Genomic DNA, 288,358 nt, shown 5'->3' with positions numbered 1-288,358 from the left:
TTGTGTTTACAATGCTCAAATACTTCTGAAACCTACTCCCATGAGTCCAAAATGTTCAAAAATGGCCATCTAGCCTCTTTTTGCGTCCAATTTGGTGGAAAAATGAATAAGTTATGACTTTCCCTTGTTTTCCCACTATTCATTCCACAAATTCCTCCACATCCAACATGAATCCACACTTTCACTCCAAAAATCAGCTAACCGAGTGAGAATTTTGCCGTGCGGTCGGCCATAATCCGTCAGCACCGACTGCCCATTGGAAATTGCAATCGGCGGAGTCCTGGAGTCTTATGGACTGTGAACCAGGCGGGAAATTTGTGATTGTGATTTGGTCGACCCGATGTAACTCTTAACTAGAGCTTATAAATGTATCGCATTCGAGATCCTTTTGCAATCGACGGAGTACTAGGGTCTTGTATATGCGGGTTTTTTGCACCGTGTTGCGATTTTCGATTGCGATATCGCATTGTAACCCAAACCCGTTGGGGCCGATTCTGTAGTGCCATGCGAGATTTGTGATCGCATCGCAACCTAGTACCTGGGGGGGTTGATTCTATAACATCCCTTCGCCAATGTGCAATTATGATCAATTGCATCGTGCCTCTAGACGATTCTTGAATGCCTTCCCACCTGCCTTATCGCATCACAACCCTTCCCTTCTCGGGGGCCAATTTTTAACATTGACCTACTTGTGATTGCAATTCGCAACATATGGGGACCAATGTTGGCTTGCCCCTTGGCGTCTCCTCATTCGCTGAAGGACCTTGCCACATCATCCAATCCTACCATGTGTCTAAGTCAAGCCTGAACTTTAACTTGCTATTACTTCTGCATACGAGCTCGGATTTGAGTGTTGTTCGAACCGTTGGAATCATAATGATGAGCTCTTCAAGTTGAAGCTATGTTTATCAATATTTTTACACTTTGATTTTGGAGCCTAATTTTGAGCACCTGATCACTCCTCCCCACTGGAAGACTTTTGGACCCCAAAAGGATCACTTTCAATTGTTTAGAAGGTGAGGGTACAGTTCCCTCACCTTTCCAATCTCGATCCATTGATCACTAAATTGGAACTTATGATCTCCACGATTTTTGTTGTGCCTTTTTGTGTACTTGCCTTTAACCCTTTCAAGTTGTTCTTGCACTGTTTGATGTACCATTTGGAGTCGTTCAATGAACTATTTGGCCTTGTCCATGTTACTATCAGTAGAAACATCCTTCTTACCAAGATGATACAGTACATTATGATGCAAATGGTAAACAAATTGCTCCACTTGACTCCTTTGACTTGAGCTTGAATATACATCTTGAAAGTATGTATTTTTCTGAACATAACTTTCATGTAAAAAAAAAATTATGGTTGAGGAAATTAGTTATATAAACTATAGGCCTAGAAAGTACATCAACAAACTTGTCGCTTCTACCTTTCTTATACCTTTTGACCGAGTGGAATAGTAGAAGAAAACCCATCCAATGGAAGTGTCTTTGTTGCTGCAACTTAAACACTTTATCATTGAAAATTTCTGAATTAAAAGAAATGGGCTTACCACATTGCAAAAACACTGCTCCCATGGCATAGTCACATATAGCAACCTAAAACTTAAATGACTGTCTCAAGTTTGGAAAAGCAAGTACTAGAGTTGTACTGATCTTTTGTTTTAAAACATCAAATGCCTCTTGTTGTTTGCCTCCCCACTGGAAGACCTTTTGCACAACTACCAACGAATGAAAATTAACTATAATAGAAGAAAAATTAACAAAATTTCTCCTCCAACATTGGGCTGCTCCCAAAAAACCTCTTATCCAAATGACTATCTTGAGCCTGCCTATGTAAATTGTGAGCAAAGAAAATTCATCTGCGGTTTCACGGGGCTATATGATTCTTTCACCTATGTATGTAGGAATGGATTCAATACTACCACAAATTGTTACGACATCAATCTTGGAGAGGTCTAACTTCATCTCACCTTCTCCACGTCCCATGCAGACTGTCAAAAATCCCTTGGGAACTTGAACACGCTTGGAAGAACCAATTTCATGGCTCAAGTACATCAAAGAAGTTTTATCCAACATATACTTTGACATCTTCAGAAACAAATGTTCTTGACATACGACATCAATTATTTTTTTCTCACACATGACATGTTCATAATGAATTTTCTAAAAATGAAAATGTCATCCAAATAGACTAGTCTATCTATAAATGGCTTCAACACATCTTTCTTCATATGCGTAAAAGTAGTAGGAGCGTGGCAAAGACTGAAAATCATAACAAGCCATTCAAACAAACCTTGCTTAGTTTTGAATGTCGTCTTCCCTATATCTCCTTCAACAACTCTACTTTGATGAAAACCACTTCTTGAATCCCATTCAAGGAAATGCTTACCATTCTTCTCAGGCGCCAAAACAAGAGGTGCACCACATGGTAAAGGAGTAGGTCGAATGATCCTTTTATTCAACAATCCCTAGATTTGCGTCTTAATTTCTGCGCTTTCCATCATTGACATCCTATACATGCCAATGTTAGGAAGAAGACACTTTTGGTGCAACTGTAACTCAAGTTGGATTCCCCTCTTGGGAAGTAATCCCTTTGAATCCTGAAACATTTCATCATATTAGATAATAGCATCAACCAAATTAGTTTTCAGGTTTGAATTACAACCATCAAACACTTCATAATCAATATCATTATAGGGTTTGATCATGAGAAGCATAAAATTCTTGCTCGAATTCACCATTCTTTTCATCTACCCTGTACCCTGCATTAACAAGCAACATATTTGTTTTTTTGCTATGAGTTCTCACAATATATTCTACTCCATTTTTTAATATGTGATATTTGTTTTCATGTTGATGGAAGATAGCTTTTACGTTATAAAGGTATGGGTTGCCCAAAACTATGCCACAGATATCTAACGACACAATGTTAAGCTCCACTTCATCTATGAATTTTGCAGTGATTGCGAATTTCAATTTACACTTTCTCGTAACCTACAATTGCGCATTGTCACACAACCATCCAAGTGGATACGGTTTATGATGTGGAACAATTTCTAGATTTAAACTCTTGACAATGTTTTCTAAGAAAAGACTGGCATGAGAGCCGCTATCAAACAACGTATCAATCTTGTTATGTTTTTAGATCACCCTTATGTAAAATAGTTCTATTCTCCTCTTTTCATTTGGAGTTTCATTTTGTGATCTTGAAGAACTAGTGCTGGAAATGGATTCCTTTCCCTGAAATCCCATGGCTGTGATTTTTGTTTCATCACCTGATTCGAATCCCAAATCCTCTTGAGTGACGACAATTGACTTTTCTTTTCCTTTGTTGTTTCATTTCTTTGGTTTCATTTCGAGATGGATCTTCCAACAATGAGCTTCATCGTGACCCTCTCTCAAACAATGTTTACATATTATTTTCTCTCCTTCCTTTTTAATGGATGCATTTTTCTTCCCCTTGAAACCCTTTTCTTTCTCTTCACCCTTAAATGGCTTTTTACTACCTTCTTCTGGGGTGTTTTTCCCTCTTGCCTCAAGATGAGTGGCTTGCACACACACATCATCTAGATTAATGGAATTAAACATTAAGATAGTATGCCTAAGGTAACTTTGTAAACCCCCTATGTACTTCAGCAAACTGTCCTGTGATTGTAAATCTACACCTAACATCAAAGACCTTTTTCTAAATTCTTGGGTGTAATCTTGCACATTTTGACCTTCTAGCTGTCTAAAGTTTTTCCAATTCATGATGGCTTTCTGCATATAAGCTAGAGGGTAGAATTGTATTTTGATTGCAACAATGAAACCATTCTAAGAAATTGGTATCTTACCGTGTTTTTTAATCTCCTCTTGGGTATTTGATTCCCACCATACTAGTGCCACACCCTCCATTCTCAAGGAAGCTAATTGAATGTTTATGTCATCCTCTTAAAGGTTTTGAATCTTGCAATAGACGTCCAACTGAAGAATCCAATTATCAAGCTCCTTAGCATTCACTTCACCATTATACATGGGCAACTCGAATTTAATATCAAGTTTTAAAATAGGTGATTTACCAATTCATTTTGAAGAATGATGATGAGTATGAGTAAGGGTTGTGTTAGTGGAAGAGTGTGAAGATGCTTGTGAAGAAGAATAAGATGAAGAAGAGGGTGGAGAGGGTGGAGGTTTGTCTCCATTCCCATTACCTCCATTTCCATTACCTCCTCCTGAAGAGCCTTCTCCTTTGGGAGGTTTGGAACTTTCTCCTTGCAACCTATTATTCCTCTCTTCATAGAGGGCCTTCACCATCTTTTTCATATCCAAGAAAGTCTTTCTAAAGGTATTTTCATATTATGTCATGTTTGTAGGTTCTCCTTCATGAGACATGATCTCTGGAGTCTCATCTGCAACTTGAGGTTGAACTGGCGTAGGAGATTGTGGCAACCTTGCTCTTATTCCCCTTGACCCAACTTCAAGGCTTCCAACTAGCTTTACTTCACCTCTTTTGAGTTTTAACCTTGTAAGCATGACATAAACTTGCAAACAATTAAATCCTTCTTTCAAAAATAAAACCTAGTGGTTTGATACCAAATTGATCTGATTTAGAATATTAGTTTGCAGTGCTAAGATCTCCCTCAAATTATAAACAAAATGCTTTCATTATACTTAAGGATTCATCAATTTTTGCAAGTAAAATGAAGAGTTTTTATGTTAATCTTATGAGCAGTTTAACATAAACCAGAAACTGAACAACAACATAAACATATATAGAACATCATCAAAAACACATTACAACAAGCACATGATAAAGGAGTTCACCCCTCCTGGGCTACATCTCCTTGGTCCAACTTCCAATGGCTTGGGCCTCTCTATTATTCTCAAAAGTGTAAAAATATGCGTTTACGATGCTCACATGCTTCTGAAACTTGCTCCCATAAGTCCAGAATGTTAAAAAAATGGCCATCTAGCCTCTTTTTTCATCCATTTTGGTGGAAAACTAAAGAAGTTATGACTTTTCCTTATTTTCTCACTATTCCTTCCACAAATTGCTCCACATCTAACATGAATCCACAATTTCACTCCAAAAATCTGCTAACCAAGCAAGAATTTTGTCGCACAGTGGGCAATAATCCATCGACACCGATTGCCCACTGCAAATCACATTTGGTGGAGTCTTGCAGTCTTATGGACTGTGAACCAGGCGGGCGATATGCGATTGCGATTCGGTGGACCCGACGTAACTCTTAACTAGAGCTTATAAATGTATTGCGTCCAGGATCCTTTCGTAATTGGCGGAGTACCAAAGTCTTGTATATGTGGGACTTTGCACCGTGTTGTGATTTGCGATTGTGATATTGCATCGCAAACCAAACCTGTCGGGGTCGATTCTGTAGTGTCGTGCGAGATGTGTGATCGCATCGAAACCTAGTACCTACTGGGGGCCGATTCTATAACACCTCCCTTCACTGATGTGCGATTGTGATCCATTGCATCGCACCTCCGACTGATTCTTGAATGCTTTCCCACCTGCCTTATCGCATTGCAACCCTTCCCTGCTCGAGGGCCGATTTTTAATGCCAACTTGCCTATAATTGCGATTTGTGACATGCGGGGGCCAATGGCAGCTTGCCACTTGGCACCTCCTCATTCGCTGAAGGACCTTGCCACATCATCCAATTCTGCTATGTGTCCAAGTCAACCCTGAACTTTGAATTGCTATTACTTCTGCATATGAGCTAGGATTTGAGTGACGTTTGATCTGAAGCTAAGTTTATCAAGATTCTGAAACTTTGATTTTTGAACCTAATGTTGAGCACTTGATCAAGAACCAATCAACAACCTCTTGCAAAATTGACAAAATAAACTAAGATCGGTAGACAACATGTTCCTCCAAACATTAAAGACTAAAACCGATTATTGGATTGACATATTAGTCCAAAATGATGAATAGCGATTGAGGAAAAGAGTTTGCATGGATGGTGTTATGAGGCGGAGCTCAATTTGCATGGATGGTGTTCAAAGGTTGAGCGTTATTGATTGTTGCTTCCTCTTGATGTTCATTTGAATCATTATATGAGCCTGAAACCACAAAACGTTCCACATGACTCAGTCTTACCATTGTATCATCTATATTATACCTGATGTCCCTCAATATCCTCTTAATCTCTAACTGGCATTCAAATAGTTTGTAATTGTCCACTTGTTTGTCTTGGATTACCATGTTGAGCAGCGTTTCCATTTGATAGTGCAGGGTGAGAGAGTGAAAGAAATAAAGTCTGATTCTCCGGAACTTTCCTAGATCAGGAACCCATTTGAAACTACTACCACTAATCTCTAAATCAGAGAAATATTTGCGATCTCCAAACTCCTTGGATTCAAGGTGTAAAATTTCTTTTTTGACCTCAATAGGTGTCAAATCGAAATAATTTTCTACTGATTCCCACCTAAAAAGATGTATGTTCCTTGAGGAGGATGCCCCCGGAGAACCACTCTTGTGGCTCGGAAATTGTTGGCATGGTTCCATATAGTACTTGCAAACAAACAATACAAGAACAACCATAGAAAACAAGACAACTATTGGACGACTACCTACACAAAAGTGCAGTCCCACAATGATACTAATTGTAAACTTGACCATAATAACAAAGAGATGTCCATCAGAGACCCAAGGTAAGAGCTTACACCCATAATGGAGACGAAAGAAAATTGAATGACTCTCATGACATATATAATTATATGAATTTAAAATATATATCTAATTTATATAAATATAATTGATATTATAAAAAATCAATAAAAATCTATTTTAATTTCTAATCTATTAAACATAAAATCTCACAACTAAAAACAATGTCAATAAATATATAGAAGCTAATCATATAAACCAGGAGATACAACACCACATCAATTCTAATTTATATGGATTATAAAGTCTATTTATTTTTTGTTATTTCTTAGCAAAAGTGATATAAGATACGAAGAATAAAAAGACATATTCATCAATAACCATTAAAAAAAAACACGTATTAAATGTATGGTAATATTCATAAATATTTAATAAAACAAATAAGTTTTACAAAAAAATCATAAATTTAAAATATAAATATATTTTTGTTATTATAGATTTATTTTTATTTATTTTTGAAATATATTCTTTTTCCAAGTTGTATAGAGAGTGGAGAGAAATATTATTATATTTTTTATTTAGATTTATTTTATTAATTTTTTTATGTAGTTTACAGAATACAAAATCAATGACCATTAAATTTTTCAAATATTTGTACTGGAAAGATTTATTTGAAGGAATTACTTCCTGTCGGCTCAACCACAAAGCCTAACCTCAACAATGTCGAGAAAATTGTACTCCTGCAACATCCATCAATACCAAAATAAAAAATCATTAATTTACTAAGTTTCACCGATGAACATATTTAAAGAGTTGCATATTATGCGGCATCCCTTCATTTAACGTTGGATCATAACTTAGTAGTGGCATATGTTAACATTATGTTAATGTTAATGGAGTTGTATTGCAATTCATTATTACATAAATGGTGTGGACCTTAGACTAACCTAATACTCTGATGGGTGAGGTGTATGTTATATCGTGCCATAGTTCATTTGTTCCCTCCATAGACTATTCCCTTGAAACTTCTTGATACTACATATGTCATGCATGAGGGTTCCAATGGGTGATGTGACTTTGCTACGTGGCTTACTTTTCACCATGGATCCATAACGTCTTGATCCAAATGTTTTGGTTGATTGTGGAGAGGTTAGGTAACTAACCCCTACAACCTTGCCATGTTGTTGGCTCATTTGCATCTTCAATGTGTCGAAGAATAGGCTTTGCAGCTGCTGCAAACCCTAGCCAAATTGGTTATGAATCCTTATAGTTATCTTCTATCTGACTCTGGTAAGTGCATTTCTATCGTAATTGTTATTGGTTTTAGCCTTATTGCAATTTGCTAAAATCTTATTTTATTTGAGCATGTTATGCCCACATACATGGTAACCCAAGGCATATTTAGCTCAAAATTGGTGTTGTTGCAGAGGGGAGGACCTCTTGCCACTAATTGCCGAGTTCTTCCTTTCACCAATGACAAACAAGGTAATTTTGGGCCAAATTCTTTCATTTCCTTGAGGGTTTTATTTTTGTTTTACGCAATTGGCTTATTGATAATTTTCCATTTTCTAAATTTATCCAGGATGGAATTAGTCGATAGTTCAGGGAAATCCTAGGTATTCCTCACCCCATAATTCTTACTTTATGTCTACAATTTTTTGCTAGGTGTAACTCCCTTGTATTAATAATTAAATTTTGGATCTCGTTTTTTTGGCTACAGGCGAGCGGTTTGGCAATTATTCTTTCGAGAAATGAAGTTAGGGTTTATATTGGTCTTTCGCCCTTTTTCAGCAAGTTTGTATTCCTTCCTTCCTTTCTTTTACATGTTTCCTAGTCGACTCCTCCTGTGGTCAACTGTAGGGTTTAGTTTGGCTTGCAAGGCATTATGCCATCAATCTCTGTAAAGGGAAAAAAAGGGTTTTTGTTATTGTTATACATTTGAGACTTAGGCATTTGATATTATTTTTTTCCTATAGTAGTTCTATGGGAGGGTCTCATTATGATCCTTGTACATTCATTTATACAAATTTATGCCAAATTTTATTATGGCACTGAGGTAGTGTTACACAGTTTTTCTTTAAAACAAAATTTTAAATCTAGAAATGTTTCAAACTCCCCATCTTGAGTTTTATGTTCAGTCGGTTCATTTACATGATTGTGTGATGATTATCTTTGTATTTGTATGAAAAATTATGAAGTCTTCCACATTCACGATTTTGTTGTTATCTTCTTCCAATGTTTGTTAGGACTATAGCCGAACTTTCCATTTTCTTGCATTATTACTAGTTGTTGTGTAAAGTTTCTTGTCTCTACTGAGCTCACCATTTATTATCAGGTTGATTGCATATGTTAATTATTTAGAATAGCGCACGAACCACATGGGTCTGGTGTAGTGTTTTACTCGAGTAGGGTGGCTCTAGAACGTTCTAGACTATTGGTCTCTACCGGATGGCCCACAGACTCAACCAAGCCATATATACTTCCAGTTACAAATGGTTTATTTGGCTTCTGCACTTATTAAGCTATTCATACTGTGAAATTTACTATTTTTTTAGATGTTGAACATATACACAAAATATTGGCACTGTGGTGAGAGTTATTTTACTTGGTTATTACTATATGGTTAGGGTTTCAGTGAAAGAATGTATGTTTATTTCCATTACTTGCTTTATTGTTCTCTTCTAAGAGAGGTAATTTTATACATTTCTCCTAGTGGATGTGTTCGTAGTTATTATTAATTTGTTTACAATGCTAATAACAATTTTTGTTACTATTGTCAGTCTAGGGTCAGTTAAGACCTAATCCTTTCAAGACCTACCCCGGCCCACTCGACTTAGTTACTTATGCTAAATGGAATAATTGTTGTTTTATAGATGATTTTTTGGCTCGTTTAAGCAGAATTAACACGTTCCTTTATACTACTATTATTAATATAACTATTATCTCAATTACACTTCAAGATTCCCTTCCACCTGTCCAACCATTCATTAGGTATAAATTTAAGGTTCTCTACAAGAATACATATGCTTTCCTTGTACTCAGTTCTTTTGTAAAATATTACAGACATTTTTCCATGTACAGAAAATATAGTGCCCCTCTTATATAGGAACAAATGAATTTAATGAAATTTCACTGTACAACCAATATAATTATTTCCCTTTTTTATAACATCATAAATATCACAAATATTTTCAGGAACCTTTATTATTTCCTTATAGTATCAACAAGAAATAAGTGTTCAATAGAAGAAAATTTAGGGCTTTTCATTCCATTGATTGTCCATCCGGGCACTGCTAATTTCTCAAGAAATCTCTATTCCACACAATTACAAAGACCACACCAATTACATAAACTCAAAACATTTATAGATATTACATAATTTTTTGGAACAATGAATTCACTTATCTGTTGTTGGGTTGTGTTATATTCTTTCCACGTAGTTAACAGGGGGATTGAGGGGCACCCGTAACCCCACTTTATGCGTTGCCCCGAAAATTTTGGTTTTGGACCCTATGTTAGGTTGGGCTGACCCACCTCTGGTTTTGTGCATGATTTTCGCACATATTTTTTGGACGCGATGGTTTTTGGTCCATGGTATTGGACGCGATGATTTTCGGTCCATGGTATTGGATACTTTAGCATGTATAAATATGTATTATAACATTCAAAGGAACATAATGAAAAATCAAGCTGGTAGTCCCAGTTTTGGGATCCACGGGAAAAATCTCTATGTATATGTGTTTCATGTGTTCTGCTCTCGGATTATTTATTTTCTGTGTTTTAGAATTCATATGCAGGTAATTTTTGTACGGGGTTAAAACCTACATTTGGTATCGGAGCAGATTTGGCTTCAAGGGGACGCCTTTGTTGCTGAGGGGTTTCGCTCAGGCTTGTGGTAGACCCTGTTTAGTGGGAGATCTGCGAGATCGATTTTGGTGGTGAAAGAAGATGGCGAGCAGTGGAAAGATAGAGATCGAGAAATTTAATGGTCAGAGTTTTGAGTTGTGGAAACTCAAGATGGAGGATCTGTTGGTGGACAAAGATCAGTGGATCGCGATAGGTCTAGGTACTAAACCAATGGGAGTGTCCGATGAAGAATGGAAGAAGTTGGATCGGAAGGCAAAGAGCACAATACGATTGTGTGTCTCAGATTCAGTATTGCTGAATGTATCAGGGGAAGCTACAGCAAAGGCTTTATGGGACAAGTTAGGGACTTTGTACCAATCTAAGTCTGGTGAATAAACTGTTCCTGCAGAAAAAGTTGTATAACCTGAGGATGAAAGATGGAGACTCGGTTACAGAGCATCTGAACGCATTTAATACTGTGGTAAGTCAGTTAGCATCTATTAATATTAAAATTTCAGATGAAGATAAGTGCCTCAGTTTGTTGTGTTCTCTACCAGATTCGTGGGATAGTCTGGTTATTGCAATAGGTAGCAATGCAACTGCCTTGTAGTTTGATGAAATAGTCTCAGCCTTGCTGATGGAGGAGATGAGACGCAAAAATATGGAGAGCCAAAATGGTGATGCCTTGTCTATATGAGGACGGTCCCAAAACAGAAACAAAAATAAGTCATCAAGTGGGAGATCTAAATCTAGAGGGAGATCTAAATCTCCAGGAAAACCTGTAAAGGTGATGTGCTGGAAATGCGGAAAGGAAGGCCACTTCAAAAGGGACTGTAAATCTAAAGCTCCTGACAAAGGAAAGGGATCTGATGAGGCTCCTTCTGCAGAGGTGAAAACCACCTCAAATGAAGGTGGAGATGTGTATTTGGCTTCTTCAAGTACACATGTAGATCATGAGGCATGGTTGATTGACTCAAGTGCATCCTTTCACTTCACTCCCCATAGAGAGTGGTTCTATGAGTATGAGAAATATGATGGTGGTGATGTCTTCTTGGGGGATGACAGGAAGGCTAGAATCATTGGTCGTGGAAAAGTAAAGTTGAAGCTGCAAGGTGGAAGGGTTAGAACACTTCCGAGTGTTCTGCATATTCCTGCATTAGCCAAAAATCTGATTTCTGTTAGCAAGCTAGATGATGTAGGTGTAAAAACAGTGTTCGAGAAGGATACCTGCAAGATGGTTCGGGGATCACTGGTATTGATGTGAGGAGTTCATATTGGAACTTTGTACAAGTTGAAAGGTAGCATTGTTGTTGATGGGTGCAACAGTTCCGTGGTTCCTGAAAGTGGAGCAGAAAATCTAGTGGTCTCTAGAGAAAAGACCATGTTGTGGCATCAAAGGCTTGGACATATTGGAGAGAAGGGCCTTCGAATACTTCATGGTAAAGGTATGGTAGAAGGTATGAGTAATAGCTCTTTGGATTTTGATTTCTATGAAAATTGTGTATACGGGAAGCACAATCGGGTGAGTTTCCCCTCTGGTGGTAAGAGGGCGAAACATATATTAGAGTTTGTGCACAGTGATGTGTTTGGACCTGTGAAGGTTCCATCACTGGGTAAGTCTGTGTACTATGTATCATTTATAGATGACTTCGCAAGGAATACATAGATATATTTCCTTAAGAAGAAATATAAAGTCTTTGAGAGGTTTAAAGAATTTAAGACTCTAGTGGAAAACCAAATAGAGAAGAAGATAAAGGTGTTGAGGACAGATAATGGTGGAGAGTTTTGCAGTAAGGAATTTGAAGAATTCTGCAAGAAGTGTGGTATAGCACGGCAAAAGACTACTCCATATACACCTCAGCAAAATGGAGTTGCAGAAAGAATGAACAAACGTTGATGGAAAGGGCAAGAAGCATGCTCAGTGGTGGCGGGTTATGACAGGAATTCTGGGCAGAGGCGGTGGATACTGCATGTTACCTGGTCAATAGGTCACCTTCATCAGCGTTGGAGGATAAGACTCCATAAGAGGTATGGATTGGTAAGAAACCCTCTCTTTCACATCTGAGGGTATTTGGATGTGATGCATATGTACATGTTCAAAGGAGAAAAGAACAAAGTTGGATAGTAAATCTAAAAAGTGCATCTTTATTGGGTATAAGGATGGTTTAAATGGTTATAAGCTTTGGAACCCAGTAACAAGGAAGGTTATGTACAGCCGAGATGTGGTGTTCAGAGAGGTGAAAGATGTTATTAAACATGAAATCCAACCAAAGGAACCTGAGAAGATAGAGTTTGAGCTAAAGGAGGAAGAATCAGACTCTACAGTAGAGGAGGAATCAGAAGATGAAGAGCCTTAAACTCCGGCTGTGAGAAGATCAGATCGAGAAAGAAGGCAGCCAGAAAGGTATAGTCCATCTTCTTTCTGTTCAAATTTTTCTTTGTCTGTTACTGATGATGATCCTAGAACTGTGAAGGAAGCAGTGGATTCAGAGGATGGAAAACTCTGGAAAGAGGCCATGGTTGATGAAATGGCATCTTTGCACAAAAATGAGGCTTGGGATCTAGTGGAGTTGCCAGCTGGAAGGAAACCCATTGGTAGCAAATGGGTGTTCAAAAAGAAGACAAATGCAGAAGGAAAAGTGGAGAAATACAAAGCTCGGTTGGTAGCAAAAGGTTATTCCCAGGTGTTGGGAATTGATTTTGGTGACATTTTTTCTCCTGTTGCCAAGGTAACTTCTATTAGATTACTTTTATCTGTTGTTGTTGCTTTTGATTTTGAGGTAGAATAGATGGATGTGAAGACAACATTTCTTCATGGGGATCTGGAAGAGGAGATCTACATGAAGCAAGCTGAAGGCTTTGCGGTGAAGGGTAAGAAAGAATTGGTATGTAAGTTAAAGAAGTCTCTATATGGGTTCAAATAGTCACCAAGGATGTGGTATCATAAATTTGATACATTTATACGAGGACTTGGCTTCACCAGAAGCAAACCAGATCACTGTGTGTATTTTAAATTAATTGGTGACCGTGTTATTTATCTGGTCTTGTATGTGGATGATATGTTGTTGGTTGGAAATGACAAAGAAGTTATCGAGGATTTGAAGACCCAATTGTCCTCCAAATTCGACATGAAAGATCTTGGTGCTGCAAACTATATTTTGGGCATGGAAATTAAAAGAGATTGGGCAAAGAGGAAGCTCTGGTTAAACTAGAGGAAGTATATCAAGACAATATTGCAGAGGTTTAATATGCAGGATAGTAAACTGGTGAAGGTTCCTATTCCTGTAGGTGTGAGGTTATCTGCTGAACAGTGTCCCAAGACACAAGAAGAGGAAGAGGACATGTCTCGTGTTCCATATGCAAGTGCAGTTGGTAGCCTGATGTATGCAATGGTATGTACTAGACCAGACATTGCACATGCAGTGGGAGTATTGAGCAGGTTTATGTCAAAACCAGGGAAGAAGCAATGGACAACAGTGAAGCGGGTTTTCAGGTATTTGCGTGGCACTAGTGATTATGGTTTGTGCTACCAAGGAAGACCAGGATTGGATAGAGTGTTGGATATTCATGGCTTTGTTGATGCAGACTGGGCTGGAAATTTGGATCAGAGAAGATCTACAAGTGGGTATGTGTTTAACCTATTTGGAGGTGCAGTCAATTAGATGAGTAAGAAACAATCTGTAGTGGCATTGTCAACTACAGAGGCATAATACATGGCAGCCACTCATGCAAGTAAGGAAGCAGTTTGGTTTCAGGGATTGTGTTCAAGTATGGGGTTAGTACAGGAATCTATAAGGATAGATTGTGACAGCCAAAGTGCAATTTTCTTAGCAAAGAACCCCGCATATCATTCAAATACAAAGCACATTGATGTTCAGTATCACTTTGTGAGGGATATGATAGAAGACAAAAAGGTGTTGTTGGTAAAGGTGGACACTTTGAAGAATACTGCAGATGCATTAACAAAATCCGTGAGCTCTGAGAAGTTCTCTTGGTGTAGAGAGACAATGGGCATTTCAGGGCTAGAAAAATGACTAAGCTCTCTTGTGGCCCCCTGTGGAAAGAAAACAACAAGTGGGAGAATTTTGGGTTGTGTTATATTCTTTCCACGTAATTAACAGGCGGTTTGAGGGGCACCCGTAACCCCACTTTATGCGTTGCCCCGAAAATTTTGGTTTTGAACCCTATGTTAGGTTGGGCGGACCCACCTATGGTTTTGTGCATGATTTTCAGACATGTTTTTGGACGCGATGGTTTTCGGTCCATGGTATTGGATGCGATGGTTTTCGGTCCATGGTATTGGATGCGATGGTTTTCGGTCCATGGTATTGGATGCTTCGGCATGTATAAATATGTATTATAACATTGGAAGGAACATAACGAAAAATCAAGCTGGTAGTCCCGGTTTTGGGATCCAAGGGAAAAATCTCTGTGTATATGTGTTTTATGTGTTCTGCTCTCGCATTATTTGTTTTCTGTGTTTTAGAATTCATATGCAGGTAATTTCTGTACGGGGTTAAAACCTACATCTGTTTCAGTCTAGACAACCAGGAAATTTAACAAGGAGAAAGACCACTCCTCCCAACCAGTGAGATTGGTCTCCACAACTAATTTTCCCCCTGATCCTTTTCAATTCTAGAACAACAAATGTACAATGACCTATAAAGGTATTTTCTAAGGCATCAAGACCACCCAGTCCATCCTAGAACTCACAGACTCAATTTTGTTTTATGGTTTCCACTAGCTCTCATTCCAACTCAAAAATTCCCTAATTGGCAGTGTCCTGCCTCACCTTAACATCTTCTTATTCAAGGTTTCAATTTCTTCTCTCTTTCCTCCAATATGCCTCCATCTTTATCATCTTTCCTTCCTTGGCTTCTTTCCCACTAAGATGTTTTATCTCTAGGGAGAGGGAACATAACTGTCATCTAACTCTCCGGTAAATGAAAATTCTCATCTAGGGTCTTTTCTCATGAATTCCAAGACTCATCTTAACCTTTAATATAAACTAAAATAAAACTTTAAACACTAAATTTCCCACTAGGATTTTTCTACATAGCTCATAAGTTACCAAGCCTTATGTAGTAAAATTAAATAAACAAATATTTATAGCAACAGTGGTGTTACATCTCCCCCCTTGTGTGAAACACCATCCCTGGTGTTCATTCTTTCCCTTGGAATAGGTCAGGATATGCTTCTCGCACAAAGCTTTCATCCTCCCAGGTGGCCTCTTCCAGGCTAAAGTTATTCCATTGTAGTTTAACCTAGGTGAAAACTCACCTCCATAACATTATTTCTATTTGATCGAGAATATGCAGAGGCTCTATCAAGAACTCTTCATCTGGTTTGACTTGTTCCAAAATCATAAAACTCTCATTAGTTCATATTAATCATCAAACAAAAGGCATGTATATATCAAATTTTAATATTAAATTTCTACCTGCACACCATGCCAGTTAATGATATGCCTAGGATCATATACATACTTTTTTTAAAATGAAACATGAAACACATTATGAACTCATATATGACTAGGTAGTGCCAATTGGTAGGCTACAGGTCCAATTCTTTCAAATATTTGAAAAGGGACACAAAATCAGGGAGCTAGTTTTGCACAGCCACCCCATCTCAAGGTGTTTTTCTTGGGTTTATCTCACACATAAACATGATCCCCAACCCGGAATTCTATGTAATTCATCTTCTTATCTGCATAAACCTTTTGTCTATCTTGAAAAAATTTTAAGTTCTATCAAACCTTTCTTACAATCTACTCCATTTCTATTAACATATCAAGGCCTAGTATTAACTTATCTTCAGGGTTGCTCTAATTAGTAGGTGTCACGCATATCCTTCCATAAAATCCTTCAAAAGGGCTCATCTTTAATGATTCATGATAGATGTTGTTATAAGTGAATTCAACTAGGTGAATATATTCTTCCCACTTGGTTGGTTGTTTCATAACATACATTCTTAACATGTCCTCAAGCACATGGTTCACTTGCTTGATATACCCATATGTCTATGGATGGTATGCAGTACTAAATTGGACTTGGGTGCCTAATCCAATAAAAAGAGTCGTCCAAAATGTAGAAGTGAACTTTACATCTCTATTAGAAATGACCACCTTACGTATGCCATGCAACCGAAATATTTCTTTCATAAAATATCAACAATTTGAACAGCCTTGTACATGGATTGTACAAGCATGAAATGTGTTGTTTTATTCAATTTACCAACCATAATTGAATCATTTTGTTTCTTTTATCTAGGTAGACCTATTATAAAATATAATTTAATAGTTTCCCATTTCCACTCAGTAATGGGTAACGAATGGAGCAGACCAACTGGCTTTTGGTGTTTAGCTTTAACTTGCTGACACTCCAAACACTTGGCTAAATATTTTGCAATATTCTTCCTCGTACTAGGCCAAAATTAGTATTTATTTATTGCAAAACATACTTTCTGATATCTGGGATGGGCAACATAGGGACTTTTGTGAAACTCGTCCAAAATTAATTATCTAACAACCACCTAATTAGGAAAATATATTCTTCCCCTAAAAGTCAATAATTTATCTTTATTAATACCATATTCAAACTATTTTTCAAAGTTGCTTGTTTGTTTAGCTTGTTGCCACATAAATTCATATTCTGGGTCTTTTATAACAACCTCTTTAATCTAATCCAAAAAGTTAAAGTCTATTTGACTATAGGAAATTTTCATATACACATGTAATTTCCAACTTAACGCATCAACCACCCGATACTTCTTCCTTTTTATATGTTTAATATCAAATTCAAATTCACTAAGAAAATCAATCCATCTTGCTTGAAGGGCATTAAGGTTAGGTTGTTTGAAAAATCTAGTTAAATTGATATGGTCACTCATTAACACAAACCTTTTGCCCAACATGTAATGTCTACATACCTTCAGTGCATGTATTACATCAATAAATTCTAAATCATAAGCAGTGTGTCTTTGCTTATGCTCCTTTATTTTCCAAGGCTCATATGTTATTACTCTACCCTCCTGCATTAGTACTACCCCTATTCCTTCTTGACATACATCTTTGCAAACTACAAATTCCTTTTTTGGGTTTACAATTCTTAGTAATGGGGTAGTAGTCAATAAATGTTTCAGTGGTTCAAAATTGTTTTGGCATTTTGTGCCCACTTGAAGGCCATTCCTTTCTTATGCAAAGAAGTTATAGGATAAGAAATTCTAGAAAAACCCTCTATAAAATGACGGTAGTACACTAATAGGCCCATGAAACATCGAATGTCTGTAATGTTTTTGGGGATAGGCCATTCCATAATGGTTTTAATTTTCTCGGGGTCTACAACTATCCCTTCAGATGTGATTATATGTCCCAATTATTGTATTTTATCTTTATAAGAATCACTTTGACTATACTTAGTGTATAACTGATGTTCTTGTAAAGTTTGCAGCATTATTCGTAGATGTTCCTTATGTTCCTTTAGGCTCTTCAAATAAATGATAATATCATCTATAAAAATCAAGACAAATTTTTCTAAGTATGGGTGGAAAGTACCATTCATCAAACTCATAAATGTTGTTGGGGCAATGGTAATCCCAAATGGTAGGACCACAAACTCATAGTGAACATAACGAGGTCCAAATGTTGTTTTACAAATGTCCTCCTCTTTTATTCTTATCTGGTGATAACCTGACTGTAAATCAATCTTAGAAAATATTGTAGCACCTTTAAATTAATCAAATAAGTCATCAATTATGGGTAACCGATATTTGTTTTTAATATTCAACTTATGTAACTGTCGGTACTAAATACACAATCTCAAAGTTCTATCTTTCTTCTTAACAAACATCATAGGGGCTTCCCATGGAGACACACTTGGGCGGATACCTTTGTCAAGCAATTCCTATAGATGCATCTTTAATTATGTTAGCTCAAGTACGCTCATGAGGTAGGGAGCCTTAGATACTGAGTAGTCTTGGGATGAATTCTATGGTGAAATCAATGTCTTGTATAGGAGGAAGCCCCAAAATTTCTTTTGGAAATACATCATCAAAGTCTTGAATGAATGGTATATTTTATAAAGTGGTTATGTTTTCCTTAGAGTTAGTGTATCCTACTTTGATAATATAGATCTAATAGCCTTTCCTGATGCACTTGCCTAATTGTGAAGTTGTAATAGGGTGCAATTTAATAGGCCTCTTCACTCCTTGAATTTCTTTCGTAACACCCTCTTTAGTGAGGAAACTAATAGTTTTCTCCTTACAGTTCACCAAGGACCAGTGTTCCTCTAACTTTTCCATTCCAATTAAAATGTCATAGGATCGTAAAGGAAACATATTTAAATTTACTTTAATTCGTTTCCCTTCTATTTCAACAGGACAACCCTCTATTTTATTAATCACTATTCTCTTTGTTCCAGTGGTCAATTGTACCAACCAAGGGTTTTTAAACTTATGGGTATATAAATTACATATTCCTACTATCTTAGGATTGATATAGCTTAAGATTTCACATGGATCTATCAAAATAGATACAACATGGTTAAATAGCTTACCTTCAAACTCTATCATGGTAGGTTGATATTCCACTTGATGGTCCTCCAAAGCAGCATTGATTTTTGGTATGTTTCTTGCCACCTCACCAGCTGTAGAAGCTTCATGAATATTAGCAGTCTATTTTGTTCTCGTACAATGGGGACAATATTTATAATAGTGAGGTTCCCCACACCCCCAATGCTGTAATGGGGGCCTCTGAGTTTGACTAAATTCTAGCTTGTTGGATGGATCTACTGGTTTAGATTCACTCTAAGGTTGGGACTTTTGTTGTTTTTTATGATTGCCAATTCTCATGTTCTTGTTACTCTAGAAATTATTTTGTCCCTTCTTACTGGACCAACTCTTACCACCATCTCCTTTCTACATCATTTGTTGATAACAGATTCAAAATTTTCATATTGTCTCATCCATTGTTTTGGGGTCATCAAATTCCAACCTCTCCTTCATTAATGTAGGTAGACTACTAATGAAACACTAAAATTTAGTTTTTTCTTCACATATATAGGGGATGTATCTTAATAAGGATATAAACTTGGTCACAGATTCATTCATAGTAAGCTGCCCCAATTTCAAGTCATGGAACTATTTTTCCTTTTCATCATAAAATTTTTCTGTTAAATATTTATCCTTAAAATGTTTTTGAAAATTGTCCCAAGTTATGAGGCCCATCTCAATATGGATGCTATTGATATGAGATTGGAAAAACTTTGGGGGGGGGGGGGGGGGGGGGGGGGGGGGTGTGTGTTTTTGAACAGTGTAAGCAAACGCCTAGGGTTTCTGCGAGTTGCAGACGGCGCTCCTCATGGAGGGTCGCAGAGGAGGGAGAGCATCTCCCTCCTTCAAGGAGGCCGTGGCTAGTAGAGGTAAGAAACCTCTAGAAAATACTAAAGGGGCTTCGGAGGAAGGGAAAAGAACTATGGAAGAGGAGACAGCAGGAGGCAATACCAAGGAAATCAATGGCACAAAGGAAAAGGAGGGAGAAGACAAAAAATAGGGCACTAAAGACAAGAAACAAAAGGGACCCTGCAAACCCAAAGCTGAGATCACTCCAAGAGTTGTTTTAAATGACCCTGCCCTACAGGCACATAGGGATCACATGCGGACATATGCTATTATATGTAAGTTCATGGGACTATGGCCCACTGAAAAAGCATTACATACATCGATCAAATATCACTAGAAACCTAAAGGGAGCATAGACCTTCATCTTGGGTCAAAGGGTTTCTTTACGGTGGTGTTCACAAATATTGAAGATAAGGACAAAGTTTTTGAAGGAGGACCCTACTTCTATGCAGCAGCTGGACTCTACATGAGGCCATGGATGATGAATTTTGTCCCGGAACGAGAGACTTTTACCTTGGTACCGGTTTGGGTAAGACTTTATTCTTTACCTCTTGATTATTGGCAAAACAAATCATTAATAGCCATTGGAAATAAATTAGGTCGTTTCGTCAAAGCTTCTGAAGCCACAAGAAGAGGGAAATACACTTCATTTGCTAGGATATGTGTGGAAATGGGTCTATCAGGAGCTTTACCAGATGAAGTGATCATGGAAGTCTTTGATGAAGAATGGGTGCAAACAGTAGACTACGAGCATATTCCATTCAGATGCCGTAGATGTCATGAACATGGGCATCTATTTAGAGACTGTCCACTCGGGAAAGTCGTAAATAACAGCAAGGCAAGTGCAGCGAAGGAAACGGATAGCTTTCAGAAAGTGGTCAATAGAGGAAAAGGAAGCAAGAAAGGACCAAAGCAACAACAAGATGAAAGGCTGAAGGGCAGTCAAAACAAGTTCCAAGTTCTCGAGGAAGATGAAGAAATCACAAAGGAAGATCAAGCTATAGAAGGAAAACCTGGGGAAAAGAGAATAGAAGAAGAATGTGACCAAACCAGGAAACTGATTATCAGAAAGAAACCATGATGAGCGAAACAGAACTCGAGATGGATCAGGATATGACCCAGAGTGAAATGGACCTGGAGGACCATGAGCTACAGGAGATACTTGATAAAGAAAACCTAGATCTGGAAGGGTTCTTGATTCAGGGAACCACGGGAGGAGTGGATTCGGTACCCCAAGAAGAACTTAATAGAATACAACAGTTGTTTTTATGGAAAACACAATCTAATGCGTTGGGAAAAGGAAAAAATATAGATAAGCAGGAAAACAGAGGAGTGAAGGCGATGAAAACTACTCCGGGACTAGCAACAAGAAACCCAGGTAAGAAAAGAGGCAGGAAAAAGCAGAATGAACTCTTGATGGAGTGTGGCAAGCTAATGATAGATTCAGGTAAGATGAAAGATCTTACCAGCTACTCCTTCACAAATCTTTAATTATGAAGTTTACATCTTGGAATATAAGAGGTCTAGGGAGTAAAAGAAAGCAGAGAATACTCAGTAATAGAATGAAACAAGATATGTCGGATATTATCTTTATCCAAGAAACAAAATGTTCCATTCAAAAAATTAGACAAATCCACAGTAAATGGCTCAGTAGATTTGAGTTTCTAGAAGTTAAAGCAGAGGACATCGCGGGAGGAATCCTCACTCTTTGGAACCCTCAAAAAATAAGTATAATAGATGTTGAGGCTACCAGGAATTATCTATCAGTCGGCATCCAATCGGAAGGAGACAGGCACCCCTATCTAGTCACAAATGTTTATGGTCCTCAAAGAATAGATGACAAACTCAAGTTCCTAGACTCACTGGTAGATCTTAGGGACAAACATGTAGGAATACCTTGGATCATGGGATGGGATTTCAATATGATCAAATCTCTTTCTGAGAAAAAAGGAGGAATGAGAATCCTAAGTAAAGACTCTTTGGAATTTCAAACCTTTATAGACAAGATGAACCTAGTAAATACTGAAACGAGTACTGGCCTCTTTACTTGGAATAATAAAAGAGGTGGAGAATCTCAAGTAGCCTCTAAGTTAGACAGATTCATGATCTCAGAGGATCTGATGCTAACAAATAAGGAAGTAATAGTGGAAGTTCTCCCCTTTGGAGGCTCAGATCACTGGCCGGTTCAACTGGAGATCAAAGGTATGGGCATTCTCAGAAACAGACCTTTCAGATTTGAAAATATCTGGCTCTCCCACCCATATTTCTTCAACAATATTAAAAATTGGTGGATAGAGGATTTACATATTCAAGGAACAAGAATGTTTCTTCTTCATAAAAGATTAAAGCATATCAAACTTAGAGTAAAGGATTGGAATATAAATGAATTCGGCAATATTTTTGTGGAGAAAAAATCAGTTGAAAACAAAATGAAGGAACTAAACCAAGCTCTAATCAAGGAAGGATTTGATAAAGACAAAAGCAATCAAGTGGATAAATATCAGCAAGAATGGGATAATCTATGCAAACAGGAGGAAGTTTTCTGGAGACAAAAATCTAGAGTCCAATGGCTAAGGGAAGGGGAGCGTAACACAAAAAAATTTCATAGGTCCACCATGGCAAATAGAATGCATAACAGAGTACCTTCAATCAAGAACAAAGAAGGGAATCTTCTCACCTCCCATGAGAATATTGAATCTGTGTTAGTTCAGCACTTTCGAAACATTACTCAGGAAAATAATTCGGACAGAGAACAGTCCATATCTGAGGTAACTAGAAACATACCAAAGATGGTGCCCAGAGAGGATAATTTCAATCTAAGTAGGCCAATTTCTGAAAAGGAGGTAGATGATGTCCTCAAAGAAATGCAGAATGGAAAAGCACCAGGCCCAGATGGTTTTAATGTGGATTTTTTCAAGGCATGCTGGAATATTGTTAAACAGGATATTTTGAATGTGGTGGAGGATTCCAAGGTGAACAGAACCATTTTGAAAGTGTTGAATACCTCCTTTATCTCCCTTATCCCTAAGCAGGAAGATGCTCAAACTCCGGATAAGTTTAGACCCATAGCTCTTTGCAATGTGGTTTACAAAATAATATCCAAAGTAGTGGCAAATAGACTTAAGCCTTTGCTTCCTACCCTAGTTTCAGGGGAACAATCAGGCTATGTGGAAGGCAGACAAATTTTAGATAACATCATTCAAGCTCATGAGGTAGTTCACTCGTTAAAAAGAAAAAAGCAGGCCGGAATGATCATGCAATTAGATATAGCCAAAGCTTATGACAAAGTAAACTGGACCTATATGAAAAGGGTACTTATTGCTTTTGGTTTTGATCATAATTGGGTCAGGTGGGTAATGGCCTTAGTTACCTCCTCCAGCTTCTCTATTTTGGTGAATGGCTCTCCCTCTGAGATGTTCAGTCCTTCCAGAGGCCTCAGACAGGGAGACCCACTCTCTCCATTTCTTTTCATTCTGATGATGGAAGGACTTGGTAGGTCCATCAAGCATGCTAAAGTTACAGGCAAGATTAAAGGCCTTCTACTTTCTGAGAATGGTCAGGCTCTAACCCATCAACAATTTGTAGATGATACAATGCTACAAGGAATCCCCACGGTCAAAGAAGCTACAACTTATAAACAAATTCTGAACATTTTTGCCATGGCCACAGGTATGGAAGTTAACCTCTCTAAATCAAAAATATTTTTCTTTAATACCAATATGGCAATCCAAAGGAATATTTCCAGAATTCTTGGTTTTCAAAGGGATGTCCTTCCCTCAAAATATTTGGGAATCCCTCTAACGGATAAACCAATGCTCAAAAGCATTTGGGAACCCTTGATGAATAAGTTGTAGGATAAAGTCAGTAAATGGACCTTTAGATCTTTAAATCTTGCAAGCAGGTTGGTTCTCACTAAAGCTTTTCTGCAATCCATCACTATTTTTATGTTATCTGCCCTCCCAGCTCCGAAAGGAGTCCTTCAACAACTCAGAAATATCCAAAGAAACTTCCTTTGGGGTAAGGAGGAGAGGAAGAAGAAATGGACCTTAGTGTCTTGGGAGAAAATTTGCAGACCCAAAAACCACGGAGGGCTTGGCTTGGACGATCAGGAAATACTCAACAAGGTTTTAGGGGCCAAACTATGGTGGCACTGGGTTCAGAATCCAAAGACTCAATGGGCAAATATCTGGAAAGAAAAATATGCAATATCCTGGCAAACTAGTGATCTCATAAGAATGTCAGGAAACATTAAGGGCTCATACATCTGGAACAAAGCCTGGGAAAATAGAAGATTAGTTCAAGACAATAGTTTCTGGGAAATCAGAGAAGGGAATCAAGCTCTCTTTTGGGAAGATAAGTGGCAACAGGAACCAATATTGTTAAAAGAGAACTTCCTTGACCTTAAACATGAGACAGATTCACAAGGCTTAATTAAAGTAAAGGACTTCTGGGATAATACTCAGCCGATGGAGAAATGGAGAATCTGGAAGAATATTGATTGCAAAAATAATATCCACTTGAAAACTAAAGCAGAGGAGCTAAGGAAAATGGTGGAACAAAGGATGATCTTAGTTTCTGAGGGGCAAGACCAACTAAGATGGGGCAATAATAAAGAGGGCACCTTTAATCTCAAAGAAGCCAAAGGCATTCTCCTTGAGCTGACTCCTTAGGTTCTGGACAAAATCTGGCAGAAACTTTGGAGGCACCAGGGGTGGATGAAAATCAAACTCTTCATGTGGTTGGTTTTCCATAGGAAAATCCTAACTTGGGACAATATTAGGAAGAGAGGTGTTCTGGGGCCTTCTAGGTGCCTTCTCTGTGGAGAGCAAGAAGAAACAATGGAACATCTTCTCAACAACTGCTATTTCACCTCCTAGTTATGGAACATATTTGCCAAAATCTTTCAACAATCTTACAGGAATAGAGGAAGCATCTTCAATACCCTCATTAATTGGAGGGGAAATTTCTCGGATCATGAAATTCTCAACTCAGCATGGTCCCTTACACCAAGCTTCATTATATGGAATGTGTGGAAGGAGAGGAACAAAATAATTTTCAAGGAGGAAAAAAATCCCCCACGCCTCCTGTTTGAGACTATTTTGAAACAACTTAAGGAGACAGTGGGCTCCACAATTTGCAACCACCATAATAATCCTCCCTCAGATCTGGAAAGGAAAATTCTCAGACAGCTAGGACTACAGGAACTAACTCCTCGGGGTCTTAATAGAAAGGCTACAGTAAGGGATAGGGAGCAGGATTGCTAGCATCCTCCCCCAGAAGGATATCTAAAATTCAACATTGATGGAGCGTCTAAAGGAAACCCAGGAACGGCTGGGTATGGGGGAGTACTCAGGGATGCTAAAGGAAGTATTATATCCATTTTCCATTCTGACCACCTAGGCACAGCCACTAATAACATGGTTGAACTAATGGCTTTGGAGAAATGCTTGGATCTTCTAAGTCAAGATAATTGTTGCAATGTGATAGTAGAAGCCGATTCAAAGCTAGTTATTAACTCAGTGAAAAGAATTAATAATGGAACAGCGCTGGAGAAAGTCTCCAAACACTGGAAATTAATCAGGGTTTTCCAGAGAATTCAAGATCACCTACAAAACTTGTGCACTGTCAGCTTCCAGCATGTTCGCAGAAAGGCCAACAAGCTGGCAAATCTGCTAGCCAATCAAGGGGTCAGCAGTACAGAAGTCAAGGTTTCAATGGGATGGCAGGAGTTGAGACAAAGCAGATTAACTCTTTGTAGTGAACAAGAGGAGGAAGATATGAGAGTGTTCAGAAACAGAGCCATGGAGGCAAGCTCTTAATTTCTTGGCCTTCGCATGTGTTATCAACTTCAAGCCAATAGGTCCTTGAGCAGGGGATGAACACGGAGGAGTGATAGATACCTACGTAGCAATGAGATAGTCAGCATTGTTCTTCAAGGAATGCATGTTCAAGATAGAAAGATGAGAAAAATAGGAAGGGATCCCTATTTCATTGGCAGCCGGAATCTTCACTTTTTTGGGTCTCGGAGAGAAAAATCGCTTCCTTGGTGGTTTTCAGATGTTCGCACCGCTTTAACAGGGAAAGTGGTTTTAGCGATTTTGCAGCGATCCCATACATCTTCCCACACGTGGCAGGGGGGAGGATTTGAAAAACCACCCTTCATCGTACATTAATGTCTGGTTAACTTGGGCGATGCGTTACTATGGTCAATCATTGGATCCCGCTGTTGGGATCAATGGTTATGATTGGTCGTGCAGATTGGAGGAGCAACACGATAAACCTTGGTCGGCTTTGTTGTGCGATATCTTCCAGAACTGTTGGTTTAGGCGTCAGAATATAAGGCTAAGATCAAAGAATCTCTTTCGGGGTCTGTCGGGCAGAAGATCTCACGGGCTTCTTAGGGCGGGTTATATTGGCAAAGCGCCTGATTTTTGGGTCAAGATATACGATTATCTTTCGAGCATGTTGTGCAAGGAGGACAACTACAGAGATTTCGGGCAGACCATATGTGCGATGTTTATTCCACATCGCGGACCCGAAATCAGTTCAGTTGGGTGTCTATTCTTTTATCGGGTCTGTTTTCGGAATCAAAGAATATACCCTTCTTTGACCCGATATGATTCTCAACAGTTTTTTCCTTTCAAACAGTTCGGGGGGTTGTGGCGTTGGTGTGGTTTTTCTAGTAGTTAATGGGCTCTTGGCTTGACTCCCAAGACCTGAGTGGATTGTTAATGTTTAAACCTCAGGCCTCATTGGGTAGTTGTTTTATATGTAATTTGTGTCTTTGTTTATAATGAAAAAAAGGTACGACTCTTGCTTAAGCAAAAAAAATAAAATTGTCCCAAGTTACCTCCTATCCATCAATCCCTCAAACAATATTAATTTCTTCCCACCATAAGGCGACTTTCCCCTGAAGCTGATAGATTGCTAATATAGCATTTAAATTATCATCATACGCGTAAATTTAAAAGTATTTATTCATGTTAATTAACCAAGCTTCAACAACTTCCTCTGCCTCTCCATCAAATGTCAGGGTTTTAATCTTCTTGAATTCCCCTTGCAGTTCATCTTTTTGTCTCTTGGCCCCATTTTTACAAGAAACATTATCATATTCTTCTTTGTTATCGTCTCAGCCTCCCTCAGATTCTTAATTGTCTTCCCTTTGTCTATGTGTTTCAACCCTATTTCCATTATGAGGGCCTGGAATAGGATTTCTTTGATTTTGTCTATATAAAAGACTCTTCATGATCCTCCCCTATTCTCGCATAAATCTTTCGTTATCCGCCCTCAAATTTGTCATTTCAGGCCTTAACTATTGAACCGTTTCTAGCATCATAATGTTTGAATTGCAGGATTCCTCTCCCAACTGAACCCACATTTCTGGATTGGCTTCTGCAAATGGTACAAGTCCAATTCCTACAATTGGTCTTATTGGTGGTGTATTTCTAGCTCCACTCCTCATCTTGCTTCCTCTTTGTGCATCATTAATGCATTTTGTTATTTCCATAATTTCCCAAACAAATAGATAAATAAATAAATCCATTAATTCACTACGTTTTACCGGTGAACATATTTAGAGAGTTGCATATTATGTGGCACCCCTTGGTTTAACATTGGATCATAACTTAGTAGTGACGTATGTTAACATTATGTTAATGTTGTTGGAGTCATATTGCAATTCATGTACTACATAAAGGGTCTAGACCTTAGTATAATCCAATACTTCCATGGGTGGGGTGTATGTTATATCATGCCATAGTTCGTTTGTTCCCTCCATGTACTATTCTCCCAAAGCTTCTTGATACTACATATGTCATGCATGAGAGGTTCCAGCAGGTGATGTGACCTTGCTACATGGCTTACTTTTCACTGTGGATCTGTAGGGTCTTGATCCAAGGGTTCTAGTTGATTGTGGAGAGGTTAGGCTAACTAATCCCTACACCCCTGCCGTGTCATTGGCCTATTTGCATCTTCAGTGTGCCAAAGAATGGGCTCTGCAATCACTGCAAACCCTAGCCAAACTGGTTATTCTATCCAACTTCGGTAAGTGCATTTCTATCGTAATTGTTGTTGGTGTCAATTTGCTTTTAGCCTCGTTGGAATTTGTTAAAATCTTTTTTTATTTTAGTGTGTTCTTCCCACAAGAATGGTAATCCAAGGCATAATCACCTCAAAATTGGTTTTTTCGCAAAGGGGAGGACCTCTTGCCACCGATTGTCGAATTCTTCATTTCACCAACAACAAAAAAGATAATTTCGGGCCAGATTCTTTCGTTTCCTTGAGGGTTTTCCTTCTATTTTACGCAATTGGCTTATTGCTAATTTTCTATTGTCTAAATTTTTCTAGGATGGAGTCAGTCAACAGTTCAAGGAAATCCCTGGTATTCCTTACCTCGTAATTCTTACTTTTTGTTTACAATTTTTTTCTGAGTATAACTCCCTTGTATTAATAATTAAAATTTTGGGTCTCTTTTTGTTGGCTTCAGGTGAGTGGTTTGGCAATGATTCTTTTGAGACATGAAGTTAGGTTTTCTCTTGGTATTTTTCCCATTTTCAACAATTTGTTATTCCTTCCTTCCTTTCTTTTACAGGTTTCCTAGTCGACTCCTCCCATGCCCGACTGTGGAGTTTAGTTTGGCTTGCATAGCATTATGCCATTGGCCACTGTAAAGGGAAAAAAATGGTTTTTGTTATTTCTGGACATTTGAGACTTGGGCGTTTGATATAATTTTTATTCTATAGTAGTTCTATGGGAGGGTCTCATTACAAGCCCTGTACATTCATTTATACAATTTTATGCGAAATTTTATTATGGAACTAAGGCATTGTTACACAGTTTTTCTTTGAAACAAAAGTTTATATATAGAAATGTTTCGAACTCCCCATCTCAGGTTTTATGTCCAATCAGTTCATTTACATGATTATGTGATGATTATCTATGTATGTGTATGAATTTATGAAGTCTTACACATTCACGGTTATGTTGTTATCTTCTTCCAATGTTTGTTGGGACTACAACCGAGCTTTCCATTTTCTTGCATTATTACTGATTGTTGTGTAAAATTTATTATTTATACTAGGCTCGCCATTTACTGGTTGGTTGATTGCATCTGTTAATTCTTCAAAACAACGCACGTCCCACACGGGTCCGTTGTAGTGTTTTACTCTAGTAGTTGGCTCCAAAACATTCCAAACTGTTGTTCTCTACCAGCTAGCCTAGGGACTCAACCGAGCCATATATACTTATGGTTACAAATGGTTTATTCGGCTTCTACGCTTATTAATCTATTTGTATTGTGAACTTTAATAATTTTCTTAGATGTTGAACATATACCGCAAATCTTGGAACTGTGGTGAGAGTTATTTTACTTGGTTATTACTGTATGGTTAGGGTTTCAATGAAAGAATGTATGTTTAGTTCTATTACTTACTTTATTGTTCTCTTCTAAGGGAGGTAATTGTATACATTTCTCTTGGTGGCTTTGTTCATAGTTATTATTCATTTGTTTACAATGCTAACAATTATTTTTATTACTATTGTCAGTTTATGATTGGTTAGGACTTGATCCTTTTGGGACCTACCCCAACCCACTAGACTTAGTTAGTTATGCTAAACGGAATAAGGATTGTTCTATAGACAATTTTTTGGCTTGTTTAATCAAAACTAGCATGTTCCTTTATACTACTATTATTAGTATAACTATTATCTTAATTGCACTTCAAGATTCCCATTCATAAGGTGCAACTTTAAGGTTCTCTACAAGAATACAAGTGTTTTCCTCATAGCTAGTTCTTTTGTAAAATATTAAGACACTTTCCCATGTACAAAAAATAGAGTGCCCCTCCTGTATGAGGATTAAACAAATTTACTTAAATTTCACTGTACAACCAATATAGTTATTTCCCTTTTTCTTATAACATTATAAATATAACAGACATTTATAGGAACCTTTACTGTTTCCCTACAGTATCAACAAGCAGCAAGTGTTCAACATAAGAACATTTAGGACTTGTTATTTCATTGACTACCCATATGGGCATTGTTAAGTTATCAAGCAATCTCTTATTCCACACAATTCTAGAGACCACAACAATTGCATAAAATCACAACATTGACATATATTACCTAAGTTTTTGGAACAGTGAATGCACTTATTTGTTTCGGTCTAGAAAACCAGGAAATTCAACCAGGAGAAAGACCACTCCTCCCAATCAATGAGATTGGTCTCTACAACCAATTCTCCCCCCGAACCTTTTTAATTCCAATATAACAGATGAATAGGGACCTATCAAGGTATGTTCTGAAGCATCAAGACCACCCAGTCCAGCTTAGAACTCACATACTCAAGTTTGTCTTAGGGCTTCCACTGGCTCTCAATCCAACTCAAGAATGTCCTAATTGACAACTTCATGTTCAAGGTTTCAATTCTTCTCTTTTTCCTCCACGATGCCTCCAACTTTCGCCTCTTGCCTTCCTTGGCTTATTTTCCCATTGAGATGTTTTATCTCTAGGGAGAGGGAAAGTAAGTGCCCTCTAATTGTCTAGTAAATGAAAATTTTCATTTAGGTTCTTTTCCATGAATTCCAAGACTCATCTTAAACTTTAAACACTAAAATTTCCCACTAGGCTTTTTCCACTTAGCCCATAAGTTACCAAGTCTTGTGCATTAAAAGTAAATAAACAGATATTTACAGTAATTGGGGATGTTATATTTGGTGTCAATAGCAAAGGTTCTTTAAAAACAGAGACTCCACAAATTGATTGAGCTAACCCTCGTCGCTCGAAAATTAATTTATTTATACGACCACAGTAAATATTTTTTTTGCAATAACTTTAAGTCTTGTTATTTAAGTAATCCAGTGACTATATATATATATATATATATATATATATATATATATATATATTCCTTATATTTCTTGTGGAGAAAAAAAGAAAAGAAAAGAGGAGTTTTACATTTAATAATATTTCTCATTTTTAAAAGAACATATATTGTTTCCTCTGTTTTTTCTATTTATATTTATTCTTGAAATATATATATATATATATATGGTGATTCAATCATTAGTTGAAGTAATTTGGATGAGGCCCAAGATCAAACCCAACAGTTGCCACCACACCGAGAGTAATTTATGACTTAACACAAGTAAATATTGGCCTTACACTTTGTGTGGGATTTTAAATACCTGGACCACTCTTTCCTGAAACCCTTGCCATCAAAATCCATTTTATTCAAAAGTTTGAGACAATTCCTTTTGTGTGCTTCCTAAAACAACCTAGTTCATCATCTTTAATAAGAGATTCATCTTTAGAAATATCATCAGGATCATCATTCGAAGTCTTTAAACCAAAGAGAGACATATGCACATCAACATTATTATCATCAATGAAACAACAAATATCAATAGAACTATCAATCTTTTAATCAAGTCACTTGTATCACAAATTTCATCAAACTTAATTTATCTTGTTGAAACTATTTTACTTCATTTTTTAGCGTTGATTCTTTAGCCAATAATTCTTGTTACAATGAACTATTAATTTGTCATTTTGATTTTGAGTTTTAAAACTATCATCTACAAATTAATCCAATGATTTCAACAATTCTTCTAACGTGTTCATGTGTTGTGTAGCAAAACTAACACATTCATGATAAAGTTCATTATCTCATGATCTTAATTTTGCAACTTTGCCCATTATGGAATTATTTTGCTTATTTAACATGTCTATTTCTTACAAAGGATCATCAAGATCTTGTTGTAGTAGGTCAATTTCCTCATTAGTGTTTTGTAGTAATTTTCTTCCTTTACCCATTTTAAAAATGTTAATGATTTGCTCTCACTTTCCAAAGAATGAGTAAAATAAACACGAAGTGTCGGGTTCAATCAATCATGCACCCATCTTTCAAATACAAAAATGATAAAGATGCTAGGTAAAATTGAACATACATCATTAATTTGAATGTTCATTATCTTAACTCAAAGTTTGACTTTAACACTTCATACTCAACTTTGACTTTGACCTTGACCTTGACTCAAATTATCAAACTCTTCAACTTTAATATTGTGAACACCTTACATTTATAAACTCAATTAACTTTAACTTTGACCTTTTAACTTTGATATATCAATAATTTTCACTAAATCTTTACAAAAAAAAACTAAAATTTTACATTTTACATGGAATGAAATAAAAAAAAAAAAAAAACTTTCAACTTGACTTTGATTGACTTTGACTTTAATACCCTCCTTAGAAATTTATAAGCCAACACAATGATTCATTATATTATCATTTTGTTAATAACCAAAACCTTATATAATAATTACTCATGTTACAAAAATTTTCAAACCCATATTTATTAAGTTACCCATCATTTTATTAATAACCAAAACCTTATATAATTATGACTTCTGTTAAAAAAAAATTCAAACTGACCCATGATCTCTCTCTTTTCTTTTTTCTTTCCTTCTTCTCTTAAAATTTATTACATTTTTAAAATAATAATATAAAACTCACTGCCAGTCATTTACAAAACATGTACGCTATAAGTATTTTATTAGAATTTGTTCCATTTTTTAAATAATGATATAAGACTCATTACCACTCATTTCCAAAACATGTACGATTTATAAAATATTCAAGCATGGGATACCTTTAGTTTCCAATGCTACCATCTTCTCAACTTATGATGCGACTCCACCTTTGCAAAGGCTCTAGTTTCAAATTGCAATGGATGGTGACTGCTCCTTTTTACAGAGGTGCGATTCAACATGGATGACTCCTCCAATTGTGGCAACAATTAAAAACCATCTTTATAAGTTAGACAAGGCTAGCCAGCCTAGCTGTGATCTAAATAATTGCATTTTCCGATGCTTGTTTTGGATATTTTTGCCTTCTAATACTGCTCATAAAAAGAAAGGACCAATCAAATGGTTGGATACACACAAGCCAACAAACAACCTACTATGAAGCGACCCCTTCTCTGTATATATTGAAGGAGAAAAAATAATTTTAATGGTTGGAACATTGTCAAAACTGGGACTATTGCCGGCTTCAATAGCGAACCCACCCACACAGACTTTTAATAGCAGTGACATCACTCACACAGATTTTTAAGGCGATTCTTATTTCAGATCCTATAGCATTTTAAATGCGACCTGACATGACCACTCAATATCTGAATATAACACATCGCCATGCCACTGCCATTGAAAAAAAAACGGAAATCAATATGCTCTGGATATCAAGCAGCCATGTCAAACCGCATTTAAAATGCTATATAATCTGAAATAAGAGCCGCCAACTTTTAATACCAGTGACATCACCAATGCTCATACAAATTCAGCCCACTTCAAAAAACTTAACTATGGCTCTTAGCTTGTTTTATGCACCTATTGTTGTTGCATATGCTTCAAGGCTGAAAAAAAAACAATGGGACACAAGTTCCAATGCCTAGAATTGCAACGGTCGTAGCAATCCTTACATACAACAGTCCATAAGTGATAAGAGTTTGTATTCACCATGGAACCCTAACAATCCGCATGTGGCAGTTTGTATGAAACCTGACCAAATCTAATGGAAAACTAGGCAGACTCGCATTGGATCTTCATTGTAACAAAAATAAATTTGGCCATTCTTTCAATCCTCTTTTTTATACCAAATGTTAGTATATGAGTAGCATGAACCAACATTTACACACATTAACTTGTACATGAGAAGAAAAGAAATATATTTTTAATAATCACATTGTATTAATTTACCGTAATCATATATCACTCTTTTATATCAGTATAGTATATAACCCTCATTATATAATATTGAGGAGCTCATAACAAGTTTTCCAATATAGCTAATTCGTTAAACCATTTTCATAAGTATTTCTACAAATATCTTTATGATCATCTCTATAAATTTTTCAATTGATTTTATGTAACACCGTCTCTATCTTTTCTTATTGTCCAATTTTTTTTTAATTATAGTACATAGTTTTTTTGTTTACCTAGTCTATTTTCATTCATATATTATAATGATTTCATCATATAATAAGATGAATTATTAATTCATATACTCACATGTAAATGCACTAGAATGCTTTTGTAGTTGTTGAATCAACTGTTATTTATGAAATTCTTAAAGTTTAGAATTATTATTTGAAGTTTTTCTTTGTTTAATCTCAACAATAGTACTACAAGATTCTAATAATAAAATAATGAAAGACATGGAATCAAAAAGTGTTGATAGAGTGCCTATAGTACAATATTCCTAAAAACAATTGTCCAAGATATGATCCAAAGAGGATTGTTCTCTCCCCCAACCCCCTCCCACCGGCGGATCATGAATAAAATCAAAATTAGAAATAAGATTAGTGATTTGATTTCCTTCAATATCCTCTTTTTAATCATAGCTTGGTCAATTTTTAATATCAATTGTGTTGTTTATTTATCACTATTTGCATCATCAATCCTTTGTGTATTTTCCAATGTAGTTAAAAATTTTGCAAGTAGATACAAAGTAAATTTCATAACTGAATCACTATGTGAAATTTTCATGTCTCCATATCTACAATTAATAAATGCATTGGTTATCTAACCAAGGTCTTCCTAGGATTAATGGATAACCACCCAAATTAGATTTAGATTGTAAAACCATAAAATCCATGGAATATTCACTAGAATCTAAAGAGACTATAACATGTTCTATCACTCTTTCGGGTTTTATTATAGATATGTCTTCTAATTGTAAAACTATGGGTGTGTGATGAGGATTAGATGATTGCAATTCATGATATAAATTGTAGCTCTTAGATCTATTAAAGTGTTTGTAATTGGAATAGTATTGATGTGAAATTTAACAATAGGACTACTTGAATCAACATTTTTCTCCATAATTTTTTTACCCGGCATTAAATATACTAATTTTCCAATGACACCGATTGTTTGTGGTTCTTCTTTATTTATTCCTAATCTTCTTGAATGTAACTCCCTACCTATTTTAGCATAGATTGGAATGTCTTTTATTACTTCTAGTAAAGGAATTTTGATACAAACATTCTTTAACTTATCCAATAAATCATATGCATATTGTTTATTTGTTTATCCAAAATCCACCTCTTTGGAGGAGGAGATTTAGATGGATGTGGTTGATCTATTGTAGAAGAAGAAATTTATTTTATTGCTATAGGACTATTATTATTGTTTGATAGATTAGGATTTTCCTCAATTTCCTCTGCATTAATAATGGGAGAATCTTTATGAATTACTTTTCTTGATCTAGGATGAATATCATTTAAAACAAGAGGGATAGTCATATAGGATGGAAAATTGTGTAACTCAACATTGTAAGCAAGTTGAGCTACTTTAATGTTGGGGTTTTGAATGGATTGTTCAAGGAGCTACTTTATTGTTCGGGTTTTGAATGGTTTGTTCAATGAGCTACTTTATTTTTGGGGTTTTGAATGAGTTGTTCAAGTAGTAGTGTAAGTCATGGAGGAGGTTGATTTGATGGTACTTGTAATTTTTGTGATTGTGGAATTTGTGGTTGTTGAAGTTGAGTAGGATAAGATTGATGAACTTGTGGGGGATACTCAGTATGTAAAGGATATGGATATTGCTATGGTAAATGTGGATAATTTGGCATTTTCCCATAGGTAGACCCTCTTCATCCTTGTTTCCAAGGTTGATTTCAAGTTTTTTGTGGTGACCATGCTTCCCAAGGCATATGAGGAATCCAATTTTGCTAGAGGTATTGTTGGTTTGAAGAATAAAATTTAATTTGTTTTGTAGGGTATTGAGACATACCTAATGCTTAAAACTGCTAAAGTTTCTTTAGTGAAACAAAATGAAGTTGTTATATAACTTCTTTAACTCCTTCATAGATTGCTTTAAGTTTTGGTATTGAAGGGAAATTTATGTTACATGTTTTCCTACACAAATGACACAAAGTTCAATATTATTCAAAGAACATTCCATCAAAGGATGTTTCTTTCTACGTTTTGGACAAAAAATAGACCAATATGCATTCTCGTCTTCTTGTTTTTTCTTAACTTTCAATGTATCTAATTGTGAGCTAAGAGTATTAAAACTATCAATTTTGAGCTTTTTCAATAAATTACCAATTTTAGCTCTACTTACCCCACCAATTGTTGATTTGTGGACTCTAGAAATGATATCTCTAAGTCCCTTACCATATTAGCATTTCCTTAAGAAATGTGTTTGCATAGATCACATTTGTTTAGATAACTTAATTGTGACACGTCTCCTTTTCTCATGATATTAAGTAAATCTATCCATTCATCTCCAATTCTACAAAGCAAAAGGATTTTAAGAGTATCTAAATCTAATTTATGTTACTTAGTCCTTTTTACATTATAGTGAAATATTTGTATATAATATTCAATTCTTTTATCCTCTTTTTGTGCCATGCTAACAATTCCTCTTGCAAAACACAATTTACATAATAGTCTTGATATTTTGTATGAAAATTTTGATGAATTTCATCCCTAGTTTGATTGTATTAGTTCACAATCCATATACTAGCACAAAGCTACAACCTTAAGAGTAGATAGAAACAACTTGAGTTTCTAAGCATCAAGTGAATAATCATAACTATGATATAATACATCAAATTCAAAAAATAAGGTTTCAAGATCTTCAGTTTGTATATCATGAAAATTAAGTAATGTTGATGGTTGAATATTTTTCATTTAAGCATTTTTAGTTGGATCCAAAATAGCAAATACAAACTCTTCTTCAACACTTGATGTACTTGTGCCTTATGTTTTTTCAGTTCTTTTTTTGTAAATTATATCTGTAGATTTCTATTAATATCAAAAAGGAATACTAAATTGATATAGCTTTGTATGTTTGTTGACTATCCAAAAAAAATAAAAAAACTACAGTGCCTACAAAAAAACAAAAAACTATGCTTCCAAGTTTAAGATATAGAAAATGGCAGCCACAAACGGTCAAGCACAAAACTAGTAAACAAGACAAAAAAATAGCCGCGGATAGCTATTCTATTTTCCAGTTCATTGTATTCTTCATTTTCAACCACATTACCTTTGCGCAGATTCCTCTAATGAAATAGAATATTCTAGTTTTCTATAAGATTCTTTGAAATAATGTTTCTAGTTTTCCACTAATTAATTCTTCATTCATATAATAAGATGAAAGCATTACATCTTCTTGTGGACTAGATACTTCTAGAAATCTTTCTTCTTCTTTGGCTTTACCTTTGTTGTGAGAAGCCACAATTATAATTGATCCTCTTTTAATTATACTTATAGATGATGGTGTGGCTCTTACTACACCATGAGATGGAGTTGTAGTTGGAGTGGTTCTTCTAAGAAATCTACCTCTAGGATCTCTATGTCTAAGTTCTCTACCTCTAGGATTCATCCATTCTATTTATCATGATTTAAATTCAATGAAAATGCATTAAAACTATTACTATAGAGCAACCAATTCCTTTTGGCACTTCCCAAGCAACAATGCCAAAAATGTCAGGAAATTTATATGATTGCACTCTATTACATCCAATTCTTGACCACAGATGTATTCTTGTGAAGTGCTCACACTAAATGTGTAGAATTTAGTCCATTATTAACTCTTAATTTCATAAAAGAATACTTATTTATGAGAATATCTCCAACTTGAAGAAATAATCTTCAATGCTTAGAAGTATCAAACGAAACATTAATTAATTGCTACATGCATCACTTTGACCATTAATATTTCATCTACTTTATGACAATTATATAGTCTCATATCACAATTTTTTATTCATCAATGAGTGGAATGGTCCCATGATTAGTTAATTAAGCAACATATTCAATGAGATTTTGTGTATCAGTGTACCTATAAATCTTATGAAAATTATATTCATTAATCATGTTCATAAAAGAGAATCCATGAAAATATTAATAACAATAAATGAATAAAACTAGAATCAAATTGTTATATAAATGAAAACTATTCTAATAGAGAAAATGCAACACATACCAATTCATGAGGGGCCCTTCCTAGCTCGGGTGATAGTGAAGACAAATTTATAGAACTAAGGGAAAATCACATGATATAAAGATCAATACATGAACTTAGGAAATCAAAATTCTTATATTTATAGTCAAAATCAAATCGCAACAATATTTCTTTAGGTTGATATCTATGTATATCCCCTAGGATCTCTAAATCAATGTTTATACAACAATTACAATAACCTTCTAGAGTTTATGCTAGCTACAATGGTACCCATAACCTATGGCCTTCTAATCAGTGGCAGTCAAAATAGCACATCTAATTACCTTAAGTGTCTCCTGGTGAAATCATTAACCGCTTCCATACTTTTAATAATTTCAGACAACATGCATGAAATTCTTCATATAATTCATCAATTGATATTCAAGTTGATTTGGTGTTGATGTTAGGTCCCTATAATACTAGTGATTACCCCATTACTATTGTAGTTGTATCCCTTTTTATTATTGTTGTGCCTTTATTTCCCCCATATTGTTATTACTGTGCCCCATAGAATCCCTCTATTGTTATTTTTGTGGCTTTATATTATTATTGACAGGGCGGCTGGGTTATATTGTGACTCCTTAGACTCCTATATATAGAAAGGAGGTTTTGTCATTTGAATCATCAAGGAATCATTCATTTGTGTAATGTAAAGGAGGTTGCCCTCTCGAAGAGGCTGAATTCTAAGGCGTTGATCTATCTTTTCTATCTTTTTGTAAGCTGGTTTCATAACATTTGGTATCAGAGCTTTGGATTCTAGGGTTTCGCTGCTCCAAACAGGTCATCATGGCATTTTCGCTATAACTTCTTTTCTGCGACGTTTCAGAAGCTAAAAAAAAAACCCCATTTGAGACGAGATCGCACTGAAGCTCGGGCCCGAATTTCAGAGCTTTTCGCGCTATAGTTGCGGAGATATGATATGAGGAAGTTGGTCTTTTTGCAGACTCCTGAATTACATTCCAAACAGGTGACCTGGGGAAAATCGTCATAACTTTCTCTTTGGGCATCAGATTGAAAATTCGTAAGAAGGTACAGAAAGAGGACAGACTGTAGTTTCTTGTATATATTTTTCAGAGCCAAAGGTTGAAACAGGGACACGTGGCACGTCGTACAAGTTTGCTCTACTGAACTAGTCTATAATCAGGTCACTGTGGGAGATTTGGCATAACTCTTCTTTGGAGAATCCAATTGGGATCAGACTGGTGGCATTGGAAAGAGGACACAGAGGGCTACTGCAAGTTGCAATTTCAGAACTGGATGATCTGAAATTACAGAGATACATCAGAGGCAATATCGAGCTCCTACAAAGTGAAAAAAGGTGTGTAGATTTTTTTTAAATTTTTGCTTAAGCTTGGTTTGAAAAATTATTTTGAAGGAATTCAAAGGGCATAGTAGAGCATTATTATTGGTAACTGATGCCCCAAGGAAAGAAAATGCAAACACCTAGTAAGCAACTTGAAAGCTCTAGCATGACTCATGAAGAAGAGGAAGAAATGCTACATGATATATCAAAATTACAAGACCAAGTGCAACAAATTTCACTTTCACAAAAGCTAACAGAAGCTAAGATAAATGGCATGGAATCTAAGATAAAGGGCGTGGAAGCTAAGATTGATGATTTGAAGATAGATTTGAAGACAGATTTGACAAATTTTCTACAAGAAATACTTACTAATGGTGAAAGGGTAGTAAAGGAAACTCATGATGTGAACAAAAGAAATGTTAATCATGATTTCATAGACTCTAATGTTGGATCGAAGACCCACCATATTCCAAAAATCGATATGAGGAAGTTTGATGGCAAGGATCCCGCGACATGGATATTACAGATGGAGCAATTTTTCGATCTCAATAATGTGCAAAACACACAAAAGGTACGTATTGCAACTTTATATTTGGAACCAAATTAGTTTGTATGGTATCAATGGCTTTGCTCTCGTAAACAAATTATCACTTGGGCAATTTTTACGGAAGAATTGACAGCACATTATGAGGATACAAAAAGCAACACTTTTTTTAGCCAATTGATAAGTCTCAAACAAAAGGGTTCAATAATGGAGCACATTGAGGAGTTCCAAAAATTGAACATAAGGGTAAAAAATATTCTAGAGGAGCATAGGATTGATGTGTTCATAGGGACCTTAAAGGATAATATCCAACATGATGTTCGCCTTTGGGAACCTGATTCATTAGAGAAGGCATTCAGGTTAGCAAGAAAAATGAAAAGCAAAATTATGGCAACCAAGAAGCATACCACTCACAACTATAAAGATGGAAGTGTTGTTGCCCCTAGTCTTCCACAACCTATAAGGTTGACACCACAACAATTGGAAGAAAAAAGAGCAAAAGGACTTTGTTACAGTTGTGATAGCAAATACACTAAAGGTCATAAGTGTGCTGAGAAGAAATTATTCTACATAGATTGTGAAGAGGAAGAAGAAAAGGAGCAAGAAAGGTCAAAAGAAGAGGATATACTCCAGGAACAAAGTCTAGATAAAGAAGAAATGAATCCAACCATATCTTGTAATGCATTCGCTGGAATTACCACTCCTCAAACCATCAAGATAGAAGGACAAATCAAGAAGAAAAAGGTAATAGTGTTGATTGATTCAGGAAGTACCCACAATTTTATTCATTGTAAGGTAGCAAAAGAATTGAATTGCTTCCTATATCCAGCACCGGAGTGTCAAGTGATGGTTGCAAATGGAGAAACAATCAATTGCTCTGGAAAGTGCCATAATATCAAGCTATCCATGGGAGAATATGTATTGACTAGCCCAATGCTTTCCATTCCAATGGGAGGTGCTGATGTTGTACTAGGAGTCCAATGGCTACAATCCTTGGGTACAATAGCTTTTAATTTTCAAGAACTTTTCATGAAATTTTATGCGGAAGGAAAGGAAGTTGAATTAAGGGGTATTGCAGGGAAACCGGAAAGATAATCAGCTCTAACGGTATGACAAAGCTTCTAAAAAAGGAACAAAGAGGTGTAATTGCACAATTATGTTCGCTAGATGTTTCCACATCGAAATCATCTATTTCTCCAGATCTCCAAAAAGTCTTGGAAAATCATTCCAAGGTATTTGAGACTCCCAAAGGTCTCCCACCTATTCGTGATCATGATCATGCTATTCATCTAATTCCAGGAAGTGTTCCTACAAACATCAGGCCGTACAGATATCCCTATGCCCAAAAGAGTGAAATTGAACGTATGGTTGCAGAAATGCTAGACGCTGGTATAATTCAACCTAGTCAAAGTTCTTTCTTTGCTCCAGTAGTATTGGTGCACAAGAAGGATGGATCATGGCACATGTGTTCGGATTATAGGGAGCTCAACCAGCTCACTATTAAAGATAAGTTTCCCATTCCTGTCATTGACGAATTACTGGATGAATTGCATGGATCAATTTAATTCACCAAGTTGGATCTTCGTTCAGGATATCATCAAATCAGAATGAACACTGAAGACATTCCGAAAACAACATTTAGAACTCATTAGGGTCATTATGAATTTTTGGTCATGCCTTTTGGCCTTACCAATGCACCTTCTACATTTCAAGGTTTGATGAATTCCATTTTCAAACCATTCCTTAGAAAGTTTGTGTTAATATTTTTTTGATGATATACTAATCTACAGCAAGTCGTGGAAGGATCATGTTGAACATGTTGACAGGGTACTACAACTATTGGAGGAGAAACAATTATATGCAAAAAGATCCAAATGTTTCTTTGGAGTACAAGAGGTGGAATATCTAGGTCAAATTGTATCTCATGAAGGAGTTAAGGTAGACCCTAGCAAAATTAAAGCCATTAAGGAATGGAAAATCCCCACATCCATAAAGCATCTGCAAGGATTTCTCGGGTTGACAGGGTATTATCGCAAGTTTGTTAAGAATTATGGGAGAATAGCAGCACCTCTAACAACATTATTGAAGAAAGATGCATTTTCATGGACTCCAGAAGCAACAAAGGCCTTCGAACATCTTAAAGAGGCAATGTGCCAAGCACCAGCGTTAGCTACACCGGACTTCACAAAAACCTTTATTGTGGAATGTGATGCTTCAGGAAATGGAATTGGTGTTGTTTTAATGCAAGATGAAAGACCCATTGCTTTTGAGAGTTGTCCAATCAAGGGAAATTTTTTACACAAAGCTATTTATGAGAAAGAAATGTTGGCAATACTACATGCACTTAAGAAATGGCGACCCTACCTAATGGGAAGACACTTCAAGGTAAAAACGGATCATGATAGCCTTAAATACTTTTTAGAACAAAGATTATCATCTGAAGAGCAACAAAAGTGGGTCACAAAGATGTTGGGTTATGACTTTGAAATCATCTACAAAAAGGGAAGCAAAATGTGGTGGCAGATGCACTCTCAAGAAAGGATGAGGATGTGGAAGCATTGTTGTGCGCCATTTCTATTATCCAACCAGATTGGATAAATGAAGCAAGGGAGGAATGGAAAAATGATGAAGAATTATGGGCACTTATTCAAAAGTTACAACAAGATTCCAGTACATTTGATACATTTAGCTGGCAAAATGATTCGTTATGGTACAAAGATCACTTATACCTCTGTAAGAATTCCCAACTCAAACAAAAGATTCTTATGGAATTGCACACTTCTCCCTTAGGAGGGCACTTAGGATTTTTAAAAACTTACCACAGGGTTAAGAAGGATTTTTTTGGGATGGCCTTAAATCAGATATTCAAAAGTTTGTGGCGGAATGTTTGGTTTGCCAACAAAATAAAGTTGAAACAATTAAGACCCCAGGTCTATTACAACCTTTATCCATTCCAAGCCAACGTTGGGAGGAGGTTTCAATGGATTTTATCACAGGTTTACCCAAGTCTGAGGGAAAAATTGTCATCATGGTGGTAGTTGACAGACTTACCAAGTATGCACACTTTTGTGCATTATCACATCCATTTAAAGCCAGTACAGTTTCTACTGCATTTATGGAAACAATTCAAAAGCTACACAGAAACCCAAAGATTATTGTAAGTGACAGAGATCCCATTTTCACTGGAAATTTTTGGACATAATTATTTTCTTGTCTCGGTACTCAGTTAGCTCATAGCTCATCTTATCATCCTCAATCTGATGGGCAAATTGAGATAGTAAACAAATGTTTGGAAGGATATCTTCGTTGCTTTGTATCTGATAAACAGACACAATGAGTCAAATGGTTGCCTCTGGCTGAATGGTGGTATAACACTTCCTTCCATACAGCAACAAAAATGACCCCATTTATGGCACTTTATGGATATCAGCCACCATCCATCACATCATATTTAAGAGAAAATTCTAAGGTTCAAGCAGTGGAAAATCACATCGAGCATCAACAACAAGTCCTCCAACTCTTAAAGGATAACCTCGTGTTGGTGCAGAATAGAATGAAACAACAGGCAGATCAACATCGCAGTGAAAGAAGTTTTGATGTAGGTGATTGGGTATTCATACGGCTACAACCATATAAACAAATGTCCCTCAAGCAAGCTAAGAAGGATAATAAATTATCACCAAAGTATTATGGTCTGTACAAGGTGTTGCAAAAGATTGGTACGATGGCATACAAATTGGAGCTTCCTGCAGCTTCTCAAGTGCACCCAATTTTCCATGTTTCATGTTTAAAGAAGGTTATAGGCGACAAGCTCCCAGTTCAAACAATATTGCCAGAACTTGACAAGGAAGGAAAAATTATATTGGAATCGGAAGCAGTCACAGAAACAAGAACTCGATAGCTACGAAATCGATCAATTTCAGAGTATCTCATCAAGTGGAAGAACTTATCGGCTGAAGATTCCACATGGGAGGATGAGAATTTTATACAGAAGCATCCAGAACTACTCCAGCGTTGAGGACAACACTTTTTTGAAGGAGAGGGGCATGTTAGGTCCCTACAATACTAGTGATTACCCCATTACTATTGTAGTTGTATCCCTTATTAATATTGTTGTGCCCTTATTGCCCCCATATTGTTATTATTATGCCCTATAGAATCCCTCTATTGTTATTTTTGTGGCTTTATATTATTATTGATAGGTCGGCTGGGTTATATTGTGACTCCTTAGACTCCTATATATAGAAAGGAGGTTTTGTCATTTGAATCATCAAGGAATCATTCATTTGTGTAATGTAAAGGAGGTTGCCCCCTCGAAGAGGCTGAATTCTAAGGCGTTGATCTATCTTTTCTATCTTTTGTGAGCTGGTTTCATAATAGTTGATCTAGCTTGAATTGTTCTATTATGGTGCCCACATTGACCTAGAGTTTGACCACTTTATGTTGCTTTCCCTATTTGATCTAGAAGTGGTGGAATTGGTTTAACACATAACTATCTACTAAGGGTTGGAAATCATCTCCAATTAGTGGTTTTCCATTTGAACTCGCACAACCATATAAAACAACAAAAATGTGACATGAATTGGGTAGTTGCTACAAGATTCGTGATTCCTGTAGCAACAAGTTAGTAAAATGATTTTCAAGCTTATTTGCATATCAAAAGGTGGACAATGTATAAAATAAGCAATTTGTACCATGGAGTCCTTTTTTATATGCTCTTGCAAGGAATGAGAATGATATGGGAAAAAGAGTAATAATGAGGAATAAAGTAAATGATTAAATGTTCAAAAGTGTGAGTAGAGGTGACAAAAAGTATCAAAAAAAGAACCCAATGAGTGGATCAAATCCCACCCCTATATGGTTCAATTTTTTTTGGTCAATTGGGTCTAGCACAGGGCGCTAGGAGGAGAAATGTTATCCTCTCCACCTAGGTTCAAATCCTGCTTGTGACATGTTAGGTCTCACTAAGTCAATTGTAGATTGAGCTCTTCATGAGCCATTATTTATGGGGGCTATCAAGGCACCAACAATGTCACCCTTACCTCATAAGCTTTAGGGTGGGATGAATTGTACTCCAAGGAAAAGAATAGGCTTGTTTGGTGCAGTGTTTTTTCATTTCCGTGTGTTATTTACTAGTAGATATTGGAAAAGTTATTATGTTTTTGCAAGAGGATTTGTGAATTTAGTATACCAAGGAGACCCAACCCTCTTTGTTTTTGTCGCTTGTTTTTTACTTGCATATCAAAATTCAAGGCATTGCTAGTTAAATCTAACCTTGTCAAGGATTCTTACCTACCTAGGAATTCAATTCACCCCTTCTATTATTGCTTGCACACTGAAAGTGGGTTTACCTTGATTATTTTTGTTTGTTGGTTGCATTTGAGCTATAAGGTAATGACAGAGGTTTATATATGTACTTATATTTCTAATTTCTACATTTTCTCTTTAATTCAATTAGATTAAGTAGATGAACAATGAAAATAGGTAATTTACCTAGTTCGGATTTAGAACTTTTACTTGTTTCATTTCAATTCTATTTAGTCTTTTATACTCATGTTCAAAACTTGATAAACAAGATAAAATCAAAGTGCAAACAACAATAGATTCATTAATCAAGTTAAGCCCTAATTTACATAGTAAGTTTTGCCCATCTTTTCCTAGTTTTTCAATTTTGCCTAAAAATTATATGGCAACTCCATTTCTACCTAGATTATTCATCCTAGATAACATAGCAATTTTTGGTAAATGTTGTAGATGGAAACTCTAGTTCTACCTATACTATTCAGCCTAGCTAGAATAACATTTTTCTGTTAATAGTGTGCTCTCATTAGGCTTATCCTCTACTCATTTTCTACCCCCTTCCTAGTGCCATAATCTTCATACCTATTATGTCTAAGTTGGGTTCACATATTTCTTTCTTACGCTGCCCAAAAATACCTATAGTTGTGTTCTTCATAGTAGACTACCCATATCTATTTGCATGTGAATAGTACAAGAGACTTGTTGGATGCTAGATCAAAGAATGGGTTGGACATTAAACATCCATCCTCTTGTTAACAAAATTGTCTTCATATTTAAAGGGATATTAAAATCAAGTAGCATTTTTAAATAAAAATTTTGCAATTACCTTGAAAAAATTAGTGCAATGCAATATCATATGACGTCTTTTTTTTAAGAATATATTTAATTTAAGTGTGCTTATTTTGCATATAGAAACATATTCTAAATAACCTAATAAAATTTAATGTCCATCTCTCAAATGTTGTCACTACGACAACTAAATGTAGAGCTCAATCCCTTGTTTATTGGTCTCTCCATTGGTTAACAACTACATTCATCTTAACCCAAATCTATTGAACACTAAGATAAATAAATAAAAACTTAGGTGCAAATCTCTCAATGCATAATAGATTTGGGTCAAGATGAATATATGATTATGTGTGGGGATATGAAAGTTAAATGACATCAAGACTACTTGTTATGAACGTCACTTCCAATTGTAATGATACCTAAAATATCTCTCTTTAAATTATGTTGCGGATAAATCATTGTCTAGAAAATCATCATTAATTTCTACTTTGTTGATCTATTTTCCAGTAAGCAAGTCAAATCGTTGAATGCATCTGCACCTTGGATACCAATAAATCAAATGAAAGTATAAATAGTATTACAACCTAGATTTCTTTCATTAATTAGCATCTAACAAAATAAGAAACAAATAATCAATCTCATAAAGCACACAAATGTTTTTAAGGATTTTACGAAATTTCAATCAATGAATTTTTACAATTGCAAACTTACATGACCTCTAGTATTCCACATCCATAAGGATGTGTGTTAACAATGTCAAAGCCTATTCTTTCCATAAGGAACTGTGTTCTGCTCCTTGCTATAAAAACTAATTCTATTGTGATCTCTTAATTGACTTCCACAATTAGATCGTTCAATCTCTAAACCTCTCCAACTAACCCCTCCTTCCTGCAATGCACCTTTTTATGGTTCATCTCCAAGAGTTGATTAAAATGGTTTGATCCATTTTGGAAGATACCAATTGCCTAGTCAATTCGTCACGATCATTGACTGCCATGTAGACATCTCCTCCTCATATACATTTGTGTATCCAAACAAAACATTGTCGATGGCAAGTCTCCCCATCAATCCTTCAATCTATGTCATTCGTTCAATCTAGGTAAACTTACATATTGGTCAGTGATATATTCATACTAATGACCTAATCTAATCAATATGCTAGTTGACTTCCTTATTGATTTTCTTTGACTCAATTCTTCAACTATTAGTGGACATAGTTCAATCAACTTCTTTAAAATATCCCACCTCAGTGTATAGACTACTTCTAGCCAATCCAATTTTAGATCAAACCTCCCCTTTTTGAGAGTTTTTGGTCCCCAAAAGCATACAATGCTAAAGATATCTCTTCCTCATAGGCATCTATGTATCCAAACAAAACATTGTTGATGGCAAGTCTCCCTGTCAATCATTTAGTCTATGTCATTCATTCAATCTAGGTGAACTTACATATTGGTCAATGATATATGCACACTAATCAACCTAATCTAATCAATATGCTAGTTGACTTCCTCATTGATGTTCTTTTACTCAATCCTTCAGCTATTAGTGGACTTGGTTCAATCAACTTCCTCAAAATATCCCACCTCAGTGTATAGACTACTTCTAGTCAATCCAATTTTAGATCAAACCACCCCTTTTTGAGAGTTTTTGGCCCCAAAAACTTATCAATGCTAAAGAAGATGAGGAAATCTACCATTCACCTCCTCAAACATATAACATTTTGCTTTTATAGAAACTTGGCCCTTCGAACAATTCGTGGTCTATTGTTTACTACTGTGAACTTCACAAAGCTTCCTCTACAACAATGTCATGTTCCAACTAGGTGTGCACATATTATACTAAGTCTTCAACCTCTAGAAGCACTATGAACTCCTTGCCTTTGTCAAGCATGGAGTGTTCAACAAATTTGAATGTATTTTCATTGTTCCCCGCATATTGCACAATCTCAAAGGGACCCTACCAAGTGGGTTTTCACTTCTTCACTAGACTTTGTATGTGTTTCTCACTGAGATGTAAACACACCATATCTCGTACTTGAAATTTATGAGATACGTTGTCTTGATCATACCTCTTCCTTACCTTTTCTATACTCCTTGTCACTACTCTTCCACCTGCCATTAGGCAAATTTTGAGGTCTAAAATGGGCCTCCTAAGAAAAATAATAAAATAACAGTTAAAACCATAAAATAAGAGTTATAAATTTTTAAAGAAAAAGAGAAAAACTACTTTTTTATTATTTTTTGGCTTATCACTTTATAGGTTTAGTCAAATATGAAGTGTAGACAGATGTTGGATGCACAATTAAATTCGATGTCCAAAGAGTACCCACTGCATACTTTTGAGTAGACCCACATCGAAAAAAATGAAAATACACAAAAAATGATGTTCAACACGTTTTTTCATGTATTTTTAATTTTTTTCAATGTGGGTCCGCTCAAAGAATGTAGAGTGGGTACTCAGATGTGGAATTTAATTTTGCATCCAACCAGTCTCTACACTTCACATGAGTAAATCTACAAGAGATAAGGCACAAATACAATGGAAAAAAAAAGTGATTTTCTTCTTTTTCCCTCCAAATTATTTTCCCCTAGGGATGACATCATCATCTTAAATCCTATTGGTTCTTTAAAAGTTAATTTTTTTAGTACATTTTTTTTGTTTTGAGGCCCATTTTTTACCTCAAAATTCCCTTAATACTACGTATATACTAAAATATTTCAATGAGCATAATGACTATCTTGTTTGTCATCACATTCCATTGACTCCTCTCCAATTGTTTGAGCAAATTAATGTTAAATGGTATCCAAGGCAATAGTCCCAAACATGTCTCTAAGGGTGAGATACTGCTAGAACTATACCCTATCTAACTACAACAATGTTTTATATAAGGTAAGCTTTCATCCCAAGTCTTAGGATGTCCACTATTAAACCCCTTCAACTAATGCACCACGAGTTTGTTTACCACTTCTATATGTCCATTGGTTTGTGGATGAATGAATGTACTCCTCTTCAACTTTGCATCCATCATACGCCATAACACTCTCCAAAATCAACTTAAAAATATGCAATCTACGTTATAATGGATTCAAAGAACTCAAAGTGTACCCATATTATCTGGAAAAGCAACTTAGTTGCTTCTTTCCTAGTGGCAGTGTTCTTATAGGGACTTAATTATGCCATCTTGTTGAATATGTCAACTACTTCAAATGGGTAATCATGTTCTTGTTTGTGTTTTGACAATCATACAAGGAAATCCACCAAAATGTTATCCTATAGACAATCTAGTACCAGAAAAAGAATATATAAGCCCAATGTCCTATTAGCAAGCTTTAGGATGCAACAAAACACACATGCCCAAATAAATTTAGCAGCATTAATTAGTATGTTGGGCCAATATACACCTAGTTTAACAATGCCTTTCCAACCCCAAAATGTCCTACGAGTCTAGAAGCATGCACAACATGTGATATTGTACATTTTGGAATTTCATCTAACTTTATATAAATTCATTTTCTACTTCGGAATTCATAATAAATTTTGCATTCATTGATTAAATAACTGCAAGTGCTTTACCTTGTACATTATCATAAGACTTTGCACTGAAAATATTTTCAGTAATTGATTATATTGGTTATATAAGTATAAGCCTTGATATTATACTTAAATATCATTTAAAAAAATATATATATATCATCGTTGAAAACCTTTGAATCATGGATAAGTCCTAGTTTTCCACTTCATAAATTATCATTAAAAAAAAAAAATTGTTTCTGAATTTTCTAGCAGTCCCTTTGACCTATTTATTATTAGGTGTTGGACATGAATAAAATAATCTTATTCATATGTTTATAGCGAAATTGTTTGAATTCCTTTCACTACTATTGATCTAAAGCTAATTGCATAGCTTGAACAAAACTTGCATCCATAAAAACTCGTCAAACTAATGTCACTTGAAAAAACATTCGGGATTCTCTTTCCACTGCAAAACAATTGCATCAATTTTTCATAACGAATAATATGAGATGATTGTTATTTTTCCTTTCGATATTAATTGTTTATTACTTAGATGAAACAAAAAAAACGACCAGCCTTACAGATCCAATCTATTAAGCTTCATAAAAAAAAGTTTTGGAGTAAATGTCTGTATAACTCATTTATTTTTAATATTATATATCAACCCCCATCCAAATCAGAATTTAAGAAAAAAGGCAGGAAAAAAGAACAAAAATAAATCAAAAATTTGAACTTGAAGATGTTAACAATACATAGAAAAAAATGTTTGATAAGGTTTCTATAATCAAAATTTCACACTTCATCTAAGCTTAAATCTGTTAACAATACATAGAAAAAAAAAATTGATAAGGTTTCTATAATCAAAATTTCACACTTCATCTAAGCTTAAAGCTGTTAACAATACATAGAAAAAAATGTTTGATAAGGTTTCTATAATCAAAATTTCACGCTTCATATAAGCTCGGTATTTTATATAGTTCAACTTTTAGTAAATTTGGGAAATGATGTTCATACTATTGTAAGCTTTTTGGTAAAACATATATTATACAACAAAGATAGGTGTAGCTTCTAAATTGTGAGGGGCATTCATGCCTGGCAGAAGACCTCGTCTACATGATCTAGTGAATAGAATTGGCATTTACAATGTGACAGAATAGAGGATAGCCTGAATAGTTTGTAGATATGGATAGAAGAAACTTTTGAATTAAAAATTGACTGTAAGAACAACTGATACCATGATGTTTTCTATGGTGATTTTGGCATCACCTGTTCAAGATCAAAATATTCAAACATTAAACGCCTCACCTCAGGCTTGCCATAAACAGTATATGCAAGACCATGAAGGGCTTGTTGTACGGCAGTGGAAGCTAGATTTCTAAGTCTTCTGTTTGCTTCAGAAGCTTGTTTGTGTTTTTCACCATATATGATAAATTTGTGAAGCCCCTTTTCACGAAGAGATCTACCACATAATCTATTCAGTAGCAAGCGACGATGCTTCTCCTGTATCCAGTGCCCAGGCGCGTCCAGGTGCTTCATTAGCAGCCTCTCAGCCATAACAATATCCTGTAAAACAAGAAAACATATATATACATGTCACTCCCCATAAAAGTTAACTCGCAAACACTTCAATTCTATATATATCAAATCATTGGTAGAGACGAGAAAAGGAAAGAACACATAACTGACACCATACTCCTAAAACAAAATTAGGATACAAAGCTTCTGTTCCTAGAATTAGCTTACAGTTATAGGCAAAGAGAAACAAATTGGAGTATCTTTCTGGGTCTGTCAATGAGACAGAACAAAGGATATTAAGACAAAAAAGTCACATACTCCTACAAAGGACAGTACTAAAGCTTGTGCCAAGAGGTTTGGATGTACTTTTCATTAAATAAAACGAGAGTTATTTGGACTCTACAACTAGGAATAAACATGTGTGTGGGGAGGGAATGGAGCATCAATCTCCACAGATCCCTTTCTCTACCTCTCCAAAAAATGCAACAGCTGGATTCATGATAGTATAACAGGTGGAAGGGCAATCCAAACTTGTGGAGGCACAATCATATGCATGTGTTCCACTATAATGGCAGTACAGAGGATCATGGGCAATGAATCCAATCAAAATTTGATTGTAAGATCATTAATTCAGCATTCAAAGTGGAAGGTGCAGAAGAGGCATTATGTCATCCCTGTAGACTAAATTCATTGGACCTCTAGATAGTGTCTTATCTGAATGGAAGAGCAAGGTTTCCATTAACAAGGACAGATCTTCAGTCATGTCCCCAATAAGTGATCAGAGAATGATGATTGCATCAAGTATCTATCACATGTTATCCAGGTGGGAGGGATGGCAATTATAGCAAGAGCACCAGATTGGCAAGGTCCCTTGGTGAGAGCTCAGAGTGTGATGTGCTGCAAAGCATGTTCATACCACCCTCGCCACAGTGCCAGGTGGGAGGTGATGGCAATAATATCAGAAGCTCCAGTAAGGTTACACACATGCCGATTGGCAAGGCCCCCTTGAGGACGTTGAAAGTGCAATGAACATGCTCTCGTAAAGACACATGAACATGCTCTCCAAGTGCACACCAGGGGGCCTCACCAATCTGCGTACACATAGGCAGAGATCCCCTCTATGAATGTGGAGCTTCCAGATGAAGCAATTGTTAATCGTTGCTTGTATGAAAATCCAATATAGAAACTTATGATACCTCCTGAGGTATTAATGACAATCAACAAAGAACAATGAAGGGGTAGAATAGTGATCCAGATTGGCTCATTATATTATTTGTCATCTATCTTGATGCTTTTAGAGTGAAAAAATTGGAGGAATCAGCTTGCTGGGTCATTTTTGTTGGTAGGTCCCACTTTCGAGAATTGGGGTCTAATACCTTCAGATGCATTTTGAGGCCTGTTGACCGCTACATGTCAACGACCCATAGCAGTACACCCCCTTTTTCGCAAAAGGGATAGCGCCTGATCGATGTGTTCCTGTCATCCAGCGATCATCATCAGCCTGAAGATCATCTTATAATGTAAACCCATTCTGCATGTGTATAATGTAAATAATCTCAGCAGATTCGTGTCGTGTATGTAATCACCTAGGTAAACCTACTTTTCTGGTGATGATCTATATTCCAGGAGGTTTTTTGTCTCACGGATCCATTCTCGGATGGTCGGCAGAGTTTTCCTTCAACCCTAGCCCAAAGCCGGAATGGATTTTGTCACTGGGATCTTAGGGGAGTCCTAATGTTCTAGATAGAGTCTATGTAAAAGTGATTTGGGAATAATCATAACTATTTGGTTAGGTTATTTTATTACAAATTGCTTGATCTACTAAATTATATTTGTGTCGTAGCACTGGGTAGTCTGTGAAGGTCTTTCGCTAATGGGTTTTCCTCCTTGAGATGTAAAAAATGTAAAATCATGATGTAAAGTGTCTTAAGGGTTGGAAAAAAAAAATTATCCCTTCATAGGTTAATTAATTAAATTTTCGGGCCAAAAATTTAATTAAAATCCTAAACCAGAAATTTAATTAATTATAGGTCCTAGGTAAATTTAAATTTTCCAAAGGCAAAATTCGTGGGTCTTTTAAAATTCAAATTTTAAAAGGTCCCACGACTATGGTAAATTAATTATTTTGCGAAATTTTAAGCCTTTGGTCCCTGGGGTTTAATTCAAAGTCAAATTTTTGAGGAAATTAACTTAAAATTTTTATTTTTGAGTTAATTAAAGTACATTTAATTGAAAAATTCGAATTTCCTTAAGAATTTAAAATTTCAACAGATGAGATTAAAAGAAATTTTAATCCTCATCAACGATCGAGATTGCTTTGACAATGATCACTCAAACTAGCCGTTGGAAGATTTATCTTTAAACAGGAAGTCATTTGTCAGTTGATCCATCCGATCTTTTGATCGTGTACTAAGTGAAAAGCTCTCTTGTAATCTTTTTATGAACAATAAAGAAAGACTTTGGGATTAATTTCTGTTGGTTACTCTTCATGGAAATACTGTAAGATGTGTCATTTTCATGCATAGATTTCTTTTTAACCATTGATGATAGCTTTCTGAAGAGTGATTTGAGTACAGGTATCTTGCTCAGTCGTTGGGGTTTGAATGATAATTTAAGTTTTGAATATAATAGCAGGTATCTCTATTAACTCTGAATTTTATTATCGTTTTCTCGCTCTATGTTGACGGCTGAATTGAGTTTTGCAGGAAAATCTTTGATTATTAGATCATCGGGCGTTCGGGGAAGTTCTCGGCTAAACCAACCAACTCCCGATCCGTGTTTTCTGAAGAGCCCAGTGTAAATTTGATCCCGGGCTTATCATAAGATATTTTTATAGGTGATGCATGAAGGGTTTTGAGTTCAGTACCTCCTCTAAAATTCAAAAAAAAAAAAAAAAAAAAAATCTGTGCTAAATCGATAGATCTGGCTATTGAGGGTCTCAGATCATCAGATCTGGGAGCAGAGTCAGACTTACACTCCCTAAATCTGATAGATCTGCCATTCATGTACATAAATTTGTAATTATTTTTTTTGGTTTTCTGACTTGGGTTTCTGGGTTTTAGTTTTTTGGGTCTTTGTATATATCGTTTGGGTGTTTCTTGTTGTCTTGCAAGCTACAGATCCCAAGGAAGAAATATGTATAGAGTCCAGATCTAGGCCCGGGAGGATAAGATCTGGATCTCTGGGGTTCATCAACATCATTTTGCAAGAAAATTATCCAGTGTTTTGCAGTCCAAGGGTTTTATTGATTTCACCAGGGTTTCACTTTTCGTCACATATTGAAAATCATTCTGGGTAACTTGTTTTATTGATGGTTAATTCAAATATCGAAGGCACTGGTCTGTAATCGTTTTTATCTTGTGGTCGTGTCTTGTTTACATTGGCATTTAATCTATCAGCTTGAGTTAATCAAGATTCATTCATCAAGTTGTCCATCATTAAAATCTCCTAGAGCCCTTGTTCCACAGGCTATCCTCATCCATTTACCTAGGGACTACCCCCTCGACTTGTCTAGGAGAAATTCTAAACGGAGTGAGTAAGGATTTGAGAGTGACAGCCCTTACTCTAAGCGTTGTCGCAATGCCTAGACACTCTGTGCGACAACAAGGCCTTAAAAGAAGTTTTTGGAGTCCAAAAACTCACTCATGCCAGACCCATTGGCATTGTTCTACACTCAGATACCTTTCCAACAATGCACGAAAAACATCAATCCGGGTTCCTATTCAAAAGTTATGCTTCCCGAAAGTTGACCTTTCAAATTGACCACCATGGCTCGAGAGGATGCCACGTCAACCCTCAATACTGATGCAAACGAGGCTAGCCATGTGTGGACTATGAAGAAGACTCTAGAAGGGTCAAAGTTGTAACTCTAGTTGAGAGTTGAAAGAATCAAACTTAACCCCTAGTTGGCTATCGAGCTATGTTAAAATCAAATCACTAGGAGTAGGGGTCCCATTTTATGCTATTGTATCTTGTTTCATAGTAGAGCAAAGCAACCGAGAGTGGGAGCTTGAGAGCATACCAAAGGGGGTTAGTGTTTTGTAGGCATCCTAACATGCCACAAGTCCTAGGTAAACCATATAGAGAGTGTCTTCACCTTTGTACTTGCATTATTTCGATACCAGAGAAAAGAGAGCAGAGTAGCTTCACCTTCTAATCAAGTTTTCTCTAAGGGTTTTCCAGAGAAAATCTTTGTGTTCATTGTGGGAGGTGTGTGATTGTATTTGTTGTTCTCTATTTTCTTCATTTTATCTATTTCATGCATAAGAAAAAAATCAATAAGTAACAAATTTGGAATCTAAAGGAATTTAACCTTCATAGTGTAGATTTCAGTGTATTTTATCAGATCTATTCTAACAAATTGACTAGTGAAATATCCACAATAGTTTACCGATCATATCAGTATCAAAGTAGGTTTCTTTGGGGAATCTCTTGGGAAGTTGCAGGAAATCCAAGACTCAGTTTAAGTAGTAAGTTGCAAAACCCTAGCCATGGTCAATGAGTTTGTTCACAATAACCCTGATTCGACAGAAGAGAGATTTGTGAGGTTGGAAGCACAGGTCGCAGACATCAACCACAATATGAACCTCCTTATGGTGGGTCTAGCAAACAAGCTTGGAATCAAAGAAGATGGAAGTTTCAACTCAAAGGTCAAAACAGAGGGGAAATCAGTGAATCATGAAGATCCTAAAAAGGAGCCAAGGAAAGAATCCGAGAAAGAGCAAAGTTTGAGTGTCGTTACCCATTCACAGTCCCTATTCAAGATGGAAGTAAAGGTTAACATAAAGCCATACCAAGGTGAGATTGATGCCTTAAACTAAATCACTGGTTGTAGAAATTAGAATTTAGTAGTTGATTGTAGCATTCACTATATAGATGAGGCGCAGAAAAGGTCATTTGCTAGATTGACATTAGAGGGCCATGCTTTAATTTGGTGGGAAATCCATTCGAAGACATTTAGGATAGAGGGTGATCCCCCAGTAACTAAGTGGGAGGACTTCAAAACCCTCATAAAGTCTCAATTCTACCCTATTAGATATGTAGAGGATCAAAGGATCCAATGGCACTACTTCGGGTAGAGACAAAGGCAAAATGTATTGTACACCACTGAATTTAGGAAGATGGTCATTGTGTTGGGCATCTTTCCCAAAAGCCCAGATGTACTGATCAAGTATTTATGGGTTCTACACAACCACCTACTACAATAAGTGATGTTCAAGCCAAGAACAATGGACGAGGCTTCTATATAGTCACAGTGCTTGGAAAGCATAAGCCAAAACAAAGAGCAATCAAGTGGTTCAAAGCAAAAAAAGCACCAAGAAGCTTCTAAGGAAGGGAAGAAGAAGTTGAAATGGAGAAAGGATAAGAAGACAATAGCCACTATACATCATTGCAAGGATCCTAATAATCATTGCAACCACTACAACATTGATGGTCACATTGAGAAGATGTTATGTAATTAATTAATTGGGTCACGATCAAAGATCATGCCCCTTCTTGAAAAGGTGCAAAGGGCTTATTTAAGCTAGGCCCTGATTGTAAAAAATCATCAATCAATTTTCATTCAATAATTAATAAATATATATAAAATTTTGTTAAATTCTGAGTGTTCACTTCAGGTGGTATCAAAGCCAAGTTTCGATCCTAGGACCTGTGGGTTATTGGCCCACCACATCTCAACATCTCAATTCGCTACATCTCAATAATGAAGCTACTCAACATCTCAATTCGCCGAATTCGTCAAACTCACAGGAGAAACCCGAGTCCCCAAAAGCATCATCCATACCCCTTCAACAAAATAGTCACACGAATTTTCATAATATGCAGCTCTGGAATCAATTCTCAAATATGCAACTTGCAAATCAATACCCTCTCTTTACTCCAACAATTGCGATGTATCAGCGAAGAGAGAAACTTGAACTCTCCAAATTTGACGGTAATGAGAAGTGCAGTGTTGCTTGGTTCAACAAAGCAAAAGTATATTTCGAGATTTATGGTATTGATAATGAGGATGAAAAGATCAGGTATGCATCCATGCAAATGGAAGGCGAAGCATATAACTGGTATATGTGGTGGAAGAAGACGACACTTTCCATCAATTGGAAGAAATTAAAAAATGCATTCTTTAAGAGGTTCCAAGGTTTCAAGGAGGAAGAATTTTTCTCAGCAATCACCAGATTGCAACAAAAATGTGATGTGGACGAATACACTCGGGAATGGGAAACTTTAGCGACACGAGTACCTGGAATATCTGAAACTCGTCTCATTCGATCATACAACACAGGACTTAAATCCCATCTACAGGCAAAACTTGAGCTTCATGACATTACTTCAATAGAAGAAGCAAGACAAAAAGCGAAGCTACTGAAAAGAAACATGAAAAGATGCAGTGTCCAAAGGTTGAAAGAGTATATTCAAGACGAAGATTTTCTCAGGCTGCAAACATGGATAATACAAAATATGTTCCACCACATCTTCGTGAAGGAGACAAAACTAATTTGGAAATGCAAAGGATGAAAGAAGGTAAGTGTAGACGTTGTGGTGAAAAATGGGACCCAAGACACAGATGTGCTAAAGGGAAAGAAACCAAGAACCTATATACATGTGAAGCAACTAATGATTCAGACAATGAAGAATCAGACGAAGAAGAAATTGAAGATTCTCCACAATTTTCTCCAGAACTAGATGATGAAAGTATTCCGCAAGTATCATTATCGGCCATGACAAGTATATCACAACCCCAGACATTAAAATTAAAAGGACATATCAAGAAGAACAATGTAATGGTCCTAATCGATACCAGTAGCACCCACAATTTTTTGGACTCAACCATGGCGAAGAGACTCAACATTTTCACATTTCCCATGCCCAACATGAAGGTTATGGTAGCTGACGGCAAGAAAATTGAAAAGGTAGGGAAATGCCATAAAGTCAAATTGTAGATTCAAGACTATAATCTAGAATCTCCGTTCTACATTGTGCCATTAGGAGGAGTGGATGTGGTCTTAGGTATCCAATGGTTACAAACCCTAGGCACTTATTCTGCCAACCATCAAAAGCAATTTATAAGATTTAAATGGGAAGGGTAGAAGTACAAGTTATATGGATTCTAGCCACCTGAGAATCAAGTTGTATCGTCATCCCAAATGATGAAAATGATTCGGAAGGGAGCACCAGCGTATGTAGTACAGTGTCATCAATTAGAAATGTTAAATTTGAATTTGGTCAACAAAGAAGCACCAGAAGTCCAATGAAGATGCCTCCTAAAAGAGAAATTGAGCATACAATAGAAGTCAAAGTAGGATCAAATCCCATCAACATCAAACCATATCGATATCCACATCATCAAAAGACTAAAATTGAGAGATTAGTCCAAGATCTTTTAAAGTGTAGCATCATCACAAAAAGTAAAAGCCTATATGCTACTCCAATTGTATTAGTTCAAAAGAAATATGGATCATTTAGATTATGCGTTGATTATCAAGGACTAAACAAAATAACAATTAAAAACAAGTTCCCAATTCCTAGGTCGAATGACAAATCAGTTGTCACTTCCAAATGGATCTACAATAGAAGAAGCAAGACAAAAAGCGAAGCTACTGAAAAGAAACATGAAAAGATGCAGTGTCCAAAGGTTGAAAGAGTATATTCAAGACGAAGATTTTCTCAGGCTGCAAACATGGATAATACAAAATATGTTCCACCACACCTTCGAGAAGGAGACAAAACTAATTTGGAAATGCAAAGGATGAAAGAAGGTAAGTGTAGACGTTGTGGTGAAAAATGGGCCATGCTTTAATTTGGTGTGAAATCCATTCGAAGACATTTAGGATAGAGGGTGATCCCCCAGTAACTAAGTGGGAGGACTTCAAAACCCTCATATGTAGTACAGTGTCATCAATTAGAAATGTTAAATTTGAATTTGGTCAACAAAGAAGCACCAGAAGTCCAATGAAGATGCCTCCTAAAAGAGAAATTGAGCATACAATAGAAGTCAAAGTAGGATCAAATCCCATCAACATCAAACCATATCGATATCCACATCATCAAAAGACTAAAATTGAGAGATTAGTCCAAGATCTTTTAAAGTGTAGCATCATCACAAAAATTAAAAGCCTATATGCTACTCCAATTGTATTAGTTCAAAAGAAATATGGATCATTTAGATTATGCGTTGATTATCAAGGACTAAACAAAATAACAATTAAAAACAAGTTCCCAATTCCTAGGTCGAATGACAAATCAGTTGTCACTTCCAAATGGATCTACAAGATTAAGCATGCAGCAGATTGAAGCATTGACAAGTACAAAGCAAGGATTGTGGCTAGGTGTTTCTCTCAATAAGAAGGCATCGACTATGAGGAAACATTTGCACCTACAGCAAGATACACAAATATAAGATTGTTGGTCTCCTTGGCAGCAACTATGGGATGGAACATCCATCAAATGGATGTGAAGACAGCTTTCCTGAATGGCACCATTGATGAAGAAGTGTATATTGAACAACCCTTGTGATTTGAAGTATATAATAGAGAAACTCATGTATGCAGGTTAAAGAAGGCACTTTATGGCCTCAAGCAAGCTCCAAGGGCTTGGTATGCAAGGATGGATACATATCTACAAAGAATGGGTTTTTCAAAGAGTTCTGCAAATCTAGCCAAGTCTTGCATTTCACCATTGGGATTCAAAGGAGAAAATGATTTGCAAGGGACATTGAGGTAGAGAAGTGTTATCACTTGATTTTATTATCTTATGTGGTATTTTCTATCTTATCTTTTCATATTGACAAGGAGTCTATGAGAGCCCAGTTTCAAAGAACAAATCTAGCCAAGTCTTGCTCAAGGAAGAAGGGATTCGAACCAGTGACTACAGCACCCACTACCTTTGCAAAGGAACCCGTACGGCAAGTGAAGAAGGCTACAGTACATCATTGTTAGAAGAAGTTCCTTCCCTAAAGCCAAGGTCAAGCTCCCTAATGAAACTTGGTTGAGTTGATGAAGCTTTGAACTGAGTTTGTTGCACATTGTTGGTTGAAGTTTAGCCATCATAATAAGGTCGAAATGCTAAAGGGAGAAAGAGTGGGATTACCCTCTGTGTGCTCTTGAAATCTGGGTCGGTTTTCTTCACATTGGCACGAGTTGGATAGAACTAGAGTCTTCCTCTTATTGGTTGTGCATATGACTGACAGAAAGAACCCTCTACGTAGAGGTCTATACTAAGAACAGCCATGACTTAAACATTTTCTGGGTTGTTATAATCTTATATACATTGTTGAAGAGGACGTTGTCACCATACCATTTGAAAGCAACCAGGTTCCCTGCTTCCTATCTATCGTATCAACTCATTGTTTTAGTCTCACAATAAACGGTATTTCACTGTATAATTCTGAGTTGAATATGTTAATGGGAAGTGGCAGATTTTGTTATGGCATGGTGTTATTTGAATAATATTTGGTTAACTGAGTCTAATGCATGAATACATCTCTGTTGTGAGACATTTATGAGTATATGCATTTGATTTTAAGGGCCAATCTGAACTAAAACAAGAGAACTCCACCTACAGCAATACTCCTACAAACTGTTTGACAAAAGTCTTCATTGGAAAACCTTTATTAAACCCAGAAAACACAGTGATAGTCCTAGTCATTTTTCAAGGGGAGATATTACAGTGGTATCAGAGTATGTTCTTGGACAATTGTGTGGTCTAAGGGCAGCTTGTTGGTGATGTCATGACAATGGAAAGTCCTTTTAGAGGGATAACTTACAGGAGGAGGCATGCACATAGAGAACCCACTTCTATCAGAGAAGAAGATATTCCAGATAGTGAGGGTGAGGAAACACCATATAAAGGAAATGGGGTATAAGAAACACCTGAGATAGAAGAGCCAGACATGGGTGACAAGGAAGAACAAGCCTTCAACAGTTTGCTCAGCGCAATAGATGATTTGGCTAAAGGCCAAAAGGATATGGTGGACCTGATGAAAGGGATGATAAACAAAGGAGCTTCCACCGGAAAAGAGCTAATAAATGGAGAAGGGCCAACAATGCTGAGGGCGGCCATGCCTATACTACTACTATACAAAGCCATTCACTATCAGTTTACAGAACACCCAAACCCAACATGCCTCGGTTCTTACATGAGATAGCAGAGGGCCTAACACAGCAGTCTAGTCAAGGAATTCCTTATGTAGATTATATGAAGTATATAGCATTGGGACAGGAGTTCCAGGTTGCCATGCATTTCACTGATTTCTGCCACCTTCAGTTGAAGAGCAGACCTAAACCATTTTAGAAAGTTTTAAGGCAGAATCAGGAGCTGCAAAAGACATTGGGGAAGGTGACCATTCCTTGCTTTAATGGGTCATCTAAATGCTCAGCTCAGTCATGGGTACATAAACTGGATACACATTTCCAGTTGCATCAAATGACAGAGGAGGAGGTTATCAAGCTAGCCACATTACACTTGGATGGCGAGACCCATGACTCGTAGTACCATGGGTTGGTGACAATGGGTCACAACAGCATCACTTCATATTCTAAGTTCACTCAAAGGTTCATTGAATGATTTGACAGGAAGGATCCAGAACTTCATTTTAGGGAGCTAGCCCAACTCAGACAGGCAGGTAGTCTGGAGGCCTACATTTCAAAGTTTCGGAGACTAGCAGTTATGGCCACAAATATCTCAGAGGCCAAATTGGTGATGCTATTTGTAGAGGGGTTGTTAGAGACTCTACATGGATGGGTCAAAGGCTTTGAACCCGCCACTCTTCATGTGGCAATCAACAAGGCCAAGGATATGCAGGATGCCGCTTCTAAAAACAAATTCACTCCTAGGCTCTATTTCCCTCAAAAGAGTAAAGAGGTCAAGCCCCTTCAGAAGGAGTGGGCCGGGAAACCAAAGGTGGATGAGGAGACTCGAAAGAAGTTAAGGAAGAAGAAGCTTCGTTTCAGTTATCAGGAACTGTGGGCACTAGGGCACAAGTGTGCAGGAAAGGACAAGATGAGCACTATATTGAGGTGTACTTTGAGAATGACAGTGAAGATGGAGATGAGGAACCAGTGCAGGGACAGGTAGAGGGACAGATACATCATCCAAATGGAAGTGAGACTTCATATACAGAGGGCAAAGCCCCTCTCATTGCATCTATGTCAAGATTCCCCAGGTATCGTACTTTCAGAGTCAAAGGGGTTCTGGCAAGACACAAGGTGAAGATATTGATCGATAGTGGAGCTTCCCACAATTTCATAGATGCAGCCATGGTAGAATGGAGAGGGATTCCTGCAGAGGAGTTTGATGGTTTTATGATCGTCATATCTGGTAACCATCAAATGGACTGCAATAGATAAGTCTTCAAACTGCAGCTAACTATGGGAACTACACAGTGACTGAGGACTTCTTCGTGGTGGATGTGCCAAACACCAATGTGGTGTTAGGTTCTCAGTGGCTCTATTACATCAGAAAGTATACTACAGATCAACGAAATATGGCGATGGAATTCAAAGATCTGGTAGATGGTATGTTAAAATTGGCAACTAGGGCCAAATTCCAATTTGGACAACTCATTTGATGGAGACGATGATTGCATTGAATTCCTCTTTATGAGAGGACCAAAATCGACCTAAAGATTATCAAATTTGGACAAGGGAAAATATGTTTTTGAGGTCAAGCCCACACGTGCAAATTGTCAAGGTCGGCCACATCATCATGTACGCTCATGAATCCCAATGGACATGTCTCTTCACCCTCAGCGACTTGTATAAATATAAGTGACCTCCAGCCTCATTTGGCACCTCACTCACTCACACATTCTTCTCTCTCCTTCTCTCATTGGTTAGTACAATTATTGGGCATATCTTTTCTCTCACACGTGTGGCCAGGAAGACAAATTTCAGGACGAAATTAGTGGGCATATCTTCTCTCTTGTAGTTTGACCAACGTTGACTTCGACTTTCCAGGCATAACTTGAGTTCAATCTTCTAGGCAGTTTTCTGTTTGGGTAGGTTGTACCATTTGGCACAGAAACTGAGGTGATCGGAGCACTTTGACTGCAGAGATAAATCACAAGTTGACCGTAGATTTCCAAGGCAGAATTTGACCAAGTTTGACTGCTAACTTTGGGATTGTTTTGGGCTGACTTTGACCACCTGTTCATCCCAAGTTTGACTGCCTTTGACCGAGATTCAAGAGGGATGTTTTGTTGCTATGTTGACCATCTTTGACTTTCTGGTTAGGGTTGAATTTGACCGCAGATTTGAAAGGGTTGTTTTGAATTTGATTTGGCAAGTCAATTTTGACTTTTTGTACTCTCTATTTGCTGAACATTTAATATAATAATAAGAAGAAATGATCAAAAGGTTTTCCCCATCTTGGGGTTTTTCCCTGGCATCCGCCAAATCTGGTGTCCTCTTGTCTTCTGCATTTTATTATTCATGTTCTATCTTGTTAAAATTGGCAACTAGGGCCAAACTCCATGTGGGTCATCTTATTTATGGCAGCTGATATTTTTATTGAATCCCTCTCATCGAGAGGTGTAGGATTGATCTAAAGATCATCCGATTCCGATAAGTATTCATGGAGTTATGAATTTATTTGTGTTATAAAACTAATTGTCAAGTCGGCCAGCAACTTATGTAGGCTCAATAAGCCCAAAGGTCATGTCTATTCAACCTCTACGTTTTAGTATAAATATAGAGGACTTGAAGTCATTTTGGAATACATATACACTCTGAATGTGATCTCCTCTCCACGTCTTGGGTTTTTGGAAAAGGAGAGACACTAAAGAAAACATTGGATGCCCTAGCTGCAGATGATATCCAACACAGTCATGAAGACATATTCCAATGCAGATATGAAGACCTATTTACACGCTGATCATGGAGACAGTTATGTGTTGTTCATGCAGAGATATATACGCTGCTCATGGAGACATAAATACGTAGGCCGCAGTACAACGCAATCATGGTAATATCTTAACTCTGTTCATGAGGCACTTATACGATGTTATAAAGGGTAGCCGCAGGCACCTATTACGTTGTCCAGATGCCTTATACAGAGGCCCTAATACGCTGACCAGATGCCTTATGCGGAGGCCCTAAATACGCTATCCATAAGCCTTTATACGGAGGCCCTAACACGCTGACCAATAGCCTTATACGCAAGCCCTAATACGCAGTCTAATGCAGTCCATCTTCGCTGACCAAAGGAGGCCCTAACCACAGATAAGAGAGGCCTAATACGCACTCCAAGGATAGACACTATCACAGCTAAACGAAGCCTATTGACAGCGTAAAAAAAGAAGGAAAGTTCGAGTTGCTGTAGGTGACAGCACCGTCATAGAGTCAGGACTATTTGTGTATCCTTTTGTGACTGCATGAAGTTGTTCTCTTCTTGTAGGAGAACCGAGTTAGAGGAGCTAAGGGATAGATCTGTTGGGATCTCGCTGGAAGAACAGTATAACGTTTATGCTGCTACAGGAAGACTGTGTGTTAGGCCGCAAGCCATAACACCACAGTCAGCATGTCGTATGGTTATTTGAGAGCTCAGATCAATACCATAATATATGGAGCTGTCATGCATTATACTATTGAGATCTCAGGCTATTAAAGGGTTGTATGATGCTGCTGTAACATGAGATGGACAAAGCCATTGTCATGGGTTAGTATTACTATGTTAAGGATAAGTCAGATAACAAGGGCAGCAAGATGATCATGGACATAAAGGGCAGCATGATGATAAATGAGATCATGGACATGGACAGCATGATGATAATAATGATTAGTGCAGCATGGTGCAGTATGCAGTGGTGCAGCAAGTGGACTAGATGTAGCACAATGATAGGTGAAGGAGTCACCTTGGAGAATCAGTTGAAGCAACATGTCTTCAACTGATCTCATATAGATATAGAAAGTCAAAGTGTTGACTTTTGTTTTAAATGTACTATCTCTCTCTCTTTCTCTGCTTAACTTTGAAGAACATAAAAGAAGAATTGATCAAGGGTTTCCCCACATTGTGGGGTTTGTCCCTGGCTGGCGCCACATCCTGTGTCCTCTTGTCTTGGCTTGTCTTCTACGATTTATATTTATGTTCTATCTGCAGTTTACTTTAATGCTGATGTGATTGCTAGCTGTGAAAATTTAAACAAATTGCTCTAGCATAGAACATACCTAAAATTAACATGTTATCAGAGTTGAGGTGAAGACAATGCCCAAGCAAGAGTGAAAGAGCAATCACCTAAGACAATAGGGACAAGACAAAAGGATCAATGGGTTCCACATCTCTCTTCTAAGTTCACAAAGGGTGAAGTCAAAGCAGAGCATATTGTCAGAATGGCGTAGTGGAAGTTTCTGATGGCCCATCTAAAGATCACTTCTTTGGGAAGTTCGGATCTAAGGGTGGAAGGAAAGGCAGATGCCTTGGTTGCATTAAGTTCGGCCGTTATGCGAAGGAGTGTCTGAATGGCAGAGACACATCTCTTGATGAACATAACAATCATTCCAGGGACATCTTCAATGATCAAAGGAATGACTGGTAATGCAGGTCATCAAGGAAATGGTTGATTCTTCAAAGAAAGCAAGGAACCCCAGAATCACTTTTATGTACCTGATCGCAAGAAGAACCTGGTGTCCATCTCGGAAATGGAAGTCAAAGGTTTCAGGGTGGCACTCATCGATGGAAAGGTACGTGTTTGGAAATAGAATTTTCAAAGATGTTTTTGAGTTCAAGGTTGTATCAAATTGCAGGAAGTCCACTGGGGACCATGTCCATTGTCACGTAGCACCGAAGGTCTATGAGTCAGATGGTGACAGGGATGCCTGAATTCAAAAGGAGCATGAAAGTACATGTCTGAGATGTACCGAAGGAAAACCTTACAAGGGACCATTCCCCTCATGTAGCAGGTCCACAGGTCTGGAACAACCCGAGGGGTCTGCGATAGATAATCAAGAATCTCGCATATGCAAGTGGAAGAAAGCCCTCTATGGCTTGAAGCAAAACACCCCGGGCATAGTATGAGAGGATCAATAGCTGTCTGATAAAGCTGAGATTCACTAGGAGTGAAACGGATCCTAACCATTCGAAGGTTGTGGATGATAGACCTCTCAAACCAGCACCTTATGAGGACAACCTACTTCTAACAGGTGCAGACCCTCTCATTTGCAAAAGTAAGAGGGAGTTGGATTCCAGATGTGGAATGGTGAACTGCAAGCCTGTGACTACCTCGAGGATCTTAACTTTCAGAAGTTATATGGTAGTGATGTCGGACCAGATTTAGGAAATGCCTCTGAATCTCATAAACTCATTCGCGTTGATGTTCTTGGTGAACTTCTGTCCAGACATATGTTTTGCAATTAGCATGGAGAGCTCATATTTGGTTGAGCCTCACTGGATTGGTGCCAAGAATCTTCTGAGATGTCTTCGGGGCACAATCTCTCATGGATTGAGAATCGAGATACACTGCTGGAAATATGAAACTGCATGATTATTCGAATGCTGACTGGGCAAGCAGTGTGGAGGATCACTAGAGCACTTCTTAGTGACGTTTCTCTTTGGATTCTGCTTCGATATAATGGATGAGCAGGAAGTAGAAATCGGTTGGTACAAGCACCGCCGAGACTAGATACATATCTACGAGTATGATCTAGTATGAAGCTCCCTGGTTGAGGAAGTTCTTCAGTGAGTTGTCTGTACACATGATGAATACCACTGTGATTCTCTGTGACAACCAGAGGTGGGATTCGATTATTGAGGAATCCCGTATTCGATGATTGCTCCAGCAGATAGCCATCAGATACTACCTTATCTGGGATATGGTAAGTCGATGAGAAAGAAGGCTACATCGCATTGAGACTGATGTATAGGTCACAGACATTTTGACAAAGCCCCAAGGAAAGATCAAATTTGTGATTTTCCCGAACGACTTGGAGTCGTCGAGAGACCCTTTCTAAAGGGTCCTGCATGTTGTATACATTGAGCTCTGGGGGCTTGCGGTTCTTACTGGAGCAAAATACGACCACAAGGTGACTCACCCTCCCCTGGTGGTGCGCACTGGATAGGATGATTCGCTCTCTTGTGTAGCAGGATGATTAGTTCCCTGTGAGGCCTAGATGATGTGTTCTCCATGGTGATTGTGGAACAGGATGATTCGCTCTCCTGTGGGCCAGGATGATTAGTTCTCCGTGGCATCCACTGGACAGGATGATTAGCTCTCCTGTGGACAGGATGATTAGTTCTCCTGTCAAGGCATCCTACCCATGTAGTCCGGGACTCATTGGAAGTACCTCTCATCTGATCAATGAGCAGGGAAATGAGGATAGGGACCATAGTAGTACTGATGCACGCATCGTTGTATCTACCGTACTCCCTATGCTAGGAAGACCTTCATTGATCAGGGATCAATGAATACTAGTCTGGGACCAGGGGTAGGAGTTGTACCCACTATGACCCTGACTTCGGGTCAGTTGAGGACTGGTCTGGGACCAGTGGTACATACTCTGAGACTGACTTAAATTATAAATTATAAATTATAAATTTATAAAATATAATTATTAAAATTTAATATTATTATATTACCCGACGAACCCACGCACCCTGTTTCCAAAAATGCCGTCCCCGTTCCTGTCCCCGTCCCCGTCCCCGTCCCCGCACCCACGTTTCCTGGCAACATAGATTTTATCTATTTCATGCATAAGAAAAAAATCAATAAGTAACAAATTTGGAATCTAAAGAAATTTAACCTTCATAGTGTAGATTTCAATGTATTTTATCAGATCTATTCTAACAAATTGACTAGTGAAATATCCACAATAGTTTACCGATCATATCAGTATCAAAGTAGGTTTCTTTGGGGAATCTCTTGGGAAGTTGCAGGAAATCCAAGACTCAGTTTAAGTAGTAAGTTGCAAAACCCTAGCCATGGTCAATGAGTTTGTTCACAATAACCCTGATTCGACATAAGAGAGATTTGTGAGGTTGGAAGCACAGGTCGCAGACATCAACCACAATATGAACCTCCTTATGGTGGGTCTACCAAACAAGCTTGGAATCAAAGAAGATGGAAGTTTCAACTCAAAGGTCAAAACAGAGGGGAAATCAGTGAATCATGAAGATCCTAAAAAGGAGTCAAGGAAAGAATCCGAGAAAGAGCAAAGTTTGAGTGTCGTTACCCATTCACAGTCCCTATTCAAGATGGACGTAAAGGTTAACATAAAGCCATACCAAGGTGAGATTGATGCCTTAAACTAAATCACTGGTTGTAGAAATTAGAATTTAGTAGTTGATTGTAGCATTCACTATATAGATGAGGCACAGAAAAGGTCATTTGCTAGATTGACATTAGAGGGCCATGCTTTAATTTGGTGGGAAATCCATTCGAAGACATTTAGGATAGAGGGTGATCCCCCAGTAACTAAGTGGGAGGACTTCAAAACCCTCATAAATTCTCAATTCTACCCTATTAGATATGTAGAGGATCAAAGGATCCAATGGCACTACTTCGGGTAGAGACAAAGGCAAAATGTATTGTACACCACTGAATTTAGGAAGATGGTCATTGTGTTGGGCATCTTTCCCAAAAGCCCAGATGTACTGATCAAGTATCTATGGGTTCTACACAACCACCTACTACAATAAGTGATGTTCAAGCCAAGAACAATGGACGAGGCTTCTATATAGTCACAGTGCTTGGAAAGCATAAGCCAAAACAAAGAGCAATCAAGTGGTTCAAAGCAAAAAAAGCACCAAGAAGCTTCTAAGGAAGGGAAGAAGAAGTTGAAATGGAGAAAGGATAAGAAGACAATAGCCACTATACATCATTGCAAGGATCCTAATAATCATTGCAACCACTACAACATTGATGATCACATTGAGAAGATGTTATGTAATTAATTAATTGGGTCACGATCAAAGATCATGCCCCTTCTTGAAAAGGTGCAAAGGGCTTATTTAAGCTAGGCCCTGATTGTAAAAAATCATCAATCAATTTTCATTCAATAATTAATAAATATATATAAATTTTTGTTAAATTCCGAGTGTTCACTTCAGGTGGTATCAAAGCCAAGTTTCAATCCTAGGACCTGTGGGTTATTGGCCCACCACATCTCAACATCTCAATTCGCTACATCTCAATAATGAAGCTACTCAACATCTCAATTTGCCGAATTCGTCAAACTGACAGGAGAAACCCGAGTCCCCAAAAGCATCATCCATACCCCTTCAACAAAATAGTCACACGAATTTTCATAATATGCAGCTCTGGAATCAATTCTCAAATATGCAACTTGCAAATCAATACCCTCTCTTTACTCCAACAATTGCGACGTATCAGCGAAGAGAGAAACTTGAACTCTCCAAATTTGACGGTAACGAGAAGTGCAGTGTTGCTTGGTTCAACAAAGCAAAAGAATATTTCGAGATTTATGGTATTGATAATGAGGATGAAAAGATCAGGTATGCATCCATGCAGATGGAAGGCGAAGCATATAACTGGTATATGTGGTGGAAGAAGACGACACTTGCCATCAGTTGGAAGAAATTCAAAAATGCATTCTTTAAGAGGTTCCAAGGTGTCAAGGAGGAAGAATTTTTCTCAGCACTCACCAGATTGCAACAAAAAGGTGATGTGGACGAATACACTCGGGAATGGGAAACTTTAGCCACACGAGTACCTGGAATATCTGAAACTCGTCTCATTCGATCATACATCACAGGACTTAAACCCCATCTACAGGCAGAACTTGAGCTTCATGACATTACTTCAATAGAAGAAGCAAGACAAAAAGCGAAGCTACTGAAAAGAAACATGAAAAGATGCAGTGTCCAAAGGTTGAAAGAGTATATTCAAGACGAAGATTTTCTCAGGCTGCAAACATGGATAATACAAAATATGTTCCACCACACCTTCGTGAAGGAGACAAAACTAATTTGGAAATGCAAAGGATGAAAGAAGGTAAGTGTAGACGTTGTGGTGAAAAATGGGACCCAAGACACAGATGTGCTAAAGGGAAAGAAACCAAGAACCTATATACATGTGAAGCAACTAATGATTCAAACAATGAAGAATCAAACGAAGAAGAAATTGAAGATTCTCCACAATTTTCTCAAGAACTAGATGATGAAAGTATGCCGCAAGTATCATTATCGGCCATGACAAGTATATCACAACCCCAGACATTAAAATTAAAAGGACATATCAAGAAGAACAATGTAATGGTCCTAATCGATACCAGTAGCACCCACAATTTTTTGGGCTCAACCATGGCGAAGAGACTCAACATTTTGACATTTCCCATGCTCAACATGAAGGTTATGGTAGCTGACGGCAAGAAAATTGAAAAGGTAAGGAAATGCCATAAAGTCAAATTCTAGATTCAAGACTATAATCTAGAATCTCCGTTCTACATTGTGCCATTAGGAGGAGTGGATGTGGTCTTAGGTATCCAATGGTTACAAACCCTAGGCACTTATTTTGCCAGCCATCAAAAACGATTTATAAGATTTAAATGGGAAGGGTAGAAGTACAAGTTATATGGATTCTAGCCACCTGAGAATCAAGTTGTATCGTCATCTCAAATGATGAAAATGATTCGGAAGGGAGCACCAGCATATGTAGTACAGTGTCATCAATTAGAAATGTTAAATTTGAATTTGGTCAACAAAGAAGCACCAGAAGTCCAATGAAGATGCCTCCTAAAAGAGAAATTGAGCATACAATAGAAGTCAAAGTAGGATCAAATCCCATCAACATCAAACCATATCAATATCCACATCATCAAAAGACTAAAATTGAGAGATTAGTCCAAGATCTTTTAAAGTGTAGCATCATCACAAAAAGTAAAAGCCTATATGCTACTCCAATTGTATTAGTTCAAAAGAAATATGGATCATTTAGATTATGCGTTGATTATCAAGGACTAAACAAAATAACAATTAAAAACAAGTTCCCAATTCCTTTTATCGATGAAATGTTGGATGAACTACATGGCGCTAAATACTTCTCAAAATTGGACTTAAGGTCAAGGTATTACCAAATCAAAATAAGGTTGGAAGACGTAGAAAAAACTGCGTTCCGAACACATGAAGGTCATTACGAGTTTAAAGTAATGCCTTTTGGTTTAACCACGGCAACATTCCAAGCTACTATGAACGAGCTATTTCGTCCATATCTAAGGAAGTTTGTGTTAGTATTCTTTGATGACATTCTAATTTATAGTAAAACATGGAAGGAGCACTTACAACATTTGGAACAAGTTCTTACTGTATTAGAAAAACATCAGTTCTATGCCAAGAAGTCCAAATGCACTTTTGGGAAGGAAGAAGTAGAATATCTCGGACATATAATATCCAAGGAAGGAGTAAAAGTAGATCCTAATAAGATCAAGGCTATAAGGGAATGGCCCAAACCAGTTAATATCTCCAAGCTAAGAGGATTCTTAGGATTGACCGGGTATTATCGAAGATTTATAAAAAACTATGCCCATATAATCGCACCCCTAACAAACCTTCTAAAGAAGAACTCATTTCGATGGAATGATGAAGCAGAAAAGTGTTTTGAAGACTTGAAGGAAGTTATGTCTAATGCCCTTGTATTAGCAACTCCAGACTTCTTAAAACCATTTGTAATTGAGTGTGATGCTTTAGGCTTTTGCATAGGAACAGTACTAATGCAGGATGGGCACCCAAAAGCATTTGAGAGAAGGAAGCTTAATAAGCAAGAACGTCTCAAGACTACATACAACAAGGAAATGCTTGCTATTATGCACACATTGGCCAAATGGAGACAATATCTCTTGGGAAGTAGGTTCTTAATACGAACAGATCAAAATAGTCTTCAGCATCTCCTCCAGCAGAAAACACTATCTACAGAACAACAAAAATGGATCGAAAAAATCTTGCCTTTGACATGGATATATTACATAAGAAAGGGAAAGATAACGTAGTAGCTGATGCTCTTTCTAGGAAAGACAAAGAGCCATCATTACTTTCAGTTTCAGTTGTTATTCCCAATTGGCTTAATGAGATTCGAAGTGAATATGCTAAAGATCCCGAAACAAGTACTATAATTAATAACTTTCCTCAGAATTCAAAATTTGAATGGAAAAACGATATTCTATGGTACAAAAGAAGAATTTATCTAAGTTCAAACTCCAAATTTAAAGCTAAGATTCTCGAAGAGTCGCATGATTCACTGTCAGTCGGACATGCAGGATTCTTTAAAACCTACTATAATGCACGCCAGTCATTCTTTTGGAAGGGAATGAATAATGATATTCAAAAATATGTAGCAGAATGTGATCAATGTCAGCGAAATAAAAGTGAGAACATTATGACCCCAGGGTTGCTCCACCCCTTAAATATCCCAAACCAAAAATGGGAAGAAATATCAATGGATTTTATTGAAGGATTACCCATGTTAGACGGGAAAGATAAAATTATTGTAGCAGTAGACAGACTTACAAAGTATGCACACTTCATAGGAATGAAGAAATCAGATAAAACAAAAGAGATTGTTGAGATATTTTGCAAGAATGTCTACAAATTACATGGATTTCCTAAAGTCATTGTTAGTGATAGAGATCCCATGTTTAAAGGGAATTTTTGGAAGGAGCTTTTCAAACATATTGGAACATACCTCAACATGAGTTTTGCATACCATCCTCAAACACGGTTAGACATAAATTGCCAATAAGTGCTTAGAAACTTACCTTCGTTGTTATGCAGCAGACAAACAAAAAAAGTGGGCTTAGTGCTTACATCTCGCGGAATGGTGGTACAATTCAACTTATCACACTTCCGCAAAGATGACCCCATTTCAAGCTCTGTATGGATATGAACCTCCCAAATGGAAGGATTTGGCCATTTCCAAGACAAAAGTTCCACCAGTAAAGGAGCAATTAGAAGAAACCCAAAAAAAAATTCAAACATTAAAAGAAAATCTAAGTATTGCAAGAAATCACATGAAGCAGCAGGCCGACTGACACAGAATAGAGAGGGAATTTGAAGTTGGAGAATGGGTATTTGTTAAACTTCAACCTTACAAGCAATTATCCTTAAAAAAAAAGGGAAAAACAAATTGGCACCAAAGTTTTATGGACCATATCAGATTAACAAAAAGATCAACCAAGTAGCATACAGCTTAAGCCTTCCAAACAATAGTCGAGTTCACAACGTTTTCCATGTATCTTGTCTTAAAAAGGCATTGGGAAGGTACTAATCAGCACAGACAGCCCTTTCGATATTAGATGATAAGGCAAGTTCATCTTAGAACTAGAAGGAATTGTTACCACCAAGGAAAGGAAGTCGTGATCTCGAGTAATTAAAGAATACCTTATCAAGTGGAAAAATCTACCAGAAGAAGAAGCCTCCTGGGAGATAGAAGCTTTTTGCAAAAAACACCCGTCGTTACGTATGCTTTGAGGACAAAGCATCTTTTCAAGAGGGAGGCAATGTTATGTAATTATTAATTGGGGCACGATCAAAGATCATGCTCCTTCTCGAAAAGGTGCCAAGGGCTTATTTAAGCTAGGCCCCTGATTGTAAAAAATCATCAATCAATTTTCATTCAATAATTAATAAATATATATATATTTCTATTAAATTATGAGTGTTTGCTTCAGAAGAAGTGCTAAAAAAAGAATCTAGAGTTGAACCCAAGGAACTGAAAGAAAGAAAAGAAGAAAAAACGCCATAGATTTTAGCAATCATGTGGAAAATAGCTCTAATGTGGATGAAAAGATTGTGTGCACATCAGTGCAGAAGGAAGTGAATCTGAGTGGCCTCCATTGCTAGGAAGAGAGGAGATGATGAAACTCTTCCATGTTAACACACAAGTCAAGAAGACCAAGATAGATGCCTTATTCGACTCAGGTTAACAAGTTAATCTCATAGCAACTGATATGATCAACTGTTAAAATTGGCAACTAGGGCCAAACTCCATATGGGTCACCTTATTTATAACAGTTGATATTTTTCTTGGATTCCTCTCTCTGAGAGGTGTAAGATTGATTTAAAGATCATCCGATTCCGACATGTAAAAATGAAGATATGAATTTATTTGTATTATTGACAAATTGTCAAGGTCGACCTACAATCAAAATAGATATTTTTACCCCCAGTTCATCCTCAACGTTGCATATAAAAGGAGACCTCAAGGCATTATTTCATCATCTCATCTCATCACATCTCTCTCTCCTCACTTGATTGGGTACGCATATCTGGCAACTTTCTCTCACATGTGCGAAGGAAGGAGGACGTTTTCTGTTTTCACTGTTTGACTGCGTTGACCGAATTTTTGGGGTTGCATTTTAGGCTGCGTTGACCTCCCTTTGACTGCGCTTTGGGTGAGGCATCTTCTCCTTGGTAGGCCGCAGATTTGGGCACAAAAACCGAGGTGATTTGACCTCTGGTTTGACCAGCATTGACTGACCTAGTTGTTGGCTGCAGTTTGACTTCAGTTGAGCAGACTTTGACTAATTTTTTCGGATTGTTTGGGTTTGCTGTTGGAGGCTGAAGTTGACTAGGTTTGACCGAGCTGCTTGAAGGAAGAATTCTGCCCTGTTTGACCAGTGTTGACTTTTCTAGTTAGGGCTTTACTACTGCTGTCATAAATTATCAAATTTGTAAATTTGTACTATCTCTCTCTGTTGAACTATTGAAGAATATAAGAAGAATTGATCAAGGGTTTCCCCACATTGGGGTTTGTCCTTGGTTGGTGCCACATTTTGTGTCCTCTTGTCTTGGCTTGTCTTCTATTGTTTATGTTTATGTTCTATCTGCATTTTACTATCATGTTGATGTGATTGTTAAATTGGATATTGATATTGGGCTAATAAAGAAATTGAAGTAAATTGCTCACATAGAACATACCAAAAATTAACATGGTATTAGAGGTGAAGTGAAGACAAAGACCAAGCAAGAGTGAAAGAGAAATCACCGCGGACAACTGGACAAGGACAAAAGGTTCAATGGGTTCCTCTTCGAACTTCACGGCTAAAGACAAGCTCCGTGAAAAGTTTGACTATCATGGATGGAAGATGTCTCTCGATCTGACCTTGGAAGAACAAGAAGTGCTGGATTATGTGAGGGGTAAAATCCCTGAGCCTCCCTCAAATGCACCAGTTGCTAGAAAGAACAAGTACAACAAAGCTAAAGTCAAAGCGAAGAAGATTATCAGAGATTCCATTGACAAGTGTCTGGTGGCCTACATCTCTGATCTAAACACCTCCAAGGAGATCTATGACAGGTTGGTCAGCGTGTTCAAGGTTAGTGATGCAAATCAAATTTTATTTCTCAAAAATAAGTTGAAGGATATTAAGAAGGGCAAGGACGAGGATATTCAATCCTACTTCTTAAGGATCACTGAGATCAAGAATGATCTACTTTCGATTGGAGAGGTCATTCCTGACAAGGAACTTACTATCACTACCCTTGGAGGACTCCCACCCAAGTGGTATATATTTAGAACCACTATTCTCAATAATGATCGAATTCCAGGGTTTGAAGAATTGATGTCGAGATGCATTCAAGAAGAAACAAGAATGGTGGAGCAAGAAATGCCTTCTAATAGAGGCAACCCCACTGCTTTCTCCGCTCATGCCAAAAGGAGAAATAATGTAGGGTCTAAAGGTCATTTCAATGGAAAGCCTGGATCTAAGGGTGGAAGGAAGGGTAGGTGCTTTGTTTGCAACAAGTTTGGCCACTATGCAAGGGAGTGTCCAAATAGAAGGGACACATCACATGATGATGATTGTTGAAGTTTCTAAGTCTAACAGTTAGAAACCCTCCATGCACTTTACTGATTTATTCCTACCTACTTGTTCTGTTAATTAACAAGTTATTTACCATGTAAATACTGAAAATAAATACAAGTGCATGCTCAACACATTACAGATCATCAACTGAAGCAAACAGAAACAAGCACACAAATGACACCGTTATTTTTGAACTAATGTCCCCAGAAAAACCCAATGCGTAAAAACCGGTGCAGCTATCTGAGGGTTTTATTATTAGGCAGTTATTTTCTGAGTACAATGGATGCCAAACTGGCTAACCCGATAGAGATACAAAATCTGGCAGCAATACCTCTCTTCGGAAACAGGTATTCAGAAAGCCTACTCCACGAAATCCCTCTCCAGCACAATCTGAAGCTCTGCGTCAGCCTACTGAGGCTCTGCGCAGCCTCTGCATGGATGACGCAAGCCCTTCTGGCTCTGCGCAGTCTTTGTTGCTCCTGTGTGGCTCCCTCTGGCTCTATGTCTGCCTCTATCTACTTCTGCGCTGGCCTCTCGGCACTGTCCCTGTCTCTCTGCCTCGTACTCACTGCCCCTCGCTGCAACTGATCACTGATTCTATCTCTCTTAGCAAACCCCACTCTAGAGAATAGAATGACTGATTACTCTGGTGTATTCTCCAAGTGACTCTCAAGCTTCCTCTTCTACTTTTCTCGTTGACAAATCAACAACCGAAATTAAGTCCCTAATCGATGGCTAAGATTATTTCTGGCTTGATCCATGTCTTTTGGACCATTCTAACACAGTTTTATATTAATTCACATTAATATTTTAATTTCCCTAAGTTTAGACTTAGGGACTCCATTAAAAATATTAATTATTTTAATATCTCCCAAATGATTTAGAATCTACCCAAACCCTTTTTGGGTATTGGAGATCTCATGGGCCCTAACCTCTCCACCAAGTTTTGTGGCTAGAGCACATCTGATGCTACCCCAAATCAACACTCCCTCTGATCCAGGTGGATGTCGGTGGCCACCCACCTATCCCATTTGGACCCCCACGACTGTTTCTTTCAGTTTTTCAGTTTCCGTAATTGTAGCACAATTTACTATTTTTAGCAGTTTTTCGGGTCCTAAACTTCCAGCGCCGTTTTGAGGCCCTAAACGACGTTTTTTGGGAAATTTGGGGGCAACATGGGTCCATGGACCGATGTTGCCCTTCACGAAGTGGTAGTGCTCGGATAGATCTTTCTAACGAGCTATTGTACGCGTCAAACGGAAATCGTATGCCAAAGTTACGACCCCGTGAAATTGATGTACCAATTTACCCAAACGGGGCCCACAATTTGGCGTTTCATCTTCTAAGGTTAGGTTTCGGGATGTGAAGGGTTTTCCATTGTTTCTCAACAATAAATAGGCCTTCGAGCCTCATTGTAACACAGTTCAGAGGCATGTAGCCGCCACATCTCTTCTCAGAGATAAGCTACCATCGCCCTAGCTAGTTTATTTCCATTTCTGGTAGTAAGCATATTTTAGTATTTTCCATTAATGAAATGAAGCATTATTTCCGCTGCATCTTTGTGTATATGGTTATCTCTGTATGTTATTGTGTTCTTGTTTAAATCTGGATCAGTGGTATCAGAGGGGTTTGCTTTTTCTCTGTTTTTCTTTGCATGTCCCCAACGAGGTCGGGATATAAGGAGTTACGGCTTGAACTAGTCGAACCTTCGCAAGACCAGCCTCGCAAATGTCGATGGCCTCCCAGGGCGGATGAGAAGAAAGATGAGGGGGCAGGAGATCCTATCAAAATCTTGCTCGAAGAAGCCCTCAAGCGACAAAGGAACGCGATGATGGATAGCTTTGCGTAGATCCTTCAGCAGCTACCCAGAGGCGACGCATTAGCTTCCAACAGCTACTCTGGAAACACCACACCATTTAAGGTACAAGTTAATTTTGAAATCTCCATCTTCGAGGGTCAAATAGACGCAGATGTCGTAGATAAATGTTTAAATCTTCTAGATGGGTATTTTTTTGTTCATGAATTTTCGAGTCGAGAAAAGATTGTTTTCGCTCTTCTCAAAGCAGCCCCCCACATCAAGGACTGGTGGGAAACCTACTGAGAGCAGAAGAATGAAAGTACGGGCTCACTATTTTCAGCCGCACCCACTTGGAATTCATTCCAGGATGCCATCAAGGAGCAGTACTACCCTGTCAAAAGCTATGAGGATAAATACATAAAGTGGACCACGCTGCGGCAAGGAAGGGACCAAGATATGCCAGAGTTCACAAACATTTTTCATACCCTTCGCACACAGTTGGGTATCAAAGATTCTGATCTGCATCTAGTACTCAAATACCGCGGCTGCCTACACAGATACATCCAGGAAGAGATGGAGTTCTTGAACATCTCCTCGCTCAGCACGATGTACCGATACGCTGTCAAAATTGAGCAAAAGTTCAAACAGAAGAAGCGAGACATTGGATCTGCAAATCCAAAGCCCAAAGGACAAAGCCAAGGCAGGGTGACCCAAGACAACCCATCAAAGCCACAAGAAAAGAACAACGCCATGAAGCCAAAGAAGGACACAAGAAAGTGGTGTGAGTTCCACAAGAGTCCCACTCATAACACAAGTGAGTGTCGGACCAAGCAGTCGCTGGTAGCCGAGTTGAAGGCTTCCGAATCAGATGCATGTTCCGACCCTGAGCCAGAACCCGACAAGGGGAATGGCAAAGGAAAGTAGATAATTGATGCGGAGCCCAGCGCCACTGTTGCCAGCGCCAAGATCCAGAAGAATGAACCCGAAGATCCAGAGGAGGGGGAGCGTCTTTTCCACTCACAGATGTGGGTGAAGAGTTCGCCACTGCAATTCATTGTCGACAGTGGCAGCCAAAAGAACCTCATTTCAGCAGAGGTCGTGAAGCGGTTGGGCCTATCGACTACACCACACCCACAGCCATACAGTATCGGGTGGCTTCATGAAGGACGAGATCTCAAAGTTCGCCAACGGTGCCGCCTTCCCTACAACATCAAGCCCTTCACAGACGAGGTATTGTGTGATGTTACACCTCTGGATGTTTGTGATGTACTATTAGGCTAGCCATACTTGTGGAGGCAACATGTTGTGTATGAGTCAAGGCCTCGTGCTGTTATTATTGCTTTGGGTAATTCATTATACAGGATACCGGAGGTAGCCCCACCTACCGCCACCTCTTTGATCACTGCTAAGAAAGGCAGCAAGCTCATCTCACAGACTAGGAAATTTATTTTCTGTCTAGTTCGCTCCCAAAGTAAGGGGAAGATTGTCGCCACATCCATGACCCCCGCGAAGGGTTCCTCCACGCAGCAGCAACAACAGAGGGATACGGTCATGAAAGAACACAAGAACAACTTCTCCTCACCTACAGGGGTACCACACAAGCTTCAGGTGGGCAATAAAGTTTGGTTACATCTGCAGAAAGAACGCCTTACAAGAGCCCATCAGAAGCTCCGACCACGCCGACATGGTCCTTACAGCAGTACCAAGGCTGTGGGGAACAATGCTTTGGAGCACAGCATTCCTCCATTCCTTCGCCTACACCAAGTGTTCAATGTGGACCGTCGTCGACCATGCTTCCCACCATTACTGGACACATCAGAGATTGCAGAACAACTCACCAGCAACCTAGCTCAATAGAAACTTCCTCATCCCAGGGAGGAACTCAACGCAATGGGAACCATTGCTTCCTAAGGGGGGAGGAATGATCCAGGTGGATGTTGGTGGCCACCCACCTATCCCATTTGGACCCCCACGACTGTCTCTTTCAGTTTTTCAGTTTCCGTAATTGTAGCACAATTTACTATTTTTAGCAGTTTTTCGGGCCCTGAACTTCCAAAGCTGTTTTGAGGCCCCAAACGACATTTTTTGGGAAATTTGGGGGCGTAGTGCTCGGATAGATCTTTCTAACGAGCTATTGTAAGCGTCAAACGGAGATCATATGCCAAAGTTACGACCCCGGGAAATTGATGTACCAATTTACCCAAATGGGGCCCACAATTTGGCGTTTCATCTTCTAAGGTTAGGTTTCAGGATGTGAAGGGTTTTCCATTGTTTCTCAACAATAAATAGGCCTTCGAGCCTCATTGTAACACAGTTCAGAGGCATGTAGCCGCCACGTCTCTTCTCAGAGATAAGGTACCATCGCCCTAGCTGGTTTATTTCCATTTCTGGTTGTAAGCATATTTCAGTATTTTCCATTAACGAAATAAAGCATTATTTCCGCTGCATCTTTGTGTATACGGTTATCTCTATATTTTGTTGCGTTCCTGTTTAAATCCGGATCACCCTCTTAGCAAGGACTGTGTTCTAGCAATACTCCTCACTGAGTATTACCCTAATCATCCGGCATCGGTCCCTATGCTAATGCTAGGCCTGCTGCCCAACATCCTCTGCACTGCTTCATCCTGTACTGCTGCCCATAGCTCTGCTACTGCCATTGCTGCATCTGTACGACAGCTCCCTTTGCATCCGTGCTGTTGCCCATGGCCCTGCCACTGCCACTGCTGCGTCTGCATTGCATCTCCTCTCATCATGTTGCATTGTGCTACCCATAGCACTACCACTACTAACTGCTGCACTGCAACTCAGTTACTAAGAAGTAAGTAACTGATCTCCCAACTCTGACCTCTCTGTCAGGCTAGAGTACTCCTGATGCTGAAGCTCTCTCTGCCGCTGACAGGTGCTCCCTCTCTGACCTCTACGTTGTTGCAATGACTCCCTGCATCTCGCACCGTTGCCCACCTCTTTGTGCCATCCTGCACTGGTGCAATGCTCTCGTGCCTCTCGCACTGTTGCGGCCTACTAGACTTGCGTTGTCCTGGGAATTTTGCACTGTAGCTCTCTCTGCCGCTTCATCCTCATCCGTCTCTACCCACTTCCGCCAGTCCTACTACTCTTCGGGGCTCTCGTAGCATGGTCTAATCCAAGATGCTGGGTACCTCGAGGATCCTGCCCCTCATCCCCTGTAGTCCATCTAACTACAGCGCGATGTCTCCCCACTTCCGCTCAAGTGGCGTGTGTGCACTCATGGCACAGTCATCATCTGTCTCCACTTCCTTCTCCGCCCTTGCTAGTACTGCCTTGGTCTCGGAGGCCTCTCCCTTGTTCTTCTTCCTTGGACACTGGGTCGCATAATGACCCAGCTCCCCACAATGGAAGCATTTGATCTTGGAGAGGTCCTTCTTCTTCCGTTTCTCTTGCTTTCCCTCAGATGCTAGGGCAACATCCTCCTCCTCCTTGACTTTGATCCCCTTGCCGCTGCTTCCCGCCTTGCTTAGCCTTCTGATAATTTCTTGGCGAAGAGCCGCCCACATTTCCTCCCAATGTGGAAGTGTCGCTCTACCCAGTATGCTCTGGACAAATACCTCCCAATCTTCTGAGAATGCATTCAGGGCTATTCTCACCATCAATCCCTGATCCGACGTGGCCCCTATGGAAGTTAGCTAATCCCGGATTTCATTCAGTCAACCAAGGAAGGTGTCGATCGATTCTCCCTTCTTCATCTGGTATTACCACAATTGATTTTCTAGTAACATCCTTCTCTGCACAGAAGTATTTTGGTACAATTTCTTTGGGGCCTCCCACATCTCATTTGTTGTTTCCTTCTCAGCAACGTGTGGTACTACATGGTCCTTGACCCTGTCAAGGATGATGCTCTTGGCCCTCGCCATTGCCTCTTCGTACTTGTCGTTATCAGCTGGGTCAACTGGGATTGCTCTCGTCCTCAAGGCGAAGTGCTTGACACGATTTCTGTCAAGTACAGATAAGATTTTGGCCCTCCAGACTGCGAAGTTTGAGGCTCCCTCCAATCTGTCCTGGTCTCTTACTCCGTGTAGTGCCATGCTGCTCTTCTACTTCCCCTCTTGGAAGTTCTCGATGTGACTCCCTCTGAGCCTTGATTTCCTTCCTAGAAACCCTTCTGTCGATGTCGAGATGCCCCCTACTCTGATCGTCTGTGTAACTGCACCACTGATCCGGATTTCTTGGCTAGAAACCCTCGGTAGCCACTCCCTCCTCCTTGGCCTTGCCCTATTAGGTATTGTTCTTACTACAGTACCCCACCAGCTCCACTCTACAACTTACCCACAGCCTTCTAAACCCCAGCAACCTAAGGTGAGAGCTCCTAGGCACTGCGCAGTCTCGGCACCAACAAACTAGCTCCCTCATCCAACTGTGTCAGCGCTCCTGGCCTTTGCGTGGCTTTGCATGAGCCTGTCTTTGCCTCCTTCAGCCTCTGCGCAGCCTCTTCTTGGCTCGAACTTTAGGACACAGGCACTGCGTCACCCCTTCCTTGCTGCTTTACTGCTAGGAATAGCTTTTGTCACTCGGGACAGCTGTTTTCTACTACTGCTGCTCTGCTCTGCTAATGTCCTCAGTTCTCCTGTGATCTGCAACCACGCTCTGATACTATGTTGAAGTTTCTAAGTCTAACAGTTAGAAACCCTCCATGCACTTTTTTGATTTATTCGTACCTACTTGTTCTGTTAATTAACAAGTTATTTACCATGTAAACACTGAAAATAAATACAAGTGCATGCTCAACACATTACAGATCATCAACTTAAGGAAATAGAAACAAGCACACAAATGACAGCGTTATTTTTGGACTAATGTCCCCGGAAAAACCCAATGCGGGAAAATCGGTGCAGCGATCTGAGGGTTTTATTATTAAGCAGCGCTTTTCTGAGTACATTGGGTGCCTAACTGGCTAACCCGACAGAGATACAAAATCTGGCAGCAATACCTCTCTTCGGAAACATGTATTCGAAAAGCCTGCTCCACGAAATCCCTCTCCAGGACAGTATGAAGCTCAGCGTCAACCTTGCTAGCCTCTGCGTCAGCGTGAAACCCTCTGTGTCAGCCTACTGAGGCTCTGCGCAGCCTCTCTAGCTCTCAGCATTAATCCTGCAACCTCTGCGTGGATGACGCAGGCCCTTATGGCTATGCGCAGTCTCTGCTGCTTCTACGTGGCTCCCTCTGGCTCTACGTCTGCCTCTCTCTGCTTCTATGTTGGTCTCTCGGCACTATCCCTGCCTCTCTGCCTCGTACTCACTGCCCCTTGCTGCAACTAATCAATGATTCTATCTCTCTTAGCAAACCCCACTCTAGAGAATAGAATGAATGATCACTCTGGTGTATTCTCCAAGCCTCCTCTTATACTTTTCTTGTTGACAAATCAATGGCCGAGATTAAGTCCTTAATCGATGGCTAAGATTAGAACTGGCTTAATCCATGTCTTTTGGACCATTCTAACACAGTTTTATATTAATTCACATTAATATTTTAATTTCCCTAAGTTTAGACTTAGGGACTCCATTAAAAATATTATTTATTTTAATATCTCCCAAACTGTTTAGAATCTGCCCAAACCCTTTCTGGGTATTGGAGATCTCATGTGCCCTAACCTCTCCACCAAATTTCGTGGCTAGAGCAGATCCGATGCTACCCCAAATCAACAATGATCACAACCATTCTAGGGGCACTTTCAAAAACAACAATCAAAGAAATGGCAGGTTCAATGGCAAAAGAAAAAGGAATGTAGGACATCAAGGAAATGGTCAACCCTCCAAGAAAGCAAGGAACTCCAGGTATGAAGAATCTAATGTTGTTAACAATAAGCAAAAGGAATACTATCTTATATCGGCCCTCTCCACTACCTCTCCTCCGGACTCTTTGGGGAATTGGCTAATTGATAGTGGTGCCTCAAGGCACTTCATCGGATACAAGGAAGGTCTCTCTAATCTAATAGAGAAGGAGACAAACTTGGAGATTATTCTTGGAGACAATGCCACTTATCTCGTGAAGGGAGTAGGGAATGTTACCCTTCAATTGAATCAGGGTAACACAATTCATTTACAAGAAGTTCTATATGTACCTGATCTCAAGAAGAACCTGATGTCCATTTCGGCAATGTTAGAAAAAGGATACAAGGTGGCATTCATCGATGGAAAGATACGTGTTTGGAAAAGGAATTTTAAAGATGCTTTTACTCTTGGGCTCCGGGTTGACACTTTGTATCAAGTTGGAGGAAGTCCCTTGGGAGCCATGTCTTGCGACACATCTCTTCAATCTGAGTTATGGCACCAGAGGTTTTCCCATCTTCATTATAAGGCTCTACCCGATGTGAGACAGATTGTGACAGGTATGCCCGAATTCAAAGTAGAGCATGAAGGTGTATGTCCGGGATGTGCCGAAGGAAAACTTACAAGGGGACCATTCCCCTCAAGTAATAACAAGACCACAGATATATTGTAGTTGATCCACTTCGACATATCTGGTATGATGCCCATAAACTCTTTGGGAGGATACTTATATTATCTCACCTTTACAGATGATTATTCTCGCAAGACTTGGATCTACTTCTTGAAAAAGAAGGATGAAGATTTCACTTGGTTCCGTCACTTCAAAGTCATGATCGAAAATCAATCCGTGAAGAGAATCAAGATATTGAGGACTGATAATGGGATCGAGTATGAATCCAATGAATTCCATGATTATTGCAGAGAAGTTGGCATTAAGAGGGAGACTACAACACCATACACTCCCGAGCAAAATGGTGTGGCTGAAAGGAAGAATCATACTATTGTAGAAGTTGTTCGTGCCATGCTTCATGATCAAGGGCTTCCGAAGTTTCTATGGGCTGAAGTTGTGAATACCGTCATGTATGTTCAAAACCGGTGCCCTCATCAAGCATTGGACTCCAAGACTCGCAAAGAAATATTCACTAGTAAGAAACTCCACGTCTCTCATTTTAGAATTTTTGGAAGTCCCGTATATTTTCATGTGCCGAAAGAGAAGAGAAGCAAATTGGGCGCATCTGGAAAGAAAGGACTCTTTGTGGGCTATAGCAAAAATTCTAAGGGCTATATAATTTATGTGGCTAGTCAAAGGGAAGTTGAGATAAGTCATGATGTCACCTTTGACGAAGATATGGCCCTCAGCAAGATTAACAACCTTCCTATTCCAAGGAAGGACAAAGAAGCTGACACCAGAAAACAGGGTGAAAAAGAGGACAAGACAATGCCGGATGTTGATGCACCTATGGATCCTATTGATCCTCCTCCCCAAGTGCCCTCCTCCAAAAGGAGAGCCTCATGGCTTAGGGAGACTCTCGAAGATGCCGAGAGACATATTGCACCAAGGGGGACTTTCCGTGAGAGCAAGAAGTTGAACAGGTATCAAGGATACTTGACTGTCATGAGCACTATCATATAAAATGAACCTTCATCATATGAAGAAGCCATAAAGCAACAAATATGGAAGGATGTTGTGAATGAAGAGTACGAGTCTATTATGAAGAATGATGTCTGGGATGTGGTTCCTAGACCCCGGGACAAATCGGTTGTCACCTCTAAGTGGCTCTACAAAATCAAGCATGGAGCTGATGGAAGTGCAGAAAAGTTCAAGGCTCACTTTGTTGCTCGAGGCTTCTCTCAAAAGGAAGGTGTAGATTACGATGAGATATTTGCACCTGTTGCCCGATACACCACCATCCGCTCGATCATAGCCCTTGCTGCCTCGCAAGGATGGAACCTACATCAGATGGATGTCAAGACCGCTTTCTTGCATGGTTCGATCAAAGAGGAAGTCTATGTGGAACAACCTGAGGGGTTTGAGGTTCATGACCAAGAATCTCATGTATGCAAGTTGAAGAAAGCTCTCTATGGCTTGAAGCAAGCACCCCGAGCTTGGTATGAGAGGATTGATAGCTATCTGATGAAGCTGAAATTCACTAGAAGTGAAGTCGATCCGAACTTTTACTTTAAGGTTGAAGATGATAAACCTCTCATACTAGTATTTTATGTGGACGACCTCTTTTTGACAGGTGCCGACCCTCTCATTCACAAATGTAAGAGGGATTTGGCTTCTGAATTTAAGATGAAGGACCTAGGACTGATGCACTACTTCCTAGGGTTGGAGGTCTGGCAAAAGCCAGGTGAAATTTTCCTATCTCAAGGAAAATATGTTGTGAAGATATTGGAAAGATTGGGGATGGTGGACTGCAAGCCTGTGACTACCCCCATGGAACTTAACTTCAAGAAGTTATGTGGTAGTGCTGCCGGACCTGAATTGGGAAATGCCTCTAAGTATCATCAACTCATAGGAGCACTTATGTTCTTGGTGAACTCCTATCCAGATATATGTTTTGTAGTTAATACGTCGAGCCAATATATGGTTAAACCTCATCATATACATTGGATTGGTGCCAAGAATCTTCTAAGATATCTTCGAAGCACAATCACTCATGGACTAAGATACATTGTCGGAGATGTGAGGTTGCATGGTTATTCAAATGTTGATTGGGTCAGCAATGTGGTGGATCGCAAGAGCACTTCTGGGTGTTGTTTCTCTTTGGGTTCTGCTTCGATATCCTGGATGAGCAGGAAGCAGAAGTCGGTTGCCTTGAGCACTGCTGAGGCCGAATACATCGCTGCGAGTATGGCCTCCTGTGAAGCTATCTTGTTGAGGAAGCTCTTTAGTGAGCTATTTGGACATTTGTTGGATACCACCGTGATCCTCTGCGACAATCAGAGTGGCATCTGATTATCGGAGAATCTTGTATTTCATGATCGCTCCAAGCACATAGATATGATGTACCACTTTATCCGGGATATGGTACAATGAGGAGCAATAAGGCTCCATCACATTGGGACTGATGAACAGGTCGCCGACATTCTGACAAAGCCCCTGGGAAAGGTCAAATTCTTGACTTTCCAAGACGACCAGGAGTCGTGGAGAGACCCTCTTCTGAGGGTCCTGTATGATATGGACATTGAGCTCTGGGAGCTCCAGGGGGGATTGGGGTACTTCTTGGAGCGATGAGCAACCATAGGGTGAGTCGTTCAGCCTTCCCCTAGTGGTTTGTTGTGTACAAGGTGAGTGGTTCAGCCTTCCCCTGTGATACCCCGTGGCAACATGTAGGCAGGATGAGTGGTTCATCCTTCTTTCGCTGAGACATCCTACCCATGAAGTCTGGAATTCATGGGAAGTACCTCTCATCTAGCCAATGAGTAGGGAAATGAGGATAGGGACCATAGTACTACCGATGGACGCATCGTGTACTACCATACTCCCTATGCTAGGATGATATTAATTTGGGATCAATTGGAACTGACTTCGGGTCAGTAAGAGTGGTATGAGACACTCTCTTTTATCTGGGACTAACTTTGGGTCAGTAGAGAATGGTATGATACATTCTCGATCATTCTTCTTCTTCGTAGTTCAGCAGAGCAGAGCAGTGCATTGATGGCAGAGATAGAACCGACTGGCAGAAGGATTAGTAGATGGAGTTCTCCCTAGTTGAGAGGGAGTGTTAAAATTGGCAACTAGGGCCAAACTCCATATGGGTCAACTTATTTATGACAGCTGATATTTTTCTTGGATTCCTCTCTCCGAGAGGTGTAGGATTGATCTAAATATCATCCGATTCCGACATGTAAAAATGAAGACATGAATTTATTTGTATTATTGACAAATTGTCAAGGTCGGCCAGCGATCAAAACAGGGATTTTTACCCCCAGTTCATCCCCATCATTGAATATAAAAGGAGGAGACGTCAAGGCATTATTTCATCATCTCATCTCATCATATCTCTCTCTCCTCACTTGATTGGGTACGCATATCTGGTAGCTTTGTCTCACATGTGCGAAGGAAAGAGGATGTTTTTTGTTTTGACTGTTTGATTGCGTTGACTAGTGTTGACCGAATATCTGGGGTTGCATTTTGCGCTGCATTGACTAGCATTGACCTCCCTTTGACTGTGCTTTGGGTGAGGCATCTTCTCCTTGGCAGGCCGCATATTTGGGCACAAAAACCGAGGTGATCTGACCTCTGGTTTGACCAGCGTTGACTGCCCTAGTTGTTGGTTGAGTTTGACTTCAGTTGACCAGACTTTGACTAAGTTTTTCGGACTATTTTAGACTATTTGGGTTTGTTGTTGGAGGCCGAAGTTGACTGGGTTTGACCAAGCTGCTTGAAGGAAGAATTTTGCCTTGTTTGACCAACATTGACTTTTCTGGTTAGGGCTTCACTGCCACTGTCATAAATTATCAGATTTATAAATTTGTACTATCTCTCTCCGCTGAACTATTGAAGAATATAAGAAGAATTGATCAAGGGTTTCCCCACATTGGGGTTTGTCCCTGGCTGGTGCCACATCTTGTGTCCTCTTGTCTTGGCTTGTCTTCTATTGTTTATGTTTATGTTCTATCTACATTTTCCTATCACACTGATGTGATTGCTAAACTGGATATTGATATTGGGCTAATAAAGAAATTGAAGTCAATTCCTCTTCAGCATATAGAACATACCAAAACTTAACATCAACAAACATGGATTGGAGATTTGTGATCATCCTAACCCATACCCATTTGGATGGGTAAATAAGGATGCAGAAATCGAAGTAACAAAACAATGCAAGATAAAATTTTCTATCAGTGTTGATTATATTGATGAAGTAGATTTGGATGTAGTACCACTTGATGTATGTGGAGTCGTGTTTGGGAACCCCTACATGTATATGAAGGATACAATTTTCATGCGGAGAGCCAACTATTATCGTCTCATCAAGGATAGGAAATAATTCATCATCAAAACACACAAAAGCAATTTTGAGATTTCATTGGATTGTGCCAACCAAACGAAGAAATTGATTAGTTCTAGCAAGAAATATGTTTTACTATTCTTAAGAGAAAATCAATCTGGCAAGGACTCAATAAGAGCAAAGGCATCCTTGGAGTGGTGTAATAAAAAACAGAAACAACAACTAGAAGGGTTGCTACAAGCATACAGAGAAGTGTTCCAGGAGCCTAAAGTGATACCACCCAAGAGGGAAGTGAAGCATCGTTACCCACTAAAATGGGTAATCCCATAGGAGAAATTATTTTTCTCCTATCTTGGATAGCCAATAGCCCTACAGATTTGCTCATTGATGATAATATGCCAATTTCTATGTCATTTGTATCAGTCATGCAACTCTCGCCATTTGACATTCCTCTTGAATGAAGGTGGGCTACTACTCAACAAGTACTTTAACCATTTTGCAATCAAGTGCTTTTATGTAATGTTTTGGGAATTTTGACATGGATAAAAGGGTGATTTGGATGATTGACCAATCTTGACTATAGTTTGTTCTCTCACCTTACCAGCAGGGGTTAATTTTTAGCCCTAGTCCAATGTGACCTCTATGTCCTTAGGGTCATAGGAGGGGCACTACTTGAGAAGCTCAAATTGAAGTAACATATCCATTACCTTTTCCATACTTAACACCTTCCATATCACATCATTCCATTGATACCATTTCCATCCTTCGAGTTAACTATCTGTTAATTTTAGGTATGTTCTATGCTTAGAGCAATTTATTTCAATTTTCATAGTTAGCTCAATATCTTTTCCAGATTAGCAATCACATCAAAATTAAAGTAAACTGCAGATAGAACATAAACATAAATCGCAGAAGACAAGCCAAGACAAGAGAACACAAGATGTGGCGCTAGCCAGGGACAAACCCCAATGTGGGGAAACCCTTGATCAAAACTTCTTATATGTTCTTCAATAGTTCAACAGAGAAAGAGATAGAGAGATAATACATTTACAACAGATGTTGATTTGGGGTAGCATTGGATGTACTCTAGCCACGAAATTTGGTGGAGAGGTTCGGGCACATGAGATCTCCAATACCCAGAAAGGGTTTGGGCAGATTCTAAACAGTTCAGGAGATATTAAAATAATTAATATTTTTAATGGAATCCCTAAGTCTAAACTTAGGGAAAATAAAATATTAATGTGGATTAATATGAAACTGTGTTAGAATTGGTCCAAAAGACATGGATCAAGCCAGATCTAATCTTAGCCGTTCATTAGGGACTTAATCTCGGCCGTTGATATGTCAACAAGAAAAGTATAAGAGGAGGCTTGAGGGTCACTTGGAAAACACACCAGAGTGATCAGTCATTCTATTCTCTGGAGCGGGGTTTGCTAAGAGAGGTAGAATTAGTGATTGGGAGTTGCAGCTGAGGGCATTGAGTATAGAGAGACAGAGAGGCAGAGATAGTGTCGGGAGAGCAGCGCAGTAGCCGAGAGTGACACAGAGCCAGACAGGGCCACGCAGAGGCAGTTGGGAGCTGCACAGAGCCTCAGAGAGGCCGGCGTTGCTGACGTAGAGGGCTAGAGGGCTGACGCAAGGCCTCTTAACGCTGACGCAGACCCATCCGGGGTGATGCAGGGCCAGCACTGGGCAGAGAGGGGTTGACGCAGTCCAGAGAGAGGCTGACGCTGGGGTTTCTAGGGCAAATTGGTGCTGAGGAGCTGACGGAAGGATTATCTGAGGTTTCAGGCAGGAGATTTGTCAGAAACTGAGAGGTATTACTGCCAAGGAAATTCTCTATTGGGTAGGTCAGTTTTGGTACCCAGATTGTACTCTGATATTGCTTAATAAGAAAACCCTCAGATAGCTGCATCGGTTTTCCCACATTGGGTTTTTCCAGGGACATTGGTCCAAAAATAATGGTGTCATATGGCATGATTGTTTCTTTTTCCTTTAGTTGTTGATCTGTAAGATGTTGAGCATGCACTAGTGTTTATTTTCAGTATTTACATTGTAAATAACTTGTTAAGTAAAATAACAAGTAGGTAGGAATAAATCAGATAAAGTGCATGGAGGGTTTCTAACTAAGTAAACTTCGAAACTTCAACATGGTATCAGAGCATGATTGCAGATCACAGGAGGTCTAAGGACATCAACCAAGCGAAGCAAAAGCAGCAAAAAACAGTTGTCCCGAGGTGACAGAAGTTGTTTCTAGCAAAGTAGCAACAAGGGAAGGGTGACGCAGTGCCTGCGTCATCAAGGGTGAGCCGGGAAGAGGCAGCGCAGAGGCTAAGGAAGGCAAAGGGAGCCTCACGCAGTAGCTGGGAGGGCTGATGCAATTGGCTGAGGAGGCCGGGTTGCTGGTGCCAGGATTGCGCAGAGCCTAGGAGCTTCTCACCTTCAAATTGTTGGGGTTTAGAAGGCTATGGGAATATTGCAGAGTGGCGCTGGTGAGGTACTGTAGTCAGAATAGTACTTGACAAAGCAAGGCCAAGAGGAGCTGCTACTGAGGGTTTCTAGCCGAGGAACCCGAATCAGTGGTGCGGTTGCACAAGACGATCAGAGTAGGGGGCATCTCGACAGCAGCAGAAGGATTTCTAGGAGGGAAATCAGGACTCAGAGGGAGTCCAAAAGAGAACTTCCAGACGGGAAGTAGAGACTCAGAGGAGTCGAACAGAGAACTTCCAGGAGGGAAGTAGAGGAGCATCATGGCACTACACGGAGTAAGAGACCAGGATAGACTGGACGGAGCATCAAACTTCGCAGTCTAGAAGGCGAGAATCTTATCCGTACTTGACAAAAAATGTGTCAAGAACTTCGCCATGAAGGTAATAGCTATCCCAGTCAACCCCAATGATAACGACAAGTACGAGGAGGCAATGGCGAGGGCCAAGAGCATCATCCTTGACGGGGTCAAGGATCATGTAGTACCACACATTGCTGAGAAGGAAACAGCATATGAGATGTGGGAGGCTCTCAAGAAATTGTACCAACATACTTCTGTGCAGAGAAGAATGCTACTTGAGAATTAGTTGAGGTTGTATCAGATGAAGAAGGGAGAACTGATTGACACTTTCCTCGGAGGACTAAATGAGATCCGAGATCAGTTGACTGCTATAGAAGCCACGCCGGATCAGGAGTTGATGGTGAGGACAACCCTAAATGTTGTCTCTCGAAGACTGGGAGGTATTTGTCCAGAGTATACTGGGTGCATGTTGGGTGCATGTTAGGTAGACGCAGAACAGAGAAAGCCAGTAGTGGACGCAGAACAGATGACCGATGAGGACGGGAAGAGATTTGCAGATATGCTCTTCAAATCAGTGCAGGATCTGTCGAGGCAGATTGAGGTGATGGGGCAGAGATTCATGGCAGTTGAGGCCAGACAGCGTGAGAGCCCACGAGTTTTTCAGATTGGTGAGGGATCAGGTGCATCCCATCACTTGCCAGAGCAGCATGATACTGCGCAGCAGGTGGCCTCACATGCCCCTACACGCTCTACCATGCCCACTTTCTTAGGAGCAGACACGGGGTCGTAGCCCAGCAGGAGGCAGAGCCCAGACATATGAGCGATTATTTTGCAGAGTACCAGGCCTATGGGCAGGAGTTCAGGGAAGCCCTCTCATTCAGAGATTTTGTTCAGCTCCAGCGGGATTGCAGACCCCGCGACCATCACAGAGAGTACCGGCATTACCATGATGGCGACATCCACCGTGCAGCGAGTAGATTCCACTTGCCTACATTTGATGGCTCATCAAACAGTTTGGCAAAGTCTTGGGTGGAGAAGCTGGACATTTATTTCTAGCTTAACCAGATGTCGAAGGCAGAGGCCATCAAGGTGGCAACATTGCATTTGGATGGCGAGGCCCAGGATTGGTGGTTTCATGGGATGGTTACACTGGGGCACTCCATAGTGACGACATATGCTGAGTTTACCAGGAGATTGATGGAGCGATTTGATCGGAGGGATCCAGAGCAACATTTCGTTGAGCTAACGAGGCTCAAACAGACGAGGAGCCCAGAGACCTACATTGCAAATTTCCTGAGGGTCTCCGTGATGGTGCCAGACCTATCCACGGCACGGAGGGTCTATATGTATGTTGAAGGGTTAGCAGAGCCACTTCGGGGACTAGTCCAATCCACTAAACCAGCCACACTCCAGGATGCTATCAACAGGACCCAGGACTTACAGGATGTCTTAGCCAAGACCCAGACACCTTACCCCCAAAGACAGACTTTCCAGTCTAAGGGGAAGGACATGAGGATTCCACTTCCAAAGGGGAATCCAAGACGAGTACAGCTTAATGATGATGCCAGGAGGGCGCTGAAGAAGAAGCGGTTGTGCTTCACATGTTAGGAGCCGTGGGCACCGGGACATAGATGTGCCACTAGTAAAGCACATTTTATTGAGGTCTTCTCCGAGAGCAGTGGAGAAGAGGATGACGAGGATGATGGGGAGGCAGGAGATAGCCATGCCATACAGGGACCTTTACCACCCCCACCACCACTAGCAGGAGGTGCATCATCTGCACCTACCGGAGGGGCCCTTGCAGCATTGCGAGGAGTCCCCAAATATCTGACGCTACGCGTACGGGGGACAGTACGTGGCCAGCGAGTATGTATCAGTTTTGGTGGACAGTGGGGCGACCCACAACTTCATCGATGCCCAGATGGTTGAGCAGAGAGGTATACCAACAGAAAGCTTCGATGGGTTTTCAGTCTTGGTCCCAGGAGATCAGACCACGACGTGTGCTTGATATGTTCCAAAGCTTTCAGTGACAATGGGCACCTACATGTTGACTGACCACTTTTTCGTGGTCGATATTCCGGACACCAGCATGATACTGGGTGTTCAGTGGCTTATCACTCTAGGGAAGGTCACGACAGATTGGAAGACCCTAGAGATGGAGCGGGATGATGAGAAGACAAGGAAGCATGAGAAGATACGGGGACAGCACATATATCTGCCTCAGACTGTTTCGGCTCATCGGATGGAGGCAATCTTCCGAAAGGGGGATATAGAGTGGGCAGTGGAGTTGCATGCATCAGAGGCAGGGACTTCAGGGCAGATGGTACATCCAAAGATACAGTCTATCCTTGATCGGTATGCCATAGTGTTTGGGGAGATTTCACCAGGACAGCAGCCGGATTGGGGGTTTGAGCACACCATCGAGCTTGAGCAAGGCATACAGGCCGTGATCACCACCCCCTATAGGCACCCCAAGGCCTATTGGGATGAGATTGAGCGGGCTATCCAGGATTTGCTGGCTCTTGGGCATATTCGACCGAGCACGATTCCTTTTGCTTCTTCTGTGGTGTTGGTGAAGAAGAAGGACAGTACATTGAGGATGTGCATTGACTACAGGGCCCTAAACAAGAAGACCCTGAAGAACAGGTACCCCATACCCAGGATCGATGAGTTGATGGACGAGTTGAGAGGGGCACGTTTCTTCTCAAAGATTGATTTGAGATCTGGGTACCATCAAATTCGCGTGAGGGAGCAGGGCATTCCCAAGACCGCCTTCAGGTGTCACTATGGGCACTTTGAGTTCTTGGTGATGCCTTTTGGGCTAACCAACGCCCTAGCTACATTTCAGTCCTGCATGAATCACATCTTCCGTAGTCACTTGAGGAAGTTTGTGTTGGTATTCTTTGATGACATTTTCATTTACAGCGGGACTTGGGAGGAGCATCTCCAGCACATTGAGACAGTATTGCGTATCTTACAGGAGCAGCAGTTCTATGCCAAACTCTCCAAGTGTGAGTTTGGGTTGACAGAGATGTTGTATCTAGGACACATCATAGGGGTGGACGGAGTGAGGGTCCACGAGGAGAAGATCAGGGCCATCAGAGAATGGCCAGAGCCGAGAAATGTGAAGGAGCTTCGAGGATTCAATGGCATTTGTACTTACTACCGGAAGTTCGTCAAAGGTTTCTCGCAGCTTGCTACACCCCTGACAGATTTGACGAGGAAGGGGGCATTCAATTGGCCAGATACAGCGCAGCGAGCCTTTGACAAGCTCAAGGAGGTTATGAGCAGCTGCCCAGTGTTTGCGTTGCCAGATTTTACGCAGCCTTTTGTTTTGGAGTGTGATGCGTCGGTAGAGGGGATCGGCACAATATTGATGCAGGGAGGTCACCCTATAGCCTTCAAGAGCCGGAAACTCCTTCCGCACGAGAGGTTGTATTCTATATACGACAAGGAGATGCTGGCCATCATGCATGCATTGGCTAAGTACCGGCAGTATCTGGTGGGTAACAGGTTCAATGTGAGGACTGATCACAACAGCCTCAAGTTCTTTTTGGAGCAGAAGTAGCTACAGGAGAGGCAACAGAAGTGGATCAGCAAGACCCAAGCATATGACTTTGACATTGAGTATGTCAAGAGTAAGAACAACGTGGTAGCAGATGCCTTTCACGTAGACCAGCCACGTTGTCTCTTATCAGCGTGGATACAGACTGGAGGGCTCGACTCTTAGTAGAGTACTCCAAGGACAGGTTTGCATGTGAGATTCTGGACGGATAGGTGGCAGATGACAGGTACAGGGTGATCAATGAGATCATCTATTACAGGGATCGGATCTTCTTGACTGAGGGTCTCAGCTCAAGAAGAAGATACTCCAGGCATCACATGAATCACCATTGGCAGGCCATCAGGGGTTTACCAAAACCTACAGGGCCATCGAAGAGAGGTTCTCATGGAAGGGCCTCAAGGAGGACGTACTCCAGCATGTCAGTGAGTGCGATGTTTGCCAGAGGAACAAGGGGGAGATGAGCCATCCCGCGGGATTATTGCAGCCTCTTCCCATTCCGGAGGGGAAATGGGAGAGTATTTCGATGGACTTCATCACAGGGTTGTCCATGGTACAAGGCAAGGATTGTATCTTTGTCGTCGTTGATCGGCTGACGAAGTACGCACATTTCTTTGCCATATCTGCACATTATACAGTAGCACAGGTGGCCGAGCTGTTCTTCAAAGAGATATTTAGGCTACATGGTCTTCCTAAGACCATCGTCAGTGATAGGGACAGTCGTTTCATGGGCGGGTTTTGGCAAGAGCTTTTTCGGTTGGTGGGGACGGAGTTGACACCGAGTACCAGTTATCACCCACAGACGGATGGGCAGACAGAGATAGTTAACAAGTGGCTAGAGGGCTACTTGCGTAACTATGTCAGTGGGCAGCAGCGAGCATGGTTGAGGTGGCTACATCTAGGGGAGTACTGCTACAATACTTCACATCACATGTCCATTGGTATGTCACCATTCTATGCCTTATATGGGTATCATCCTTTATCTTTTGCTGACGTGATGTTTGGTGATAGCAAGGCTCCCAGAGCCAAGATTTGGATCCAAGAGAGTCAGGATATTCTCCGAGCTCTCAAGGATAACATGGCTACAGCACAGAATCAACAAAAGTTGTATGCCGACAGGGGTCGGGTGGAGAGACAGTTCGAGGTAGGGGACATGGTCTACCTACAATTACAGCCATATCAACAGTCGTCACTAAAGCAGAAGGGGGCTGAGAAGCTCAAGCCCCGCTTTTATGGGCCGTACAGGGTGATACGCAGGGTTGGACAGGTTGCATATGAGCTGGAGCTGCCCCAAGGCAGCAAGATTCATAATGTTTTTCATGTATCATGCCTGAAAAAGGCATTGGGGCAGCAGGTGACAGTGACAGATGAGCTACCACCCATGGATGACGAGGGGCATTTGGTATTGCAACCGGAGGCTATCATTGATACCAGGGAGAGGCAGCTGCCGAGCAGGACGGTCCGAGAATTCTTGGTGAGGTGGAACAATTTGCCGAATGAGGATGCCACTTGGGAGAGTGAGAGGATCTTGCAGCATCCATCACTTCAGTTGCTTGAGGTCAAGCAACATTTTGCTAGGGGAGACTGTGATATTCCTAATTAGCTATGGCTAATTGGAATATTCGATTTCGTTCAATTTTTGCCTTCTATAGTTATTTGTAAATAAAAAAAAGTGAGGAAGGGGGACATAACTCACTTTAGAATAAAAAGTCACTTCCTAGGTAGCACAACGTTGTGACTTAAAGGGGAGCCATGAGGGCCAAAGGGAGACGCAGAAATGGAGCCCACGCAGACACATGGAGAGACTGCGTAGGAGGGAAGAACACGTGGCAAGAGGAGAAGCACGCAGGAGGAGGTGAGCCTAGGGATTGTGAGAGGCAGAGGCTATAAAATAGAGAGGAGCCCCCTCATTTTGGAGCATTCAGTTATGTGCATTTTGAGCTAGTCATTTCGACTTCTGAGCACGTTGGTTGTTTAGCTAGTCTGCAACACTATTTAGTGCATTGAGTGTCTCCATTCGGAGATCTCACCCTTAGCCCCGGGGGACTTCGAGTGCCTGCTCGGGCAAGGTATTTCCTTTGGTGTTTCAGCAGTAGTTTCATCAACTTTCCAGCAGCAGTTTTAGCAGCGTTTGGAGGATTGCGCAGCACTGGGAGAGGGACGCAGTTCTATTTGGTTGTTGTGCTGGATTGGGGTCTTGCAGGTGGATTTTTACTGGGAGATTGAGTAGGGGTCCAGCTCTTGTCTCATTGGAGGATTTTGGCAGGGTTTCAGGCAGTGTTTCAGGCAGAGTTTAGAGGGGTTTCTTCAGTGGCAGCGCAGGGCATTGAGGAACTACGCAGAACCCCAAGAGGGTGTTTTTCGGGGGTCGGCCATTCCAGGAAAGCTTTCTAGGTTTTTCTGGGTTTCTTGAGTAGAGCCCGAATCCAGAGTTTCAGCTTTTTCCGAGGAGGGGAGCAGCCCCAAATCATCATTTGTTTTCTAGCAGCAGCAACATCCATGCAGAGAGGCCATTCTTGTCATTCTGAGAGTATTTCTTCACTTGCCTTGTGCAAGTCGAGGTGCCATCTGTCTAATCACCTCTTGTACTCATTTTATTGCTCAGTATAATAAAATGGCTTAGCATTTCTCGCTGCATTTCTTGTGTATCTGCTTATATTTCCAGTTTACATTATTATATGTTGTTCCATTGTTATTTTATCACTTCTGGGTTATTATATTATTTGCACATATTTGGTTGGAGTTTTTTGTTGGGGTTTGAGGAATATTCTGGGTTAGGAATATTACACCCTTGAAGGTAAGATCTAGTCTCTAAAAATTTTTGCAGGGCCAACCATTGAGAAATTTGCAGCAAAAGTCAAATTCGGAAGAGAAAATATTTTCTGAAGCAAGGGTTTTATTTTTTGGGCCTCCCGGGCCCAGATCCAGCGTCCTCTAGCCCAACGTCAGCCTATTAACTCCCTATGTCAGCATTTTTAGCCCTTTTAGGGCAGGTCGTAAGCCTTAGAAGCCTCGTCCTCCCCTCCTAGCCCCTGCACTAAGGGTTTAAGGCCAAATTTGGCCTAGCCGTGGCCTTGGAGGGCCTCGGCCTCCTTCAAAGACCCTAGACGGCTACCCTTTGGGCTAGTCGTTGGATTTTCAGCCCTAAAACCCTAATTGTTGCCTCTTTCCTCCAGCGTCCAGCGCTTTAGGGCTTTTCCTTGCCTCATTGCCTTTTGTTTTTCCCTCCTTGACCATTTTTGACCCTTGATGATCCAAAATGGATTCAACATACCCTCTAGATCAAAAGTCTTCAAATACAAGTGAAAATGGAATAATGTTGAAGTGTTCGTGAATATGAAGCCGACGATGCAAACAGCATGCAAATCCAAGTTTGGATAAGGAAAATAGAGCCAATTAAAGATTTAGGCCAAAAAAGTCAATGCCTACGTCAACAGAACAAGTGGCAACCCGGGAAAGAGTCACAGGTTCTTGATGATGTCAGTGCAGAAGGTGATGTGGCAGTCTGTAATTGGTTCATACCACAGGCGATGGGGATCAGCGACCAAGAGCGGAGATCGTCCGATCAAAGGAGATCGACGCATATCGCGTCGAAACATGCAGGCAGGTTATCTTTAAAAACAGACACAATAAAGTTATGAAAAAGAAGCTAAACTCTTTGAGTTTCGATAGGAGAGCGGTAAATGGTTTATCGCGTGCCTTCAAGTCAGGAAGCGGTTTTCGACCAAGAGGAACGCGATTCCACTCAGCGCTCAACACGTAGCCTCCCGAAAACCACTTTCTCGCGTGCCTTCAGAGAATTAGTAAACGTGCTAGTTGGAGCGCGAGACCGCACGACAGCTGTCGGATCCCACAGGATAGATCAACGGTGCGGAACGTCCAGATCAATTGATGAGCGAGACGCGACAGCCGTCAAATGGCCTGTTCTCGAGATCAGTGCCGGGGAAAGGCCGGACGGTCGGGGTCCACCCCACGCCCACCGGTCCTTTCATTTATAGTCTGTTTCTATTATAAACGTATTGTTCCACGTTTATTGCAATTTGTAACTGTACGTGTTATATAAACACCATAACACAGAAAAGTTGATAGAGGAGTGTGTTGTGAACCATTCCAGGGGGTCTGGAGGTCAGGGTGACCAAGTACGGTCGAGTGTATACTCATTTTGACTCAAGGATTCAAGTTGAACACAGCGGTGAGATCCATTTTCATGTTTGAGACTCTGTTTTTGAGCTCACACCTGTAACAACTATTTGAAGACATAATAAAGAGGTCAACACTGGAAGCTAAAGGACCAGGAGACATAGCCAGGAAGTCTGGTGAACTCCTTTATCAATTTTGGTTGTGTTGATATGTTTGATTGTGTTTTTATAATTGTTTAAGTATTTATGTTATTTGCAATCTTATCGATCCATTGCACTAAGTAACATAGGCAACTTCACACATAGTCTGTAATACCATTTTCGATTTCGGATCACTTGATCTGCCTTCACAGCCTCTTTTTCCCTCAACGCTAGCCCTATTAGGCCTAGCGTTGGCCCTAGTTTTCCCTAAATTCATCTCTAAATTTTTTGGACTGAATGCTTGGTGGTTTTGCTCGTTTTGGGCTTCAAAAGTTTGATTTTCAGGTGGCATCTTCATTCCAAAATTTTGGGCAACTTGGGCAAGTTCATCTTCAAGGCCTTAGGCCTAGGGTTTGCTCTCTAAACCCTCATTTTGCCTTTGTTTTATTACAGCAGCGACATAATAGCCCTAAAATCACATTTAAATTGGCCAAAATAAGTTAAAATTGTAAAATTGGTCAAAGCCACAGTCTTTGCAGCGCTGGAGGCATTAGGTGGTTGGAATACAGGGGGATGTATCGTTAATCAAGCCACTACTTGCTTCCTGTTGGCTTCCATCTCACAACCTACTCTGAAGACTGTTTCTCAAAACAGCGAAATAGTTAAGGGAGAGGTTCAACTTAGACTAGGCATTTAATCTAAAATTAACCAACACCCTTGCACCACATCTAGTTCTTAGGAATTGCATCTCATATAGCTTAGTATGTCATATTAAACAGCGAGTGTCCATCCGGTTACTTGATCTAAATTTGTAATAAGCAAGAATTGTGACTCTATATGGCACTGGTCTCATCACTAAATCTAATTAAATCCTTAAGTCTTGCTAATTTTAACCAAGTAGTTAGACCACCCATCCGTGTCTCCCAACCGAGTTGGTTCCCAACTTGTTTTCCTTTCACCTCATTCCATAGGGACTACCCCCCATAGCCTGATGTTCGGAAATCGCTGGAATGGAGTGGGCAGGGCTCAGAATGACAACCCCTGCCCTGAGCGGTTGTCGTGGTTCCTGTACAATCCGGGCAACAACAGTCACCTTTGGGCTCCTTTGAGTTTTCATCTCCAAAATCAACTGCGGAAGCATGTTGTTTTCTTTTTATTTTTTTGTTGTTAGCCAATTCGGGACAATCCTTTTTGAAATGTCCATATTTCTAACAACCATAGCATTGAATTCTTAACATGTCCTTCTTTCCTTGAGAGCCACTTTTCTTCTTTCCTCTACTTCTCTTGAAGCACGCTGCAAGTGCTTAAGTAGCTTCTTCCTTCCTATCTCTTGATATAAACCTTCATTCTTCTTGAGCACAAGAGGCCCACAATTCTTCAAATGAGGGAGCTCCCTTCCTGCTACTTATACTTGTTGCAAATGCATCCCATGATCTATGTAAACCATTGAGCGTTGTAATCACAAGTTCACTCTCAAGAATAGTTTCTCCAATTACTGTGATTTGGTCCTTTATTTGAGAAATCCTTACAAAATATGAAGCTATAATATCATCATTTGTCATCGTCACATCACAAAGTTCATTCTTCAAGCTCATGACTTGACCAACATTCTTGATAGTGAATAGATTTGTTAAGGCATCATACATCTTCTTAGAAGTATCCAGCTTTGCAATGTAATGTATTAGATGATCTCTAATGGAGTCCACAATAATGCTCATGGCATTGAGATCATCTTCTTTAAACTTTTCCTTTCCTATAACATTTGTTCATTCCACGACTTTTCTTATCACAATATCCAATACCTTGTTCTTTGCAAGAATAATATCAATCCCAAGTAGTTTGAGTGTCCTTCCAATTTGTTCTCAAATTTCATAAAGGAAGCCATGGATGTGAATCAACAATAAGGGCTAAAGCAATAGAATTTCAAAGTAGGGTTTTCTTAAAGGTGATCTCAGTGTTCCTTCCTTCACCTCAGCTCTAATACCACGTTGATTTTCTTAGTGCAACAGAGACTAGCACAGTGTTTCTAAAAAACAGATAATTACTTTTGATGTTGATCTTCTTTTAAATTATTCCAATATATCATTCAGCAATTATACTTCATAAATTCAACCATACAAGAATAGTAGAATAGTAGAGATTGCAATGCACAAAGAAGAGACAAGATTTACCCTAGGAAAACCCACCAAGGGGTAAAATCCAGCAACCTTTTCAATAGAGAAATTCTTCTGTTCAAAAAGAGATACACCTAAACCTATGGCCAAACTTGGTCAACCCCTCCAAGTCAAGTCTCCCAATCTGATCCAAAACTTTGCTCTGCCTAATCTAGCCTAGAATTCTGGCCCTCTTGCAACTGCCAGTTACCCCAGAATTTCGGCCCCTGCAACTGCCTAGAATTTCAGCCCCTTGCAATAGAACTGCTTAGAAATATGTGAGCTACAGAGAGAGACTATCCACACATGCAAGTTGAAAGAGAGAGAGAGAGAGAAGAGATGAATTCATCCTTCTTTTTCGTCCTCCTTGTCCTTATCCTTCACTTGCTTGCCCAGAAGATGCTTCTTGAGATAAGATGTAAATTGCCCTTGTAGAGGAGGTTGAGTACCTTTATATAGTGATTTGTCTTGACTGAAGGGGTGTATCTTTTCCCTAGACCGACTTGACTTGGAGGGAGGTCGGCTTGACAACTTTTGGAGCCAAAAATTACAATTCAAAAATTCAAATTTTCTTTTAAAAGTCGCAATGGGACTTTGACTCAAAATAATTTTTTTTTTTACTCTAGAATTTAAAAATATGCTTTACAATAATCAATACAAGTACATCAAGTGGCCAAAATTCAAATATACATTATGAAGATCGACCATAGTTACAAATTCAACAAAAAGACATATATATTACAAATAAGTTAATAACATATTATTTTGCAAGAAAAAAAAAAAGAACAAGACACATAAATGACATTTTAGAAGGAAAACCAAGTTTATATCAACTCTCATAGATGACCACATGATGCAAAATCGAAAATTAACCTTTATACATGACATTGTACATCCATGATTCCAAAACCAACCTTTATACATGCTAAAAATGAATAAAACATGAGCTAAAGACAATTACAATTACATGCCATAACAATTCTCATCCTCATCAACAAAAATAGAACAAGATGCTTGTTCAACAGAAGTAGGGTATGGATTGGAAGAAGAGGTTGCTCTACTTCCATTTGCATCACCACCAATATCAAGAGCAACAATAAAGAGTTCCATGTATGTGCATTGTGCTTCCACATCCCAATCTTTATGAGGTCCACTTATATATTCATCACCCATATGAGATACAAGGTGTAACTTTGAATGCACATATACAAGATCCTCAGCCTTCTATGATCTCAACCTGTCGCACTTCACAAAATGAATGAAACTATAGGTGCTCCAATTGCGCTCTGCGGATGAAGAGCTTGCCACTTGTGATTATGAGTGGTAAGGATTTGCAAATAAACACCATTTTCCCCATGACAAGTCCACCATTTAGCCAGGGTCATGGTCCTCCTCTAATCCAAAGCTAATATGTCTACAAAATCCTCTAATCCAACAACAAAATAGACAAATTTCTCCCTTATATCAGTTTGTAAAGAAGCTCGAAACAACCTCTGAAAAGCTTTCATCACTCCATTGGCCACCTCCTTGTCCTTATGTGGGGCATTCCTTTCCCATTGCTTTGAGCAATGAAATCATCATCATAAAATTTTGGATCTAGAGCATGTGCCAAAGTGTGCAATGGAGTATTAAAGCTTCTAGTGGAGTGTTGGGGCACTTAAGGCTACTATTCTTCATTTGTTGACCCTCTAGACACAACCGCCAAGGTGGTGCACCCTCCAATTCTAGGTGTCCACATGTCAGTTACTCCTCTAAGCAAGATGGTGAATCCTCCTACAATGGCTCCCTCACTCAATGTGCAAGGTGGCGCCAATGATCATAGGGTTTTGTGCCCAACCTCTAAGTGTATAACACCCTCCTCCAAGATAGTCACTTCACATGTCCCAAGCTCCCATCCTCAACAACTGCAACCTTGTAGAAGATGTCAAACTGCCACATGTGCACCAACTACCACATCAAGAAATGTGCCTCCCTAGTTCTGATCCAAGGCAAGCATACACCCACTAATCTCACCAAACGTAAGTCAACCAAAATACAATAAAGGGCCTAGGGAACCATAAGCCCTCCACATCACATGAAGCACTCCCCTAGCTACGTGAAAATAATTTTGGAGCAACCAAAAGCTAACATTGAAGTAAATCTCAAACAAGTACTCCCTGGATCAATAGAACTACAAATTGATAATCGAACTCATCTATATGCATTGGATTACCAGAAACACCTATTCAGATGTAATAATTGCCATCAATAAAGCAATTTCAACCACTACACAAATGTTGGCTTCTCTAATATCAGCAAAAGAGGATGAATTTCAAATGGTAACCAAAAGCCCAAATAAAATATGGCAATGCTCAGCTACATCTCAACCCCAAAATGAGCCAAAACTAGGTCCAAGCTAGAATCAATTGACAACTTCCAACACTGTTCAAGATGAGTAAGCCCACAGAAACTTCCCTCCCTTGACCGGAGAGGAAACTCAAGTAGAAAATGAACAGCTAGTGAATTCAGTGGAAATTGAAATAGCCTAACAAGCACAATCTGTCACTCCAAGAAAAGCATCTCAGAGGCACCCATCAGAGATGTTGGAATGAAAATCCATTTAAACACTGAAAGAGGTTCAGCAGATTTCTCCCTCCATCGATAACATGGTTGTAAAAGTAAGTCCCAACTCCAGGGAGAATAGTAGCAAAAAAGAGGTGAAAGTAAGGCTCTCCATTCTGGTGGAACAGATGACTCTTATGTAGTTCATGATTTACTTTGCAAGGATCCCCCCCAACCCAAATGCTGAATCTAGTCAGAAGGTTGAGCATATTCATCTCACAAGAGGAAGAGAATCAGAAAAAAATAATGGGGAGAGAAGCTGAAAGAACACAGTTGTGGGTTCACAAGCCACACTAAGTTCATCTCTCTTCAAGCAAGGAAAATGACTTCAAGCACCTCCAAACCCACTCTAGAAATGTATATTTTTGTATCTTACTATGCAATCAATTTGTAAGTCCTGAAGATGAACTACATTAGCTGTTTCGAAACGCGTCAGCATTCTAAAAGATTTTTGTGATGGATCTGGAAGACAGATATCTGAATAACTCTACTCACAAAAGCCTGCATTCAGATAAATTGTAAGTCAACATTCTTGTCATATTGACAGAGAAAGGAAGGTTATTAGCAAGGAAATTATGTTGTGTCATGGAAAACCAAATGGGGGTAAGCTACCAGCCACCTTGAGGCTAGAAATTCGACTGCTAAAAATGATACTTTGATTCATGGAAAGCTGTATGGGTAAGGCCATAGTGGTTTTCTATAATACATAACCCTAACCATTACATTTTTATAAAAGAGGAAGACTGAAAAGTGGAAGAGCCAAAAGTTAGATCAAGATGTTGCATAATTTGGGGCTTTGGGTCAGGTTTTCAGTGGGCATATCAACAAGCATGTAATGGAGTCATACAAAATATGCCCTTGAATAAAGATTGAAAAAATACCAAGCTAAAACCTAGATGTTGCTTCGTTTGGGGATTTTGGTCAGTTTTAAGTGGGCATTTCAATCAGCTTGTACATAAAGTTATCAATCTTTTGGTAGGACTAATCTATGGGCCGACTCCTAAATATCAGACCCTTTATCAGATCAACAAAGCTGTATTATCGGTATACAATCTTGTACATTAATGTCTTTTTAGTGGAATTTTATTCATGGACCAAAGAAAAAAAAACTTAAGTAATTAATTTTTCATAAGACACCAAGAAAAGATCCATTAGACAATTGATTGGATATCCAAACAAAGGTAGATTACTCTCTTTTGTGCTCAATTAAAGTTAAATTATGGATAAAATATGTTGTTAATGTGTCTGAGAAGTTACCTGTATATTCTGCCCAAGGTATTCAAGACGTTCATAACAAAATCTTGGATGCTCAAATTTGTACTTTGAGGGATGCAAAAGACAGAGCTGCACATCAAACAAGAAAAATTCAGTCAAACCTCCACAGATACACAGAATATAACCCACATATTAAACACCCAATAAAAAATTAAGGCCTAATCCTAGCGCAATAACAATCAGTGGGCACGCAACTTGGAACAAATAAAATTCAAATGTTATACTATTGTCAGTGAAAGAACTCCTTGATAGATTGAGAATGCTCGCTATGTAAAAGAAAGGCACTGTAAATAATGCCCTGAACTGCTGAACTGTATGGAATTAAAAAAAATCAAATTTTGAATTATATTATGCATCTGCTGGTCAATATCCACAGTTTATGAAATTTATGCAACCTTGCCACTGAGAAGAAAAAATAGTTCTTCATCTATTACTTAAAAAAAGCAACCAGTAAAGGTAGATAAGATAAGATAAATATATTAATGTCCAACCAATGACCAGAAAAGTAGGTCAATGGGACTGGTAAGAACAATGATGTCAATACAAAGTAGAGAACTAAAAAGTTTCCTATATAAAGAACAAGAAGTAAAGTAGAAACATGAATTCTATATGTGAAAACATGGGAAAACCCTCGGATCCAAGTGCCTGCAGCCACAATGGGAGGGAGATGTGCAGAGGAAAAGGATCTAGGGACTGGGTTATTGATTTTTTAATAGTCCTCTAAACTGATAATTGTTTCTAATGAATTTTCTTAGATTGATCTTTTCTTACATTTATTATTCATCATAAACAACTACACAGAGAACTTCAACAGTAAAACAAAAAGCTAGAGGATCATAAAAATACAGCCACACAAGAACACAAGAGTTTACCCTAGGAAAACCCACATGGGGGAAAACCCAGCAACATTTTCAATAGGGAAATCCTTCAATTCAACAGAGATACATCTTAGACAATCACTAGGTCAAACCCGGTACATCCTCCTCGTCACGTCAATTTTCTGCACCAAAAAATTTGCTCTGATCTGTTCTAGGACAGAATTCGTCCTTCATTCATAAACTCGTTCCTGCAACTCCATTGCACCTCAGAAATTCATCATGTCTGTCTTAGAATCTTGCCTCAAGAATTCACTATTCCGCAGAGATTTGGTAGGCTGGCATTCCAGAAAATTCGATCCTGCTCTTGAGATAGAGATTTGTCCTTGAACTCGTCCTTCTTCCTTGTCTTGTTTGCACGGCTAAACAGAAGATAAGATGCCTTGATGATCAGATCCGAAAGTTGCTTCATGGAGAGGAGGTTGACTCACTTAAATAGGCATCTTGAAGGTCAAACGGATTCCTTTAACTGCGCCAACTTGATCACTTTAAGGGGCCGACTTGACAAGGAGGAGGCCAACTTGGCTTCTTTTGGAGCCAAAATTTTGTTTTTATTTTTAAATTCAAATTTTCTTCTTTTGAAAAGAGAATGAAGAACATGCTTTACAATATTTATCTTTTGACCCAAGCATGAAGAACATGTTTTACAATATTTTTCTTTTGACCCAAGCATGAAGGACATGCTTTACAAAATTACAAATACATCAAGGACAAAAACAATTATGAAGACTGACCATAGTTACAAAATTCAACACTCCCTCTTAACTAAGGAGGTATTCATAATGACTATCTAGATGTTCTCATGTTGACAAATTTCTCTAAGAAAAGGTTATAAGAATTCATCATCAACCTAGTCAGCAACTCTAACATAAGGTAAATTATCAACATCAACAAGTTGCCACAATTGGTCGGTACTCATGACCCATAATCCTAGTCAGTACTCCTGACACATGGCAAAACATTTAGCATCTATGGTCGGTACCACTGATCCATAATCTTGGTCAGTACTTCTGACCTAGACTAGTCTTGGTTCAACATCCTGGCCACAATCTCATTTGACTCGTGGTGAAACTCCAAAGGCCACACTCTATATGAGCAACTGGACCCGATGGTAAATGAGCTCCTTATCCTATCCAAAGAGACAGAGCCTGAGCTCCTCATCCTATCTGGAGAGGCTGAGCCTAATGCTAAGAGCCACACACCCAACTGAGTGATCCTGGGATTCTAGGACCATTCTCCCCAACTAGTCAACATCTTTGACACAGAGAGAATGATTATACTCTATTGGACCATTCTCCCCAACTGGTCAACATCCTTGACACAGGGAGAATCACTGTCCATGATGCTATCATATTAGCACTCTCGTTGAGAGAGGTATAGGAAAATTCTTCATAAGAATGACTATCCTTGATGATGTTGTCTCACCACTCCCTCTTGCTGAGAGAGGCATGCTCAATCACTTCCAAGCTTGTCTTGGGACAATCTACTTGATAGTATTGGAGGCATACTACTCTCCTCAATATACCTCGTCCTATCATCACATTGTCATCTACACCTGATCAAACAATCCTGCAAGTTGAAGTCACACTGCTTCACAACACACTTATTCAAGCTACAATATACTCGGCCTCTGAGTGCAATAGGTGTCTGCTTCTTGCTCATCGAAAAGATCATAATGAAGCCCAAAAATGAAGCATCCTCTTGAAGTACTCTTCCTACCATCTACACTTCCAGTAGTTATACATCGCACTCTGAGTCATATCTCAAACCATAACTAATTATACCATGACCAACTATACCATGCTAGTACTTCAACACATGTTGAGCTATATGCCTTGGCTCAACCATAAACTGGTTTGCTTCCTTTACTTGATCCATCATCTTGGCTACTTTCAAGTTACCCTACCTAGGTGTTCTTTCTTAAGCAGATTTTGTCGTGGCAAACCAGGTTGCTCCTTCTACCACTAATGCTATTAAAGTGTATTAGTTATCTAGTCTAAATCCTTCACTTTGAATTCAGAGGTCAACTCCCTCTAGAGCTAAAACAAGGGTTCCTAAGGAAGCCATGACTACTCCCTTTAAAGCAAATCTTTCAGTCAATGCAACTCCCTCTGACACATGGTTTCTTCTTCTTTTGTCAGAAAAGCAAATCATATAGGATCAACCTTGATCCATTAATCCAAGTGTATCAAATCTGAGGAGCCTATACAAAGTCTTCTTTCTGCTTACAAGTATTACATTTCTTCATGTACCTCACAAACTTGAGGTAGCTCTTATTTACACTTCTTGCTTTATCAAGGAAGATGATCTCTACATCTATCTGATGTGATTTTTCAACAGAAATCATAAAGATGATAAACTTTTAACAGAAGCATACCTGACAAGATGTCCTTTCATAGTCTTCTCCCCCTTAATGAGGTAATTCTTCACTTTGTACTTCTCTCAAGTTTCCATCTACTGCATACTTCATCTTGGAAGTCACTGTTACCGCTTAAACTAGCAGGGGGTCCTAGAGAGGCACTTGCTAGGCTAAGAGCAACAACAAAGCTAAAGCCCACTATCACCACAGTGAACGCTCCCTACTCTTTACGAACTTTCACTGATGGGAGAAGACCCGATATATAGACAATCACTTATGAAGGATAGATCAACTAAGATGGGTGTGAAGTGATCTCGATGACCCTTTCCTAGAAGAAACTCAAGAATGGGACTTGCTTGCTTTTTAAGCAAGGCGCAAGGTTCTCTAGGATAGGGGAATAGGGATTTGAGGGCTTGGCTTAGGGAATGTGACTTGTAAAGGAGCTTCCTAAACCCTAAAATCCTAGTGGAACTTGGTTTCCCAAGTGATTTTTGAAGAGTTGACTTTGATAAGATATGGGACCACACAGGACCAAGTGGACCCGAGTTAGGTCAAGAGGAGGGAGGGGAAAGGGATCAAAGAATGAATTTTCAATGAAAGAAAATGCAAGGATCCCAGTGAGGTTTCTAGCCTAAGGGAAACCAAGGGCAAGAATTGGTCTTCGAGCTAGGGCTTGTGATATCTCAAGATCCCACTGTCGAAATCTCATGAAATTTGGAGGGCTTCTTGAGGACACACCAACGCAGTTGTGGACCAAAAATCAAAGTATTTGGATGGCTAGATCATGAGATAATTGATGCCCTAGGTGACCTAGAGGACTAGACCTAGAGAAGAGGAAAGGGGAGAAGGAAAATAGGTTTAAGGTGATCAACTTTGGGTGGACCAGTGCCTAATCCTTTGGGGAGATTGGAGTCGGGTAGAATTATGACTATGGACCTTTGAATTTTCTAGGTCAAGGAGGCCTCAAAGACAACTTCGCTTGGCACTAGGGCGGTAGCAAAAGCAGCTTCAAAGACTTTATACTTCATCTTGCAAGATAAATGGCTTGTCAAGATGAATTACAGTAATGAAACATCCCTAAGAACATTCATTTATTATACATGGCCCATACATGAAACATTTACTATCCAGAAACAAAATTTCCACAACTTCGCATAAGAGATGCAGCAAATAAGCCCTAGTATAGAGAAATCCCAGCAACAATGTATGTGACAGAATTAAGATAGAAAGAATAGCATTAAAATGTACTTACATGTATAAGAATATATCCAACCATCCAAAAACTTTCCATCAAGAAGCTCCAAAACATGAAAGTTATCCAAACATCAAAATTCATTCCATGCTCCAAAAATTATGTCCACCAAGAAGGAATGGCGAAAATCTCTAGAGAGATACAAGTCTTGGGTCAGCTGCCAAGTGCATGGTACATTTGTGGGGCCTGCTAGGCAGAGGCGAACCAAGTGCATCTTCCTCATCCAATAGGTGAATCTCGAGCAATCTTTAAACATCCTCGGGGATACATGGAGTGTTGTCTACTATTGTGGATGCCCATGGCTCTCAAGACACCCTAAATGTGCCAATGTAACGCTCTGAAGGGTTAGGACCCCGTACAGGGAGACCAAACCCAAGATGGAGATCATCTGCAATCCTGCATAAGATCGAATGCGTCCCCTAGCCTTCCAGTACAACAAGTCATCAGAGAAATATAGTAAATGAGCTTACCAACCATGGACTACAGGTGGGGACTTCATAATGGTCTACGCTTCCATTATGGGCTTCGGGATGTGTCAATGTCTCCTAAACTTCAAATGGGGTTAACCAAGTATCCTATTAGGTGGTTTCTACTTTTAAAGGGGATAATATGTTCAAGGTACATCCTTTAAAAGGTGGTGGCATGTGATAGAGATGTGAATGAAGTAGGGGACGAAAAAGGGCAGCCCTGGGCCACATGTTGGGGTGCAAGGATAGTTAATAAAAGGGAAGCCCACAATGGGGTTTATAATGTATAGGAGGGTGCAATTGTGGTACATGAGGTGCCCTAGCCTTGATTTTTCCACCCTTCTTTATATGCCTTTTGCCTTTTTATGATTTTTCTTTGATTAACTGCTTGGGGTTCAAGGGATAAGAGCATGATGTATGAGATATAGCAGTGAATAGCCCCTTTTAAGGTAGGGTAGTTCATTGCCCACCAGGGGTTGGTACAACCATGGATTACTATATGATAAAGGAGGCTCATAGAACCTGTAGGAACCAAGGTGATGGCCATGATGATGGGGTAGAGCTCATGTATTGGCTTTTACCCACATGCTAAATGTGTTTGTCCCGATCATCTTTTTCATTTTGTGTTACATTTTCCTATTGAATGTGGCCAATTACGCTTTTATCTTTCTTTTTAGCTGCATCAAACTCTGGGGCATCATTCCAGGCCCAACCCAAGATGTGGGCAAGGGGAAGGGGAGAGTTAACCCTATGTGGACCAAGTGGAAGAATGTGAACCCAGGTGGGAGAAATGATCAATGGGGTAATAAGTAGTGGAAATAGGGTAATATATACGGATGGGGGAGCAGAACCACGCAACTTAAATCAGGGTTTCCCGTGAAATACCATCCCTAAAGCCAAATGGTCAATAAAAGAGATCCCACAGGACTAGAATCCAAGGTTAACATCCAAAAGGGGTCTAGGGGGCAAAACCATAGACCTAGCCCACTCTTTCTACCAAATCCCCCCATTAATCCATGCCCAAAAGTGTCCATGATAAGCAAACTACGATACTCAATTACCAAATGACAAGGCATAACTTTAGGTTCGGAAGGCCCACCTTCAAACATACGATCATGGCAAACGGGTGAGGGACCACATGGCTGTCTCAGGTGGCAGAGAAATGGAACAAAGAGCTAGTTGGTGGTTGCAAGGGGTTGTTGGATGCCGACTGAGGACCATCTTGGAGAAAACATTTCTCCTAGGGATATCACCCACAAAATGGCGGATAACATCTGGCTCCAACTGGGAAGTGATCTCTCGAAGAAGTGGATGAAGCTACTCGAACGGGAGGTCACGAGAACTCCAACAATCTCTTGGTTACCATAGACCTGTTACCTGCACATATATCAGATGAGAACAGAGGGGCGGCATGCTTTCGTGGCGTCTCATGATCGCACATGCTTAATGTTAAGCAATAAAATCAACAAGAAAGAATATATAACGCAAATTTAATCTAAATGCATCTAATCTACCATGAGAAATATCATATGATGTTAATTCTAATGAGAAAATGAGCATGCAATGCATCTTATCCTAACATGTATATAGTAACGCTAATACTAAGTGTAATCATAAAGCCAATGCAACCAGCATATCATCACATCAATGTACACATGCCTACCAATATGATTACTCATGTAGCAACTCCCAAATCGAATGTGGACATAGTCACATGGCGGATGAAGCGAGTGGGAGGCAAGAAAACATGATCTCCACTCGAGGCAAAGGAAAGTCTTAGGAGAAAAAAAATAGGTCGATCTAGGAGTCTCGGGCTTTCCTTCTAAGAACATAATGGTGGAATGAATGATCACTCTTAAGAACTCCTTATCACAATCATAGTTTATAATATTATGCTTTGTAAATGCCACAAGGTTGTGATGAGAGGGGAACGAAGGGTTAGGAAAAGGAGTACAACAAATGGGTTTCTCAAGGTGATGGTCACATTGGAGAGAGGAGGTCATGGAGTGATCAAAACCCTGACGGTGTGTCCGAGGAGGTAAAGTATAATCAATGAGGTGTTCTTCCTTGACATTATACTTTGGCTCATGGTTACTTGAGATCATATGACAAGGGGTGAGGGGATTGTTGATTTCTGGAAGCATCGGATGTGCTCTAAATCTCAAAATTTGCAGGGAGGCTTAGGCACATGCATTCTCCAACACCCAGAAATCGTTTTGGGAAATTCCACCCGTAGACAGTTCTATTAGAATAATTAATTATTTTTAATGGGACCCTAAGTCTAAACTTAGGAAATTAAAATAATTAAAGGGTATTAATATAATTGTGGGGGTAACTTCTAGAAGAAGGCGAGGATCAAGCCAAAATGATCTAGGCCATTGATTAGAAGTTAATCTGGGCAATTGGTTGTCCAACATAAAGATATAAGAAGAGGCTTGAGGGGCACTTGGAGAACACACAGAAGGGAGATCAGAAGTTTGATTTTCTAAAGCAAAGCAGCTACCAGAGAGATTTTCGATAGTGATCTTTTGCAGTGAGGAGTAGGGATAGTATCTGAATGGAAATCTTTCCTAGTCGGAGAATACTCAACAAAGAAGAGAGAGAGAGAGAGAGATCTAGTAGAGGCAGCGCAGAGACAGAGAGGCTAACGCAGGGCCACGCAAAGGAAATACAGAAGCCAAGAGGGAATCCGAAAATTTGCTAAAGGAATCGATTGCAGAAGCTAGAAGTCGGGGTGCGAGACCGACAGGTGCAAATCGAAGTTCTTGGGCAACAAATCGATCAGCTGAAGGGGTGACGTTGTCCCTAGATGGTGTGACGTTGCGCTGACGTAGCGACTGCACAGAGGCAGCCAAGGGCAGTTCATTCAGTGGCTGGATCAACCAGGATTTCTAGTGATAGTGTGAGGTAACCTCACTTATCTCTCTATCAGTAATATTCTTTGTAACTGGATTGTCAGGAAGGCATCCAGAGATTATATTCAGAAATTACAACTGCATAATAATAAAACCCTCAGAGTTGTTGCACTTGTTTTCCAGCATTGGGTTTTTCCGAGGACATTTGTCCAAAAATAACTATGTAGATGTGTTGTGTATTCTTTCTTGTTTCCGTATTTTATTTAAATGGTCAAGGCTGCAGTGTATTCGTTTCAGTGTTCATTGTAGGAAACAGTATATAATTTGGTTTAGTAATTAACAAATAGAAGAAATGTAATCAGTTGTTGCAGTAGGAATTTGGGCATCCAAATTTTCACATGGTATCGAAGTTGCAAGTGAAACAAGAAAACAATGCCGGAAGAGCCCAGCACTGAAGGAGGAAGGGAGTTCGAAATTCCTGCAGAGGCAGCAATTCGAATCCCCAGAGGGATTGCGCAGTTCAGGCTAGGATGGCTAGATTTTCATGGTAAATCTCTCTCTGAGTGAGTTGACAAAGAGGTAGGATTTCCAAATCGAAATATGTCAGCGGCAGAGGGAGCAACACAATAGAAGCTTTAGCGAAGAAGGGGTTTCTAGTGGGACGCAATTTTCCTGCGGGCAATTATTGGGCAAAAAAACGTCAGAAGGAAGAAGAGAGACACTTGAGGGAATTTCTTCCTCAGAGAATTTCTAGCCAGGGAATTCGAATTCTCATTTGCTGAGCCGCAGCAGGAGAGAGGAGGTCATTTAACATTTTGATTGGCAGAGATGACAGCCAGTGGATTGAGAGATCAGGATAGGTTGGATGGTGCATCCAACTATGTGATCTGGAAGGCAAGGATGTCATGCCTTTTAGATGAGCATTTTCTCAAAGTCTACGTCGACAGCGTGGTAGTTGAGCCTGCAGATCTAGATCTGCTCAAGAAGTACAAGGGAGAAATGGCAAAGACCAAGAGAATGATCCTCAACGAAGTGAAGGATCATATAGTCTGTCACATCGCTGGCAGAGACACTACCAAGGAGATGTGGGATGCTTTGTCGACGCTATATCAAGGATCTTCCAAGCAGCGGAAGATGTACTTGGAGCAGAAGATGAGATCTCGGTAGATGCAGAAGGGGGAACGCATTGATCCGCTCCTCAGTAAGCTTCAGGAGACCCGATGTGAGTTGGCAGTTGTGGGGTCAACACCTCAAGGTTCTGAGATGATAAGACTGGCCCTAAATTCAGTATCTGAGGAGTGGCAAGTCTTTGTCCAAAGCATCCTGGGCAAGGCGACTTTGCCAAAATGGGATGAAATGTGGGCAACTCCTAAGCAAGAGGAGCTGAGGAGAGACTTGGTCAAGTGTAAACTTGACAGAAGCAGTAGCAGTGGGTTGAAGCCCAAGGAGGAAGAAGAGAATGCAACCCTCGCATCCAAGGGGCAGCAGGAGCAATGGAAGAAGAAAAAAGATGTTTCGAAGATCAAATGCTTCAGGTGTAGTGAATTCTGTCACTATGCAACACCGTATCCTCTCAGAAAGAAGGACAAAAATGAGAAGCATGATCCGAAGTTTGCAGCCGCGAAGATTGAGGAGGAGGAATTCGCCATGACAACCTAGGCATCTCTAGGAAGGACGTGAGGAGATTTAGAGTTGTAGTTCGAAAGGACTACATTTGGTCAGGATCCTTGAGGAGCCCAGATCAGAAGTAGTAGGATGTACCAGTGCCAGTTGGTGCAAATGAGTGCCAGAGTGACAATTGCAGTGGCTAGGAGCGCCAGAGACTGAGCAATGCAGAGCTAAAGTTGACAGCAGTGCAGTTGGCATAGAGCAGAGGTCAGCAGCAGCGTAGAGGCTTCAGAGGGTCAGCGTAGAGACTAGCAGCAGTCGGACTCCAGCAACGAGATGCATCATATTGAACACCAGTTCAGTAATTTGGAATGCTTTTCCGTTGCTGATGCAGTAGCAGCAGCAGTTGAAGAAGGTCGCAGTGCAGATGCAGAGTTGGCAGTGGCAGGGCTAGCAGCAGCACGGATGCAGAATTGAGAGGGAGTGGAAGTACGGATGCAGTGTTGACAGTGGAAGGGTTAGCAACAGTACGGATGCATCATTTGCGCAGTAGTTGGTGGACAGTATGTCAGACATCAGCGGGGCAGAAGGAGATGTTACAGAACAGAGTGATGCTTCAGCATGGTGCATTGCTAGAATACATTCCTCGCTCAGAGGGAGTGTTGATTTTTGGTAGCATCGGATGTGCTCTAAGTCTCAAAATTTGCAGGGAGGCTTAGACACATGCATTCTCCAATACCCAAAAATCGTTTTGGGAAATTCCACCCGGAGATAGTTTTATTAAAATAATTAATTATTTTTAATGGGACCCGAAGTCTAAACTTAGGAAATTAAAATAATTAAAAGGTATTAATCTAATTGTGGGTGTAACTTCTAGAAGAAAACGAGGATCAAGCCAAAATGATCTAAGCCATTGATTAGAAGTTAATCTAGGTCGTTGGTTCTCCAACAGAAAGATATAAGAAGAGGCTTGAGGGGCACTTGGAGAACACACAGAAGAGAGATCAAAAGTTCGATTTTCTGAAGCAGAGCAGCTGCCAAAGAGATTTTCAATAGTGATCTTTTGTAGTGAGGGGCAGGGATAGTATCCGAAGGGAAATCTCTTAGTCGGAGAATACTCAGCAGAGAAGAGAGAGAGAGATCCAGTAGAGGCAGCGCAGAGCCAGAGAGGTTGACGCAGAGCCATGCAGGGCCACACAGAGGAAATGCAGAAGCCAAGAGGGAATCCAAAAATTTGCTGAAGGAACCAATTGTAGAAGCCGAAAGTCGGGGTGTGAGACCAGGAGGTGCAAATCGAAGTTCTTGGGCAGTAAATCAATCAGCTGAAGGGGTGACACTGTCTCCAGAGGGTGTGACACTGGGCTAACGCTGGGACTACGCAAAGGCAGCACAGAGGCAGTTCATTCAGTGGTTAGATCAGCCAGGATTTCCAGTGATAGTGTGAGGTTACCTCACTTATCTCTCTGACAGCGATATTCTCTATAACTAGATTGTCGGGAAGGCATCCAGAGATTGTATTCAGAAATTACTACTGCATAATAATAAAACCCTTAGAGCTGCTACATCGGTTTTCCTGCATTAGGTTTTTCCGGAGACATTTGTCCAAAAATAACTGTCTAGATGTGTTGTGTATTTCTTTCTTGTTCAGTTTCTTGTTTCTGTATTTTATTTAAATCATGAAGTCTGCAGTGTATTTGTTTCAGACTTTCAGTGTTTACTGTAGGAAACAATAAATAATTTGGTTCAGTAATTAACAAATAGGAGAAACGTAATCAGTCGCTGCAATAGGAATTTGGGCATCCAAATTTTCACAAGGATCACTTGACGAAGACTCAAGATGATGAACAATAGAAAAGGGCAAAGGGGAAGGTGAAGTCTCAACGGGGTCCTTTTCCTAAAAATCCAACTCTAGAGGCTCAAATGGTTTGAAATTTCAATATACTCCCAAAATCATAAGGAAGGTAGGTATGAGCAAGGGCCTTATCAATCCTATCATTGTTGGTACGAAAGATAGGGTCTTCCCAAAAGGAGAATCAATCATCCCCAATTCCTCCTTTTCATGCAAGGGAAAATGATAATTCTCCTTCCCAAAGATATTGATGGATATGTCTTCATAAATAATCCCCGAGAGAAAGGGAGGACCAGTCTCAAACTCATCCTCCTTGTCAGTGTCATAAACGGGAGCACAGTCAAATTGAGGACCAACGACTTACTATTTCTCTTTTTCAATATGGAAATAATCTTCAATATCATCCTCTAAGGGGCTAATGGGACCACCTTCCTCAAGGTTCTCAAAAGGAGAATCAACGGGAGTACTATCCTTGAGAAAGGTAAGGTTAGTCTGAACTTCACTCTCCATAGACTCATTTTTCTCGACACACATGTTCTTAAAGTCATTCGATTCGTCATGTGGACCTGAGGAAGATTGATCATCACCTAGATTATCAAAGCTTTCACCAACCCCCTTTTCCAAGGTCTTGTCACATGTAACGAGAGGAGGGTTCTCTTTAGACATTAAAGGCGAACCTTGTTACACAGTATTTTGTCACGCCTCCTGCACTTCCCTGTGACATACCCTGAAGTGCCCAAAACATGATCATTATATAGTATACTCATCCATGTATACAACTCAGATCCCTCCTTTAACTTTGCTTGGAAAACCTCTGGAGCTTTCCCTGAAGAAATGGCTCATGAAACCCTAAAATGAGAGTCATCACCCTTATGAAGCTCAAAGCCACGATGATTGCCTGTTGCACCTTGTCAAGCCAGCGATGGCATCGCTTTGTTCTCTCTCATATCCACGATGGTCTCAAAAAGGAAGTTTTCCCAAAGAGGATGAGAAGCTTCGTGATCTAGAAGCTTCCAGAGCGGCGAGCTAGAGGTGGTTTCGCATAGATGAGGTCGAATCAGCAAAATATTCCTCTTATGTCCGACGAAACCAATGTGAGTGGATTACAAACTCACATGGTTGGAATGAATCAACCATTTTATGGCATTATTCCTAATCCTATTGGTCCGTCCGGGTCAGGTAACGTCCAATACCAGCAGCCATATATGGCTCAGGTCCCATTCCAACAGGCTTATTTCCCATATGGTTCGCAAGCCTTGGTTAATCCGCCTTACATGCCTCAAGCTGGAGCTTATGTTCAGCCTGGTCAACCTGCTATTCCTAGTGGGTATGGCCAGATCCAATTCAGGCACTATCAATACCCTCAGGATATAACCCCAGGAACTGTCCAGCTACCCTTGCAGCAACAAGGACAACCTTTGCAGCAACAAGGGGAACCTTCGCAACAGCAAGGGCAAGCATTGCCGCAGCAAGGACAACTGCTACAACCGCAAGGGCAACCTTTGCAACAATCGCAACAACCTTTGCAGCCACAGACTCAGTTTGTTCAACAGTCCTCTCAACCTTTGTCCTCTCAATGCCAACCTTTGCAGCAGCAAGGTCAACCTTTGCAGCAGCAAAGCCAGCCTTTGCAGTAGCAACAATTTCAGCCTTGGCAGCAACAAGCCTTATATGCCTATCAGCAAGGTCATCCTTTGCAAGGCCAAGGTCAACCCCATCATCACCAGGGTCAATCTCCTTACGTCCAGGGTCAATAAGTTCAACAGCCTTATAACCCGTTATAACCCGTATGTCGCGTACAATGCTCATCAGCAGCCTATGGTAGGGCAGTATCAAACCTACCCAGGACCGAATCCTCCTTACGGGCAAGGTAACCCTCAGTGGGGACAAAACCAGATTCCATATGGACAAAATCCTCCACTGTGGGGGCAAAATCCTTACCAACAAGGATGGACTCCACAGTTTGGGTCTCCTCAAAGGCCCTATATGTCGTTTAACACGCAATTGCCTTTCTTGGCTACGTTGGAGCTGCCTGATGTTTCGAGGCTCACAAATGATCCCATTCTTCATTCGCCTTACTAGCCTCCAGTTCCAACGAAAATTCCAAGCAATTGCCCCAAATTTGAGGGAAAAGCGAAGGAGGATCCACAAGCCCACGTGATGACATATCACCTCTGGTGCTCCTCCAATTCGTATGTCGATGATTCTATCCGTCTTCGACTCTTTCAAAGAACTCTCACAGGTGTTGTCACTAAATGGTACATCGAATTGCCTCGAGGTACCTACGGTGACTTCAACTCTCTCGCTATGGCTTTCCTCACTCATTTCCAACTGCCAGTTCACTATGAAACTAGCACTCATTTGCTTACGTCCCTTAAGCAAGACACTGTGACCCACATCTCCGATCATATCCATGAATGGAGACATCGGCGTCGCCTCATCAAGTTTGAGATTGTTGATGAGTTATTGACAGAATGGTTCACAAAATCATTCGTCAGCAAAATTGCTAAGGACATAGCCATGGGTGGATGTGTTACTGAAGAGCAAGCTATCGCCCGTGCCCAGTATTTAGACTTGGTCTATTCGCAATCTGGCACATTGTATGAGATGTTACCTGATGCTCTGAGACCATCATCGGATCTGACAGCATCGAAGTCCCCGGATACACCACTTGTTAACGGTGTCATTGGTTTCGTGTCTCAGACTCCCACGAAAGATTCTTCGAAGTAGAAATCCATCTCGAACACTGGTTCCAATAATCCCTCCAAAAATTCATCCAGTCCTAGTAAAACCTCTGAGGTACATGATGTCCAGTCTACCGCAGAAAATAAAACCTCTAAAGGTAAAAAGAAGGGCAAAGGCAAGGCCAAAGCCGATGCCCCAAAACAGGACCCTCCTAAATCGTCTGTTGATGATGCTTCTTGAAGAAAGCTGAAATATCCTTGTCTCATCTGTGAGGAGGATCATTACACTAAGGATTGTCCCCGACGATCTGAAGTTAGTCGCTTGCTGAAAGGGACTCTGGCTGTCTTAAAAGAACCATTTCCATCACAGCAATCCCAATTGGTAGACCAACCTCAGTCTTATGCTTCCTCAGGTTCCCAAGTGTTCATGATACAAGGTTCATCACCTATCTCGATCGCTACTCGAACTAAGTGTTGAAGTTTCTAAGTTTACTTAGTTTAGAAACCCTTCATGCACTTTTTCTGATTTATTCCTACCTACTTGTTATTTTTCTTTAACAAGTTATTTACAAAGTAAATATTGAAAATAAACACCAGTGCATGATCAACATATTACAGATCAGCAACTAAAAGAAACAAGAACAAACACACCACATGACACCATTATTTTTGGACCAATGTCCCTAGAAAAACCCAATGCGGGAAAATCGGTGCAGCTATCTGAGGGTTTTCTTATTAATCAATATCAAAGTACAATCTGGGTGCCGAAACTAGCCTACCCAATAGAGAATTTCCTTAGCAGCTATACCTTATAGTTTGAGAGAAATCTCCTGGCTGAAACCCCGGAAAATCCTTCCACCAGCTCCTCAGCACAAAACTACTCTGCAACCCCAGCGTCTGCCCAATCTGGACTGCGTCAGCCCCTCTCTGTCTCACGCTGGCCCTGCCTTAGCCTTTCTTGGCCTGCGTCAGCCCCAAGAGGCCCTACGTCAGCTTCCTGGACCTATGCGTCAAACACGCTGGCCTCTTTGGTGCTTTGCGCAGCACTTGGCTTCCTCTGCATGGCCCTACGTGAGCCCTTGATGGCTCTGCGTCACTCTCCTTGGCTGTTGCGCTACTCTCCCGGCACAATCTCTACCTTCTCTGTACTCAATGCCCCTCAGCTGCTCTCCCGATCACTGATTCTCTCTCTTAGCAAACCACGCTCTAGAGAACAGAATGACTGATCACTCTGGTGTCTTCTCCAAGTGACCCTCAAGCCTCCTCTTATACTTTTCCTGTTGACATCTCAACGGCCGAGATTAAATCCCTAATCAACGGCTAAGATTAGATCTGGCTTGATCCATGTCCTTTGGACCACTCTAACACAGATTCATATTAATACACATTAATATTTTATTTTCCCTAAGTTTAGACTTAGGGACTCCATCAAAAATATTAATTATTTTAATATCTCCTGATCTGTTTAGAATCTGCCCAAACCCTTTCTGGGTATTGGAGATCTCATGTGCCCCAACCTATCAACCAAATTTCGTGGTTAGTGCACATCCAATGCTACCCCAAATCAACACTAAGGACTATCAAGCTACGTCTAAGCAGACGGTGGAGAAAGAAGCTACCGATGCTCCTTCTACTTCTACTTCGTCCAGTTCTGGTCTGCTCCATATCGAGCGCCCTAACAGTGAGTCCATCATTCGGCCACCTCCCTATCGATGTCTGCCTTGGAGGTTCTCCAATCCTGTCCAACGCAGCGGAAGTCACAGTTGTCTACCATAGGTGCGATTGAACCTTCTGATTCGAGTCTGATTACCTTCGATCTAGAAAATCACGTGCCTCGTCTTCCTCATCAGATTGCATTTCTGATACAAGTTCTTATCAAAGGAAAGACGATTCATCGAGCAGTTATTGATGAAGGTGCCTCTACCTGCATCATGTATGTTTCGTGTTGGAAAGCCATTGGATCTCCTCGTCTTAACCAATCTTCGAACACCTTGGAAGCCTTTGATGCCAGAGTTTCATGACCATTCGGTATTCTCACGAAATTGTCAATTACATTAGAAGGAAAAATTGTTGAATTAGAAGTAGAAGTTGTAGACGCTAATCTCGACTACAACCTTCTTCTCAGGCGACGCTGGACTCACGCCATGTTTTGTGTGGTGTCTTCTTTGTTTCGCGTACTTCATTTTCCTCATGAAGGAAAAATTGTCACGATTGATCAAATGTCCTTCTTTTCTTCTTGTTCATCCAACGGTAATGTTCCTTACGTGGGAAATACTGAGATTCCTTACGAGAGTGTGGGAGCAGGTCTCTTCAAAGACACTGCTTTAATGGGTACCTTCTCTCTCCCACCTCCAAATGTTCATTTGGTCAATATGATCTCGGATTCTACAAATCCTTGGATTATCCCCACTGACGATCAAATTGACTCATTTGGCGATGTTATGCCTTTAAGTCCATTGGAGATAAATTATCAAGAAATTGTATTAGCTCCGATGGCCGCTTCAGAAAGTCATATTGTCTTCAGTAACCTGGACATTTACGTGCCATCTCCTTGGATTGGTTCTTGGGATTTTCCGGATCCTTTGAACGATACATTCCCCACTGACGAAAGTATCATGGAGGTTGTGTCTCTGGATGAAATTCCATGGAACAATCTACATCATCATTCTTCTTTTCTCCCTAGCCGCGATGAGATGCCTTCCTATCTTGAAGCGTCTGTTTCTCATTCTCCTACACCTCCACTTCAGACACCTATCCAGGTACATGAAGTCTTGTCTTAGGGTAATATGGGAAACATCATTGCTACGATGCCTCCGACATTTCCGTTAAGCCGGGAATTGTCAAGAATTTCCATATTTGGGTTACCTGTTCTCCAGAAGAGATCAGGATTTATACTCAGCTTTTTAAAGAATTCCGAGACGTTTTGGCTTGGTCATATGAGGAAATGCCTGGTATCGATCCAGCCATAGTGGTGCATGAGATTCCGACTTATCCTGGTGCTAAGCTTGTTCGACAACGGCTTCGCCTGTGCACCCTCGAAAGGCTGCTGCTTTCAAAGCAGAAGTAGAGAAGCTTTTGAAAGCAGGTTTCATTTATCCTATTCCTTTGACGGATTGAGTCTCCAATATCGTCCCTGTTGACAAAAAGCAGGGTACGATACGTGCTTGTGTTGATTACCACGATATCAATCGTCGTTGTTGACTATTTTACGAAATGGGTTAAGGCGATGCCTACATACAATGCTAACGGTATTACTACTGCACAGTTCCTTTTTAACCACGTCATAGCACGTTTTGGTGTCCCTCAAGCTATCGTGACTGACCATGGATCACATTTTCGTTAGCACATGATGGCAGAGCTAACTGCTCAGTTGGGCCTTCAACATGATATCTCAACTCCTTATTATCCACAGACCAATGGCCAGGTTGAAGCAGTCAATAAGGTTTTGATTACTATGCTTCAGCGTACCGTTGGGAAGCACAAAAAGGATTGGCATTTAATGCTATTCTCAGCTCTTTGGGCTTACAGAACTTCTGCTAAGACAGCCACTGGATTCACTCCGTTCCAGCTGGTGTACGGTTTAGAGGCAACTCTTCCAATCGAATGTGAAATCCCTTCGCTTAAGCTAGCTATCGAACTTCTTCCGAATACCTCACCTGAAGAGGAGCAGCTACTGTATCTTGAGAGACTTGTCGCATTGCTGCGATGGTCATCGAAGCTCAAAAGAAGCGAGTCAAAGCTCATTTTGACCAAACCGTTTCTCCTCGCACTTTTGCTGAAGGCGACTTGGTCCTTCTTTACGATCAAGCCAACGATAAATTGGGGGCAGGCAAGTTCGAACCCATGTGGCATGGGTCCTTACATCGTCAAACGTGTTTTACAGAAAGGTGCTTATGAGCTATGTGATTATGAGGGAAATGCATTGTCACTGCCCCGTAATGGGTTGTACCTCAAAAAGTATTATGTGTGACATTCGCGTAATAACTTTTGTACATTATTGTGTTAATTCATTAGTGTGCGTTTTTAATTTTTGGTGTGTTTGTTTGCTTTGCAAACATATGTTTTTCTGCTTACCCTGTATTCCACTTGGTTTGCAGATGTCATCAAGTCATTACATTGGTTTTGTTGATGGTGCTTGTCATAGCACATGGAACCTCTCTTCCACAGGATGGGTACTCTATGACCCTAATGGCGCGCTGATTAACTTACAAGGTATCTGCCTTGGTCAAACAACCAATAATATTGCTAAATATAGTGCAGTTATTGAACTCTTACTAGAAGCAATTGCTCTTGGCATTAGGGATTTAGTTGTCAAATTGGATTTGCAACTCGTTGTGTTACAATTAAACAATTAAACAATCATTACTTAGTAAGAAATCCACAAATATTGCGTATGTATCTACGTGTTAAATTGCTGGAAAGAAATTTTGATTACATTACATATCAACATATTCCACGTAATTTAAATACATTAACTGATGCATTAGCAAATCTTGTTCTTGATAGATATTTGCGTCATTTATAAAACTGAATCATGTTATGAACACATAAGTAGAAATAAAACATGCATATATATATATATATATATATATATATATATATATATATATATATATCACATTTGACGGAGTGTTTACATCAAAATGTCAAAAAATAGAGTGTTCTGCGACACTGGGCTTTCGAAGCCTACAAAATGTGTAAAAGACTAAATAAACTATTAAATTGCACGGTGCTCATGATAGCATGAGACCGCCCTGATCACTCAGCCTAGCAGCTGATGTAGTCTCGCAGAGACTCCCACAGTGTGTCTCTGCCAACGCAGTGGAACATCGTCGATAGTGGCATAATCTGGAACCCCTCGAGTGATTGCCTCCAGATTGCGTTCCATCTCAGCTAAGGGGTCAGCCCCTTCCTTGTAGTCCGCACCCACTATCGGATGGGCAACTCGTCGTGCTATTGGCGACATGCCTGGTGGTCTCTCTGGTCCCACATCTGCACATTTATCATAAGTTGAGTCTCAATTCACACTTTTATAAAAATCATAAAACTTGAAAAAATCCAAAAAACAAGTTTTTACCTGCGTCAATCCATTGTTCCCCTGGTGGCAGAGGTAGATCTGGATCCCCCCTGAAATCTGTGCTAGCATAAGTGTAGTCATCTACCACAAGTAGTTGGTGTTCAAGCCAAGCGAAGAACTGTGGTGGATAGTGCATATGTTGACCCGTGCCTCCTCGAGGCATGAGCTGGCTCCATCTCACGAGTCTCAGATCTCGGGGGGCAGGATGTGGTACTTCTGCCCACTAATACCAAAAGAGGGGCACTCGCTCCAAAAATAAGGTCACCAGTATAGAACCAAACCCGAATTTCTTCAGGTGTCCATGCTTACCCTTGGTCAGTTGTCGCTTCATGTTTGCCAACAGGCCTCCACACTAGTTGAAGATGGTGGGGGTCAAACATGCGATAGCATACTGGAATTGAGACTTTGAAGCCTCATGCAATGCTTGTGTGCCAGATACATGTGCCATGGTGAACAAAATTGTTCTCAAAACGAGGTTGTTGGTGATTGTTGCTATCTTCACCTTACCTCCGTTGGTTATCTCAGCACCAAGACAGTATCTCTGGACTAGACTCCTAGTACTCTCACCTCCTTGGCGAGATCCAAAGAGTTGAATTGCTTCTCCTCGGTGGGATAATCCTGTGATGAAATAGATGTCCATCTCTTCAGGTTCCAGTTCTTGCCCTTTTATGATGAAGATCTCTCGATCTACATCCCAAAGGCTGATCAGATAAGGTAGTAGCTCCATCTGAGCCCTCAACCCTGTGGTCCTAAAGAATTTCAGCAGTCCACAATCCCTCAGAGCATTTATGCATGCCAGATCCTAATATGCTTGGAAATCTTCGGCCTCATGGCCTCTTTCTTTCCACTCCAAGACCATATTTTCCTGCAAAACAACATTTAAACACTTATTAATGCTTTTTACATGGATAAAAATCAACTTTTTTTGCTTAAAAAAGAGTTTTTAATCTCAAAAAATCGCCCTCGACGCAATCATGCCTGTTTTCATAAACAATGCGATGGCATCGTGCGAGCCTTTGAGCTCGAGCGCGACCATCGCGGGTCCGATGACCATACCCGCGATGGTTGCCCGTGACCTAAAATTTCAAAATCCTCCTTTCTAGCCTAAAATTTACCCTTTAAATCGCATAAAAAAGTAATGACATGCAAGAGCAGGGACTAGGCTCTTACCTGTCACAGACGGATCGTGAAATGGTACCCTGGATCTCCCGCAACTGCCACTTGAAAATCAAGAAAATTAGGGCACAAAAACACTTTTAGAGCTCAGTTTGGTAAAATGGTTAAAAATGAAATTACTTTTACCTATTTATAAGTTTTGAAAGTCATTTTGTCAAATATTTTCGTAATATTTTAATATTTTCTCTCGATATCAATGATGGGTGTGTTTCTTGTGCAGTTACAGGTGCCTTCAATGTGAACAGTGATTATTATTGACCGATTCTAGGAGTTTTATTTTATCTCTTTTTCGGACTCATTAAATAAACGAAAAAGGAACCCCCCTGGAGTCATCTTTTAGCTCTTTTCTGACTCTCGAAAATTGAAAAGATTGTCGAGTACTTGTCGTTTCGAACTCGTTAAAGTAAATGAATCGACGTCACCTTAGTATACGTTTACCCCTTTTTCGGGCTAAGATTGACTATTTACGAAAAAGGTACACCTTGGTCGACATGGTCAAGAGGTTCCCTCGGATATTGTTTTCTACCTTTTCGGATTTGAGGGACAAATTACGAAAAGGGACATGATGGAGTTTTCTTTTTCGTTTCTTTTTCAAACTCTCTAAACATGAAAAAGACACCGAGTTATTCTTACGTCGAACTCGTTAAAACTTTACGACAAAAGACTTGTCACCATGACGAGACCGAGCTTCTCCTTCCTAGGGCTCGTAAAACTTACTAGGATGGATTCATTCGAAGAATGAACTTACATGACAAGCATATGCTATCCCCTTCAAGCTTGTGATAAAAATAATTGGGGTACTCGCTAGAAATAGCTGGGAAAAATGAAGATGAGACATCCTTTGTATAGGCAGCATGCCGCTCTTGAACATGACACTCTCTGCTCTCGTGTCGGGTTTGGGATATCCTCACTAAGTCACTTGTCCTCCAAGTTTGGGTGATCCATTTTGCCTCTCATTTGACTAGTCCACACTGTCATCATGACCTTTAGTCCCATGTTGAGTCAAATGTTGCCACACTTCAGAGTCATGTCGCTAATATGTTCAAGAGAAGTCCAATCTGCAGTTATTTACCTATACATTGTTTGAGTCATTGCTACAGTCCTGAATATTATTCCACTTTATTCCTTGTTTCGTGTCAATGATGGGGGATTCATCATTTCCCTCCTTCGATGGGTCACTTCCTATCGACTTCAGCTCATTATCCAGGAAGATGACTTAGGAACTCCCTTTCAGTACCTTAGAGTTGGCATGCCCTAATGGCCAGTTCTTCGCATCCGACGACAGGTCTTCATTATTGGCTTTCAATCGGGTGATTCCACGAGTGTTCGACCTCAACTTCATTATCACATTCACGGATTGTATTGTTGTACCTTGAGAGCCATTGTCATTATTGGTGGTTTCTCTCGTACCTGTTAATGGTCCACATCATTGGCCGGTAATCAGGTGGTTTTCTAGCATGTTCGACTTCAACACTTTTATTCGCATGTTAGAATTCATACATTGATCGGGTCAGGATGGAGCGCAAGACCCTGAGTCTTGTCTGTTATGACTCAGGTTGCATGGAGTTATATGTCATTCATGATTGTACACATGTTTCTACTATACGAATGGTTGTGACCATACTGTGAGGCTTTATATTTATGATGATCCTTGTTATTTGGATGGTTGTGTCCATACCATGGATCTTTTATCTAGTCTTCATCATCTGGATGGTTGTGTCCATGTTGTGGATTCATGTCTTGATCTCAGATATGTATATGTATATGCGTCCTTGATTTGTAGGTCTCCAGACAGTGCATGTCCTCATCCTTGCCAAAAGCTCGTAAAGCATCTCAGCCATCACTCCTCGTTTTGCCTTCATGCTTTAGGGGGCATCTGTTACACAGTATTTTGTCACGCCTCCTGCACTTCCCTGTGACATACCATAAAGTGCCTGAAACATGATCATTATACAGTATACTCATCCATGTATACAGCTCAGATCCCTCCTTTAACTTTGCTTGGAAAACCTCTGGAGCTTTCCCTGAAGAAATGGCTCATGAAACCCTAAAATGAGAGTTATCGCCCTTATGAAGCTCAAAACCGCGATGATCCCCTGTTGCACCTTGTTAAGCCAACGATGGCATCGCTCTGTTCTCTCTCATACCCGCGATGGTCTGAAAAATGAAAAAGAGGATGAGAAGCTTCGTGATCTAGAAGTTTCCAGAGCGGCGAGCTAAAGGTGGTTTCGCATAGATGAGGTCGAATCCTCATATTTTGACCTCTTGGTCTCATCCCTATGAGCTACCTCCTTGAGATGTGGGCCTACTCCTATCTTTGGAGGAGGCCTAACTCCCTCTCCCAGCCTATAAATTCCCCCTCTACCATTCCCAAATGGTTGATCTATGTCCATTTGCACCCCTATGTTGAGCTTGTGCTTAAAGGCTATTCATTAGACTTGGAGAAGGAGTGTTGGAGAGTTTCTTGGCTTAGACTTGGATTACCACTCAAGGAGAGCCTTTCAACATCAGGGCTATGGTTGTAAGCTTCCCTTTATTCTTTAAATAATAATACAACTGCTGGTTCATCTTCCCAAAACATATATGTTCATGTATGTATTGGCTTGGCATTCCTTGATCAGCTAAGTAGGTTATTATTGGATTTGTTATTGATTTTGGCATGCTTTGTTGTCTCTTGGTCACTTGTGCAGGTACATAAGCGCTGGAAGAAGCAGGGACAAGTCCTTGACATAAGCGGTTCGAGGATCTCAACAAAGGAAATCAGATTAGCATCATAGCAAGGTAGGCCATCTCTCTTGTTCTACTTTTCAATTATAATATAGGAAGATGTCTAGTTGATTGTCACTTCAGTTGCTAGAGGGATCATCTATGTCCGCAGAGAGGATTAACCTTGTCAACAAACCTGAGGAGTCTTCCATACCTTTACCAAGGCTCTTTTCAAGATTATTCCTTTCACAACGTAGCTTTTCCTTAGAGGGTTATCTACGAGCTATCCATTCTTCATGAGGGGTGCCACCCCATCTTTCTAAGAAGACATCTTGAAAATATTCATATTCAATGGCAATCTCATGGAGGAGGTTGTCATACCAATCTTTAGCTAGGCCAACAAATGATAGGGCCAACAATCTCATGATTATGTCCTCATTTTCAATCCCTGTCAGGGCTAAATCCCAAGAGAATTTGTCAAGATGGACATTGGGATCTTCATTAGGACTTCCTTTGAATTTAGGCATCCAACGTCTCATTCATTTCTTGATTTCAGGGTGCTCTAGAGCTTCTTCAGGACTAAGGGCATCATAGGGAGAAGGAGGGAGCTCGAAATGGTACATTTCTCAGGATTTTTACACATTAGAATTGAAAATGGAATCGCCAGGGTGAATGTAGGTGCCTTGATAGATACTTGCTTCACCCTACAAGCATTATCTTTGAAGTTGAATGAAGAATCAGGGCTTCGTTCTTCCAATAGAGTCGCCAATAATAATGTGTCAATATGTCGTATGGGGAACAAAACACATGTTTCATGTCCCTAACAACGACGCAAAAAGGTTACCACTCAAACTAGCAAGGGGTCCTAGAGGGGCACTTGTTAGGTTAAGAGCAACAATGAAGCTAAAGCCCACTGTCACCACAGCTAAAGCTTCCTACTCTTTACGAACTTTCACCGATGGGTGAAGACCCGATATATAGAGAATCGCTTATGAAGGATAGATCAACTAAGATGGATGTGAAGTGATCTCGATGACCCTTTCCTAGGAGAGACTCAAGAGTACGACTTGCTTGCTTTTTAAGCAAGGTGCAAGGTTCTCTAGGAGAGGGGAATAAGGATTTGAGGGCTTGGCTTAGGGAATGTGACTTGTAAAGGAGCTTCCTAAACCCTAAAATCCTTGTGGAACTTGGTTTCCCAAGTGGTTTTTGAAGAGTTGACTTTGATAAGATATGGGACCACACGGACCAAGTGGACCCAGGTTAGGTCCAGAGGAGGGAGTTTCGCAACCAATGATATGCTTGACCTAATTAGGGAGGGAAAAGGAATCAAGGAATGAATTTTCAATGAAAGAAAATGCAAGGATCCCAGTGAGGTTTCTAGCCTAAGGGAAACCAAGGGCAAGAATTGGTCTTTGAGCTACGGCTTGCGATATCTCAAGACCCCACTGTCGGAATCTCGTGAAATTTAGAGGGCTACTTGAGGACACACCAGTGAAGTTGTGCACCAAAACACAAAGTATTTGGATGGATAGATCATGAGATAATTGATGCCCTAGGTGACCTAGAGGACTAGACCCAGTAAACAAGAAAGGAGAGAAGGAAAATAGGTTTAAGGTGATCACCTTTGGGTGGACCAGTGCCTAATCCTTTGCGGAGATTGGAGTTCAGTAGAATGATGACTATGGACCTTTGAATTTTCTAGGTCAAGGAGGCCTCAAAGACAACTTTGCTTGGCACTAGGGCAGCAGCAAAAGCAACTTCAAAGACTTTAGACTTCGTTTTGCAAGATAAATGGCTTGTCAAGATGAATTTTAGTAATGAAACATCACTAGGAACATTCATTATACATCGCCCATACATGAAGCATTTTATATCCGAAAACAAAATTTCCACAACTTCACATAAGAGATGCAGCGAATAAGCCCTAGTATAGCGAAATCCCAGCAACAATGTATGTGACAAAATTAGGTAGAAAGAATAGCATTAAAATGTGCTTACATGTATAAGAATATATCCAACCATCCAAAAACTTGCCATCAAGAAGCTCCAATACATATGAAAATTATCCAAGCATCAAAATTCATTCCATGCTCCAAAAAATCGTCCACCCAGAAGGAATAATGAAAATCTCTCAAGAGATACAAGTCCAAACCAAGGGATGATGCTAAAATGAATTCACATCGCTTGTATTTACACACTTCTAATGAGTTTGATTTAGCTAATTAGGCCTACATTAGCCCCTACAATATAATAATGTGCAAAATAACAAACTTTTGGGGACAAGCCCACCAAACTAGCTCATAAATGAAATAATAAGCCTCTCAAGAGGTCAGATGATAAATAATACATGTCGTAGGGCCCTCCAAGAGGTTTGATGAGGTCCATAGGTGCCATAATGAAGAATAGGACCCTCAAAAGTGATGGACAAGAGGTTGGCCTCATGTTCTCCAAACAATAAACCTATGGTGCTCCCAGTGGGTGTGGGGGCACAATAATAACCTCATGGGTCTCCAAATGAGTCGAAGTTGTATGTAGATCATCTGTAGGGGCTATGATGATGTTGTAGGTGATGCCATATCATCTTACAAGTCCTAGTTCAGCAGCCAAGTGCATGGTACCTCTGTGGGGTCGGTTGGGCAAAGGTGAACCAGGTGCATCTTCCTCGTCCAATAGGTGAATCTCGAGCAATCTCTAAACATCCTCTGGGATCCATGGAGTTTTGTCTACTGTTGGGAGGCCCATGGCTCTCAACACACACCCTAAATGTGCCAATGGGCCCTCTGGAGCATTAGAACCCCGTATAGGGAGACCAAACCTTCCAGTACAACAAGTCATTAGAGAAATCGAGTAAATGAGTTTACCAACCATGGACTACAGGTAGGGACTTCATAAAGGCCTGCCCTTCCATAATGGGCTTTGGGATGTGCCAATGTCTCCTAAACTTCAAATGGGATTAACCAAGTATCCTATTAGGTGGTTTCTACTTTTAAAGGGGATAATATGTTCAAGGTACATCCTTTAAAAGGTGGTGGCATGTGATAGAGAGGTGAATGAAGTAGGGGATGAGAAGGGGCAACCCTGGGCCACATGCGGGGGTGCAAGGGTAGCTAATAAAAGGGAAGCCCACACTTCGGTTTATAATGTATAAGAGGGAGCAACCATGGTACATGAGGTGCCCCAGCCTTGATTTTTCCACGCTTCTTTATAGGAGTTGTCCTTAGTGCGACTTTTTGGAAGCTTTTACGGTGGGTTTTTCCGGTCTAATTTCTCTAAAATTCCGCAGGAATTTATTGAAATCACAATCTTGATGGGTAAGCCTGTGCAATCGAAATGCCCTAGGGGTTTTTCAGGGTGCTGAATCCATATATACAGTCAAAAAACTAGTTTAAATAACACAAATCAAGATTTCACCTCAAATTTTTACACCAGATTCTGACACTAGAAAGTCCAAAAAGTCACACTAAAAACAACTCCTCCTTTATATGCCTTTTTCCTTTTTATGATTTTTCTTTGATTAACTGCTTGGGGCTCAAGGGATAAGAGCATGATGTATGAGATATAGCAGTGAATACCCCCTTTTAAGGTAGGGCGGTTTATTGCCTACCAGGGGTTGGGACAACCATGGGTTCCTATATGATGAAGGAGGCTCATAGAACCTATAGGAACCAAGGTGTTGGCCATGATGATGGGGTAGAGCTCATGTATTGGCTTTTGCCCACATGCTAAATGTGTTTGTCCCGACCATATTTTGCATTTTTTGGAACATTTTCTTGTTGAATGTGGTCAATTATGCTTTTATCTTTCATTTTAGTTGCATCAACCTCCGGGGCATCATTCCAGGCCCAACCCAAGGTGTGGGCAAGGGGAATGGGAGAGTTAACCCTATGTGGACCCAATGGAGGAATGTAGACCCAGGTGGGAGAAATGATGAATGGGGTAATAATTAGTGGAAATGAGGTAATATATGCGGATGCAGGAGCGGGACCACGCAACCTAAATCAGGGTTTCCCGTGAAATACCATCCCTAAAGCCAAATGGTCAATAAAAGAGATCCCACGGACTAGAATCCAATGTTAACATCCAAAAGGGGTCTAGGGGACAAGAGCATAGACCTAGCCCACTCTTTCCCCCGAATCCCCCCCATTAATCCATGCCCAAAAATGTCCATGATAAGCAAACTACAATACTCAATTACCAAATGACAAGGCATACCTTTAGGTTCGGGAGGCCAACCTTCAAACATACGATCATGGCAAATAGGTGAGGTACCACATGGCTGCCTCAGGTGGCGGAAAAATTGCACAATGAGCTAGTTGGTGGCTGCAAGGGGTTGTTGGCTGCCAACTGAGGACCATCTTAGAGAAAAAAATTATCCTAGGGATATCACCCACAAAATGGTGCATAACAGTCGCCACTGACTTCTTTTCAGCACTGATCAAGGCATACTTCAATTTTGTTGATTTGTTTGTTCCCTCAAACTCCAACTAGGACAATATATCTCAATACAAGCCCTCTTGTCACAAGATTTGCTTCGTTCTTCCATTCTCTTCATCTGTTACCAAAGCCTTGGCAACCTTCATTATATGCATGCAATCCTCACTAGGAGGTCATGCACGAACAATTACAACCAAGCATAGAATTCAATGACAAGAGACTAACTACTAGTAAAAGCAATAACAACAGTAACGATCAAAGAAAGATATATATTTATAAAATACTTATCTTTTGAGAAAATATCAGCTCCCACTTGATCTTTAGTCTTGTTGCATTCATCTTGCACCTTTATTAACCTTATCCACATCATCATCTCGATGCATTCCTTCCTTGGAAGAGCTATGGTTTCTACTTTCAGCGGAAACGTCCAATCCTAGGGTTTTGTCCATAAACCCTAGGGCTTTCTTGTCCAAACCTTGTTTCTTACTAGTGTTTACAAACCCTAGATTTTCAATTTCATATATAAATGTCAAAACCCTAGAATCATCATGATGAAACTTATCACTGTCATCAATCAATCAAGGATGTTTTGTCCACTAACTATCCTTGGTTCTACTTTCTCATAATCATTGTAGCAGTAACAATATCTTGTTCTTCATTTCAATGTGCAAGGAATGGATCCAAGTATCCATGCAAGCAGCACATATCAATTCTTTAAAAAGCTCAAAATAGATTTCGTTATAAACATGTCGTTTATGTCATAGACCTCTTGCAAACGATTTGACCTTATCAAGAGAGAGCCTTTGATTTCTAAACTGAAGAGGGACTAGACCTCTTTTCCAATGTAATCGAACTTTCTTTATCACAGTGTGCTCTTCCTCAAAGGCATGCTAGTGAAAGAGATCCTTTCTATATTTCAAGGCTATGTATCATATATACCATTCTTCAATCAACACTATAATGCAACATTCCAAAGAGAAGCACTTCAATCTTTCAGAACCTGAATACAGGTCACATATTTCACTTATGTGGCTATGTCTTGTTTTGAGCCACAACTCAAATTGTAGAGTTGTCATTACTTCTTGTCATGTCAAGATAACATATTGCCAATGTTTCCTTGGACATGATTGAAGATTATTCATCAATGATCATTAAAGGATTCTTTGATACGATATTGTACTAATGAATGTTTCAATCATCAACATTTAAAGATCCAACCTTTCATCAAGTCTTGATACAAACTAGACCTATACTTGGTCTTTTCCTTTATGATGACAAGAAATCATAGAGTTCTAGGAACAAAATTATGATGATACATATCTCATATTTTCAAATGTCAAACTTCAAACTTTGGCAGACTTTGACAAACTTAGGCATTGATCCTTCTTCTCAAACTTGTCATATCTTCTTTTGAGTACAGTTCCTTTCATAAATCAGAGATTAAATGGGTCAAATCTTCATGACAATGCTAGCTTAGCAAAAGATTCAAGACTTCTCTTCGAAAACGACTTTGTTTTCTTGTGATTTGTATGAATCATAAAGACAAATTTTGAATCAAAAACAAAAATGTAGATTGTCTTTTCCCACAAATTAGACAATTCAACGCCTTTGAGATTATCTATGGGACCTATCGCCTTCATGAAATAGTACCGAGACTTGGAGCAAATAATTTCACTTTTTTAATGCAAGTCCTTTTTAACACAGTACAAATGTATCCCTTACAATGCAAGCAAGTTCTGGCTTTTGAATATTTTGAACTACTTGGATCTTCTTCTAAGAATAGTTCTTTGAATCCTCCATTTGAGACCTTTTGACTTTATTTTGACCTATTCAAGAGTTGACATCAAAGCAAATCTTGGTTTTATTAGGAATAGTCCTCTTTAACTTGGCTTCTCAAGAACCTCGGCCCTGAGGTTTCTCCTTTCATTCTTCAAAGATTAATTATGTGATCTTTTGACCTCTTATAGAGCTAAGTTGCACGAAACGGGGAAACGCGTACGAGTTTCCAAAACGGGCACGGGTACGAAACGTGACCCCCCCAAATTTTGGAAACGGGGAAATGCATATATATATATATATATATATATATATATATATATATATATTAGGACATTTAAGAAATATGAGCAATCATAAAGCATATATGATACATTTTAATTTATTACATTATGATTAAATTGTCAATTGTCAATGCATAAACTATAAGTCTCTAAATTTACATCACATTTACTCATGAATGATCACATAATGAAAATAGCAATATCCAAAATCAGCCACGAGAAATTTCGAATTTCTTGTCTCATGCTTGATTGGGAGTCTCCTCCTACATAGTCGAACAACCTTAGTGCTCTTGATTAAATACAAGTTCCATACCTAGTATCCTACATCCTCTTGATTATTGGGAGTCTCCCCTGCATAGAGGGCTTGGTTCTCTTGATTAAATACAAGTTCCATACCCTAGTACATGACAAAATCCAATGGAAACATTGCAATCCCCCCAATCCTGAAATCCTGAAAAACAGATAAGTCTGCTGGATTTTGAGTGAGATCTAAAATTCTACTTTCTCCATATGAAATCCAATGAGGGCGAAACCACTCTCAAACATCCTGAGTCATTTCATGGTAATGTTAAAAATTTAAGTAAAAGGATGAACATATCAACACTAGGGCCATAAGCTTGAACATTAGGCTGCCCCACTCAAAAAAATCCTTTTTTTGTAACTTGAGAGGCATCCAGAAAATATTTTAGTTTCCCAATAAAAAATTAGAAGCAAAAAAAAATATAAAAAATAAAAAATACAAGAAAAAGTCAAATTAGAAGAGGAAACTCCATTGTACAGCCTGGAAACGCATTTCCGGCCATACTGGCCACATTTCCTCCTCAAGAAACGGGCCAGTATGGCCGGAAATGCGTTTCCAGCCGTACGGTACGAGTTTCCTCGTTTCTGTTTCGTTTCCGGTCGGAAATGGACCCTTCTCCAACATTTCCTGCAACTTAGTTATAGAGGTATCCATAGACCTTTTGAAATTTTCGGCCTTTTGATCTAAGGTAAATTTCTGAGGCATTCAGCCTACAAGTTCTGAGAATTCGGATCACACATTCTGAGATTTATTCAAGGCTTAAAGCCTTTCGGCCAATTTTAATACAGGATTAGAACTTTGACTTTTTATGGCGTCATCCACAACACATTCTCATATTTCTTGAGATTATTCGACCTTTGTAACAAGTTCGAACTGAGGCTCAGATAAAGGCTTGGTCTGAGGTCAAAAACTCCTAGAAATTTGTCATTCACAAGAGCAAGACTGAGTCATGGTTCTCAACAATAAACAGAACAAAATTTTTGATCTTTGACCCTTCTACAGAGATTTGGATTATGGCTTGAATTAGAGCTTCTCTTTTTCTTCAAATCGATGTTGCTCTTTTACCCAATGCTCTGATACCATGTTGATTTTTCAATAGTCCTCTAAATTGATAATTGTTTCTTATGATTTTTCTTTAATTGATCTTCTCTTACATTTATTATTCATCATAAAACAATTACACAGAGATCTTCAACAGTAAAACAAAAAGCTAGAAGATCACAAAGAGACAACCACACAACAACACAAAGAGTTTACCCTGGGAAAACCCACATGGGGGAAAAACCCAACAACCTTTTCAATAGAGAAATCCTTCAATTCAATAGATATACATCTTAGTCAATCACTAGGTCAAACCTGGTTCATCCTCCTAGTCAAGTCAATTTGTTGGCCCAAAATCTTGCTCTGATATGTTCTACAATAGAATTCATCCTTCTTCTTCATTCACAAACTCGTTCCTGCAACTCCATTACACCTCAGAAATTCAGCCTGCCAATCTTAGAATCTTGGCTTAGAAATTCGTTGTTCCAGAGAGATTTGGTAGGCTAGCAATTCAGAAAATTCGATCCTACTCTTGAGATAGAGATGTGTCCTTGAACCCGTCCTTCTTCCTTATCTTGTTCGCATGGCTAAACAAAAGATAAGATGTCTTGATGATCAAATCAGAAAGTTGCTTCTTGGAGAGGAGGTTGACTCACTTAAATAAGCATCTTAAAGGTCAAATGGGTGCCTTCCTTTAACCGGGTTGACTTCATCACTTGAAAGGGTTGACTTGACTAGGAGGCCAACTTGGATTCTTTTAGAGCCAAAAATTCCATGTTTTTTAATTCAAATATTCTTCTTTTGAAAAGAGCATGAAGAACATGCTTTACAATATTTTTCTTTTGACCCAAGCATGAAGAACATGCTTTACAATTACATCAAGGACAAAAATAATTATGAAGATCGACCATAGTTACAAAATTCAACATGGGTCATGATCCACTAGATCTACCTCTCCTAACGAGGCCAAACGAAGAAAACTCAGGATAGAATGTCATGACGAAGAGCTACAGGAAGAGATGGACCCTCTATTGCAGTGTTGCCTAACCACTATAACTCATCGTTGATGTCTAGGTGAGTTAACCTGCCTATTGGGTAACGGATCTGGTTTGGAGACATCTTTGAGGCCACTAGGGAGGAGGAATGGTCCTCTAGTCCGCACTCATTTGGAGCTAGAAGCAATGCTACCATCAACCTATCTCTTAGTGCCCCTAGCTTATGAGAGCATTGTAAAGAAGGATGTAATCCATTGAACAAGATCCAGCCTAAAAGGAGGTTGGAGAGTGTGGGTACAAAATCTGAGGGCCTTCTACATGTAAAGGGATAAACATCAATGGTCTAAGTACTACAAGAAACTGGAAAGGGTCTAGATCCCCTTGAACATGGAATGGAATATCTCATAGATCTCATAATAAATGGGCCAATGGAAAATGAAGTGCTCCTCCAACTCAATCTCTCAGAGATGACATAGCTAGAAAATCCTATCTAAACAATCTAGCTGGTGGTCTATCTCAATTTGTAGGTGATGAGAGCCAACTCTGAACTGCCCTAAGGGAATATGATGTGTGTGCATCCAATGGCGAAGCCTATAATGGGGATGAACAATGAGTCCATCCCTCATAATCATGAAGTGCTCAACAAAGAAGGCCACCCTTATGTAATCCACCATGAGGATTTATCCAAGTGACCCATAAATATTGCCTATAGATTGTTCATTTTTTGGGCTAGATTGTTCTCTGTTGTAGATAATTACATTTTTAAACTTTTTCAACATTTTCACTTTACAATTACCCCATAACATCATATCATCATTAGCAATTATGTAGAGAGAACAATAACATCAATAATGCAATAGAACAATAAGAAACAATGGAAGAAAAGCATACACAATAGAGACACCAGGATTTAGGTCAGACACCAAGGCAAAACCCCACAAGGGGGAAAAACCCAACTAGATTCTTCTTCTTAGATATTCATCAAATGTTCAGCTAAGATACAATGTACAATAAGAATGAGACACATCAATCATGTTAGGCCACCCAAGGGCAACCTAGGATCATATATAATCCCCATAAGTCAAACAAATAAGCAGTGTTGATAATATCGGTATCGGGAAAATATCGGCGAGGGTCCGGAAAATATCTTATCGGCAATATCGGCGAAAATATCGGCAAAATATCGGCAAATATCGGAAAGCATAAAAAATGCATAATATATTCATTTTTTTCAGATTTCTAAACATATAAAGCAATAACAACATGAACTAAACACATTGGCACATAAATATGAAGAAGGCATTGATATATATGATGTCAAATAGAAATGATACATCAAACTTCAAAGGCGATACCAAATCCTGTTGATCCCTGATAATTGTCCAATCAGGGACTCAAACAAAATAACATCACATATCCTACTGATCCCTGATAGTGATAAATTGATAATTGTCCAATCAAGGACTCAAACAAAATAACATCACATATCCTGCTGATCCCCGATAGTGATAATTGTCCAATCAAGGACTCAAACAAAACAACATCACATATATAAAACTCTAAAAGTATTTCATCATCATGAGTTATAAACTTATATGTAGCAAAAGTTGCAAAACAAATAAAACTAGCAGTTATCTATCTGAGACCATTGGCCTCTCCCTAGCAGCTTTCTTTCTGTCTTGTTCAGCAATTGCTTCACGAGCTTTTTGTATAACCTCTGCACTAGAAACCATACAAGGCATCACATCTGCATCATATGCAGAGAGTTTAGCCAGATGGTATTTCAATCGTGTAATCCCTCCTAACATCTTGGTCCCACACAAGTTGCATGATATATATGCCTGATTTGCCCCACCAACAGCCTCCCCATACTCCCAAAATGGGTCCAAGGCTTTTGGCATATTTGACATTTGTAGTGAACTAATTCAAACCTAGGGCACAAAAAAACAAAAAATTGGCATTAAACCCCCCAACACAAAATGAAAAAATAATAAGTATAACAACCTCATTCAAAAAAAATTACTACATTATTTGCATTTTGCAATGTGAATGAAAAATGGCAATAAGAGGGTGCATAAGAAAGTTGAAAAAAAAAAATGAAGCTTGTTGTCCAAATATGGAGAAAACCCTTGCATTGGTTCATGGGCTGCCTAAGGATGTTAACCAGGGTAAACTGCCCGATTGCAGCATTAGCAACCTGACACAATGGGGAAATCCCAGTACACCCATCAAGCACTTCCCCTTATTCTAAGGATGTTAACCAGGGTAAACTGCCCAATTGCAGCATTAGCAACCTGACACAATGGGGAAATCAAGTAAAGCCCAAAATATTCACAGATTCAGCCTGCGGAGACTTGACTCCACAACCTCTTGTAATTCATAGCACACAACCACTCAAGCTAACCCACTGGGTTAAAATGCATGCTATGATACCTATAGGCTATTATGACTTTATGTACATTTATTTTCAGTCCTATTTAGTTTTTTCCGTCTGAGCAAGACAAACCTGAACCACGTATATGGTAAAAGTGTATGGAAGTTTTACAGAGTGGACAGTCATTGACAATGTGATGTCTTTACATTTGGCCTGAAAAAGGTTTCTTTGAATGCTGAATAGCATCTGTTATATGTAATTTTATGATTATTAACGTAGCAAAAGTTGACAATTTCCAGAGCAGAGGGCGGCCCGATATTGAAAGAGATGAGTTGCAGTCTCATTTTGGTATTGATAATGCCATCAATATAAATAACCTCAAGCTCGATGAGCCCCCCTTGCTGGAAGATGAAGTCTCTGTGTGTCACCTGGCTTCTTAATCGTTTAGATTACGGATACCATTGGACTATTTACTATCGTTTGATTGCCAGGTGAGTTTTTCTGAATGGTTTATGTCCCATGGCGGCACCCGCAAGAGTATCCAAAGAATGTGGGATCCTGTTGCTTATGCACTTGGGTTTATCAATTGTGATAACATCAGTGCTCGTTGTATGCTTACAATATTTGCTTTATTTGCGACCAAGACAGAGGCTTCACTGCTACGCAGTCATGCTACAGTCTACTATTTAATGGCATTCAAATTTTGAAGATGAGATCATACCTGTTCTTGGCACTTGCAATAATGGCTTCAAACCCTCCTTCGCAGCAACCACGTTCCGTCTCCAGCTCTCAGAAAAACAAAATGACGTGAAAAAACCCAAAAATCAATTTATACAGGCCGCGCGGACTGATTTCAACCTCACCGGCGATATTTTCAGTCGTCGCGCGATATTTTCCGAGATATCGCCGAAATATCGTAAATCGCGCGAGATTTTGAAAACCGGAAAATATCGCGATATTTTGGCGGCGATATTTCGGCTCGCCAAAAATATCGTGATATTTCCGAATATCGCCGATATTTCGGCGATATTATCAACACTGCAAATAAGCATTCTTAAAACCTTTGAGAGGGTTGCCTCCAAATCACTGTATATAGCATAGATCTTTGTCTCAAGTAGCACTTGTCAACTTGTCATAAGGACATTGTCATGCCATGCTCACCGTCATTGTCATATCTAGTCATCTATCATTGCACTTTCATACCATGCCATTCATTACTATCATATCAAGTCATACTTCATTGCACTATCATACCATGCCATTCATCAAGGTCAAGGTCACTCTCATAGTCATACATCAAGGTCACTGCCATGTCAACTGTCATTTATCAAGTTCAAGCTCACTGTGATAGTCATACATCAAGGTCACTACCATGTGAAAGGAACCGCCATATCAAACGTGATTGTCCTATCAAGATCACTGCCATGTATTAAGGTCACTACCATCCATTAAGTGCCATATTAAGATCACTACCATCCATTAAGTGCCATATCAAGGTCATTGTTATGTAGATCACAGTTATGTCTCCAAGTCACTCATAGAGGTCACAGTCATGCCTCCAAATCACTGTAATATAGATCGTTGTCTTACATCGAATTGCTAGCCACAAAAATATATTGCTAACCTCAAAGATACAATGTGAACTCAGAGAATATAATGCGAGCTACAGAAATAATATGAGCTACAGAGATGATGTGAGGCACTGAGATGCAATGCGAACCACTATAGAATTTATGTGGGCCTCAAAGAAGAATGTGAGCCACACAAAAAAAAATCAAGTTCGAGTCATAGAATCAAATGTGAGCCTCAGAGATGCGGGCCATAGAGAATAAAAAAAGCAAGCCGTAGAGATCATATGCGAGCCATAACAAATAGTGTGATCCACAAAAAAAAATTACAATGCGAACTACAGCAAGATAATGAGAGCCACAAAAGATAACAATGTGATTCATAGAAGATAATGCAGCCACAACAAATAGTGGGAGCCACAATTGTAGAATTTGAGCCACAAAGAAACCACTGAGATAAAACCACATTCGTATATATGAACAGAGCTTCCTTTTTATACCATCCAAACCTCATATCAAAGATGTGTGATGATCTTACTACTAATGAGCCTCAACGAGGGTCTAATATATATGTATCCATTGAGTGAAAGGGGTACCACAAAGAGAGGAACCGACTTATAAGAATAATAATATTTTCTATCTTAATATGGAGCTGACTTTATGACAAATCCATTTATGAATTAATCTTTTGTTGCTAGGAGGAGAAACCGACATGTAGACATGATTTTCTTGCCCAAGTAATTTTTTGTTACATCATGGCGAAGTGCCAAGAACACATTAATAATATTTCCTTTTGTCCAATTTGAATTCTTCTTTGGGGTAGTTGGGTTCCTATGGGGAAATTTGTCCCATAGTTGCCCCCAAAGTTCAACACTCCCTCTCAGCTAGGGAGGAATTTCCATCTGCATCATAAATCTCATCTTGAATGTCTCATCATCGTTGCATCATGTCTCATCTTGTCTCACCTCATCTCATATGTCTCATAGAAGAAGAAGAATTCACAACCGATGGTAGGGGAGATAAATTTACCACAAGGGTAAAGATCTTCCAAACCCTACTAGTCTCCAAGGCAAGTTCCATGACCTTCATCTCAGCTAAACAATGATGTCCCGATCCAAAGAAGAAGAATTATCATAGGGGAGATCAATTTACCAGTAGGGTAAAGATCTTCCAACCCTATATCAAATACAATAGGGGAGACCAAAACTTATCAAAATGATAAGGATCTTCCAACCCTATGTCACCCAGCTTGATCTTAGTGATCAAGTGGTTGAACACCATGCATCCCAGACTTAGGGAGATCAATTTACCAGACATGTCTACCACAGGTAAAGATATTCCAACCTAAGTCAACTCACTCGTTGGAGTGGTAATCCCAACAAGCCCAACTTGTGGGTAGGATGCATGCTGGAGTGTGTACTCCATCAAGTCCCAAACTTGACTAGGGGAGACCAAATTTATCAAAATATAAGGATTTCCAACCCTATAGCTCCAAGGAGTACCCCACACCCCCAAGAGCTCTCGGAGCTCAGTGTTCATGATCAGCCAAGATCCCTTCCCAAAAAAGATATTATCTCCACAACTCCAAGCTGATCTCTGAAATGTCAGCGATCTACTCATCAGTTGAAGCCTTACTGCTTCAATTCCACAACAAATCATTGTCAGAGTCTCATTGCTCCCTCTATGTTGGAGCCTCATTGCTCCCTCTGTATTGGAACCTCATTGCTTCTCTCTGCACCATATCCCAGATATAGTGATATCTAATCTCAATGTGTTTTGACCTTTCATGGGACACGGGATTCTCTTAAAGTCAGATCCCACTCTGATTGTCACAATATATCACAGTCGTGTCCATCGCATGCTCAAATAGCTCTCCAAAGAGCTTTCTCAACCACACTACCTCAGAGCTAGCCATGCTAGCACCAATGTGCTTTGCCTCTGTTGTACTCAAAGAGTAAGCTCCTGCTTCCAGTTCATCCAGGGAATCATGGCAAGACCCATACTGAAACAACACCTCAATGTTCTTCATGTTCACATCATTCCTAGTTCACTTGGGATTGTCTCAAACTACAACTGACTATATTATGAAGGCATCCCAATACCAACTTTGCAGCATCCCAAAAATACATTTCCAGACTCAATTAGGCTCAGGGTATCTAGCTGCCTACTCATCATGGGATCCATCAAATCTGTATTTGAAGAGGAATTTCTCAACTACTTCAGTGTAATCCATCATGCCAAGTCTTTCACGGCATGCTTCCCTTGACAAGGAAGACCCCATCATCTCTCTATTATACTTATGATCTCAAGAAGTTGATCACCAGGGCTCAAAGGTCGACTTCCTCTAGCACTGAACTCGGAAATGATCTAGTCCTGTCATAAATAAGTTGTTAGCATATATAAAACCAAACATCAAAGACATACTTTCAATCAGGAAGAGGAGTTGGAGTCCACATCAGATGTCCATCATTCCAAGGATGCCAAGTCCAAGGGACTTGCTTGAGTCCATATCGGACTTTATTCTATTTGTAATCATGAGTTTCATTTCATCTGCCTCAAAGCTCTGAGGTAGCTCTAAGTATGCTACATCATGGAGGAAGCCAATTTCACATACATCTAATAATAGTACACATTTGGCAACAGGTGCTAGGATCTTAACACAATCTTCTCCCTCTAAGAGCATGTTCCAAATCCTTGTTGAACTTAATATTGTAGAAGCATTTGATACTACTGCATCTTGTCATCTAGAATGGTCCTTGCATGAAGGACACACTGCTCTCATCATCTCATCAGACTATTGCATTCATCTACTACCTCTGAATAGGAAGCCTCTTTAGTCATAATCATTTGCCTGGAAGACTTACTTGAAGATCTGAGCTCTTGTCCATTTAAAGTGTCACTCTAATCATGAGATGTTTTTGCATCCTCCTCAATCTCAGTATTGAGGACTAGATCCTTACAATCATCTAATGTACCTATAGACCCTAGAACCAGAGCAAGAGCAATAATACCAAAATAAATAAACATAATGAAAATGTTCCTGATGATAAGGCAACACTATATTTCTCCTCTAAATATGAGAGCGGCTCCTTCATTTTCCCGCACCATCTCCCTCTTGGAGCTAACTCTTCTTGCATTACTTTGCATCCTGATGATCCTCGAGATCTACCTTCCTTGATCACATCCTCATCCAAGAAGTTAGTGAAAGAAGCATTCAAATACTCATGCAGGAAGAATAAACAATAGTCTAAAACGATAAATCCAAACAAGTGCAGTGAGAGCGGCTCCTTCATTTTCCCGCACCATCTCCCTCTTGGAGCTAACTCTTCTTGCATTACTCTGCATCCTGATGATCCTCGAGATCTACCTTCCTTGATCACATCCTCATCCAAGAAGTTAGTGAAAGAAGCATTCAAATACTCATGCAGGAAGAATAAACAATAGTCTAAAACAATAAATCCAAACAAGTGCAGTGTCACAAAGAACTTAGAAGTAACATGAGCCTTGAAAGTACCTATCTTTAACAAGAATTGTAGGAAGTTATCAGCTCCCTCTTGATCCTGCCTTCTTGCCATGAGGCACTGTTTTTCATCAATCATATGACAAAGTTGTCTCCGGAAGAAATGCTTCCTCTTGAGTTCCACCTTTATACATATTTCCAGATCCTTGATATCCTTCATCAATAGCCAAGCTCAACTATTAATGTATATGATGCCCATTGAATCTGTGTCACACCCTCTCCTAGGGTTTCTCTAAATCTGTCATGGGCTTCTCACTACTCATATCATATCATGAAGTTTCACACTAGGGTTCTGAAGCGATAAAACCTAGGCTTTAAAGACACTCCAGCGGTTTTTCTCCCAAACCCTAACATTTATTTGAAAGAACAAGGGCTCCCTAGGGTTTCCTCCAAACCTTGGCATTCTTTTAGGTCTCTAACATCTTCATCCCTTTCACTCTGCTTGCTCAAGAAATCCATCATACATGTCTACAGGGGTGATCTCAAAGACTTTTCCTCAAACAAACTCTGATACCATGTTAATTTTTGGGGGTAGATTGTTCTCTGTTGTAAATAATTTCACTTTTAAACGTTTTCAAAATTTTCACTTCACATTCACCCCATAACATTATATCATCATTAGCAACTATGTAGAGAGAACAATAACACCAATAATGCAGCGAAACAATAGAAAAGCATACACAATAGAGACACCAAGATTTAGGTCAGAGACTAAGGCAAAAAACCACAAGGGGGAAAACCCAACTAGATTCTTCTTCTTAGATATTCATCAAATGTTCAGCTGAGATACAATGTACAATAAGAATGAGACACATCAATCATATTAGGCCACCCAGGGCCAACCTAAGATCATACATGATCCTCATAAGTCAAACAAAGAAGCATTCTTAAAACCTCTCAGAGGGTTGCCTACAAATCACTGTATATAGCATAGATCTTTGTCTCAAATAGCACTTGTCAACTTGTCATAAGGACACTGTCATACCATGCCATTCATCACTGTCACTGCCATATCTAGTCATACATCATTGCACTGTCATACCATGTCATTCATTACTATCATATCAAGTCATACATCACTGCATTGTCATACCATGTCATTCATCAAGGTCAAGGTCAATCTCATAGTCATACTTCAAGGTCATTGTTATGCAACAAGGTCACTGCCATGTCAATTGCCATTTATCATGAGTCACTGTTATGCAACAAGGTCGCTACCATGCATTTAAGGTCACTGCCATCCATCAAGTGTCATATCAAGGTCACTGTTATGTAGATCACAGTTGTGTCTCCAGGTCACTCATAAAGATCATAGTCATGCCTCCAAATCATTGTAATATAGATCATTGTCTTACATTGAATTGCTAGCCACAGAAATATATTGCAAACCTCGTGTTGAAATATGTAACTAGGTTTGGTCTTCATATGTTCTCTTCATTCTTGTATATTGTAAAATGAAAAAGAATATTACTATTATTATTATTATTATATTTAGCATGGGTTTCATGCTCAAGGTCATTTTAGTTTAGGTCAAAGCACTCATTGAGTGCTTCCAGGTTTTGGAATTGAGTCAAGAAGTCAAAGAGTCATTGTCATATATAAAAGACCCCATTGGGCATCTAATAACATGTCAAAAGAGTCAAATTACCCCTCCAAGACCAAGTCCTCCTGGCAAAAGAGAAGTTGACCTAATTAGGGCATGTCGTCCTCCTTGGAAGCCTATATATAAGAGAGCATTCGACCTCCTATGGACTCACTCACTCATTCACTCAAGAAAGCAAGAAAGAAAAGGAAGAAGGCAAGCGAAGAACTTGAAGGAAGAAAGAAGAAAATATTTTCGATCTCTCTCTCTCTACCTCTCACACGTGCGAAAGGAAGGCTAGGGTTTTGCAGCTACTAGGTCAAAGTTTTCAAGAAGTCAAGGAGGGTCAAAATCTAAAGAAAAAGAGGCAATTTGATCTCTCATAAGGCATTGAAGAAGAAGCAATCCAAGCGAAGGAAGGAAGAAGCTCTAGAAGCCCTAATTCTCCCACACGTGCGAAGCTGCAGCTTGTTAAGGGGGCCGAAAATTTCAGACCTGCAGTGGGGGCCGAAAATCTGAAGTTGAGGATCGAAGTTGTGCAACTGGAAGAGATTTGACTTGGTTTGACTTGGATAGAAGAATCACTTCGTCAAGAAGGTCTAACTTGGTCTTGGAAGGGTCTTGGTCTTGGTCTAGAGGTCTTGGAATTCGTCATTTGAAGAATCTATAAAAAGAGAAGAGATTTGTGGGTTTTCCTCTCAAGAGGAGAGATTTTGGCCCTGGCTAGCAGCCTACATCTTGTGTCCTTGTGTACTATTGATCTTCATGTTTTAGTAGTTGTTTGAAAATAAGAACAACATAATAATAAGAAAAGAAGAAGCTAATAATCAAGAAAAGTAAAAGAACATCACAAGCAGTTATCAAGTCCAAGAGAAATCACCTCAATTGTAGCCCTATTGATTTCTTAACACGGTATCAGAGCTAAGGTTCACAAAGGGCACGATGAAGATCGCTACATCCTCGAAGAAGCAACTCTCCATGATGACATCCTATCTCAAGCAAGGCATCAAAGCATTTAGGGATCTCTTATTATCTACCAAGAATTATATGACGAAGAACTCCTCTACAAATAACAAAGGATTATTCTCAGCACTTATAGGTACTTTTGAAGATGAATATATATGGGTAATTGACAGTGGAGCTTCTAGACATGTGACAGGTGAACATGGACAACTGAAAACCCTATCAAAAGGAATGTCTTCTCATTCAGTCGAGCTTGAAGACAAGAAAAGCTATGCAGTCAAAGGAATTGGATCAACCACATTGCAGCTGGAAGATGGAGGAATCATACATCTCAACAACATACTATATGTCCCAGGTTTGAAGAAAAATTTACTTTCTATTTCTTGTTTAGAAGATAAAGGGGATAGAATTGCTTTTGTAGATGGAAAGGTTATGGTATGGAGTAAGGGTTCTAGCATTGATAATGCAAAAATCATTGGGATTCGTGAGGGAAGGCTCTACAAATTACTTACACCTCTCTCTCAAGCCCTAGTTCACCTTGAAATCAATCCATGTGAACTTTGGCATAGAAGGTTTGGACACCTTCATTACAAAATCTTACCATCCTTAAACACTATGGTAAATGGCATCCGTGAGTTGAAGGAAGAACATGAAGGAATTTGCAAGGGATGTGCTTCAGGTAAAAATGTAAAGAAACCATTTGGAAGCAGTGCTTCAAGATCTAAGGAAATCTTGGATCTCATTCATTCTAATGTTTGTGGTCTTATGGCTACAAAATCTCTTGGATACTACGTAACTTTCATTGATGACTACTCAAGGAAGGCTTGGATTTATTTACTTAAGTCCAAGGATGAAGTATTTGACAAATTTCAAGAATTCAAAGCAGAAGTTGAGAATCTTACAGAAAGGAAGATAAAAGTGCTAAGATCTGACAATGGAGGAGAATATACATCTAAAGAGCTCATAGGTTTCTGTAAGGAGGTTGAAATTAATAGGGAGTTGATAGTTCCATATAATCCAGAACATAATGGAGTAGCAAAAAGAAAGAGCCATACAATTGAAGAATGCATTAGGGCAATGCTACATGATCAAGACTGACCTCAATTCCTGTGGGGTGAAGCATCCAAAACTGAAGTCTATATTCAAAATCAAAGTCCTCATAAGACACTTAACAACATGACTCCTGAAGAGGCATTCACCGAAAGAAAACCTAGTGTAGATCATCTTAGAATATTTGACTTCACTATCTACATTCACATTTCAAAAGATAAAAGAAAGAAATTGGATCCTACAAGCATGAAGGGCATATTTGTTCGCTACAGTACCTCGTCAAAGGCATATAGGATCTACATCAAGGAAAGTCGTCGAATTTAAGTAAGTAGAGATGTGATTTTTGATGAGAACATTGCCTAAAAGAAGTCTAACGATCTCCCGATTGATTTTGATGATGAAGAACTACCTATATTTGAAGAGTTCCCAAGGGAAGAAGAAGGTCCCAATGAACCTGTGCAGCAAGTCATGATTCTTGAAACTCAAAAAAGACCCGCTTGGTTAACATCAACTCTTCAAGAAGCAGAAGGACATGTTGCAGCTAAAGGAACATTCAGGGAAAGTAAAAAGCCTAGAAGGTATTCAGGGTATGCAGCCTAAATAAAAAATTTGATTGAAGCAAAACCACCCTCTTTTGAAGAAGTTGTCAAACATCAAGAATGAAAAGATGCCATGAAAGAATATCAATCTATAATGAAAAATGGAGTTTGCGAAATCGTTCCTAGGTCGAATGACAAATCAGTTGTCACTTCCAAATGGATCTACAAGATTAAGCATGCAGCAGATTGAAGCATTGACAAGTACAAAGCAAGGATTGTGGCTAGGTGTTTCTCTCAATAAGAAGGCATCGACTATGAGGAAACATTTGCACCTACAGCAAGATACACAAATATAAGATCGTTGGTCTCCTTGGCAGCAACTATGGGATGGAACATCCATCAAATGGATGTGAAGACAGCTTTCCTGAATGGCACCATTGATGAAGAAGTGTATATTGAACAACCCTTGTGATTTGAAGTATATAATAGAGAAACTCATGTATGCAGGTTAAAGAAGGCACTTTATGGCCTCAAGCAAGCTCCAAGGGCTTGGTATGCAAGGATGGATACATATCTACAAAGAATGGGTTTTTCAAAGAGTTCTGCAAATCTAGCCAAGTCTTGCATTTCACCATTGGGATTCAAAGGAGAAAATGATTTGCAAGGGACATTGAGGTAGAGAAGTGTTATCACTTGATTTTATTATCTTATGTGGTATTTTCTATCTTATCTTTTCATATTGACAAGGAGTCTATGAGAGCCCAGTTTCAAAGAACAAATCTAGCCAAGTCTTGCTCAAGGAAGAAGGGATTCGAACCAGTGACTACAGCACCCACTACCTTTGCAAAGGAACCCGTACGGCAAGTGAAGAAGGCTACAGTACATCATTGTTAGAAGAAGTTCCTTCCCTAAAGCCAAGGTCAAGCTCCCTAATGAAACTTGGTTGAGTTGATGAAGCTTTGAACTGAGTTTGTTGCACATTGTTGGTTGAAGTTTAGCCATCATAATAAGGTCGAAATGCTAAAGGGAGAAAGAGTGGGATTACCCTCTGTGTGCTCTTGAAATCTGGGTCGGTTTTCTTCACATTGGCACGAGTTGGATAGAACTAGAGTCTTCCTCTTATTGGTTGTGCATATGACTGACAGAAAGAACCCTCTACGTAGAGGTCTATACTAAGAACGGCCATGACTTCAACATTTTCTGGGTTGTTATAATCTTGTATACATTGTTGAAGAGGACGTTGTCACCATACCATTTGAAAGCAACCAGGTTCCCTGCTTCCTATCTATCGTATCAACTCATTGTTTTAGTCTCACAATAAACGGTATTTCACTGTATAATTCTGAGTTGAATATGTTAATGGGAAGTGGCAGATTTTGTTATGGCATGGTGTTATTTGAATAATATTTGGTTAACTGAGTCTAATGCATGAATACATCTCTGTTGTGAGACATTTATGAGTATATGCATTTGATTTTAAGGGCCAATCTGAACTAAAACAAGAGAACTCCACCTACAGCAATACTCCTACAAACTGTTTGACAAAAGTCTTCATTGGAAAACCTTTATTAAACCCAGAAAACACAGTGATAGTCCTAGTCATTTTTCAAGGGGAGATATTACAGTGGTATCAGAGTATGTTCTTGGACAATTGTGTGGTCTAAGGGCAGCTTGTTGGTGATGTCATGACAATGGAAAGTCCTTTTAGAGGGATAACTTACAGGAGGAGGCATGCACATAGAGAACCCACTTCTATCAGAGAAGAAGATATTCCAGATAGTGAGGGTGAGGAAACACCAGATAAAGGAAATGGGGTATAAGATAAAGAAACACCTGAGATAGAAGAGCCAGACATGGGTGACAAGGAAGAACAAGCCTTCAACAGTTTGCTCAGCGCAATAGATGATTTGGCTAAAGGCCAAAAGGATATGGTGGACCTGATGAAAGGGATGATAAACAAAGGAGCTTCCACCGGAAAAGAGCTAATAAATGGAGAAGGGCCAACAATGCTGAGGGCAGCCATGCCTATACTACTACTATACAAAGCCATTCACTATCAGTTTACAGAACACCCAAACCCAACATGCCTCGGTTCTTACATGAGATAGCAGAGGGCCTAACACAGCAGTCTAGTCAAGGAATTCCTTATGTAGATTATATGAAGTATATAGCATTGGGACAGGAGTTCCAGGTTGCCATGCATTTCACTGATTTCTGCCACCTTCAGTTGAAGAGCAGACCTAAACCATTTTAGAAAGTTTTAAGGCAGAATCAGGAGCTGCAAAAGACATTGGGGAAGGTGACCATTCCTTGCTTTAATGGGTCATCTAAATGCTCAGCTCAGTCATGGGTACATAAACTGGATACACATTTCCAGTTGCATCAAATGACAGAGGAGGAGGTTATCAAGCTAGCCACATTACACTTGGATGGCGAGACCCATGACTCGTAGTACCATGGGTTGGTGACAATGGGTCACAACAGCATCACTTCATATTCTAAGTTCACTCAAAGGTTCATTGAATGATTTGACAGGAAGGATCCAGAACTTCATTTTAGGGAGCTAGCCCAACTCAGACAGGCAGGTAGTCTGGAGGCCTACATTTCAAAGTTTCGGAGACTAGCAGTTATGGCCACAAATATCTCAGAGGCCAAATTGGTGATGCTATTTGTAGAGGGGTTGTTAGAGACTCTACATGGATGGGTCAAAGGCTTTGAACCCGCCACTCTTCATGTGGCAATCAACAAGGCCAAGGATATGCAGGATGCCGCTTCTAAAAACAAATTCACTCCTAGGCTCTATTTCCCTCAAAAGAGTAAAGAGGTCAAGCCCCTTCAGAAGGAGTGGGCCGGGAAACCAAAGGTGGATGAGGAGACTCGAAAGAAGTTAAGGAAGAAGAAGCTTCGTTTCAGTTATCAGGAACTGTGGGCACTAGGGCACAAGTGTGCAGGAAAGGACAAGATGAGCACTATATTGAGGTGTACTTTGAGAATGACAGTGAAGATGGAGATGAGGAACCAGTGCAGGGACAAGTAGAGGGACAGATACATCATCCAAATGGAAGTGAGACTTCACATACAGAGGGCAAAGCCCCTCTCATTGCATCTATGTCAAGATTCCCCAGGTATCGTACTTTCAGAGTCAAAGGGGTTCTGGCAAGACACAAGGTGAAGATATTGATCGATAGTGGAGCTTCCCACAATTTCATAGATGCAGCCATGGTAGAATGGAGAGGGATTCCTGCAGAGGAGTTTGATGGTTTTATGATCGTCATATCTGGTAACCATCAAATGGACTGCAATAGATACGTCTTCAAACTGCAGCTAACTATGGGAACTACACAGTGACTGAGGACTTCTTCGTGGTGGATGTGCCAAACACCAATGTGGTGTTAGGTTCTCAGTGGCTCTATTACATCAGAAAGTATACTACAGATCAACGAAATATGGCGATGGAATTCAAAGATCTAGTAGATGGTATGTTAAAATTGGCAACTAGGGCCAAATTCCAATTTGGACAACTCATTTGATGGAGATGATGATTGCATTGAATTCCTCTTTATGAGAGGACCAAAATCGACCTAAAGATTATCAAATTTGGACAAGGGAAAATATGTTTTTGAGGTCAAGCCCACACGTGCAAATTGTCAAGGTCGGCCACATCATCATGTAGGCTCATGAATCCCAATGGACATGTCACTTCACCCTCAGCGACTTGTATAAATATAAGTGACCTCCAGCCTCATTTGGCACCTCACTCACTCACACATTCTTCTCTCTCCTTCTCTCATTGGTTAGTACAATTATTGGGCATATCTTTTCTCTCACACGTGTGGCAAGGAAGACAAATTTCAGGACGAAATTAGTGGGCATATCTTCTCTCTTGTAGTTTGACCAACGTTGAGTTCGACTTTCCAGGCATAACTTGAGTTCAATCTTCTAGGCAGTTTTCTGTTTGGGTAGGTTGTACCATTTGGCACAGAAACTGAGGTGATCGGAGCACTTTGACTGCAGAGATAAATCACAAGTTGACCGTAGATTTACAAGGCAGAATTTGACCAAGTTTGACTGCTAACTTTGGGATTGTTTTGGGCTGACTTTGACCACCTGTTCATCCCAAGTTTGACTGCCTTTGACCGAGATTCAAGAGGGATGTTTTGTTGCTATGTTGACCACCTTTGACTTTCTGGTTAGGGTTGAATTTGACCGCAGATTTGAAAGGGTTGTTTTGAATTTGATTTGGCAAGTCAATTTTGACTTTTTGTACTCTCTATTTGCTGAACATTTAATATAATAATAAGAAGAAATGATCAAAAGGTTTTCCCCATCTTGGGGTTTTTCCCTGGCATCCGCCAAATCTGGTGTCCTCTTGTCTTCTGCATTTTATTATTCATGTTCTATCTTGTTAAAATTGGCAACTAGGGCCAAACTCCATGTGGGTCATCTTATTTATGGCAGCTGATATTTTTATTGAATCCCTCTCATCGAGAGGTGTAGGATTGATCTAAAGATCATCCGATTCCGATAAGTATTCATGGAGTTATGAATTTATTTGTGTTATAAAACTAATTGTCAAGTCGGCCAGCAACTTATGTAGGCTCAATAAGCCCAAAGGTCATGTCTATTCAACCTCTACGTTTTAGTATAAATATAGAGGACTTGAAGTCATTTTGGAATACATATACACTCTGAATGTGATCTCCTCTCCATGTCTTGGGTTTTTGGAAAAGGAGAGACACTAAAGAAAACATTGGATGCCCTAGCTGCAGATGATATCTAACACAGTCATGAAGACATATTCCAACGCAGATATGAAGACCTATTTACACGCTGATCATGGAGACAGTTATGTGTTGTTCATGCAGAGATATATACGCTGCTCATGGAGACATAAATACGTAGGCCGCAGTACAACGCAATCATGGCAATATCTTAACTCTGTTCATGAGGCACTTATACGATGTTATAAAGGGTAGCCGCAGGCACCTATTATGTTGTCCAGATGCCTTATACAGAGGCCCTAATACGCTGACCAGATGCCTTATGCGGAGGCCCTAAATCCGCTATCCATAAGCCTTTATACGGAGGCCCTAACACGCTGACCAATAGCCTTATACGCAAGCCCTAATACGCAGTCTAATGCAGTCCATCTTCGCTGACCAAAGGAGGCCCTAACCACAGATAAGAGAGGCCTAATACGCACTCCAAGGATAGACACTATCACAGCTAAACGAAGCCTATTGACAGCGTAAAAAAAGAAGGAAAGTTCGAGTTGCTGTAGGTGACAGCACCGTCATAGAGTCAGGACTATTTGCGTATCCTTTTGTGACTGCATGAAGTTGTTCTCTTCTTGTAGGAGAACCGAGTTAGAGGAGCTAAGGGATAGATCTGTTGGGATCTCGCTGGAAGAACAGTATAACATTTATGCTGCTACAGGAAGACTGTGTGTTAGGCCGCAAGCCATAACACCACAGTCAGCATGTCGTATGGTTATTTGAGAGCTCAGATCAATACCATAATATATGGAGCTGTCATGCATTATACTATTGAGATCTCAGGCTATTAAAGGGTTGTATGATGCTGCTGTAACATGAGATGGACAAAGCCATTGTCATGGGTTAGTATTACTATGTTAAGGATAAGTCAGATAACAAGGGCAGCAAGATGATCATGGACATAAAGGGCAGCATGATGATAAATGAGATCATGGACATGGACAGCATGATGATAATAATGATTAGTGCAGTATGCAGTGGTGCAGCAAGTGGACTAGATGTAGCACAATGATAGGTGAAGGAGTCACCTTGGAGAATCAGTTGAAGCAACATGTCTTCAACTGATCTCATATAGATATAGAAAGTCAAAGTGTTGACTTTTGTTTTAAATGTACTATCTCTCTCTCTTTCTCTGCTGAACTTTGAAGAACATAAAAGAAGAATTGATCAAGGGTTTCCCCACATTGTGGGGTTTGTCCCTGGCTGGCGCCACATCCTGTGTCCTCTTGTCTTGGCTTGTCTTCTGCGATTTATATTTATGTTCTATCTGCAGTTTACTTTAATGCTGATGTGATTGCTAGCTGTGAAAATTTAAACAAATTGCTCTAGCATAGAACATACCTAAAATTAACATGTTATCAGAGTTGAGGTGAAGACAATGCCCAAGCAAGAGTGAAAGAGCAATCACCTAAGACAATAGGGACAAGACAAAAGGATCAATGGGTTCCACATCTCTCTTCTAAGTTCACAAAGGGTGAAGTCAAAGCAGAGCATATTATCAGAATGGCGTAGTGGAAGTTTCTGATGGCCCATCTAAAGATCACTTCATTGGGAAGTTCGGATCTAAGGGTGGAAGGAAAGGCAGATGCCTTGGTTGCAATAAGTTCGGCCGTTATGCGAAGGAGTGTCTGAATGGCAGAGACACATCTCTTGATGAAGATAACAATCATTCCAGGGACATCTTCAATGATCAAAGGAATGACTGGTAATGCAGGTCATCAAGGAAATGGTCGACTCTTCAAAGAAAGCAAGGAACCCCAGAATCACTTTTATGTACCTGATCGCAAGAAGAACCTGGTGTCCATCTCGGAAATGGAAGTCAAAGGTTTCAGGGTGGCACTCATCGATGGAAAGGTACGTGTTTGGAAATAGAATTTTCAAAGATGTTTTTGAGTTCAAGGTTGTATCAAATTGCAGGAAGTCCACTGGGGACCATGTCCATTGTCACGTAGCACCGAAGGTCTATGAGTCAGATGGTGACAGGGATGCCTAAATTCAAAAGGAGCATGAAAGTACATGTCTGAGATGTACCGAAGGAAAACCTTACAAGGGACCATTCCCCTCATGCAGCAGGTCCACAGGTTTGGAACAACCCGAGGGGTCTGCGATAGATAATCAAGAATCTCGCATATGCAAGTGGAAGAAAGCCCTCTATGGCTTGAAGCAAAACACCCCGGGCATAGTATGAGAGAATCGATAGCTATCTGATAAAGCTGAGATTCACTAGGAGTGAAACGGATCCTAACCATTCGAAGGTTGTGGATGATAGACCTCTCAAACCAGCACCTTATGAGGACAACCTACTTCTAACAGGTGCAGACCCTCTCATTTGCAAAAGTAAGAGGGAGTTGGATTCTAGATGTGGAATGGTGAACTGCAAGCATGTGACTACCTCGAGGATCTTAACTTTCAGAAGTTATATGGTAGTGATGTCGGACCAGATTTAGGAAATGCCTCTGAATCTCATAAACTCATTCGCGTTGATGTTCTTGGTGAACTTCTATCCAGACATATGTTTTGCAATTAGCATGGAGAGCTCATATTTGGTTGAGCCTCACTGGATTGGTGCCAAGAATCTTCTGAGATGTCTTCGGGGCACAATCTCTCATGGATTGAGATACACTGCTGGAAATATGAAACTGCATGATTATTCGAATGCTGACTGGGCAGGCAGTGTGGAGGGTCACTAGAGCACTTCTTAGTGACGTTTCTCTTTGGATTCTGCTTCGATATAATGGATGAGCAGGAAGTAGAAATCGGTTGGTACAAGCACCGCCGAGACTAGATACATATCTACGAGTATGATCTCGTATGAAGCTCCCTGGTTGAGGAAGTTCTTCAGTGAGCTGTCTGTACACATGATGAATACCACTGTGATTCTCTGTGACAACCAGAGGTGGGATTCGATTATTGAGGAATCCCGTATTCGATGATTGCTCCAGCAGATAGCCATCAGATACTACCTAATCTGGGATATGGTAAGTCGATGAGAAAGAAGGCTACATCGCATTGAGACTGATGTATAGGTCACAGACATTTTGACAAAGCCCCAAGGAAAGATCAAATTTGTGATTTTCCCGAACGACTTGGAGTCGTCGAGAGACCCTTTCTAAAGGGTCCTGCATGTTGTATACATTGAGCTCTGGGGGCTTGCGGTTCTTACTGGAGCAAAATACGACCACAGGGTGACTCACCCTCCCCTGGTGGTGCGCACTGGATAGGATGATTTGCTCTCTTGTGTAGCAGGATGATTAGTTCCCTGTGAGGCCTAGATGATGTGTTCTCCATGGTGATTGTGGAACAGGATGATTCGCTCTCCTGTGGGCCAGGATGATTAGTTCTCCGTGGCATCCACTGGACAGGATGATTAGCTCTCCTGTGGACAGGATGATTAGTTCTCCTGTCAAGGCATCCTACCCATGCAGTCCGGGACTCATGGGAAGTACCTCTCATCTGATCAATGAGCAGGGAAATGAGGATAGGGACCATAGTAGTACTGATGCACGCATCGTTGTATCTACTGTACTCCCTATGCTAGGAAGACCTTCATTGATCAGGGATCAATGAATACTGGTCTGGGACCAGTGGTAGGAGTTGTACCCACTATGACCCTGACTTCGGGTCAGTTGAGGACTGGTCTGGGACCAGTGTTACATACTCTAAGACTGACTTCGAGTTAGTAGAATACTGGTCTGGGACCAGTGGTAGGAGTAGTACCTACTATGACACTGACTTCGGGTCGGTTGAGCACTGGTCCGGGACCAGTGGTACACACTCTGAGACTGACTTTGGGTTAGTGGGGAATGGTATGACACATTCTCGATCAATTCTTCTTCTTCATGGTTCAGCAGAGCTAAGTTGAGCAGAGCAAAGCCAGCAGAGCCAGTAGAGCTGAGCAGAGCAGAGCCAGCAGAACAGAGCCAACAGAGTTGAGCAGAGCCAGTAAAGCTGAGTAGAGTCAGCAGAGCAGAGCCAGCAGAGCTGAGCAGAGCAGTGCAGGGCATTGATGGCAGAGATAGTACAGTCGGACATATGGATCAGCAGATGGAGTTCTCCCTAGTTGAGAGGGAGTGTTAAAATTGGCAACTAGGGCCAAACTCCATGTGGGTCATCTTATTTATGCCAGATGATATTTTTATTGAATCCCTCTCATCGAGAGGTGTAGGATTGATCTAAAGATCATCCGATTCCGATAAGTATTCATGGAGTTATGAATTTATTTGTGTTATAAGACTAATTGTCAAGTCGGCCAGCAACTTATGTAGGCTCAATAAGCCCAAAGGTCATGTCTATTCAACCTCTACGTTTTAGTATAAATATAGAGGACTTGAAGTCATTTTGGAATACATATACACTCTGAATGTGATCTCCTCTCCACGTCTTGGGTTTTTGGAGAAGCAAAGACACTAAAGAAAACATTAGATGCCCTAGCTGCAGATGATATCCAACGCAGTCATCAAGACTTATTCCAATGCAGATATGAAGACCTATTTACACGCTGATCATGGAGACAATTATACACTGTTCATGCAGAGATATATACGCTGCTCATGGAGACATAAATACGCAGGCCGTAGTACAACGCAGTCATGGTAATATCTTAACGTTGTTCATGAGGCACTTATACGATGTTATAAAGGGTAGCCGCAAGCACCTATTACGTTGCAGATGCACCTATGCCTTATGCGGAGGCCCTAAATACGCTGTCCATAAGCCTTTATACAGAGGCCCTAACACGCTGACCAGTAGCCTTATACGCAGGCCCTAATACACAGTCTAATACAATCCATCTTCGCTGACCAAAGGAGGCCCTAACCATAAATAAGAGAGGCCTAATACGCACTCCAGGGATAGACACTATCACAGCTAAACGAAGCCTGTTGACAGCGTAAAAAATGAAGGAAAGTTCGAGTTGTTGTAGGTGACAGCACCGTCATAGAGTCAGCACTGTTTGCGTATCCTTTTGTGACTGCATGAAGTTGTTCTCTTCTTGTAGGAGAATCGAGTTAGAGGAGCTAAGGGATAGATTTGTTGGGATCTCGCTGGAAGAACAGTATAACGTTTATGCTGCTACAGGAAGACTGTGTGTTAGGCCACAGGCCATAACACCACAGTCAGCATGTCGTATGGTTATTTGAGAGCTCAGATCAATACCATAATATATGGAGTTGCTATGCATTATACTATTGAGATCTCAGACTATTAAAGGGTTGTATGATGATGTTGTAACATGAGATGGAAAAAGCCATTGTCATGGGTTAGTATTACTATGTTAAGGATAAGTCAGATAACAAGGGCAGCGAGATGATCATGGACATAAAGGGCAGCATGATGATGAATGAGATCATGGACATGGTCAGCATGATGATAATCATGATTAGTGCAGCATGGTGCAGTATGCAGTGGTGCAGTAAGTGGACCAAATGCAGCACGATGATAGGTCAAGGAGTCACCTTGGAGAATCAGTTGAAGCAACATGTCTTCCACTAATCTCATATAGATATAGAAAGTCAAAGTGTTGACTTCTGTTGTAAATGTACTATCTTTCTCTTTCTCTGCTGGACTTTGAAGAACATAAAAGAAGAATTGATCAAGGGTTTCTCCACATTGTGGGGTTTGTCCCTAGCTGGCACCACATCCTGTGTCCTCTTGTCTTGGCTTGTCTTCTGCGATTTATATTTATGTTCTATCTACAGTGTACCTTAACGCTGATGTGATTGCTAACTGTGAAAATTTAAATAAATTGCTCTAGCATAGAACATCCATAAAATTAACATATTTACAATTATTGTCAATGTAATTTATGGTTAATGTGATTGCTACTGGAAAACTAAATTGGAAATTGTCATTAGGTTGCTAAAGGACATTAAAGTAATTGTGTTAAGCATAGAACATACCATTGTTAACTAAAATTAACATGGAATCAAAGCCCAAGCAAGAGAGACAAAAGCAATCACTAAGAGAGCTTTGTTGGACAAACTATTGGACAAGTCTTACTGGCTTCTACATCCTACTTCAAAATTGAGGATAAGTTCAAAAACAAATCTGACTATCATGCATGGAAGATGACTTTGGACTTGACTTTGGAAGAGCATGATGAAATGGACTATGTGTAGGGAAAAGTGGTGGAGCCTCCTTCAAATGCACTTGCTACTGCGAAGACAAAGTATAAGAAAGGTGAGGTCAAAGCTAATAAAATTATCATAGACTCCATTCAAAAGCATTTGGTTGCCTATATTTATGATTTGGAAACATCCAAGGAGATGTATGATAAGCTGGTTGGATGTTCAAAGTGAACAATGCAAATCAAATCCTCTTTCTCAAGAACAAGTTGAAGGACATCAAGATGGATAAAGGGGAGTCTATCCAATCCTACTTCATGAGAATAACACAAATCAAGAATGACCTACTATCTATTGGAGAAGTTATTGTTGACAGGGAGCTCACTCTCATTGCACTTGGAGGTCTTCCAAGATCATGGGATGTGTTTAACACCACCATTCTCAACAATGACAAGATACCTAGTTTCGATGAATTATTGGCTCGATGCACTCAAGAGGAGATGAGGATGATGGAGAGAGACAAGCCCTCAAATGGAAATGAACCTACTGCTTTCTCTGCTCATGCAAAGAGGAAAAATAATGTTGGTCCAAGGAGATAGGGTCAAGGATTCAACAAGGGATTCAAAGAAGGAAGAAAAGAAAGGTGCTACAATTGCGACAGATTCGTCCACTATGCTAGAGAGTGTCCTCACAAGAAGAATACTCCAAGGGATGACGACAACAACAACAATTTCAAAGGCAATGGCAATGAAAGGAACAACAAGTTCAACAATAAAGGAAAGAGAAATGCTCTCGTTGCTCGAAATGGAAATGGTCGACCTCCCAAAAGGACAAGAAATACCATGTATGATGAAAGTAATGTTGTATAAAAACAAAATGAGTTTTATCTTATTTCCTCTCTATCTCCTGCCTCTCCTCTGGATACTTTGGATCATTGATTGATTGATAGTGCAACCTCAAGGCACCTCACTGGGTACAAGGAGGCCCTCTCAAATTTGGTTGAAAAGAAGACTAATTTGGAAATCATACTTGGAAATAATGCCACCTACCCAATGAAAGGGATAGGTATTGTTACTCTTCACTTGAATCATGGTCAAACCATTCATCTACAAGAAGTGTTGGATGTGCCCAATTTGAAAAAGAACATTGTGTTTATGTCTGCAATGGAAGATAGAGACTTCAAAGCAATGTTGCACAAAGGCCCCCCCCCACGGTTCCAAGCCCCGAAGCACGTCCCGTACAGAAGCGCCTAGGAAGCTTGGCCGGAAGCGCGCTTCCGAAATTCGGAAGCGCCGCTTCCGAATTTTTTGCCGCTTCCTGGAAAGTCGAAAGCGCCGCTTCCGAAGTGCCGAAGCGTGCTTCGTATAGCGCTTCGGGCGTCAGAAGCGTGGCGCTTCGAAGGAAGAAGCGTACGCTTCCGGAAAAGCATTTAGAAAATCGTTTTTTTTTTTCAATTTTTTATTCAATTTTAGGTGAGTTTGCTTGTTGGGGGTGGGTCCACCTTAGGTTAGGGTGACGAATGAAGGCAAAAAAAAATATAAATATAGCAGATGCTCCCTCATGGTAATGTTAAATTCTTAAAGTAAAAGTGACATTCTCCTTTATTTTTCATTTTCATCCTTTTACTTAAATTTTTAACATTACCATGAAATGACTCAGGATGTTTGAGAGTGTTTCCAGCCTCATTGGACTTCATATGGAGAAAATAGAATTTCATATCCTATTCAAAATTCAGCAGACTTAACAGTTTTCAGGAATTCAGGATCAATGGGATTGTGGCATTTCATTAGATTATATCAAGTATGAAGGTATGCGATTAGCATTTAATCAAGAGCACCAAGCCCTATATGTACCCTAGTGTTGGTGGTGTTAATTGTTGAACTCCTTTGTCACGCGGCACGCCCTTAGCAAAAAATTACCTTTCAATCAAGTCAAAATCATCGATCAAGCATGTTAAGCTTTTTCTACCATATTTTAAGTCTTGAATTAGGTAGTTTGATCAAAATTGGGCAATGTTGACTAATATCCCTAGACAATCGAGGTAGAGGCAAAGGCTAGACAAGAGGAGAAGAATCTAGATTCTAGATAGTTGATGCATCTAAATGGTTGATGCTCGAATAATTAATCATTAATGTACAATGGATGTTATATCTATCTTGATTTATGCAAAAATATGCATGTTTTCATGTCTTCTACAATTAATTTGCTATTTGGGATGTTTGTTTTGAGTATAAATGCAAAAAAATATAAAATATATATATATAGAGCAGACGCTTCCGCAGATGCTTCGCTTCCTAGATTTTTGGAAAATGACGCTTCCGCGTCCCCGCTTCCAAAAAACGCTTCCGCTTCGCCCCCGCTTCGTGCAACATTGATACCGTTTGTTGATGGAAAGGTACGTATTTGGCAAAGAAACCTTAAAGATGCATTTACTCTTGCATCTAGGGTTGATGGTTTCTATCAAGTTGGAGGAAGTCCATTAGGAGCTTTGGCAAGCGATACTTCTCTTCAATCTAAGCTACAGCACCAGAGGTTCGCCCACTTACATTTAAAAGCCTTACCTGGGGTAAGGAAGATGGTTATAGGTATGCCCGAATTCAATATGAACCATGAAGGTATTTTTCAAGGTTGTGCAGCTGGGAAACTTACAAAGGGACCATTCCCTTCTAGTGAAAGCAAGACTACCGATATTCTTCAATTGGTCCATTCCGATCTATCTAGTATGTTGCCTGTAACATCGTTGGGAGGATACCTATATTATGCAATCTTTGTGGATGACTTCTCATACAAAACATGGATCTATTTCTTGAAGAAGAAGGATGAAGTGTTCAAATGGTTTCGTTCTTTCAAAGCATTGGTGGAAAATCAAACAGGGAAGAAGATCAAGATATTGAGGACTGACAATGGAACCGAATATGAATCAAATGAATTCAATGACTTTTGCAGAGAGGTTGGCATTAAGAGGGAGACAATTGTCCCATACACTCCTGAGCAAAATGGCATTGTTGAAAGGAAGAATCGAACAATCATGGAAGCCACCCATGCCATGCTCCATGATCAAGGCCTACCAAAGTTCTTATGGGGAGAAGTTGCCAACACTGTTGTATATGTTCAAAATAGGAGCCTGCATCAAGCATTGGATTTCAAGACACTCGAGGAAGTTTTCATTGGTAAGAAACCTAATGTTTCTCATTTTAGAATATTTGGTTGTCCCATGTATTTTCATCTGCCTAAACAGAAAAGGAACAAGTTGGAAGCTTCTGGGAAGAAGGGTATATTCGTTGGCTACAGTGAAAATTTGAAAGCATACAGAATCTATGTACCTGGTCAAAGAGATGTGGAAGTATGTCGTGATGTCACCTTTCATGAAGATGTAGCCTTTGGGAAAGCCAAAGATTTCCCCATTCCAAGGAAGGACAACGACAATGTTGTGGAAAAACAAGATGAACCTCCAACATATGAGCCTATGCCCGATGTTGGTGGTCCGATGGATAGTATTGATCCACCTCCTGGTGATCCCTCTACCTCAAAGAAACGACCCCTGTGGCTCAAAGATTCTCTCGAAGACGCTGAAAGACATACTGCTCCAAGAGGGACATTTCGTGAAAGGAAGAAGCCGAACAGGTACCAAGGGTATTTGGCTACTATGAGTACTATTGTTCAAGTTGAACCGTGCACATTCAAAGAAGTCGTAAAGCACCAAGTATTGAAGGATGCGATGAATGAGGAATATGAATCGATCACGAAGAATGATGTCTGGGACATGGTGCCTAGACCCAAGGACAAGTCTATGGTCACGTCTAAATGGCTATACAAATTAAACATGGAGTTGATGGGAGTGCTGAAAAATATAAGGCCAGGTTCGTTGCTTGAGGCTTCTCTCAGAAGGAAGGAGTGGACTATGACAAGATATTTGTTGATTTGGGGTAGCATCAGATGTGCTCTAGTCACGAAAATTGGTGGAGAGGCTAAAGCACACGAGATCTCCAATACCCAAAAATGGTTTGGGCAGATTCTAAACAGATTGGGAGATATTAAAATAATTAATATTTTTAATGGAGTCCCTAAGTCTAAACTTAGGGAAAATAAAATATTAATGTGCGTTAATATAAAACTGTGTTAGAAGGGTCCAAAAGTCACGGATCAAGCCAGAGTTAATCTTAAATGTTGATTAGGGACTTAATCTCGGTCGTTGATTTGTCAACGAGAAAAGTATATAAGGAGGCTTGAGGGTCACTTGGAGAATACACCAGAATGATCAGTCATTCTATTCTCTAGAGCGGGTTTGCTAAGAGAGATAGAATCAGTGATCAGCAACGAGGGGCAGTGAATACAGAAGCAGAGAGGCAGAGAAGGTACCGGGAGAATCAGAGCAAAAGCCGAGAGAGAGGGACGCATAGCCAGCTAGAGGCCACGCAGAGCCAGCTAGGGCCCACGCAGAGGTAGCCAGGAGCTACTCAATGCCTCAGAGAGCCAGCGTGGGTGACGCAAAGGCTCTAAAGGCTAATGCAGTGCCTCCAAAGGCTGACGCAGGGTTTATTGGGCTAACGCAGGGCCAGGAGGGGCTAATGCAATCCCTAGAGGCAGACGCTGGGGTTTTCGTGGAGCAGATTGGTGTTGGGAGCTGTCGGAGTGTTTATCCGGGGTTTCAACCGGAATATCTGCTTCCGAGTAGAGAGGTACTACTGCCGAGATTATTCTCTGTTGGATGAGCCGGTTTTGGTACCCAGATTGTATTTCAGAAACTGCATAATAATAAAACCCTCAGATAGTTGCACCATTTTCCCGCATTGGGTTTTTCCGGGGACATTGGTTCAAAAACAACGATGTCACTTGTGTGCTTGTTTTGTTTCCTTCGGTTGATGATCTGTAATGTGTTGAGCATGTACTTGTATTTATTTTCAATATTTACATGGTAAATAACTTGTTAATTAATCAGAACAAGTAGGCAGAAATAAATCAGAAATTACATGAAGGGTTTTTAAAAGTTAGACTTAGAAATTCCAACATGGTGTCAGAGCGTGGTTGCAGATCACATGAGAACTAAGGACATCAGTCGAGCAGAGTAGCAACAGTAGAAAACAGATGTCCCGAGAGACAGAAGTTGTTCCTAACAGAGAAGCAGCAAGAAAGGGGTGACGCAGTGTCTGCGTCATCAAGTTTGAGCCGGGAAGAGGATCAACGCAGTGGCAGAGGGGAGCAGACTCGACCTACGCAGTGCCCGGTCATATTTCTCAGTCAAGAAGGATTGACGCCCGTGGCCAAGAGGTGTGAATTTTGCTAGTGCCGGGATTGTGCAGAGCCTAGAAGCTCTAACCTTCAGTTTGTTGGGGCTTAGGAGGCTGTGGGTAAGTTGCAGAGTGAAGCTGGTGGGGTACTGTAGTCAGAACAGTACCTAACAGGGCAAGACCAAGGAGGAGGGAGTTGCTACCAAGGATTTCTAGCCAAGAAATCCAGATCAGTGGTGCAACTGCACTAAGGATCGGAGTGGGGGCATCTCGACATTGGCAGAGGGGTTTCCAGGAGGGAAATCGAGGCTCAGAGGGAGTCACACTGAGAACTTCCAGAAGGGAAGTAGAGGAGCAGCGAGATGGCAATGAACGGGGTAAGAGACCAGGACAGACTGAACAGAGCCTCAAACTTCGTAGTCTGGAAGGCCAGAATCTTATTTGTTCTAGATAGGAACCGTCCCAAGCAATTCACCTTGAGGACAATAGTGGTCCTAGTTGACCCGGCTGATAACGATAAGTATGAGGATGCAATGGCGAGGGCCAAGAGCATCATCCTTGACGGGGTCAAGGACCATGTAGTACCACACATTGCCGAGAAGAATACAGCAATGAGATGCGGGATGCCCTAAATAAGTTGTACTAGCATACTTCCGTGTAGAGGAAGATGCTACTAGAAAATCAGTTGCAGTCATACCAGATGCAAAAGGAAGAACAAATTGACCCCTTCCTCGGACGATTGAAGGAGATCCAGGATTAGCGGACTTCCATAGGAGCCACATCGGATCAAGAATTGATGGTGAGAACAGCCCTGAACGCAGTCTCAGAAGATTGGGAGGTATTTGTCCAAAGCATACTAGGCAGGGCGACCCTTCCAGATTGGGAGGAAATGTGGGCGGCTCTTTGCCAAGAAGAGATTAGAAGGCTAAGCAAGGCAGGAAGTAGCGGCAAGGGGATCAGAATCAAGGAGGAAGAGGAGGATGTTTCCCTGGCATCTGAGGGAAAGCAGGAGAAATGGAAGAAGAAGGACCTCTCCAAGGTTAAATGCTTCAACTGTGGGGAATTGAGTCACTATGTGAGCCAGTGTTCGAGGAAGAAGAGCAAGGGAGAGGCTTCCGAGACCAAGGTTACGCCAGCAAGAGCGGAGAAGGAATTGGAGACAGATGATGACTGTGCCATGATTTCTCACATGCCACTTGAGCGGAAGTTGTGAGACATCAAGATGTAGTAAGATGGACTACAGGCGATGAGGGGTAGGATCCTCGAGGTACCCAACCTCTTGGATTATACCTTGCTACGGGAGCACCGAAGAGGAGTAGCAGGACTGGCAGATGTCAGTAGAGACGGATGCGGATGGAGCAACAGAGGGAGCTACAGTGCAAGATTCCCAGGACAGTGCAAGAGACACGAGAGTGTTGCACCAGTGCAGGATGGCACAGAAAAGTGTGCAATGATGCGAGATGCACAAAGTTGTTGCAGCAGCGCAGAGGTCAGAGGGAGCACTTGTCAGTGACAGGGGGAGCTTTAGCATCAATAGTGTTTCTAGCCTAACGGAGATGTCAGAGATGGGAGATCAGTTACTTACTTCTCAGTAACTAAGTTGCAGTGCAGTAGTTAACAATGGCAGTGCTATGGGCAGCACGATGCAGCATGATGAGAGGGGTTGCAGTGCAGATGCAGCAATGGCAGTGGCAGCGCCATGGGCAGCAGCACGAATGCAGAGGGAGCTGTCGTACAGATGCAGTAGTGGCAGCAGGGCCATGGGTAGCAGTACATGATGCAGCAGTGCAGAGGATGTTGGGCAGCAGGCGTAGCATCAGCACAAGGACCGATGCCGGATGATCAGGGTGATGGTCAGTGAGGAGTATTACTAGAGCACAGTCCTCGCTAAGAGGGAGTGTTGATTTGGGGTAACATTGAATGTGCTCTAGCCACGAAAATTGGTGGAGAGGCTAAAGCACACGAGACCTCCAATACCCAGAAATGGTTTGGGCAGATTCTAAACAGTTTGGGAGATATTAAAATAATTAATATTTTTAATGGAGTCCCCAAGTCTAAACTTAGGGAAAATAAAATATTAATGTGTATTAATATAAAACTGTGTTAGAAGGGTTCAAAAGTCATGGATCAAGCCAGAGTTAATTTTAGCCGTTGATTAGGGACTTAATCTTGGTCGTTGATTTGTCAACGAAAAAAGTATATAAAGAGGCTTGAGGGTCACTTGGAGAATACACGAGAGTGACCAGTCATTCTATTCTCTAGAGCGGGGTTTGCTAAGAGAGATAGAATCAGTGATCAGCAGTGAGGGGCAATGAATACAGAGGCAGAGAGGGTGCTGGGAGAATTAGCGCAAAAGCCGGGAGAGGGACGCAGAGCCAACTAGGGCCCACACAAAGGAAGCCAGGAGTTGCGCAGTGCCTGAGAGAGCCAGCGTGGGTGACGCAAAGGCTCTAGAGGCTGACGCAATGCCTCCAGAGGCTGACGCAAGGGTTATTGGGCTGACGCAGGGCCAGGAAGGGCTGACGCAGTCCCTAAAGGCTGACGTTGGGGTTTTCGTGGAGCAGATTAGAGCTAGGAGCTGTTGGAGTGTTTATCCGGGGTTTCAGCAGGAATATCTGCTTCCGAGTAGAGAGGTACTACTACCAAGATTATTCTCTGGTGGGTGAGTCGGTTTTGGCACCCAGATTGTATTCAGAAACTGCATAATAATAAAACCCTTAGATAGCTGCACCGATTTTCCCGCATTGGGTTTTTTCGGGGACATTGGTCCAAAACAACGGTGTCACTTATGTGCTTGTTTTGTTTCCTTCAGTTGATGATCTGTAATATGTTGAGCATGTACTTGTATTTATTTTCAGTGTTTACATGGTAAATAACTTGTTAATTAATCAAAACAAGTAGGCAGAAATAAATCAGAAAGTAAATGAAGGGTTTCTAACAGTTAGACTTAGAAATTCCAACAATATTTGCACTGGTTGCCTGATATACCACTATTTAATCTATTATTGCTCTAGTTGCCACTCAAGGATGAAGCCTACATCAAATGGAAGTTAAGACTGCTTTCTTGAATGGCTAAGTTAAGGAGGAAGTCTACTTGGAACAACCTCAGGGATTCGAAGTACAAGATCGAAGAACACATGTATGCAGGTTGCAGAAAGCCCTTTATGGCTTGAAGCAAGCCCCTAGGGCTTGGTATGAGGGGATTGATAGCTATCTTATGAAGTTGGGATTCATGAAGAGCTATGTTGATCCCAACCTATACTTCAAGGTTGAAAAGGACATGCCTCTTATTTTGGTTCTTTATGTTGATGATCTCTTTCTGACTAGTGCAAACCCTCTCATTTATCAATGCAAGAGGGAGTTGACTATCAAGTTCGAGATGAAGGACCTAGGATTGATGCACTACTTTCTAGGCCTGGAGGTCTAGCAAAAGCCAAGCGAGATTTTCCTTTCTCAAGGAAAATACATTGTGAAGCTGCTAGAGAGATGTGGGATGGTTGATTGCAAGTTTGTTTCTACTCTGATGGAACTCAACTTCAAGAAGCTATGTGGAAGTGTCGTTAGACCTGAATTGGCAAACCCTTTCGAGTATCGACAACTTGTGGGGGCCCTGATGTTCTTAGTAAACTCCCATCCAGACATATGCTTCACTACGAATACATTGAGTCAATTTATGGTTGAGCCTCATCACATACATTGGATTGCTACTAAGAATCTCTTAAGATATCTCTGTGGCACAATCAACTATGCACTAAGATACACTGCCAGAAATTTGAGGTTACATGGATATACTGATGTTGATTGGGCTTGGCAGTGTGGTGGATTGAAAGAGCACATCAAGATGTTGCTTCTCATTGGGATCTACTTCGATTTCGTAGAAAGCATAAATCGGTTGCTTTAAGGACCGCCGAGGCCGAATACATTACAGCTAGTATGGCCTGTTGTGAAGTCGTTTGGTTGAGGAAGCTCTTCAATGAGCTACTTAAGCATGTGCTGGATACCACCGTGATCTATTGCGACAACCAAAGTGGGATTCGCCTTTCAGAGAATCCCGTGTTCCACGACCGGTCCAAGAACATTGATATCAGGTACCACCTTATCCGAGATATGGTTCAACGAGAAGCAATAAGGCCCCAGCACATCAGGACCGATGAACAGGTTGTTGACATCCTCACGAAGCCCTTGGGGAAGGTCAAATTCTTAGCCTTCCAAGAGAGACATGGAGTCGTGGAAGGACCCTCCCATGAGGGTCCCATTGAGTTGGACGTTGAACTCTAGGATCTCCTGGGGACTTAAGGTACTCCTTGGAGTTGTGAGCGACCATAGGGTAAGTGGTTCACCTTCCCCTATAGGTGGATTATGTACAGTGTGAGTAGTTCACCTTCCCCTATAGGTGCATTATGTACAGTGTGAGTGGTTCACCTTCCCCTGTGATACCCCATTATGGTTGACATGTGTGTAGGGTGAGTGGCTCACCTTCACCTATGATTGATGACACGTGTGTAGGGTGAGTGGTTCACCTTTCCCTACGATTGATGATATATGCATAGGATGAGTGGTTCACCTTCTCCTATGGCATATGAGTAGGATGAGTGGTTCACCTTCTCCTGCAGATGCCCTAGCATACATCCTACCCATGTAGTCTGGGACTCATGGGAAGTACCTCTCATTTGGCCAATGAGTTGGGAAAAGAGGATAGGGACCATAGCACTACAAATGGACACATCGTGTACTATCGTACTCCCTATGTTTAGGATGCATGGTGTTCAACAACTTGATCTGGGATCAAGTCTAATTGGGGTTCTACCCCTAGACTGACTTTTGTAAGTGGAGAGTGGTAAGGTCTTGTGACTCACTCTCAATCGATTCTTCTTCGTTATCTATGTCAGTGTTCAGCAGAGTTGAGACGAGATACAGATATGGTACATGATGACAGATGGCATGATGATCGATGATGATGAATGAATTGGCAGCTGGAATTCTCCCTTGTTGAGAGGGAGTGTTAAAATTGGCAACGAAGGCCAAATTCCACTTTGGACAGCTCATTTGATGGAGATGATGATTGCATTGAATTCCTTTTTTCGAGAGGACCAAAACCAACCTAAAGACCACCAAATTTGGACAAGGGAAAATATGTTTTTGAGATCAAGCCCACACGTGTAAATTGTCAAGGTCGGCCACATCATCATGTAAGCTCATGAAGCCCAATGGACATGTCACTTCACCCTCAACGACTTGTATAAATATAAGTGACCTCCAACCTCATTTGGCACCTCACTCACTCACACATTCTTCTCTCTCCTTCTCTCATTGGTTCGTACAGCTATTGGGCATATCTTTTCTCTCACACGTGTGGCAAGGAGGATGAATTTTAGGACAGAATTACAGGGCCAAAAATTTCAAAATTCTGTTGCAGTTTGACCAACATTGACTAGCGTTAACTTTGACTTTCCAGCAGAATTTGAGTTCGATCTTTTGGGCAATTTTCTGTTTGGGCAGGCCGTACCATTTGGCACAGAAACCGAGGTGATCTGAGCACTTTGACTACAGAGATAAATTACAGGTTGACCACAAATTTCCAAGTCAGAAGTCAACCAAGTTTGACTGCTGACTTTGGGGTTGTTTTGGGCTGACTTTGACCATCTGTTCAGCCTAAGTTTGACTACCTTTGACCGAGCTTCAAGAGGGATGTTTTGTTGCTGCGTTGACCATCTTTGACCTTCTGGTTGAATTTGACTGTAGTAGACTGCAAATTTGACAGGGTTGTTTTGACTTTGATTTGGCAAGTCAATTTTGACTTTTTGTACTCTCTCTCTGCTAAACATTTGATATAATAATAAGAAGAATTGATCAAAGGGTTTTCCCCATCTTGGGGTTTTTCCCTGGCATCCACCAAATCTGGTGTCCTCTTGTCTTGGCTTGTTTTCTGCATTTTATTATTCATGTTCTATCTACAGTTACTGCCAATGTGATTTACTGTCAATGTGATTTATGGTTAATGTGATTGTTATTGGAAAACTAAATTGGAAATTGTCATTAGGTTGCTAAAGGACATTGAAGTAATTATGTTAAGCACAGAACATACCATTGTTAACTAAAATTAACATGGTAGAAGGGTAGTTTTGAGGGCCATGCATTAGTACCCGACGAGACTATTATCATCTAACAACATGGAAGTAGTATTGAGGCAGGGGGATATTGAGTGGGTCGTTGAGTGCCTTGTTACATATAATAGATAGCCAAACCAACCACTACAGCATCCCGACGACATACCATGTATTTTTTCACAAACACTAGAAAGATTTTTCTAACATTCCTCCAAGTAGACCACCAAATAGGGGTTTTGAACATGCTATATAATTGGAGGGTGTACAGGTGGTTATTACCAACCCTTACCGACATCCCAAGGTTTACAAAGACGAAATTGCAAAGGGCATCAAGGAGTTGTTGAGGTTGAGTCACATTCGGCCTAGCTCCAGTCCTTTGGCTTCTTCAGTAGTCATGGCTAAGAAGGACGATACCTTATGGATGTGCATTCACTACTAGGCTCTTAACAAGAGGATGATTAAAAATCAGTATCCTATCCCCAGGATAGATGAGTTGATGGATGAATAGAGGGGCCAAATATTTTTTGAAGATTGATCTTTGTTTTGGCTATTATCAAATTCGGGTTTGGGCGCAGGACATCCTAAAGCCAGCGTTCAAGTGCCACTATGAACACTACGAGTTCTTGGTTACGCCAATTGGGCTAACCAACGGCCACACAACTTTACAATCATGCATGAACCATGTGTTCAATAAACAGTTGCAGAAGTACTTGTTGATTTTCTTTGATGATATACTGATCTACAGCGAGACTTGGGAAGGCCATCTAATGCACTTGGATGAGGTTTTGGGGATTCTGGAGGAGCAAGAGCTATATGCAAAGGAGTCCAGGTGTGAGTTTGGCATGACAAAGATGCTCTACCTAGGGCATGTGATTGGGCATGTTGGGGTTCAAGTACATCGGGAAAAAATTTGGGCAATCATTGAGTGGCCCACCCCAAAGAATGTAATAGAACTAAAGAGCTTCCTTGGCCTTTGCACTTATTACAGGAAGTTTGCTAAGGGGTTCTCACAATTAACAACATCTCTTACAGACCTCACCAAGAAGGGAGCCTTCAACTAGTCAGAGAAAGCACAGGAAACATTTGAGAAGATGAAGGAGGTGATGAGTACATGCCCTGTGCTTGCACTACCAGATTTCACCCAACCATTTGTGTTGGAATTCGACACTTCAGGGACAAGGATATGAGCAGTTCTTATGCAGGATCATCACCCCATACCATTCGAAAGCCACAAACTCAAAGATTATGCGCGGCACTATTTGATCTATGATAAAGAGAGTTTGGCCATCATGCATGCATTGGTCAAATGTAGACAATATCTAGTGGGGAACAAGTTCAAAGTAAAAACAGATCATAACAACCTGAGATTCTTCATGGAGCAGAAGGAACTTAGTGACAAGCAACAAAAGTGGATTAGCAAATTGCGGGCCTACGACTTCGAGATAGAATATGTCAAAGGCAAAAACAATATAGTGGTTGATGCTCTTTCAACGATGCCACCCACTCTCTCGCTCATAGAGATGGTAGATGATTGGAAGTCGTTGTTGCTTGTAGAGTATTCAAAGAATAAATTTGTCGATGAGATTCTAGAGGGGTTGATTCATGATGACAGGTACTGGATTGTGAATGATATCATTTACTACAAAAACCGAATCTATTTGGTGCTAGAATCAAGACTCAAGGAGAAGATTATGCAAGCAGCTCACAGATCACCATTAGCAAGGCACCTGGGATACATAAATACCTGCTGGAAAATTAGAGAGAGGTTCACTTGGAAGGGCCTCAAGATGGATGTGTTGAGGTTCATGAAGGAATGCTGCACTTGCCAGCAAAACAAAGCAAAACACGCTCATCCAACAGTTTACTATAGTCGCTCCCTATCCCGAAGCAGAAGTGGGAGAGCATTTCCATGGACTTTATCACTGGTCTACCTCCAGCACAGGGCAAAGACTGTATATATGTGGTAGTAGACTGACTCACAAAATTCGCTCATTTCTTTGCCATACCATCAAAATACTCAGCAGCGCAGGTGGCCGAGTTGTTCTTCAAGGAGATTTTCAAATTGCATGGGTTGCCGAAGACCATCGTCAATGACAAGGACTGTAGGTTCATGGGCAGATTCTGGCAAGAGCTATTCAGACTTATGGGGACCAAGCTAACACTGAGCACCAGCTATCACCCACAAACTCGTGGACAAATAGAGATAGTCAACAAATGGCTAGAGGGTTATCTCCAGAATTATGTAACCGACGGGCAAAAAGAATGGGTAAAGTGGTTGCATTTGAGGGAGCATTGTCACAACACCACTTTCCACATGTCTATCAGCATGACACCATTCAAAGCGTCAAATGGGTATGATGCCCCGACATTTGTAGATAGGATATTTGGGGATAGTCGGGCACCTTTGGCGAAGGACTAGATACAAGAAAGCCAAGATATCTTGAAGGTCCTCAAGGATAATATACAGATGGCTCAGAATCAGAAGAAATTATATGCAGACAAGGCTTAGGCAGAGAGTGAAGCGCAACTTTGAAGTAGGGGATATGGTGCACCTCTATCTTCAGCACCACAAGCAGTCATCACTCAAAACTAATGGGGGCATAAAAGTTGAAATCTGGATTCTACAGGCAATACGAAATCGTGAGACAAGTAGGAGATGTGGCCTATGAGCTTGAGCTTCCGAACAGATGTAAGATTCACGACGTCTTTCATGTCTCATATCTTAAAAAGGCCCCAAGAAAACATGTCACATCCGCAGAACTTCCACCGTTGGACGAGGAAGGAGAGTTCATCTTAGTCCTAGAGGAGATCCTAGAAACCAAGGAAAAGAAGCTACAAAGTAGAACAGTGAAAGAATACCTAGTAAAAATGGAAGGATTTACCTATGGAGTATGCCACTTGGGAAGGCGAGCAGGTGCTCAAACATCTTGAGTTAAAATTGCTTGAGACAAGCAATCTTGGGGTGGGGAGGATTGTAATGTCCCAAACCAATTAGGAAGCATATGACGGAATCCGCTAGCCTAACATGGTTCCTGTAGGCTAAGGTGGAAAAAAATAAATAAGGGAACTTAATTCACCTAAGGAAATATTATAAAACTCTAAGGGGTGAAAAGGGGGGCACTTCCTAGGCAAGTGACAAGTCACTTTAATTTTATAAAATGAAATTATTATAAAGTGACTTTATAAAAGCTAAAAGGGTAAAATGGCGGCAAAAGTGGTCACAAGTTTATAGAGGAGAAAGAGTGAGGAGACTCTCATCATTCATTCACCTGCATTTTGACAAAAAAAACTCTTGAAGAGTCTTTGGAGAGAAGCATAGGGTTTGGGAAACCCTAGCCGCCATAGCTAGTTTCAGTGTTGAAACTATACACTCTAACTAGTTCAAGGAGTCGAATCACTCAAATTTCACCATTGGGATTCAAAGGAAAGATGATTTGCAGGAAACATTGACGTAAAAAAGTGTTATCAGTGGATTTTATTATCTTATGTGGTATTTTCTATCTCATCTTTTCAGATTGAAGAAAAGTCTATTAGAGCCCAGTTTCAAAGAACAAATCTAGTTGAGTCTTGCTCAAGGAAGAAGGGATTTGAACCAGTGACAACAGCACCCACTACCTTGTTAGAAGAAGTTCCTTCCCTAAAGCCAAGTTCGAGCTCCCTAAAGAAACTTGGTCAAGTGGATGAAGTTCTAAACTAAGTTTGTTGCACATTGTTGTTCGAAGCTTAGCCATCATAATAGGGTCGAAATGTTGAAGGGAGAAAGGGTGGGATTACCCTCTACGTATTCTTGAAATTTGGACCGGTTTTCTTCACATCGGCACGAATTGGACAGAACTGGATCTTCCTCTTATTGGTTGTGTGTATGACTAATAGAAAGAACCCTCTACGCAGAGGTTTATACTACTCAAAAGAGCCATGACTTCAACATTTTCTGGATTTTTATAATCTGATATAAATTGTTGAAGAGGACGTTGTCGCCGTATCATTTCAAAGCAACCAGGTTCCCTGCTTCCCATCTATTGTATCAGCTCACTGTTTTAGTCTCACAATAAATGGTATTTCACAGTATGGTTCTGAGTTGAAAATGTTAATGGAAAGTAGCAAATTTTGTTATGGCATGTTGTTATTTGAATAATATTTGGTTGACTGAGTTTAATGCATGAATAGATCTCTGTTGTGAGACATTTATGAGTATATGCATTTGATTTTAAAGGCCCATCTGAATTGAAACAAGAGAACTCCACCTACAGCAGTACTCCTATAAACTGTTTAACTAAAGTCTTCATTGGAAAACCTTTATTAAACCCAGAAAACACACTGGTAGTCCTAGTCATTTTTCAAGGGGAGATATTACAAGAACCCATCTCTCCGCTTGGTTAATTCATTCAGAATTCACAAGTTGTACTCAATAGTTCAGTTATTTTGGAGGTCTGATGTAGTTGTTGCTGAATTCTTTTTGGGAGGTCATCCTCATAGCGACTTCCAACACTATATGTACTATTTTATTTAATAAAATAAGATTGAGTTTTTTTGCATGATTATTTCGTTTATTCTTCAGTTGCAGATTATATTTCTAGTGCTTGTCGTTAATTTTATGGTCCAATTGGTGAAAATTGTTTATGGAGTTGACAGCATAAGTTTTTGAAGCAATTTTCTGCTAAATTTGTATTTGGGATATTACATTATGATGCCCTAAGTGTTGCTTGTTTGATGGAGCAAAGAAGCAGCCGTGAGGGCTAGGTTTGAAGACTTAGATCAGTCAGAGGAAGGACTGATGTGGGCAACTTTGGAAGCCCTAAAGACTGATATTTAAGAGCAGTCAAGAGGGTTGGTTAATGTGGTGCCCTAGATCAGCAAATGCAGGTGCTATTTCAGCGATAAGAGGGCAAGTTGTGAATCCCTAGATGCTGGTATCTTTTAGGAGCAAAGGACAGCTAGAGGGCAGTGATCGAAAACCTCAAGTACAATGTTCATGGAAGGAGTCGATGGGTTGTTAAGAGCCAGAGTTGTGGAATCTATTGTCGCTTAGATTGTACAGGCATAGTGCGACAACGACTCAGGGCGGGGGTTGTCACTTTGATCCCCACTCACTCCATTCTAGTTGTCTCCCAACAACAAGATATGGGGGGTAGTCCCTATGGAAGATAGAAATGCAAGACTCGCTGATAACCAACAAGTCTGGGAGACACAGTTGAATGGCCTAGCCACTAGGTTGATTTAGCAAAATTATAGATTAGATTAGATTTAGATGTGAGACCAGTGCTTATGGAGTCAATTTTTTGCTTGATATCAATTAGAGACCAAGTAACCGGATGAACAACCACCACTTGAATGAATGACTCTCCTATATGTTATGCAAATCCTAAGACCTAGGTGTGATTCAAGAATCTTGGTTACTTTTAATTAAATGTCTATTCTAGGTGTGTCCTTCCCCTTAACTATTTTGGAACTAGTCTCTAGAGTAGGTTATGAGAAAGAGGCCAAAGGGAAGCAAGCAAAGGCTTGATTAACGATACCTCCCCTCAGGTACTAACCACCTGGTGCCTTCGGCACTGCAAAGACTGTGGCTCTGACAACTGCAAGGTCACCGTGTTAACTACTAAAGAGGTGCTAGGCTCCTCAAGCTAGATGAGAAAGGTTGTCCTATTATCTCTATCAACCAAACTTATGCTTGGAGGTAAGTTATTAGATGCAAGACTAGTCCTAGAATGAGATGCCAGGATCATGAGTGCTTCTTGAATTAAGATTGTTTAATGTTCTTTAAGTACTTAGTGTTGATTATCTTATAACAAGAGTACTTAACGATGAGTTGAGAGACAATCTTAAACAAGACAAAGTGCTCAATGATACAAGTGCCAACAAGATACAAAAGATATCCACAACAAGCAATTGCTCAATTTCACAATGATTCACCAATATAGAGTTCTCAATTAGATATCCACTTATAACATGAACTATAAATGACAATTAGAGCATTTATCCACTTAATGATTCAATATGAGATGCTAATGACAATTATCCAAAAGAGACAATGAGATTAAAAATGCCTTTAGCCAATGTTCTTCAACAAACTGTCTCCTTTAATGTCAACAAGATAATTAGATTTGCCAATATTCAAGCTTAAGAACACTTAGGTCTTTAATGAAATTATCATTCATAAGTAGTTATTAATCAATGAAACAAGAATGATAATAATGAGATCACTATTCACCAAGGTTCTTATGCCAATTAATTAGATCTCAAGACAAGTGATGTAACCATTCATGCAACAAGATACCGATTGAGATTTAAAGTGCTCTAAGAGAATGAGTCTATTAGATGTGAACACTGAATTATGAACTTTATAGCTTATGAACTCACAAGGAAAACACAATGTTAGCTCAATAAAACAAGTCTTTCCCACAATAAATTATTAGAGCATGAGGAAAAAGAGAGCCTATGATGATTAATGATCCACCTTTATCCAAATGAGCAATAATCCATTTTTTATGACAGCCGTGAACTTCTTATATAAACAGTGAGCTAACAGTGAGTTATTTTTTATGCGACTGCTAGGATCAGATCTTAGGATGCAGAGATGACAGCCACTGAAAATTGTAGATTTAGGCCAAATGATTAATGCCCAATCAAATGCAATTAACTTATTAATGTCTTAGGCAACTTGTGAGTTATTCTTAGGGCCTTTTTATGAGTATTCTAGCACTGTTACAAAAATATTATCTTGTTGCAGCAAACAGTGAGAACTTAGAAGAATGGGATTTAGAGATCAAACCCTTGAGGCTCAAAGCATTGGAGATGAATGGAGTACTTGCACACAATTTCTCTTACCTGAAATCATCAAAATTAGGACCAATAATGTTGCAAGACACCAAACAATTAGCCCAGTAAAAAAATGATGCACGGAGATGAGATAAGGGCAAATGAGGGTTAGGAAAAGGGAACGCTTGGCCTTAGAAGGCTGGCAAAAGGCCCAAGGAGGAGACACAAGGCCAGATATGCCTGCGTTGGGGTAGGAGGAGACCCTAAGGGCCTAATGCAAGGCCTCAAAGGCAGGTCGAGGGCTAGAAGGAGGTAGTCGTGAGGCAGCAGAGGAGAAAAAGGGAAAGAAGGGGGGAGAAAGAGGGCAGTGGAGGGATAAGGAGGCTAGACGGAGGGAGAGGAGGCCACAGGAGAAAGAGGAGAGGATGAGCAGAGGGCTGGAGGGCTCAAACAAGCCTGCGACAGACCTAAAAGAGGAGGCCGAGAGGGTTTAGAGTGCAAATGAGCCCACAGCAGAGGCAACATGAGAAGGCCACAGCCCTTAGAGGCCTTCGGCTTGGTCTAAAGGGCCTAAAGGAGCCCACGACAAGGAGAAAAGGCTGACGGTTGGTTTGAAGAGGGATGACGGCTAGGGTAGAGGGCCACGTTGAGCCTGGAGCGCTAAAAAAAAATTGAAACCCTCACAAAATTATATGTTTGCTTCAGATCTTCACTAATTGCCCAAATCGCCGCAAAATCTTCAATTGTTGGCCCTACAAAAATTTTGGAGACTAGATCTTACCCTCAAAAGCTTAGATCGAGCTCCAACCTAGCAAATTTTCTTGAATATCACCTGCACAAATGAAAATACAAGTGCCCAAAACCCCAATATATGCAAAATTTGAAAAATAAATCCCAAACCCCAGTTAGCTGCAAACAAGGGTTAGAAAATTATTCTACAAAAAAATATTTACAAAATTATACAATGCTTGAAAGAGTTTTTGGAAAAGTAATTTTTATGATATTTGACAATGGCTCGATGTATTTTGAAGAATACATGTTAACCACAACCTTATTGAAACAAGAAAATCACATAAAATATCTTTAGTCCAAACAAGGCCAGCTTGCGCACACAGTCTATGAACTTGGAGCCCAAGGGCCGGGGACCCTGCAAACTCTATATATTTCTTAAGAAAGATTGTTAGATCATACAATGAATCGGATCACCTAAGATAAGCCCAAAACTTACCAATAGAATGTTCCTATCATCTACAAATGAATTAACAATTCATATAATATTGAAGCACAATATACGAAAGCACATACCACAGATCAATGAGACAAAGACACCATGAACTGTACCCCGAAGTCTTTTATTAATGAATTTCAAACGTTCCCAGCAAAACAGTGACTTCACACCAGCGTTACAAAGTTACATCAAACGGAAGATGGAGAATAGAATCAAAATGCCTTCTATTTATAGAGAAATCCCTTCAAGTGGAAAATAACGGCTAGTTGGCTTGATCCCCATCAAAATAATCTCGACCGTTGATAAATCTTAAATCAACTTTTAATCTTTGCCATCGAAAATACTTATTTTTGAGGAATTTTCGAATTTCTCATTAAACCCATTTTTTATTAGTTCAAAAATAATTATTTTGAACTAATTTCCTTAAAAAAATTGACTTTGACTTAACCACCAAGGTCCAAGGGTCCAAATTTTCGTGAAATTTCCAATATTCCCTTGGTGGGAGACCTCCAAAAATTAACTTCTTTTAGACCCACGAATTTTTTCCACTTTGACAAATTAATTTCTCTAACATTTTAATTAATTAATTTTTTGGCTTAGGATTTAATTTTATTTTTGTGAGAAAAATTAAATAATTTGACTCATGAGGGAATTAATTATTTTTCTACCCTCAAATATTTTAGCCATGGTCTCTAAGTATGAAGAACCATGCACTAAAAATATGTTTACATAAGATTTTACAAATTCGACCCTCAAAGGGGGATACTCATTCGTTATAGACCCTCATAATATTTACCCAATTCTGAGACACAATATGATCTAGTAGACCAAGTGATTTGTAGTAAAATAACTTAGCCAATTAGCTTAAATTATTCCCAAATCACTTTTACAATAGACTCAACTAAAACACTAGGACTTACCTAAGACTTCAATGATAAATTCCACTCTAGCTTTGGGGTTGAGATTGGAGGGAAAAACTTTGTCCATCATCCGTGTTTTTAGTGAGACGAAAAACCTCCTAGAATGAAATTCGTCACCAAAATCATAGGCTTACCTAGGTTGTTACATAATTAAATGATCATACTAGCATCATTTACATTATAAATTTGCAGAATGGGTTTATAATGACATGACAGACTGTTGGCTGACGATTCTAAACTTTGAAAAAAAATCTTCAAGATTCTGGATCCTGCTTCCTTGGAATGTTAAAAAAATGGGTGCAACAAAGCCCTAGTCCAGTGATTGAAAGGAGGCAAATCGCTGATAAGAGGATAGATCCAGAAAACCCAATGAGCAAACATCTTAGTGGAGCAAGAGGGTTGCTAGTGGGCACATCAAGAAACCAAAGTTCAGTGACAAAAAAGGAGCAGTGATCATTGACAGTGGCAGCTTGGACAGTTGAAGACGCAGTTGTAGTGATCAGCAAATAGGGAGGCAAAGTACCCGCTAGATGTGTTCAAGGTACGTGGACTGAAAGGATTGTGGATGTGCACCATCAACAAGTAGGTCAAATGTTATCTTGTTCAAGGAAGATTAGTGGTCATAGTTGTTGACACCAAGCCCTATTTGTGTCTTGTATCAAGATTATTTGTAAGGGCCATGAACCCTGGTACAGGAGCCCTAAGATTGTTGTATTAAGAAATTATAATATAACATGTAGTGGTTTAAAAAGTTAAAATTTGTCATGTGCACTAGTTGATTCATTGATGTTTGTGACATGTGAGTGCATTTGTGATCGTGATCTTAGACTCAAACCAGATTCTTGAGTGTCGTGGAAAAATCAAAAAGGTGAAGGGGATGAGAATGTTGCTCTTTCAGTTCATGCAAGAAAGGGCAGAGGGACTTCCAAACTGAACAATGGAGAGGAAGGATCCTCTCATGATCGAAAGAAGGACATGAGCAAAGTCAAGTGCTTTGCATGTCACAAGCCAGGACATTATGCAAGCCAATGTTTGAACAGAAAGAAAGACAAATGAAAAGCACAGGTTGCAGTATTAACAGATACTGGAGAGTTTGCAACAAATTTGAGGAGTTTTCATTGGTGGTTGCTTGTCTTTCTAGCACTAGTGTTAGAAGTGCTCGGCTTGTGGAAAGCGATGCATGGTTCATAGATAGTGGAACATCTCGCCATGACAGGAATGAGGGAAGTGTTCCTTACTGTTTCAGAGACAAATTCAAACATGCATGTGAAAGTTGGTATGAGTGCCATACATGCAGTGAAAGGGGTTGGAACAGTGTTATACCAACTAGAATTAGGAGGATCTTTAGAGGTGGCAAATGTTTTATATGTCCCGGAGCTGAAAATGAACTAACTTTCAATCTCAGCTTTGGAGGACAAAGGGTATGATGTTGTGTTCCAGAAAGGAAAAGTATTCATATGTTCAGGGGGAGCTACCCAAGACACAACAATAAGGCTTGGTGTCAAGAAGGGTGAGTTGTTCAGCCTATAGGTAGATCCACGGGGATCTTGGATCAAGGATCGATGTTAGTGATGGAGATTGAGCAAGAGGCTATGAATTTGAGTTGAGACCAAGGAATCAGTTTTCTATCAAAACCAATTGGTATGAGCTAAGATTGATGGATGCTCAAGAGCAGGCTCCTAGGAGCATGGTAGGGAGAAACAAGTTTTTAGTGTAGATTCTGAAGCAAGTAGCAAGGAAGCCTTCCAGTTTAGAGGGAGTAGCTATAAGAAGATTCCTCCTTGTCTATTCGAATTTTCCTCCTCCCCCATTCGAATTCCCTCCTTTCCCTTCTTTATGAGAGGGGAGGAGAGTCCTATTCGAACTTGTTGATTTTTGTAGCTCGGGCAGGTACTTCTGCATAGGCCTTGTGTCTAGACGTGCAAATGTTGCCCACATTCTCCTTAAAACACTTTCTCTAGTGTAAGCAAGTTGTTGATGTAAGATAGCCTAAGTCTAACTTAGGAAAAAAACATTTATTAATATGTTGTCTTATTGAACTAAAAGAAACTTAGTAAAAGCAAACTAATTTACTTTAGTAAGTTTTAATCTTAGCCATTGATCTCAAGTGAGGCGAGATCTAATCTCGGTCTTTAATCACATTGATATTAGGGTTAAGTTTAGGGATTTAGCTCAATGTAAAATTATAAAAGAAAGGTTGAGAAGAGGAGATAGACACACTACAGCAATACAAGATTGAGAGTGGCATCTCAATTAGCAATGTGTTGGGTTCGAGGGAGTGTAGAGAGGGGGGAGATCTAGATCTACAAGAAATATCGAGCACCGATTTAGGGCAAATCTGCTAGATCATCCAAGTTATTATATTCTGTATTTTCTCAGTTGAACCATTATCCCGGGATGAGAGCCCGCGTAAGTTTGATTTTTTTTCTAATGAAAAACTTATTGGGTAAAAAGTAAAACATGTTTGTATTATTGTGATTGAAATCGGTTATTTAAATTTGCTTCCATTGAATTTATGTTAGGAACCTAGCCCTATATTTATTTAGTAGATCAATATTCTGCTAGGAACTAAATATTGAGTACTAGTTTCGTAGGAATTCTAACAACATTGCCTACCCAGAGCAGAGCGTTGGGCTATGTGATGGTTCCACATGGTACTTGACACTCTGTAGTACCCCCAGATGCTAAAACATTGAGCCCACGAAGCTTGGTGTTGGATATATTGATGATGTGCTCAGATGAACCCAAGACACCCCCAGGTTGGCCTTGACACTATTCGATGGGTGTTGCCGGTTCCGGAGCCTGGATGATGATGGTTATCCTTGAGATGACAGGGGGATCCCAAAGCTTGAGTAGATTGTTGCCACATCACCCCTCTCATCCTTTAGAGGATGAGTTGGGAACTTTGGTGATGACGTTTTGCTTTGGAGGCACGTAGGATGCATAACCATGGACATAGAGCTACTTTTTGGAGTATGAAGCACTCATTGGCCTATTTGACACTTGCTTTTGGCATTTAGAGTTCCTTTAGAGGGTGATATCATGGTGGAGGAGGCTTTTCTCCCACACGTGTGGGCATTTTTGGCATTATTTGTAATGTTTTTGAGCTAAGAGGTTAGCTTGTAACCTCACACTTGTTGAACACTCAAAGTAGACTTGAAATTAGGACTTTTACTTGTATTTTCATAAAAAAAGAGGGTTCTAAGCCTCATATAAATAAAGGCTCTCCCTTATTTTATTTGTTCATCACACAATCATGCGAATTAGTCCTTTTTCACTACTTGGGCAAGATGTGATTTTTCTATGGTGCAATTTCTTGTGGAGATGGTATTTTGCATGGATATGTTTTTTGGGGATTCAAAAAAGTGCGTTTTTGGAAAATTTCGTAAGTTTCGAACTTTATCTTCTATATTTTGCATATTGTATGTGTGAAGTAAGGTTTCTATTTATGCCGTGACTAAATGCTAAATTTATGTTGAATTCTTGCTCCATTATTGCATACAAAATTGTTCTCTTTGAAGCCTATAAGGAAACTATGATTGTGCATTCCTTATATTTAATGTCTCCCCTCACAAGGAAAACAATTAAGGTTTTAAAAGTGGATGCCCTAGTCATCCCACCTTACTCCATCAAAACCTTTCCATCGAATTTTAGCCCTAGAAGACTCTACTAAGACAATTCAAGATAAGGCACTAATCATTATTGTCTTGACCATCCATAAAATTTCATTAAATTTCTTCTTCTTGCCTTCTTCCTATACGTCTAGAGTTAGTTTCTAGGGTATTAGAGTAAAATTCTTCATAAAAGTGAAATTGTATTGCATGTTTGTGGCCCATAACTTAGGAATTGCATCAATAAAACACATAAAAGCAAAATCTAACATTGTACATGGTTAATCCTTCCATTTTTATGGCTGACATCATCCTTTTTGTTTATGCATGTTTTCAGCCCTAATTTCCCATTAAGTGACCCTAACCCTAGGCATTTATTGGAAGGCTTTTGTTCTTTTTGTTGATTATCCTTGAAAGGCCTTTTCTTTGGCTGTTATATGACATTGTGTGCCCTATCACTACAAATCAATCGAACCCTAACTTATAACAAATGTATCTTGGTCTAGGTGTAGAGTACTTGAACCTTGGCATAGAATATCTAGGCCTTTCTAGACTTTGTCGATACTTTATCCCGTTTGATAGACCTCTTATTCATCACCTTGAGCCATAGCATTAGAATATCATTTAGGTGATCTAAGGAAGCCTCACTTGAGGACAAAATCAACTAAAGAGTAGGAGAAACATTGTTGAGGTGACAGTGGCAACCCTTTCTCTTGTTGCCATAAGGTTTGGCCCCGCCTAGTGAGCCTTTGCACTAGGCCTGCTAGAATTTGCAGCAACAATCTCACCGCAATGTATGGGGGCTCCAACCTGTGCCTTAAACACTTCAAACTAATAATTCCATGACTTGGCGGATTGGGTCAACGCGTATAATGGTTTGTGAAAAAAATTGTAAATGTCAAACCAAATGGCTCAACAACTAGGTGGAGGGAGCCTGACCACTGTCTTGCCCACATCAACCCACAAGAATTACAAAGAGACCTTGATCTAGCAGATCCCTCATCTACACTTGAAATTGCTCATTGAGGCCAGTAACAGACTAGTGTGATCGTCCATAGCCACCCGTCTATGGCTCAATGACCCACAAGTGCAAAAATCCTTTCCTTGAAGATGAATGCATGCAGATAAAGGGATCTGGGCCTCTATTCACCATAACCTCCTGCATACTGCCATGACTGAATGTTCTATCAAAGAGGTATGTTGTCCCCATAACCTCCTGCATACTGCCATGACTGAATGTTCTATCAGAGAGGTATGTTGTCCCCATAACCATCTCTTCATAGTCATCATTGTTGTGATTGGAGAACCATCACATTGCCATTAGGATACAGACTATTTCAGGTTTGTCACAGTTGCTATATAACTATTCAACCCAGCATCTATGAGATGATAAGCAATATAGCCATGGGCATATGCATAGTCACAATCAAAATTTGATGGATAAGGTCCTTGAGCCTTACAAATAGCATCAAATTTCTCTTCAATGTATCGACCAAATTTCAGTCATTTGCTCATTCTTGTCTCCACTTAACTGATCCATATGCTTCTTAGTTTCAATCTGAGATAATTCTGTTGATATGGAGCTTGTTACCGCTCAAACTAGCAGGGGTCCTAGGAGGGGATCCTATAGGGCAACTACTAGGTCAAGGGCAACAATGGAGCGATAGCCCATTGCCACCTCAACTAAGGCTCCCTGCTCTTCACGGACTTTCACCAATGGGAGGAGACCCAGTATAAAGGTGGAATCACAAGATGAATAGGTTAATAAGAGGATGAGGAGTGATTCCTAGGTCTATTCACAAAAGAGACTCAATTAAATGGGTTGCTTGCTTTGAAAACAAGGTGATGGGCTCTCTAGGAAGGGCCAAGAGGACCTTTAGGGTTAGGTTTTGAGAGTGTGCTTTGTAAGGATGGTTCCTAGACCTAGAGATCTTTATGGACTTGGCGTTTATGTGATCTTTGTGAAATTGGAATCAACAAGTTAAGGGATCACAAAAGGGCCAAGTGAACCCAAAATTAGGTTAAGGATATGGAGTTGATCAATTAAGGATGCACTTGACCTAATTAAGGAAGGGAAGAGGATCAAAGAAGTAATCTTCTTTTGATAATTTAATGTTATGATCCCAAAGAAGTCACTAGCCAATGGGAAACCAAGGGCAAGAATCGATCTTCGAGCTAGGGCTTGAAATATCTCAAGATCTCACCATCAGAATTTCGTGAAATTTGGAGGGCTTCTAGAGGACACACCAACACAATTGTGGGCAAGAGATCGAATTCTTTTGATGGCTAAATCATGAGAAAAGTGATGCCCTAGGTGACCTACCGGGCTATGCCTAGAAGAAGAGGGGAAGGTAAGAGAAATAAGCTTTGGAGGTGATCATCTATGGAGGATTAGTGCCTTGTCCTTTGGGAGAGATGAAGTCAAGGAGAATTTATGGTTTGGAAAGAGTTCACCTAATCAAGGAGGCCTTCATACAATTTCACATGGCATGAGGGCATGAGAGTAGTGGCTTCAAGGTCTTTATACTTCAATTTGCAATAAATGATGACTTTTCAAGATGTATTTAACATTAAATATCTCTAGGAACATTCACCCATTTATACATGGCCCATGACATGATGCAACGCTATAAAATATCACAATTTCCACCTGTTCGTATAGAAAAGCAGTAAATTCCATACTTGTATAGCAAAAATCCCAGCATCATTCATGTGACAAGAGTAAATAACGAGAATAAGCATGAAAATAGCACTTACATGTACAAAAGAGTATATCCAATCATCAAATTATGCCAATAGAGAAGCTCCAAGACAAGAGAGAGGTATTCAAACATCAAAATTCATCCATATCATCCAAACTCGTCCTCCAAAAGGTATAGCGAAAATCTCATAAGAGATAATAACCCAATACAAGTGATGATGAATGAGAGAGAATGCCTCTCTTCTATTTATACAATCCTCTAAGGGATTCGAATGGCCTAATTTGGACTAATAGTGCCTCTAAAATAAAATAATGTGCATAATAACAATATTTTTGGTGACAGGCCTACCAAATAGCTCAATAATACAAGAAGCCTCTCAAGAGCGTTGAATGATCAATAAAGTGAGTCGTTGGGCCTTTGAGGAGGCCTAATAAAGTCCAAGAGGTGCCATGATGTAGAAATGGACTCCAAACATAATGGACAAAGGGATGGCCCCTTGTTTACCAAGCAAGAACCTGTGGTGCTCCCAAGTGGGTGTGGGGGCACAAAGACATCCTCATGGGTCTCCAAGTGGATCAAAAATGTCTGTAGACCATCTGTAAGGGCTAGGATGATGATATAAGCCCTCCCTCTACAGCGGGAAACATCTTTTAGACCTTGGAACATCTGCCAAGTGTATGGTGCTAGTGTGGAGTCGGTTGGACATGGTGAACTAGGTGCATCATCCTTATCCAAAAGGTGGAACACTAGCAATCAATGAGTGTTGTTGGGGATCCATGAAGTAATCTCTACTATGGTGGAGACCCATGGCTCTTAATGCTCACCCTGCAAATGCCAATGTGGCCCTCTGGAGGGCTAGGACCCCGTATAGCAAGACCAAGCCCCAAATGGAGACTCGCCTGTAATCTGGCATAAGATCCAATGTGTCCCCTTGCCCTCCAATACAACAAGTCATCAGAATAATCAAGTAAAAGAGCTTACAAGTCATGGAATCAATGGGGCACTTCATGGTGGCATGCCCTTCCATATTGGGCTTTGGCATGCATAAGTGTCTCCAAGCTCAATAGGGGGTTAACCAAGGATCCTATTAGGTGGTTTCAACCTCTAAAGGGGGTGACATGTCCATGGTACATCATTCAAATGGTAGGTGGCAGATGATATAATAATGGCGAGAGTGGGGATCAGCGGAATCATTCAGACCACATGTCATGGTATAAGGTAGTTGTAATAGGGGAAGCCCACACCTGGGTATATGAGTGTAGGAGGGAGTAGATCGTGGTACATGAGTTACCCCGACCTTTGTTTTTCCACCCTTCTTCTTATGCCTTTTGCCTTTGATTGGTTTTTTGTCATAACTGCTCGGGACTCCAAGGAATGAGAGCATGATGTGTAATATGTAGCAGTGGATCCCCCTTAAGGTGGGGCAGTTCATTACTCACCAAGGGTTGGGACAATCATGGGTTACTTAATGATGGAGGGGGTTCATTTAGGGCCCATAGGAACCAAAGTGATGGCCATGGGTAAGGGGTAGAGCTCATGTTTGGCTTTTGCCCACGTGTTAAATTTGTATGTCCCAGCCATCTTTTGCATTTTGTGGCACATTTCCTGTTGAGAGTGGTCAAATTATGCATTTTCTTTTCTTTTTAGCTGCATCAACCTTCGAGGCATCGTTCCAGGCCTGACCCAAGGTGTGGACAAGGGGAAGGGGAGGCTAACCCTATGTGGACCCGGATGGGAAAATAGATGAATGGGACTAAAACAAGTGGAAGAGGAGTGACGTAGGTGGTATCGAGAAGCGGGACCACGCAACCAAAATCGGAATTTCCTATGTAGTGCCAACCCTGAAGCCAATGGCCAGTAAAGGAGATCCCATGGGACTAGGATACAAGGGTAACCACAGAATCAGTCAGTGGAGACAACAATACAGACCTAACCCACTCTTTCCGCTGAATCCCCCCACCAATCCATGCCCCAAAGTGCCCATGCCAAGTAAGGAAAATTACTCAATTATGCCAATGAAAAACCATACCTTCGGGGTCGGGAGGCCCACCTTCAAACATACAATCATGACAAGTGGTTGAGGGACCACATGACTGGCTCAGGTGGCAGAGATAATGGCACATTGAGCTATCTGGTGGCCGCAAGGGGTTGTTGGTTGTCGGCTAAGGGCCATCTAGGAGAAAAAAATTCTCCTATATACACTACCCACAGGTGGTGGGTAACATCTGGCTCCAACTAGGACATGAGCTCTCAAAAAAGTGCACGAAGCTACTCGAACGGGAGGTCATGAGAAAACCAAAAATCTCTTGGTACCGCACACCTGTTACCTACACATATCAAATACCAGGCACACGAGGCAGCGTGTTTTTGTGGTGTCTTATGATCACCCATGCTTAGCATTAGGCCGTAAAAATCAGCAAGAAAGTAAAATGCAAATTTAATCTAAATGCAACTAATCTATCATGAGAAATATCATATGATGTTAGCTCTAATGAGAAAATAAGCATGCAATGCACCCTAATCTAACATGCATGTGGTACAATGTCAAGTGTCAAGGAAAGGGGTCATACGACTTAACTTGACCGGTTGTGGCCAAAGTTCGTCGTTAAGTTTGGCAATGTAGTATTAATCTTCCCCTACTTTCCCATGAATCTTGATAGGTATGGGATTTTTATCTACCAAGACCACATCCCCAACCTTATATTCCTTCTTAGGCTTCCACTTTCTGCTTGCTTCGTGACTTGGTCACTTGAGAATACGGACCTCTTGTGAAGGGGGAACGAGGGAAGGCTTTTCTATCTCGTGTGTTTTGTAATATGGAATCGGTCTTGGCTTGACCACATGAGTAGGTTAGGCAAGCTCCCTATAAAAAATGAAGGGGGTTCCATCAGACTGTGGAATGATGGCGTATGACAGGTCCATTTGCGGATCACCTCCAAAAGTGGCCCCCCACTTCCTTGATAGCAACATCCCCCAAACATCAGGGATATCTATGACCACGACATCCATAAGTAATAATATATCAGGGTTCATAGCCAAGGAAATCTTAAGATCTTTTATGTGGCCTTCTATTTCTACAGGTTTGGAATTAAAACCACACACATTTTTATACCTTCGAGTGATGCTAAGACCCAATTGCTTCATGACCTTTAATGGCATGACGTTTGTGGAAGCCCCTGAGTCCAACATACAATTAAGTAATAGAAGCTCATTTATGGCTAAGGTAAGCATGAATGGCTCATGTCCTGGGTTTAGGTCGGGAAGGTGAATGTTTTGCAAGTCTGCGGGTAATTCTTCCTCTTCAAAGCCCATGGATTTCTTGATTTTCCATTGTTGTCGGGAAAGTTTCACAATCTCCTTTAATGGAACTCGCACAGTGATTTTCCCTATAGCAATCTCTTGGTCAACGTCAAGTCCAACCTCTTTACCTTTATCCTTTTTTATGCTTTCTTTCTTTCGAGGATCCCTTTCGGAGTTGACTTTCTTCAGAGGATCCCTTTTAGGGGGATCTTTAGGGAGAGGTTCTTTGGAAGGGACTTGCTTGGGAATTGAGTCATCTTTGTTGGTTTCTTTGGAGGTTGCGGGGTCTTTGTTGTAATCCTTCCTTGAATATTGGACCCCTTTGAATCTCCCACTATCATCAGCGTTGAGGATCGGCTCTTTCTTATCTTCTTTAATAGTGACCTCACTAATGGGAGCATGGGTATATGAGCTCCCTAGCAAAATGTTGAAGGCATCAGATTCTACAATGTTAGCTTGCTCATCGACTTCTTCATCCTCACTTTCATCCTCATCACTTTGTTCACCCTCAGAAGATGAATCTTGCTCCACAATGTTTGTCGGGGCCAAAGTGTTGGGGACTTGGGACGGGCTAGGCTTGTCCTCCTCATTTTGCTTCTTAGGGAAAAGTTTCCCTTTTGGGATATAGCTTGATTTTTAGGCCCTTTCCAAGGCGGTGAGTTTGTTCATGTAGAGCCTATCTCGTGAATTTATTTCTTCGCTGATCTTTTCCATTTTTTTTAGAATTACTAAAAGGGTTTCTTCATGTTGACCCTTAGATTTTCCCTTTTTGATCTCAACCTTAGCCTTATGGTGTTCTTCAACATCCATTTTGGAAATCCGCAAGTTTTGCTCGACTTCCACATCTATATCTTTGGCCTCAGCCAAGGTCTTTGATTTCTTATCCCTTAGTGCATAGGTAATGTGGCCACCCATTGCTTTGATAAATTTGTCAAGTATGTTAGCATTAGGGGGCCTCAAATGGTCAGGGATGTCCCTAACTATCCTATCAAACTTTAGGATGAATTCCCCGATGTCTTCCCTTCTCTTACTTATTTGATAAAACTTTTCAACGTTGAAGGTTCCCAGTGCATCTCATGACCACCTCTTTGTGAACATGTCCTCAAATTGATCAGAGTTATCAATGCATCCTAGGGGAAGGCTAAGGTACCATTCCCTTGCCTGTCCTTCAAGAAAGCAAACAACATCATTATCCTATCTTCATCGAATATCAACCTAGGGGAAAGGTTCCAATAGAATTCTTCAATATGGTCGTGAGTGCTTGTGGTAGCATCACCTTTGAACTTGGGCATCCAATTGTAGTACTTCTCAGGTAAAGGTTTAGGGTCATCACTCAAGTTTAACGGGGCAAAGACACTAACCAAACACTTTTCGCTTCTAGTTATTTTGGGCTGGTCTTGGCTTAGGTCAGTGCTAGAACCAAATGACATCTTTGAAGTGGGATCACTAACCTTTTCAAATTCAAGGAGACAGGTGATTCTAACAGGTGATGGGATTCGTTCTCCCCTTTTTGTTGCGGCCCTAGTTAGAGGAGGAATGTTGTCACCTTCGAGCAAACTAGGGGTTTTGACAATGAATGGAGTCACCAGAGGAATATTGAATTGTCGTTAATGAATCAATTTCTCAATGATTCACAAGGGAGGTAGACCTGCTTCCTCCCCGGCAACGGCACCAAAAATGTTACTGCTCAAACTAGCAGGGGTCCTAGGAGGGGATCCTATAGGGAAACTACTAGGTCAAGGGCAACAATGGAGCGATAGCCCACTATCACCTCAGTAAGGCTCCCTGCTCTTTACAGACTTTCACCTATGGAAGGAGACCCGATATAAAGGGGGAATCACAAGATGAATAGGTCAATAAGAGGATGAGGAGTGATTCCTAGGCCTATTCACAAGAGAGACTCAATTAAATGGGTTGCTTGCTTTGGAAGCAAGGTGATGGGCTCTCTAGGAAGGGCCAAGAGGACCTTTAGGGCTAGGTTTTGAGAGTGTACTTTATCAGGATGGTTCCTAGACCTAGAGGTCTTTATGGAGACTTGGCTTTTATGTGATCTTTGTGAGATTGGAATCAGCAAGTTGCGGGACCACAAAAGGGCCAAGTGGACCCAAAATGAGGTTTTCCCGTGTAGTGCTAAACCTGAAGCTAATGGCCAGTAAAAGAGATCCCATGGGACTAGGATACAAGTGTAACCACGGAATCGGGCAGTGGAGACAAGAATACAGACCTAACCCACTCTTTCCAACGAATCCCCCCACCAATCCATGCCCCAAAGTGCCCATGACAACTAAGGAAAATTACTCAACTATACCAATGAAAATCCATATCTTCGGGGTCGGGAGGCCCACCTTCAAACATACAATCATCACAAGTGGTTGAGGGACCACATGGTTGGCTCAGGTGGCGGAGACAATGGCACATTGAGCTATCTGGTGGCTACAAAGGGCTGCTAGCTGCCAGTTGAGGACCATCTAGGAGAAACAAATTCGCCTATATACACTACCCACAGGTGGTGGGTAACACATCCCTTTGCACTTAAATGATTTACAGACATGTCAAGGAGATTAACACCAAAATTCCTACCACGTGAAACTACACATAAACTGGATAAGCTTCCTTCCACCCTATTAGTAGCCACAACTTTTGGGGTTTTTGTCTTCAAGATAAGAATCTGCACCCAAGGAAAAACCTCTCAGTTTCCATCTCCTACAGTAAATCTACCATAAGAATAGACTTGTCCCCATTACTATCATTCCCAGCTTCAAATATAATAAGAACAAAAAAGTTTTTCTTCTATGTTTCTTATTTTCAGCATGCAATTATGAACTAATATTAGCAATTTTTGTCTCATTCTGCTCCTTTTCAAATCATTGCCTTTATAAATGTCAATATCATGATGTCCTCATCATCCAACCCCCTTATACTCACAAGCACTAGATGCAGTCACTCAGGATCCCATTATGGTAGCTTCAAGTTGGGCCCCATCAACTTCAAGTGGAGACAAATCACCACCTAGCATGATCTGATAGGGTCTGCCAATTTTGCCACCTACAGGAGCCAAAGGCCAAGATGCACACCATTCTTCAATGCCCCATATACTATAAGATCAGAGGACGATATCATTGCCTATATAGGCATTCAGAAGGATACCTCTCTAACTTCTTCCAATATCCTTGTTGTCATCTGTCATACCCTCTTGTATTTGTGTCGAATGGTCTTATTTTTCATCCCTGGTGCAGAGAACGACGAATGTAATGTATATCTGCAGAAGGGATAGAATTTGGCTCTAGCAACGCACCAAACTCCCTTGGGCAAAAGACAATATTGGAAAATATTTCCTTCAGCTGAAAGCCGAAAGGGAAAGTCGAAATATTGAGAAAATATTTCCTTTGGCCGAAAGCAGAAAGGGAAAGCCGAAAGCCGAAAACCAAAGGAAGTGGGTTCGTGTTTAAAGATTGAGCAGGTGTCTGATCGGATCGACATTCATCACAGCAAGACTGACCCCCGGAGGCATTGCGGGGGGGAACTAGCGTGACTGATACGTCGGCGCCACCCCCCAAAGTTGAAAATTCAGCAAGCAAATCGACGGACCGGATTAACTCCGGGGGGTCTCGGCTTGATCTTGCCTCTCGCTCATCCACCGACCGGAGAGAGGTGGGGACCACACCCATCACGTGTTGAGTCACCGACAACATCAGCAAGCAAGCGTTGAGGTAACAGTAAAGTATCCCCCCCAGTGTCCACCTATCACACTTCCAATCACTTTCCGCCACGTGTCCTCCTCCTCATGACCTCGCCTGACATCAGATGACTGTTTCTTTTTGCCTATAAAGGCCCGACCTGTTAGCCGTTCGAATTCAAATTCATACTTCTTGCAGTCGAGTTCTCCCGTTGTTTCTCTGGTCTACGACGCCGTTCACCTATCGAACTACTCCAGAGCTCCCACCAACGTCATTCTTCGATTCTCACCTGGTCAACCAGGTAACCCGCAAGCCTTCTACTTGTATATTTTATCCTCATGCTCAAAATGAAGAAATCGGACCCCAAAACTCCCAAAGCGCGGGAAGCCAAACCCTCGTCCAACATTGAGCTGCTCATGGACAGAGAGTCACAAATCTTCGACCCAGTATGCCCCTACCACCTATCAGACCTCCAGTTCGACATGTATGACCATTATGTCAAGGGAGAGGACCCTTTCAGAGTAGTGGAATCAAGGTTATACTACCAAATCGCGCCATTTGTCTATCACTTTCCAGAGTTCATTTCGTGGCTTGCCTCGTCTTATGTCGAGGAGAAAAATTGTTTTATATCATCCACTAGAGTAAAAATCCTAGAGATAACTCTAGAGTTGATTCAAAAGGCTCTGGTATACCCAGTTTCTCCTAAACCAACAAAATTTACTAAGACAACCCTCTTTCACAGCTATATGCCATCCCAACTGGGGAACGGCGACCCTTCTTACAGATGATTTTGGCCCCAGGCCACCAATCCTTACCTATTGCTGATACTTTTCCAGTACCCACCTTTACAGAGGTTGTGCAACCTATCCTTACTGTAATTGCCCAGTTGTTTGGGGAGGATGATGCCAATATTGTCACCAAAGCCACCATAGGGTTTCTGAGAACGATGATGCAGCCAGATCATTTTTTCGATATACCTTCTTTCCTAGCTGAATCCATCAAATTCCAGCTACATCATTTTTTTGTCACTTCATTTTTCAGATATTACTCCATAATGTTTTATTTGTTCCTATATACCCATGTAGATGAGTTTGAATACCTGGGTCTCAGCCTCATGGATTCACACAAATAACGAAAGTCTGTTTTTGATTGGGATGTTGTTGTCAGGCAGAAACCCAATAATGAGGGTTATTCTCAATTTATATCCACTTATATGGCTACTGCATACAAAATCATCCACAATGTCTCCCCCCCAAGGATTCTGCCTCAGTCCTCCAGCTTAGTAAGGACACCAGGGTGGGTGATTGGTACCTATTCGAGGAATACACTGAAATTCAAGTTTATGGGTGTGAGCTCCCTCCCTACCATTTACCTGTTTTTATGCCAATGAGAATATTTGCCTTGGAATTTATTAGACAAAGCCTACACATGGATCAGATCCACTTTGTTCCTGCTAAGAAAGGCTATATGTTCAAGTTGGGCAAGCCAATAGGTCCCTTCATTGTAAACACCAGGCAAGCTCTTCAATGTGCTGAAAATATGTTGAAAGAATTGAATTTTGAAATGGGGGATATTTGGCATTATGACCCTCATGGTATCATATCTAAGAGAAGGAAAGGTATTAATGCCTCAACCTATGATCATGAACCCAGGCTAGAAGTTGAGTGGAAAGCTAATTTTGATTCCTGGCCTATTAATACAAAAATGGAGATTGAGACCCCAGCGGCAAAATACAGAAGAGAATTGTGGACGAGACTGGAGATGTGGAAATGGAGGATGTTCACTCCAACAAAAGGGCTAAAACCCAAGAAGCAGTGGAGGAAGAGATTGAAACCAGGTTGACCGAGACAAAGCTAGATCAACCAGGTTTCCAGGTGACCTTAGAAGATCCACTTCAAGCTTCTGCCTCTTCATCTACAGAAGTAGCTCTACTGAGTTCTGTTGTGAGCTCAACAATGCCAGAATCTAGTTGGACAACAGGGAAGGTGATAGAGGAAAGCAACAAGAAGGTCAGAGAAGAGATGCAACAACAACTGGCATCACATTCGGTCCCCTATCAGACCAGACTCCTGGCTGCTATGGACCTGGAGAGGAACCAAATGAAGTTTTCACTACATCACCCCTCGGCACAATCCCTCCCATCGGGCTTGTTGTCACCTGGATTGTACAGACATTGCGACAACGCTCAAAACAGGGGTTGTCACCCTGATCCCCGCCCACTCCATTCTAAATGTCTCCCAACTTCAGGCTATGGGGGGTACTCCCTATGGAATGAAGTGAAGGAAAGTAAGTTGAGAATCAACTTACTTGGGAGATACGGATGAGTGGCCTAGCCACTTGGTTGAACTTAAGCAAAATTATTGACTAAATTCGATTTTCTATTATGAGACCAATGCCTTAATGGAGTCACAAATTCTTGCTTCTTATGAATTGAAACCAAATGACCGGATGGACACCCGCTGCTTAAATGATTGACTAACCTATATGATGTGCAAGTCCTAGGACCTATGTGAGATGCAATGATCTTGGTCAATTTTAGTTAAATGCCTAGACTAAGTGTAACTTTCCTTTAACTATTTTGAAGTTGGGCTCCAAGGTAGGTTGTGGGAAGGAGGCTAACAGGAAGCAAGCTATGGGCCTGATTAACGATATCTTCTATTAGGCTTCTATCACCCGATGCCTCCAGCGCTACAAAGACTGTGGCTCTGATGACTGCAAGGTCATTGTGTTAACCACCGAAGAGTTGTCGAGGCCCCTCAAGCTAGATAGGAAGGGTTGACCTATATCTCTATCAACCTAGCTTATGTTAGGAGCTAAATTATTAATGCAAATCTAGATCTAGAATGCTTATACAAGAGATTATGACTGATATTTATCATGAGTTAAGATTTTATTAAGTTGTTTAAGTACTTTGATTAGAAACTTTTTAAGAGTACTTATCAATAGTGAAATGCAATCTTGAACAAGATAAATCGCTTACGGATACAAGTGCAAATTTCAACAATATTCACAAGATACCAAGTAACTCAAGATGCCAAATGCTAACAATAGTCAATCAAGATGTCGATCACAGATTTATGACAGTCAATACTACTTCAGAAAATTCAGCTTTATCAATGTTGTAGCAACAGTGCATAAACTACTTCAAATGACGAAACTTGCCCAACACATTGAAACATAAAATTTCCACTTTGACCAACGATGTAAATTAGCTTCTTTAGCACACTTTACGATGGTGTATTCAGCAATATTTCAGATCTGATTTTGAAATGAGAGCAGTAAGTAAAGACAAATCAGCAAGATAATATTGCCCAAGATAGATGGTCAATGTGCCCAAAAAATAGCAGAATGCACTAGAACTTAGAAAATTACCAGAATTCACCAGGGCTTTTGGTGAGTTTGCCTTAGCAATTTTCAGATCTGATATGATTATTATAGCAGTGAGTTAACCACAGATCAGCAAATTAATCCAACCAAAAATAGATGTCCAATATTTCTAAAAATAGAAAAATTTCACCAACCTTGAAAAAATTAATTTTTTGAGTTTTTTTGAGAATGTGATTCAGAAATTTCAGAACTAATAAACTAATTATAGCAGTAAGTTAGTTACAAATCAGCAAGCTAAAAACACTGAATATGCTGCCCCAAATGTTTAAAAATAGAAAGTTTTTTGCCAGGAACTGAAAATTCAAAATTTTAGTCTTTATCAAGTATATGCTTCAGAAATATTTCAGACTTGAATTTTATAGTTACGCAGTAAATTCTTGCAAGCTAAAATGTTAGATCTAGGTCAAATTAGAGATGCCCAAGTGGCCAAAACATGTGAAAAAATAGATTTTGCAATTTTAATCGATTTTGACCAATGTTGTTAAAATCGCGATCGGGATTTATTCGGCGCCGGGAAAAAAGCGGAAAAATCGTAAAAATGGGGAAAAAAGCGGAAAAAATCGGGAAAAAATCTTTTGGCACAAAAATATTCATTTTTTTTCAATTTTTTTAATATCTAAACCATCTACAACATAAAATAAATACATTGACACATAAATATGATAAAAAAACTAATATATAAGATGTTTAATATCATTTCTAGCGCTAAAATCACACATAACATTGAATCATGTCCTGAATAGTAAGTCCTGAGTCCCAACTCAGCCTCAAAATATCAACAAAAAATATGATAATGTATCTCATCATATCATAATGTCATATACAATAAAATGAAAGTCTAAGACTCTAATCCTATTGATTTCCTCTGCCCCTCTTGCGAGAAAATGTCACTGCTTTCTCTTTCCCCCTAGATGAGGATGCTGGTGCCTGTGGTGGTGGAAATGGCAGTGGAGTCTGACGTGCTCTAGAAGCTGAAGGAGTAGCTGTAGAAGTAGCAGCTACTGTAGGTAGACGGAGACCACGTCCTCTACTGGTGGTAGTGGTAGCCCGGGTAGGCGGTGTCACCTCCTCCTCCTGCTCATGGATCCCACTGGACGATGGAACGTGTGTTGTTCCATCGCTCATCAATGACGTTCCATAGAAGGAGTTGTCTCTGGAACCCATCATCTCCCTTGTCATCATAGTAGGACCGAATGGCTTCTTTGCCCTGTCCATGGCTTCATACAAATAGCCCATTGCGGGCTTCTCACCATCTACCAACCGAAGAACCTTTACCAAAGGTTCAGTGACAGCGCACACCTCCTGCACTCCCGCCCAGAAGTCTTCTTGGTATGAAACAAGTCTGCACACGGCCTCTCCTTCTGGTTTGTGGCTCATTGGCGAAGAACGCCACTCCTCTGAAAGAAACATTCTCTTCAAATCCCACATAGATTTCAAGAGGGATTGAAGAGATATGAAACTCGTCGCAAACCGTGTAATGGCGGGGCGCACCAACTCTTTGTTGTTGGTGCATTGTCTCATCAAGCTAAGCACAGATGTGTGATTGTAAATAAATTTTGTGATGCTTTTTGATGAGTCAACAGTCTCTTTGACAAAGGGAATTTTCCCTATGTCCTCTAACATCAAATCAATACAATGGGCAGCGCAAGGTGTCCAAAATAAAGTAGGATGCCTGTCCATAAGCATTCTACCAGCAGCAACATAATTTGCAACATTGTCCGTTATGACTTGGACAACATTTTCTGCACCCACCTCCAAAATAAACACATCCAGCAAATCACATAAAGTTCTTGCATCTTTGATTTGATCAGTTGCATCAATAGATTTGATAAACATAGTCCCCTTGGGACAACTAACCAAGAAGTTTATAAGGGTTCTCCCCTTTTGGTCAGTCCAACCATCTGACATAACAGTGCATCCTGTTTGTGCCCATGATGCCCTAAAATCCTCCAATCTTTGGGTGCAGTCACGCTTTTCATCTTGAAGAAGCCGGCCTCTGAAATCATGAAGAGAAGGGATTTTGTACCCCGGGCCAACACTGGCAATAGCATCAACAGTAGGTTGGAAAAATGGATTATTCTTTACAATGCTGAAAGGAATATCACTCCAGAGGAGAAATTTTGTCATCAACTTGTCAGCTTGTTGTTTTTCATTTCTTTTTAGCATTGAACCGATAGTTGGTTGTGCACCAGGTGTGGTTCGAGGAACAAAAAATGATGATGCAGCTACCGGATTGACTGACGCTGCAGTAGAACCAGTGCCACTTGGCCCACTTCCTTCAGCTGACCTTTTTAGTTGCCTCAAAAGTTCTTCTTTGGCCTCTTTAGTGTGCTCTAATTCTCCCAATGATTTCATGGCTTTTCGGATAATTTCAGCATTTGTATTTTTACAGGGCTCCACATTACGTCCAGGGATTTGTGCAAGGTGGAACTTCAACCTGTACACCCCCCCGAATATCTCCTTTCCACACAACTTGCAATACAAGTTTTGTCTATCATTCGGAGTTTTAGGTTCACCATATTCCCAGAAAGGATCCAATTTCCTTGGCATGTTTGTTTTTGAATTTTGAATTTGCAAACCTATGGAAAAATAAGGATTAGGAAATAGGAATTTAGGATTACATAATACAAATTACAATTTAGCATTTACAAAATTACAAGTTAATTATTTCCAAAATCCCAATTTCCAAACCCAAGTTACCCAACCAAATGCCAATGGCAAATGCCAAAAAACAATGAAAATTCAAAAAAAATAAACAATGTTTAAAAAAAATGAGAAAATAAAAATAAAAAATTGGTTCTCATAGTCATAACAAATAACCCATCCCAAATCAATGAAAAATTGCAAAAAATTCTTTAAAAACAATGAAAAACAAAGTTTTTATAGAAGCAAAACAAAAAAAAATTAATCTACATACCTTTTTTACGGACAAATTGGTGATCTTGGCTTGGATTCCTCCTAAAAACGCTTGGATTCGCTCCCAAATCCGACGGAAACCCTTCAGCTGCTCTCCCTCACCTCTTCTCCTCCTCCTCCGCGCGGACAGCCAAATGAATAAAAAAAAAAATCGATTTTTGCATATAAAAGCCCGCTGCCCGCGCCAATAGGGATTTTTTCACAAAAAATCCCGATTTTTTCGAAAAAATCGGGTATAAAAAAAATTGGCGATTTTTATGGATAAAAATCGCGATTTGATCGGGTTATGGTTAAAATCGTGATTTTATCGGGATTTTAACAACACTGATTTTGACCAATTAGAATATAATTTTAGGGCTTGGACATTAATGATTTAACTGTTGTAATGAAACTGGAGCAAAATAAGGGTTTCGAGGTCAAACCCTAGGCCCAAGGCCTTGAAGACCCCACAGTTGAAAATCGTTAAAACTTTGGGATTACCTTTGCGATTGTGAGATATGAATTTTGAAACCTTAATCCCTCAAGGGTCTAGATCTAGCTTCTTCTTCCACTTAACTCCTTGATCTAACCTGCAAAAATGAAAATAGAGACACCCAAACCCCAAATATATACAAAACAAATATAAAACCCCAACTCAAGTTAGAAAAATAATTTACAATTTAAGTTTACAGATTTATTTACAAAATATACATGGGTTTTCAAATGGATTTTGAGAAAGTAATTTTTATAATATTTTTTACTTCAAAGAATGGCTAAAACACTTCAGAAAAATTAATGATCACTATAGCCCAAGCGAAGATTAAATCCACTATATAAAAACTAGAGATCCAAGCAAAGTAACCCTTGCCCACAGTCTGTGAACTTGGAGACCAAGGATCAAGTACCTGCAAACATTATGTATTATCTCAAACTAGTAATCATAAAGCACCACATAAGAAGCCTGTAGTCAATACATACCACAGATCAACGAAACAAGAACACCTCGAGTTGCACCTCAAAGTCTTTTATTATGGCAGAAAAAATAGTTCCTAGCGAGACAATAGTTTACATAATGCTTCAACAGCAATTCTAGCCAGAGATCAAGATGACTAGAGACTCAAATAACTCTAATTTATCATTTAATTCCATTTTAATTAGCTCAAAATTGTTTATTTAAAGCTAATTTCCTCAAAATTTTGATTTTGACTTAACCACCAAGATCCAAGGGTCCAAATTTTCTTGAAAAAAACAATATTTCCTTGGTGGAGGACCCTTAAAATTTGATTCTTTTAAGACCCACGAATTTTTCCATTTGGAAAATTTATTTTCTTAAGACAATTTAACTTGACTTTAATTAATTAATTTTCTGGCTTAGGATTTAATTTTATTTTTCCAGAAAAATTAATTAATTTACACATGAACGGATTAATTATTTTTCCAACCCTCTAATACATATGATTTTTCATTTAAAGACTCAAAGGGGGAATACACATTTGTCTTATGTTGGCATTATGATTCAAGTGTTGTCCTTGATGGCAACTCTCTCAGAGGTTGGTACAGGTGCTCAGAGGTTGGTACAGGTGATGGCAACTTAATCAGAAGACAGATCTTAGTACAGCATGCCAAGGAAGTTCATATACGCATGTTCGTTAAGCCCAAGTCGCGTGTACACGCTAGTTGGATTCATAAAAAGCGCGTGTATGTGGAAAAGTATCTTTGGTCCATGGTGGTTAGTCCTTGGAAGTTGTGCCTATGATTTCGGACCATTGTGTCTCGACGGGCGTGTCGATCCCTAGTTTTGAAGTTGATGGTATTGTGTTACTATGGTTTTGGCTCTTGGTATTGAGCTAGGCCTAAGACTATATAAGGAGAAGAAGATCATTAGGCAAAATCATCTTTTGACAAGGCTTGAATATCTAAGAGAGAAAGAGATCTGATATGCAGGTTCTGGGTTGCTTGATCTAAGCCAAGGAGAGATCACATCGGTTGATGGAAGACTAGATCTAAGGATAAATCGGGATCTAATGGTTTGAAATGCACTATCATGATATGGTTGATTATGCGTATTTCTAGATCTGCATATTGTCGCAATGTTATGTTCTGGGTCTAACTAATGTCTGGTACAGCTGCAAATTGAGAAAGTTTATTTTTAGATCTGTACGCAGGTTGGCTTCGGTAAAAGCGCGTGTATACGCGGGTTTTGCTCATTGAAGTAGCGTATATCTTTTGAAGCTTGATTTTGGGTTTACAGTGGGGTCTGACTGTTATTGCAGAGTTCTGTAGTCTGCTCTGTGTTCTGGTAACTGGTGATTGACAGGGTTCAGTGGTTCAGTGATTCAAAGTTTGGTTGTTTTATGCTTCAATGATCTGTTGTGGAAATTGAATGAATTGTGGTCTTCAGATTGTAATGTTGTGCTTCAGGAATATCCAAGTCTGAAAATGTATGAAAAGTGATACCTGAAAGAAAGAAGATTGTAGGTCAGCACCTACGTACTAGTATCTTGGCTAGTACAAGAGCAAAGGGGGTTGGAGCTCCCTTCCAAGGAAGTTTGGAGAACGAGAGAAGGTTGTAGCCTTCTGCAGGTTGTAGCCTGCGTACTGGTATAAGGCTGCACCAGTACAAAAGATTGTAAACTGAAGTTTCATATTAAAGAAAGATAGAGACAACTTGCAGCAGGTGGTTTTCACCCACATTGGGTTTCCACCTTATATCTTGGTGTTCATGTGTGTGGCTTTTGATCTGTTCTGTTATACTGCACATGTTTACTGTTAATGTGGTGAATAATGTCCTGATGCACTTAACTGAAGAATAAGCTAACTAAATTGTGAGTTTTCTTCTTATACGCTGTTTTACTTAGTCACAGTAGCGTGTACACGCTGGTTCACTTAACTGAAGTAGCGTATATGTTTCTGAGCATTGAAAAGTTTGATTGATCTGATAATACTGATTCACCCCCCCTCTCAGTATTATTTCCAACAATTGGTATCAGAGCAGGTCCTTCAGAGAAGCTTGATCGCTTGAAGGTAGATCATTCATCATGAGCAACTACGAGAAAGAAGCATCAATCAGGCCACCGGTTTTTGATGGAACAAATTTCAATTATTGGAAGGTAAGAGTTACTGCATATCTTCAATCTCTTGGTACAGAAGTTTGGGACATTGTAGAAACAGGCTATGCTTTTCCTTCAGCTACTCCTACAGATCCAGCTGAGAAAAAGACATATGAAACAAATGCAAAAGCAGTCAGTACTCTATTAGGAAGTATATCCCAAACAGAATTCATGAAGGTCATGCACTTCAAATCAGCAAAAGAGATATGGGACAAAATGATCACTAGCTATGAAGGAGATGAACAGGTAAAGCAAGCTAAACTTCAAACTCTCAGGATTCAATATGAGACTCTCAAGATGTATAATGATGAAAGTGTGGCTAATTATTTTCTTCGGGTAGATGAGATTGTTAATTGTATGAAAAATTTGGGTGAAGAAATAAAAGAGACTATAGTAGTTCAAAAGATTCTAAGATCATTATCCCCCAAGTTTGAATCTAAAGTATCTGCAATAGAAGAAAAGGAAAATCTCAAAGTTCTCACTATGTCTCAGCTACATGGAATTCTAACTGCTTATGAAATGAGAAAGGGAGGTCCATCAGACAGAAGGGAAGCTGCTTTTAAGGCATCAGGAAAAGAAGATTACTATGAAGCAAGCCATGTTCCAGAAGAAGAGGAAAAAGAATCAAATTTTGTCAGAAATCTTCAAAGGGGTGCTGGAAGGTTCAGAGGTAAGCTACCTTTCAAATGCTTTGCTTGTGGAAGAGTAGGTCATTATGCTGCAAAATGTCCTTTTAAGGATAAAGGAAAAGAACCTGCTAGATGGAACAAGAAACAAAGTGCAAATAAGAAAAGCTACTACACCCATGAAGATAGTGATGGCTTATCAAACAGTGATGAAGATGAACAAGGTAATAAATATAAGCTGTTAATGGCATTTGAAGATGATGATTATGAGGATGCTGTAGATGTGGATAATCTCTATAATGAAATTACTAGACTCAAGAGATGCATAGAAGAAAAGAGTGTGATCATTGATACTTTGCAATTTCAAATTGATGAAAAGGAAAAACATCTTGAAAAACTAGAAGGTGAAATTGTTGGTCTCAGAAAAGAAATTGAGAAAACAAAAGCTATTAATCTTAAGTTTGTCAAAGGATCTGAAACTTTGGATGAGATTATCAATGTGCAGCGGTCTCCTCTAAACAAGACAGGTTTGGGCTATAATGGAGAAACCTCTCAAGCATCCACCTCAAAAAGTTATCTTGATGCAGCAAGAAGAAATGAGCAGAAGAACAATGAAGATAATCAGGTAAAGCAGGGACGAATTACAAACAGAAACTATCAGGGACAATCCTTCTTAAGGGTGAACAAAAGCTACAACCAACCACAGGTAAAATCTTCTCAGTTTGGCACAAGAATAGATGAAAATAGAAATTACAATCAGTTGGCTGGTAGATTCAATAACCGCAGAAGCTTCTTCAATGGACAATGCTTTTCTTGCCATAACTTTGGTCACAAAGCAGCTCAATGTGTTGCATATAAAACAATCATGACTAGGGAAGCTCAAAAACAAAGAAGTATGACAGGGATTACAAAGAGGACCTATAACAACTTTTCGGTTCTTGAAAATGAAGTTGAATGTTCTATTTGCAATAATTTTGGTCATAAAGAATCTGAATGCAGGAGCAGGTTTCAGGAGAAAAAGGAACAAGCCACGAGCACCAAAAAATGGAGAATAAAGGAACCTCAGACAGAAAGATGTGGGATAGCCTTTTATGCAGAAGGACAGGAAAATCTATGGTACATTGACAGTGGATGTTCGAAACATATGACAGGTGATAAAGAAAAACTTGAATCTTATTCTACTTTAGAAAAGGGAAAGAAAGTTTCTTTTGGAAATGATACTCCTGCAACTATAAAAGGAAAAGGTATTGCTCCTTTGAAAGAAAAGGTCAAGGCTGGAAATGTTTTGTATGTTGATGGATTGAAGCATAATCTACTAAGTGTCAGCCAGATGTGTGATCAAAAAACCGAGGTTATTTTCAGATCGAATGGATGTCTTGTTCGTGATCTTGATACAGGTAAAACAGTTCTCAAAGGCAAAAGAACTCCAAATAATCTGTACATATTTGAAGAAGGACAACAACAATGCTATCTTAGCAAGGATGAAGAGCACTGGTTATGGCATCGAAGGTTGGGACATCTAAGCTTCTCACAAATAAGGAAAGCATGCAAATATCAGGCAGTTCGCGATCTTCCAGATATCAAAATTCCAGACAACACCATATGCAAATCTTGTCAGTTTGGAAAGCAAACCAGAACTAACTTTCCAGAGAAGGAAGGATCAGCTAGCTTGCCTCTTGAGCTAGTCCATACAGATGTATGTGGTCCATTTAGGAAAAGGACACCTCGAGGAGAAGAATATCTGATATTATTCATTGATGATTTCTCAAGGTTTGTTTGGTTAGGGCTTATGAAGCACAAAGATGAAGCATTCGAAAAATTCAAATCCTTCAAAGCATTGGCTGAAAATGAATCAGGACACAAAATTAAGTGCCTCAGATCTGACAGAGGTGGGGAGTTCACATCAAATGAATTTTTCGATTTCTGTGATGAACATGGGATAAGAAGAGAATTCTCTACAGCTAGAACTCCTCAGCAAAATGGGGTTGTGGAAAGAATGAACAGAACTATCCAACAAATGGCTCGTGCTATGCTCGATGAATCAGGTACTCCTGCAACCTTCTGGGGTGAAGCTGCACATGCTGCTGTTATCATTCTTAACAAAACAAATGTCCGAGTAAACAGCACTCAAACACCTCATGAGCTTTGGAGTGGTAAAACTCCTTCCGTGAAGCATTTCAAAATCTTTGGGAGCAAATGTTATATTAAGAATACTGATGAGCAACTTGGCAAACTTGAACCTAGAGCAGATGAGGGCATTCTTCTTGGTTATTCTCCACATAGCAAAGCATACAAGTGCTACAATAAAAGACTTGGCAGAATTGTTGACAGTATTGATATAGTGGTTGATGAGAAGGGATATATTCCTAGGCAAGTTCATCATGAAGACATTGAAGAAGATGAAGGTTACTCTCAAAGGCGAAATGATGAAGAAGAAGAACCTCAAGAAGAAGAAGAATCTCAAGAAGAACCAGAGGAGCAGACAAGAATAGAAGAGAAGACTCCATCCAGATATGTCCAAAAGAATCATCCAGAAACTCAGATTGTGGGGCAGAAAGAAGCAGGAGTACAAACAAGAAGGACACTTGCAGAAGCTTCAAGCTACTTGGCTCTACTCTCCTCCATTGAACCACAAAATGTGAAAGAAGCATGCAAAGATGAATGTTGGGTCAAAGCAATGGATGAAGAACTTGAGCAAATCGAAAAGAACAACACTTGGGAATTAGTTCCTAGACCAAAAGATAAGAATGTAATAGGAACAAAATGGGTCTTCAAGAATAAATTAAATGAAAATGGAGAAGTAATTAGAAACAAGGCCAGACTTGTTTGTAAAGGGTATGCACAGCAAGAAGGAATAGATTTTGAAGAGACCTTTGCTCCTGTGGCAAGACTAGAGGCCATCCGAATGTTCCTTGCTCTCTCAAGCTTTCAAAACTTCAAGGTATTTCAAATGGACGTGAAATCAGCCTTCCTGAATGGAGACTTAGAAGAAGAAGTATATATTGAGCAGCCAGATGGTTTCATTCTTGGGAATGATCCAAACCTTGTATGCAGATTGAAAAAGGCACTCTATGGGCTCAAACAAGCTCCAAGGGCTTGGTACTATCGGTTGGACAAATATCTTCACCAACAAGGCTTTTCAAAAGGATCAGCAGATAGCAATCTCTATATAAAAGTTGAAAATAACAAATTGCTAATTCTTGTTGTTTATGTAGATGATATTATTTTTGGCAGCAATGAAGAGACTATGAGTCAAAACTTTGCCTTGGTTATGCAGAAAGAATTCGAAATGTCACTTCTTGGAGAATTGACATATTTTCTTGGATTGCAAATCCAACAAAATGAAGGAGGTATCTTCTTGTCTCAAACCAAATACCTCAAGCAGATCTTGAAGAAGTATGGCATGGAAGAGTCAAAGCCAGTTTGTACACCCATGGTTACAGGATGCAGCCTCAGTGCAAATGATGAATCAGCAGCAGTTCACCAACCCACTTATAGATCCATGATTGGGAGTTTGCTTTATTTGACAGGTACTCGACCAGATATTACACATGCAGTAGGAATGGTTGGAAGATTTCAAGCCAACCCAAAGGAAACTCATCTTCAGGCAGTCAAAAGAATCTTCAAATATCTTCAAGGGACCCAAAACTATGGCTTATGGTATCCTAGAAATACAGATCTCACTCTTCATGCTTACACAGATGCAGATTGGGCTGGAAGTGTGGATGATAGGAAAAGCACAAGTGGTGGTGCTTTCTTCATGGGTTCCAGATTAGTATCTTGGTTCAGCAAGAAACAGAGTTCGATTGCCTTATCTACAGCTGAAGCAGAATATGTGGCTGCAGCATCTTGTTGCACACAACTTCTTTGGATGATGCAGACCTTGCAGGACTTTCAAATCACTTGCACTCCACCAGTGTCTATCTTATGTGATAATACTAGTGCAATCAGCATTTCAAAGAATCCAGTCATGCACTCAAAGACCAAGCACATACCAATCAAGTACCATTTTCTCCGGGAACAAGTGCTTGACAGAAAGTCAAGTTGGAGTATGTTCCTTCTAAGGAACAAGTTGCTGATATTCTCACAAAACCACTGCCCAGGGAAACTTTTGAATATCTCAGACAAAAGCTGGGAGTAGTTGATGCTTCATCCTGCTGTTGAAGCTTGTTGTTCTACAGAAAAGTTGGTATACGCAAGTTACGAAAGGTATATACGCGTATACACGCGGATTTTTGCTGGGAAAGTCGCGTGTAAGGTGTACGCTTGTTGCAGAAATTATATCCGCGTACATACGCTGTTTTATGCAGGAGAAATCGCGTATATGAAGTTCTGAACAGCAAGGGAAAACTCTGGAGTTCTGAACAGCAATGGGAATGTCAGAATTCTTCAGGCACAGTTTCAGGGGGTGCAACAGGCACAGGTTCAGGGGGAGCAGCTTAAAAGTCTCATAAAGCATTGTTGGCATTCAGATGTTTTGGTTGTTGGTTTCAGGAGAAGGAGCTCAGAAAGAAATCCTGGTTGCTGATCTAACAAGATGTTTATCAGATGCTGCTGGTGCCTTTCCTAAGTCTTGGTCTAGATCTGTTGTCTCTATGTCATGTATCTCTCTTGTCATATCTCTTTTATGGTGTCAAGGTCATGTAACGGCCTATGTTGGTTTCCCCTCTATGCCTGGGATGAATGCTGTAATATAATTTGTTGGTTCTGATATGTCCCCTCTTGGTAGGGAGTATGGATGTATGTATTGAGTCTTTTGGTGATAGGAAGGTCTCTTATGGTGTATAAGTCTTGGTTCTTGTTGAAGAACATCTTTTGCAGATCTGGCCTACTGTCAGGGGGAGCACGAGTCAGCACAGCCAAGCAGAGGTATCAGCATGTCCTCAGGGGGAGCACAGCCCTTTGCCCTTGATGTCAAAGGGGGAGAATGACTTGGTGTGGTGGTTGCCATCAAGTCCAAAGGGGGAGATTGTTGGCATTATGATTCAAGTGTTGTCCTTGATGGCAACTCTCTCAGAGGTTGGTACAGGTGCTCAGAGGTTGGTACAGGTGATGGCAACTTAATCAGAAGACAGATCTTAGTACAGCATGCCAAGGAAGTTCATATACGCATGTTCGTTAAGCCCAAGTCGCGTGTACACGCTAGTTGGATTCATAAAAAGCGCGTGTATGTGGAAAAGTATCTTTGGTCCATGGTGGTTAGTCCTTGGAAGTTGTGCCTATGATTTCGGACCATTGTGTCTCGACGGGCGTGTCGATCCCTAGTTTTGAAGTTGATGGTATTGTGTTACTATGGTTTTGGCTCTTGGTATTGAGCTAGGCCTAAGACTATATAAGGAGAAGAAGATCATTAGGCAAAATCATCTTTTGACAAGGCTTGAATATCTAAGAGAGAAAGAGATCTGATATGCAGGTTCTGGGTTGCTTGATCTAAGCCAAGGAGAGATCACATCGGTTGATGGAAGACTAGATCTAAGGATAGATCGGGATCTAATGGTTTGAAATGCACTATCATGATATGGTTGATTATGCGTATTTCTAGATCTGCATATTGTCGCAATGTTATGTTCTGGGTCTAACTAATGTCTGGTACAGCTGCAAATTGAAAAAGTTTATTTTTAGATCTGTACGCAGGTTGGCTTCGGTAAAAGCGCGTGTATACGCGGGTTTTGCTCATTGAAGTAGCGTATATCTTTTGAAGCTTGATTTTGGGTTTACAGTGGGGTCTGACTGTTATTGCAGAGTTCTGTAGTCTGCTCTGTGTTCTGGTAACTGGTGATTGACAGGGTTCAGTGGTTCAGTGATTCAAAGTTTGGTTGTTTTATGCTTCAATGATCTGTTGTGGAAATTGAATGAATTGTGGTCTTCAGATTGTAATGTTGTGCTTCAGGAATATCCAAGTCTGAAAATGTATGAAAAGTGATACCTGAAAGAAAGAAGATTGTAGGTCAGCACCTACGTACTAGTATCTTGGCTAGTACAAGAGCAAAGGGGGTTGGAGCTCCCTTCCAAGGAAGTTTGGAGAACGAGAGAAGGTTGTAGCCTTCTGCAGGTTGTAGCCTGCGTACTGGTATAAGGCTGCACCAGTACAAAAGATTGTAAACTGAAGTTTCATATTAAAGAAAGATAGAGACAACTTGCAGCAGGTGGTTTTCACCCACATTGGGTTTCCACCTTATATCTTGGTGTTCATGTGTGTGGCTTTTGATCTGTTCTGTTATACTGCACATGTTTACTGTTAATGTGGTGAATAATGTCCTGATGCACTTAACTGAAGAATAAGCTAACTAAATTGTGAGTTTTCTTCTTATACGCTGTTTTACTTAGTCACAGTAGCGTGTACACGCCGGTTCACTTAACTGAAGTAGCGTATATGTTTCTGAGCATTGAAAAGTTTGATTGATCTGATAATACTGATTCACCCCCCCCTCTCAGTATTATTTCCAACATCTTAGACCCTCAAGACACATAACCCATCTGTGACTCAATATGATCTAGTAAACCAAGTGATTTGTAATAAAATAATTTAGCCAATTAGCTTAAATTATTCCCAAACCACTTTTACATCAAACTCGACTAAAACACTAGGACTCACCTAATAATTCGACAATAAATTTCACTCTAGCTTTGGGGGTTTAAGCTGGAGGGAAAAAACTCTTCTGATTAGCCGTGTGGAAAAACAGAGGTAACCAGTGAGGTTAAAAAGCCTCCTAGGATGGAATTCGTCATCAAATTATAGGCTTACCTGGTTGTTACATAAACTCATGGTTTTACCAAGATCAATTACAATATATAACTTGTAGAATGGGATGAATATGACACACGGACTGCTGATATGTGATCCGACCTTGTTAAAAAAGTTTACACGTCCGCTTCCTTGGAACTTTGATAATTTGAATGCAACATCTGGCTCCATATGGGGACACGTTGCTTTTAAAAAGTAACATGAGAATCCCAGAATCTTGCATCCAAGGAAACAAAAGTCCATCAAATAGATATCCATTCAACATCGAAATCATCATGCATATATAGAAGAAGAAGAAGAAGAAGAAATTATTTTAACGTCCACGAGGTTAAAGATAGCCTATGGGACAGATTACTTCTTCATCTGCTTGATGTATTCGACCCTTTTTCTGTGAAGCTTCAAAATAAATGCTCCAAGCTTCTCGACAAACCCCTCACTAAATAGATTATCCCAAGAGCTAGCTGCCAGCATATCTGCATAACTTTCCATGTTGTCTTTGAAGGCCTCACATTCTAAAATGAAATGTTTTTTTGTTTCCACTTTTCCGGAAGAACAAAAAATGCATACTCTTTCCTCCCACACTTCCTTTGGCCTTTTCCAGCGCCCTGTTTCACAACGGAGTTTATGAGAATTAGTCCTTAATTGAGCAATAAGAATTTTGGCTCTCCAAGAGATATTGGCCTCTATGTATGCTTTTGGTTGATGACTATCAGTGGGATTAAACACTTCAATATAGTAATTATTCTTTCTTCCTAGCTCCTTATCCCAAGTACGCTTATGGAACTTCTCCATAACAAAAGCTTTTATCTCTTTGTTGTTTATGGGACAATCGTTCAAGAAAATACCCCATTTACTAAACCATTTGTTATTTTGCTGCATCCAAGTTTTTTTGCTCTTGCACAATCTATCATTAAAGACAACCTCAGGCCATCTACCCTCTTCCATTTGCTCAATTTTTACTAAATACCTTGTGACTCGCACCATAGCAATTGCTTCAATAGGAGCAGTCCCTATTTCACTTAACAAGATATCATAAGGAACTGCACTTTTAATCTTAAATTTGTTTGTAATCAAACGCTTATGAATTTTCTCAATTTGTCTCCACTGCATGTCGAATGTACTGCTAGCCCATAGTTCACAACCATAGAGAATCACCAGAATCACTAGAAGCCCAAAAAGAGTTTGAGTGGTTTTCCAGTCCCATAACTCTGCCTCTCTACACCTATTTTGAAAAGCATAAAATGCTTTCCAACACCCCAAAGTTCTTTTCTTTCTACAACCATTCCAGCTTAGATTTTTGTTGTAGTCAATTCCGAGGTATTTGTAATCCACAACTTCTTTCAGAATGTTGCCTTCAAAGTAGAACTTATGTTGGTTATGTTTTCTTTTCTTAGAGAAGACCACTACTTTCGTTTTGTTGATATTGACTTGCATCCCCACACTTCTACAAAAATGCTCAAGGGATAGTAAGTGCTCTTGCAAACCAAGAGCCGATTTAGCAATCAGAATAAGGTCATCTGCATACAAAAGAAGCCTTATAACAAACTTTCCCAAATAGATACCATCACCACCTTACGAATTAACCACTCCTCAAACTTGTCGATATATAAACCAAAAAGGGTAGGAGACAGTGGGCAACCTTGGTTGACCCCGATATCGCTTCTAAAACTTTCAGAAATGCCTGCTGAAGTTCTAATTTTGACTTTCACCTCTTCATACAGCTTATGCACAGTTGCTCTCAAATGTTTAGGAACCCCAAGTTCCTCCATTCTGTGCCAAAGCTTATCCCTCGGAACCGAGTCAAACGCTTTTCTAAAATCAACAAAGCAACAAAAGACTTCTTCCTTTTTCTCCCAAACTTTTTCAATGATGTGCCTTAAAGTTATACAATGATCAACTGTGGAATGTTTAGGACTAAAACTTGCTTGCCCTTTAGCACGCTTATCTCTTTCTTCTGCCCACTTGCTAATTTTGATATCTAGCATGCTTCCAAATAGCTTTGCAAACAAAGGGTTTATCATGATGGTCCTATAATTGGAGGGATTATTGACGTCACCGCTCTTGAAAAGAGGTATTGCCAGACTAGTTGTCCAATCTGCGGGGAGCCCTTGTTGTATGATGTTGTTGAATATTTTTGTAATGTGAGATGCAAGAATCTTTGAGCCCCACTTTAGATATTCTGCTTGGAGTTCAGCTAAGTCTTTTGCTTTTCCAACACCCAACTTCTTGATACCCATCTCTACCCCTTTTACCGTCAAGAGTTCAGTATCAGTGTTGACCAAGGGGGGGAGGGTCAACCTTGGGAACCTGCTCATAGAGTTGTCTTCCATAGTCAAACCATTTAGAAGCTGTAATATTATTTCCAATTTGTATCTTTTTCAGTTAGAGCTCCTTCCAAAATAATTTGGGATTATTTTTCCCAAGGAAGATTAGTTCTTCCCTCCTTGAAACCATGAAATCGGCCTTTTTCTTGCTTAATAACTGCTTGTAAGCTTTGAGCTTTATGTTATCCTTGTTTGACTCTTTCCACATTCTCCTTGCCTTTTTGCATTCCTCGTCAAACCAAGTATTAACCGTAAAGCAATTTGTTTCAGACTTCTTAATTTTTTCTCTTTTGCACTTTGCAAGTGCGCATTGAATTAAATGTGTTAATTCATGACTATGAAGGCTGTGAATTGTAATTTTCTCCTTCTCGAACAGCCTCTCTAGCATCATTTTGCAGCTATTACAATTTTCTGTGGTCAAAAGAATTATGCCATGTGGGAGATTTTGTTGGACATGCTGAATTTTTTACTCTAATTGTTTCTTTCCAATCCAAGAGAAACATAAATAAAAAATACCACTGGAATAAAAAATCTATCCTAACAAACTGAAATATAAAAAACATAATATAAATGCATGAAATAAACTAGCTAATGACATAAATGAAAGGGAGTTGGGTTAGAGATAGTATACAAAACGATGCCCATGGCATCAGATATCATCTCTATAGTACAGCTTCAACATCTGCCCATTCGCTAGTAGGTCCATAGGGTCACCTTTCAAAGTGCTGAGATAGAAAGAATTAGCTCCAGCGATCCCTCTGATAGTGTATGGTCCCAGTCACAGACTGTCAAACTTTCCATGATTGTCCGGCTTCTCATTTTTGTGATCCCATAATAACACCATATCACCAACCTGTAAAGATTTGTTCCGTGAAGACTTGTTGAATCCTTCCTTTGTTTTGGCTTGGCTCTGGCATATGTTATCAAAAGTGTTCCTGCGGGCTTCATCAAGTTCCATTATTTGATCTATTCTTTTCTAAACTGCGTCTTTATCTTCTATAAACTGTTGAAGGAGTTGATAAGCGGGAAGCTTCAGATGAACTGGCAAAGTTACTTCCAAACCATAAACAAGCTCAAAAGGACTTTTTCCAATGGCCCTCTTCTTTGTGATTCTGTCAGCCCATAATGCATATTTGATTTTACTGTCCAAGCTCATTTGTTATCCCCCACAATCTTCTTAATGATGGTGATCAATTTTTTATTGCTTGACTCGGTCATACCATTTCCTTGGAGGTAATAATTTGAAGAATGAGACAGAATAATGCCATACTTGAAACAGAAAGAGGAGAATTCAGAAGAGCTGAAAGCTTTGGCGTTGTCAGTCGTGATCTTGGTTGGAACACCAAATTGGGTAATGATATGATTTTCAATGAAATCCATAACAACTTTCTCAGTAGCAGGCATCGTTAGAAGGGCTTCAACCCACTTTGTAAAATAATCTATTGTAGTTAGTATCCATGAATAACCATTACTAGAGTTCTAACTGAATTTACCAATAAAATCCAACCCCCACTGTTGAAAAGGGGCTTCTGCTATAACCGATTGGAGAGGCAAGGTTGTTAAATTATGCTTCCTTGTAAAAAGTTGGCATTACTGACATCTCATAACAAATTTATGCACATCTAAAAAAACGTAGGCCAATAATATCCTGCACGCAAAATTTTGTGGGTTGTGGTTTTTGCTGAAAAAGGCCCCCCCACAAAATCCTGCATGGAACTCAGTGATGAGCTTCTTAGCCTCATCCTCATTAGTGCATCTGAGTATTATCCCATCCAGGTTTCTCCATCCAAGGCCATCCTTTACGATACAATATTTGGATGCCTTTAATCTAATAGCCCTTCTCTTATGGGCTACCAAATGATCAAGACGAGTCAAGTTTGTCAGATAATAGATGATGTCCTTATACCATTCGATTCTTTCCAATTTCTAAAGTTCGAGAGATATAGAAGGCTCAACAACATCATTCTGGCAAACCATCTCTAAGGCTTTCTCATTACTTTCTGTCAACATTTGAGCTAATCCCTGACCTTTGACGAGCTTAATTTCAAGATCATATTCTTGAATCTTAGTTACCCTTCTGGCATGAGTTCCCAAGCAATCAGTCTGAGTTAAGATATCTTTGATAGCCGAATGTGGAACAAATGCAATAATTTTTTAATAGCCCACATATGTCCTGAAATGCTTAAGAGATTTGACCAATGCATCAGCCTGCTTTTCCATGATGTTATACTTTAATTCTGAATTCTACAAGGACTTACTCATGAAGGCAGTTGATTATTCTTGTCCATCATTGTTTTTTTGTACTAGAACACCTGCAATGGTATCTTCGGTAGCAAATGAAAAGATCATAAAATCTTTTGAAAAATCTGGGCTGACCAAGACAAGAGCTTTGGCAATGGCCTCCTTGATATCCTGAAATCCCCTTTTACCCTCTTCCTTCCGAACAAATTTTGCATCTTTCTTTAAGAGGCATTGTATAGGTTTAGCAATCTCAGCATAGTTGGGAATGAATCTCCTGAGAAAATTTGTTTTACCAAGGAAAGACTGAAGGGATTTAAGATTATGAGGTAATGGAATTTGTTGAATAGCCTCAACTCGCTCAGGATCAATCTTGATGCCATCTTTGGAAATGATATGTCCTAATAATTTCCTTCGATTACTCCAAAAACAGACTTGGTCGGGTTTAATGATATGCCAAACTTACGACACTTGTCGAAAACCTGTCTTAGATGATTGATATGAGCTTTACCATCCTTTTACCCTCTTCCTTCCGAACAAATTTTGCATCTTTCTTTAAGAGGCATTGTATAGGTTTAGCAATCTCAGCATAGTTGGGAATGAATCTCCTAAGAAAATTTGTTTTACCAAGGAAAGACTGAAGAGATTTAAGATTATGAGGTAATGGAATTTGTTGAATAGCCTCAACTCGCTCCAGATCAATCTTGATGCCATCTTTGGAAATGATATGTCCTAATAATTTCCCTTCGATTACTCCAAAAACAGACTTGGTCGGGTTTAATGATATGCCAAACTTACGACACTTGTCGAAAACCTGTCTTAGATGATTGATATGAGCTTTACCATCCTTAGAGAAAACGGTGAGGTCATCTTGATAGATTTTGTTAAATTTGGAGTTAACATGTTCTAATCATGAGACAGTTACTTCAGATATTCATATCGCCCATTTTTCATTAGCAATTACATATAACCATTATCATTACTATAACTGAAGAAAGAACATAGACAAAGGAAGAAGAAGACAAGAGTACACAGAGTATGGTTCAAGCCAAGGAAAAACCCCAAGATGGGGAAAACCTTTGATCAATTCTTCTTATTATTCATCATCAAAATGTGTAGCAAAGAGAGATAAGGTACAAAGATACAAGGTCAATACTAACTTGACATTCTGAAGATCTAGACATAACAGTCATTAAATAATGAGTGATCTACACATAATTGTAATCTATGCATGAACTGGAGATAGCCAGAAAGGATAAGACAGGCTAGGGCAACATATAGTCATCCATCAAAATACTGAGTCTGGTTAGGGCTGCACAAGAATCGTTGACATCCATCCAAAACATGTCCCCATGACTGCGGTTAACCTTAAGATTCAAGGAGCTTCCATTAGAGCGAGTTTCTGATCATGAAAGGCATCTCGGCCTCCTTTACTTGGGATATACACAACAGCCCTATCTGAAATAAGAGGACAGTGGTGCGACCTCATAAGGAGAGGGTTTCTCCTTCATCTTATCCACAAACAAGCCAAGAAACAAACTCGGCCTGTTATTCAGCTCCCTAACGTAAATCTACAATAGGAAGATAGCCCATACAAACTTATCCAAGCTTGCGGCTGTCCATCAAAGAGAGATTCGGCCCTAGAGCAGAAGTGAACCCAAAAACAAATTATTCTTCGAACTCCTTGAAGACTTCAATTGCCACAGACATAGATCCAGGCCTTTTCGATGATCACAAATGAGGGAGAAGGATCCTCTATATATACAATTCGGTGGAGATGAAGAGACGTGTCTTTTGAGCTGATTGAGCCGGCATATGAAAGAGGCCAACCTTGATAATTTACATGAGAAACATAAATTCAAAAACTCATTTTTCCTTATCCGAATTTGGCGATCTTTAGATCGATTTTGGTCCTCTTGAAAAGAGGAATTCAATGTTGTAATAATATTTACCATGGGAGTTATCCAAAGTGGAATTTGGCCTTAGTTTCCAAATTTAACACTCCCTCTCAACTAGGGAGAATTCCACCTGTCAAATCATCAGTCATTTTCATTCATGATCATGCCATCCTATCACCATGAACCATCTATGTATCTTGTCTTTGCTCTGTTGTACATTGATGTAATAATGAAGAAGAATTGATCGAGAGTGAGTCACATGACCTTACCACTCTCCACTGACAAAACTCAATCCAGAGGTAAAACCTCAATCAAACTTGATCCCAGATCAAGTTGAAGAACACCATGCATCCTAGTCATAGGGAGTACAGCAGTACCTGATGCATCCATCGGTAGTGCTATGGTCCCTAACCACTTTTCCCAACTCATTGGCCAGTTGAGAGGTACTTCCCATGTGTCTCGAACTACATGGGTAGGATGATATTAAATCAATAGCAGGGAAAGAATGTATCACATCTTGCTCACAACCACACGTAGGGAAAGGACGAACCACATCCTACAATCACACATCACAATCACATGTAGGGAAAGGATGAACCACATCCTACAGTCACACATCACAACCACATGTAGGGAAAGGATGAACCACATCCTACGTATGAAAATCACCGAGAGTAGGGAAAGGATGAACCACGTCCTACAAACACAAGTCACAATCACATGTAGGGAAAGGATAAACCACATCCTACAAACACAAGTCACAACAATCAATCGTAGGAAGGATCCTACACGTGGGGAAAGGATGAACCACATCCCACTAACATGTCAACCAACAATCGTAGGGAATGAGCATCCTACATGTGGGGAAAGGATGAACCACGTCCCACTGACATGTCAACAGATGCCTATATGCATCTCTCACTGGGGTATCCGCAGGAGAAGGTGAACCACTCATCTTGCTCATATGCCATAGGAGAAGGTGAACCACTCATCCTATGCATATGTCATCAACAATAGGGGAAGGTGAACCACTCACCCTACACACATGTGTCCGCAATTGTAGGGGAAGGTGAACCACTCACCCTACACACATGTCAACCACCATGGGGTATCACAGGGGAAGGTGAACCACTCACCCTGTACACAGCACACCACTAGGGGAAGGTGAACCACTCACCCTATGGTCGCTCATAGCTCAAAAGGTACCCCAAGCCCCCAGGAGCTCCCAAAGCTCAATCTTCAGCCAAGAATCCCTTCATATAGGGAATAGTGTCAAGCTGCTTTCTGAAAATCAAAACTAGATCAATGGGAGCCTCATAGCTCCATCCAGCATCATATAGATGTATATATAAGCATATTGAATTATAGCAGAGATCTTGGCAGCACTTAGCAATCCTCTGCTTCTTGTATATCTTGATGAAGAAAATATTTCACTGATTTCACTCCCTCTTACTTAAGGAGACCACAGCCTAGACTTGACTTTTCAAGAGTGCTCTGTGTCCATCAAACAATCTGCTCATCATGAGATTGGTCCACTTAAACATGGCATAAGACATGTATGTCCTTTGTTGTACCATATAAAAAGGCATGAGAAATACTAGATTCTCGGAATCCTACTCTTTGCTTACTGAAGAGCTAACTGGAATGGCTTCATAAAAGACAGGCTTACTACTTTGAGCATTCAGCCTAAACAAGCTTCCAAACTTCAGTCTAAGATGAATAACATCTTTCTTTTCATCATATTTTGCTTCAGCAATTTAGATAGTGTACCTCAGAGTACCTGCAAAGTGTTTGTATCAACATCATCTCCTTAAAGCTAAGGAGGACATCAACTCCCTCTGAATCATAGCTTCCCCCTAAATATTAGGAAAGAAACCTTGCCCATTGATTCATCTGCAATCGGCTAGAAGTCCTTATGTCCTTTGATATGGACAACCAATGTTGCGAACATCTCGATAACATCCCGATTTTATCTCGAAATCACGATGTTTTGGCCTAGCCGATGTTTGCCGATTTCTAAAGATATTTTTATGGTATCTTAATTTTCCCGATGTTTGCCGAATTTTAACCGATATTTTCTCGATTTTTACTATTTTTTGGTTTTTTGGACCCTTGCCGATTTGATCCCGATGCTGATGTTTGCAACATTGTGGACAACCTTCTTGAAATAAATCGTAGGGCAAGAGGAGTTATCAATCCATTCGAACATTTCTGTATGAAGAGGAGTTGACAGATAGTATTTACCAGTTTCCTGAATTATTTCAACTTCATTTGGACCCCCCCGGAGGAGATTTCGATGATATGGTCGGAAAGGGTGGAGGAATTTTGACATCAACCACTGCTCAGGTTCATCCATGTCAACATGGAGAAAGGACAAGAGCACTGCAGCCATCTCTTTTTCTTAGATAAACCTATCATGGAGATAAAAGGTAGTGGTGATGGCTCATACAATGATTGTTGAAGCCACATCATCAGTAGAAGATATTATTTGATTGATCCAACCTTTCTTCTATGCATTCCTCAGAAACTCGGATACAGATTTACTCACCAGATGGTAGAGATATTTTGCCATCTCATCTGATTCTGTACTTCATGGTCAAGATCTTGATCTTGAAGAAAGAAGACTCTTAGTCTAAGATGTCAAAGTCGAAAGTTCATGCAACTATTAGTGTTGATATTGTGAGAATGTTGAGGTGACAAGTGGTTTACTTCAAAAATGCCTTCCAGGTTATGAGAACTGACATTCAATCACAAAGTTATAACGAAATATGACTTCGCGTTGTTACCTCATGTAGCATTATTGTCACCTTCGTCTTGATTATACTGCAATGACAAGAGTGTTGCTGAAGTATCCATACTCATAACCTTAGCTTCAAGTCCTGCCAATATCTTGATGGATTTGAAGTCCTGCGCTAACCACACCTAAGCAGTACTGTCATATAAGGCAGTGACCAAGAAATATCCCTCCTATGGATCAACTTGACCTGAGAAAGAAGGTGAGAATGAGAAGGTATGATATATATATTGATTGCCTCTTCCTTAGGTACCAAATGTGACAGGAATGATCCTTGCTACTAGATGCTAGATGATAACCATTCAGAGAGAACTATGTCAATGACTGATTTCATGTGGCCTTCAAGAGCAAGAATGCTTCTTCTTGTACAAGGATCCAAATGTATGTCAACCCACAGGTTGTTGCTAATGAACCATCAAATCAAAAAGCAGTCCCATACACACTTCGACTGTGGCCTTCTTGCAAATCCTCGTGATAACATCCCACAATTTTCACGTCTTGTCAAAGCTAGCAGTGCCCAGATATATTCCAGATGGGTAGAATGCAAGATGAGCAAGATGATGGCCTTCATATGTTTTCATCAGAACTCTTACAAAATTCCATAGCAGTACAATCAGCACAGGCAGTCGTTAAATGGCAGATTGTAGGAGAAAATGCCACATTAGTAACTCGATTTGTATGTCCCTTAAAGTAGCAATCTTATTTATCTGTGGTATACTCCATAATCTTGTGACACCATTATGAGTACTTGTAGCTAACAGAGGTCTATCTAAAGAAAACACATATCCAGAAGAAGTCTATCATCTTCAATTCTATTAGGCTTTGATTTTAGAAAGGATTCAAGTCTGAGATCGTTAATAGCCATTTCCACGCAATTAGGATAAAGCTCAGAATGTGCTTCAAGTCTCGTAGGAACTTTAGAAAGAATGGGATTACCTTCAAAACCCCATACATCAGATAATTCAAACATATTATAGTTGGAACAAAGTTGGCAAGGCTATAATTGATGAAAAGTCTTCATAAAAATTGACAGTGTTGTGAAGATTGCAGAACAATTTAATACTATACTGGAGGATAAGGAAACGTGGAGACAAACACTCTAATTTCCATTGGTGTCAAACAAATTTCGTACAAGGCAAACCTGGGTGACAACCCCATTCTTTCTAATTAACAAGACGAGCCAAAGCATTCCAGTGATAAGCGAAAAGGGCACAGTCCAAGAAACTCACAAGCGAGCCCCAGTGCGAGTTTCTTTTGCATCATCACATCTGATTTTGTAATGATACATACAATGAAGCGATAACCATGCGTGATCATACTTAAGACCCTGTCAAGTGATGCGAGACCTTATCTCAATGCGAAATCACAGAGATTGAAACCATATGCCATCCATATGTTATTGCAGCTATTATACTGAGATCATGTAGCAGTCATACTTCGAGAGAAATTGTATGCAATTAGTGGTACCGGAGAGTGAGATCAGAATGCGAGTCCTGTAGCGAGTTATAGTGCCTCAGACATGCGAGAAAGAATACCTCATCAGAGAGTTTATGCCTTCGCCTATAATCTGAACGGTATAAATCTAGTAGAGCTAAAACAGATTTTAGAGATCTCCTAGCCCAAAGCTGTTTTGTCTTGGAAGCCAACAATAATAAGGAATTTGATTATCAGATCTCGGAACTTCCACAGTCTTCATTTTGAGTTTTCGACATTTCGAGTCAATACCATGACCCATCATCAGGTTTTTCCTGATGATGGGTCATGGTATTGACTCGAAACGTCGAAAACTCAAAATGAAGACTGTGGAAGTTCCGAGATCTGATAATCAAAATCCTCACCACAGAAATCTCCAAACTCTAATAATAAGGATCTTATCTGAACAATCTGGACCATCTGTACAGTCACTACTATAACCATTAGCCAGCTGATAACAACCGGAAGCCAGCGAAATTGAAGTAGAATATATATAATCCTATATCTCGTCTTGTCGTAATACAGCTTGTGGCCATACTTCACCTATAACGTGAAAGAGCCATCATTTTACTAAGACTGATTTCTGAGCCAAGCCATGCAAACATAAATTTTGTGCTTAACCAGCCAGCGAGATTTGCCTAAGAGTAGTGTCATTGTCAATCTGAACTCATATGACTGATAAAATCTAACTCTACCTTGGGCTTGACTTCTCCCAGCTCTGATACCATGTTAAATTTGGAGTTAACATGTTCTAATCATGAGACAGTTACTTCAGATATTCATATCGCCCATTTTTCATTAGTAATTACATAAAACCATTATCATGACTGTAACTGAAGAAAGAACATAGACAAAGGAAGAAGAAGACAAGCCAAGACAAGAGTACACAGGGTATGGCTCAAGCCAAGGAAAAACCCCAAGATGGGGAAAACCTTTGATCAATTCTTCTTATTATTCATCATCACAATGTTCAACAAAGAGAGATAAGGTAGAAATATACAAGATCAATACTGACTTGACATTCTGAAGATCTAGACATAACAGTCTTTAAATAATGAGTGATCTACACATAGTTGTAATTTATGCATGAACTGGAGATAGCCAGAAAGGATAAGACAGGCTAGGGCAACATATAGTCATCCATCAAAATACTGAGTCTGGTTAGGGCTGTACAAGAATCGTTGACATCCATCCAAAACACGTCCCCATGACTGTGGCTAACCTTAAGATACAAGGAGCTTCCATTAGAGCGAGTTTCTGATCATGAAAGGCATCTCAGCCTCCTTTACTTGGGATATACACAGCGGCCCTATCTGAAATAAGAGGACAGTGGTGCGGCCTCATAAGGAGAGGGTTTCTCCTTCATCTTATCCACAAACAAGCCAGGAAACAAACTCGGCCTGGAATTCAGCTCCCTAATGTAAATATGCAATAGGAAGATAGCCCATACAAACTTATCTTTGCCTACGGTTGTCCATCAAAGAGAGATTCGGCCCTCGAGCAGAAGTGAACCCAGAAACAAATCATCCTTCGACCTCCTTGAAGACTTCGGCTGCCATAGACATAGATCCAAGCCTTTTCGATGATCAGAAATGAGGGAGAAGGATCCTCTATATATACAATTCGGTGGAGATGAAGAGACGTGTCTTTTGAGCTGATTGAGCCGACATATGGAAGAGGTCAACCTTGATAATTTACATGAGAGAAACATAAATTCAAAAACTCATTTTTCCTTATCTGAATTTGGTAATCTTTAGATCGATTTTGGTCCTCTCAAAAAGAGTAATTCAATGTTGTAATAATATTTCCCATAGGAGTTATCCAAAGTGGAATTTGGCCCTAGTTGCCAAATTTAACAGATTTCAATGATTTTGATAATTAATTCCTTGAAAGCATAATCCATGGCTCTCTGAAAAGTAGCCCCTGCATTTGTTAACCCGAAAGGCATTTTGAGATATTCAAAAGTACCCCAAGGTGTGGTGAAAGTGGTCTTATGACGATCTTCATCTTTAACCCAAACTTGGTTATAACCAGAAAAACCATCTAACAAAGACATCATACCAGACCTGGTTATCCTTTCAGCATATTCTCCATGTTGGGTAGTGGATAATTATCTTTTTTACAAGCCAGGTTAAGATTTCGAAAATCCACACATAATCTGATAGTACCATTCTTCTTTCTAACAATAACCAGGTTTGAGCACCAAGATGAATGCCGAGTCTGTCTGATGATACCAACAGCAAGCATTTTCTGCAATTCTTTTTGAACCAAAGGAGCTAACTTAGAATTTATCTACCTAAGCTTTTGCTTGAATGGTTTGGCCTCTTCATCTTTCAAAGGAATAGTATGTTGAATAACATCCTTCCGATATCCTTTGAGTTCATCATAGGAAAAGGCTAAAACATCACGATATTCGATAAGTAATTCGACTAAACTTTCCTTTTCCTCTTCAGAAGTTCCTTTACCAATTTTAACCATCTTTGGGTTCTCAGGAAAACCGATATTTACCTCAATGAATTCCCCAAGATCCAACTTCTTTTCATCATTCTTTTTGGTTGCATCGTTTCTGTCAAAGAGTTGTTCCATGGCCACCATGTTTCCCATGGTGGGATTTACCACATCCTTTTCTCTAAGTTTAGATCCTTCTTCCTTAGAGAAAGATTGAAAACTTTCGAACTCGTCTAAGTGATTTAAGAAACAGACAATTTGTTTTTCATCATCAAAAACTTGCCAATGTTCCACATTATCAGGAACAGATGGTCTGAAAATGACTTCCATTTTGGCTCTATCCTTTATTAAATTGTCAGAGATTTGAAAAGTGGAAGCGGCTACGACGAGCTCATCGGCTTGACCATTTTCTTCTCTAGGAACAATGTGTAAGCCAAATGCATCGAACAATTCTATGGTATCCCATACAGCATTTCTCTTCCTGAGTCTATCACTCTTGCATGAGAATATACCCTTAACTTGTTTGATAACAAGATCTGAGTCACCTCTTACAGTTAGCAATTTTATTTTGAGGTCCCGAGCTATTTCCAAACCTAGCAGCAAAGCTTCATATTCAACTACGTTGTTGGTAGCTTCAAACTCTAGGCGGAAAGAAAATTTGAATACATGTCCAAGGGGTGAAGTGAAAACAATCCCGGCCCCTTTACCTGGTTTTGAAAAAGCGCCATCAAAACTCATGTGCCACATCAGATCTTTAGGCTTTATATCATCCTTAGGCAAATCTATAGGATTAGGAAGAACAACATAATTCCCAATGCTAGACTGCATCACAACAGGTTCTTCTAAAGGGTCCTTGGGATGAGATATTTCGTTCGAAACCTTTTCAACCTTGGTATGATCATCACATGGAATAGAAAAAGATGGACTCAGGAACCTGTTGAGAAAACACTTTAACCTCTTCTGTGACTGAGTTATTCTGAATTGGCTTTTTGATCATCCGACTGATAGGTACATTTATTTTTATCTGATCCATTCTCCCAATGTGAAACCAGGATTAGCCTTAAGAAACTCAGAGGTTGACTCTCCTATGTCTTGGATAGGTGGTTCCTCAAGCCACTCTTCATTTTTATTGCTTAAGTTAAGAGAATCAACACTACGACTATTCCTGATAATTTCCATCCAATCCTTTAGAGGCAGATGGAATTCCTTTCCAAACATGTTAATTTGAGGATCTGGGGGCCTTTGCTCTGTGGGAAGATTTCTTCTAAGCCAAGGCCCATTATTGTCCATAGGCTGAATATCCACCATCTGGATCATCCTGGAGTGTGCTTGTCATGTTTAATTTCCATTTCCTTAACCAATTTGATTAATTCTTTGACTGTATCTGATTCTTCTTTGATTTTGACCGGAGTTCTTTCGTAACCAGGGATCTCCGATTTACCTAAAGCCTTTTTATCTTTTTCTAACTCTTCAGTTGTGTTTTGGACAACAGCTAAAGTGGAAGTGTGAGCCCACCTTATCTCATACTGGACTTCTACATGGTAAGCCTCAAGATATGTTTCCAACACAGTTTTGGTAGGAGGCTTGTAATCCTAAGTCATGTCCCTTAGTAATTTGTTGAACATCTGGTTAAATTCTACCGCCATTTCATTTTCTTTCACCGAGTATTTCTCTTCCCTCTTATCACCGTATTTGTCTCGAAAAGCATTGAGGAGGGTCCTTAGAGAATCAAAAGCATTATTAGCTTTATCATGAAACCAGTCAATTACATTACCTTCTAATGATAAGACAAACAGCTTCATCTTGACATCTTCATGATTATATTCAGTTCATTGTGAGGTGGTTTGGAGGGAAAATAAGGGTTGTTTCCCTCTAAAAACAACCCCTCCAAGCCAATAAGAGGTTTCCCCTCTCATTTACCTCACACATCTCATTTGGAGTTTTTGTGAGCTTGGAGAGTGTTGAGTTTTTGCTGGAGTAGTGGAACAACAAAGAGTTTGAGCTAAGTAGTAGCCACCATGCCTCCAAAAGCCAAGGATACTGCATGAGCTCATTGTGATATGATTGATGGCAAAATGATCTGCAAATATTGCCAAAAATCTATTGAAGGAGGGGGTATTAACATGTTCAAGGCTTCAAGCAACACTTGGCTGGGATAGGAGGCCATGTAAAGCCATGTGGAGCACCAAATGAAGTAATAGGGCATATTAGGGCAGAATACGTTTAGAAGTTTGAGACTCAAGTCACTGAACCAGCAGAGAAGTTTGTGACTCAAGCAGTTGCAAAGTTTGGAAGTCGAGACTCAACTAACTGAGTTTGATCATGATGCGAAGTTTCAATTTTCAAATGATATTGTTGATCACTAATATCATATATGTAGACTTGTAGTAGGCCAGTGACCCCATAACTTGTAGGCTTTGTTTTTGGACTCTAGAGGCCATTCAGATCCTCATTGATTAAATATTTTGTTGTTGATATGTATTGCACTTGGTGCCATTTTGATATATTCACCTTTACATAGTATATATATGAGCAAACATTGCATATTTTATGTCTATTAGTTTAGAATCGCGGTTTTAAATCTTAAAAATAGTTTTTTTTTCATTAAAAATTAATTATTTCATGTGTTTTTTAAAATCGGTTCATTGAGATCTAACTAGTCCCGGTTTGACCGGTTCCGCTTTGAAACCCGGTTTATTAGGTGGACCAGTCCTGTGACCGGTTCCGATTTTTAATACTATGGTGATCAGAAAAGTCATTTTTCAACAACCAAACTATTTTAAACAAACCTTTATTTTATGTTTTAGTTTAGTTTATTTACTAGCTTGTGCTTCAAGTTTCATCATAAATTAACTAGTTAATCACTAGGATATTGAGCATAAAATACAGATCTAAACGAAGGATCAATATACTCATTTTTTAGTTTTATTCCACATTTTTTTCACAAGTACAAGGGATGTTATCTTGCATATTTGCATTAAAACATTGCTATTTTTTTGTGTTTTTATGTAGATTTTTCAATCTGCATTCACAAGATAGCAAGCAATTTAACAAAGGAACACTTTTAACCAATCGTACAAACAAAGAAGCACTTATAGATTTGGTTATTACATTAATTGTACACTTATCTGAGCTATTTACATGAAACATATCTTTAAATTTGAGTGATTTATCTTGCCGGTTTATATTCATTTATTGCATATTTTACACTTTAAACCAGCGTAACAGCAAACAATTAATTCCTCTACTTCACCCAAGACCCCATAGAAAGGCACTAATCATTCTTGATTGGGTGAAGTCATCATAAGGGACTCCTCCAATAGCATTCTTGAAAAGAGTGAGAGTTGGGCTTAAAGAGTGGGAATTTGGGCCAAGGTGACAGTGGACCCTCATCCTATGCGTGCCAATCTTAGCAGGTTGCAAGGACTTTGGCAACCCTGCTAATTCAATCGGTAACAAGACCTATACGAGAAATGGATACCTATTTTCCCAAGGACTTGTACTGATCCACCTTTGAGACCCCTGAAAATATCACGGGCTGTTCTAAGAGAGCTTGGCTAATGCAAGAGAATTTTTGTTGTTATGAACCATTGATGCAATAAATGTTAGCTAAAAATGCAGCAGTGTACAACTGCCCAGTTTGCATAGAATTTGTTGATTCACCACTCTCTCTCTGTAAGTTATGGACTGCATGGTGATTCACCACTCTCTTTCTGGAAGTTATGGACTGCGTGGTAGCTTACTTTTTGAAGAAAGTCGCAAGAGTACAAGAGGAGAAAGGTAGACAAAAATGGTGAAACCAAAACATCCCAGCAGAGTACCTGAAACACTGAGTCTAAGAAATCTGAGAGTGACCTTTCAAAATGAACTTAACAAAAAGTAAAAAGGAAGACTTCCAGTCCACAATGTCAAGCTCCAAAGGATGACTGGACTAAACTCAAAGCAAAATCTCCAAAGCAAAAAGCTGCAAAACTGGCTCCGAGGCCCCTTACCAAAACTAATTGAAACTAGGACTGCATCAAGCGAAGGATAACTACTAGAACTTATATGAATGGCACTTTGAAGTTTAAAGAGCGTACAACTGGGAGAGCCACTAAAATGTGTCTAACATCCAAAAAGGGAGTTTTCATAAACATATCTGAAACAGATTGACTCTTGAAAAACTCGAAGCAGAAAAAAATAGGCACTGTTAAAGCACTAATGTTACATGAAAAATGAAATTATAAAATGAATTCAGCTTGATTGAAGCGCACCAGGTTTGATGCTGCCCCTGCTAGGGTTCTTGCGTAAACTCGTTGCCCATCTCCCTGCGCTCACGGCAATCCTGACTCGGCTTTGCCGCAGACTCTCTCATCATGAATCCGCCCTCAGGAGAGGTGGGCTCAACCCCCCCTCCCCCCATCGGTCCCTCTTCTGACATTTCAGTAAACGCAGATGCTCCGGCCAGTCCCGGCTCCACCCCTCTGGCCGCCCATGACATCGATCCTGCCATCGACAACATTGGTGACTTTGCTGCAGGTTCTGCGGCAGCCAAAGACAAAGGCATCGACCAGAATGACTCGACGACACGGCCAAAGGCGTCCTCTGCAACATGCATCCCCAAGTCTGCAGAAAGAATCAAAATAGATCTCCCCAGTGACCGAATCAACAGCCAAATCCAATATATGAAGGATCATGCACTCATAGGCAAGTTCCTCGGATTCTGGCCAACTGAAAAGGCCTTGCAAGGATGGATCGCCTCCAAATGGAAGCCTAAAGGACAAGTCACCCTGCAGCTCGGTCCCAAAGGCTTCTTCACTGCTACTTTCAACTGTCTGGAAGACAAAACTCGTATTTTCGAAGGAGGCCCATACTTCTTCAACTCTACAGGCCTGTACCTTCGAAACTGGAAAGAGAGGTTCAATCCAAATAAAGAAGATTTCAACTGGGCTCCAGTATGGATTCGTCTGTACTCTCTTCCCTTGGAATATTGGAACGAGGAGACCTTAAAGGACATAGGCAATAGCCTGGGGGTTTTCATCAAGGTCGCAGAGGAAACCAAATTCCGAAGATACACCTCCTACGCCAAGATCTGTGTACACATGCATCTGGCCAAACCACTCATGGATACGGTAAGTCTATTTCATGACGATTTTGAATGGGTCCAAACAATAGACTACGAGCATGTTCCTTTTCGCTGCAGAAAATGCCATGAACATGGCCATCTTTTCAGGGATTGCCCTCTGAATCTTCAGTCTAAAGCTCCTATTACTGAGACGAGCAAAGATGTTGAGGGATTCACAAAGGTCTCCAGTCGTAGAAAGCATGCCAAGAAAGCTCCAGTTACCCCAGATGATCTCAAGAAACCTGAAACACGGAACAGTTTTGAAATCCTGACTTCTCAAACTAACATGGAGGATCACATTTTAATCCCTCCTTCAGATCCTTCCCCTTCTTCTCCCCCTCCTCCTCCAAAATCTCCAGCTCCGCTCTCAGGCTCCGATCTCTCCAGCATCCTCATCTCTACCTCCTCTGATCAAAAAGATCCAGACACAGTCCTACATTCTTCCACCATGGAGATAGATGCAACCCTAGCTCTCAGTATCCATCAAAAGTCAAATGAGGAAGAACAGAACAAACCGATACACATGGATGAGGAACCAGAAAGTGTAGATCTAGAAGGTCTGGACATTCTCAAACTGGAAGCAGCGTGTCGACAGAAAGAATTCAGTGCTATACCCCCCTGGGAAATCGAAAGACTTGAAGTAGTTTTAGCCAGAGCACAGCATAATAAATATCTTGGTATTCAGGCAGGCAGTCCTTGGGATGGAAAAAAATACTGAAAGACACGAAGAAACGCGGGCGCAAAACAGATCTGCAAAGGACCATTATTATTGGAGAAATGCTGGTGGAATCTGGTAGATTTCCCAAGCTGACCAAGTTCTTCAAATCCCTTCCCCACTATTCCTCATGAAGCTCATCTCATGGAACGTGAGAGGGCTTAACAGCCCTGCAAAACACAGAATGTTAAAAAATATGATCCAGAAAGAAAAGCCTTCACTAGTTTTTCTACAAGAAACTAAAGGCAATAGCACTGTACTAGAAAAGATTCTAAATAAAGCCTGGACAGGATGCCGCTCAGTCTCAGTGGATGCTTCAGGGTCTTCAGGAGGGCTAGCAATCATGTGGAATCCTCAAGTTCTCTCCCTTCAAGATTTTCACGCCTCACACTTCTTTATTCAGACTACCTTCCACCTAATCGGGACCAATATCCATGGTCTTCTCTCTAATGTGTATTTCCCACAAGATTTACAAAAAAAGTTGGATCTGCTGGACACACTCACAACTCTCAACTCTGGCAAGAGCTTTCCTCTTTGGATTTGTGGCGGTGACTTCAACATCATCACAGCTTTGGAGGAAAAATCAGGAGGAAGATCGAGGTTGGAAGGGGACAGCATCGGCTTCAAAGACTTCATCCACAGAAATCAGTTAATGGACCTTCAGACTTCTAATGGTATGTATACATGGACCAATAAAAGAAGGGGACCTCAGCATATAGCTTCCAGGCTGGATCGATTCCTTATGTCGGATAATGCCATTCACCTGGGTGGGGACTTTCATGCTTCCATCATGCCTCAAGTGGGCTCTGATCATTGGCCCATAATGCTACAGTGGTCGCGTCCGGGCTCTAAGTGCAATAGACCTTTTTGCTTCGAATCCTTTTGGTTTTCTCATCCTAACTTCAAAGAAGTGGTTATCGATGCCTGGACATCCTTCACTCCCCCTGCAGGAGCCAAGATGTTCCAATTTCAACAAAAGCTAAAATACCTTAAACAAGTTCTCAAATCTTGGAATCGCACTCAGTTTGGTAACATTTTTGATCATCGAAAAGTACTGGAGCAGCAAATGAATACACTGCAACAGTGTATCATCTCTGAGGGAAGAACGGAAGACTATGCGCAACAGGAGCAGGCCCTCTTGACCCAGATTGAAGCACGAAGGCAACAAGAAGAGACCCTCTAGCGACAAAAATCCAGGATCAGATGGCTTAAAGATGGGGAGAAAAATACCAAATTCTTTCACAGGTCTACCATTCAAAGGAGAATGCACAATAACATCGCCTTCATTAATAATCAGCAAGGGGAGCGTCTGGAGGTGCATGAAGAAGTCGCACAGGAATTCAAAGAGTACTTCCAGGACATTCTTAGGGAACCCCCGGGCTGCAGAAATCAAGCTATTCGATCTATTATGTAGCACATTCCTAAAATCATCACTGCGGACCACAACATTATGCTTCTCCAGCCTATCTCTATGCAGGAAGTGGAGGACGCAATGGCCCAACTCAAGGATGGTAAAGCGCCTGGCCCTGACGGATTCACAGCTAACTTCTTTCATGCGTTCTGGGAGCATATCAAAACAGAGGTCTGGGAGCTCGTGGAAGAATCGCGATCGATGCATTGGATCCTTCCTTCCCTAAACACGACCTTTATAGCGCTCATTCCTAAAGTGGAAGAATCCAATACTCCTGATAAATATAGGCCTATTGCACTATGCAATGTAATCTACAAGCTCATATCTAAAGTCGTGGCGAACAGGCTCAAACCTCTTCTCCCTCTCCTCATTTCGCCAGAGCAGACAGGCTATGTAGAAGGGCGCCAGATTCTAGACAGTATCATTCTCTCACATGAAGTGATCCACTCCCTCAAGATTCTAAAAAAGCCAGGTATGATTCTCAAATTAGATCTTTCCAAAGCATTCGACAAGCTCAGCTGGACCTATATTAATCACATATTACTTGCATTCGGCTTCAATGCTACCTGGACTCGATGGATTATGAATCTCATTTCCTCCCCTAGTTTCTCCATCCTTCTAAATGGTTCCCCTTCCCTGCCCTTTCGTCCCTCCCGGGGTATCCGTCAAGGCAATCCTCTCTCCCCGTTCCTTTTTGTTCTCATGGCTGAAGGACTTAGTCGCCTTCTTCATTCTGCTATCCATTCACACTATTTAAAGGGCATTTCTCTGCATGGTCAACCCCCCATCACTCACCAACAGTTTGTCGATGATAATATGCTTTTCGACCATCCATCAGTTCAAGAGGCCTCTGCCTTCAAGTCCCTGCTCAATCTCTTCTCAAAAGCATCTGGCACCTCCATCAATGCCTCCAAATCCCATCTCTTCTTCTTCCACACTCCCATTCTCACTCAGAGGAATATAGCCAGGATTCTGGGCTTTCCGATAGCCAAGCTTCCTTCGAAATATCTTGGAGCTCCCCTGTTTGATTCAGCCATCAAACATGCTTCTTGGAAAACTCTCCTTGACAATTTAGAGACCAGGCTCTCCTCATGGACCTATCGCTCGCTCAACATTGCAAGCAGGCTTATCCTAATCAAATCCGTTCTCCAAGCCATGCCTCTGTACTTATTTTCAATCTTAGCTGCCCCTAAATGGGTTCTTAAAAATATTCACAATCTTCAAAGAAACTTTCTTTGGGGTTCCTCAGGCCACAACAGAAAATGGGCTCTGGTCAAATGGACGGAGGTTTGTCTTCCGAAGTCAGTTGGTGGGCTTGGTCTGAGGGATCCCCTCCACAGCAACAACATCATGGGTGTTCGTATCTGGTGGAACTGGATCTCTAAACCGCACACTCCCTAGGCACACCTATGGCAGGCCAAATATGCTCCAGGCAGTCCAATGGAGGATCTCATCCGTATCATTACAACCATCCCTGGCTCGCTGATTTGGAATGCGGCCACGCAACATAGTGCCTTTATTCAAGCGCACAGCTTCTGGGAAATCCACTCGGGTACCACTGCAAGATTTTGGGAGGACTCCTGGCAACAACTTCCCAAACTCACCTCTCTCTTTCACAAACCCAAGTGGCAAGCAACTATGCAGCGAAATGATCAAATCCACGTCCATCAATTTTGGCAGCAGCAATCCCCTCAAGGTTTTCAACTTTGGAGAACAGCAAACACCTGGCAGGCTAACTGGCAGAAGGAAACTTATGAAGAGATCGATCAAGAGCTCAAACTCAAGAAAATTAAACTCTTTGATCAGAAGGACAAAGTGCAATGGGGATATACACCCAAAGGCATGTTCACTACCAAGGAAGCATACCAAATTCTCTATCAACCTACGCAAATCATAAAGGATCAACTATGTGTAGAAATTTCTGTTTTCCCACCCCGGTTTTCAGTTTCTCCTTATTTCTCCCATATAGTTAAATGCCCTTTCCCATAACCATACATTTAACAAGCTGAAAAAATAAATTTGCTGAAAACACAAATTCTGGAAATTTTACAGAATGCTGGAAATTGCAGAAATAAAAATCAGCAGTAATAAACAGCCATTAAAACACATTTAAACACTGAGATTTTTTGTCAATGTGACCCTGGAAAAACCCCCTACAACTCTTGGGGAAAACCAGTTTGAGAGCTCTTCTTTATTTCTGAAAATTGCCTTTTACAGTGAGAAATTTTCAGCAAAAAAATCAGCAAGCAAATTTACAACTTATCTCTTTTCCCATGCTTCACAGCAAACTGGAAATTACAGCAAACAGGACAGCAATAAATGTTGTACGGTCTCCTCGATTTTCGTGCCCACTTTCAGCATTAAATGCTGCTGTATGGCCCTCGTTTTGCGTGCAGAAAAACCAGCAAACTGCTCCTTGATTTTTGTGCAAACCTCTCCTCGAAAATCGTGCCAAAATCTGCCTTTCACTGTGTGCTGAATCAACTGTACAAATCTGCTCAACTGCTGCCTTGAAATGTGTGCCAAGCTGCTGTCTCCTTCTCCTCCCTGCTCAGAAATCTCTCTTGCTCTCTTGCTCTCCTTCTCCCAATCTGCTCATGAAAGAATTGAATCGAATGTGACATTTTCCTCCTTTTCCTCCCTTAATATAACTCCAAGTGACTTTTGGGTGATCCAAGTGACTTTTGGGTGATCTCTAAATCCAATGGCTGAAATAGATTTAGATCAATGGCTGAGATTAAATGCTCATTTAAATCTCACTTTTTATTTTTTAATTCACCCCACTTTAATAAGGACCCACTTAGTCATTTATTTCCAAAGTCACTTTTCCTTTCTAATTTTTCATTGACTTTATAAAAGTCACTTTAAAATTAGACTTAGTAACTTTATCACTTAAAGTCACTTTTAAATTAGATTTAACTTTATAAAATTATAAAGTCACTTTAGGAGAAAAATTAAATTCTTTTGGACACTTTTCCCTAGGCCAAAGATCAAAGCCTAAGGGAACCACCTATCCTCCGGTACCAAATTTCAACACTCCCTCTTACCGAGGAAGGTGTTCCTCACCACACCCATCTTGTCTCTGAAGTAGACATGCTTGCCCCGTGGTAAGGCTTTGGTAAGGATATCTGCAACCTGCTCATCAGTGGAAATATACTCAAGCTTCACAACTCCCTTCTGAACATAGTCTCTGATGAAATGATATCTGATCCCGATATGCTTTGACCTGTCATGAAATACTGGATTCTCCATGAGTTTAATGCAACTCTGATTATCACAGTAAATCACTGAAGGTCTCAACGGCTGACCAAATAAGCCAAACAACATCTTGCGAAGCCAGATAGCCTCACAACTAGCTAGACTGGCTGCCATATACTCTGCTTCCGCTGAACTCAGTGCTACTGACTGCTGCTTTCGGCTGAACCATGACACTACTGCTGAACCCAACCCAAAACAGCACTCCGAAGTGCTCTTCTTATCAGAAGCACAACCTGCCCAATCAGAATCAGTGTATCCTGCCAATCTCACTCCATCTCCCTGCCTGTAGTCCAGACCATAATCCACTGTCCCCTGCAAGTATCGCAAAATGTGTTTTGCAGCCACCCAGTGAACCTTCCTAGGCTCACACATAAACTGACTCATCGTGTTGACTGCAAAACAGATATATGGTCTAGTGTTGACCAAATACATCAAGGAACCAATCAGCTGCCTGTACAATGTGGGATCCACCAACTCGGAATCCGAAGCATGAAGCTTCTTCCAGTTGGTGATCATCGGTGTCGACATGGGTCTACAATCCTCCATATGGAATCTACTAAGGATGTCCACAATATACTTCCCCTGCCCCAGAAAGAAATGCCCCTCCTCCTGCCACACCTCCAAACCCAAAAAGTAATGCATCAAGCCGATGTCCTTCATCTCAAACTCCGTCGCAAGATCTCTCTTGCAGTGCTCTATGAGTCTCTCTGCACCTGTAATGATCAAGTCATCCACATACAGCACCAGAATGAGAGGCTTCTCACCAATCACAATAAAGTAAAGGTTCGGATCTGCCTCACTCTTTGTGAAACCCATCCCCTGCAAATATGTATCTATCCTGGAGTACCAAGCTCTGGGAGCTTGCTTCAGGCCATAAAGGGCCTTCTTCAGTCTGCACACATGGGACTCCTTCCCATGCACCTCAAAGCCCTGTGGCTGCTCAATGTACACCTCCTCCTGTATGAAGCCATTGAGAAATGCGGTCTTCACATCCATCTGGTGGATCTTCCAACCCATCTCTGCTGCTATCGATATAATGGAGCGGATCGAAGTATATCGAGCCACGGGAGCGAAGGTCTCCTCATAATCAACTCCCTCTACCTGGGAGAACCCTCTAGCCACAAACCTCGCTTTGAATTTCTCAATGCTGCCATCTGCAGCATGCTTTACTTTGTAAAGCCATCTAGAAGTAACCACGGATTTGCCCTCAGGCCTCGGCACCACCTCCCAAACATCATTCTTCATGATAGAAGAATACTCCTCCTGCATGGCCTCTCTCCAGACCTGCTGGCTAGCTGCCTCCTCATAGCTAGAAGGCTCAGAGTCAAGGATGCTGGTAACCATCGCCATATAGCTACAAAACCTCTCAGGTGGTCTACTCTCTCTGACCGGCCTCTTCGGCTCAGCAACAGATGTGGCATCTCTCAAGGTGTCCTGAAGCCACTTGGGCTTTCTCTTCCCTGAGCATGCTTCTCCCATAGGAGAATGAAACTCCTCCTCATCACCATCAGTAGCCTGAACTCCTGACTATCTGTCTGCTGTCCTCCTGCCTGCACCTGAACCTGTAGAAGCTGAGGCACCGTGTGAACTGTCCATCAATGGACTCCCTAGTGAACTGCTCTGTGAACTGCTCTGCATGCTGCCCGGAGCACCACCCCTCTGGCTCGGCGAGCCACTGCTCACTGACGGACCTAACATCCTCATAGATGTACCTCCGGATCCTCCTGATCCCTGCCCACTGGATCCCTGCGACTGACTCAACTGTTGCTGAGGGTCTGGCTGATCCAGATACTCTAACTCCCGTGACCTCCTAAAGGCCCTGTCCTCCTCGAACTTCACACCCGTCTGACAACAACTCTCCTCTGTGCAGGAATGTAAATCCGAAAGGCCTTTGAGGTCTCACTGTAGCCCACAAAGATACCCTTCTCTGCGGTGGGCTCTAGTTTGGTCCTCTTCTCCTTGGGTATATAGGAGTATGTAATGCATCCAAAGATATGAAGATGACCAATATCAGGCTTCTTTCCAGAGAAAGCCTCCTCCGGAGTCATGTGCCCCAAGGCACAATGCGGACTCCTGTTCTGCAAGTAAACAGCTGTGTTGTAGGCCTCTGCCCACAAGAACAATGGCAACCCCTGATCATGTAACATGGCTTTGGCAGCCCCTATGATGGATCTATTCTTCCTCTCCGCAACCCGTTCTGCTGGGGGTTGTAAGGAACAGTGAACTCCCTCCTAATGCCTGCCTCCGCACAATAGTCAACAAACTCTCCAAGGGTGTACTCTCCTCCATTGTCCGACCTCAAGGACTTGATCTTTCGACCTGTCTGAGTCTCCACAAGAGCTCTGAACTCCTGAAACCGCTTGAAGACCTCACTCTTGGTCTTCAAAAAATAAATCCAGGTCCTCCTGGAGTGATCATCAATGAATAAAACATAGTACTCATATCCACTTAAGGAAACATGAGACATCCGACCACTCACATCGGAATGAATCAAATCAAGTATCCCCGTCGCTCTGCTGTCACTGTTGGGAAAAGGGGATTTGGCAAATTTGCCCATCGCACAACCTCTGCAAGTATCAAAGTGATCAGTACTGAAATCTGGCACACCTGTAGTGATCTCCCGCAATGTCCTCAAGGCTCCATGATACATATGTCCCATCCTGCGGTGCCAAATCTCACACAGCTCAGAACTGCTAGCTCTGCTGTCGGTACTACTGCTCAATGCCAAAAAGGGCTGGAATGCAAACTTGTACACCTTTGCATGGCGTACACCTATCACTCTAGTTGAATCAGCTGGAGTGCCCCTGGGATACATCAACACTTGTCCTCCCCTGAACAGTACCTCATATCCTCTGTCCTCCAAAGCTGAGACGGATATGAGGTTCTTCCTCATCCCTGGCACATAAAGAACCTCTGACACCTTCAAGAGAGGTTTGGACTCCCTCTGAAATGTCACTGTCCCCACCCCGACTGCTCTAACAACTCTGTCATCACCGAGTACTACCTCAATATCAGTGCCACTCTCTGAAAGCTCTGAGAAGTACTCACGGACTCCTGTCATATGACGTGAAGCCCCACTGTCCACATACCAGATACCTGAAGATGCTCCGCTAATCGAGGGAAAAGCATGCTCCCTCTGAACCTGTGTGGCAGGTGATCCTGCACTAGAGGACTCACACGTAGTGAACGCAAACTCTCGGTCAAAACGACCAGCAAAGTCCTCAATCTCTGCTGAAGTTGCCACGTCCTGGTTCTTCCCCTTCTTCTTCTTCTTCTCCGGACACACAACTGCATAGTATCCCATCTTTTGACAATTCCAACACTTCACCTTGGAATAGTCCTTCTGTGTGTTCCCCTGTTTACCTTTACCTTTGCCTTTGCCCCCACCACTGCTTGTGGAAGCCTGCTTCTTCCCTTTGCCTTTCTTGCCTCCTGCCACCAGTGCTACATCCTCATCCTGCTCAACTGGCTTGGCTGCCCCAAGCTGACCTTTCCTGATCTCTGTCTGAATGCAATCATCCCAAAACCTCTCCCATGTGGGAAGGGTCTCACGTGCACAAACCCCATCAGCAAAGTTCAACCATGAACGGGGGAGGCCATTCACTGCAATCCGCACCAACTCAGTGGGTGGAATGGCCTCTCCAATCGCTGCCAACTCATCTCTCACATTAGTAATCTTTGTGAGATATCCAGCTGCACTATCATTACCCATCTTAATGTTCTTCAGCTTCTCCTTCAGGACCATCTTCCGGTTCTCATTGGTACTCTGGTAGAGATTGGACAATGCTGTCCACATCTCATGGGCATTGCTCTTTCCTCTCACATGAGGAATGCAATGGTCTTTGATTCCGTCTAGAATCAGCCTCTTACCCTTGTTGTTCTTTTTATTATAAGCTGTCAACTGAGTAGCATCAGTAGGCACAACAACAGGGTTCTGTGTGGTATGCACCATGATATCCCAGACTTCTACCTCCTCAAAGATACTCTGCATTCTCTCCTTCCAAACGTTGTAATTTATATGCCCATCCAGCCTATCCTCCACCCTCAATCCCAATGACATCCTGCTGTCCTAAAACTGAAAAATAGCACTGTTGTAGTAAAGATAAAACTGTTGTTTATGAAAAAATCAGCTTGCTGGAATTTTCTGAGTGAAAAATCAGCAACTGTAATTTTTCCTTTTGCTGTCCCAAACTGCCCTTCAGCACTCAAGCTCTGATACCATGTAGAAATTTCTGTTTTCCCACCCCGGTTTTCAGTTTCTCCTTATTTCTCCCATATAGTTAAATGCCCTTTCCCATAACCATACATTTAACAAGCTGAAAAAATAAATTTGCTGAAAACACAAATTCTGGAAATTTTACAGAATGCTGGAAATTGCAGAAATAAAAATCAGCAGTAATAAACAGCCATTAAAACACATTTAAACACTGAGATTTTTTGTCAATGTGACCCTGGAAAAACCCCCTACAACTCTTGGGGAAAACCAGTTTGAGAGCTCTTCTTTATTTCTGAAAATTGCCTTTTACAGTGAGAAATTTTCAGCAAAAAAATCAGCAAGCAAATTTACAACTTATCTCTTTTCCTATGCTTCACAGCAAACAGGACAGCAATAAATGTTGTACGGTCTCCTCGATTTTCGTGCCCACTTTCAGCATTAAATGTTGTTGTATGGCCCTCGTTTTGCGTGCAGAAAAACCAGCAAACTGCTCCTTGATTTTTGTGCAAACCTCTCCTCGAAAATTGTGCCAAAATCTGCCTTTCACTGTGTGCTGAATCAGCTGTACAAATCTGCTCAACTGCTGCCTTGGAATGTGTGCCAAGCTGCTGTCTCCTCCTCCCTGCTCAGAAATCTCTCTTGCTCTCTTGCTCTCCTTCTCCCAATCTGCTCATGAAAGAATTGAATCGAATGTGATCTTTTCCTCCTTTTCCTCCCTTAATATAACTCCAAGTGACTTTTGGGTGATCCAAGTGACTTTTGGGTGATCTCTAAATCCAATGGCTGAAATAGATTTAGATCAATGGCTGAGATTAAATGCTCATTTAAATCTCTCTTTTTATTTTTTAATTCACCCCACTTTAATAAGGACCCACTTAGTCATTTATTTCCAAAGTCACTTTTCCTTTCTAATTTTTCATTGACTTTATAAAAGTCACTTTAAAATTAGACTTAGTAACTTTATCACTTAAAGTCACTTTTAAATTAGATTTAACTTTATAAAATTATAAAGTCACTTTAGGAGAAAAATTAAATTCTTTTGGACACTTTTCCCTAGGCCAAAGATCAAAGCCTAAGGGAACCACCTGTCCTCCGGTACCAAATTTCAACACTATGGGATCAGGTCTGGCAACCAAACATTTGGCCTAAGGTCTCCACTTTTCTTTTGCTTCTAAGCAAACAACGGATCCTCACTTGGGATAATCTACAAAAGCAGGGATTTATTGGACCCTCCAGATGTTCCAACTGCAATCTTCACACAGAGACCATATTGCATCTCTTGGACACCTGCCCATTAGCAGCTCAACTTTGGGAGCGAACAGCACAATGTAATAGAAGAACAGGCAAACGTGTGGGAGATATTTTAAACACCATCAGGAACTGGCCTCGGCATCCTTTCCAAAGTCTTCTTCTCAATTCCCTCTGGAACCTCTTACCGGGCTTTGTCTACTGGATCATCTGGAAGGAAAGAAATAACAGGATCTTCAATAATCTCAGTAAGCCCCTTGACACTCTTTGGCTTCTTCTCAAACAAAACCTTCAAGAAACTCTAGCTCTTAGACACTGGCAAGACTCAGATATGCCAGTTTTACCCCAGGAACGCCTCATTCTGGCCAATTGGAATCTGGATCTCACTTTTATAGCTCATATCAAGCCCAGTTCCTCCATCCACTTTGAGTCTGCCCAATTCTGGTTTCCTCCTACCATCCACCCTTACAAGCTGAACTTTGACGGAGCGGCTAAGGGCAATCCTGGGCCGGCTGGCTATGGTGGTATCTTCAGAAATGCTGACGGCTCTGTTCTGCATATATATCACAGCTCGCTCAGAAGAGACACCAACAACGCTGCCGAACTTGAAGGCTTATGGAAGGGCATTCGCATAGCAAAAAAAAAAATTAAAAAATTCCCTCTAGAGGTAGAAGGGGATTCTCAAATTTTAATAGAGGCTGCTATTCGGATTCAATCAGGCTCTTCAGCAGCGAAGATCGCATCGAGCTGGAGGCTTCTAAGCAAACTGGAACAAATTGAAGAATGGCTCAAGGCTCCACGCAGTATCACCTTCAAGCACATTCGGCAAACAGCTAATAAGGCAGCAGATAGACTGGCTAATCAAGGCGCCGATCAGCAGCTTCCATTCTTCTCTGGTCCATTGAACAGTTCCAATGATATACAACTCAAATGAGAATGCACTCTCCTAGTGCAACAAGATCTATCTCTCCCAGATCCGGGTGTTTAAATGTCTAACAGGTACGTGGGCAGCCAAGTGGGTGGGCGCGTGGCTTATCACCACCGCCACTCGGCCTCGCGCAAAGTTGGTCTTTAATTCCTTTGATATCAACTTCAATGCTGCATTAATGCAGCCTGTCCCTCCTCTCCGGCCTGTTCTTTTTCTTATCATGGCGCCCTCAGCTCATTTCATTTGCGCTTGCATCACTCCTTTGTTGTTGCAGAGATTCACTCTCGAACCAGCCCTGGGATAAGTTGGGCTCTGGATCGCTGGGTGGTTTTTTGGCCGGGGCTTCAGGCATCTCTCTGCCCTTTCTGCAATCTCATTAGCTGCTCGTCCTTTGTCCTTCCCACTGCCCATCTGTGTGCTGAAGCCAAGCTAATTTTTGTCCCTTTTGGCCTCCTCAGTTCTGCAGCCCGTTCTGAACCTCCTGTTACTCCCACTATGCCCAGACCTCGCCAAAGAATGAGTAGCAGGAGGGGAAGCTCCCGGGGGCAAGTTGTCCGCCAGGCCTCCTCCTCCACGACGGATTCCTCGACTTTTTGCTCGGACTTCTACTCGGACAGCTATCCTGCTACCAGGCATGGACGTGGTCGAGGTCGTGGGCAGCTTAATACGGCAGCGGGCTCTCTCAATTCTCCTACTAATACAGCTCGGCTCCAGTTCCCCTGTACTCACAGTAATTTCTCCTTCATAGCCTCGGTCTCCATTGAGCTTCGCGAGGTTACTTCTTGTCAGGTAGCTGTTACCCCTGGGGTGACTAAGCATGGTACCACTCAGATGGATCACAAGCAGAGTCAGGCACCGGGTCCGAGTAAGTGCATTGCAACCCAGGTCATGGATAATCAGGCTGGTCCGAGCGTCCCTACTGGAGGCGGTTATTCAAGCAAAGAGGGCCATCCCTCTGAGGACGAAGACGACTACAATTATGGGTGCCGCATCATCGAAGAGCAACCCTCCACCTCTCATGAAGCTTAATCAGGTCTGCGTCCAATGGTTTTTTGGTTTCATTGTGGCTCGAGGGTGCTCAATTTTCACCTATTTTACCGCCATGATATGCTTACCAGTTCCCATGCTCAGTCCTTTGTTCCAAAATCTAATTGCCGGTTTCCCCTGCGTGGGCAGCATTCCTCTAGACTGTGTTTTTTGGTCCCGATTTCGGGCACAGCTGGTTTTGAGGTCTGACCACAGTTTTGTATTGGGCAGCGCTTCTCTGTTTTCTTGCCTAGGCCTAGTTATCTTGTTTTGGTTGCTGAATTACCTCTGTTCAGTCTTTAGTTCCAAGTACGATAATGGTGTCTTTCTGTTCCTATGTACTAGTCATGGTTATGTTCCTAGCAGTCATTCAGGTCGATCCTCAGCAGGTCTTTTTGGACAGTGTTCAGCTTTGCTATGTGAGCATGCCGCATTTCTGGGCTAGACTTCTCGAGGCAGTGGCCTCTTTGTAAAATTATTTTGTATCAATATAGGAGTAGACAAATTCAAAAAAAGATGTTACACGAAAAATAGATTTTAAAAGAGCATCGAACTAGGGAACAGTTAGACTTAAAGTCTTGATGAAAATGGACTGTCAAATGTCCTTTGTTCTTTCCTCACCACAATTAGAATGTGTTTTGTGTCTGTATATTAAGTCATCACTTTAAATGCATGAGATCCCTTTTCTAACATCAGTGTCTTTTTCAGTTTACAGTTTCAGACAAGCTCCAGTATTGTGTTATTTGATGTCAAGGTTTTAAATAATCAGCATTTGATATTCAACAAATAAAAAATATTTATTTTTATTATAACAATGCACTTCAACATAAATCTGAATTATATTTTTCCAAGCAACTTCAATCTCAAATACCCACTGCATTTACTCAATATAGTTCTGAGTACAAACAATTCACAGAAATTATTTAACCAAAAACAGAACTACTCGTCAATGTTTTCAAATTTTATGGTACCAAGTTTTTGACCTTTACTTTTTCCTCTATACATCACTCTGTTTTCAAATTTGAAATAGAAATTGAACAACACAAGGCAGAGGTCGACATAGAATAAAACACCTGAAGTCCAAGTCCTAATTCAATGTTCCTGGCCTCAGTTGCCTGTGGGATGGTATCAGACATGGGCAAAGGATATCCCAATCCATGTAAAACATGGGGTAGATCATTTACTTCCCAAATATTTCCTCGAAATTTATGCATACCAGGAGGTACACATGCTCTGAAAAGCCTTGGATGTGCAAATAAGGCATCAACTGGACGCTGCAGACACCAAAGAAGTGTTAGAACTCATAATTCTCTTCATAAAGACACAAGAAATAAATGGTTCACAAGATAGATGAAATAGCAGTTCAGTAGATTGAAGGCTTAATCCTAACAACAGTTTATCTTTTGGCTGATAGAAACAAGCTCATAATTCTTGCCTTGTATGCAACCATTTCTTGCCATGTTAGCTGCTTCCCTTCATATTCAGGGGAGACATAATCAATGTCTTCTAGTTGTCGCCTTTCTTTTGGCTGGCAATCTTCAGCATCTGGGTCCATCCCAATGCTTCAAAAAGGACACGGTAGATTTCCGCCATGCCAAAACATAGGTAAATTGCTCCCATAAGTGCCTGGAATACTTGCCTGCCAAGTTTGACAGGAAACAAAATAAACATTACAGCTCAGTCTAATCATGGAGGATTTAAATTTTAAAAGGGCTTTTGGGCTTCTCAAACAAGAAGCAGGCGGTTTTAACTCACAAGATCTCTTGAGTGTTTACTGGGCACTCAAAAAAAATGACCAGCAGAAAGAGACTGATAAAAAACCAAAGACCCTCATCATCCTCATGATGTAACCTTCCTTTTATTATTCAAAACAATTCCTGATATGCCCTTGACTGTACTCGGGAGAAGGACTAGAAAACCTTGGAACCTTCATCATCAAGATTTGAAAGGGAGATATTTGTAATAATTCCAAACATTTTCATTCATGATTTCTCAAAACATTCCATGGAAAGGAATTCATCAACAAGAACAAGATGGAAAATACAGCAATTAGGTTCCAACAAATGCAAATAAATCTCATCTAGTAAAGAGGATTGAAAAACATAAAAGAATGGGCTTTATCTGTAAGGAACATTTCTTCCTTACTGTTTATGTTTTGCCACAAGCTCAGACACAGAATTTCCAATATCAGTAGAAAGAGACTAGCTTCATGACGGAAGCAATGAGGAAGGTTCTCTCATATAAAATAATAAGAATAGTCTGAAATCATCCAGTACCCTATCTATAAGAAGGCAGTTATCCTGAAGGCCCACCCTACTTGATCTTGCGAACAACAAAGTAACTTTCATTTATTTATCCATTCAATGACAGTCTTTTTGATTGAATTATCTTTTCTGTATTGACATAGCAGAAATAATATAACATATTGCATTTACTGCATATCCAACCCTCTTGTTGTACAATACTGGTTTAATGCTCTGACAGACTCAAGCCCAACAATTGCTTTATGTTGAGAACTGTAGTCAACCTAATCCTGCTATGGATGTCTTATATGTCAAAACCTAACTGTCCCATTAATCATTTATTTTACCCTCGAACACCCTGAATATTCAATAACTCAAACAGGAAAAGCTTCATGAACTACCTATTACTAGATGTCTATATTCTTAGCAAATTGTTAACAACCAAACCCACCACTTATTTAAATGACAAATCTCTCCAAACCACTGTTGCATCATTGGAAATTTCTGATTATGTCCCAAGCCCCCTACCCCCCCCCCCCCCCCCCCCCCCCCCCCCCCCCGATTTTTTTCCCATTAAAAGCCACCAAATGGGAAAAAAATGTTACTTTTTGTAAAAATTGCAATTTTTCAAAAAAGAAATTGCACCTAAAACATAGCCAATGCCACCAAAATTTTCACTATAAAACCCAAATTCCTATTTTTTGTCTTTTTTTGTTTGCAACAGGTGGGATTTTGAGCTAAAAATCTTTGCCATCATCTTGCATTGATTTTAGGGCAGGGAAAATAAACATTTTCATTGCCATATACAAATCTTTTGTTGAGTGGGGATTGACTACCGTATGCTGTTTTCATAATCCCGGGGATATGTTAAAATTCCAGCTTGTGATTAGTTTCCTTTTCAGCCTCCTGTTGCTGATTTTCAGGGAAAACCGAACGACTTTGCAGATCTGATCTTTTATACAAGCACTCCTTTGTGTTTGTTCTTATTTTTTGCCCCAGCTTTGATCATTGCCCTACAAAAAAGCTGAAGGCTATGGACCCATTCTAGCATGTTGGGACCTCTGTTACCAACATCATGATTGAATCCCAATAAAATCGGCAAATTGTGATTTTTTCGGCTTGCCGATTTTATCAGCCCATTTGTTTGTGACTTTTTCAAAAATGAAAAACTCCAGATAAAATCAAAATAGTTGTGATTTATCATGAGTCGAAACAAAAAATCACGAGAGTTCTGCCAGGCCATGTATAAGATTAAAAAAAATGGATTTTCCCCCTCATTTTGCACTATGAGCTCAGCAATTCAACCCTTTGAAGAGAGGAGTTTCTAACTGCCAGGGAGGAGGAGATTTGAGGGTTTTGTGGTGTGGAGTTCGATTTTTCTCCACTGCTCAACGACTTCACTCCAGCAATCACCAATTTGCAGGTAGGTGCCGATTTTTTTCCTGATTCATGCACAGGGAAATAAACCCTTTATTGTTATTGTCTAGTTGATCCTCATATTTGCATCACAGATTTGTGCCCCACTGCTTGTCACTAAGATTTGATTTTGTCACTGAGGGATTCTGAATTTTGTATCCATAGTTTTGTTCCACAGTTCTGTTAAATTTCCTTGAAACTCTGCAACTACTTAGATGAATTACTGAAAACAAGGCAACTGAAAATTGAAACCAAATTTACTTTCACCAAGATACAGAGTTTCTTAACTTTCAAGTTTCAACATGCAGCAGAAAATAATCGATATAAAAACACACACTCACAAAATTGACACACTTGTTTTACCCAAGAAAAACAAATGGAAAAACCTGCTTTCTTTGTTGTGGTATTTGATTGATTGTTCTTGAGCAAATGGATCTATTACAATTCACGCTGCTATTGCAGCCAACAATCTGTATCTAAGAAAGTGCTAGGCTTCTCCTCACTGATCTCAGCTCTACAATTGATCTCTGCCTGCCTTGATCTTGGCCCTGCACAATTGATCTCTGGTAAAGATAGTCTCGACCTGCACTGAGAATCCCTGATCCCTGCTGCACAATCCTAGCGCACTTGGCTCCTATTTCCTTGTGCACTTGAAGCTCCTATGTCCTTGTGCACTTGGCTCCTATTTCCTAGTGCACTTGGAGCTCCTATTTCCTAGTGCACAATTGCTCCTCAATTATGCGTACTCCACACACAAAGAATGATCTGTGAATTTGTGCCTTCGTCCTTCTCTTTATAGAGAGAATTTGAACCATGAAAGGACGCCTAGTTCGATTAGAAGTTCTCACTAGTAGCACGAGTTGTGATTGCGAGTTAACTAAGAACTCAACTCATTCTCTCTCCAATCAACATTGAAGTCTTAACTCATTCTGACTAAACTCTAGCTAAACTTGTCACTGCCACCTCGTCCTGTAGTCTAACTGAAGAAGACTCCACTTAACTGAAGCTCCAACACTACACATGCAAACTTGATGACCATTCCAATAAACTCGAAATCAACTCATAGACTATCACATGAACACACATTCATGCTAGAGAAAGACAAGTTGAGGTCTTCACTAGCTAAGGCACAAGCAAGAAGAATTTCCATCCTACAATTTCAACACTCCCTCTTAGCAAGGAAGGGATTTTGTACAACTCCCAACATATATCTGAAAAACACGAACTTGCCTTTCCTTAACGCCTTCGTCACGATATCCGCAACCTGCTCATCTATTGGAATGTACAGTAGCTTTACTATCCCTTTCTACACACAATCCCTGAGATGATGATACCTAATCTCAATGTGCTTGGAGCGATCATGAAACATTGGATTCTTAGAGAGCTTAATACATCTCTGATTGTCACAATGTATCACAGTGGGTTCCATCCTCTGCTTGAAAAGTCCCATAAGCAACTTCCTCATCCAAATAGCTTCACACACTGCCTCTCGACCTCTGTTGAACTGAGTGCAACTAATCTACGCTTCTTGTTGAACCAAGAAACAGTTGTTGATCCAATATTGAAGACGCAACCTGAAGTACTCTTTCGATTTCTAGAGGTCCCTTCCCAATCTGCATTTGTGAAGCCCTCAAGCCTCACTCCATCAACCTGTTTTTGCCATAATCCATAATTTTCCGTGCCTCTGAGATGTCTCAAAAGATGCTTCGTAGCAACCCACTGAACTCTGGTAGGATCCATCATGAACTAGCTCAATTAGTTCACTGCAAAACATATATCAAGTTGTGTGTTGACTAAGTACATCAATGACCTATGCTTAAGAGCAATTTACTTCAATTTATTTATTAGCCCAATATCAATATCCAGTTTAGCAATCACATCAGCATAATAGTAAAATGCAGATAGAACATAAACATAAACAGTAGAAGACAAGCCAAGACAAGAGGACACAAGATGTGGCACCAGCCAAGGACAAACCCCAATGTGGGGAAACCCTTGATCAATTCTTCTTATGTTCTTCAATAGTTCAGCAGAGAGAGATAGTACAAATTTACAAATCTGATCATTTATGACAACAGCAAAAAAAACCCTAACCAGAAAAGTCAACGCTGGTAAAACAGAGCAGAATTCTTCCTCTAAGCAGCTCAGTCAAACCCAATCAACTTCAGCCTCCAACAACAAACCCAAACAGCCCAAAACAGTCCGAAAATGTCTAGTCAAATCTGGTCAACAGAAGTCAACCCTGCGGCCAGTTCTACGACAGTCAACGCTGGTCAATGCAGGGGTCAAACAGCCTTGGAATTCGTGCCCATAATTGCGGCCTACCCAAACAGAATTTCCTCACCCAAATCCGCAATCAACGTTGGTCAACACGGCCCTAGAAAGCCTCCCTGCAGCTCGGTCAACATTGTTCAATGCTACTCAACATAGTCAGCAGAAAACATCTTCCTTCCTTCACACGTGTGAGAGAAAGCTACCAGATTTGCGTACCCAATCAAGTGAGGAGAGAGAGATGTGTTGAGATGAGATGAGGATAAAATGACTTGAGGTCTCCTCCTTTTATATGTAGCGTTGAGGATGAGCATGGGGGTTAAAATGCCTGTTTTGGTCGCTGGCCGATCTTGACAATTTGTCCATAATATAAATAAATTCATATCTTCATTTTTACATGTAGGAATCAGATGATCTTTAGATCAATCCTACACCTCTCGGAGAGAGGAATCCAAGAAAAATATCAGTTGTCATAAATAAGATGACCCATGTGGAGTTTGGCTTAGTTGCCAATTTTAACACTCCCCCTCAACTAGGGAGAACTCCATCTGCTAATCCATCTACCAATCGGTACTATCTCTATCATCAATGCACTGCTCTGCCCTGCTCTATTATGCTCTACTGAACTATGAAGAAGAAGAAGTGATCGAGAATGTATCATACCATTCTCTACTAACCCGAAGTCAGTCCCAGATAAAAGAGAGTGTCTCATACCACTCTTACTGACTTGAAGTCAGTTCCAATCAAAAGAGAGTGTCTCATACCACTCTTACTGACCCGAAGTCAGTTCCAATCAAAAGAGTGTCTCATACCACTCTTACTGACCCATGATCCCAAATCAATATCGGTCATCCTAGCATAGGGAGTACGGTAGTACACGTTGCGTTCATCGATAGTACTATGGTCTCGATCCTCATTTCCCTACTCATTGGCCAAATGAGAGGTACTTCCCATGAGTCCCAGACTGCATCAGTAGGATGTCTCAGTAGGAGAAGGATGAACCACTCTTCCTGCCTACATGTCGCCACAGGGTATCACATGGGAAGGCTGAACCCCTCACCCTGTACACAACAAACCCTTAGGGGAAGGTTGAACCACTCACCCTATGGTTGCTCATCGCTCCAAGAAATACCCCAAGCCCCTGGGAGCTCCCAGAGCTCAATGTCCATATCATACAGGACCCTCATAAGAGTGTCTCTCCACGACTCCTAGTCGTTCTCGGAAGGCCAAGAATTTGACCTTTCCCATGGGCTTTGTCAGAATGTCGGCGACCTGCTCATCAATCCCAATGTGATGGAGCCTTATTGCTCCTCGTTGTACCACATCCCGGATAAAGTGGTGCCTGATATCTATATGCTTGGAGCGATCATGAAATACGGGATTCTTTGATAATCGGATCCCACTCTAATTGTCGCAGAGGATCACAGTGGTATCCAGCACATGTCCAAACAGCTCACTGAAGAGCTTCCTCAACCAGACAACTTCACAAGAGGCCATACTCGCAGCTATGTATTCGGCCTCAGCGGTGCTCAAGGCAACTGACTTCTGCTTCCTGCTCATCCAAGATATCGAAGCAGAACCCAAAGAGAAACAACACCCAGAAGTGCTCTTGCGATCCACCATACTGTCAGCCCAATCAGCATCAGAATAACCATGCAGCCTCACATCTCCGGCAATGTATCTCAGTCCATGAGTGATTGTGCCCCGAAGATATCTCAGAAGATTCTTGGCACCAATCCAATGTATGTGATGAGGCTCAACCATATATTGGCTCAACGTATTAACTGCAAAACATATATCCGAACGGGAGTTCACCAAGAACATCAGTGCTCCTATGAGTTGACGATACTCAGAAGCATTTCCCAATTCAGGTCCGGCAGCACTACCACATAACTTCTTGAAGTTAAGTTCCATCGGGGTAGTCACAGGCTTGCAGTCCACCATCCCAAATCTTTCCAATATCTTCACAACATATTTTCCTTGAGATAGGAAAATTTCTCCTGGCTTTTGCCAGACCTCCAACCCTAGGAAGTAGTGCATCAATCCTAGGTCCTTCATCTCAACTCCTCTTACATTTGTGAATGAGAGGGGCTGCACCTGTCAAAAAGAGGTCGTCCACATAAAGTACCAATATGAGAGGTTTATCATTTTCAACCTTAAAGTAAAGGTTTGGATCGGCTTCACTTCTAGTGAATGTCAGCGTCATCAGATAGTTATCAATCCTCTCATACCAAGCCCGGGGTGCTTACTTCAAGCCATAGAGAGATTTCTTCAACCTGCATACATGAGATTCTCGATCATGAACCTCAAACCCCTCGGCTTGCTCCACATAGACTTCCTCTTTAATCGAACCATGCAAGAAAGTAGTATTGGCATCCATCTGATGTAGGTTCCATCCTTGCGAGGCAGCAAGGGCTATGATTGAGCGGATAGTGGTGTATCGGGCAACAGGTGCAAATATCTCATCGTAATCTACACCTTCCTTTTGAGAGAAGCCTCTAGCAACAAAGTGAGCCTTGAACTTTTCTGCACTTCCATCAGCTCCATGCTTGATTTTGTAAAGCCACTTAGAGGTGACAACCGATTTGTCCTGGGGTCTAGGAACCACATCCTAGACATCATTTTTCATAATTGACTCGTACTCTTCATTCATAGCATCCTTCCATACTTGTTGCTTCACGGCTTCTTCAAATGATGAAGGCTCATTTGAATGATAGTGCTCATGACGGTCAAGTATCCTTGATACTTGTTCGGCTTCTTGCTCTCATAGAAAGTCCCCCTTTGTGCAATATGTCTCTCAGCATCTTCGAGAGTCTCCCTAAGCCATGAGGGTCTCTTCTTGGAGGACAAGGGCTCTTAGGGAGGAGGATCAATAGGATCCATAGGTTCATCAACATCAGGCATCGATTCGTCCTCTTTTTCACCCTGTTTTCCGATGTCAACTTCTTTGTCCTTCCTTGGAATAGGAAGGTTGTTGATCTTGTTGAGGGCCATATCTTCGTCAAAGGTGACATCATCACTTATCTCAACTTCCCTTTGACCAGCCACCTAAATTCTATAGCCCTTAGAATTTTTGCTATAGCCCACAAAGATTCCTTTCTTCCCAGATGCACCCAATTTGCTTCTTTTCTCTTTCGGTACATGAAAATATACGGGACTTCCAAAAATTCTAAAATGAGAGACATCGAGTTTCTTACCAGTGAACATTTCTTCGGGAGTCTTGGAGTCCAATGCTTGATGAGGGCATTGGTTTTGAACATACATGGCGATATTTGCAGCTTCGGCTCATAGGAACTTTGGAATACCTTGATCATGAAGCATGGCACAAACAGCTTCTACAATAGTATGATTCTTCCTTTCAGCGACACCATTCTGCTCAAGAGTGTATGGTGTTGTAGTCTCCCTCTTAATGCCAGCTTCTCTACAATAATCATGGAATTCATTTGATTCGTACTCAGTCCCATTATCAGTCCTCAATATCTTGATTCTCTTCTCGGATTGGTTTTCGATCATGGCTTTGAAGTGACAGAACCAAGTGAACACTTCATCCTTCTTTTTCAAGAAGTAGATCCAAGTTTTGCGAGAATAATCATCCGTAAAGGTGAGATAATATAAGTATCCTCCCAAAGAGTTTACGGGCATCATACCAGATATGTCGGAGTGGATCAACTGCAATATATTTGTGGTCTTGCTATTACTTGAGGGGAATGGTCCCCTTGTAAGTTTCCCTTCGGCACATCCCGGACATACACCTTCATGCTCTACTTTGAACTCGGGCATACCTGTCACCATCTGTCTCACATCAGGTAGAGCCTTATAATGAAGATGGGCAAACCTTCGGTGCCATAGTTCAAATTGTAGAGATGTGTCACAAGACATGGCTCCCAATGGACTTCCTCCAACTTAATACAAAGTGTCAACCCTGAACCCAAGAGTAAAAGCATCTTTAAAATTCCTTTTCCAGACACATACCTTTCCATCGATAAATGCCACCTTGTATCCTTTGTCTTCCATTGCCGAAATGGACACCAGGTTCTTCTTGAGATCAAGTACATATAGAACTTCTTGTAAATGAATAGTGTTACCTTGATTCAATTGAAGGGTAACATTCCCTACTCCCTTCACGGGATAGGTGGCATCATCTCCAAGAATAATCTCCAAGTTTGTCTCCTTCTCTATTAGATTAGAGAGAGCTTCCTTGTATCCGGTGAAGTGCCTTGAGGCACCACTATCAATTAGCCAATTCCCCAAAGATTCCGGAGGAGAGGTAGTGGAGAGGGCCGATATAATATAGTATTCCTTTTGCTTATTGTTAACAACATTTGATTCTTCATACCTGGAGTTCCTTGCTTTCTTGGAGGGTTGACCATTTCCATGATGTCCCGCATTCCTTTTTCCTTTGCCATTGTACCTGCCATTCCTTTGATTGTTGTTGTTGAAGTTACCCCTAGAATGATTGTGATCATCATCATGTGATGTGTCCCTTCTATTTGGACACTCCCTTGCATAGTGGCCAAACTTATTGCAAACAAAGCACTTGCCCTTCCTTCCACCCTTAGATCCAGGTTTTCCATTGAAATGACCTTGAAACCCTGTATTATTTCTCCTTTTGGCATGAGTGGAGAAAGCAGTGGGGTTGCCTCTATTAGAAGGCATTTCTTGCTCCAAGGATTCCCTCAGAGCTCTGTCCTCCTCAAACCTCACATCCCGCCTGATAATTGTTTTCTTGAATGATGGTATCTACACCTTGTACGCCTTAAATGTCTCACTGTAACCCACGAAAATTCCCTTTTCAGTTGTGGGCTTCAGTTTCTTCCTGTTGTCTTTGGACACATGGCAGTAAACTTTTGTCCCAAAGAGGCGAAAGTGAGAAACATCAAGCTTCTTGCCTATGAAAGCCTCCTCTAGTGTAACACGTTCAAGCACCCTGTGTGGACTCCTGTTCTACAGAAATTTTGCAGTGTTGCATGCTTCTGCCCACAAGAACATGAGTAACCCCTGGTCATGCAATATGGCCTTGGCCACTCCATGTTAAAATTGGAAACTAGGGCCAAACTCCATGTGGGTCATCTTATTTATGGCAGCTGATATTTTTCTTGGATTCCTCTCGTCGAGAGGTGTAGGATTGATCTAACGATCATCCGATTCCGACATGTATTCATGGAGATATGAATTTATTTGTATTTCTTGACAATTTGTCAAGGTCGACCAGCAAGTAAAATAGTGTTGCACACCCCCAGCTAAACCTCAACGTGGCATATAAGTAGAGGAGACCTTGAGGCATTAACTCACTCATCTCATCTCCACATCTCTTCTCTCTCCTTGTCTCTTGGGTATGCGAAGGAGGAAGAAGACTCTCTCTCACGTGGGAAGAAGAAAGAGGACATAGTTAGGGCAGCAGCTGTAGGAGGACACAGGAAGGTGCAGCAACTTCGTTTTGGGTGCTAAAGGACTGCGTTGACTAGTGTATAGGCTCCCTTGACTGCGGATTTGTGTGGGCAGCCTCTCCTAGGCTAGCCGCATCGCTAGACAACCTGCGTTGACCTGTTGGAGGACATCTTTGGGACAGCGTTGACTGGTTAGGGTTGGCTGTAGTATTGCTGTAGCATTGACTGTTGTTTTGACCTCCTTCCATTCACTGTTTTGGGCTACCATCTACTGCTGTTGGAGGCCGAGTTCTCCTAGGTTGTCTTGAGGACATTTGGGCGCTGATTGATCAGCCTTGTCATTGTTGTTCAAGGGTTTCATTACTGCTGTTGTAAATCACAGATTTGTGATATTGTACTGTCTCTCTCTCTCTGCTAAATTATTGAAGAATATAGAAGAATTGATCAAAGGGTTTCCCCACATTGGGGTTTGTCCCTGGCTGGTGCCACATATTGTGTCTCTTGTCTTGGCTTGTCTTCTGTTGTTTACATATATGTTCTATCTACATTTTGCTATCATGTTGATGTGATTGCATACTAGAAATTGATATTGGGCTAATAAGAAGAATTGAAGTAAATTGCTCTTAAGCATAGAACATACCATAAATTAACATGGTATCAGAGCTGAGGTGAAGACAAAGCCCAAGCAAGAGAAAGAGCAATCACCAAAGACGGTTGGAAAAAGTCAAAAGGCTTCATGGGTTCCTCAACACACTTCCCCGCCGAAGACAAGCTCCGTAAGAAGTCTGACTATCACGGATGGAAGATATCTCTTGATCTGAGATTGGAAGAGCAGGAAGTGTTGGACTATGTGAGGGGCAGAATTACGAAGCCTCCGTCAAATGCACCAGCTGCTACAAGGAACAAGTACACTAAGGGTGAAGTCAAAGCAAAGAAGATCATCCGGGACTCTATTGACAAGCGTATGGTGGCCTACATTTCCAAGTTGAACACCTCCAAGGAGATCTACGATAGGCTGGTAAGCTTGTTTAAATTTAGTGATGCAAATCAAGTTTTGTTCCTCAAAAATAAGCTGAAGGATATTAAGAAGGGCAAGGATGAGGATATTCAATCCTACTTCTTAAGGATCATTGAGATCAAGAATGATCTCTTATCGATTGGAGAAGTCATTCCTGACAAGGAACTAACTATCACTACCCTTGGAGGGCTCCCATCCGAATGGTATGTATTTAGAACCACTCTTCTCAACAATGATCAAATTCCTGGATTTGAGGAATTGATGGCGAGATGCATTCAAGAAGAGACAAGGATGGTGGAGCAATAAATGCCTTCAAGCAAAGGTAATCCCACTACTTTCTCCTCTCATGCCAAAAGGAGAAATAATTCTAGGTCTAAAGGTCACTTCAAAAGAAAGACCGGATCGAGGTGGAAGGAAGGGAAGATGCTTCGTTTGCAATAAATTTGGCCACTATGCGAGGGAGTGTCCAAATAGAAAGGACACATCACATGACGATGATCAAAATCACTCCCGGGGCAACTCCAACCACAATCAAAGGAATGGCACGTTCAATGGCAAAGGAAAGAGGAATGCAAGAAATCAAGGAAGTGGTCAACCCTCCAAGAAAGCAAGGAACTCCGGAACTCCAGGTATGAATCAAATGTTGTTAACAATAAGCAAGATGAATATTATCTGATATCGACACTCTCCACTACCTCTCCTTCGGATTCGTTGGGCAATTGGCTTATTGATAGTGGTGCCTCAAGGCACTTCACTAGTTACAAGGAAGCTCTCTCTAATCTGATAGAGAAGGAGACAAACTTGGACATTATTCTTGGAGACAATTCCACCTATCCCGTAAAGGGTGTAGGGAATGTTACTCTTCAATTAAATCAGGGTAACACGATCCATTTGCAAGAAGTCCTATATGTACCTGATCTCAAGAAGAACCTAGTGTCCATTTCGGCAATGGAAAACAAAGGCTACAAGGTGGCCTTCATCGATGGCAAGGTACGTGTGTGGAAAAAGAATTTCAAAGATGCTTTCAATCTTAGGTTTCGGGTTGACTCTTTATATCAAGTTGGAGGAAGTCCGTTGGGAGTCATGTCTTGCGACACAACTCTACAATCTGAACTATGGCACCAGAGGTTTGCCCACCTTCATTATAAGGCTCTACCCGATGTGAGACAAATGGTGACAGGGATGCCCGAGTTTAAAGTAGAGCATGAAGGTGTATGTCCGGGATGTGCCGAAAGAAAGCTCAAAAGGGGGCCATTCCCCTCAAGCCATAGCAAGACCTCAAACATTTTGCAATTGGTTCACTCCGACATATCTGGTATGATCCCTGTGAACTCTTTGGGAGGATATCTATATTATCTCACTTTTACAGATGATTATTCTCGTAAGACTTAAATATACTTCTTGAAAAAGAAGGATGAAGTGTTCTCCCGGTTCCGTCACTTCAAAGCCTTGATCGAGAATCAAACCGAGAAGAGGATCAAGATCTTAAGGACTGATAATGGGACCGAGTATGAATCCAATGAGTTCCATGACTTTTGCAAGGAAGCTAGCATTAAGAGGGAGACCACAACACCATACACTCCTTAGCAGAATGGTGTGGCTGAAAGGAAGAATCGTACGATTTTGGAAGTTGTTTGTTCCATGCTCCATGATCAAAGGCTTCCAAAGTTTCTATGGGCCGAAGCTGCGAATGCCGTCGTATATGTTCAAAACCGATGCCCTCATCAAGCATTGGATTCCAAGACTCCTAAAGAAATGTTCACTGGTGAGAAACCTGATGTCTCCCATTTTAGAATTTTCAGAAGTCCTATATATTTTCATGTGCCAAAAGAGAAAAGAAGCAAATTGGGTGCATCTGGTAAAAAAGGAATCTTTGTGGGCTATAGCGAAACTTCTAGGGGCTATAAAATATCTGTGGCTAGTCAAAGGGAAGTCGAGATAAGTCATGATGTCACCTTTGACAAAGATATGGCTCTTAGCAAGGTTGACAATCTTCCTATTCTAAGGAAAGATAAAGAAGCTGACACGATGCCCGATGTGGAAGAACCTATGGATCCTATTGATCCCCCTCCGCAAGAACCTTCCCCTTCTAGGAAGAGGCCCTCATGGCTTAAGGGGACACTTGATGACGCCAAAGGGCATATTGCACCCAGAGGGACTTTCCGTGAAAGTAAGAAGGCGACCAGGTATCAAGGATACTTGACCATTATGAGCACCATCATTCAAAATGAGCCTTCATCGTTCGAAGAAGCTATGAAGCATCAAGTATGGAAGGATGCTATGAATGAGGAATACAAGTCCATCATGAAGAATGATGCCTGGGATGTGGTCCCCAGACCCCAGGTCAAAACAGTTGTCACCTCGAAGTGGCTTTACAAAATCAAGCATGGAGCTGATGGGAGTGTTGAAAAGTATAAGGATCGCTTTGTTGCTTGAGGCTTCTCTCAAAGGAAGGTGTAGATTATGATGAGATATTTGCACCTGTTTCCCGATACACCACTATTCGCTCGATCATAGCCCTTGCCGCTTCGCAAGGATGGAACCTACATCAGATGGATGTCAAGACCGCGTTCTTGCATGGTTCGATTAAAGAGGAAGTCTATGTGGAACAACCCGAGGGGTTTGAGATTCATAATCAGGAATCTCACGTATGCAGTTTGAAGAAAGCTCTCTATGGGCTAAAGCAAGAATCCCAAGCTTGGTATGAGAGGATCGATAGCTACTTGATGAAATTGGGATTCACTAGGAGTGAAGCCGATCCAAACCGTTACTTTAAGGTTGAGGATGATAAGCCTCTCATACTAGTGCAGACCCTCTCATTCACAAATGTAAGAGGGAGTTGGCTTCCGAATTTGAGATGAAGGACCTAGGACTGATGCACTATTTCCTAGAGCTAGAGGTTTGGCAAAAGCCAGGAGAAATTTTCCTATCTCAAGGAAAATATGTGGTGAAGATATTGGAGAGATTTGGTATGGTGGACTGCAAGCCCGTGACTACCCCGATGGAACTTAACTTCAAGAAGTTATGCGATAGTGCTGTCGGACCTGTACTGGGTAATGCTTCTAATTATCGTCAACTCATAGGAGCATTAATGTTCTTGGTGAACTCCCGTCCGAATATATGTTTTGCAGTCAACACGCTGAGCCAATATATGGTTGAGCCTCATCACTCACATTAGATTGGTGCCAAGAATTTTCTGAGATATCTTAGGGGCACAATCACTCATGGCTTGAGATACACTGTCGGAGAGGTGAGGCTACATGGATATTCCGATGTTGATTGGGCAGACAATGTGGTGGACCGAAAGAGCACTTCCGGGTGTTGTTTCCCTTTGGGTTCTACCTCGATATCCTGGATGAGCAGGAAACAAAATTCGGTGGCTTTGAGCACCGTCGAGGTAGAGTACATTGCTGCGAGTATGGCCTCCTGTGAGGCTGTCTGGTTGAGGAAGCTCTTCAGTGAGTTGTTTGGACACACGCTGGATACTACCGTGATCCTCTGCGACAACCAGAGTGGGATTCATTTATCAGAGAATCCTGTATTTCATGATCGCTCCAAGCACATCGATATCAGGTACCACTTTATCTGGGATATGGTACAGCGAGGAGCAATAAGGCTCCATCATATTGGGACAGATGAGCAGGTCGCCGACATTCTGACGAAGCCCCTGGGAAAGGTCAAATTCTTGACTTTCCGAGAACGACTAGGAGTCGTTGAGAGACCCTCTTATGAGGGTCTTGTATGATGCATACATTGAGATCTGGGAGCTCTAGGGGGCTTGGGGTATTTTTTGGAGCGACGAGCGACGATAAGGTGACTTACCCTCCCCTAGTGGTGCGCTATGTACAGGGTGAATGATTCAGCCTTCCCTTGTGATACCCCGTGGCAACATGTAGGCAAGACGAGTGGTTCATCTTTCTCCTGCCGAGACATCCTACCCACGCAGTCTGGAAAGTACCTCTCATATGGCCAATGAGTAGGAAAATGAGGATAGGGACCACAGTAGTACCGATGGACGCATCGTGTATCTACCGTACTCCCTATGCTAGGATGACATTGATTTGGGATCAATTGGAACTGACTTCGGGTCAGTAAGAGTGATATAGCTCACTCTCTTGTGGAACTGACTTCAGGTCAGTAAGAGTGGTATGACACACTCTCTTCATTGAAACTGACTTCGGGTCAGTAGAGGATGGTATGATACATTCTCGATCATTTCTTCTTCTTCATAGTTCAACAGAGTAGAGCCGAGCAGTGCAAGGCAGTGCATTTGATGGCAGAGATAGTACCGACAAACAGATGGATTAGCTTATGGATTTCTCCCTAGTTGAGAGGGAGTGTTAAAATTGGCAACTAGGGCCAAACTCCATGTGGGTCATCTTATTTATGGCAGTTGATATTTTTCTTGGATTCCTCTTGTCGAGAGGTGTAGGATTGATCTAACGATCATCTGATTCCAACATGTATTCATGGAGATATGAATTTATTTGTATTTCTTGACAATTTGTCCAGGTCGGCCAGCAAGTAAAATAGTGTTGCACATCCCAGCTAAACCTCAACGTGGCATATAAGTAGAGGAGACCTTGAGGCATTAACTCACTCATCTCATCTCCACATCTCTTCTCTCTCCTTGTCTCTTGGGTATGCGAAGGAGGAAGAAGACTCTCTCTCACGTGGGAAGAAGAAAGAGGACGCAGTTAGGGCAGCAACTGTAGGAGGACGCAGGAAGGTGCAGCAACTTCGTTTTGGGTGCTAAAGGACTGCGTTGACTAGCGTATAGGCTCCCTTGACTGCGGATTTGTGTGGGCAGCCTCTCCTAGGCTAGCCGCATTGCTGGACAACCTGCATTGACCTGTTGGAGGACATCTTTGGGACAGCGTTGACTGGTTAGGGCTGGTTGCAGTATTGTTGTAACATTGACTGTTGTTTTGGCCTCCTTCCATTGATTGTTTTGGGTTGCCATCTACTGCTATTAGAGGCCAAGTTCTCCTAGGTTGTCTTCAGGACATTTGGGAGTTGATTGATCAACCTTGTCATTGTTTTTCAAGGGTTTCATTACTGCTATTGTAAATCACAGATTTGTGATATTGTACTATCTCTATCTCTCTGTTGAATTATTGAAGAATATAGAAGAATTGATCAAATGGTTTCCCCGCATTGGGGTTTGTCCCTGGCTGGCGCCACATCTTGTGTCTCTTGTCTTGGCTTGTCTTCTGTTGTTTACATTTATGTTCTATCTACATTTTACTATCATGTTGCATACTGGAAATTGATATTGGGCTAATAAGCAGAATTGAAGTAAATTGCTCTTAAGCATAGAACATACCATAAATTAACACTCCAACTATGTTGCGGTTTTTCCTCTCAACCAGCCCACTCTGCTGAGGGTTGTGGGGTGTTGTAAGCTCTATCTTAATGCCCTCCTCGGCACACACATCCCTGAAAGCATTGGAGACATATTCCCCACCATTGTCACTCCTCAATGCTTTGATCTTCTTCCCAATCTGGTTTTCTACCAAGGCCTTAAACTCCTACCAAGGCCTCAAACTCCATGAACTTGGAGAAGACCTCCTCCTCCTTCTTCATAAAGAAGATGCATGACTTCTAGGAATAGTCATCTACGAAAGTGACATAGTACCTGTGTCTCATGAGAGATGGAGAAGAGAAGGGCCCACATATGTCTAAATGTACCAACTCTAGAATCTCTTTACCTCTGTTGTCTCAGCCCTGAAAAGATGACTTGGCATACTTGCCAAGTGTGCACCCCTTACACACATCATGTTGGTCAAATGTGCACTGTGGTAGACATGTGGCTATCTATTGAAGGATCTTCAGCGCCCCATGATGCAAATGCCCCATGCATCTATGCCAAAGCTCCCCCATGTCTCTGCTCTATGCACTTCTGGCCTGGTTGCTCAAGGTTGCACATGTCTCAACCTGTAGCCTGTAAAGATTCTTCATCCTCATACCAATATGCTTCATGAATCCAGAAGCTAAGTGCTTGAGGTAAGCCTCACCTCTGTTGAAAATGACATCATAACCCTTGTCCTCTAGGGTAACATTAGAAACAAGGTTCTTCTTAAGACTTGGAACATAGAGGACATCCCTGAGATGAAGAGAGTTATCAGACTCCCTCTCAAAACTAACGGTACCTACTCACCTAGTCAAGTACTTGCCATCATCTCCTAGCTCAATGTGAAACTGCATGTCCTCCTTCAATTGGCTGAAATATTCCTTGTTCCCAGTCATGTGGAAGGATGCTCCTGAATCAATGTACCATATGTTGTTGCCTACTGATCTTGCCATGCAAGCTATCAATGAAAAGTTTTTCTAGAACTAAGAAGAGAACACATCTACTTCAGCTAATGCATCCACATGGTCCTTACTAGACCCCTTCTTCCGATTAGGACACTCAGTGGCATAGTGCCCAAACTAGTGGCAATAGAAGCATTTGATCTTGCTCAGATCTTTCTTCTTCTTCTCGCCCTTCTAACTGGACTCTGCTTTTCCTTGGCCCTTCTTGCCCTTGGCTTTGCTACCTTTGCCTGCCAAGGCAAAGTTCTCCTCATCCTCTGTCTTTGTTGAACCTCCATCTCTCGTCCCCCTCCAGATTTCTTCTTAGATGCAGTCTCCCCACAACCTTTCCCAAATGGGAAGATTTTCTCTGCCACTCACTGCATCCTAGAAATTCGCCCACGACTTGTGAAGTCCTAGTAGCGCAAGACTCACAAGGTATTTGTTCGCTACAGTCTCGTCCACTCCAACTAGCTCATCCCAGACCTGAATGAACTTGGAAAGGTACGTAATGATGGGCTCTCCTTTGCTCATATGGAGATTTCTTAACTTGTCCTTCCGGGCAAGCTTCTTGGCATCACTAGATAACTGATACAACTCCAAGATGACTTTCCACATCTCCTCTGTTTTTTTCTTTCCATGAAGATGAGGGATAATATGGTCTTTGACCCCCTCAAGAATGATCCTCCTAACCTTGGTGTTATTCTTGTTATGTTGGATCAAATGTTGGGGATTTGTGGGTGGAACTATTTGATTTGCCACAAATTCTAGCACCCCATTATCTTCCAACACCACTGAGATACACTCCCTCCATGAGCAAAAGTTAGAGGCTCCCTCTAAACAATAATATGCCCTTAGTCCTTAGAACAACATCCTACTATCCAAAAATTGATCTTCAAAACTCTAGTGCAAGCCTTTGACTGAACTGCGCTCTCCACTAACTGAACAATTCTAAAGTTGGTCTTTATGCAGAACTCTACTCTAATACCACGTTAAATTTTCTTGAAACTCTGCAACTACTTAGATGAATTACTAAAAACAAGGCAACTGAAAATTGAAACCAAATTTACTTTCACCAAGATACAAAGTTTTCTTAACTTTCAACATACAGCAGAAAATAATCGAGATAAAAGGGAAAACTTGCTTTCTTTGTTGTGGTATTTTATTGACTGTTCTTGAGCAAATGGATCTATTACAATTCATGTTGCTACTGCAGCCAACAATCTGTCTCTAAGAAAGCTCTAGGCTTCTCCTCACTGATCTTAGCTCTAAAATTGATCTCAACCTGCTTTGATCTTGGCCCTGCACAATTGCACAATTGATCTCTACTGAAGATCGTCTTGACTTGCCCTGAGAATCCCTAATCCCTACTCCACAATCCTAGCGCACTTGGCTCTTGTTTCCTTGCGCACTTGAAGCTCCTATTTCCTTGCGCACTTGGAGCTCCTATTTCCTAGCACACAATCTCCTATTTCCTAAATTATGCGCACTTCACACACAAAGAATGATCTGTGAATTTGTGCCTTTGTCCTTCTCTTTATAGATAGAATTCGAACCGTGCAAGGAGGCCTAGTTCGATTAGCAATTCCCACTAGTAGCACAAGTTGTGATTGCGAGTTAACTGAGAACTCAGCTCATTCTCTCTTCAATCAACACTGAGTCTTAACTCGTTCTCTCTCCAATCAACACTAAAGTCTTAACTCGTTCTGACTGAACTCTAACTGAACTTGTCATTGCCACCTCGTCCTGTAGTCTAACTAAAGAAGACTCCACTTAACTGAAGCTCCAACACTATGCATGCAAACTTGACGACCATTCTAGTAAACTGGAAATCAACTCATAGAAACTGAAGTCTATCTCATGAACTTGCATTCTGCTGAATGTTGTTGTCATTGACGCCAAAATCGGTCCATGAACGCTCTCAATGTTTGTCTGGATTGCATGATTGGAAGCTCCAAGCGACAAAGAGGAAGGAAATCCCTAGATGCCCCACATTTGTTGATGACCTTGAGGTTGAAGATCAGTTGGTTTGCTCCTAAGATCACCATCATTGGATGCTCCTCATCGTGTCGATTTCAATGGTATATGGCACGCCTCGTGGCTCCTCACAGTTTGCAAGATATGCCCTTCGGAATATCCAAGCCCCACCCAGTGGTCAAAATCCCCAGAAGTAGATGATGTGGCAGTTTACTATTAGCTGGCAACTCAGGAGGTCAAAAGGACTTCTCATTAAAAATCAAATTAAATATTTTGTGGCTTAAGTATTTCATTGAGGGCATTAAAATTTAAATTCAAATTGAATGATTAAAATCGGCTTCCAAAAGGAGGGTTAATGTTTTGGCTCCAAAATAAAAATTCGAATTTGAAATTCCCTCCCAAAACTAAAGTCGGCCTGCCCTCCAAAAGGGATCTCGACCTCTTTAAATAAGAGACCCTTTTGCACATTTAAACCATGGATTAAAGGACGATTTTTCTGTGATATCGCTCTGTGGCCAGGGGAGTCTTGACAATCTCAAGAAAAGTCGAATTCTGTAGAAGATCTCTGGGTCTGTTTATGTGTTTTTTTTGGTTAAGGGCTGCGTTGGGTATCAAGGCTATTCAGCCGCTTTTAAACTGATCCAGGACGAGTTTTGTGCCACATGCCAAGAATCTCTGCGGCCTGGTTAGGTTACCTTTGTGGCCTACATCTGAAGGTTACTCGGCATCAGTTTTAAACACATCAACACCTCATCTCTATCTCAGCGGCTGGTGTATCTCAAGGGAATCTGGTTCTGTCCTCTTGTAATGGATCTGCGGTCATTTCTGTGCCCTTTCTGAAGTTTATTTGCAGCTCTAGTGATGTATGTCTGTGTTTTTATGATGATGATCGGAAGGTCACTCGGCCTCCCTCAGAACAGAGGTTTGATTACACTTTCAGCCCTCCATTTCAGAGTTATACCACTTGCATTTAAGGTCTGGTTGAGATATCATTTCAGAGATATGGTGACGCTGTTCCTGTGGAGAAATTGATATGTGTGATGTCCCTAACTATTGAAGAACTGTGCCCTAGTCTGTGGGGTCCTGTGACTAATTTCTGGGGTAAGTTTTGGTTTTTGAAATAATAGGAATGACAAGCCCTAAGCAAAAATTTGAAAGCAGAAATTGATGAAGCTTCCCATGACCATAGATCTGTCTCTGAAGTTCTTGGTAAGGGTGATACCCTGAGGCTATACAAAGCTATTTCAAGGAATAATTGAAGCCTAATCTGGAGACGTCCTGAGCCCTGAGGGCATATTTATTATTCAGAGGTATTATTCAAGCATTAAATCTCATGAACTGATTCACGACTTCTGTGGGCCTTAACTTGTAGACAGACCTATGCAACAGCTCCATCAATTGACATGTAAGAAGAAATTTTTTGTGCTCAAATACCAGATTTACTCTTCATAGGCCAGAGCCATGTGTGCCGCCAGAGCCATGTGTGCCTATATATTAAACTGACTCTTCGCAGCCCAGGGCCATGTTATTCGTTGTAAAGTTTTTGAGTGATCGTCCTTGGGCATTGTAACATATAACGATATGCATAGCTTATTTATTTGTTATTTATTACCAGATAAAACCTTATATAAAAGGAAAAATTTCATTTTGTTATTGGCAGGATGAGACCGATGCTCTACTGAACAACAGAGGAGGCAGTAAGTTGTTGGATTGGCATGATTACAAATCACTAGAAATCACTCAATGCATGTGTAAACTTCCATTTGACCTTTATTTGAATTACTTAAAATCCAGGAGTTCATGAAACCACATCCAACTATCATAACTCCATTTTATTATTAAGATCAAGATTGTGATTTAAATTATTTTATGATTTTGAATTGAGGGGCACTTTCTACAGCCCGGTGTTTTCTTTCAACTAATGTGTCATTTAGTTTTATCCCTTTTGATGGCCTGTGAACTATAGCTCCAGCATTTATTCCCGCAACCTCTTCTCTGGGTTTTATCTGTATATGGAACTTTTAAGACCAATATTCATGCAAATGCCCACAAACTGCTTCATGAACATAAACCAAATTCCAAACTAGATGGTATGGCAACTCCATACTCACTTCGTAAACTAACTTTCACCATGTATACCAGTTTTAGTGGGTAAATTGATTTCTTTACTGCTTTTCATGCCAACATAGGCATGGGACTTAGCTGCTCTGCACCTCTATCTTGTTTATTATATGAGTAATATATGAAGCATTTTTCCAAACAAAAAATGTCATTTTGAAAAGAAAAAAAACAAGCGCTGAAATTTAGCTTACTTGATAGCAGGTTCACGCTCATGCCGCTTCATCCTGGTGATATCATCGCAGGGGAATATCAGATTGTCCAAGCTGGCAACTTTGATCCAATAGGGCAACACCCTCTTGTTGGTCATTCCAAAAGCCCTCTCTCTAAGACAAGCAGGTCCCTCCCTCGGGTACCTCTGTAAAAAGAACTCTGCCAACGCAAGGCTTTGCACAAACTGACCTAGAAATGAAAGCCTAGAGTGCCCAATTCTCACATACCTGGAATTCTTGGCCCTCTCACTCTCCTCGTGCTGGAATGCAAGGTAGAGCAATGTATCAAAATGAGCCGCAGGACTATCCTCGTCAAAGCTGCTTAAAGTCTCCAGAGGATAACCCAATGCTTGTTTGGCCTCCAACAGATTATCTTCCATCCAGGCCTTGTCTATATCACTAAGGGGTGATGCGGGCAAGCATGAGCTCAACAGGGGGAATGATTTCAACGATAACTGGGGACTCTTGAGGAACCTCCGTGCTAACTTCTGGTCATCCATGGGGGTCTTGAGAATGGATGTTTTGGGTGGCAGCTTGTCCTTAACTTTCCTCGAAGATTGCTCCCGGCTTTTCATGTCTTCTAGCTCTTTTAGAAGGCGGTGAGGACTTCTCCTGGGAACATCAGTGTCCTGCGGACTGCTGCTTGTGACTGCATATATGTTCAAACTGGGGATGACCCTTCTGGTTTTCAAGGTTTTCTGAAATGCCCACAAGGATGCCGATGAGATAGCATGGGAGAACGATAGTTCAGAAGGGCGCCCACTTGATGAATTGTAGTGGGGAGTAGATACAGAAGAGATTAAGGTGTCCATGGACGAGAAAGCATGGCAGTCTAGAGGAGATGACAGCAATGCCATCTCCAGCAGGGATGAATTGGTAGTGGACTGAATCTCTAAGAAGATCCAATACGCCTCCCAAAAACCTACGCTGGACTGTAACTGGAAATCAATATACGAGATTCATAATGGACATTGAATGGATAAGAATTAATGAACGTTTTGAATCGAACGACGTTTAGTTGAAATATGGTATGAAACACAAATTCAATGTAAAACATCCAATTTGTTTACATCATTAGACTATATTTAGGACTGTGGATGTTAAAATAGTTTTATTTTTTTTTATAGTTTCATTACCTACACTTAAAATTCACAATTTCATGAAGATAAAGTTAAAAACATCTGATATCCTTTTTAAACAAACCGAATGGAAAAGGTGCAATTTTTTTTTATCGTTTATATTAAATTTAATCGTGAGATGTGCTTCTCAAAGGACAGAATTATGAATATGGGGTGCGTCCAAACCGAATGGAAAAGGTGCAATTTTTTTTTATCGTTTATATTAAATTTAATCGTGAGATGTGCTTCTCACAGGACAGAATTATGAATATGGGGTGCGTCTATTAGAAAATTGAAAGAGAGTGATATAGCTATGGCATACCACATAAAATTATAAATTAGTAATTGCATCCAGAGGTGCAAAAAAACGTTGATAGTAGAAATTTGAAAGAGAGTGATAAGTTATGGCACACAATATAAATTAACAATTGCATCGAGAGATGCAAAGAAACATGGATAGGAGGAAGGTGCAGCACATGAGCTATTTGATTGGTTCCAAATTATGTTTAGATTCCATAAAAATAATGTGGCCAATCAAGGGAGCACTTAATTATGTTGTTTGTAAATGTGCACATGAGGCATTCCCAAGCTAGAGCCAATATCAAAATTGGATGATAGGAACCATAAACCTCATGCCCAAAGTCGCCATGGAGATCACCTCGAGACTTGTTTGCTATAGTTGTGCCAAACTCCACAAAGCAAAGTATTGAAAGCCTAACACAGATGAAATCCATTTTTTCCTTCATAATTTTTCAATTGTGAATTTCTATTATTTAAAATATAGTATATTAAAAAAATTTAATATAGAACTCACATTTCTTATTTTAAAAAATATTTAAATAAAATCCAATTAAAATATATATTTAAAAAAGTCAAATAATTAACACATGTATTAGAAATATTATTCCTTATTTTAATTGAAAAAAGAGAATAATTATCACATTTAACACCAAATAAAAATAAATACAATTTTTAATTATGATAAAAGCAATATACAAGATAGACCAAACACATTACACTCTTTGAAATGTTGAAAGCTCAACAGCTTTAACCAACCAATTATTGATTTTGAAAACATTATTGCCCACATCTACTGGCATAGTATACCAAATACATATCCATATATTGGATGCACCAACTATTCCCTTTGCATTCAGGAAATCGTTGACTTGGTATTGCTTTTGATAAATCCTCTTTAATAGGAGCTTGGGTGGTTGGTCCAACATCAAACTAAGAGAGTTTTCTCATGTGCAACGCCTGCATATGTTAATTAATTTTATAACAAATCATGTTCAAATTTGCAAACATGTATGAAGCTTGAAATTATTAAAGATAAATAGACTCTTAACAATAAGCTTGAAATTATTAAAGATGAATAGACTCTTAAGAATAAAACATCAGAACCTACGATCATAAGCATAATTGCATAGATGAATTGTTACAAAGATGTCATGTCTCGGTGCTTGTTAAGAAATGCAATCACGCATTACCTAAACATCATCCAATAAACCATGAGAGGATTCTCCTCCAACCACTACTATGAAGAGATGTTTGTGTTCATTGAATGTGTAGGTTGTCTTTTAACCATAGAAATGGTATGATTATCTGGTAACATTGTGAACATCATTCCTCGTGTATTTTATTGAGTTTGTTTATCGGATAAAAATGCAGTATTAGAGTAAGTTACCTGATCTCTTTGATATGGGCAGTATTGGATTTGATCGACGGATCTCTTTAATTGAGTAGACCCAAAAATTGACAGTTTTTTAAACTTTTCACTTAGAGATTAACATAAATGGCATCAATAGCCATAATAAGCATGATTCAATGTTAAGCTCTAGGGCCTTGAAGTAGGGAGGTCATGGGTTCGACTCCCTTGATCCCCTTGGGATTAAGCTCCAAGATCGATGCCAACAATTTACTGTGGTTACCACCCATTGACTGTGGTGAAGTCTCTAGGGGTTTCCTATGCATGATCATATGGATTAAAAAAAAATACAAAATAATTCCATTGTTCTAACCATCCTCAAACACTATCAATTCAAATACTTCTTAACCTAGAAACCTTGACATATTGCAACCATCTATCCACATGACAACTCCTGTAAGTTAGCATCAAAAGAAAATCCAATGCACCATTATCATTGCTCATTTTAAAATCATGTCACAGTTGATTGAACAAGAAATAAGATGTCAAAAGCACCCAAATTAAGTTCTTCACTAAAACAAGATTCTAAAACAACCCCAACATATAAACTCCAGGTTATTATTAAATATGGCAATTAAACTGCATCATTAATTTTAAGGAAAAGGGCATTAAAAAACAAGGAAGAGAAAGTTTATCATTTTTACTCTGCTTTAATTTACAACCACAAATATGCGGGGTCAGATGGGGTCAAACGATCAATATTCAATAAGACCTTGGACAAAAAGTCTCGTGGAAGTGAAGGCCTTGCATTTAAGGTACAAAACTCATTCATACAAAGCTTTTTCTATCATGTACTCCTTGATTATACCTTTTTCCTAATAAATCAAATATGAACAGTGAATGTGTGGATCAAAATTGTGAAAGTCACTTCCTAACCCACAAGCAAGTTCCTTCAAAGAATTGCAATGTTAATTTTGCCTCAAGGATTGCACTTTGTACTGCCCAGATTGGGTTTAACATCCACATTAGAAATTTTTTGCCTTCACATTATTGTTGCAGGAATAACCTATGCAACCAAAATAACAAAATATTGCACGGGAATCTATGGGTGAACTATCAGACTTGAATTCGATGATAACAAACGTGAATGGTTATGTTCACCTTCATATGTCACAATCAACATAAAAGGATCTTCCAAGGAGCGATCCACGTGTTTCCTGGCAGGGCCACCTCTCACACTATTGCACTTGTAATAACCCTTACAAAACAAAACAAATATTGGCTTAGTATTACTCTTAAACAAGAAAATTAAACTGACTTGAAATTAATTTACAGAAGAGAACCTATGAATTTCGAGTCTTTAGATGAATTCAAAGGCAACAGAGAATTTGCACTTGAGGCAAATTTGCATGAAACTATATTTGACAACCATTAAAAAATGCTCAATAGAGAAAACTCAAAAACAGGAGAGACATGCCAAGATCGAATGCTAGAACAAGAAAATGCTTAACAAACATGAAATACATGTACTTACCATCAACGAGAATAATAGTTGACTTTACAAAATATGAACAAACTCTGCAGAAACTGAAATTTCAGTAAAACATAGGAAATCTACAACTACAATATTTTTATGCTTTTATCTATGTTAGCAGACAGGGATAAGAAAAAATATTTTAAAACAATTAAACTATTATAAATTTAAAACAAAGATTTTAGAACATAGGTTTATTATACAACTCAATAAAAGTTGCAATTGTGAAATAATAGATCCAAAAGGCTTGTATGTGTGGATATTAAAACCCCGGAAAAGTGTAGATTCAAGGTAAAAATCTTACTGAACATGGAAATCAAAATTGTTGTTGCAATTACCCCTCATTACATATGTAGTATTGTAGCACACACTGGATAGATAATATTTATCATGGTCTAAACTTTGAAGGTCAAATTAGTGAGTGAATATTTTTCCTCAAAAAATGGTGCCACATGGACACTAGTTTGAATAGGGGACATCTAGAGTGAATGTTTTGTGTGGCACATATGAGAGTCTATCTGCATGGATTACAGGTGGCTCTTGCAGAATGCTTTGGATAGTTCAAATGGGAGGCATCTTGGCACAAAAATCTCTCAGTTCAATGATAGCCCAAATCCAACAGACGCATTCAACAATCTCTTAGTTCAGTCATAGCCCAAATCCAACAAACGCATTCAACAATCTCTCAGTTCAGTCATAGCCCAAATTCAACAACATCATTCCATAATCACAAGCTTCATAGTATGATTGATATTCTATCTAATTCCAAATATTTTAGTGCACAGTAAAACAAGGTGGCTTCAAATATTCAGATAAGAAGATAAGGGAAGTGAATATATTTATGCCAATCCTTTCTTTTTCTCAATTCTCCTATTTCGATGTTTTTGGAACATTGTAATCATGAGAGAGAATGTGGAGCAAGAATGGGAATTTTCAATTATTTTGGGATTTTCATCGTCCTTTTCCATTTTCTATGTGTTTTATGTTCTTGAAACCTAATAAATTTTTTGTGTTTTATTGTTATTGAAACCCAAGAAACTGAATTTGAGAAGACACATTGTGCGAAGTAGAAATAGAATATGGGGTTTAATTCGTGTAGTTTGGTTTATTAACATATATATTTACGAATAACCAGTGAAAGGGGACCGGCGGGTCTCTTGCAGGCAGAATGCCTTGAAAACCAAGTCTGAGTGCATATAGGGATTAGTCATTTGTTGGTTGATATGTGAAGGGTGGATTGACCAAGAGGGCATGTGGATCGGCCCGTAGAGGGTTGTCTGGGTTGGTTATGGAGTCGAAGCGAAGAAGATTTTTCGATTGGTAAGTTTCCAGCTAATGGAGTGGGGGAATATTATAGTGATCCAAAATTTCATACTTTTGAATTCATGCAAGGGTCATTTATTTCCCATTCGCAGTTGTTTCAGCAGAAGAGAAGCAAATGAAATTGAGCGCAGGTGAAGCAGTGGTGTCGGTGGAGCAATAACCACGGTATAGAGGTGTCTGGCAGAGGCTATGGGGTGTAAATGGCAGAACTCGGTAGTGGCATGGAAATTTCTTGTTAAACAGCGAGTACACTAAGCTAAACCTCCACTCAATGGACTAAACGATGCCACATGTTAGATTTTTTATTGGACTGAATGACGAAAATGAAGGCTTCAGATTGACTGGGGTGAATAATGTTTGCTCACCCCAAGCTCGCAAAGAAAACACTTATCGGCGTAATTATGTTCATCTAGTTTATTAAATACATAAAGCAGTTACATATATAAGAATTAGATCATTGACTTCGACAAATGATGACTCATACATGACACGACTCCAACTCATAACATAGGAATCAACAACTTCTAGATTAACACCTTATGACTCATAATGACAACTTGTAAATGACATGGAAGCATTACTTCCAACACCCTCTCTTAATGCTTACATGTAACAAATATAAAAACACACATTTCAACAATAAATGAAACTTTGTCATATTTGTCTAATATGGTTATCACTAACACTCATATCCACTATGAAATCTCATAATTTTCGCTCTTTTCTTCACCACATTTTCGAGCTTCCCACTTGATTCATTTCATGTTGGGTGTGGAGCCTGATTATCTTCTTTATTCAAAGGTATCACCTCGTTGGACCCCAGTTCGTAACGGGGTGACAACGTCGCATGTTTGATCGCCGTCAGGGGGGACTAGGGGGGGTGCTACTCCCAAAGCTAAAATTAGATGTAAAATTTCCTGGTAAAATATTGTAATTTCGTAGTCAATCTGAGTCGTCCATTAGGCGAATGATCTGACGGTAGAAGTTATGTTTGATTTAGGGTTTTTTTCCCTGGAAGGCAAGCCCTCGCTATATATGAGGGAATTGTATTGTGGCTATGCATATGTGTATTCTGAGCGTGAAAGAAAGAGGAGATTGTGTGAGAGCGAAGAGGAAATTACATTAGATTTGTTGTAGGTTGTATCTCTTCATTTTGCTGGATAATATAAAGGAAGGACTGGTTGTTTCTTCGTGGATGTAGCCCAAATTGGGTGAAACATGTATACTTGTGTCTCTCTTGTTTGATGTATTTTTTGTGTTTGTGTTTCTGCAATATTTTATGTGTTCCATTGCTCTGTAGTATATCATTTTCTAACATTTAAGACATAAATGCTTCAGACCATCGTTCGCGTACTTTGCAAGATTGATGTTTCTCAACCTCCTAGAGTGTAAAAAGTCAATCTCGATACTGAACCATCCTATGGAACTGCCACCATATGTTGAATCCATGACCCTCCACAGGCTTCATCAATGATCTAGGATAACATTCTGGGTACAGAATGTCTTCAGCAGACAATTCTACAACGTGACCTTATAAAAAAACTTGTATTGATGCTCGTAAAGCACGACCAATCACACCAGCTTTACCTTATTAAGAACTACCTGTAACTAATGCTCCCAGAGCACGGCAGGTCACATTAGTCTATTCAATAGTTGGCTTGTTCTTTGTGGTTTTGCCTTTGATTTTTTCTTTACTTTACTACACTTGGACAATTGCACACTATAACCCAATAAAATTGCAACTCACACCACACGACAATAAGACTACATATAAAATCAAATAGTAAATTGCTACAAAAACATTATGGAAATCCAAGTAGTAACCCATCTCATGTGCCTCATCTAACATTGACAACATCAAAGTCAAACCCACTTTTAAATGGTGGATCAGGGTTCAAAATGAGATACCCTTTTCCAACTGCAATTTTGTGTTCGATGGGAATAAACTTTGGGGTTCAACAAACTGATCGTCCACCAACACACTGCTATAAACTAACCCATGATTGCGGTTTTGGTGGTTTCCATATCCAAATGTCCTCTAGTCGGTGAATCTTCTTCTCGGTTAACCTTAGCGAATCACTAATTCGCATCAATGACACATTACATGACAGTGGCAACATGGCATCAATGACACATTGCATGATAGTGGCAGCACCATCCAAATGATCAATTAATGATGTTTTGTTCGCAAATCTTGGCATAAATGCAATTTCTTCAAAAAATGTATATGGCTCTTTCACAACAGTTCTAGGTTCCTTTCTTTAGCTACCAATGACTTGATTTCAATGAGATAGTTGAAATCCACCCACTTCGGCTTTTCATATATCAACATTGCATCAATATATTAATGCCCAAATCCTTCCACAAATCAAAAATCATTTTATATATATTTAATACATGAAATGGCTTTGAAGGATGATGATGAAATTAGTGGTATGCTTATCCTTAAAGAAAATTCATAAAATAAATTCACCTTCACTTACTCCTGGTGTGATGACCAATGAGAATATAACCTCACACGTCCCTCACTTTGCAATTAGAACTATGCTGCAGTTATTTCTCAAAGATTACAGTTGATATGATCCATGCGACATCTTCGTTCTCAAACAAAAAACTCAATTGCAAATAAAAACTCCAGCACTGCAGGTTAGCCAAATCTGGGACAATAGCAAAATAATTACAGTGATCAATATCACTCCTTCATTTATAAGATGATGCAATTATGGTGGGGGCTTGCACACTTTGGGCTTCCACCCTCACAACAATAATGGATAGACACAAAACAAAAATAAAAGCTACTCTCAACAAACACTCCACACAACACAATCTCTTATCCTAATCTATTTACATGGCTATAAACTCAAGGATCTCACATCTTCCTAGATTTCTCATAAGGGAATCAATCCAGAATAGGCTTTGATACCATATTAGAAATTTGAAAGAGAGTGATAGAGCGATTGCACACAACACAAATCACACTCATCTAGCTTATTAATCACATAGAGCAGTTACATATTAGATCACTAACTTCGACAAATTATGACTCGGACATGACACAACTAGAACTTACAACACAGAAATCAACAGCTTCTAGATTGACACCTTGGGACTCATAATGACTACCTATAAATGACATGGAAGCATAACTTCCAACAACGTCTTCTCTCAATGTTCTTCATTTGATTTTGAATCCAAGTTTTGACTCTCCCAACTCTGGTCTTCGCAAATAATCACAACTTTACCACATTGGGCTTTCGAAGGGTATCTATAGAATTTTCTTGTAGATTGAAACTGTTGATTGTGATATGTTAAAACAATTGACTTGAATCTACTCTACTCATCAGTGGAAATAAAAATTGATCAATGGAATCACGAAGTAGAAAAGGAAGAATTTCAATCACACATAACACAATAATTTATGGGGAAATCCATAGATAAAAACCCCTGATATCTGTATATTGCATTAATCAAAAGATCTAAGAAAAAAATACAATGCTTGTTCAACCCGAACAATCTCTGCACAAGTACAATCTATCTCATTGCTTCACAAACCAGCTCAATCCAATACTTAGCCAAAGTTGCTGCCTACAAAGCTCCTACTTGCTTGCGCAGTTTCCTAGGGAATTAGACCATAATTAATTGGGAAATTTCTCATCCATAACTACGCAATCCATCCATAGGCCTTTCTCTGATTGCATGCACCATCAGTTTAATTTAGATGATTTTACAATTGATATTATATTGTCCCCGAACTCTAATCTCAACTGGGTCTTTCTTATAACTGACATGCATGAGTTATTTATGAGTGAATTATCAGTTATTGGATTGATCACCGCATGTGAATTAAATCCAATTTAATTCACTTGGCCTCTCACTAGTTCCTACATCACTTAGAACTAGTTTAACTCAATTTAACTCAATTAAACCGAATTAAATAATTACAACTCAAAAGAATTCAACTTGGGCACCTAAAATTTAGGGAACACTCTGCATGACTCTAGATAGACTCCTAACTGGAAGTTACTGAGTCAACTAATTCAACTTAACTTAGTTAAATGTTATAAGTTGCTATGAGAATTAGAATTACAATTTAATTTCTAATTGAATTCAAGGACTAATTAAATTAGGATTTTTCTTGTTGCATTTTTCAACACTCCCTCTCAATAAGAAAGGGATTATCTGTTACCCCAATCCTGCCTCTATGAAACTCGAATTTGCATCTTGAAAATGCATTAATATCTGCATCCTTCTCCTCTGAAGGAATGTAATCTAACAACATGATTCTCCTCTGCACACAATCTCGTAGATAGTGATACCAGATGTCAATATGCTTGGACCGATCATGAAAAACTAGATTCTCAAAGAGTTTGATACAACTCTGATTATCACAGTAAATCACTGTAGGATCCATCTGATGACCAAACAACACAACAAGGATCTTCCTCATCCAGGTAACCTCACAAGTTGCTTGACTAGTAGCCATGTACTATGCTTCTGCAGAACTGAGTGCAACTGATATCTGCTCCATGTTGTACCAAGAAACTATTGCTTACCCAATACTGAAGATTACCCCTGATATGCTCTTCATGTCGGATGGAATCCCTGCCCAATTTGCATCTGTGAAGCCTCGAAGCTTCACTCCCTTTGTTTGTTTGTACCAAAGACCAAACTGAGTGGTGCCTCTGAGGTATCCCAACACATGTTTAGTTGCCTTCCAATAAAGTTTGGTTGGCTTAACCATGGATTGACTAAGTTGGTTAGCTGCAAAACACTTGTTCGGTCATGTGTTCACGAAATACATAAGTGAACCCACAGGTTGTCTATAAATAGTAGCCTCCACTACTTCGCCTGAAGTAGCATCCTCCTTCCTCCAGTTACTTGTTAGAGGAGTCTCCATGGGTTTGTTTCTCTCCATGTGGAACTTTTTCAGTATCTCATTGGCATACTTGCCCTGAGAGACAAACACTTCCTCAACTCCTTGACATACTTCCATACCAAGAAAGTAATGCATGAGTCCCAAGTCTTTCATCTCAAACTCTCTTGCAATATCCTCTTTGCAAGATTTTATTAGCTTCTCATCGTCTGTCAAAATCAAATCATCGACATATAATATTATAATCAACAATTTACTTTCAACCACAATATGGTAAAGGTTCGCATCTGCTTCACTTTTGGTGAAGCCCAACTCGGTGAAATAGTTGTCAATCCTGGTGTACCAAGCACGGGGTACTTGTTTTAGTCCATGCAGCGCTCGTTTGAGTCTACACACATGTGGCTCTCTGTTGAAGGTATAAAATCCTTTTGGATGCTCAATATACACCTCTTGCTCAATCATGTTGTTGAGGAATGTTGTCTTTACATCCATCTAATGTATCTTCCATCCCATATGTGTTGATAGTGCTATAATAGATCTGATTAATGATTACCTTGCTACAGGAGAAAATGTCTCATCATAATCAATTCCCTCCACCTGAGAGAACCCTCTGGCCACAAATCTGGCCTTGTGTTTCTCCACACTCCCATCTGCTACTTGCTTTACTTTGTCTATCCATCTGGAACTCACCACTGACCTATCTGCTAATCTTGGGACCACCTCCCAAACATTGTTTCTGATAGTGGAGTCATACTCGTCAACCATGGGATCAACCCATACTGGTTTCTCCATTGCTGCCTCGAATGAGGATGGCTCAATCCCTACACTCTCGCTCATCATAACCATGTAGCCAGTGTACCAATCTGGTGACCTCCTCTGCCTGCGTTGTAATGTGGGTGCTCCCACATTCTCTCTTGCATCATGCATCAATCTATTAACCTTTGTGGTGTGCTTTCTTCTATCTCTTGAAGTCTCTGCATTAGTGGGTGTTTCCACTCTCTTCTCCTCTGCATTTGGTTGCTCCACATCATCCTAAAGTTCCTCCTTTGGAGCTAAAAACTCTTCATCTGCATGTAAATGAAGCTCCCTCTCAAGGGAACATCTCATGGCCTCATCTTCATCGAAATTCACATCTCTATGAACCACCGTCATCCTGTTAGATGGCAGGTACACCCAATACTTGTGAGGTGTATTAGTGTACCCCATAAATATGCCCAACTCAGCTGCTCGATCTAGCTTTTTTCATGCATCCTTGGTAACATGACAATAGACTGATGAACCAAAAATCCTTAAGTGTTCCACATCTGGTTTCTTACCTGAAAAAGCTTCTTCTGGAGTACACATCTCGAGAATTCGATGGGGGCTTCTGTTTTGTAAATAAAAAGCCATGATGCATGCTTCAACCCATAAGTGCAACGGTAGGCCCTGATCATGTAACATAGCTCATGTCGCTCCCACAATACTTCTTTTCTTCCTTTTAGCCACCCCATTCTGTTGTGGGTTATGAGGTGTTATTAACTCTCATCAAATGCCTTATGAAGCACAAAAGTTCTTGAATTCATTCGACACATATTCTCCACTATTATCGCTTTTGAGAGCTTTAACTTTCCTGCCAGTATCTTTCTCGACAAGTGCTTTAAATTCACAAAATTTAGCGAACATCTAATATTTCTTCTGCATGAATAAAATTCAGCACTTACGAGAAAAATCATCAACAAAAATTACATAATACATGTGCTTGGTCATGGATGTTTTCTATAACGGTCAACACACATCTGAGTGAACTCGATAAAGGATCGCTTTCGCTCAACTATCTTTATCATGAAAGAAAGCTTTGGCGTACTTCCCCAATGTACACCCTTTGCATGTGTCTCTCTACTCTAGTGTACCCTTGGGAAGTCTTGTATAAATTTGTTGCATAATCTTCAAAGCTCTATGGCGCAAGTGACCCAATATTTTATGCCACAACTCACTGATGTCTCAGCTCTGCACCTTCTCTACTTTAGTTCTCAAAGAAGCACAGTCTTCTACATCCAATTTGCAGAGGTTCTTCACTCGAACCCTGATCTGCTTCTCCTTTCCTGAGGCTATGTGACAAAGGAAAGCCTTTCCCTTAGTAAATATCACATCGTAGCCATGGTCCTCCAACATGGAAACATAAACCAAGCTCTTCTTCAAACCTGGAACATACACGACATCTTTTAATGTGAGGGGAGAACTAGACTCCCCCTGAAAGGCAACAGTACCGATGTCGATCACGCTATACCTCCCATCATCTCCCATCTCGATGTGCATCTGGAGGTCCTTCTCCTTCAAGTCACTGAAGAGCTCTTTATTGCCGGTCATATGGAATGAGGCTCCACTATCTAGGTACCACACACTACCCATCACCGATGTCACCATGCAAGCGATGAGGGTGAAATCTAGTTTGAATTGTGAAGTAAGAGCTTCACATGTTGCTCCTCCTGAGGGTTTCTTACTGACCTTCTTGCGCTGACACTTTGTGGCATAGTGTCCCAGCTTGTGACAGTGAAAACATTTATTTTATGACATGTCCTTCTTCTTTCCTCCCTGACTAGAATCTGATTTGGAATAGGATGACTTCCCCTTCCCTTTCTTTGCCTTTCTAGCTGTTGGGATTTCTAAGTCTAACTGTTAGAAACCCTTCATGTACTTTTATTTATTTATTTCTACCTACTTGTTCTGATTAATTAACAAGTTATTTACCATGTAAATACTAAAAATAAATACAAGTACATGCTCAACACATTACAAATCATCAACTGAAGGAAACAAAACAAGCACACAAGTGACACCGTTGTTTTTGGACCAATGTCCCCGGAAAAACCCAATGCGGGAAAACCAATGTAGCTATCTGAGGGTTTTAATTATTAAGCAGTTTCATAATACAATATGGGTGCCAAAACCGACTCATCCAATAGAGAATAATCTCGGCAGTAGTACCTCTCAGTCGGAGATAGATGTTTAGGCTAAAACCCCAGATAAACACTTCGACAACTCCCAACTCCAATCTGCCCCACGAAAACCCCAACATTTGCCTTTAGGGAATGCGTCAACCTTTCCTAGCCCAACGTCAGCCCAATAACCCCTACGTCAACCTCTAGAGGCATTGTGTTAACCTCTAGAGCCTCTGTGTCACCCATGCTGGCTCTCTGAGGCATTGAGCAGCTCCTGGCTACCTTTGCGTGGGCCCTAGCTGGCTCTTCATGGCCTTTAGCTGGCTCTGCGTCCCTCTCTCCCGACTTCTGCATTGATTCTCCTGGTACCCTCTCTAACTCTATGCTTCTGTATTCACTGCCCCTTAGCTGCAACTCTGATCACTCTTTCGACTTCCTCAGCAAACCCTGCCCCAGAAAATCGAAATCTTGATCAACTTGGTGTGTTCTCCAAGTGACCCTCGAGTCTCCTCTTATACTTTTCTCGTTGACAATTCAATGCCCAAGATTAAGGCCCTAATCAGCGGCTAAGATTAGATCTGGGTTGATCCATGACTTTTGGACCCTTCTAACACAGTTTTATATTAATTCACATTAATATTTTATTTTCCCTAAGTTTAGACTTAGAAACTCCATTAAAAATATTAATTATTTTAATATCTCCCAAACTGTTTAGAATCTGCCCAAACCATTTCTGGGTATTGGAGATATCATATGATTTAGCCTCTCCACCAATTTTTGTGGCTACAGCACATCCAATGCTACCCCAAATCAACACTCCCTCTTAGCAAGGACTGTGCTCTAGTAATACTCCTCACTGAGTATCACCCTGATCATTTGGCATCGGTCCCTGTGCTGATGCTAAGCCTGTTGACCAACATCCTCTGCACTACTGCATCATGTACTGCTACCCATGGCCCTGCCACTACCACTGCTGCATCTGTACAGCAACTCCCTCGCATCCGTGCTGCTGCCCATGGCCCTGCCACTGCCACTGTTGCATCTACACTGCAACCCCTCTCATCATGCTGCATCGTGCTTTCCATAGCCCCGTCACTGCTAACTGTTGCATTACAACTTAGTTACTAAGAAGTAAGTTACTGATCTCCCAACTCTAACATCTTCGTTAGGCTAAAAACACCCTCGATGCTAAAACTCCCTCTGTCGCTGACAAGTGCTCCCTCTCTAACCTCTGCACTGTTGTAACAACTCTATGCATCTCACACTGCTGCCTCATGCTGTCCTGGAACTCCTGCACTGTAGCTCCCTTTATTGCTCCATCCACATTCGTCTCTACCGACATCTTCCAGTCCTGCTACTCCTCTTCAGGGCTCCCGTAGCAAGGTATAATCCAAGAGGTTGGGTACCTCGAGGATCCTGCCCCTCATCGCCTATAGTCCGTCTGACTACATCTCAATGTCTCCCCACTTCCGCTCAAGTGGTGTGTGAGCACTCATGGCACAATCATCATATGTCTCCACTTCCTTCTCCGCCCTTATTGGCGGTGCCTTGGTCTCAGAAGCCTCTCCCTTGCTCTTCTTCCTCAGAAACTGGCTTGCATAGTGACCTAGTTCCCCATAGTTGAAGCATTTGACCTTGGAGAGGTCCTTCTTCTTATGTTTCTCCTGCTTTCCTTAGATGCTAGGGCAGCATCCTCTTCTTCTTCCTTGATTTTGACCCCCTTGTCACTACTTCTCGCCTTGCTTAGCCTTTTGATCTCTTCTTGGCGAAGAGCCGCCCACATTTCCTCCCAATCTGGAAGGGTCGCCTTGCCCAGTATGCTCTAGACAAAAACCTCCCAGTCTTCTGAGGCTGCATTCAGGGCTGTTCTCACCATCAATTCTTGATCCAGCGTGGCCCCTATGGAAGTCAGTTGATCCTGAATCTCTTTCAATCGACTGAGGAAGATGTCAATTTGTTCTCCCTTCTGCATTTGGTATGACCACAACTGATTTTCTAGTAGCATCTTCCTTTGCATGGAAGTATGCTGATATAACTTATTTAGGGCCTCCCACATCTCATTTGTCGTATTCTTCTCATAAATGTGTGGTACTACATGGTCCTTGACCCCGTCAGGGATGATGCTCTTGGCCCTCGCCATTGCATCCTTGTACTTATTATTATCAACTGGGTCAACTGTGACCACTATTGTCCTCAAGACGAAGTGCTTGAGACGGTTCCTGTTTAGAACGAATAAGATTTTGGCCTTCCACACTACGAAGTTTGAGGCTTCATCTAGTCTGTCCTAGTGTCTTACCCCATTCACTACCATCTCACTGCTCGTCTACTTCCCTTCTGGAAGTTCTCAGTGTGACTCCCCCTGAGCCTCTATTTCCCTACTGGAAGCCCCTTTGCTAATGTCGAGATGCCCCCATTCTGATCCTTAATGCAGTTGCACCACTGATCCATATTTCTTGGCTAGAAATCCTTGGTAGCAACTCCATCCTCCTTGGTCTTTCCCTATTAAGTATTGTTCTGATTACAGTACCCCACCATCTTCACTCTGCAACTTACCCACAACCTCCTAAGCCCCAGCAACTTGAAGGTTAGAGCTTCTAGGCTCTGCGCAATCCTGGTACCAGCAAAATCCGCACCTCCTAGCCATGGGCCTCAATCCTTCCTGACTGAGAAAGATGACTGGGCATTATGTACGTCGAGTCTGCTCCCCTCTGCCACTACGCTTATCCTCTTCCCAACTCAAACTTGATGATGCAGGAACTGCGTCACCCCTTCCTTGTTGCTTCTCCGCTAGGAACAACTTCTGTCACTCGGGACAACTGTTTTCTACTATTGTTGCTCTGCTCGACTGATGTCCTCAGTTCTCCTGCGAACTGCAACCACGCTCTGATACCATGTTGGAATTTCAAAGTCTAACTGTTAGAAACCCTTCATGTACTTTTCTAATTTATTTATGCCTACTTGTTCTGATTAATTAATAAGTTATTTACCATGTAAATACTGAAAATAAATACAAGCACATGCTCAACACATTACAGATCATCAACTGAAGGAAACAAAACAAGCACACAAGTGACACCATTGTTTTTGGACCAATGTCCCTGAAAAAACCCAATGCGGGAAAATCGTTGCAGCTATTTGAGGGTTTTAATTATTAAGCAATTTCAGAATACAATTTGGATGCCAAAACTGGCTCACCCAACAGAGAATAATCTTGATAGTAGTACCTCTCATTCGGAGACAGATGTTTCAACTGAAACCCCAGATAAACACTCCGACAGCTCCTAGCTCCAATCTTCCCCACGAAAACCCCAGGTATGCCTCTAGGGACTGCGTCAGCCCATACTGGCCCAACATCAGGCCAATAACCCATGTGTCGACCTCTAGAGGCATTACATTAGCTTCTAGAGCCTCTGTGTCACCCACGTTGGCTCTCTGAGGCACTGCGCAGCTCCTGGCTGCCTTTGCGTGGGCCCTAGCTGGCTCTTCGTGGCCTCTGGCTGGCTCTGCGTCCCTCTCTCCTGGATTCTGCGCTGATTCTCCTAGTACCCTCTCTACCTCTCTGCTTCTGCATTCACTACCCCTCAACTGCAACTCTGATCACTCTTTCGACTTCCTTAGCAAACCCTTCCCCAAAAAATCAAAATCTTGATCAACTTGGTGTTTTCTCCAAGTGACCCTCAAGCCTCCTCTTATACTTTTCTCGTTGACAATTCAACACTCGAGATTAAGTCCCTAATCAATGGCTAAGATTAGATCTGGCTTGATCCATGACTTTTGGACCCTTCTAACATAGTTTTATATTAATTCATATTAATATTTTATTTTCCCTAAGTTTAGACTTAGGGACTCCATTAAAAATATTAATTATTTTAATATCTCCCAAACTATTTAGAATCTGCCCAAACCATTTCTGGGTATCGGAGATCTCATGTGCTTTAGCCTCTCCACCAATTATCGTGGCTAGAGCACATCTGGTGCTACCCCAAATCAACACCAGCTAAGGCACAATTCTCCTCATCATCTTGCTTGGATGAGGATCCATCTCTGGTGTTTAGTCGAATCTCTTCCTGTACCAAGTCAGACCACAATCGCTCCCACTTTGGTAGCTTCTCCCTCCCATTAACTAAGTCCTATTAGTTGTGCTAGATCTTGGTAAGTCCTAGAAGTGATAGGCCCACCAGATCATCTTCGCAACAGTAAACCAACACTTCCAAGCTCATCCCGACATTGGGTGAACTTGGTCAAGTACTTCGGTATTGTATCGCCCTTCTCCATCTTGATCTTTCTGAGCTTATCCTTCAGTGCCAACTTCCTATGGTCACTATTGTTTTGAAACAGGTCCGTCAAGGCCTTCCACATTGCAAATGGAGTTTCCTTACCGTGGAGATTCGAGACAATATGATCTTGAACTCCTTTTAGGATAATCCTTCTCGCCTTTGCCACACACTTTCTCCACTCTGCCAGATCTTTAGCATCAGATGTTGGAGGCTTCGGGATATCATGATCTATGAATTCCTTCAGCCCATTGTTTTCCAACACTGCCTCCATCCTGTCCTTCCAAGCTATGTAATTTGAGCTACCCTCAAGGGCATACTCAAGTCTCAATCTGTAGAACAACATCCTGCCGGCTTTGAAGTATGATACTGCAAATTCAATTTCTCCTGCAAAACAAACTCATATTCTCCTCTTCTATAGTGATTTTAGCTCTGATACCATGTAGAATCTTCTTGTAGATTCAAACTGCAGATTGTGATATGCTAAAACAATTGACTTATATCTATTCTACTCATCAGCGGAAACAAAAATTGATCGATGAAATCACGAAGCAGAAAAGGAAGAATTTCAATCACACATAACACAATAATTTTATGGGGAAATCCATAGCTAAAAACCTCTGTATATTCATTAATCAGAAGAATTTAAAAGAAAATAGAATGCTTGTTAAACCTGAACAATCTCCGCACAAGTACAATATATCTCACAGCTTCACAAACTAGCTCAAGCCAATACTTAGCCCAATCTGTTGCCTACCAAGCCCTTACTTCCTTGCGCAGTTTCCAAGGGAATTAGGCCATATTTAATTTGGAAATTCCTCATCCCTAATTGCGCAATGCATCCATATGCCTTTCTCTGATTGCATGCACCATTAGTTTAATTTAGATGATTTTACAACTGATAATACATTGTCCCTGAACTCTAATCTCAAATAGGTCTTTCTCATAACTGACATGCATGAGTTATTTATGAGTGAATTATCAGTTATCTGATTGATCACCGCATGTGAATTAAATCCAATTTAATTCATTTGACCTCTCACTAGTTCCTCCATTAGTTAGAACTAGTTTAATTGAATTTAACTCAGTTAAACTGAATTAAATAATTACAACTCAGTTAAACTGAATTAAATAATTACAACTCAAAAGAACTCAACTTGGGCCCCTAAAATTTAGAGATCACTCTACATGACTCTATGTAGACTCCCAACTCGAATTTATTGATCCAACTAAGTCAAGTTAACTTAGTTAATTGTTACAAGTTGCTATGAGAATTAGAATTAGAATTTATTTCCTAATTTAATTCAAGGACAAATTAAATTAGGATTTTCTTGTTACATTTTTCCACAATATCAATTACTTTCCCTTTACCAACCCATACTATCCTGAGTGAGTCTACACTCTTGTTGTCATAATACTTGGGTTGTTATTCGTTTTCCTACGTTTGTAGGCAAGTGTTTTATTTACAAGTATTACATGGCTCCTCGCCAACGATTACTCACCCAACGGGATGGTGCTCTAGGGGCATCCTCCTCAAGGCACATGCACATTTTTGGGTGGAAATCAATTGCGAATTTCTTTGATTATGCCCCTCCTGAGGTAAAAAATATAAAAAATGTAGCAAGAAACACTCACTTTGACTTTAAGCTTAGTCAAATTGAGTAAATCGAATTTCCACATCAATATGACAACTTGGAGGCAATTAACTAGTGTGACATGGCTCTTATCACTTAATTAGCTCAGTAAATTTGAGTTAGAGGGCTTGGAGTTCAATTATGCATGTGTGATTAATAAATTTTAGCAATCTAGTTCAGTGATTTTCAGTTGTATTTAACTAACCTCTAACTATTGATAGAGTCAGTTGAAGGTCAATTGTGTAGTGGGACAACAGTCTAACTCAGAGATATGTCAGATAACTGATCAATCAACCCAAAATATCTAATGCATGAAGGGAATTTGAATTCCTCGGCTGAAGTGGAGATGACAAGGCAGTGTAACATTAGTTGTAGACTAGTTTTGACTGTACAGTGTTGCATGAGTCAGGGGATCAATCCTTGGGAATTGCGTAATCAATTTGGAGGAAATTCCTATCTTTTAGGGCTAATTTCCTCAGGATTTGTGCAAGGAAATAAGAAGCTAGGTGAGAAAACAATTGGTTAAGTGGTGGCCAAAGTTTCTCATTCAACAAAGAGAACAATTATTATTTTCTAGGTTATGCTCTAAGCTAGAGCAAGCAATTGTAATAGTTTCTCTATTCAATTGATTAATGCAAAGAAGCTTGAGGGTTTTTCCCAGTTGGGTGCCCCTAGAAATCACTGGGTACTTGTGGTTTTTCTTGTTGCATGTTTATGCATGTTGTTCTAAGTTGTGATTTTCATTTCGCAAATGAGAGAGTAGAATTGTGTCTCTTGGTTTTCAGTTTGAAATCTTGAACAATTGAAATTTCTATCAAGTTTCTACATGGTATCAAGAGCCCTAAAATCACATTAGAACCAATATTTCCAACTTGTCTATCAGGAATTTCGATTTGGTAGTTTCAATGCAACAATTTTTCTTCAGGATCAGGAGAACGTATTTCTAAGGTCTAAGATTGGAGTATGCCCTGGAGGGTAGCTAAAATTTCATAGCGTGGAAGGATCGAATGGAAGCAGTGCTTGTTGACAATGGTGTGTTAGAATATTTTAAAATTGACATTGCAAAACCTAGCAGTCTAATGCACAACAATTAGCCCAATGGAAGAAGGATGTTGCAAAAGCCATGAGAATTCTTCTGGAAGGTGTGAGAGACCATGTGGTCTCAAATCTCCATGGAAAAGAGACACCATTTTATTTGTGGAAGACATTAGCCGAGCTATTTGAAAATAGCAGTGACCATATAAAATTGGCCTTGAAAGTCAAACTTTGAAACATAAGAATGCAAAAGAATGATACTATTCCATAATATCTCTCCAAGTTTACACAAGTTCGAGATGATCTTGGAGGGGTTGGGCTAAATGTTGCAGAAGATGACCTGGTGAGCCTAACTCTTCTAGGCCTTCCAAAATCTTGGGACAACTACCAGGACTCTGTGAATGGAAGGGAAAAATTACCGAATTGGGAAAGGTTGAGGTCCGATTTGGTTCAAGAAGAGTTCAAGAGAAATAACATAAATGGAATATCATCGAAAGCTAAGGATGAAGAGAATGTTGCCTTGGTTGGAAAGGGGAAGAAGGGAAAAGGGAAGGAGACCCAAAGCAAACCTGAATCCAGCCAAAATAATGGCAAGAAGAAACACATGAGCAAGATAAAATGCTTCTACTTCCACGAATATGGGCACTATGCTACTAAATGTTCGCACAAGAAGTCTACCAAGAAGGCTTCAAGAGGAGCAGGAGGTGAAGCACTGGCTTCACAATTCGAATTAGACTTCACCCTAATAACATGCATGGCCAACACTATTATGGGGAGTGTGTGGTACCTTGATTCTGGTGCCTCATTCCATATGACAGGTTCCAAGGAGGTGTTTTTTTTTTTTTTTTTTTTTTTTTTTTTTATTTTTATTTTTTTTTTTTTTTTTTTATCTTGGAGGAGAAGGATCTCCTTATGCATATCAAAATGGGGGATGATGAGAGGTACAATGCTATAGGAATTGATATTGTCACCTTTGAGAGGGAGAAAGCCTCTCCTCTTCGCCTCAAAGATGTTATGTTTTTACCTGGGCTAAAGAACTTGATATTTGTAGCAGTATTAGAGGATGGAGGCTATGTTGTTATTTTCAGTAAAGGGAAAATCTTTATGAGACACATAGCTATCAGGCAAGTGAAGAAGATTGAGGTTCGAGTGAAGAACTTATACAAACGTGAGGTGGGAGATTGCACTGCATTAAGCAACAAGGATGAAAAGGTGCAGAGTCGAGATGTTGGAGAACTCTAGCGCAGGAGATTGGGTCATCTACACCATGGTGCCTTAAAAATCATGCAACGAATTACCATAGGTCTCCCTAAAGGCTCCCTTAACCAACAGGATGTTTGTAAAGGTTGCATATTGTTAGGTCCCTATAATGCTAGTGTAACCTCTATTGTTATTAGTGCAACCCCTTTATTATATTTTTGTGCCCATGTAGTCTCCATATTGTTAGTATTGTGCCCCATAGAAGCCCACTATTGTTATTATTGTGCCCTTACATTATTATTGTTATGTCGGCTTTGATTATATTATGACCCCTTAGACTCCTATATATAGAAATGAGGTCTTGTAATTTGTATCATCCACGAATTGTCCATTTTTGTAATGTAAAGGAGGTTTCCCCCTCGAAGAGGCTAGTTTCTAAGGCATTGATCTATCTTTTCTATCTTTTTGTGAGCTGGTTTCATAACATTTGGGATCAGAGCTTTGGATTCTAGGGTTTTGTTGCTCCAAACAGGCCATCATGGAATTTTCGCTATAACTTTTTTCCTGCGACGTTTCAGAAGCTAAAAAAAACCCATTTGAGCCGAAATTGCTCTAAACCTCGGGTCCGAATTTCCGAGCTCGTTTCACTCTATTTTCGGAGATAAAGGTCCAAGACATTTAGGGTTGTTGCAGACTCCCGAATTAATTTCCAAACAGGTGACCTTGGGAAAATCATCATAGCTTTCTCTTTGAGCATCAGATTGAAATTTCGTAAGAAGTTACAGAAAGAAGACGAACTGTAGTTTCTGTGTATCTTTTTCAGATCTGAAGGTCGAAATAGTGACATGTGGCACGTCGTACAAGTTCGCTCTACTGAAAAACTATATAATCAGGTCATCTTGGGAGTTTGGGCATAACTCTTTCTTGGAGAATCCAATTTTGATCAGACTGGTGGAATGGGAAAGAGGACTTAGAGGGCTATCGCAGGAAGTAATTTCATACCTCGTAGATCCGCAATTATAGAGATATAAAAGATTTAATATCGAGCTTCTAAAAAGCAAAAAAAAGAAGGTGTGCAGTCTTTTTAAAATTTTGCATAAGTTTGGGTTGAAAAATTAGGTTGAAGTTCAAAGGGCATAGTGAAGCACAATTATGATTAATTGATGCGCCAAAGAAAGAAAACGGAAACACCTAATAAGCAACCTGAAAGATCTAGCATGACTCATGAAGAAGAGGAAGAAATGCAACATCATATATCAAAATTACGAGACCAAATGCAACAAATTTCACTCTCACAAAAGGTAACAAAAGCTAAGATGAATGGCATGGAAGTTAATATGAATGGCATACAAGTTAAGATGGATGGCATGGAAGCTAAGATGGATGGCATGGATGCTAAGATGAATGGCATGGACACTAAGATGGAATATTTGAAGAAAGGTTTGACAAAGTTGCTACAAGAAGGGCTTCCTAATGGTGAAAAGGTAGTAGAGGAAACACATAATGAGAACAAAATAAATGTTAATCATGATTCGAAGAATGACAAGATTGAATATTTGAAGAAATACATGGAAGGTTTGATAAAGTTGCTACAAGAAATGCTTCTTAATGGCGAAAAGGTAGTAGAGGAAACTCATGATGAGAACAAAAGAAATGTTAATCATGATTTCATAGACTCTAACGTTGGAACAAAGACCCACCATGTTCCAAAGATCAATGTTTAGTCAATTTAGTATGTCCTAAATTGCTACATTAATTATCAATCCGGGAGTTGTAAACTGATGAAGTGTGGTGCACTATATGTGCAAGACAACCTCTTTCTTACTTTTTATTGTTTTCAATTTTATTTTGTTTTTGGGGGTTTTATCTTGGTTTTTCTCCTAATGCGAATGGAAATCCTATTCCTAAGTTTTAAGAATACTTTAGAAGGCAAGTATGGATATAGATTTTAAGGCAATTATGTCCTTTATGATGACTTCCAGAGCTTAACACTTTAGAGGATCTCAAAACATACTAGTGACGAAATTAGTACTCGGACAAGAATGTAAATGTGCAGCTATTCAAATCTAACAAATGATAAACTATTGATCATGAAATCACTATCTCTGTTGCTCATCTAAATACAGAAATAAAAGTTAAGCTATTGCACTCAAACAAATCAAAAACTGCAAACTAATAAAAGTAAAACCAATTCACTTCACTTATAGTCTGATAGCTCGCCAAGTAGCTTTTCGGGGTTAAGCCATGGCTCTGGAGATAACGTCAATAACATGAGGAATTGATATCTAAATTACCTACTTGCAAATGAAAATAAAATCAAGTCACTTCACTTATAGTCCGATAGCTCGCCAAGTAGCTTTTCGGGGTTAAGCCATGGCTTTGGAGATAACGTCAATAACATGAAGAACTTGATATCTAATTGCAAAAATGAAAGTAAAATGAAATCACCTCATTCATAATCTGATTGCTCGCCAAGTAGATTTTCGGGGTTAAGCCATGGCTTTGGAGATAACGTTAATGACATGAAGAATTTGATATCTAAACTAACTATCAACAACAAATGAATAAGACTGAAATCAAAGCATAACCGAATTTGAAAGCTAAGAAAAACAAAGTCAGCAGAGAGGCCAATCTCATGTCACTATTTATTGCAAAAATTGTATGAAAATGCCCGAGCCTAGCCTATCCTTAAACACACTGATCAGTGTTAGCAAAAATATATAATGCTTGGAAAATCATGTACATGAATGAAACATTAACACCATAACTAAAATATGAAATATACACAGGTGAACAAAATATGAAATATCTACAATGGAAATAAGACAACAACATATAAAAACTTTACAGAAATAAAGAAACGAAACCTTAGCCAGCAGGGGCCCTCTGCACGGCCTTGGTTAACACGTTGTCAGTCCGAAATTACTCTCACACAGTCATATAAAACAGAGTCTTGTTATATTGCAAAATAGATCAAGGATCCTCTCGTTACAACAGCAGGACCAATGTCACGGCACAGTACATGAACTAACGGCAAGATTACATAAAAAAAACTAGCTACATGCGTTTGCAAACACGTTATTTATAATGGAAATTACATAATTGTCTTTCCTATGGAACACCTTCAACAGAAGACACGTAAAAAGACAACACCCGTAAGATTAGAGTGTTGGTTGCCATGATCATTCAATCTACAAAAAGGTGGCTGTTGGATTTTCATCATGGAGGCATTCTACAACTGTCAAAATGAATCCATGGATCTAGGAATGGTCTCGGACCCTTCACGTGTTGAAAACAAAGACCTGTTTGCCGTAGAACTCCTCGTTTGACCACCGTTTGACCAAGGCTTTCCTCTACGAATTTGGCTAAACCAATAGGACCTGGTCCATGTCTAGATCATTTCTGAACTGCCCACGTGCCTTGTTTTGCTTGCTGACACCTGTAACCTAGAGATCAACAAAAACAGCTGCGGAATCTCAAGTCAGCTGCGGAAAGTGGCTGCATTCCGTAGCTGATGAGAAAAATCT

The 288,358-nt window shown here is 40.3% G+C and overlaps 1 protein-coding gene and 1 long non-coding RNA gene across 2 annotated transcripts; one reads left to right on the top strand and one right to left on the bottom strand.

Moving 5' to 3' along the window:
• Positions 1-27,789: 27,789 nt before the first annotated feature.
• Positions 27,790-28,667, top strand: LOC149164185 (uncharacterized). The gene is made up of 3 exons (XR_016260203.1): positions 27,790-27,892; positions 28,196-28,229; positions 28,335-28,667. It is a non-coding gene; the product is annotated as an uncharacterized LOC149164185 (long non-coding RNA).
• A 21,554-nt stretch (positions 28,668-50,221) lies between these two features.
• Positions 50,222-264,332, bottom strand: LOC149164184 (ribonuclease III domain-containing protein RNC1, chloroplastic-like). Its single transcript, XM_089431989.1, is given in 6 exon segments — positions 50,222-50,879; positions 104,773-104,859; positions 241,412-241,612; positions 241,774-241,901; positions 241,904-241,977; positions 263,257-264,332. Coding segments are annotated over 6 exon segments (1,683 nt in total). The 5' UTR covers positions 264,132-264,332; the 3' UTR covers positions 50,222-50,561.
• Positions 264,333-288,358: the final 24,026 nt, after the last annotated feature.

Source organism: Pinus tabuliformis, chromosome 5_1 (genome assembly GCF_031772625.1).
Source record: "Pinus tabuliformis cultivar Carrire ecotype Pingquan chromosome 5_1, CPIR1, whole genome shotgun sequence".
In the NCBI taxonomy this organism is placed as follows: domain Eukaryota; kingdom Viridiplantae; phylum Streptophyta; class Pinopsida; order Pinales; family Pinaceae; genus Pinus; species Pinus tabuliformis.
This window is presented reverse-complemented; position numbering and strand designations above follow the sequence as displayed.